General features: G+C 42.5%; 1 long non-coding RNA gene and 1 pseudogene across 1 annotated transcript; both read left to right on the top strand.

Annotated features, from left to right (window-relative positions):
- Positions 1 to 72,100: 72,100 nt before the first annotated feature.
- On the top strand, positions 72,101 to 230,285 carry LOC135044140 (uncharacterized). The gene is made up of 5 exons (XR_010237198.1): positions 72,101 to 72,349; positions 83,089 to 83,121; positions 213,924 to 214,025; positions 223,477 to 223,696; positions 230,186 to 230,285. It is a non-coding gene; the product is annotated as an uncharacterized LOC135044140 (long non-coding RNA).
- Positions 230,286 to 238,930: 8,645 nt separating this feature from the next.
- LOC134940644 (5S ribosomal RNA) lies at positions 238,931 to 239,050 on the top strand (annotated as a pseudogene).
- The last annotated feature ends 23,717 nt before the right edge of the window (positions 239,051 to 262,767 follow it).

The following is a 262,767-nucleotide window of genomic DNA, read 5'->3' as shown; positions in this document are numbered from 1 at the left end:
GCAAAGTTACACTGCCGAGACACCACGGGTAGCTGCCCAGGAAGACCCCACCTTACAAGTAGAGTGGGCCTTAACAGATTTTGGACATGGCAGTCCTGCCATAGAATAAGCGTGCTGGATAGTGTACCTAATCCAGCGAGAAATAGTCTGCTTAGAAGCAGGACACCCAATTTTCTTGGGATCATATAGGACAAACAGAGAGTCCGACTTTCTGTGACGAGAAGTTCTCTTCACATATATCTTCAGAGCTCTCACGACATCCAAGGACTTTGAAGTAAATGAGGAGTCAGTAGCTACTGGCACCACGATAGGTTGGTTGATAGGAAATGCCAACACAACCTTCAAAAGAAACTGCTGATGAGTCCCGAGCTCAGCTCTATCTTCATGGAAGATCAAGTAAGGGCTTTTACAGGATAAAGCCCCCAGTTTGAAGACACATCTAGCAGAAGCTAAGGCCAACAAAGTGACCGCCTTCCATGTAAGAAATTTGAGCTCCACCTCCTGTAGAGGCTCAAACCAATCCGACTGGAGGAACTGCAACACCATGTTAAGGTCCCATGGCGCCGTAGGCGGTACAAAGGGAGGTTGGATATGCAAAACTCCCTTCAAAAAGGTCTCAGCCTCAGGGAGGGCAGCCAATTGCTTCTGAAAGAAAATGGATAGGGCTGAAATCTGGACCTTCACAGATCCCAACCTCAGACCCATATCCACTCCTGCTTGCAGGAAGAGGAGGAAATGTCCCAGTTGAAATTCCACTGCAGGAAACTTCTTGGACTCACACCAAGAAACTTATTTCTTCCAAATACGATGATAATGTTTTGACGTTACCCCTTTCCTAGCCTGTATGAGGGTAGGAATAACTTTTTTTGGAATACCTTTCCGAGCAAGAATCAGGCACTCAACTTCCATGCCGTCAAATATAGCTGCGGTAAGTCTTGATAGGCGAACGGCCCCTGCTGCAGCAGGTCCTCCCGAAGAGGAAGCGGCCTTGGCTCTTCTTGCAGTAGATGCAGAAGGTCCGCATACCAAGCCCTTCTTGGCCAATCTGGGGCAATGATGATCGCTTGAACCCTTGTTCTCCTTATGAGCTTTAGGATTCATGGGATGAGTGGGAGTGGTGGAAACACGTACACCAACTGGAACACCCACAGATACACCAGGGCATCCACTGCCACTGCCTGTGGGTCCCTCGACCTGAAACAATAACGCCAAAGCTTCTTGTTGAGATGAGAGGCATCATGTCTATTTGGGGCAATCCCCAAAGATCTGTTATTTGCTTGAAAACCTCCGGATGGAGTCCCCACTCTCCTGGATGGAGATTGTGTCTGCTGAGGAAGTCTGCTTCCCAGTTGTCTACTCCCGGAATGAAGATGGCTGACAGCTCCAACGCGTGTGTTTTTCTGTCCTGAGGAGTATTTTTGTCACCTCTGACATTGCCGCTCTGCTATTCATTCCACCATGTCGGTTTATGTAAGCCACTGTAGTTATGTTGTCCGACTGCACTTGGATGGCCTGATTTCTCAGAAGAGGGGCCGCCTGAAGAAGACCGTTGTAGACAGCGCTTAGTTCCAGGATGTTGATGGGCAGGCCGGCTTCCAGGCGTGACAACTGTCCTTGGAAGGTTACTCCTTGAGTGACTGCTCCCCTGCACCAGAGGCTCACATCCATTGTCAGCAGGACCCAGTCCTGAATCCCGAACCTGCGGCCTTCTAGGAGGTGAGGCAAATGGAGCCACCAGAGGAGATAAATCCTTGCCCTTGGTAACAGACGAATTCTCTGATGCATGTGGAGGTGAGATCCTGACCACTTGTCCAGGAGATCCAGTTGGAAGGGCCGAGCATGGAACTTCCCATACTGGAAAGCCTCGTAGGAGGCCACCATCTTTCATCAATGCATTCAATAGGTGAATGCATTGATGAACCGACACCCGGGGTGGCTTCAAGACATCCCGGACCATGAATTGGATCACCAACGCCTTGTTCCGTGGAAGAAACACCCGCTGCATTTCCATATCCAGGATCATTCCCAGAAATGACAATCTCTGGGTTGGTTCCAAATGTGACTTTGGAAAATTCAGAATCCATCCGTGACTCTGGAGCAGTCGCATTGTGAGAACAATGGACTTCAGCAGCTTCTCCTTGTACGATGCCTTTATCAGGAGATCGTCTTGATAAGGAATGATGTTCACACCCTGCTTGCAGAGTAGCAACATCATTTTCGCCATCACTTTGGTAAACACCCTCGGTGCTGTGGAGAGGCTGAGTGGCAGGGCTTGGAGCTGAAAATGACAGTCCAGCAATGCGAAGTGGAGATAAGCCTGATGCGGCAGCCAAATCGGAATGTGAAGGTACGCATCCTTGATATCCAGTGATACCAGGAATTCCCCTTCTTCCAGACCTGATATCACCGACCTGAGAGACTCCATCTTGAACTTGAACTCCTTTAGAAAGGGGTTAAATGATTTTAGGTTCAGAATGGGCCTGACTGAACATCCGGTTTCGGTACCACGAAAAGGTTTGAATATTAACCCTTTGTCAGCATGTGAGGTGGTACCGGCACAATGACCTGTGCCTCCACCAGCTTTTGGACAGCGTCTTGAAGCACCATGCTGTCCTCCAACAGAATTGGTAAGCCTGACTTGAAAAAATGATGAGGAGGGAGACTTTGAAATTCCAGCCTGTATCCCTGAGACACAAAATCTACTACCCAGGGATCCAGGCTGGACGATGCCCAGACATGACAGAACTGTCTGATTCTCACTCCCACAGGCCCCACCTTCGGGCCGTCCCGTCCACCGTCATGTGGAGGAATTTGGGGTACCTGAAACAGGCTTTTGTTCCTGGGAACCTGCAGCGGCAGGTTTCTTGGACTTAACCTTACCTCCCCTAAAGAAGGTATTGGATGATCTGGCCTTTCTGGGCTTGTTAGGCCAAAAGGACTGCTGCGCTGCTGAGGAGAAGGATTTCTTCAGAGCAGGTGCTGCTGAGGGAAGAAACGGAGACTTACCAACTGTAGCGGTGAATATCCACGCATCTAGAGCTTCCTCAAAGAGAACCTGACCTGTATAGGGTAGCGACTCCACACTTCTTCTGGATTCCGCGTCGGCCGACCATTGGCGCAGCCACAGTCCCAGACGAGCTGAAACAGACATAGAAGAAATTCCTGCAGCTATGGAACCCAAGTCTTTCATGGATTCTACCATAAAACCAGCAGAATCATGAATGTTGCGTAAATACAATGCAACGTCATCCCTATCCATCGTATCCAAATCCTCAATTAAGGCAGCCGACCACTTCACTATTGCCTTTGCTATCCATGCACTAGCCATAGTGGGACGTATTATGGCCCCCGAAGCAGTGTACATTGATTTAAGTGTATTATCAATTTTCCTATCCGCCAGCTCCTTTAAGGCAGTAGATCCCGGTACAGGTAAAACCACCTTCTTTGAGAGTCTGGACACAGATGCGTCAACAACCGGAAGGTTTTCCCATTTTTTCCTATCCTCCTCAGGGAAAGGAAAAGCCACCAGAATCCTCTTAGGGATCTGAAACTTCTTTTCAGGGTTTACCCATGCTTTTTCAAATATAGCATTCAGCTCTTTTGACGCAGGGAAGGTTAGCGAAAAAACCCTCCTCAACCTGCTCAGGTGTTGTATCATTAACATTTAACACATCCCTGATAGCCTTTATCAACAATTGCACCCCCCTTGCAAGAGATGTGGAGCTCTGCAACACTTCCCCATCACCATCTGTAGTGTCAGAATCGGTATCCGTGTCATCTTGTGTTACCTGTACAAGCACACGTTTGTGGGGGTATATAGCGGGATGTCCCGAGGTACCAGACAAGGGCCACACAGCCATAGAGGTCTGCAATACCTGGGTTGCAGATTCATTACTGGCAACCCTGTCAGAAATCTGAGAAATCCAAGTCTTGATAGAGGAAAACCACTTTGGTTCCCTTGCTGGAATCTGTGCTAAACCATTGCTAACCTGATTACATGGAATGGGATCATCCTGGGAGGATAAATCCTCTGCAGCATATGACACTGTGTCCCTGGACATTGCTACAGGTGACCACCAAACACTCACACACACACAGGTGGGGGTAGACAGAGTTTCCCCCCGAGAATGGCAAGAGAGAGACAGAGATTGGAGCCAACCTACAACAGCGCTTTTAGTAAGGAGAAACCCTTATCAGCGCTGACTTGTGCTCCTTAATAGGACACACAGTCAAATAACAGCTTCCCCTCCCTTCTACAACCCCTTGGTACCGTATACAGTAAGCTGGAGTTGCTGTGGAGTGACCAGTATCTTCCTTTCAGCTTTGCATGCAGGAAAATGGCACTGGAACTAGGGATGTGCACTTGAAATTTTTCGGGTTTTGTGTTTTGGTTTTGGGTTCGGTTCCGCGGCCGTGTTTTGGGTTCGACCGCGTTTTGGCAAAACCTCACCGAATTTTTTTTGTCGGATTCGGGTGTGTTTTGGATTCGGGTGTTTTTTTCAAAAAACCCTAAAAAACAGCTTAAATCATAGAATTTGGGGGTCATTTTGATCCCAAAGTATTATTAACCTCAAAAACCATAATTTCCACTCATTATCAGTCTATTCTGAATACCTCACACCTCACAATATTATTTTTAGTCCTAAAATTTGCACCGAGGTCGCTGGATGACTAAGCTAAGCGGCCCTAGTGGCCGACACAAACACCTGGCCCATCTAGGAGTGTCACTGCAGTGTCACGCAGGATGGCCCTTCCAAAAAACACTCCCCAAACAGCACATGACGCAAAGAAAAAAAGAGGCGCAATGAGGTAGCTGTGTGAGTAAGCTAAGCGACCCTAGTGGCCGACACAAACACCTGGCCCATCTAGGAGTGTCACTGCAGTGTCACGCAGGATGGCCCTTCCAAAAAACACTCCCCAAACAGCACATGACGCAAAGAAGAAAAATAGAGGCGCAATGAGGTAGCTGTGTGAGTAAGCTAAGCGACCCTAGTGGCCGACACAAACACCTGGCCCATCTAGGAGTGGCACTGCAGTGTCACGCAGGATGGCCCTTCCAAAAAACACTCCCCAAACAGCACATGACGCAAAGAAGAAAAAAAGAGGAGCAATGAGGTAGCTGTGTGAGTAAGATAAGCGACCCTAGTGGCCGACACAAACACCTGGCCCATCTAGGAGTGGCACTGCAGTGTCACGCAGGATGGCCCTTCCAAAAAAACACTCCCCAAACAGCACATGACGCAAAGAAGAAAAAAAGAGGCACAATGAGGTAGCTGTGTGAGTAAGATAAGCGACCCTAGTGGCCGACACAAACACCTGGCCCATCTAGGAGTGGCACTGCAGTGTCACGCAGGATGGCCCTTCCAAAAAACACTCCCCAAACAGCACATGACGCAAAGAAGAAAAAAAGAGGCGCAATGAGGTAGCTGTGTGAGTAAGCTAAGCGACCCTAGTGGCCGACACAAACACCTGGCCCATCTAGGAGTGGCACTGCAGTGTCACGCAGGATGGCCCTTCCAAAAAACACTCCCCAAACAGCACATGACGCAAAGAAGAAAAAAAGAGGCGCAATGAGGTAGCTGTGTGAGTAAGCTAAGCGACCCTAGTGGCCGACACAAACACCTGGCCCATCTAGGAGTGGCACTGCAGTGTCACGCAGGATGGCCCTTCCAAAAAACACTCCCCAAACAGCACATGACGCAAAGAAGAAAAAAAGAGGCGCAATGAGGTAGCTGTGTGAGTAAGATAAGCGACCCTAGTGGCCGACACAAACACCTGGCCCATCTAGGAGTGGCACTGCAGTGTCACGCAGGATGGCCCTTCCAAAAAACACTCCCCAAACAGCACATGATGCAAAGAAGAAAAAAAGAGGCGCAATGAGGTAGCTGTGTGAGTAAGATAAGCGACCCTAGTGGCCGACACAAACACCTGGCCCATCTAGGAGTGGCACTGCAGTGTCACGCAGGATGGCCCTTCCAAAAAACACTCCCCAAACAGCACATGACGCAAAGAAGAAAAAAAGAGGCGCAATGAGGTAGCTGTGTGAGTAAGCTAAGCGACCCTAGTGGCCGACACAAACACCTGGCCCATCTAGGAGTGGCACTGCAGTGTCACGCAGGATGGCCCTTCCAAAAAACACTCCCCAAACAGCACATGACGCAAAGAAGAAAAAAAGAGGCGCAATGAGGTAGCTGTGTGAGTAAGCTAAGCGACCCTAGTGGCCGACACAAACACCTGGCCCATCTAGGAGTGGCACTGCAGTGTCACGCAGGATGGCCCTTCCAAAAAACACTCCCCAAACAGCACATGACGCAAAGAAGAAAAAAAGAGGCGCAATGAGGTAGCTGTGTGAGTAAGATAAGTGACGCTAGTGGCCGACACAAACACCTGGCCCATCTAGGAGTGGCACTGCAGTGTCACGCAGGATGGCCCTTCCAAAAAACACTCCCCAAACAGCACATGACGCAAAGAAAAATGAAAGAAAAAAGAGGTGCAAGATGGAATTGTCCTTGGGCCCTCCCACCCACCCTTATGTTGTATAAACAGGACATGCACACTTTAACCAACCCATCATTTCAGTGACAGGGTCTGCCACACGACTGTGACTGAAATGACGGGTTGGTTTGGACCCCCACCGAAAAAGAAGCAATTAATCTCTCCTTGCACAAACTGGCTCTACAGAGGCAAGATGTCCACCTCATCATCATCCTCCAATATATCACCGTGTACATCCCGCTCCTCACAGATTATCAATTCGTCCCCACTGGAATCCACCATCTCAGCTCCCTGTGTACTTTGTGGAGGCAATTGCTGCTGGTCAATGTCTCCACGGAGGAATTGATTATAATTCATTTTAATGAACATCATCTTCTCCACATTTTCTGGAAGTAACCTCGTACGCAGATTGCTGACAAGGTGAGCGGCGGCACTAAACACTCTTTCGGAGTACACACTTGTGGGAGGGCAACTTAGGTAGAATAAAGCCAGTTTGTGCAAGGGCCTCCAAATTGCCTCTTTTTCCTGCCAGTATAAGTACGGACTGTCTGACGTGCCTACTTGGATGCGGTCACTCATATAATCCTCCACCATTCTTTCAATGGTGAGAGAATCATATGCAGTGACAGTAGACGACATGTCCGTAATCGTTGTCAGGTCCTTCAGTCCGGACCAGATGTCAGCATCAGCAGTCGCTCCAGACTGCCCTGCATCACCGCCAGCGGGTGGGCTCGGTATTCTGAGCCTTTTCCTCGCACCCCCAGTTGCGGGAGAATGTGAAGGAGGAGATGTTGACAGGTCGCGTTCCGCTTGACTTGACAATTTTGTCACCAGCAGGTCTTTGAACCCCAGCAGACTTGTGTCTGCCGGAAAGAGAGATCCAAGGTAGGTTTTAAATCTAGGATCGAGCACGGTGGCCAAAATGTAGTGCTCTGATTTCAACAGATTGACCACCCGTGAATCCTTGTTAAGCGAATTAAGGGCTCCATCCACAAGTCCCACATGCCTAGCGGAATCGCTCCCTTTTAGCTCCTCCTTCAATGCCTCCAGCTTCTTCTGCAAAAGCCTGATGAGGGGAATGACCTGACTCAGGCTGGCAGTGTCTGAACTGACTTCACGTGTGGCAAGTTCAAAAGGTTGCAGAACCTTACACAACGTTGAAATCATTCTCCACTGCGCTTGAGACAGGTACATTCCACCTCCTATATCGTGCTCAATTGTATAGGCTTGAATGGCCTTTTGCTGCTCCTCCAACCTCTGAAGCATATAGAGGGTTGAATTCCACCTCATTACCACTTCTTGCTTCAGATGATGGCAGGGCAGGTTCAGGCGTTTTTGGTGGTGCTCCAGTCTTCTGTACGTGGTGCCTGTACGCCGAAAGTGTCCCGCAATTCTTCTGGCCACCGACAGCATCTCTTGCACGCCCCTGTCGTTTTTTAAAAAATTCTGCACCACCAAATTCAAGGTATGTGCAAAACATGGGACGTGCTGGAATTTGCCCATATTTAATGCACACACAATATTGCTGGCGTTGTCCGATGCCACAAATCCACAGGAGAGTCCAATTGGGGTAAGCCATTCCACGATGATCTTCCTCAGTTGCCGTAAGAGGTTTTCAGCTGTGTGCGTATTCTGGAAACCGGTGATACAAAGCGTAGCCTGCCTAGGAAAGAGTTGGTGTTTGCGAGATGCTGCTACTGGTGCCGCCGCTGCTGTTCTTGCGGCGGGAGTCCATACATCTACCCAGTGGGCTGTCACAGTCATATAGTCCTGACCCTGCCCTGCTCCACTTGTCCACATGTCCGTGGTTAAGTGGACATTGGGTACAACTGCATTTTTTAGGACACTGGTGAGTCTTTTTCTGACGTCCGTATACATTCTCGTATCGCCTGCCTAGAGAAGTGGAACCTAGATGGTATTTGGTAACGGGGGCACACTACCTCAAGAAATTGTCTAGTTCCCTGTGAACTAACGGCGGATACCGGACGCACGTCTAACACCAACATAGTTGTCAAGGCCTCAGTTATCCGCTTTGCAACAGGATGACTGCTGTGATATTTCATCTTCCTCGCAAAGGACTGTTGGACAGTCAATTGCTTGGTGGAAGTAGTAAAAGTGGGCTTACGACTTCCCCTCTGGGATGACCATCGACTCCCAGCAGCAACAACAGCAGCTCCAGCAGCAGTAGGCGTTACACGCAAGGATGCATCGGAGGAATCCCAGGCAGGAGAGGACTCGTCAGAATTGCCAGTGACATGGCCTGCAGGACTATTGGCATTCCTGGGGAAGGAGGAAATTGACACTGAGGGAGTTGGTGGGGTGGTTTGCGTGAGCTTGGTTACAAGAGGAAGGGATTTACTGGTCAGTGGACTGCTTCCGCTGTCGCCCAAAGTTTTTGAACTTGTCACTGACTTATTATGAATGCGCTGCAGGTGACGTATAAGGGAGGATGTTCCGAGGTGGTTAACGTCCTTACCCCTACTTATTACAGCTTGACAAAGGCAACACACGGCTTGACAAATGTTGTCCGCATTTCTGGTGAAATACTTCCACACCGAAGAGCTGATTTTTTTGGTATTTTCACCAGGCATGTCAACGGCCCTATTCCTCCCACGGACAACAGGTGTCTCCCCGGGTGCCTGACTTAAACAAACCACCTCACCATCAGAATCCTCCTTGACAATTTCCTCCCCAGCGCCAGCAACACCCATATCCTCCTCATCCTGGTGTACTTCAACACTGACATCTTCAATCTGACTATCAGGAACTGGACTGCGGGTGCTCCTTCCAGCACTTGCAGGGGGCGTGCAAATGGTGGAAGGCGCATGCTCTTCACGTCCAGTGTTGGGAAGGTCAGGCATCGCAACCGACACAATTGGACTCTCCTTGTGGATTTGGGATTTCGAAGAACGCACAGTTCTTTGCGGTGCTTTTGCCAGCTTGAGTCTTTTCAGTTTTCTAGCGAGAGGCTGAGTGCTTCCATCCTCATGTGAAGCTGAACCACTAGCCATGAACATAGGCCAGGGCCTCAGCCGTTCCTTGCCACTCCGTGTGGTAAATGGCATATTGGCAAGTTTACGCTTCTCCTCCGACAATTTTATTTTAGATTTTGGAGTCCTTTTTTTACTGATATTTGGTGTTTTGGATTTTACATGCTCTGTACTATGACATTGGGCATCGGCCTTGGCAGACGACGTTGCTGGCATTTCATCGTCTCGGCCATGACTAGTGGCAGCAGCTTCAGCACGAGGTGGAAGTGGATCTTGATCTTTCCCTAATTTTGGAACCTCAACATTTTTGTTCTCCATATTTTAATAGGCACAACTAAAAGACACAGAGGTAGCTACAGCCGTGGACTACCGTACTGTGTCTGCTGCTAATATAGACTGGATGATAATGAGATGAAATCAATATATATTATATCACACTAGTACTGCAGCCGGACAGGTATATATATTTATTATGTAATGACTGATGACGGACCTGCTGGACACTGTCAGCTCAGCAGCACCGCAGACTGCTACAGTAAGCTACTATAGTAGTATGTATAAAGAAGAAAGAAAAAAAAAACCACGGGTAGGTGGTATACAGTTATGGATGGACGAGCGACTGCCGACACAGAGGTAGCTACAGCCGTGGACTACCGTACTGTGTCTGCTGCTAATATAGACTGGATGATAATGAGATGAAATCAATATATATATATATAATATCACTAGTACTGCAGCCGGACAGGTATATATATTTATTATGTAATGACTGATGACGGACCTGCTGGACACTGTCAGCTCAGCAGCACCGCAGACTGCTACAGTAAGCTACTATAGTAGTATGTATAAAGAAGAAAGAAAAAAAAAACACGGGTAGGTGGTATACAATATTATATATATATTATATACAATTATATATATATATATATATATATATATATATGGAAAAAAGGGATTCAGGAGAATGCGCCCATAGTGTAAATCCGATTTATTTTAAAAACATATCAGTAGAACCAAATTACAGGTATAGATGTAATAATACCTTTTTGGACCCACACTTTGGGCCAGTTTATACGTAAAAGAGAACTCCACAAGGCTAGTGCATCAACCACTGTGTCCAGACGCCGGGACCGTACACCACGCTACGTTCAGAAGCCCGTCCGGCCACCCGCAACGATCACAGGGAGATGCAGAGACCAAGTGAGCGAGACGTCTAGCAAGCTCCGCCCCAACGCGTTTCGTAAGCACTTCGTCAGGAGGTTGGCTTGCAGACGTCATCCAGACCTTGATATACTACTCCACATATTGTCACCAGCTGTTTATAATGATTAGCGGTGGATGAACAATCCTCAGTCCACCAGCAGTATATACAAGTTTTTAAGATCAAACATAGTTTATAACAAATAGGTTAAAAATGTTGCTATTGGATTCATATACACATACATTAGTTTTGATTACACAAAATTTAAAACAATATATATAGAATTTATAAACAGCACATGCTCATATATATCTCTGTCCTTAACTTTAAAAACACATCATAAGCATAATAAAGAGTCACATGAGTGCCTTATTAAAAATCAATACACCCACATTGTGACCAAGTTTAAAACTTAAGCATAATTTATAACCAACAATATTAATAATAGATTCCATACATACATAAGTTAGTTATAATTACACTGGGTCTAAAACAACACCTATTGGAGTTATAATACACACACGTGTATCTCTATCCTTCACTATTCAGAGAATTACTTGGAACACATGATAGAGCACATCATAGGAATAATCATGTATGTGCCTTAGTACAGATCATCATACTTAGAATGAGCAACAGAGGGAGACACAAACTCCTTTCTTAGAGGCAACCTTTTTTATATTAAAGATGATTTTTTCTTTTTTTGATAGGAAATAATAATTCCGACACCCACTCCACATATCAAATAGGGAGATTTTTAGCTATACCGACTATTCATTAGTCACATCAAAAAACTAGACCAAACAGAAGGTATTAAAGAAACATACATATATGTGTATAACCGCAGTCAGTTCTGGATTTATGCAAAGTTATATCAGCGAGATGGATAAACACTTTATCCTCATTTGACAATTGCTGTAGCGCAGGGCAAAGTTAATTCATATAGCATATTTGGTGTACAGTACACTTATTATACTCATCAACTACTTAATACAAAGAAAAATGAAGAAGAAGAAAGAGAAAAGGTACAAGAAGAATAGACATAAAGCTAAACTAGAATGATAATAATAATAATAATAATAACAGAGGTGTCTTATCGATCCCTAATAAAAGGAGTAATTTCATAGTTCTCGTTTAAACTAGAGATGAGCGCCGGAAATTTTTCGGGTTTTGTGTTTTGGTTTTGGGTTCGGTTCCGCGGCCGTGTTTTGGGTTCGACCGCGTTTTGGCAAAACCTCACCGAATTTTTTTTGTCGGATTCGGGTGTGTTTTGGATTCGGGTGTTTTTTTCAAAAAACCCTAAAAAACAGCTTAAATCATAGAATTTGGGGGTAATTTTGATCCCAAAGTATTATTAACCTCAAAAAACATAATTTACACTCATTTTCAGCCTATTCTGAACACATCACACCTCACAATATTATTTTTAGTCCTAAAATTTGCACCGAGGTCGCTGTGTGAGTAAGATAAGCGACCCTAGTGGCCGACACAAACACCGGGCCCATCTAGGAGTGGCACTGCAGTGTCACGCAGGATGGCCCTTCCAAAAAACCCTCCCCAAACAGCACATGACGCAAAGAAAAAAAGAGGCGCAATGAGGTAGCTGACTGTGTGAGTAAGATTAGCGACCCTAGTGGCCGACACAAACACCGGGCACATCTAGGAGTGGCACTGCAGTGTCACGCAGGATGTCCCTTCCAAAAAACCCTCCCCAAACAGCACATGACGCAAAGAAAAAAAGAGGCGCAATGAGGTAGCTGTGTGAGTAAGATTAGCGACCCTAGTGGCCGACACAAACACCGGGCCCATCTAGGAGTGGCACTGCAGTGTCACGCAGGATGTCCCTTCCAAAAAACCCTCCCCAATCAGCACATGATGCAAAGAAAAAGAAAAGAAAAAAGAGGTGCAAGATGGAATTATCCTTGGGCCCTCCCACCCACCCTTATGTTGTATAAACAAAACAGGACATGCACACTTTAACCAACCCATCATTTCAGTGACAGGGTCTGCCACACGACTGTGACTGATATGACGGGTTGGTTTGGACCCCCCCCAAAAAAGAAGCAATTAATCTCTCCTTGCACAAACTGGCTCTACAGAGGCAAGATGTCCACCTCATCTTCACCCTCCGATATATCACCGTGTACATCCCCCTCCTCACAGATTATCAATTCGTCCCCACTGGAATCCACCATCTCAGCTCCCTGTGTACTTTGTGGAGGCAATTGCTGCTGGTCAATGTCTCCGCGGAGGAATTGATTATAATTCATTTTAATGAACATCATCTTCTCCACATTTTCTGGATGTAACCTCGTACGCCGATTGCTGACAAGGTGAGCGGCGGCACTAAACACTCTTTCGGAGTACACACTTGTGGGAGGGCAACTTAGGTAGAATAAAGCCAGTTTGTGCAAGGGCCTCCAAATTGCCTCTTTTTCCTGCCAGTATAAGTACGGACTGTGTGACGTGCCTACTTGGATGCGGTCACTCATATAATCCTCCACCATTCTATCAATGTTGAGAGAATCATATGCAGTGACAGTAGACGACATGTCCGTAATCGTTGTCAGGTCCTTCAGTCCGGACCAGATGTCAGCATCAGCAGTCGCTCCAGACTGCCCTGCATCACCGCCAGCGGGTGGGCTCGGAATTCTGAGCCTTTTCCTCGCACCCCCAGTTGCGGGAGAATGTGAAGGAGGAGATGTTGACAGGTCGCGTTCCGCTTGACTTGACAATTTTGTCACCAGCAGGTCTTTCAACCCCAGCAGACCTGTGTCTGCCGGAAAGAGAGATCCAAGGTAGGCTTTAAATCTAGGATCGAGCACGGTGGCCAAAATGTAGTGCTCTGATTTCAACAGATTGACCACCCGTGAATCCTTGTTAAGCGAATTAAGGGCTGCATCCACAAGTCCCACATGCCTAGCGGAATCGCTCCGTGTTAGCTCCTTCTTCAATGCCTCCAGCTTCTTCTGCAAAAGCCTGATGAGGGGAATGACCTGACTCAGGCTGGCAGTGTCTGAACTGACTTCACGTGTGGCAAGTTCAAAGGGCATCAGAACCTTGCACAACGTTGAAATCATTCTCCACTGCACTTGAGACAGGTGCATTCCATCTCCTATATCGTGCTCAATTGTATAGGCTTGAATGGCCTTTTGCTGCTCCTCCAACCTCTGAAGCATATAGAGGGTTGAATTCCACCTCGTTACCACTTCTTGCTTCAGATGATGGCAGGGCAGGTTCAGTAGTTTTTGGTGGTGCTCCAGTCTTCTGTACGTGGTGCCTGTACGCCGAAAGTGTCCCGCAATTTTTCTGGCCACCGACAGCATCTCTTGCACGCCCCTGTCGTTTTTTAAAAAATTCTGCACCACCAAATTCAAGGTATGTGCAAAACATGGGACGTGCTGGAATTTGCCCATATTTAATGCACACACAATATTGCTGGCGTTGTCCGATGCCACAAATCCACAGGAGAGTCCAATTGGGGTAAGCCATTCCGCGATGATCTTCCTCAGTTGCCGTAAGAGGTTTTCAGCTGTGTGCGTATTCTGGAAAGCGGTGATACAAAGCGTAGCCTGCCTAGGAAAGAGTTGGCGTTTGCGAGATGCTGCTACTGGTGCCGCCGCTGCTGTTCTTGCGGCGGGAGTCCATACATCTACCCAGTGGGCTGTCACAGTCATATAGTCCTGACCCTGCCCTGCTCCACTTGTCCACATGTCCGTGGTTAAGTGGACATTGGGTACAACTGCATTTTTTAGGACACTGGTGAGTCTTTTTCTGACGTCCGTGTACATTCTCGGTATCGCCTGCCTAGAGAAGTGGAACCTAGATGGTATTTGGTAACGGGGGCACACTGCCTCAATAAATTGTCTAGTTCCCTGTGAACTAACGGCGGATACCGGACGCACGTCTAACACCAACATAGTTGTCAAGGACTCAGTTATCCGCTTTGCAGTAGGATGACTGCTGTGATATTTCATCTTCCTCGCAAAGGACTGTTGAACAGTCAATTGCTTACTGGAAGTAGTACAAGTGGGCTTACGACTTCCCCTCTGGGATGACCATCGACTCCCAGCGGCAACAACAGCAGCGCCAGCAGCAGTAGGCGTTACACGCAAGGATGCATCGGAGGAATCCCAGGCAGGAAAGGACTCGTCAGACTTGCCAGTGACATGGCCTGCAGGACTATTGGCATTCCTGGGGAAGGAGGAAATTGACACTGAGGGAGTTGGTGGGGTGGTTTGCGTGAGCTTGGTTACAAGAGGAAGGGATTTACTGGTCAGTGGACTGCTTCCGCTGTCACCCAAAGTTTTTGAACTTGTCACTGACTTATTATGAATGCGCTGCAGGTGACGTATAAGGGAGGATGTTCCGAGGTGGTTAACGTCCTTACCCCTACTTATTACAGCTTGACAAAGGGAACACACGGCTTGACACCTGTTGTCCGCATTTCTGGTGAAATACCTCCACACCGAAGAGCTGATTTTTTTGGTATTTTCACCTGGCATGTCAACGGCCATATTCCTCCCACGGACAACAGGTGTCTCCCCGGGTGCCTGACTTAAACAAACCACCTCACCATCAGAATCCTCCTTGTCAATTTCCTCCCCAGCGCCAGCAACACCCATATCCTCCTCATCCTGGTGTACTTCAACACTGACATCTTCAATCTGACTATCAGGAACTGGACTGCGGGTGCTCCTTCCAGCACTTGCAGGGGGCATGCAAATAGTGGAAGGCGCATGCTCTTCACGTCCAGTGTTGGGAAGGTCAGGCATCGCAAACGACACAATTGGACTCTCCTTGTGGATTTGGGATTTCAAAGAACGCACAGTTCTTTGCGGTGCTTTTGCCAGCTTGAGTCTTTTCAGTTTTCTAGCGAGAGGCTGAGTGCTTCCATCCTCATGTGAAGCTGAACCACTAGCCATGAACATAGGCCAGGGCCTCAGCCGTTCCTTGCCACTCCGTGTGGTAAATGGCATATTGGCAAGTTTACGCTTCTCCTCCGACAATTTTATTTTAGGTTTTGGAGTCCTTTTTTTTCTGATATTTGGTGTTTTGGATTTGACATGCTCTGTACTATGACATTGGGCATCGGCCTTGGCAGACGACGTTGCTGGCATTTCATCGTCTCGGCCATGACTAGTGGCAGCAGCTTCAGCACGAGGTGGAAGTGGATCTTGATCTTTCCCTAATTTTGGAACCTCAACTTTTTTGTTCTCCATATTTTATAGGCAGAACTAAAAGGCACCTCAGGTAAACAATGGAGATGGATGGATTGGATACTAGTATACAATTATGGACGGACTGCCACGGTTAGGTGGTATAAAAAAACCACGGTTAGGTGGTATATATTATAATAATAATACAATTATGGATGGACGGACTGCCTGCCGACTGCCGACACAGAGGTAGCCACAGCCGTGAACTACCGCACTGTACACTGGTTGATAAAGAGATAGTAGTATACTCGTAACAACTAGTATGACACTATGACGACGGTATAAAGAATGAAAAAAAAACCACGGTTAGGTGGTATATATTATAATAATAATACAATTATGGATGGACGGACTGCCTGCCGACTGCCGACACAGAGGTAGCCACAGCCGTGAACTACCGCACTGTACACTGGTTGATAAAGAGATAGTAGTATACTCGTAACAACTAGTATGACACTATGACGACGGTATAAAGAATGAAAAAAAAACCACGGTTAGGTGGTATATATTATAATAATAATACAATTATGGATGGACGGACTGCCTGCCGACTGCCGACACAGAGGTAGCCACAGCCGTGAACTACCGCACTGTACACTGGTTGATAAAGAGATAGTAGTATACTCGTAACAACTAGTATGACACTATGACGACGGTATAAAGAATGAAAAAAAACCCACGGTTAGGTGGTATATATTATAATAATAATACAATTATGGATGGACGGACTGCCTGCCGACTGCCGACACAGAGGTAGCCACAGCCGTGAACTACCGCACTGTACACTGGTTGATAAAGAGATAGTAGTATACTCGTAACAACTAGTATGACACTATGACGACGGTATAAAGAATGAAAAAAAAACCACGGTTAGGTGGTATATATTATAATAATAATACAATTATGGATGGACGGACTGCCTGCCGACTGCCGACACAGAGGTAGCCACAGCCGTGAACTACCGCACTGTACACTGGTTGATAAAGAGATAGTAGTATACTCGTAACAACTAGTATGACACTATGACGACGGTATAAAGAATGCAAAAAAAACCACAGTTAGGTGGTATATATTATAATAATAATACAATTATGGATGGACGGACTGCCTGCCGACTGCCGACACAGAGGTAGCCACAGCCGTGAACTACCGCACTGTACACTGGTTGATAAAGAGATAGTAGTATACTCGTAACAATTAGGATGACACTATGACGGTATAAAGAATGAAAAAAAAACCACGGTTAGGTGGTAGGTATATAATAATAAATAATACAATTCTGGTCGGACGGACTGCCTGCCGTGTGCCGACACAGAGGTAGCCACAGCCGTGAACTACCGCACTGTACACTGGTTGATAAAGAGATAGTAGTATACTCGTAACAATTAGGATGACACTATGACGGTATAAAGAATGAAAAAAAAACCACGGTTAGGTGGTAGGTATATAATAATAAATAATACAATTCTGGTCGGACGGACTGCCTGCCGTGTGCCGACACAGAGGTAGCCACAGCCGTGAACTACCGCACTGTACACTGGTTGATAAAGAGATAGTAGTATACTCGTAACAATTAGGATGACACTATGACGGTATAAAGAATGAAAAAAAAACCACAGTTAGGTGGTATATATTATAATAATAATACAATTATGGATGGACGGACTGCCTGCCGACTGCCGACACAGAGGTAGCCACAGCCGTGAACTACCGCACTGTACACTGGTTGATAAAGAGATAGTAGTATACTCGTAACAATTAGGATGACACTATGACGGTATAAAGAATGAAAAAAAAACCACGGTTAGGTGGTAGGTATATAATAATAAATAATACAATTCTGGTCGGACGGACTGCCTGCCGTGTGCCGACACAGAGGTAGCCACAGCCGTGAACTACCGCACTGTACACTGGTTGATAAAGAGATAGTAGTATACTCGTAACAATTAGGATGACACTATGACGGTATAAAGAATGAAAAAAAAACCACGGTTAGGTGGTAGGTATATAATAATAAATAATACAATTCTGGTCGGACGGACTGCCTGCCGTGTGCCGACACAGAGGTAGCCACAGCCGTGAACTACCGCACTGTACACTGGTTGATAAAGAGATAGTAGTATACTCGTAACAATTAGGATGACACTATGACGGTATAAAGAATGAAAAAAAAACCACGGTTAGGTGGTAGGTATATAATAATAAATAATACAATTCTGGTCGGACGGACTGCCTGCCGTGTGCCGACACAGAGGTAGCCACAGCCGTGAACTACCGCACTGTACACTGGTTGATAAAGAGATAGTAGTATACTCGTAACAATTAGGATGACACTATGACGGTATAAAGAATGAAAAAAAAACCACGGTTAGGTGGTAGGTATATAATAATAAATAATACAATTCTGGTCGGACGGACTGCCTGCCGTGTGCCGACACAGAGGTAGCCACAGCCGTGAACTACCGCACTGTACACTGGTTGATAAAGAGATAGTAGTATACTCGTAACAATTAGGATGACACTATGACGGTATAAAGAATGAAAAAAAAACCACGGTTAGGTGGTAGGTATATAATAATAAATAATACAATTCTGGTCGGACGGACTGCCTGCCGTGTGCCGACACAGAGGTAGCCACAGCCGTGAACTACCGCACTGTACACTGGTTGATAAAGAGATAGTAGTATACTCGTAACAATTAGGATGACACTATGACGGTATAAAGAATGAAAAAAAAACCACGGTTAGGTGGTAGGTATATAATAATAAATAATACAATTCTGGTCGGACGGACTGCCTGCCGTGTGCCGACACAGAGGTAGCCACAGCCGTGAACTACCGCACTGTACACTGGTTGATAAAGAGATAGTAGTATACTCGTAACAATTAGGATGACACTATGACGGTATAAAGAATGAAAAAAAAACCACGGTTAGGTGGTAGGTATATAATAATAAATAATACAATTCTGGTCGGACGGACTGCCTGCCGTGTGCCGACACAGAGGTAGCCACAGCCGTGAACTACCGCACTGTACACTGGTTGATAAAGAGATAGTAGTATACTCGTAACAATTAGGATGACACTATGACGGTATAAAGAATGGAAAAAAAACCACGGTTAGGTGGTAGGTATATAATAATAAATAATACAATTCTGGTCGGACGGACTGCCTGCCATGTGCCGACACAGAGGTAGCCACAGCCGTGAACTACCGCACTGTACACTGGTTGATAAAGAGATAGTAGTATACTCGTAACAATTAGGATGACACTATGACGGTATAAAGAATGAAAAAAAAACCACGGTTAGGTGGTAGGTATATAATAATAAATAATACAATTCTGGTCGGACGGACTGCCTGCCGTGTGCCGACACAGAGGTAGCCACAGCCGTGAACTACCGCACTGTACTGTGTCTGCTGCTAATATAGACTGGTTGATATTTAAAGAGATATTAGTAGTATACAACAATACTATACTGGTGGTCAGGCACTGGTCACCACTCCTGCAGCAAAAGTGTGCACTGTTAATTAATATAATTGTACTCCTGGCTCCTGCTAACAACCTGCAGTGCTCCCCAGTCTCCCCCACAATTAATTATAAGCTTTTAATTTATACATTGATGACTGTGCAGCACACTGGGCTGAGCTGAGTGCACACAGACTGAGTCACACTGTGTGACTGACTGTGCTGTGTATCGTTTTTTTTTTCAGGCAGAGAACGGATATAGCAGAGAGAAGTGAACGGATATATTATATTAAATAAAAGTTAACTAGCAACTGCACTGGTCACTGACTGTGGTAAACTAACTCTGTCTGCGACTCTGCACAATCTCTCTCTATCTAATCTATCTATCTCTATTCTAATGGAGAGGACGCCAGACACGTCCTCTCCCTATCAATCTCAATGCACGAGTGAAAATGGCGGCGACGCGCGGCTCCTTATATAGAATCCGAGTCTCGCGATAGAATCCGAGCCTCGCGAGAATCCGACAGCGTCATGATGACGTTCGGGCGCGCTCGGGTTAACCGAGCAAGGCGGGAAGATCCGAGTCGCTCGGACCCGTGGAAAAAAAAGTGAAGTTCGTGCGGGTTCGGATTCAAAGAAACCGAACCCGCTCATCTCTAGTTTAAACCATGTGGGATTAGTGTATTTAGTGTTAGGATCCAGAAAGTCTCCCTCCTGAGCAGTTGTTCGTCTCTATTGCCACCATCTTTACTTACTGCTATATGTTCAATACCCGCAAATTTTAGGGTATTGAATTTTTTAGGACCAAGAACACTCACCAATCGTTATGGTCAAGAAAGAGAGTGGAACAACAGGGAGCAGGGCACACCTATGGGAAAAAAGCGAAGGCTAGGGGAAAGAGAGGAGGGCGATCTTCCAAGAAGGGAGTCAAAATTGAGGAATCCGCATTAGGTGAGACAGATAAAGGTATTTTTAATCTGTCAAAGTACACCCTTAATCCGGTGGAGAAGAGGGTTCTGTCTAAAGGACTATCATATGCCCCTTCTTCTAGTTTAAATAAAGTGAACACCTATATTGATTTAAACCTGTATATAAGGAATCTTACCCTGAAAAGGCATTATCTGAGGAAAAGTGATGCACCAATAAAAAATTGGGATCAGACTAAAAATGGGTCTGGTTTAAAACTAAAATCCACCTATTATCCGTTAGAGTCTAGGGGTCCTTATGTGGAGATGTTTAATGAAATGATGAAAAAGGACTTGGAAACACTAGAGATTCCAACTAAGAAAAATAAGAATCTGACCAAAAATGAATATCAGGCTCTTAAAACCTTGGCCGCAAATGCTGATGTGGTCATTAAGAACGCTGACAAGGGGGGTGGGATAGTTCTTATGGATCGCGATTATTACGTGGAAGAAGCATATAGACTGCTTAATGATTCAGAATCCTATTTAAAGCTATCAGATGATCCAACTAATAGTTTCCTTACTATACTAGAAGGGATACTAAAAGAGGGCCTACAAACTGGTAGTATCACGTTGACAGAATATAATTATTTGCTTAATAAGTATCCACGGATGGCCACCTTTTATCACATTCCAAAGATCCATAAGAACTTATCCCACCCCCCAGGTAGACCGATTATTAGTGGTATCGGGTCCCTAACATCTAGGGTTTCAGAATTTGTGGACTGTTATATCAAGAAATATGTGCCAAGTCTGGATTCTTATATACAAGACACAACATCAGTGTTACATATATTAAAAGAATTAAAATGGAAGGATTCTTATAGGTGGTGCTCTATAGATGTGCAGTCACTTTACACGTCCATTCCACATAGTAAAGGGGTCTCAGCCGTAGAGACTAGACTTAGGGATGATCCTGAAGTGGGTGATTCAAAATGCAAATTTATATGCAGCTGTCTAGAATTTGTGCTTAAGTACAATTATTTTACATTTTTGGAAGAATGGTACCAACAGGTGTGCGGATCAGCAATGGGGAGTATCTGTGCCCCTAGCCTGGCTAATATATATATGGGACAGTGGGAAATGGAAACCTTAAAGGGTGACATGAGGTCTAAAATAATAATGTATAAAAGATACATAGATGATTTGATTATCGTATGGGATGGCAATGAAACTGAATGGGCTGATTTTTTGGAGAGGCTGAATGTGAACACATACAACTTAAAGTTCACGGGCACCTTCAGTGTGAATAAGTTGGAGTTTTTGGATTTGGTAATCTCTACGGAAAACTTTGAGGTGACAGGGGAGATAGAAACATATACACACTTTAAGAAAGTCGATAGCAATAGCTATCTGGACTTTAAGAGTTGCCATCTCCCACAATGGAAAGAAAACATACCCTACTCTCAATTTACCAGACTACGGCGAAATTGTACACGCCTCTCCAAGTTTGACGAACAAGCAGGGGTGTATAAAGATAGGTTTGTGGAGAGAGGGTATCCTGAAGAGCTTACAAAAAATGCCATGCTTAGGGCAAGAGAGAGAGAACGAGATTCACTGTTGGTGTATAAGAAAAGAGAAAAAGATGAGGGAAAGGGGAAAACCTTTTGCCCATTTGTTACACAGTTTAGTTCTGGGACAAAGGAACTGGAAAGAATAGCCCAAAAAAATTGGCATATTTTGCAGCTAGACCCCATATTAGGACCTGTACTACCGAAAAAACCTGATATCATTTATAGGAGGGCGAGAACTGTTAAGTCACTAATATCTAAAAGTAAACTGCAAAAGATACAGGGTGTAAAAAATGATCATTTCTTGGGTCCTATAAAAGGTTTCTTCCAATGTGGCTGCTGCAAAGTATGTAATTTGGTTGATAAGGGGGCTAAAAATATAATGGGAAAAGTGAGCAAACATCCTAACACCATTCAGTCTTTCATAAACTGCAACACTAGTTTCTGTATTTATGCATTAATGTGTCCCTGTGGACTCGTGTACGTGGGAAAAACTAAACGTGTATTAAAAATCAGAATCCTGGAGCACACGAGAAATATTAAAAATCGTGTGATGAATCACAGCGTTCCACGACACTTCTCAGAACGACATAATGCTGACCCTTCCACCCTAAAATTTGCGGGTATTGAACATATAGCAGTAAGTAAAGATGGTGGCAATAGAGACGAACAACTGCTCAGGAGGGAGACTTTCTGGATCCTAACACTAAATACACTAATCCCACATGGTTTAAACGAGAACTATGAAATTACTCCTTTTATTAGGGATCGATAAGACACCTCTGTTATTATTATTATTATTATTATCATTCTAGTTTAGCTTTATGTCTATTCTTCTTGTACCTTTTCTCTTTCTTCTTCTTCATTTTTCTTTGTATTAAGTAGTTGATGGGTATAATAAGTGTACTGTACACCAAATATGCTATATGAATTAACTTTGCCCTGCGCTACAGCAATTGTCAAATGAGGATAAAGTGTTTATCCATCTCGCTGATATAACTTTGCATAAATCCAGAACTGACTGCGGTTATACACATATATGTATGTTTCTTTAATACCTTCTGTTTGGTCTAGTTTTTTGATGTGACTAATGAATAGTCGGTATAGCTAAAAATCTCCCTATTTGATATGTGGAGTGGGTGTCGGAATTATTATTTCCTATCAAAAAAAGAAAAAATCATCTTTAATATAAAAAAGGTTGCCTCTAAGAAAGGAGTTTGTGTCTCCCTCTGTTGCTCATTCTAAGTATGATGATCTGTACTAAGGCACATACATGATTATTCCTATGATGTGCTCTATCATGTGTTCCAAGTAATTCTCTGAATAGTGAAGGATAGAGATACACGTGTGTGTATTATAACTCCAATAGGTGTTGTTTTAGACCCAGTGTAATTATAACTAACTTATGTATGTATGGAATCTATTATTAATATTGTTGGTTATAAATTATGCTTAAGTTTTAAACTTGGTCACAATGTGGGTGTATTGATTTTTAATAAGGCACTCATGTGACTCTTTATTATGCTTATGATGTGTTTTTAAAGTTAAGGACAGAGATATATATGAGCATGTGCTGTTTATAAATTCTATATATATTGTTTTAAATTTTGTGTAATCAAAACTAATGTATGTGTATATGAATCCAATAGCAACATTTTTAACCTATTTGTTATAAACTATGTTTGATCTTAAAAACTTGTATATACTGCTGGTGGACTGAGGATTGTTCATCCACCGCTAATCATTATAAACAGCTGGTGACAATATGTGGAGTAGTATATCAAGGTCTGGATGACGTCTGCAAGCCAACCTCCTGACGAAGTGCTTACGAAACGCGTTGGGGCGGAGCTTGCTAGACGTCTCGCTCACTTGGTCTCTGCATCTCCCTGTGATCGTTGCGGGTGGCCGGACGGGCTTCTGAACGTAGCGCGGTGTACGGTCCCGGCGTCTGGACACAGTGGTTGATGCACTAGCCTTGTGGAGTTCTCTTTTACGTATAAACTGGCCCAAAGTGTGGGTCCAAAAAGGTATTATTACATCTATACCTGTAATTTGGTTCTACTGATATGTTTTTAAAATAAATCGGATTTACACTATGGGCGCATTCTCCTGAATCCCTTTTTTCCAGAAATTTGCTCAAGGAGTCCTGAGTGTTTTGGAGAAGTGCAGCGGTGGTGGTTCACCAGTGTAAACAGCCCAGGTGTGGAATCACCTGGGGACTGCAAACCACTAATTAAAGACTGACCAGCGCACCTGTACACCGTTCTTTGCCCAATATATATATATATATTAAACTCACTGGTGGTGATTATTAAACTGGTGGTCAGGTCACTGGTCACACTATGAGCAACTTGCAAGTAGTACTCCTAAGCAGACAATCACAATATATATTATACTGGTGGTCAGTGTGGTCACAATGGCAGTGTGGCACTCTGGCAGCAAAAGTGTGCACTGTACGTTATATGTACTCCTGAGTCCTGCTCTCAGACTCTAACTGCTCCCCACTGTCAGTGTCTCCCCCACAAGTCAGATAATACAGTCACACTATCTATCACTTCAGCAAGTAACTACTAGTACTCCTCCTAATGCTCCCCAAAATTACTACTGTGTCTCTCTCTACTGTCTCACTCTCTTCTCTATAAACGGAGAGGACGCCAGCCACGTCCTCTCCCTATGAATCTCAATGCACGTGTGAAAATGGCGGCGACGCGCGGCTCCTTATATAGAATCCGAGTCTCGCGATAGAATCCGAGCCTCGCGAGAATCCGACAGCGGGATGATGACGTTCGGGCGCGCTCGGGTTAACCGAGCAAGGCGGGAAGATCCGAGTCGCTCGGCCCCGTGTAAAAAAAACTGAAGTTCGGGCGGGTTCGGATTCCGAGGAACCGAACCCGCTCATCCCTAACTGGAACGCTGCTGGGTCCGCTCTGAGGAGAAGCTCTGCCCCATTAATGCGCTGTCTTCCCGCTCTTTAGATGTTTAAACTGGCCTGAGGAGTTTTGCTGGCTGAAATCCCTGGACCCCGACAGGCTTGCTGACCAGTGTGGGAGGTAAGCGCTGGCCCAGGGCTCCCCTCACAGCGCCGCACTATGTGCCTCTGGTACCATCCAGGTGCGCAGTTAATACCGTGCTCCTTCCCCATTGCCGCCATCTTTACACCGGCCCCCCGCTTGCTCAGGGGGTCGGTGACTAACTCACCACTCACTTCAGCTCTGTAAGGGGTCGACGGCATGCTGCTGGGGCGAGCGGTTCCCCTGTGGCGGAGACCAATCGGACCCCTCTGGAGCTCAGTGTCCAGTCAGCAGAGTCTGTGGCTCAGACCCCGCAGGGCGGACACTGCTCCCCCCCCCTTAGTCCCACACTGCAGGCAGGCTGTTGCCAACAGCCTCCTGTAAAAAAATAAACTCTAACTTAAAACTTTTCCAGGAAAGCTCAGGAAAGCTCCCCTAGCTGTGACCCGCTCCTCTGGGCACATTTTCTAAACTGAGTCTGGTAGGAGGGGAATAGAGGGAGGAGCCAGCCCACACTCTTAAACTCTTAAAGTGCCAATGGCTCCTGGTGGACCCGTCTATACCCTTGGTACTAATGTGGACCTTAGCATCCTCTAGGACGTAAGAGAAATATCAGTTATTAAAACAATACTAATGAAGTGACTACATTTTGGTGAACCATGCTTTTCAGTTTTATAAATATGTGTATTTTATTAATACTTGCCCAAGCCCAGTATGACAATATAGAAACAAGAGAGAAGGTGCACCGTTAAACCATTGGAATGATAATAAACTTAAACATACATCAAATCCAAGGTTCATATTATGAGCCTGCCCACCAGTCATCAAGGTGACCTCCACGAGCAGGTCCCTAACATTATAGGGGTCCGCCTCTGGGATGCAGGGCACCCCTAAACCACACCAGCCAAACCACCCAAAGACACAGCACAAATAAAGGATAGCAGTGAAAAATCAGATTGTTAGGTAAGTGACTATATTTATTTATTATTTTTTACCAGTTATTTATATAGCGCACACATATTCCGCAGCTCTTTACAGTGAATATTTGCCCATTCACATCAGTCCCTGCCCCGTGGGAGCTTACAATCTAGATTCCCTATCACAGGTACACACAGATACATTCACTAGGTTTTTTTTTGTTGGGAGTCAATTACCAATACCAGTATATTTTTGAATTGTGGGAGGAAACCGGAGAATCTGGAGGGAACCCACACAAGTACGGGGAGAATATACAAACTCTGCACAGTTAGGGTCATGGTAGGAATCAAACACATGACCTCAGTGCTGTGAGTGACTGTAGCTGCTGAGTGTTAGAAAGAGGACAGCAGTAAAGAATCAGAATGTTAAAAAGGTGAGGTTAGCTAATCAATGTTATTAGTGTTCAAAAAGTGAAAGTCCCAGTTAGGTACTAAGGGGCAGATGTATTAAACCTGGAGAAGGGATAAAGCAGTCATAAGTGGAAGGTGATAATGCACCAGCCAATCATTACGGGTTTGAAAATGACAGGAGCTCATTGGATGATGCTTTATCACTTTCCACTTATCACTTTTTATAGAGATGAGCGGGTTCAGCTCTCAGAGAACCGAACCCTACCGAACTTCACCATTCGAGTCCGGTTCCGAGCCAGGCTCGGGTTTTCCCGCCTGACTCAGAAACCCAAATGAGGCAAAACCGTCATCATCCTGCTGTTAGATTCTCGCAGGGATTTGGATTCCATATAAGAAGCCGCGCATCGCGGCCATTTTCACTCCATTCTCGGAGAGTGTAGTGAGAGGACGTGTCTCAGTTCTCAGTGTCTTTGTGGGGGCGGGAAAGTGGAGTGGCGAGTCTTGTGCTGTGTTGTGCGGCTCAGTCCAGTCCAGTGTAGCCAGTGTCTTATGTTGCATCAGTCCAGTTAGTCACAGTGTTGGTGACCTCTGCTGCTATATGGCCACAGTGCTGCTGGCTGCTGCAGACTGTTTGGTTCCTGGTTTGACGTCAGAAACACACCCTGCGTTCGGCCAGCCACTCCCCCGTTTCCCCAGCCACTCCTGCGTTTTCGTCTGGCACGCCTGCGTTTTTTTAGCACACTCCCGGAAAACGCTCAGTTAATACCCAGAAACACAAACTTCCTGACTGAAAAGCGTCGCTCGGCCCTGTGTAAAAATTGCATATTTTTGTGTGAAAGTTCTTAGCTCGTGCGCCCTGCGGCCCATACACATGCGCAGAACTGCCGGTTTTTAGCCTGATCGCAATTCTGCTAAAAATGGCAGTGAGCAATCAACTCGGAATGACCCCCATTGTGTTATATAACTCCAGAAAAATAATGGAGAACAAACATTTGAAGAATAAAATAGGGAAAGATCAATAACCACTTCCACCTAGTGCTGAAGCTGCTGCCACTAGCCATGATATAGACGATGAAATGCCATCAACGTCGTCTGCCAAGGTCGATGCCCATTGTGATAATAGAGGGCATGTAAAATCCAAAAAGCCAAAGTTCAGTAAAAAGACACAAAATAGAAATTTATATGATCTGAGAAGAAACGTAAACTTGCCAATATGCCATTTACGACACGGAGTGGCAAGGAACGGCTGAGGCCCTGGCCTATGTTCATGACTAGTGGTTCAGCTTCACATGACGATGGAAGCCCTCATAACTGAGGCCTTGACATTTATGTTGGTGTTAGACGTGCATCCGGTATCCGCCATTTAGTGCAGTGGGATTTAGACAATTGATGAAGGTATTGTGTCCCTGGTACCAAATCCCATCTAGATTCCACTTCACTAGGCAGGCGATAGTGAGATGGTGACATTTAATTCCAGGGATTTGGACGTATAATTATTAATTACAGTGATCTTGCCAATTAATTACAGTGATTTGGATGTATAATTATTAATTACAGTGATCTTGCCAATTAATTCCAGTGATTTGTATGTATAATTACAGTGATTTTGCCAATTAATTCCAGTGATTTGGACATATAATTATTAATTACAGTGATTTTGCCAATTAATTCCAGTGATTTGGACGTATAATTACAGTGATCTTGCCAATTAATTCCAGTGATTTGGACGTATAATTCCAGTGATTTGGTTGTATAATTCCAGTTGGAATTGTTTGTGTCGCTTGGCTTAGTCATACAGCTACCTCATTGCACCTCTTCGACATCTTTGCATGAGGTGCTGTTTGGGGCCTAGTTTTTGAAAAGTGCCATTCTGTGTGACACTGTCGTATGAGTCCAGGGGTACTGCTATATTATTCCTGAGATACTGCCATATAAGTTCACCAATTGCAGATTTTTTTACAAGTGACTGGAGTGTGCTGGAGATGCTGTCAGTGGACCGAACAATTGCGGCCCATTCTCGACATTCAGCCACTGCGTGACACTACTGGATGGGCCAATTGTTTGTGTCACTTGGCTTAGTTATACACCTACCTCATTGCAATTATTTTTCTACTTTGCATGATGTGCTGTTTGGGGCCTTTTTTTATATCTGCCCTCCTGTCTGACACTGCAGTGCCACGCCTAGATGGATCAATTGTTTGTGTCGCTTGGCTTAGTTATGCAACTACCTCATTGCAATTATTTTTCTTCTTTGCATGATGTGCTGTTTAATGCCTTTTTTATATCTGCCCTCCTGTCTGACACTGCAGTGCCACTTCTAGATGGGCCAGGTGTTTGTGTTGTCCACTTGTGTCGCTTAGCTTAGTCATCCAGCAACCTTGGTGCAACCTTTTGGCCTAAAAACAATATTGTGAGATGTGAGGTGTTCAGAATAGACTGGAAATGAGTGGCAATGATTGTTATTGAGGTTAATAATACCGTAGGATCAAAATTACCCCCAAATTCTGTGATTTTAGCTGTTTTTATGTTTTTTTCAAAAATCATCCAGATCCAAAACCAAAACCAGAACATGAAAGGGTGCTTTTGGCAAAACCAAGCCAAAACCAAAACACAAAAGTGGAATTAGAACCAAAACACAAAACATGAAAAGTGCTAGCCGCACATCTCTACTTTTTTTTATCACTTCTCCAGGCTTAATACATCTGCCCCTAAGTCCCAGCTAGGAAGCATATCCCATTATAAATAGCCAGGATGTGCAGTCCAGGCCCCCTCTCCCCAATATATCCAAGCCTAGTATACTCTATCCAATATTATGGCTTACTGATATTATATAGGATTTCTATATAGATAAAAATTTCCTAGAAACCAAATGGGAAAAGAAGCCACAGCGTTGCCTTTGCATAAACTGTTGATAAAAAGGAAATCATAAGCTATATTTCCAAATCATCAACAAGTGGCAGGATTTATATCTTGATGTACACCTCAAGCTAATTGCAATATACTCTTAATGGAGCAACACTTACATTAATAAGCTGGACACTTTCACGCTATATAATATTTATTTTTATTATTTATTAACAGTTTCTTATATAGCGGAGCAAATTCCATTGCACTTTACAACTGGACACAATGATAAGACAAAACTGGGTAATAACAAAAAGGCATAGAGGTAGGAAGGCCCTGCTCTCAAGCTTACAATCTATAGGAAAATAAGCATTAATAAACAAGGATAGGTGCTATCTATTGCATAGTTGTCCACCAGATTGCAAAGGTTCTTGGTGGTCTGCATGATATCACATCACAGCAATGATGAACCAGGGTCCGAGGAAGGTAAAGTGAAGAAAGAGAAAATATGTGGAGGATATGTGTGGACTGTACACTGGGGATATAATTGGATAGGAAAGCTTATGAAGATAATGTGAGCGGTTCTGGAATTTGATAAGCTTGTCTGAATAGGTGAGTTTTCAGGGAATGCTTGAAGGTTTGGAGACTAGATGAAAGTTGTATTGTATGTGGTAGGGCACAGGTTCTCAAACTCGGTCCTCAGGACCCCACACGGTGCATGTTTTGCAGGTCTCCTCACAGAATCCCAAATGGAAAAATTAACTCCACCTGTGAACCTTTTAAAATGTGTCAGTGAGAAATTAATACATCTGTGCTCTTGCTGGGTTACCTGCAAAACATGCAATGTGTGGGGTCCTGAGGACCGAGTTTGAGAACCTGTGTGGTAGGGCATTCTACAGAGTTGGTGCAGCCCAAAGAAAGTCCTATAATTGTGCATGGGAGCAAGTAATGAGTGTGGAGGAGAGACGTAGATCTTGTGAAGAGTGAAGGGACCGGGTTGGGAGATATAATAAAAAACTAACGCTGCTGCTCACCTCTATGGGAGGAATTCAGATAATTTGTATGTTGGCAGCCACTAGAAGGTGCCTGACAGAGTAAATCAAGTGTTGTTCTGTTCGGACGCGCACAGCCACCATCGCTGACAATACTGTTAAGTTGTTACGTCATTTTGATGGGCTGGTAACTAGTGCATTAATAAAAGCAGTGGCTTTCTAAAGTTCCCAAGTTTATAATATACCTTAGTAGTATTCTGTGACAAGAGTCAAATGATATGATCCAAAAAATAATCCTATGGTTTATTAAAAGTCAATTAACCATCATGGATATACTGTCTCAGGATTCACTGTTGATTGGGTATCAAGTATTCATGAGATACTGACAACCTGCACAGGTTGTCAGTACCAACCCGCCCCTGCTCTCAGACACAACTGCAGCAAACAAAGGCCACAACTGTGTACAATCAGGCTCTGTGAGGAGCGATTCTGCCCCCCTTTAACAGAACACCCCCCTTCATCACACCATTATGGCTGATGCCATAAATGTCCTCAGCTGGTTTTCCATCCCGGCAGGGTATATATACAGTATAAAAATATATATATATTTATAAACAGTATATATATAACAGAGCTCAGCACTTACCATAATAAACTTACTCACCATAATAAACAATAGAGTTTTGGTTCACATATTGATCAATACATTTAAGTTTGCAGCCCTCATCAAGGGACCCTATTTTCATGAAAGTCTTACTCTGTCACTCAGAAGTAAAGACATGGCAACAGTTATCCCATCAGAATTAAACTTAAGGTTTTCTAACTGGTTTAGAGCTTACCTACCAACTGACCTTTATAGCCAGAATTGGGGGAGCGGGGGCACAGGGCACACTGTACCTGGATTGCCTCCTCTATCATGGGGCCTCCTAGTCGGAGCACACACCAACATCACCAGCGTTCCCTTTTGTGCAGCAGCAGAACCACACTGTCAAAATGTGAGCAGTACAACATGCATTGAAGGCAGAGACACAGGAGTATCAGGTTTCATGAGTTACCAACAGAGTTTCCTGACTAGAGGAGAGATATGAGGGGGAGAGAGCTGTAAGTGACCATGGGATCCCAGCTTCTCCTTCTCCTTGCCTGGGTGTCATCAGGGTCCTGTGTAACCTGTTATCTAATGAGTGCATTCGGGGATGGAGAAGGACACAAACAGAGAGTCCTCTTGAGTCCTGTCCCAGTGTATAAGTAGTACAGGGGCTGCTGCTATTGCATTTCTGCAAGACAAATTGTAGATTTAATTTTTCTATGTGTATTTTAAGATTGTTTAAGTTGGATTAGGTGGAGCTATAAACAGTACTCAGGTATTATTTAATCTATTAGTTTTAATCTAATATACACCATTTGTTTATATTTAATATACACAATCCATAAATCCCACCATGACCCAATCCAGGAGTGACAAATTCTCTCTACCTGGACTTCCCACTTAATTTGTGATTGTAATTATCTCTATTTGAAGTACATTTCTTATCAATTAAATAGTTCAACACAGGTGACGCCAATCATATATTAAGAGGGAAGTCCAGCTACAGTAGATAGCATTTTGTCCCACTTGGAATGGGTCATGTTGGAAGGTATGCACAATCTAATATACCCCCCTTCCCCTGGACGCCCCCCCCCCTACCCCGTCTTAAGTGTCCCGGCCCACTTAAGGCTTAATCCAACCCTAAAACAAGTTGTAAATGAAATTAAAAAATATATATATTTTAAACTAATGACGAAAAATTTTATTTAGTGTTAATTGTTTTTGAAAAATAAAATATAATACATGCATTAAGCTAGAACTGACAATTCAAGAAGTGCAGCATGTCATGGTAACAAATCATGGCATTATCTAAATAGTGTAAAATATGTGAATGTAATTCTTTTCTACTAAGCGACAAATCTTTCTAGTGCTGCATTTTTATTCTCTTATTGGATCAAGAATAACATTTATTATGTGGCTCCAGAAAACCACAGATTAATGTATCTGCTAAAATTTTCAATACAAGACATCATTTACATAATGTTGTTACTGAAAAACTACTTTAATTAAACATGCGGTGAAAATGAAAGTTAGTGAAGATCATTAGGAAGGTTCTAATTTCTAAAACACTCATTTGAAATTTACCTTAATTAAGTGTAATGTAAGGCAGAGTAATGTTTGGGCAAAAATAAAATACAGTAAACATGCCTAGACAATGGCACACACTGATTGTAGTATAGATTTAACATTAATTATGTGTAATAGTAATATGTATAATATTTATTATCCTGGAATCAGTTATGAAGAATCTGCAAACCAGGAGAGCTAATGTGACTAGCGACTACTATTGGCAATTGGCACTTATGTCCTATGCCTAGTGGTGATCCAAAGTAATTTCTCTTACAGTCACAACAAGGAGTGCTGCTGCACAATTTAATGAGGATGGAAAGTCAGGGGTGACATGCTTGTATTTCAGCACACAAAGGGCCCAATTCAAGATTGATTGCAAAACAACATTTTCCTTTAATGGGCAAAGCCATGGGCCTAATTCAGAGTTGATCACAGCAGCAAATTTGTTAGTAGTTGGGCAAAACCATGTGCACTGCAGGGGGGGCAGATATAACATGTGCAGAGAGAGTTAGATTTGGGTGGGGTGTGTTCAAACTGAAATCTAAATTGCAGTGTAAAAATAAAGCAGGTAGTATTTACCCTGCACAGAAACAAAATAACCCACCCAAATCGAACAATCTCTGCAAATGTTATATCTGCCCTCCATGCAGTGCACATGGTTTTGCCCAACTGCTAACAAATTTGCTGCTGCGATCAACTCTGAATTACCCCCATGTGAGCTGCAGGTCGGGCAGATATAACATATACAGAGATAATTAGATTTGGGTGGGTTATATTGTATCTGTGCATGGTAAATACTGGCTGCTTTATTTTTACACTGCAAATCAGATTTCAGTTTGAACACACCCCACCCAAATCTAACTCTGTCTGCACATATTACATCTGCCCCACCTGCAGTACACATGGTTTTGCCCATCAAAGGAAAATGTTGTTTGCAATCAACCTTGAATTAGGCCCAAAATCCACTGGTGCAAGTGTACTGCATAACTTATATACATTTTTATACAACCTGTGTCCAAATGTACCATGCTGTCACTTTCTCACCATGAGATAGCAACAGGTATGTGAATATTGGTCATCGCTATATAACATGACAAATGATGACAAGCTGATAAAACACTTGGTCACAGGTCATGTAATACAAGCTGTGTGTTACAGTGTAATTAGTAGATTTGTATAATGAAATAGCATTAACTTAATATTTAAAGGTAGGGGCAATGCTAAAGGGGGTCAGGTGCAAGGAAGGGAGCAAGAACAAAGATTTTTTTTCTTTCTTTATTTTTGCTGTAATACTGTGGAGCAAGAGTAGCGAAGATTGAGGAGGGAAGGTGGTAGGTGGTATATACCAGTGGTTCTCAACCTCGGTCCTCAAGTACCCCAGACAGTTCATGTTTTCCAGGTAACCTAACAGTTCAACAGGTGTATTCATTACTCACTGACACATTATAAAAGACCCACAGGTGGAGCAAATAATTTCACTTGCATTCCTGTGAGGAGACCTGGAAAACATGAACTGTTGGGGGTACTTGAGGACCGAGGTTGAGAACCACTGGTATATACTATCCCCTCCCAGGAGCTGTGCGCTGCAGAAATAATCTGCTCGGCCCTCTCTCCATTCTGATGGCCAGTCCTCCTCCTTACATCAGGACCTATTTTGAGAATGCTGTGGCTGCAACAACAAGAAAATCAGATGAAATCACCAACAGGTAAGTTAGGGCATAGGGAGGAATTTGTATTTGGCATAGGTTATTAATGTTAATTTTAAGAATAAGCGGGTAAGTTGTTAATGCTTTAATGGGGCTTATTCAGATGACGGGTTTTTATTGAGATTGAGGAAATTATTATGGGGTTAATGTAAATGATTTGAGCTATTTGATGATGGCGAGGCAAATAAAAAATGGGGATTATGAAGGTAATTATTGTGAAGGGGCTAATTCAATTTAATGGGGTTGTTACAGTGACATTGCAGTAGTTAATGATTTTTTTAGGAATTATTAATGATTGATTATGGGATGATAGTTTAAAGTCATCAACAATACTTTTTGTATTATATGGTGGTCACAGCTACTCTGTATTATATGGCGTTCACTGTGATGTTCTCTGCATTAAATGGCAATCACTGTGATGTTTTATGCTTTATATGGAAGTCTCTGGAATGAACTTTTTATTATCTAGCAGTCACTGTGATGTTCTCTTTAGTATTGTGATGTTCTCTGTACTATACAGTGTGGGTCTGTCATTGTGATGTTCTCTGTATTATGTAGCAGTCACTGTGTGTATTAAATGCAAGTCACTGCACTGTTCTCTGGAATTCTTTGTGGTGATTTTGTAGTTTAGTACAGGCAGAGATACTTCCCTTTGAGTTTTGAGTTAGAGGAGCCTGAATGCACTATTTAAACATGTAGACACCTTAGAATCATAAAACAAATGCAGCAGGCATTGGCAACTTATTATACCTGGACTAAAAATGAGTGTTTCCCTCAGCCTACAAACTTGTCAGTTTTTTTTTGTGTTGACATCTGTAATCAAACAAGCCAAGGGTGATTACTTTCTACAGTGTGGGGGTGGTGGCACCAAGCGGAGTCTTTGCCCTGGATGATAGAAAGCCCAGCTTCTCCATGATTAAATGCTCTGATGGTTTGTGCTGTTTTGTTGGGTGTAACATAGTGGAATGGATTGGCAGTATTATTCCATCAGATGTGTGGCATTCAGTGTGAGATTCACTGGGCATTGCAAGCTACAATATTTTGGTAATTGCCCTTAAAATGTGTTGGGCATTCCCAAAGGAATGTTTTGGCGAACACTAAATATGATGATGACTGGCATTTTATTGAAGAATCAGAAAATATTGAACTAAGTATCATTTTAGAAACCATCATGCTGCCACCCCTCTATTCTTCCCCATTGTTATTCACATATTTACTTCATACAGCTGCTGTTTTACCCATTTCTTTTCAAATGAAGTATAATGCTGCTGAGATGACCCTGTTTTCTGAATCATTTTCACTGTTCCCTTTTACTATTTAGTCAGTCACATATATTTTATCCTTCTATTTTGATAGTAAGCTTGGGACAAGATTTCACGTACAGTATTAGAGTAATCTTTAAACTACTGCTCAGGGGAGTTTGAGGAATATCAGTAGTTGCTCATTTTAGTTTTTCTCGGTCTCAATTTACTTAGCAAAATAATGTGTTAGGACCCCAGGTTCCCTTTCTGGAGCTCTTTTATTCAATAGCAGTCTTTTCCACTATCTCTTTTCCCCAATAACCAAAGTATCTCTCAAATACTACTGAGCTAAGCAGCACCCATGCAACTAGTCCTTTAATTGGCTGCGCAGCTTGTAGACACATCAGGCTCACAATCACTCTTAATGTGAGGCAGATGATGTATGGGGTTATGTGCAGAAAGGAAACCACAATCTGGAACTCATACTTCAGCACAAGTTAAACCCTGGTGCATGCTGAGTGTACACTCATTGTTGCTCTTTCTTCTGAACATAGGCTCATGGTCATGGAGAACATGGCTTTTTGGAGCTTTGCATGCTCTTTGTACTATAACACTGTTCTTTTAAAAGCAGTGCAACATCTTAGTGGCACTTTCAGGGGGAGGGGGCAACCTGGCATCCCAAACCCCATTGGAGCTTCACCCTATGTAGAATATTCTTGGCTGTAAAAACATACTGATGACAAATGTATGTAGTTATTCTATTTCATACTTAAAGAAGTTAGTGTTGAAAGCTTTGAGAATATTTCTGATTTACTGACCCAGGTTAATCTGTATTATGGAGACCCATCTCCAATTACCTACCAAAGAAATAGACCCTCCCACATAGAAGGCATTCCAGTCCACCCACATAGCCAAGACTGTCACCTCAAATGGGAAGTTATCCACAGCACCAGTGCAGCACCACTCATGTTAAAGGAAAAGTTGGTGGAACATATCAACAATCCAGGGAGGGATCAGGCATCAGCAGTGGAGAAACCTGGAGAGAGGAGGCACTTGTCAGGGAATGTGGAGAGAGGAGACACTTGTCAGGGAATGTGGTGAGGAGTCTGGCATTGGCAGAGGAGAAACCAAGGGAGGGTATGCAGGGGAGAGGAGACACTTGTCTGGGAATGCAGGGTGGGAGCGGGCATCAGCAGGGGAGACACTGGGGGAGGGTATGCAAGGGAGAGAAGACACTTGTCAGGGATAGCAGAAAGGAAGTGGACATCAGCAGAGCCGAGCCGGATTAAGGGGGGACCCAGGGGGTCAATACCCCGGGCCCTGCGCCAAAATGGGCCCCCCAGCCGGAACTTCTCTTCCCCGCTCTGGTGCTGTTGTCCCTCTCCAGCCTCCGCTACCAGCGGCTCTCCTGATTGCTGCCTGTATTAGTCCCTGACCCGCGAAGCCCGTGAGGATGAAGGAGGGAGCCGCACGCACAGCCGCATGCGGGACATCACACACCCGCTGGCAGCATGCAATCCTCTGTCCCCACCAGCCGGGAAGTTTTTCTCCTCCTTGCTGCAGCATGGGGCATTTTTCCCGACAGCTCCTTTTGCTGGTGGTGAGCTTTGTGCAGAGGGGGGGATAGATAAAAAGATTTTTTTTCAATGGCTGCGTTTTGGAGCCCCGCCCCCTCATGGGTGTATGCCACGATTGGTAGGTCAGAGCAGAGGGAGCGGAGTTAATATTAGATAATTCTTATAGAACACGTCATATTAGCCCTGCCTCTTTCCCGCCGACCTGCGAATTGTGGCATTTTGCTGTAGAGGGGGGGGAGGGGGCTAATGACCTGTGTAGCCCAGGCTCCCAGCAATATGTCCTGCGGCATCTTCACCCTTTTCCTCAGGGCAGGCATCAGTGTAAGTGTGCGCACAGTTTGTGTTTTATATGTGTGTGTGTGTCTATGTGTGTGTATGTGTTGTATGTATGTGTGTCTATGTGTTCTATCTGTGTTTGTGTGTTTGTGTGCATATGTTCTATGTGTGTATATGTATGTGTGCATATTTATTTTCTATGTGTGTGGGTTTGAAGTATGTAGTTGTGTGCGTGTATGTGTGTGTGCATGTGTGCATTTGTATATGTCCTATGTAACGTGTGTGTTTGTGTGTGTGTGTGTATGTATATATATATATATATATATATATATATATACGAATAATATCTCTGTGGAGCGCTCTTCTTAAACAAATAAAGAGCGCTCCACAGAGATATTATTTGTGTATCTATTTCTATGTTGATCTCTGTCGACAAGGAATCCTTTCTCTGTGTTGAAGCTTGCCTATAAAATAAATAGTGTTATACTAACTGATATAGAATAAACTAACTAATATAGAATAAGTAGAAGAACAGTAGTTTCACAATAGGAGCGCATTAAGGATCTCTCTCTCTCTCTCTCTCTCTATATATATATATATATATATATATATATATATACAAAGTACAAACACACATGCGCGCATCAAAGGAAACCCCCCTTCCGAATCCTACATTCGCCCCTGCGGGGGATGATTGCTGGTAGAGGGGGCCCCCTGTCTTTGGTGCCCTGGTCCCCCGGAGGGCTTAATCAGGCCCTGCAGCAGAGGAGACACCAGGGGAGGGTATGCATGGGAAAGAAGACACTTGTCAGTGAATGCAGGGAGGGATTGTGCATCGGCAGAAGAGACACCAGGGGAGGGTTTGCAGGGAGAGGAGACACTTGTCAGTGAATGCAAGGATGGATCGGGCATCAGCAGAAGAGAGACCAGGGGAGGGTGTGCAGGGGAGAGGAGACACTTGTCAGGAAATGCAGGTAGGTATCGGGCATCGGCAGGCGAGACACCAGGGGAGGGTATACAGGGGAGAGGAGACACTTGTCAGGAAATGCAGGAAGGGATCAGGCATCAGCAGAAGAGAGACCAGGGGAGGGTATACAGGGGAGAGGAGACACTTGTCAGGAAATGCAGGAAGGGATCAGGCATCAGCAGTAGAGAATCTCGCACTTCGACAAGCTGTCTCTGCAAGTTTAAAACATAATTCTAACTAGTGATAATTAATGTAATAATGAACAGACCTACTGTATCAGTGAGAGATGAGGACATATAGGGATAAACTCAGTTCCAGGTTATGTCCATGTAGTACCATTGAAATGCCGACACTTTGTTGGCACCAACATCACTAATTTTATCTTGTGCTATTTAGACATGTGTAGGAAAATGAACAATGTTGGGCTACTGTAATTCTCTGTGATATGCATTGCTGAACAAAGTGATGGCTAATCACTGAAAATTGAATTCCCCCCCACTTTGTTTTAAATAAGAGAAAGGGAAATAGTACAGTGACTATTCAATTTATATTCAGCATCTAACGCTAGGTACACACTGTCAGCTTATTTTTGGTTGGCCGGACAATCAGCCGATTTTTCAGGAAAAACTAAGCACCAATATCCGAGCTACACACTAAAAGTTTTTTTTTTTTTAAAGTTACCAATTTTCTGCCACATCATATTGCATTTGCATATGTTTGCCCACAAGGAGGATGATATAATGACAGGAAAACATAGGAAATGTTAGCAGATTATTTGGAATGCACACACACTGGTCAATATCAGGAAATTGTGGCCGAGATTTTTGGTTTGGGAAGACAGATAGGAAAATTGATCGTTCTTGTGTGTGGTCAAGATTTTTCAGAATTATTGGCGAAACGCCAAAACGATTGTTTGGACACACTATACAATAACTTTTGTCGTTCTCCCAATTATTGGCAAGTCAGGCCAATAATTGTATAGTGTGTATTTAGCTTAAGAATCTCTGCATACAATAGGATTACAGACATAGCAATACCTTCCCATATACTGTAGCTATTTCTAATATCCCATATGCAAAATAAAATCTAATTATAATCAAGTATATAGCTCTGCATGTGCATTGACCAGAGTATTAAAAAAAGTAATTCTTGTGAAATATCTTGTGTGTCGGTTCAATATCAGATGCCAATGGATATTTGACATCACAAGAAGCTTGTGCAGAACTTTTGCACTGTACCATCAATTTCTCATCTCTTATTAATAATGCTGTATCCACACACAGAATGGGGCAAATATTCTGTGGAACATTTTTGGAAATATCTCCCATCTCTACATTTATCCATTCCAAACATAGTGGGAGATGTCTGAAACAGTGAAAAAAAATGGAGCAGTGTGCCAGTGGAGAAGTTGCCCATGGCAACTAACCAGCTTTAAAGTAACATTCTATAAAATTATATGTAGCAGCTGATTGGTATATCTACGTATATCTACTAGAGATGAGCGCCTGAAATTTTTCGGGTTTTGTGTTTTTGGTTTTGGGTTCGGTTCCGCGGCCGTGTTTTGGGTTCGAACGCGTTTTGGCAAAACCTCACCGAATTTTTTTTGTTTGATTCGGGTGTGTTTTGGATTCGGGTGTTTTTTTCAAAAAACACTAAAAAACAGCTTAAATCATAGAATTTGGGGGTCATTTTGATCCCAAAGTATTATTAACCTCAAAAACCATAATTTACACTCATTTTCAGTCTATTCTGAATACCTCACACCTCACAATATTATTTTTAGTCCTAAAATTTGCACCGAGGTCGCTGTGTGAGTAAGATAAGCGACCCTAGTGGCCGACACAAACACCGGGCCCATCTAGGAGTGGCACTGCAGTGTCACGCAGGATGTCCCTTCCAAAAAACCCTCCCCAAACAGCACATGACGCAAAGAAAAAAAGAGGCGCAATGAGGTAGCTGTGTGAGTAAGATTAGCGACCCTAGTGGCCGACACAAACACCGGGCCCATCTAGGAGTGGCACTGCAGTGTCACGCAGGATGTCCCTTCCAAAAAACCCTCCCCAAACAGCACATGACGCAAAGAAAAAAAGAGGCGCAATGAGGTAGCTGACTGTGTGAGTAAGATTAGCGACCCTAGTGGCCGACACAAACACCGGGCCCATCTAGGAGTGGCACTGCAGTGTCACGCAGGATGTCCCTTCCAAAAAACCCTCCCCAATCAGCACATGATGCAAAGAAAAAGAAAAGAAAAAAGAGGTGCAAGATGGAATTGTCCTTGGGCCCTCCCACCCACCCTTATGTTGTATAAACAAAACAGGACATGCACACTTTAACCAACCCATCATTTCAGTGACAGGGTCTGCCACACGACTGTGACTGATATGACGGGTTGGTTTGGACCCCCCCCAAAAAAGAAGCAATTAATCTCTCCTTGCACAAACTGGCTCTACAGAGGCAAGATGTCCACCTCATCTTCACCCTCCGATATATCACCGTGTACATCCCCCTCCTCACAGATTATCAATTCGTCCCCACTGGAATCCACCATCTCAGCTCCCTGTGTACTTTGTGGAGGCAATTGCTGCTGGTCAATGTCTCCGCGGAGGAATTGATTATAATTCATTTTAATGAACATCATCTTCTCCACATTTTCTGGATGTAACCTCGTACGCCGATTGCTGACAAGGTGAGCGGCGGCACTAAACACTCTTTCGGAGTACACACTTGTGGGAGGGCAACTTAGGTAGAATAAAGCCAGTTTGTGCAAGGGCATCCAAATTGCCTCTTTTTCCTGCCAGTATAAGTACGGACTGTGTGACGTGCCTACTTGGATGCGGTCACTCATATAATCCTCCACCATTCTATCAATGTTGAGAGAATCATATGCAGTGACAGTAGACGACATGTCCGTAATCGTTGTCAGGTCCTTCAGTCCGGACCAGATGTCAGCATCAGCAGTCGCTCCAGACTGCCCTGCATCACCGCCAGCGGGTGGGCTCGGAATTCTGAGCCTTTTCCTCGCACCCCCAGTTGCGGGAGAATGTGAAGGAGGAGATGTTGACAGGTCGCGTTCCGCTTGACTTGACAATTTTGTCACCAGCAGGTCTTTCAACCCCAGCAGACCTGTGTCTGCCGGAAAGAGAGATCCAAGGTAGGCTTTAAATCTAGGATCGAGCACGGTGGCCAAAATGTAGTGCTCTGATTTCAACAGATTGACCACCCGTGAATCCTTGTTAAGCGAATTAAGGGCTGCATCCACAAGTCCCACATGCCTAGCGGAATCGCTCCCTTTTAGCTCCTTCTTCAATGCCTCCAGCTTCTTCTGCAAAAGCCTGATGAGGGGAATGACCTGACTCAGGCTGGCAGTGTCTGAACTGACTTCACGTGTGGCAAGTTCAAAGGGCATCAGAACCTTGCACAACGTTGAAATCATTCTCCACTGCACTTGAGACAGGTGCATTCCACCTACTATATCGTGCTCAATTGTATAGGCTTGAATGGCCTTTTGCTGCTCCTCCAACCTCTGAAGCATATAGAGGGTTGAATTCCACCTCGTTACCACTTCTTGCTTCAGATGATGGCAGGGCAGGTTCAGTAGTTTTTGGTGGTGCTCCAGTCTTCTGTACGTGGTGCCTGTACGCCGAAAGTGTCCCGCAATTTTTCTGGCCACCGACAGCATCTCTTGCACGCCCCTGTCGTTTTTTAAAAAATTCTGCACCACCAAATTCAAGGTATGTGCAAAACATGGGACGTGCTGGAATTTGCCCATATTTAATGCACACACAATATTGCTGGCGTTGTCCGATGCCACAAATCCACAGGAGAGTCCAATTGGGGTAAGCCATTCCGCGATGATCTTCCTCAGTTGCCGTAAGAGGTTTTCAGCTGTGTGCGTATTCTGGAAAGCGGTGATACAAAGCGTAGCCTGCCTAGGAAAGAGTTGGCGTTTGCGAGATGCTGCTACTGGTGCCGCCGCTGCTGTTCTTGCGGCGGGAGTCCATACATCTACCCAGTGGGCTGTCACAGTCATATAGTCCTGACCCTGCCCTGCTCCACTTGTCCACATGTCCGTGGTTAAGTGGACATTGGGTACAACTGCATTTTTTAGGACACTGGTGAGTCTTTTTCTGACGTCCGTGTACATTCTCGGTATCGCCTGCCTAGAGAAGTGGAACCTAGATGGTATTTGGTAACGGGGGCACACTGCCTCAATAAATTGTCTAGTTCCCTGTGAACTAACGGCGGATACCGGACGCACGTCTAACACCAACATAGTTGTCAAGGACTCAGTTATCCGCTTTGCAGTAGGATGACTGCTGTGATATTTCATCTTCCTCGCAAAGGACTGTTGAACAGTCAATTGCTTACTGGAAGTAGTACAAGTGGGCTTACGACTTCCCCTCTGGGATGACCATCGACTCCCAGCGGCAACAACAGCAGCGCCAGCAGCAGTAGGCGTTACACGCAAGGATGCATCGGAGGAATCCCAGGCAGGAGAGGACTCGTCAGAATTGCCAGTGACATGGCCTGCAGGACTATTGGCATTCCTGGGGAAGGAGGAAATTGATACTGAGGGAGTTGGTGGGGTGGTTTGCGTGAGCTTGGTTACAAGAGGAAGGGATTTACTGGTCAGTGGACTGCTTCCGCTGTCACCCAAAGTTTTTGAACTTGTCACTGACATTATGAATGCGCTGCAGGTGACGTATAAGGGAGGATGTTCCGAGGTGGTTAACGTCCTTACCCCTACTTATTACAGCTTGACAAAGGGAACACACGGCTTGACACCTGTTGTCCGCATTTCTGGTGAAATACCTCCACACCGAAGAGCTGATTTTTTTGGTATTTTCACCTGGCATGTCAACGGCCATATTCCTCCCACGGACAACAGGTGTCTCCCCGGGTGCCTGACTTAAACAAACCACCTCACCATCAGAATCCTCCTGGTCAATTTCCTCCCCAGCGCCAGCAACACCCATATCCTCCTCATCCTGGTGTACTTCAACACTGACATCTTCAATCTGACTATCAGGAACTGGACTGCGGGTGCTCCTTCCAGCACTTGCAGGGGGCGTGCAAATGGTGGAAGGCGCATGCTCTTCACGTCCAGTGTTGGGAAGGTCAGGCATCGCAACCGACACAATTGGACTCTCCTTGTGGATTTGGGATTTCGAAGAATGCACAGTTCTTTGCTGTGCTGCTTTTGCCAGCTTGAGTCTTTTCATTTTTCTAGCGAGAGGCTGAGTGCTTCCATCCTCATGTGAAGCTGAACCACTAGCCATGAACATAGGCCAGGGCCTCAGCCGTTCCTTGCCACTCCGTGTGGTAAATGGCATATTGGCAAGTTTACGCTTCTCCTCCGACAATTTTATTTTAGGTTTTGGAGTCCTTTTTTTACTGATATTTGGTGTTTTGGATTTGACATGCTCTGTACTATGACATTGGGCATCGGCCTTGGCAGACGACGTTGCTGGCATTTCATCGTCTCGGCCATGACTAGTGGCAGCAGCTTCAGCACGAGGTGGAAGTGGATCTTGATCTTTCCCTAATTTTGGAACCTCAACATTTTTGTTCTCCATATTTTAATAGGCACAACTAAAAGGCACCTCAGGTAAACAATGGAGATGGATGGATTGGATACTAGTATACAATTATGGACGGGCTGCCGAGTGCCGACACAGAGGTAGCCACAGCCGTGAACTACCGCACTGTACTGTGTCTGCTGCTAATATATAGACTGGTTGATAAAGAGATAGTATACTCGTAACTAGTATGTATGTATAAAGAAAGAAAAAAAAACCACGGTTAGGTGGTATATACAATTATGGACGGGCTGCCGAGTGCCGACACAGAGGTAGCCACAGCCGTGAACTACCGCACTGTACTGTGTCTGCTGCTAATATATAGACTGGTTGATAAAGAGATAGTATACTCGTAACTAGTATGTATGTATAAAGAAAGAAAAAAAAACCACGGTTAGGTGGTATATACAATTATAGACGGGCTGCCGAGTGCCGACACAGAGGTAGCCACAGCCGTGAACTACCGCACTGTACTGTGTCTGCTGCTAATATATAGACTGGTTGATAAAGAGATAGTATACTCGTAACTAGTATGTATGTATAAAGAAAGAAAAAAAAACCACGGTTAGGTGGTATATACAATTATGGACGGGCTGCCGAGTGCCGACACAGAGGTAGCCACAGCCGTGAACTACCGCACTGTACTGTGTCTGCTGCTAATATATAGACTGGTTGATAAAGAGATAGTATACTCGTAACTAGTATGTATGTATAAAGAAAGAAAAAAAAACCACGGTTAGGTGGTATATACAATTATGGACGGGCTGCCGAGTGCCGACACAGAGGTAGCCACAGCCGTGAACTACCGCACTGTACTGTGTCTGCTGCTAATATATAGACTGGTTGATAAAGAGATAGTATACTCGTAACTAGTATGTATGTATAAAGAAAGAAAAAAAAACCACGGTTAGGTGGTATATACAATTATGGACGGGCTGCCGAGTGCCGACACAGAGGTAGCCACAGCCGTGAACTACCGCACTGTACTGTGTCTGCTGCTAATATATAGACTGGTTGATAAAGAGATAGTATACTCGTAACTAGTATGTATGTATAAAGAAAGAAAAAAAAACCACGGTTAGGTGGTATATACAATTATGGACGGGCTGCCGAGTGCCGACACAGAGGTAGCCACAGCCGTGAACTACCGCACTGTACTGTGTCTGCTGCTAATATATAGACTGGTTGATAAAGAGATAGTATACTCGTAACTAGTATGTATGTATAAAGAAAGAAAAAAAAACCACGGTTAGGTGGTATATACAATTATGGACGGGCTGCCGAGTGCCGACACAGAGGTAGCCACAGCCGTGAACTACCGCACTGTACTGTGTCTGCTGCTAATATATAGACTGGTTGATAAAGAGATAGTATACTCGTAACTAGTATGTATGTATAAAGAAAGAAAAAAAAACCACGGTTAGGTGGTATATACAATTATGGACGGGCTGCCGAGTGCCGACACAGAGGTAGCCACAGCCGTGAACTACCGCACTGTACTGTGTCTGCTGCTAATATAGACTGGTTGATAAAGAGATAGTATACTACTAATATTATATATACTGGTGGTCAGGTCACTGGTCACTAGTCACACTGGCAGTGGCACTCCTGCAGCAAAAGTGTGCACTGTTTAATTTTAATATAATATTATGTACTCCTGGCTCCTGCTATAACCTATAACTGGCACTGCAGTAGTGCTCCCCAGTCTCCCCCACAATTATAAGCTGTGTGAGCTGAGCAGTCAGACAGATATATAATATATATAGATGATGCAGCACACTGGCCTGAGCCTGAGCAGTGCACACAGATATGGTATGTGACTGACTGAGTCACTGTGTGTATCGCTTTTTTCAGGCAGAGAACGGATATATTAAATAAACTGCACTGTGTGTCTGGTGGTCACTCACTATATAATATATTATGTACTCCTGGCTCCTGCTATAACCTATAACTGGCACTGCAGTAGTGCTCCCCAGTCTCCCCCACAATTATAAGCTGTGTGAGCTGAGCAGTCAGACAGATATATATAATATTATATATAGATAATAGATGATGCAGCACACTGGCCAGAGCCTGAGCAGTGCACACAGATATGGTATGTGACTGAGTCACTGTGTGCTGTGTATCGCTTTTTTCAGGCAGAGAACGGATTATAAATAAAACTGGTGGTCACTATCAGCAAAACTCTGCACTGTACTGAGTACTCCTAATGCTCCCCAAAATTAGTAAATCAAGTGTCTCTCTAATCTATTCTAAACGGAGAGGACGCCAGCCACGTCCTCTCCCTATCAATCTCAATGCACGTGTGAAAATGGCGGCGACGCGCGGCTCCTTATATAGAATCCGAGTCTCGCGATAGAATCTGAGCCTCGCGAGAATCCGACAGCGTCATGATGACGTTCGGGCGCGCTCGGGTTAACCGAGCAAGGCGGGAAGATCCGAGTCGCTCGGACCCGTGAAAAAAAACATGAAGTTCTGGCGGGTTCGGATTCAGAGAAACCGAACCCGCTCATCTCTAATATCTACCCCTTGGTATAATAAATGTAACTCTTTGTTCAGTGCTGCAGTAACATATTGCATCCATGCGGTCATGTTAAACCCTTATGGAAATGCTCCATGGGAGTATAATATTTAGGATTTCCTTTCCAGCGCTAAAAGGTGAGAAAGGGGTTAACCTACTTTGTTTTCACCTGTATATTTTAAATACCACAGATGAGAAGTAAAAAGGCAATGCTAATGCTAATATATTAGTTATAACAGTTTATTTCTTTAATATGCAAATTTGTCCTGTGGGCTTAAAGACATCAAATATTAACTAAAGAAACACACACTTTACTGTCTTGTTATATATTTAGAAAATGAATTGAAGATGAAAGTAATGTTGCATCAGATTATAATAAGAAACCAGTTTTCACACATAAACATAGTGGTACCAGACATAACAAGTATAATTTCCATTTTTGCATAGACAATTGATTACATTATTAATAACTTACTCATTACAGACGTTATGATAAATCCTACAGATACTGTACAAACAGGGTATCCGGTCTCTAGGTCGACCACTATTGGTCGACAGTAACTAGGTCAACAGGGTTTCTAGGTTGACAGGGCCTCTAGGTTGACATGTTTGAGGTCGACAGGTCAAAAAGTCGACATGAGTTTTTTTTTTTTTAAACCTCTATTTGTGAACTTTTTCATACTTAACGATCCACGCGGACTACGATTGGGAATAGTAATCTGTGCCGAGCAGAGCGGTATGAGGCACCCTGCCTGAAGCATGGCGAGTGAAGCGAGCCATGCGAGAGTACACGGTGCACTAATTGGGGTTCCCGGATTACTGTACAGATAAAATGACACAAAAAAACATAAAAAACTCATGTTGACCTGTCGACCTAGACCATGTCGACCTACAGACCCTGTCGACCTAGCATCCCTGTCGACCTAGTTACTGTCGACCAATAGTGGTCGACCTAGACACTGTCGACCTAGTTACTGTCGGACCTCCATACCACACCCACAAACAGATAGTAGAAAAATAAAAATAAATTGTCTTGGTCTCTTACAGTAGGTAACAGGTCCATTTGCACTGCGCATGACCTGGAACTGAGCATACAAAGGCACATACATATGTTCTCCCTCATCCATCCCGTGAACGGGTCACAAATGCCGCCACAATGCGATTGCAACTAGCCATGCCTGAGTGTGTCCTATTCAAAGGAATGTAGGGACTCATGCATTCCTATGTATCGATGGTGCGTGCGCAGTGTATGTGTACGGTCGCCGGCACGCTAGTCGTGGTAAATGACCTGCAATTGCCGCTGCATCTGTAGAATCATACATATTTTAATGCTTAGGAGACATCATAGGAGACATAAATGAACTGTAGCGAGGTGTTTTCAGGTCAGTGGCAGATCCTGTCAAATCCTGGCTGGTTGTGTCCTCTGCATGGGGGTACACATGGTGTTGCCCATGCTGGGCTGCCGGCAGCATCGGCAGCGCGGGGGTACTGATGGTGTCCTCTGTGCAGGGCTACGGTAGTGCAAACCAAAAAGGTGGGGTATATGATTGTGCGGTATGTAGGATCTACAGCAGACCTAAGGAAAAGTATTGGAGCTCCCCTATAGTAGCCCCAACAAGACGAACACAAAGGTATGGAGGTATGGAGGTGAATCCCTTATTTGACGCTAGATCCTAAGAGATTTCTGGGAGAGAAACCTAATTTAAAGGTTCAAGGATAGTAGATACAAACACCAAAGTTGTTACAGGTGTGAACAGTGGTCACTTTAGATGTGTGACGAACAACATCAAATGGTGCGAGTGAGTATTAAAAGAAAACAAGTGTTTAATACAATTTCACGTGGAACATGAATAAAACACAAGGGCATAGGACACACATATGAGATGGAAAACAATAGAAAACAGAGCAATTTTCAATATGAAGTTAAAATTCAAAGTGAACACACTTCTGACAAGGACCTGCAAAGTGCAGAAAGGCTGTATGGGAAATAGGAATACCTTCCGTAAAGGTGTAAGGAGCCGCAGGTGTATGAGAGCAAGATATCCCAGGAAAATACCCTGCTCAGGCTCCCAGTGTCTAATTTCCCAATGTGCCGCAAATTCTAGTCCAGAACGGGGGGTGCTGGCGGTGTCCTCAGTGGGGAGGAGGTGGCGGCAGCAGGTATCTTTATCACTGTGCCCAGTGATCTATATGGGCAAGTGCTAATTGGCTGAGAGTTGTGACAAATGGCTCTCTTCAGCCTCTTCAGCCAATCAGCGGTCAGCCCATTGAAGTCAATGGACCGGCACCCGAGGCAAAACCGTGAGATCCAACAGCGGGATCTCGAGGTTTTGTCTCGATTTGAAATCTGAGGCAGGCAGGGAGATCTCATAACCTTGGATCCTAGACGATCGTGTGGGCTTGGTTCTCTATTGGATCCACCCGTCTCACATAAGAAAATTTCAGTGCCGAGGCAACTGCTGCCCATGCATAGATGGACAGAACTTTAAGTACGTCTGATAATCATTATGAGTAGCAAACAAAGCATACGGATAGAAGGACAGACCACAGAGCAGGGCTGATACAATACATGCATTATTTGCAAGCATGCAAAGTTGGAGCATCAACAGCTTATTTACATTCAGCTCAGCATCAGCCCTACTATAGTATGTTACCATATTAAATTAAATGAAACATAGGGCAAAATATTATAGGATATTATTAGTGATACACCACCGATTCAAAATTATTTACGAGGTTTATTTTCGTAATTTTGGACTTTATAATCCTCCTAAAAAAGAAACACGCAATTTATAAAAACAAATACATACTATACAGTGCTGTATATACCAAAAGCCCTGTTTGTCATGAAACATGTTATAAATTATGGATACAGTTGTAGGAATATGGGGCATATTAAATAAGTCATTATGCATTTGCTATTTTGAGATAAACTGTAGTTTCTAGATAGTCTCGTTAATTGCTTGCGCCCTTTTCATACTTTTCCTTATAATATCATGGCAGCTTCGCTCATTTATCCCACGGACATAACATACAGCTCTCACAGACTATTTTGTTCTATACAGTATAGAACTAGAGTGCTGAGTATGGGCTAAAGCGAATGCATTGTTTGTTAATGATTCTTATACCACTTTCAGGTCAAAAGCCCAGGTCCAGCCAGAGATACTGAACACAGGTTTCAAGCAGTGTCACACCGGCTTGAAACGTGTTGTTCACACAGCAAGCTGGACCAAAGGCGATGACCTGGGTTACATGTTCACAATGCCCCATCACTGGGCCCAGGTTATTTTTCAGGGTCCCTTTCAGACCAAGCCACAACCTGCAGCAGTGTGAAAGGGGTATTAGTATGTCAGGAGCAGTGACATGCGGTGGGGTGAGGCAGGTGAGGCAGAGCCTGTCCTGTCATACTAACGTTTGTACCAGAGTTTTAACTGTACATAGTATAGAAAGAATATGTTAGAAATATCTTCTATGTATTATTCTAATAATTTTTATAGCCAAAACTCTGGAGTAAAAAGTCTTCCCGCACATCTCTGATCAAAACTCGCCAAATTTCCCGGAGTTTATACTGCTGTATAATACCCAGATGTACCCTTTTGCTCATATATTGCGTGTAACTATGGCTCTGATGCTAGCCATTTACCTCACCACACATCACTGGTCAGGAGGGAAGTAGTTGTATATTACAGAGGCAGTGTCATGATGTAATGAGGGGAACAGAAGTAAGCAGGATGCAGATAACTAAAAAACATAAATGTTTATGTTTCTGCAACTTTGTATACCCATATTTTAGTATGTAAATGATTCATCTTTTCACATAAGCAACATGTTATATGTGTAATGGGATGTCATCAGGCTAAGCTCAACATGAAAAACATGTTTGTGGATAATTTTTTAAAAATCCTTACGTGCTCCACATATAAAGCTTCCCCCTTCCCACCCCAATATTACACATTGTATTGCTGTGTTTGGAATGTCAGGTGATTCCTTTGAGAGTATCTCATGCTTATTCACTGCAGAATAGAATATATTAGAAAGCATGATAAATAATGCTCATTAACAAATATATGGATATGAAAACCTTTGTGTCTCCCAAGAAAATAAGTAACAATATTTGATGAATAGATCCCACAAATGCATAAAGTTGTTCTTAATGTTGGCCCTTTATTTACAAATAAAGTCATGAGATTTGTTAGTGGAATTTAGACATGTTATATCACATCTACACAGCCTGACAGAATAAGTGATGCTAAGCAAATGAAAAATAAAAGAGAGAGTTATATATCAAGTGTAAACCAATATGCATACTTTGGTATATATAATCAATTATTTAAACATATCAATATATTTGCAGATGCATTGTTGTTATTATTAGTATTATTATTATTATTAGTAGTAATAGTAGATGTTAAATTATATAAAGAGATGATATGACTGATTCAGAGTTGTACGTTGGTGAAACTGATGACAGTAAGTATCTCTGTTGTAGTCACATTTGCGTCTTCATGCTAATGCTAGTACCAGCCCTTCCTCTGGTGTACAGGTGGGTGTCTGAATGTGCAAGGACTGAGATGTCCACTTAATGCATCTTTAGACACCAATGTAGCATAAGTTTATTCTGATTACTCACCTTCTGATTGGCCAGATAGTTTGAACAGTATGCTTTTGCATTATCTCACCTGTCATAACCACTTAATATTTTTATCAGCATTAGTGTCATTTTTCCACTTGTTTTTTGAACCACCACTTGATAAATTGGGTGGGCGCTATCTTTTACATTGAAAACTCAGAATACCCCATAGATACATCCTCCAAAATCCTGGGATTTTGCACATGAATGCACATCAACCCAGGATTTTGGTATGTCTGAAAGGTACCAACCCGGGAACGTGTTCCCGGGTCGCCAACCAGTACTGTTTTTGGCCATACAGCCCTATGCAAACCCATTGCCCTATCTTCATCTAGTGATGCTGGCACGCTGTCTGCAATACAGTAAGCCACGGCTTCATCATCTCCAGAGTGCAGCCAGCAGAGCCCAGCATCATCGCAGATCCTATGTGTTGATGATCCAGACGACGATTTAGATGTGTTGATGATCCAGACGATGATTTAGATGTCGCCATCATCGATCCAAACAAGGCCACAGATGTGACAGCACCATCGCAGAGCCTGTGGGATGAGTCCTAACCACAGACCCAGGGAGACAAACCTACCCTATGCACAAACAGTAAGTTTCTTGTATAATCTCATATATATTTGTACAGATCAGTGACTCTATGACTTATTTGCTAACGCTGGCCATGACTAGGAGCTCTGAGTCATAGAGTCACAGATCTGGATAGGAGAGACCAGGCCTACAAGTGTGGCGGTATGCTCAGGTATGGCGTACCATTAAGAATCTAGCTGCCCGTATGCCGTACCCACGGCCCGCCGCTCACACACCATAGCTGCCAATAGCGGCTATTATGGTAAAAGCCTTCGATGTGCTCCTCCTCCCTGCCTGCTGCTGTGTCAGAGAAGGAGAGGAGAGCGGAGCACGGTCCCGTCCCTCAGTACTGCTCAGTCAGACTTTTGTCTCGGCCGCGGCATGTATCTTCTCAACTGAGCTCCGGTTTGTTAGCCAATCAGAGCTCGTGGACCGGCAGCCAATTAGTAGCTGCGGCTGCTGGTCCGCAAACTCTGATTGGCTAATGAACCGGTGCTCAGTTGAGAAGATACATGCCGCAGCCGGAAACCACCAGAGTCAGACTGAGCAGCACTGAGGGATGGGCCCACGCTCTGCTCTACTCTCCATCCCCCGACCCTGGCACAGCAGCAGTGGGGGAGCAGCGGGAGGGAGGTGTGGGGTGGGCTGGGTGTGGCATATGTATAACTGGCATTGTGGGGCATATCTGGCACTGGGGGCACATGTATATATGGCACTGGGGGGCATATCTATATCTGGCATTGTGGGGTATATGTATATGTATATCTGGCATTTCGGGGCATATGTATAACTGGCACTGTGGGGCATATCTGGCACTGTGGGGCATGATGTATATATGGCACTATGGGGCATATCTATATCTGGCATTGTGGGGTATATGTATATGTATATCTGGCATTTTGGGGCATATGTATAACTGGCACTGTGGGGCATATCTGGCACTGGGGGCACATGTATATATGGCACTGTGGGTCATATCTATATCTGGCATTGTGGGGTATATGTATATGTATATCTGCCATTTTGGGGAATATGTATAACTGGCACTGTGGGGCATATCTGGCACTGTGGGGCATGCGTATAACTGGCACTGTGGGGCATATGTATATCTGGCATTTGGGGCATATCTGGCACTGTGGGGCATATGTATATCTGGCATTGTGGGGAATATGTATATCTGGCATTATGGGGCATATCTGGCACTGTGGGGCATATGTATAACTGACACTGTGGGGCATATCTGGCACTGTGGGACATATGTGTATCTGGCACAATAGACTGCAGAGGGTGTGCGTCACCGTGACATCATGGCAGTGTTGTGGGGAGACTACAACTCCTGGCATGCCTTGTACAGCCAGGAAGGAACATGGTGGTTGCTGTTTCTGGTGCAGGTGCAGAGTGAGAGTCTGCAATATAGGTTGTTAGTTCCTCACCAACTATGCACAACATAAAACTATATATACATATATAATTATAATTATGTAACCAATATAAACAGCGTTGTTTTTGAAAAACTTATTGCAACGCTTAATTATTGGTGGTGCTCCCAAAAAAACTTTTTTTGTAGATCAGCTACAAGTATATATGGGGAAAGAAAAGACAAAAATATTCCTTTTTGGGAGCACTCTTCAATATGAATTGAATAATTAAAATCCAAGTATGGATTTGAAATAAGCAGTGTATTGATGAGTCATCTAAAACATAACCTTTATTCTGTTTATTTTTAAGATAAAGACCAAGTGGTCAAAATTGAAACTCTTGAACTTATCAATTATTGTGGGTTCAAGACAAAAAAGGTGAAAATATATAATTAGGTTATGAAGATGCTGAATCAGAATACTCGCTGTTTGACCTGTGTTTTAGATAGAAATAGATCAAGCAATCATACAAAAATAGCCCACAGTAACCAGTATTCCTCGGTGGTCTCCCATCCAAGTACTATCTAGGGCAGGGGTGGGGAACCTTTTTTCTACCAAGGGCCATTTGGATATTTATAAAATCCTTCGAGGGCCATACAAAAATTATCAACTTAAAAATTAGCCTGCCCCCAGTAGTTATGCCCCAGTAGATATGCCCCAAGTCAGTAGTTATGCCCCCAGTAGATATACCCCTAGTCAGTTGTTATGCCCCAGTAGATATGAACCCAGTCAGTTGTTATGCCCCATTAAATATGCCCCCAGTCAGTTGTTATGCCCCATTAGATATGCCCTCTAGTAGCGCCGCTTACACACACACACATTAAAAGATAAAAAAACACAATACTCACTAGCCCCGCTCCTACTTCCGGAACGTTGCCCACCGCCTGGCCGCCCACTCCTCAGAACTATGGGAGAGACGTCATGACATCTCTCCCATAGCACCGCACAGCTGCACACGCACACTGCCAGAGCCGGAAGACGGAGCTCAGGAGTGAGCTCCTGCCTCCGGCTGCTGCTGAGGGGAAGAAGCCGGGTGTCTGCTAGTAACAAAACCTCAGCGGGCGCCTGGCATCTCCATGGTTAGGTGAGCCTGGCCAGGCCGGATCAAGTGGTTTTGCGCGCCTTATACGGCCCGCGGGCCTGAGGTTCCCCACCGCTGATCTAGGGTATCCCTGTCAGCCTCCAAGATTCTTATGGGATCTGGTAGATTCATAAATAGGTATAGGAATTTCCTATTTATAAATCTACCAGATTCCATAAGAATCTTGGAAGCTGACAGGGATACCCTAGAAAGTACTTGGATGGTAGACCTCCGAGGAATACTGGTTACTGTGGGCTATTTTTGGATGATTGCTTGATCTATTTCTATCTAAAACACAGGTCAAACAGCGAGCATTCTGATTCAGCATCTTCATAACCTAATTATATATTTTCAAATTTTTTGTCTTGAACCCACAATAATTGATAAGTTCAAAAGTTTAAATTTTGACCACTTGGTCTTTACCTTAAAAATAAACAGAATAAAAGTTATGTTTTAGATGACTCATCAATACACTGCTTATTTCAAATCCATACTTGGATTTTACTTATTCAATTCATGTTGAAGAGTGCTCCCAAAAAGGAATATTTTTGTATTTTCTTTCCCCATATATACTTGTAGCAGAGTGAGAGTCTGTAGTGTGAAGTGTGCGGGGACAATGAAGCTGGTGAGAGGCTAATACCATATACTGTTATGAGGGATAAGTTCCCAGCCAGCACACTGTGTATGTGATGTTATATATAGGAAGGGGCTGTATAGTGATATATATATATATATATATATATGAGCAATAATCTCCCAACACACACACTGTGTATATGGTATTTAACAAACATTGTCTTTATACCTACATTATGTACACATAACATATTATTAACACACTAGGTCATTCATCGTGTCCTGCATCTGCTCTTCACGTCTACACCCCCTTGACTATCTCTTGCCCTTTGCCCGTAAAATATTTAACCACTAACAACATTATGCTTGAAGGAAATACTCCATATAATACAAATATTGCCTGCCCAAAGGATGTGCAGGGGTTAAGGGGCGTGTGAAGAATGCCCGTAGGGAATGAGAAATCATCTAGTCATTAATAAAAATGCATTGTTGATGTGTAAAATAATGTGATATTGATTTTTGGCAATTATTAGTGTTGCTTTGTTAAAGTTGCAGGGTGTTAATATTTTTGAAGCAATTTGTGCAAATGTGCAGATTACGTATCAAAGATAGATTTGATAGTGATATATACGTCAGAGACAAATATAACATATAGTATATGACAATAGTTTTACGTTGCATATTAACAGCAATGACATGATATTATGTGACCTAAAAGGTTTTAATATTAAACTGTATTTGTTACTGCATTCAACTTGTGCTAGTGTATGGTAACCGCAAGCACAGATGCATTAATAGTGCTTTTTGTTAAATGTATTTGTCCAATTTACACTTCTGTGCCATAATCCATTGTAACCTTTGAGATGCTAAAAAAAAATTCTGCTTTGTTTTTCAGTTTACATGGTCCCAACTCATAAGAAAAGGGAGACCAAAATAGAGGTAGCTACAAAAGCCATGACCAATATCCTGTGTGAGCAAGTGCACAAGCTGGATTCAGACTGGCAGGGTCGAGACGATGCAAGATTGCAAAAATCTATGGAAAATGAACGTGAACTACAGAGGAATTTGCTAAGGCAAATGGTAGCTATGCAGGATAAAATCATTAGTGAAAACTAAACTGTGATTTCCTAGGTCAACTATTTATCAAAATGTGCTCAACACCCCAATTTACAAATAACACCCATTCTGACCAACAATAGCCTTCTCATACCTCATTTGTTCCAAAAACCTGGTATGCGCAGCAAGCCCAGTCTCCCACATCTTTTGGAGATACAGATGTGTCCACTTACATCTTTGCTTTTTTTTAAATTTGGCACAACATGCAAAACATGGCTAAGCTGTTTTTCACGAGTAGCGAGTGGATGAATTTTAAAATTTTTGTTTGCCATAATAGAATATGTATAAAGTAACATATTAAAGAAGCAAATTAAGAAAAATCACAAGGCATGGCTAAATCTCTGAGTCTATGGCATGCAAAACTGTGCCATACATGATGGGATATAGCAAAGATGTATGTGGACACATCTGTATATCCCAGTAAGTCACCCATATGTTTTATTATTACGCAAACTTGAACCATATACCAAGAAATAATGACACAGACAACTGTATAAATTGGAAAAAATGGAGGTCACAGCCAATTTTATTAAATTCGAATCAGAATTGGAAATATTAATCACCGGTGGTGAAAGAAGCAGTGCCAACTCAGCCATGGCTTAAAACTTTTGAATCTTTAAACAATTGGGGCGGAGTTTCCGCCCCTTGCGCAATCCATCCTGGGTAGAACCATCTCCCCTTAATTAGCACAGTGCTGGTCCCTCCTTAAGATGGTGACCTGGTCCTCCCCTGAGGTAGTGACCGACTAGCCTTGTCTCAAAGGGGGAAATGCTAGCCATGCTCTGTTGTGCTAAATTGAGCCGCCGAATAGCACTGCTTTCCGCCCGCTGCGCCTCGCAATTGCTGGAATAATTATAACGAATTATTCCGACGTGAAAAATTAAAAACAAAATTTTAATAAAATTAACTTGCCTATATTCACTCTATCCTATACAGTCTCTCGTTCTTTTTATACGCAGCAAACCCAGTCTCCCACCTCCTTTGTTCCAACATCCAATTATGCACAAAAAGCTCACTTTCCAAGTTTCCCACAGCATTTTCTGAGAATACATTGAAGAATGGACAGAGGGGTACACAGTACCAAAATCTTTCATTTAAACTGTGCAAATAAATATGTTTATTATATGTTTACTGGGAGAGTATTGTACCCATAGGCTTATGTTTAGTTTGTGAAATGCATATGTTTGAACTAAAAAATGTTTTGATTTGCTTATACACTTATAATTATGAGTACATCATACACCCTGGCCTTATGAAAATCTCTTTAGTATTTTACACTGCAATAGCGCAGCACTTTATTTTATGTAGAACAGGGGTCTTCCACCTTGGCCCTGCAGCTGTTATGGAACTACACTTCCCAGCATGTTCTGCCACTGATTTAGCATGGGCTAATTTAAAAAATGTAGCAGGGCATGCTTGGAACTGTAGTTCCATAACAGCTGTAGGGCCAAGATTAAAGACCCCTGTCATACCCCATGCCCTTCTGAAAAACTAGTATTTTACACTGCAATACTGCAGCACTTTTATGTTATGGTTAAAGTGGGTGTAATGCGTCTGTTATTCCTGATAAGGTTCTGTACTATACTGTGTATGCCCTCATAATTGTGAGGATCTCATACACTGTGGTTATTCAACTTGTTGGCAAGATATATGTTAAAGCAAAGAGTTTCACACATGTTTTACTACTTGAGCAAAAAACTTTTATTATTTGAATAAACAATGTCTGAAAAGGAAAACTGGTATGGTATTTATTGGTATTGTTGTATTCCTAACATGGAATGTAAATTATTTACAATTGTGTTTTGAATAACTTCTGAGGCAGTATGAGCACTTAGCCCAAAAGAGGGGGTAGTTATGGAAACAGGATCACTCCCAACAGGCTCCCCCAGGGCGTCCCACTCTGGCAGGTATTGATCCCTCTGCATCTCTGAGTTATGGAGGATGCAGCAAGCCGCAACAATATCAGGCGACAAGATGACAAGATGAATGTCCACATCATTGTGCTTTAATAGACAGCACCAACTAATGTCCCTTCAGTCATCCAAATGCGTTCTCCACCACCATTCAGGCAGAGCTAAGGGTATGGGTGTAACGGATCTTCTCTGATGAAAGCTGAACCTGTTGGCTGTAGTCTTTCATAAGCCACCTCCATAATGGGTATGCAGCAGCCCCAATTAAATGCACAGGTACCTCCACACCGCCCACAAACTTTGACATCTACAAATGAAAACAATGGGTTTTAATAAATATTATATGCATAATGGCTATATACTTTTGGAACGTGTATTTGGAACTGATATCAATACTAGTATCTGGGTCATATTCTTGCATATTATATTTGAAATACATTACAGTTCACATGGACATCTTGTGAATATCCAGCTGTTTTGAAACTGCACATTGCAACATGAACTGCCATTGTTGTAGCCATCCCTAATAGCAAATCTGTTGGTGAGCATGCTGGAACTTTCTCTAAATATAGAAATGCACAGTTTGGACTCATCTGCACGACACCCTAAAACCATTTACAACACTACAGTATTGCAGTGCATACACAACCAAGCGCGAGTAGTACTCCAACTGTTGTGTAACTACACATCCCAGCATGCCTCTAATAGAAAATCAATGCCAAGACATGCTGGGATGTGACGTTCCACTACAGCTGCAGGGCCACTAGTTTGACACCCCTAATTTAGACAAATCAATTTGTTAAAGAAAAAACCCTTGCTTGCACTGGTTCCAATATAAATGTAGCTTGCTCATAGAAGCAATACAAAAAAAGCACTTATGTTTACCTCACGAGGAAACAGCCACTCATTTTGTCTCTCCTCTGCAATCTAAAACAGATCCAAATTGGTTAGCACACGAGCGTCATGGACACGACCAGGCCAGCCAATAAAGACATTGGTATAGCTGTGAAATGCAGATATTATACTGTTACAACTATACATATACAGTCACTTTCCACTGCATGCAAGTATAAATCCAAATAAAAAACATGAAAGTGACTTACCAATATCTATGGTCAACGACCGCTTGTACAATAATCAAATATCACCCCTTCCTGTTGTGGTAGTCAGCTGGGCTGTCTGGGGGAGCTCTTATGGGGATGTGGATGCCATCAATCTCCCTGGCACACTGTGGGTAACCGCGACGCAAGAACCCAGACACAGTCTCATCCAGTCACTGCACCTGGGCTAGGGCTATAAACTGGTGATAAAAGGTGTTTATGGTTGCCTTGGTCACCTCATGTACAAAAACACACACTGTGGAGTTTTCGACACCAAACAAGCAGGAGATGGTGCGGTACTCACCAGGGGTGGCATACCACCACAAAACGATTGTTAAACTCCTGCTTGGGGAAATGGGCTGTCTCCAGCGGGTGGTGTGTCTGGTAAGTGCCAGGGTGAGGAGTCCCACGAGTTAATTAAAGGTGCCATGCGACATCCTAAAATGTGCCTTCCACCGATTCTCTGTTAATGCCTACACTGTAGCCCAAAAGGCCTCACCATGTCTGCGATCTTGAGTCCACATTGTGTGAGATGACCCTCCAGTTATCCGAAATATGGACGAGATGCTAGTCATGATCAAGGCCCTCCTCTGGGATACATAATGTCGGCAGTTGTTCTCCCTCTTTTACAAAAAAATCTCCTTTCTCCTTTTCAGCTCACTCTGGGCAATAAAGAACAGGGTGAGCATCTTCATGAGAGCATAATTTGCTGTGTATAACACCAACTCCACCACAGCAAATAAACTCTCCATGCTACACAAATGCTTGTCAGCCATGAATCCAGCAATCCAGCAATGAATTATGGGCACCACACCCAGTCCATTTATAGCCTGCCGTCCCCTTTGCATCATCTCATCATTGTGAGCCTGCAAACCATCCCCTTAAAATGATGAGACTGCCCTGAAAACTAGAAAGAACAGCTAATGTCTGAAAGGGGCCAACCCGGGAATTTCCCAGGTCTGTCAAGTAGTGTGAAAGGGGCCTCGAACTAAAACCCGGGATTTTGCTAAAGAGAAAATCCCGGGTCTCATCAAGGTAATTCTTGGTTTGTATGTCCAAAAGGGGTATCAGTGGCTTATTAAATCATTGGTAACACCATCAAAAACTGGTGGTTTTACAAAATCACCACCAACTGTAGTAAATTTTGTCTTTTGTCTGCAAATGTAGAAGCGCTGTCTGACAGCATGACTTCTCATCATTCTTGGTGGTAGAGTTCTATGAGGTAAAGCTCTTCATATTAAATCAAATAATCAAAGATAAAAATAACAATTAGTATTCTATAAATTATTACATTCATAATCAAAATACTCCAGGATTTTTGTCATGTACAGTACTGGAAAGAATGAGATAATATAATATTATGTATAAGGGCACAGAAAAGTGCTATTCCTTATTTCACACATTTAAAGCAACCGATAGAATTTGAAATGTTAATATAATAAAAAGACATTAAGTTCAAAGTCAACATTGAATTTACAAGGAGAAAGGCAGCTTAATGTGTGTATTTAATAGCATTCAATCTTTTAGATGAGCTCAGTCATATTAATCATATAACATTAAAAGCAATGTGGATCTCTGCAACATACTGTACAATGATCTTTGGCAAATGTGAAGGTGGATTCTGGTCTCTGATAAAAATATATAGAAGTACATATTTCAATTTTCGAAATTGTAAATGTAAAAATTATATGGGGTTAAATTGACTAAACATTGGATTTTCTTGCATTTTGAAACTGGCGTATGTCCAGCATGGATTGATGAAGGTGTTGAGGTCAAAACCATTTAATTTAATTTATTAAAGCATGGATTGACTTTCTAAACTAAAACCATTGTTGAAAAAAGCTGCAAAACTGCTACAGTATATGGCCAATCCCAATTAACTTCTAAAAACCTGCATGGATCCCTCAGATTTATGCAGAAGTTTTCTCTGAATTAATATATAAAAAAGAGAATGACATAAACAAATTCTTAATAAAGGATCAGGAGACCGATGCCAAAATTCTGACAGCTGGCATCCCAACTGTAAGTATAGTAGGCGGGTTAGGGCCAGGGGGGTAGGTCTAGGTGCCTCCCGGGGGGTTAGGGTTAAACAGCGAGGCGGGGGGAAGGGTTATAGTGTGGGGTGAGGAGGGTTAGGCACCACCGGGGGGAGGTTAGGTTTAGGCACTAACGGGGAGAGTTTTTAGGCTGAAGGGCAGGGGGGATAGGTTTAGGCACCACTGGGGGGGTTAGGGTCAGGCATTAAGGTGGAGTTATGGTTAGGCTGTGGAAAGGGAGGGTTAGGGTGTAGGGGACAGGGGGTACAGTCTTACCTTCTCCCCCTTTTGGGATTTCAACTATGGGGATGCCGGCATTGGTGTGTTCTGACTGCCGGCATCCCATATGCCAGCAATTCATACTGAACCCAAATAATTACCCCCACAAAAAAGAAATGTTTCAAAAATGTTTTGATAAATCAAAACACAATAATTAAATGGTTGATCCCATGTCAATATTCCATCATTCATAATGATAATGCGGGAGAAAAAGGTTGCACAAGTCATTGGATTATAACAGAGAGACCCCCTTAAGTTCCAATTGATATCTTAGTATGGATATTCTATAACGGGGGGTGCTACCTAGGCAAAAAATAGAATCATATACACGAGAGAAGAAAAAAGAATTGCCTTAAAGTGGTGCACATTGGTACATGTAAAACATAACTTTTATTCTTTAATATACTTAAAAAAACTTGCTAAATATAAAAAACACATACAGGTAAAGAGATTAGAAAAAGAGTTTAAAAAATAATTTCCTGCGCACGGGACGTCCGCCAGACAGTAAATTAGTGTGACTATCTACTTATATCCGCATTGATTTGTCATACATGCTATGCAGTATCAATGTTACCTAGTGGAAAGTAGTGTAGCACTGTTGTAGTTTAAAATATTCTCAATGAGATATATGTGTTTGAACACACTGTAGAAGTATTGTGTCTTTACGGCCAAATGTAGGTCTGTGTAGTCGGACCTTTCAGTGTTATAGTAAATATGTATTATGCACTTACTTGGGCATATCTGATTCTCTGTAACTTAAAGAATCCAGCATATATGGCTGTGAATATTTGTCAGATATTCATTTAAGCAAATAATACAGCGTCCCAATTCAGGGGTGTGTTGTTACAAGGTATCAGCAATCCTCACTAGAAGCACTGTTGGATAACTTTGCTGTGACTCATATAAGTATAGGTTGTTACTACCTCAGCAAATCTTGTCTATTATTCACTGCCCAGTGTGTTAGATGCTGTAGGTTGTGGCTATTTAAATACACAATGGTTTGTACCTCAATTTATTTGTGCATGAGGTCACACGCTCTTTAATACCCCTTTAACACTCGCAGAAAAATCCCGGGATATTGCACGTGAACGCGCATCATCCCGGGATTCTTCTCAGTGTAAATGGGTACAGGGACAATTTCCCGGGACGAGCATCCCGGGATTTCATCCCAGGTCAAAAGCAGGGTTGAACCCGGGACCGTCCCGGGAAGCTGGGTAGTGTGAAAGGGCCCGTCCCGGGATTCACTACCCGGGACTGTTAAAAGGCCTCCGATTGGAGCTTTCATGGGCTCAGAAAAGATGATGTCATCATTCAGAGCCCTGGGGAGCGTCCTTGATGCGTGTGAGGAAGGCAGCATGGCGACCTGGACAGACCAGGAGGTGAGAGAGTTGCTGAGCATTAGGGGAGAGGAGGAAATTATGAGGCAGATCACAGGCACAGTCAAAGATGCAGTCATTTATAAAAACATCTCCAAGATGCTGCAAGCCAGGGGAATCATCCGCACACAGCAGCAAGTGTTAAACAAAATGAAAACTCTTAAAAAGCATTTCCTTAAGGTGCATGACAACAACAGGAAAAAGAGCGGTGTTGGCCGTATCGACTGGCAGTACTATGACATGTGCGCCAATATCTTTGGAAACACAGCTATATGCAGTCCGGTGAGTCTGTCTTCCAGTTCACAGTACACTGCTACAGAAGGCACTCCAGAAGAGACACAGACAAGCAGTGACGTCTGTCCATCATCACCGTTGTTAATTGACGACACACCTGAGGACAGCGACACATCATCCCAGCCGTCCATAAACACATCCAGAAACGACGACAGCATAACTGCAACCATTGAAGACGTCGTGGATGCTCAGACCAGTGACAGTGGGACTGTACAAAGTGCCGTCACCCCAACTTTACAGAAAAACAGTAAGTACATGTTTAGAAATTAACACTCATAGCACAAATCCACAATTGTTAATCATCCGGTTATGTGCGTAGTATGAGTGGCCAGTGTGGCGGCAGCGTGGCGAGCGCTAATGAGCCCCTTGCAGGATCACTGCGCTCAACACGCTGCTGGCACGGTGGCACACTTTGCATTTTCTGCCCCCACGCAGGGGGGCTTTGCATTTTTAAAAAAAGTTCAATGTTGCAGAGTAGCTAGTGTATAGGTGGATTAATGCCACAAACACATGTTTGCTAACGCTGCTATTTTTATATACGCTCATTTTGTATTTCTTCTCTTCACAGTTTACACCGTACCGCCTAGAAGGAAGAAATTGAACAGAGCGGAGCAAGTGGCTAAAGCCATGTCAAATGTCCTTGTCGACCAACTCCGAGAGATGGACGCTACAATGTCCGCACAGGAGGATGCAAGGCTCGACAGGTTTCTAGAGGCAGAACGCCAAATGCATGATGCATTCCTTTCCCAAGTCATGACAATGCAGGAACGCATGAGTAGAGAGCAGTATGACCGCCACAGGGAATTGCACCAAATGAACATGGCGTTCTATGAGCGTATGACCAATACCTCAAGAGCACCAAACCAACACCACAACTCACAATACCCCCCTGAGCAGGGTTTTTCATCATTTAATCCTGGTCCATACTATGCCCCAAATACTGCACCATCTAGTGCGCCAAGCCCAGAGTTTACTGTATTGCGCAATTTGCCGTGAAACACAGTGAATTGCTTTTTTTGGTTGTTATTTGTTGTTAAATAACCACAGTGTGGTCATTGTTTATGCACAACTGTTTGTGCCTTCCTTCATTTTTTTCTATGTTCTGTTTTGTATAGTGTCTACATTAAAGCACTTTTTATTTATTTTTTACACAGTGATAATATACTGCAGGGACACTGTGGTTTATGGTGTTGTATCTACAAACCTACCAGTGTTTTTTTTTTTTTTATGCCAATAAAAACTTGTTTGCAAATCTAGGCATAACATTCCCATTTGTGCGTAAAGTAGACCATGTTTACAGTGTTTTCTACATTGTTTATGCATATATACACAGTTGCTGGCAATGTGTTTTTTTTGGAAAAACATAAATAATGAACCCAAAGATCAAAGGTGGAATACAAAATAAAAACATTTTCATTCACCAAACATGTTGTGCTGATTCTTAAACACTATTGTACCAGTGCTGCAAGGTTGGACGTAATAGTGTGGCGTATTTGTTCTGCAGCGGAGTTTGAGGCAGTCCCAAACAAAGCACCTTCCACATGTGGGTTTATAACCTCAGGGTCCTGCACAGTCCACTCAGGAAGGAATAGCTCATTTTGCAGTTCACAGATGTTGTGCAGTATACAGCACGCAGCTACTACATTAGGCATATTCATAAGGTCCACATCATTGCGCTTCATCAAACAACGCCATCTTCCTTTTAACCTGCCAAAGGCGTTCTCAACCACCATCCTTGCTGAACTCAGGGTGTGAGTATAGGTTTGTTGCTCTGGGGTTAACTGGACCTGTTGGGTGTAGCCTTTCATAATCCAGGGGCGTAAAGGGTATGCAGCATCCCCGATGATGTGGACAGGGATCTCCACCCCATTCACAATCTTTGCACACTCTTTGGGGTACAGCCAGCCTCCCTGCTTCTCCTCTACGATGTTGTACAGGTCAGAATTGGCAAGAACTCGGGAGTCATGAGATCGGCCTGGCCAGCCAATAAACACATCTAGGAAACTAAAGAACAGTAAAATTGAAAACAATTAGAATGTAAAACTCACACATGCAACTCATCCCACCACCCCAAAAATAAACACTTACCAATATTTGTGGTCCACAACAGCCTGTAATATGATGGAGTGCCAGCCCTTCCTATTAAAATAGTCAGCATGGTTGTCACGTGGGGCAATAATGGGGATGTGTGTCCCATCAATCGCTCCTCCACACTGCGGATAGCCTCGCTTCACAAATCCAATGATGGTATCCTGTAAGCGCTGTCCTTGTGGTAGAGATATGAAGCGCTTGTATAAGGTAGATACAATTGCTTTAGTCACCTGGTGGACTATGACACAGCAGGTGGAGATTGCAACACCGAACAAGCATGAGACTGAGCGGTACTCTCCTGGGGTAGCATACCACCACAATGCAATAGCTAATCTCCTGCGTGCCTCGATGGGTCTCCTAAGCCTGGTGGTCTGCATGTCAAGTGCTGGGGTAAGTAATTCCAGGATGTAGTTAAAGGTTGCACGAGACACACGGAAGTTAGCCATCCACTCCTCATCCTGGTAAGCTTCCACGGTCCTCATAAAGGCTTCTCCGTGCCGGCGATCTCTGGACCAAAATGAGCGGTTAGGGCCCATACTCACGCTCAGTATGATACTCATCCTGGATGATATGAAGGCTCTCCTCCTGCGCAAATATTGGCGGCGACTAGCAGCCCTATCCAGCATAAATTGCGCCCTCCTCCTCCTCATAAAATATATGTGCAGTATACTGCACAGTGTGATAAGCTGCATCATGCTGTCAGTGGCTGTATGAAACATCTGCAAAGCAGAAAGAATCATGAGCTCAGGCATACACACTGGTACTCCGTCGGCCATGACTGCAGCAATGGTGTGAGCAGGCACCACCCCTCCCTTTGTTGACTAGTGTGACCTCATCAATGTGAGCCAGAAAAGGCCATTTCTAATGACACACATGTGCATTTGCAGGGATATCCCGGGATCAGTGTAAATGGGGCTGTCCCGGGTCGATCCCAGGTCTTAGTGCAGTGTGAAAGGGGTCAGTCCCGGGAAGGCATCCTGGGACGCATCCCGGGAAGCATCCCGGGAGTGACCCGGGAGTGCGAGTGTAAAAGTGGTATAACTCATAGGCGTGTGTCATACTGGTGTGTAACTCATACATAACACTGATCAAATACTGGTTACTGTCTCAGCCTCTGCTTTATAGAGTTGTTAATGCAACATATCAGTGCTACAATGAATGCTATCTGGGCAATAATTAATTGAGTCCTGCCCTCCCGGGATTAAACATTGAAAATATCACTGCATGCACTACACTAATATGTTAAGACAGAATCAGCATATAGAGTTATAGATGTTAATGGTGTGTTGTTACAAAGTATCAGTATTCCTTACTAACAACACTGTTGAATAGCTTTGCTGTAACTCATATGACATTGCTGGTAAATAAGGGTTGTTACTACCTCAGCAGATCTTATCCATTATTTACTGCCCAGTGTGTTAGATGCTGTAATTTCTGGCTATTTAAACACACAATGTTTTATACCTCAATTTGTTTGTGCGTAGGATCACACACTCTTTGACCCATAAGTGTGTGTCACACTCATATGTAGCTTATATGGGCCACTGATCAAATGCTACTGTCTACTGATTACTGTCTCAGCCTGTGCTTTATGGAGTTGTTAGTGCAGCATATCAGTGCTGCAGTGTGTGCTATCTAGATTATAATTCAATTGAGTCCTACCCTTCCGGGATTAAATATTGAGAATATCAATAGTGACAGAATTCAGCATGTATAGCTGTGGGTATTCCTCAAATATTGTTTAATTTCTATAGCTGTGTGTAACTGATACAGTGTCCCAAATCAATGGTGTGTTGTTACAAAGTATCAGTATTCCTTGCTAACAACACTGCTGAATAGCTTTGCTGTGACTCATATGAAGCTGCTGGTAAATGAAGGTTGTTACCACCTCAGCAGATCTTTATCTATTATTCACTGCCCAGTATGTTGAATGCTGTAATTTGTAGCTATTCACATACACAATGTTTTATGCCTCAATTTGTTTGTGCATAGAATCACACACTCTTTAACCCATAAGTGTGTGTCCCACTCATATGTAACTCATATGTCCCATTGATCAGATACTGACTACTATCACAACTTATGCTTTATAAAATAGTTGGTACAGCGTGTCAATACTACAGTGCATACTGTCTAGGTAATGGTTCAATTAAATCCTGCCCTCCCGGGGTCAAACATTGAAAATATCACTGCATGGACATGATTTAAAGTTAACTGGCAGACATCCCGTGCGCAGCCACGCCTGACGCACGTTTCGCAAAAGCTTTATCTAAGGCTAACCAGATTAGGGATGGACATCGATGGTCGATGTTTCCGAACCATCGATGTTTTCCTTTCGATGGTAGTGTTTTTAGCATTGAATGGTGGCCTCCCGATGTTTTTCACCATCGAATGATAGTCATTCGATGGTGTTCCGATGGTGTCTTGTTTTTTCTATTTCCTAATAACTATGCCTCCCCTTGCTGCTCCTAAGTTCATTCAGAGGCTGTCTGACATTCTCTCTGCTTCATATGAGCCTGCTCAGCCAGTCCTCTCACCCCCTCCCCTCTCTAGGCTGCTGCTAGGCAACAGGGAACACTGCTAGCTGTGATTGGCTCTCACTGACTCAGAGAGCCAATCAGAGCACAGACCTCACCCTGCAGCAGCAGCAGCAAAAGCCACAGACACACGGAGCTCAGGAGGATTCAGAGGAGGAGACAGAGTGACATCACTGAACTTTATATCAGCTCAGGCAAGCAATAATTATAATAATAATAATAACAATAATAAGTAGTACACAATACAACTAGCAACATACAGTTGTGAATGTCAGATACAACAACACTAATTAATAAACTGCATAAAGGTGCATACACACTGAGCGCTTTTCCCCCCTGCCCAGCGATGTCAGCGGGGGTGAGCGGATTTCCATAGCAGGACGTTATGGAAAGCCTCTCACCCCACCGTTCAGCTACTGGTAATACCAGTAGATGAACGGCGGCTGCCGGCGATGAAGCGGAAGCGCGCATCAGCACTCACCGCTTGTGCAAACACACTGGGAGGCTTTGAGCTGAAAGTAGCTCAACACACCAAAAGTGACCTGCTCTCAGCTCAACATCATCCAGTGTGTATGGGCCTTTAGTATTACCACCACACCCAGGCAGTGACTACCATATCATCAGCATAGATGATGTAGTGGTTAGCATTACTGCCTCACAGCACTGAGGTCATGCGTGGGTTTCCTCCGGGTACTCCGGTTTCCTCCCACAATCCAAAAATATACTGGTAGGTTAATTGTCTCCCAGCAAAAATAACCCTAGCGTGCATGTGTGTGTACATATAATAGGGAATATAGAGTGTAAACTCCACTGGGGCAGGGACTGATGTGAATGGCCAAGTATTCTATGTAAAGCGCTGCAGAATATGTGCGCGCTATATAAATAACTGGTAATAATAATAATAATCATCATCATCTGTCTGTTTCTGTGAATATACAGTGAGAAAGAATATATACAGTCCCGGGGTACCAGTGGAATGAAACAAGCTAACGGTTTTTATATATAGTGAACTATTTTTTGTTTATAATGGCTCCTCCAAAAAGTAACCTTTGGAAGTATTTTGATAAACATCCTGACAAATCAGGTACTTGTCGTTTTTGTGGGGAAAAAAATAAAAACTAGTGGCAACACTTCCAATTTAAAGTGCCATCTTGAAAGTAAGCATCCCCATGTGCTGCCACAGAGTCGGACGCCTGTTCCTGGCTCATCTCCTGGCAAAATCAGACTTGTTAGTTGCACTAGCACCAGCACCACTGTCACGGCCCCACTCTCAGGGAGTTCGACACCAATCTGCCTCTCAGATGACGAAGCTTCTACAAGTGTAACAAAACAGGCACAGCCAGTAGTAGTACCATCATCATCACACTCCGCACAGCAGCCAGAGACACATCAACAAAATCAGGTGCCACCTCAAAATCCAATAATGCACGCCTTTAAAAAAGTAGCGTCATTTAAGCTAGGTGGCGATGACAACAGAAAACTGATGCAGTCAATTATATGCATTCTAAATATTGCTAAAATACACAGCGCTCTATGATAATACCACCAAGAAATCTGTTAATTACTACCCATAATTAATTAAAAACACCTAATCTCTACTGCTCCCACCGGTGGTACTGTTCCACCAATTACCAAGAAACACAAAATATATTTAAACAAGGGAGCGCTAAGAACAGGGTCAGTTTAAATCATACATTTATTACAATCCACATATAAACAGCAAATAAAATCAAGGATAATATCCGGATATTAAAACAATATAGTGCACTCTATATTTAGTCCCATGCCCTGAGCTCGAATTAGTAATTGTCTATTCACACAGATAGATCCGTACAATCTCCACTGGTACGCATTAATTGTGTCCAATTGTAACCATGCTGTCTTGATAATAAATTGGCTTTAAACAGGACAACCTTCTTATTATTTGTATCCAGCAAAAATGTATCAGTCACTGGAAAGCTCCTTAATAGATAGCAGTAGGGGGAGAGCGCTGTGTAGTGAATGGATGCACAGCGGTATGTTACGACCCCTACGTCCCAGCCGTAGCACGACTTTTGAAGGGATACTCACAGCCGCCTCGGCTTCCCTCGGGGTGCAGACCGTTTTGCACTCGGTCCTGCTATTGCTTTATCCCCGGTCAGGTTTCCACTGCGCTGCATGCGGTAATAGGATCCGTTCGTGAAAGAGCTCCTCTTACGCGTTTCTCCACCCACGGGGCCAGCGGTTTCCTCAGAGAGTTATCCCAGCAGTATAACCAGTCCCTTTTTATGCTGGGATAAGCCAATCATTATACTGATTGATTAAATTACACTCTGCTGTTATAAATACATGGAACTTACTTAATATAATTTTTTAAAAACATTTAAATCATATATAAAAAGTGTCAACAGTTTCTTATGGTGGTAAAAACATCATTCAACAATCATATATGCATATGTTCGATTTAAACAAAACGAATCATTTTGATTTAACATAATTGAACCCAATTATCTAAAACTGACCAGGAGAAAGTCAAATAAATATTGGAAGCTCATTCTCAAGCAAACCGCTATTGTGGCTCAGAGGGAACTTCACCAGCTCACAACTTACTCAGCCTCCAAAACCACAAGATCAATTCCATCATATACCCAATTTTCTATCAGAATCATATTTAGGATATTTATAGCTTAATTAATTTTTATTATTAGGTTTTCACACCTCCATCATCCACTACAAATATCTCTTCAATGATTCAATAGATACCTAATGATATTTATATCTCATCATTCCATTGTTATAATGATTATTCACCCTTTCTTTTAAAAAGTTATAATTAGGGAATTATTGAATCAAGGTAAAACAGAAATATAATTATAATTATCACTATCTGCAAACTAAAGTACATTTTAGTATACAGTCTTCTCCTATTGGCAGAGATTTTAACCATAAAGGAGCCGGAGTCTATTGGAACGGAAGAAGGAAGGAGATGGGAAAAAGGAAGGAGAGGGGAAAAAAGATAACAATACCCCCAAAAAATTATGCATGGAATCTAAAAGCCTCCAATATTATTCAATTCGATATTCTCGTTCATTATATGCATTGTATGCAAAGACAGACAGCCATTTCAAATAGTGGAGCACACTGGTTTCAAAAAATTTTTAAATACGTGGTTTCCCCACTACACCATTCCCAACAGGAATACAATAAAAAGACAAGTAGCTGAAAAATATGACGACATCAGTCAACTTTTGGTAAGTACATCTAAAGTGGGGTACTCACGGAGCAATCGCTGTTTAAAATCTAAGCAATCTGACTAGACTGCTTAGAAATTAAGCACGGATCTCTCAATGTGTATGCCCCCCAGCGATAGCGATGTGCGGCGCTTTCGCTGACTCTAGATTTGGCATGCATGCCAAATCTAGTGATCGCTCATTTCACCGCTGGGTGAAATAGGCGCCCCCCTCGCTCAGCACACATCACGCTGTGTGCTGAGTGGGGGGAGAGGTGTGCTGAGCGGTCTGTGCTAGATCGTTCAGCACACATCTCCCCTGTGTGTACGGGGCTTAAACATGTGTACATCTCTAATACTGTTGTCAATGTGTGTGTCCACATCACCCCAGCTATACACCACCACTGATCGGGGGCATCATTTAGGAGGGATATGGACAAAGTCCTTACTTATGTTTTTGGACTGTGGGAAGAACCAAGAGAAAACACAAAAAAACATGGAAAGAACATACAAACCCCACACCATAATCATCGGAATTGGTCCCATGTGAGACAGCAAAGCAAACCGTGCACTGAGCCAGTTGCCATCCACATTATTGTGAATAGGTACTGAGTCTGAACCTTATGTACCAAACTCCAAAAAGGGTCCCAGGTTACCGCCATCTGGCTCTGATGGTGAGAGTCGCTGCAGCAGCACCCTTTCTATATATTACTTCATCATTGGGCATTGTTTGTGTATATTATATATGTATATTATACACACAATGTCCATTGATAAAGTAATATGTTGCTGCCCCCGATCACAATTCCCACCTTGCCAATGGAAATGCAGGCTTTGCGCATGCACTAGTCATATCAATAGTTTTCACCATCGAATACTTTTGATGCGATGGTTAGTAACCATCGTATCGAAAGATTCAATGGTGGAGCATTGCCATCATATGATGGTTTGCTTTCGCAGATTGCCTTTAGGATCTGATTTATATACTGGTGCACACCACTCTGGCACCAATCCCCACCGTGCTATTGGGTGACGTGTGGTGCTTCATTGTTATGTTGTTCGGCATTTCCTCCGGTCATGTGGTTTGCAAATTCACAGAGGTCCGATCCAGACCTTGTAATCGATTACCGAGTGTCCTCTCTCTAAAACTCGGTTCTCCTATGATATTTCCAATAAGTGTGCTCTAGTTAATGGGTGTCAACTTATTTATAAGTGGGTCTCATACCCTCTATGGGAGTGCTGGAGGTTTTAATAAGGGGATGTATCCTTCATTTTTGATATTTTATCTATATAGAGAATCCAGGCATTCCAATCGAGTACCGATTGTTTGTTTACCTTTTGTATCTATCCTACAAGATGTCCAAAGAACATGCTGTGTTGGGCTCAATATAGTAAAGGTCTCTGTAGATGTTTGATCCTAAGCATATTATAGTTGAATATACTGTTTTCATAAAATAGAAGGTATAATATAAACCCCTCCTAAGTCCGATCCAGACCTTATAATCGATTGCCGAGTATCCTTTCTCTAAAACTCGGTTCTCCTATGATATTTCCAATAAGTGTGCTCTATTTAATGGGTGTCGGCTTATTTATAAGTGGGTCTCATACCCTCTATGCGGGTGCTGAAGGTTTTAATAAGGGGCTGTATCCTACATTTGACAGGCTTGCCTACGGGAGGCTCCCGGTTTTTAAGAGAGCCTCCCGCTGCCCCGCATACCTTGTCCGTCCTCCCGGATTTTAAGGTCCGTCATTAAAAATATGGACTGCGCATGCGCAAGTCCAGTGAGGCGGGGCCTGCACGGGAGACTTCAGGCAGCCACCGCAGGGTTGTGTGCAGCCGCAGCGTCAGCTGTACTGCTGTGCACATTGAGAGGCCGTCTGAAGCAGTGTTTTGCTTCCCTGTGCCTAGCTCCTCCCACCTCACTCAGCAGCGTGTACCAGCACCACAAGCAGCAGCAGCGGCTTTCCTCTCACTGCTCTTCGGCTCTCACTGGGTGTTCCTGCACTGTGCTGCCCTCCCACACTGTACTGAGGTCGGCTCCCAGTCCATACAGGAAGGAGCAAGATAGCCAGGTGGGTGCAGGGGTGCAGACTGCAGAGTGTCATGGGGGTGGGGGGTGTAATGTGGCACTGGCTGTAATATGGGAGCGAGGCTGTGTATAATAGTATGTAATCTGGTACAGGGTGTAATATGGGGGAGGGGGGTATGTATGCTGTTTGCAACATGCTGGGTGTAATATGGGGGAGGGGGGTATGTATGCTGTTTCCAACATGCTGGGTGTAATATGGGGGAGCTGTGTATAATGTAATGCACTGGGTGTAATATGGGAGAGGGGGCCTGTATATAATGTAATGTGCTGGGTGTAATATGGGGAGGCTGTGTATAATGTGCTGGGTGTAATATGGGGGAGGGGGCCTGTATATAATGTAATGTGCTTGGTGTAATATGGGGGGGCTGTGTATAATGTGCTGGGTGTAATATGGGGGGCTGTGTATAATGTCATGTGCTGGGTGTAATATGGGGGGCTGTGTATAATGTGCTGGGTGTAATATGGGGGGCTGTGTATAATGTAATGTGCTGGGTGTAATATGGGGGGCTGTGTATAATGTGCTGGGTGTAATATGGGGGAGGGGACCTGTATATAATGTAATGTGCTGGGTGTAATATGGGGGGGCTGTGTATAATGTCATGTGCTGGGTGTAATATTGGGAGGTTGGGATTGGGTGACCGGCGATCGGGATCCCATTGTTCAGCATACCGACGTCAGGGTCTCAGCTGCCAGATTGTCGGCGGGTGGGGGTGAGCGCAACAAAGCTCCTTGCTTGCTCGCTGCACTCGCCACAGGTTCTATTCAAAGTCTATGGGTTTTGTGGACACCCACAAGTGGGAACAGTCCCTGTTAGTCAGAATGCAGACTGTCAGGATTTCTAGCGTTTAGGATGCCGACCGCTGGTAACATGATTACATCCCATATGGAGGAGCTGTGTGTGCTATGTGTAATGTGGTACTGGGTGTTATATGGGGGGTGGGGGGCTGTGTATAATATGTAGAGAAAAGAGAAAAAGCCAATCAACTTTATATAGCAGCACTCATTCCCTAAGTTCTTTTTTCAAAGCAAATGCACTTTATTGAATATATTAGAGATAATATAAACTTGGAAAAAGATTCTCAATACCCATATGTGATGTAAGTGCCTTTATTATTATCACATATGATGTATTATATGTTCCCTTATAGCAAAGGGGACAACTGAAGTGAAATATTAAAACATTAAAACAATAGAGATAGAATAACGTGTAAGAAAAAACTTAAATTTTATGTGTATAAAGATAATTTTAAAAGAAAATGCTGATGCGCTGTCTTAATTGACAAATCAATAAATACCTGTGATCAATAAGATTGTTAGATAATTTATTTAATTCATTGAAACAACCACTGATTCCTTTTTGGCCAGTGATGTTTATTAAGGGTTACAAGATGTGTCAGTGTTGTAACAATTCTACATATTCATATATTCAGATCAACAAGCAGCACCACTTGAATACAATTGTGCGGAAATATTTATCAGCACAATATGTTATATTATAAATATTCCCTATAAAGGATCATTAATGTACAATCTGGTGCGGGAGTTTCTCTAACTTAAAATTGGGCTGTGTATAATGCAATGTAATCTGATACTGGGTGTAATATGGGCAAGGGGCGCTGTGTATGTTTATGTCATACCTCCCAAATGTCCTGATTTTGGCTGGACAGTCTAGTTTTTCATGGACTGTACCGTTGTCCACCCGCGGGCATCAGTGTCCCACCCACGGGAGCCAGCAGACACACCGGAAGGAGCACAAGATGCCAGCACGGAGAATACGCGTCCAGCTGCAAGGAGACCAGCCACGCACAGACCGCTCAACACAGCACCCGGCATCACAGACGCCTGTCACGGATCCATGATACACAGGTAGATTGCAGGGACAGTTAGCGTGTGAGGGTTGTTGAATGGCAAAAAATGGACTCCAGCAATTATTCATATAAACGGATCAGAAAAAAGCTGCTTAATTACAACAGAGAGCTTGTAAACATTGATTTTATTCATTTTTTTAATTTATTTATTTATTTTTTATTTATTTAATTTTAATATTTTGTTTTTTCTTCTTTTAAGCTCTATTCCTTCTTTACCGTTTATTCTTCTCTTTCCTCTTCTTAAATCTTCTTAAGGCATTGCTATTCACAGCGCTTTGTTTCCCATTTATCAGTGTCCCGCAGTTGGCAGACCCTCTCTCACGCTGCTCTGCTTAGCAGAGCAGCAGTGAATAGACACGGGGGGGTCATTCCGAGTTGTTCGCTTGTTGCCGATTTTCGCAACGGAGCGATTAAGGCAAAAATGCGCATGGTACGCAGTGCGCATGCGCTAAGTATTTTAGCACCAAACTTGTTAGATTTACTCACGTCCGAACGAAGAATTTTCATCGTTGAAGTGATCGGAGTGTGATTGACAGGAAGTGTGTGTTTCTGGGCAGAAACTGACCGTTTTCAGGGAGTGTGCGGAAAAACGCAGGCATGCCAGGATAAAACGCGGGAGTGTCTGGAGAAACGGGGGAGTGGCTGGCCGAACGCAGGGCGTGTTTGTGACGTCAAACCAGGAACGAAACGAGCTGAGCTGATCGCAGTGTAGGAGTAAGTCTCGAGCTACTCAGAAACTGCTAAGAAATTTCTATTCGCAATTCTTCTAATCCTTTTGTTCGCAATTCTGCTAAGCTAAGATACACTCCCAGAGGGCGGCGGCCTAGCGTGTGCAATGCTGGTAAAATCTGCTAGCGAGCGAACAACTCGGAATGACCCCCACTGTCTGCATGTGCACAGCGTCTATTCACCAGCAGAGACGACGCAGGACATGACCAGCAACTCACAGAGCGCTGTTCATGCCCCCATAGTAACAAAAACATTTTTTACATTTGGGCACGCGCATACGGCGCGCACAGATGTCTCTCCGATATTGTAAAGTACTGGGTGTAATATGGGAGAGGGGGTGTGTGTATAATGTTATGTATTATGGTCCTGTGTGTACTAGATGTAATACGTATACAGGTTGAGTATCCCTTATCCAAAATGCTTGGGACCAGAGGTATTTTGGATATCTGATTTTTCCGTATTTTGAAATAATTGCATACCATAATGAGATATCATGGTGATGGGACCTAAATATAAGCACAGAATGCATTTATGTTACATATACACCTTATACACACAACCTGAAAGTAATTTTAGCCAATATTTTTTATAACTTTGTGCATTAAACAAAGTGTGTCTACATTCACACAATTCATTTATGTTTCATATACACCTTATATACACAGCCTGAAGGTCATTTAATACAATATTATTAATAACTTTGTGTATTAAACAAAGTTTGTGTACATTGAGCCATTAAAAAACAAAAGTTTCAGTATCTCAGTCTCACTCAAAAAAGTCCGTATTTCGGAATATTCCATATTTCGGAATATTTGGATATGGGATACTCAACCTGTATACAGTATGTAAATATGGGCGTAGTAGTGTGTGTGTGTGTATATATACATACACACACACACACACACACACACACACACACACACACACACACACACACACACACACACACACATACACAAACCCACACCAGTGTATGTAGATTTCATTTTTGTCCATCTCTTCTCACAAATGTCTCTCAAATGTACATGGTACATTAATATATCGTGCACCTACTGTATATTATTACTCTTTTTTGCTGCTTTTAGTAGTATAGTTTTCACCTGCCATTGCAGGACACACCCCTGATTGCAATAAATACGCCCATAGGGCGTAGAAATGCCCTTGGGGCGGAGCTAGAGACGTACCTCAACGGCGCATTCTGCTGCCGCCTGGAATCTCCCTGAAACTAGTTTTCAAAAGTAGGCAAGTATGCATTTTGATCATACTTGCTTACCTGACCCTCTCCATGAGGGAGAAAATGCTCTGTTCCTGGACTTTCCTGGTAATGTATGATTGCCATCACCTGTTGTGAAACACCTTTCTTATCAATTAACTAGCTCACCACAGGTGATGGCAATCATACATTACCAGGAAAGTCCAGGAACAGAGCATTTTCTCCCTCATGGAGAGGGTCAGGTAGGCAAGTATGATTTTGATATTATATCTATAGAGAGAATCCAGGCATTCCAATCGAGTACCGATTGTTTTGTTTACCTTTTATATCTGTCCCTCGAGATGTCCAAAAAACATGCTGTGTTGGGCACAATATAGTAGAGATCTCTGTAGATGTTTGATCATAAGCATTTTATAGGTGAATATACTCTTTTCATAAAATAGAAGGTATAATATAAATCCCTCCTAGGTCACCAATGCGTAACACTGATGAATTGCATGGTAAGTATTTTCTTATAGGACATATCCCCTATGATTTAATAAAATCAATTTAATTCTAGTGTTGCAGTTCATGATAATTTACATATAATATTGTGTTAGAACTATTCCCCAGTTCCTTATATAAGTGTTCAGTGGATTATTTGACCTGCTTATCATTATCCACATATATTCCTTCTTTATTTATGTTACATGATAACATTTCCGTGCATTAAAATAATTAATTGGAAAGCCCTCAATGTTCACCTGTCCTATTTTTAAATTAAGTGAAACATGAATATGGTGAAATAAAGTGATAGTGCAAATGTGAATATCACAGGATTGTGAGATAATAAGCCTTGTTATAGTGTGCATATTCCAAACCTATCCAGGGACTACATGATATTTGATACTATTAATGTGTGTCGTTGCTAAAGATTCTCCTAATGGGGAATTTTGTGATTTGAATGTGCTCCTGTGTGAGATCAGAAGTGATAATGTGTAATGGGTGATCCCTGAGTTAAAAGTGATAAGTGAAAAATATTCTTAAAAAATGTGATCAAAAACAACCCGTGATAGAAAACAAAAATTATAAAAAATTACCCTGAGACCACCCCAATGTGACTCTTATGATGTGACGTGAATGGTATGAGGTGTATATGTACATTTATACGTATGCACATACATGCGTGAGACCACCCAGTCCAGATCTAAACGTGCATAATTATCTAGAGGGTCATACATTAATTGCCCATTGGGGCATGTGGCATGGGTTTAACCCCTGTATTCATTGTTTCTCTCTTTTTCTTTTTTCCTTTTCTCTAACGTCCTAAGTGGATGCTGGGGACTCCGTAAGGACCATGGGGGATAGCGGCTCCACAGGAGACTGGGCACATCTAAAGAAAGCTTTAGGACTATCTGGTGTGCACTGGCTCCTCCCCCTATGACCCTCCTCCAAGCCTCAGTTAGATCTCTGTGCCCGAACGAGAAGGGTGCACACTAGGGGCTCTCCTGAGCTTCTTAGTGAAAGTTTTAGATTAGGTTTTTTATTTTCAGTGAGACCTGCTGGCAACAGGCTCACTGCATCGAGGGACTAAGGGGAGAAGAAGCGAACTCACCTGCGTGCAGAGTGGATTGGGCTTCTTAGGCTACTGGACATTAGCTCCAGAGGGACGATCACAGGCCCAGCTTGGATGGGTCCCAGAGCCGCGCCGCCGGCCCCCTTACAGAGCCAGAAGGCAGAAGAGGTCCGGAAAATCGGCGGCAGAAGACGTCCTGTCTTCAACAAGGTAGCGCACAGCACTGCAGCTGTGCGCCATTGCTCTCAGCACACTTCACACTTCGGTCACTGAGGGTGCAGGGCGCTGGGGGGGGGCGCCCTGAGACGCAATAAAAACACCTTGGATGGCAAAAAAAATGCATCACATATAGCTCCTGGGCTATATGGATGCATTTAACCCCTGCCAGAATCCATAAAAAAAGCAGGAGAAAAGTCCGCGAAAAAGGGGCGGAGCCTATCTCCTCAGCACACTGGCGCCATTTTCCCTCACAGCTCCGTTGGAGGGAAGCTCCCTGTCTCTCCCCTGCAGTCACTACACTACAGAAAGGGTTAAAAAAAGAGAGGGGGGCACTAATTAGGCGCAGTATTAACTATACAGCAGCTATAAGGGGAAAACACTTATATAAGGTTATCCCTTTATATATATATAGCGCTCTGGTGTGTGCTGGCAAACTCTCCCTCTGTCTCCCCAAAGGGCTAGTGGGGTCCTGTCCTCTATCAGAGCATTCCCTGTGTGTGTGCTGTATGTCGGTACTTTTGTGTCGACATGTATGAGGAGAAAAATGATGTGGAGACGGAGCAGATTGCCTGTAATAGTGATGTCACCCCCTAGGGGGTCGACACCTGAGTGGATGAACTGTTGGAAGGAATTACGTGACAGTGTCAGCTCTGTATAAAAGACAGTGGTTGACATGAGACAGCCGGCTACTCAGCTTGTGCCTGTCCAGACGTCTCATAGGCCGTCAGGGGCTCTAAAGCGCCCGTTACCTCAGATGGCAGATATAGACGCCGACACGGATACTGACTCCAGTGTCGACGGTGAAGAGACGTATGTGACTTCCAGTAGGGCCACACGTTACATGATTGAGGCAATGAAAAATGTTTTACACATTTCTGATAATACGAGTACCACCAAAAAAGGGGTATTATGTTCGGTGAGGAAAAACTACCTGTAGTTTTCCTGAATCTGAGAAATTAAATGAGGTGTGTGATGATGCATGGGTTTCCCCCGATAACAACGGATAATTTCTAAAATGTTATTGGCATTATATCCTTTCCCGCCAGAGGTTAGGGTGCGTTGGGAAACACCCCCTAGGGGGGATAAAGCGCTCACACGCTTGTAAGGGCTCTACCTTCGCCTGAGATGGCCGCCCTTAAGGATCCTGCTGATAGAAAGCAGTAGGGTATCCTAAAAGGTATTTACACACATACTGGTGTTATACTGCGACCAGCAATCGCCTCAGCCTGGATGTGCAGTGCTGGGTTGGCGTGGTCGGATTCCCTGACTGAAAATATTGATACCCTAGATAGGGACAGTATATTTTTGCCTATAGAGCATTTAAAAGATGCATTTTTATATATGCGTGATGCACAGCGGAATATTTGCCGACTGGCATCAAGTCTAAGCGCGTTGTCCATTTCTACCAGTAGAGGGTTATGGACACGTCAGTGGTCAGGTGATGCGTATTCCAAACGGCATTTGGAAGTATTGCTTTATTAAGGGAGGAGTTATTTGGGGTCGGTCTTTCAGACCTGGTGGCCACGGCAACAGCTGGGAATTCCACGTTTGTACCCCAGGTCGCCTCTCAACATGAGAAGACGCCGTATTATCAGGCGCAGTCTTTTCGTGGACAAGCGGGCAAAAGGTTCCTCATTTCTGCCCCGTGACAGAGGGAGAGGAAAAAGGCTGCAGAAATCAGCCAGTTCCCAGGAACAGAAACCCTCTCCCGCCTCTGCCAAGCCCTCAGTATACGCTGGGGCTTTACAAGCAGAATCAGGCACGGTGGGGGGCCCGTCTCAATGAATTTTAGCGCGCAATGGGCTCACTCGCAAGTAGACCCCTGGATCCTTCAGGTGATATCTCAGGGGTACAAATTAGAATTCGAGACGTCTCCCCCTCGCCGTTTCCTAAAGTCGGCTTTACCGATGTCTCCTTCTGACAGGGAGACAGTTTTGGAAGCCATTCACAAGCTGTATTCCCAGCAGGTGATAATCAAGATACCCCTCCTGCAACAGGGAACGGGGTATTATTCCACACTGTTGTGGTACCGAAGCCGGACGGCTCGGTGAGACCGATTCTAAATCTAAAATCTTTGAACACTTACGTACAGAGGTTCAAATTCAAGATTGAGTCACTCAGAGCAGTGATTGCGAACCTGGAAGAAGGGGACTACATGATGTCTCGGGACATCAAGGATGCTTACCTTCATGTCAAAATTTACCCTTCTCACCAAGGGTACCTCAGGTTTATGGTACAGAACTGTCACTATCAGTTCAGACGCTGCCGTATGGATGGTACACGGCACCCCGGGTCTTTACCAAGGTAATGGCCGAAATGATGATATTCCTTCGAAGGAAGTGAATTTTAGTTATCCCTTCCTTGAACAATTCCCTGATAAGGGTAAGATCCAGGGAACAGTTGGAGGTCGGTGTAGCACTATCTCAGGTAGTGTTGCGGCAGCACGATTGGATTCTCAATATTCCAAAATCGCACCTGGTTCCGACGACGTGTCTTCTGTTCCTAGGGATGATCCTGGACACAGTCCAGAAAAAGGTGTTTCTCCCGGAGGAGAAAGCCAGGGAGTTATCCGAGCTAGTCAGGAACCTCCTAAAACCGAGCCAAGTCTCAGTGCATCAATGCACAAGGGTTCTGGGTAAAATGGTGGCTTCCTACGAAGCAATCCCATTCGGCAGATTCCACGCAAGAACTTTCCAGTGGGACCTGCTGGACAAATGGTCCGGATCGCATCTTCAGATGCATCAGCGGATAACCCTGTCACCAAGGACAAGGGTGTCCCTCCTGTGGTGGTTGCAGAGTGCTCATCTTCTAGAGGGCCGCAGATTAGGCATTCAGGACTGGGTCCTGGTGACCACGGATGCCAGCCTGCGAGGCTGGGGAGCAGTCACACAGGGAAGGAATATCCAGGGCTTATGGTCAAGCCTGGAGACATCACTTCACATAAATATCCTGAAGCTAAGGGACATTTACAATGCTCTAAGCTTAGCAAGACCTCTGCTTCAAGGTCAGCCGGTGTTGATCCAGTCGGACAACATCACGGCAGTCATCCACGTAAACAGACAGGGTGGCACAAGAAGCAGGAGGGCAATGGCAGAAGCTGCAAGGATTCTTCGCTGGGCGGAAAATCATGTGATAGCACTGTCAGCAGTATTCATTCCGGGAGTGGACAACTGGGAAGCAGACTTCCTCAGCACGACCTCCACCCGGGAGAGTGGGGACTTCACCCAGAAGTCTTCCACATGATTAAAAACTCGACAGGTATTGCGCCAGGTCCAGGGACCCTCAGGCAATAAGCTGTAGACGCTCTGGTAACACCGTGGGTGTACCAGTCAGGGTATGTGTTCCCTCCTCTGCCTCTCATACCCAAGGTACTGAGATTGATAAGATGGAGAGGAGTAAGCACTATATTCGTGGTTCCGGATTGGCCAAGAAGGACTTGGTAACCGGAACTTCAAGAGATGCTCACGGAGGATCCGTGGCCTCTACCTCTAAGAAGGGACCTGCTCCAGCAATGACCCTGTCTGTTCCAAGACTTACCGCGGCTGCGTTTGACGGCATGGCGGTTGAACGCCGGATCCTGAAGGAAAAAAGGCATTCCGGATGAAGTCATCCCTATCCTGATCAAAGCCAGGAAGGATGTAACCGCAAAAACATTATCACCGCAATTGGCGAAAATATGTTGCGTGGTGCGAGGCCAGTAAGGCCCGACGGAGAAAATTCAACTGGGTCGATTCCTACATTTCCTGCAAACAGGAGTGTCTATGGGCCTGAAATTGGGGTCCATTAAGGTTCAAATTTCGGCCCTGTCAATTTTCTTCCAAAAAGAACTAGCTTCAGTCCCTGAAGTTCAGACGTTTGTAAAAGGGGTACTGCATATACAGCCTCCTTTTGTGCCTCCAGTGGCACTTTGGGATCTCAATGTAGTTTTGGGTTCCAAAAGTCACATTGGTTTAAACCACTTAAATCTGTGGAGTTAAAATATCTCACATGGAAAGTGGTCATGCTGTTGGCCCTGGCCTGGGCCGGGCGCGTGTCAGAATTGGCGGCTTTATCCTGAAAAAGCCCTTATCTGATTTTCCATTCGGACAGGGCGGAATTGAGGACTCGTCCTCAGTTTCTCCCCAAGGTGGTTTCAGCGTCTCACCTGAACCAACCTATTGGTGGTGCCTGCGGCTACTAGGGACTTGGAGGCCTCCAAGTTGCTAGACGTTGTCAGTGCCCTGAAAATATATGTTTCCAGGACGGCTGGAGTCAGGAAATCTGACTCGCTGTTTATCCTGTGTGCACCCAACAAGCTGGGTGCTCCTGCTTCTAAGCAGACTATTGCTCGTTGGATTTGTAGTACAATTCAGCTTGCACATTATGTGGCAGGCCTGCCACAGCCAAAAATCTGTAAATGCCCACTCCACAAGGAAGGTGGGCTCATCTTGGGCGGCTGCCCGAGGGGTCTCGGCTTTACAACTTTGCCGAGCAGCTACTTGGTCAGGAGCAAATACGTTTGTAAAATTCTACAAAATTGATATCCTGGCTGAGGAGGACCTGGAGTTCTCTCATTTGGTGCTGCAGAGTCATCCGCACTCTCCCGCCCGTTTGGGAGCTTTGGTATAATCCCCATGGTCCTTATGGAGTCCCCAGCATCCACTTAGGACGTTAGAAGTATCGGTAAGTAAATTCTTATTTTCTCTATTTCTCATAGTCCGTAGTGGATGCTGGGCGCCCATCCCAAGTGCGGATTGTCTGCAATACTTGTACATAGTTATTGTTACAAAAATCGGGTTATTATTGTTGTGAGCCATCTTTCAGAGGCTCCTCTGTTATCATGCTGTTAACTGGGTTCAGATCACAGGTTATACGGTGTGATTGGTGTGGCTGGTATGAGTCTTACCCGGGATTCAAAATCCTTCCTTATTGTGTACGCTCGTCCGGGCACAGTATCCTAACTGAGGCTTGGAGGAGGGTCATAGGGGGAGGAGCCAGTGCACACCAGATAGTCCTAAAGCTTTCTTTAGATGTGCCCAGTCTCCTGCGGAGCCGCTATCCCCCATGGTCCTTACGGAGTCCCCAGCATCCACTACGGACTATGAGAAATAGAATTATCGGTAAGTAAATTCTTATTTTTTCTCTTTCCTCTTTTTCAGGTCAATGTTTACTACGATATGCGGGATCTTCTGGTAAGTGTTGTTCAATAGAACATATTCTCTTCTATATGGAACTAATTATTTACTTTCCTTTGGATTATGAAGTATGCTAAGTATGAGTTGTTTGCTTATTTAATGGCTATTGACACCAAGGGTGCATGCCTCCCTTGCATGTACCGAGAAATATGGTATGTCTTATAATTCAGCCATCAGTAGGTAAGCATTGGTAAATGGGAATAAAACCTGTTGGATAATGCTGCTCTTAAAAGGTTAAGGATGGATCTTGATTCAAATTGTGATGCTTAGTTGGGAAATTACCAACAGAAAACATTTGGTCTATATTCCCCAATGTTACTCTACTAAGAAGCCTATTGTACTTGCTGTATACTTGGTGAAAGATGTATTTTTCACTCACACACGCCTGAATTCAGTAGTGTATATTTCAAGTATCCCATCCCATCATTGCATTAGTGCAGTCTCATATTGCGGATAGGAGAACACGATATATGTAGGCAGGTTATAAATATATTACAAATATAATATTTGTAAGTGTTTCTGGAGAGGGATTCACTCCAAGAAGGCAGTGTATGTATTCTCTTCATTCAAGCCATTGGGTTTAAGAGTGCCCATCAGGAAGATTAGTCTCATCTCCTGTTTTAATAATTCACGGTCCACATCTCCTCCTCTGATGTTCAGGACTACTCTTTTCATGCCAAAGGCTATGAGGCCCCTGGAATCAGCTTGGTGATATTTCAAGAAGTGCCGTGCTATGGGGGTTAAGTTTTTAAATAATCCCTGGTCACGTTCAGCATTCCTGATGCTGCCAATGTGTTCCAATATCTTTCTCTTGAGCGGTCTCTTAGTTTTGCCTATATAGCTCTTGTTACATGGACACGTCAAATTATAGATGACTGCTGCTGTATCACAATTGATGTATTCCCCTATCTTCCATACTTTGTTAAATTTGTCTGTGTATTGTGTCATAGGTATCATTGTGGCACATGCTTTACATGTGTCACATTTGTATGAACCTTTTCTCCTACACACTGATTTCTGAGTTCCCAAATGACTCTCCACCAGGAGGTCCTTTAGATTCTTGGATCTTCTCCAGCTAATGTCAATGTGTTCTCCTATTGCTATAGCTAGGTCTGGATCCATATTAAGTACATTAGAGTGTGTTTGTAGTACTCTCCGAATATCCTTCCATTCTTGACAAAAGGTACCTATGCGGATCTTCTCCACATCTTTTTTGGGGCTCTTTGGTGTCGGTAAATTATCTCTGACATGTTTTCTGGTCTCATTAAAGGCTCGTTTGATAGAGCTCTTGCTGTACCCACGGGATTCCAATCTCCCATCCAATTCCTGTGCTCTCATGAGGAAAGTTTCATCTTTGGAGCAATTCCTCCTCATCCGCAGGAAATTATTTTTTAAACTATTTTTCTAATCTCTCTTTACCTGTATGTGTTTTTTATATTTCGCAAGTTTTTTTTTTAAGTATAATAAAGAATAAAAGTTATGTTTTACATGTACCAATGTGCACCACTTTAAGGCAATTCTTTTTTTTCTTCTTTTTTTTCTTCTCTCGTGTATATCATTCATAATGATAAAGCATCTCTGTGTATGTGGCCACACATGTCAGTGTGTTGAATTCATAAACTATGTGGAGCTGTAATATGTGCAGTTAAATTTTATATATATATATTGTGTGTATGTGTATATATATATGTGTATATATATATATGTATATATATATTGGGGGTCCCTGCACTCTCACTTAACATAGATAAGAGGTGGGGTGCCAGTCAGAGTCCAATCCCATAGAGGATGGGGCCCATAGTACAACATACAGTATCTCCACTATGTGGAAAGACAGCACTCTCCAAATTGAAAATAAAAAATTGTGAATATTTATTTCAAAGTTTTATCTCACTAGTGAGATAAAACTTTGAAATAAATAGTCACAATTTTTGATTTTCAATTTGGAGAGTGCTGTCTTTCCACATAGTGGAGATACTGTATGTTATATATGTGTGTGTGTGTATATATATATATATATATATATATATATATATATATATATATAATATATTAGAGATGTGCACTGGGCCATTTTTGCTAGTTTTGGTTCTGATTTGTGGTACAGTTTTGGTTCTGCAAAAAATGCAGTGACTGGTTTTGATTTTGGATTTGTATTATTCTCCTTAATACTCCTACAGTATTATTAACATTAATGACAATAATTTGCAGCCATTTACAGTCAATTTTGACCACCTCACAGCTCACAATACTGTTTTCATCCAGGTTAGGCAAAAGGCTGCAGTGAGCTGGGTGCTTACAAAGTGACAGAGCAGTGGCACAAACACATGGCAGTTTATAGCACATCAATGAAACATTGTCACACAGCAATTACAGAAATGAAAAGTTGTACAAGATAGAATTGTCCTTCGGACCTCCCACCCACCTTTTTTTTTTATTTAAAAAGGACATGCACAGTTTAACAAACCAAGCACTTCAGTGACAGGGACTGTCACTTTTGTGGCTGAAGTGCTTGGTTTGTTTGGGCCCCCACAAAACAAATTACCAGTGGTCGTAAGGCAGCTAATAGCATCATTAATCATCAGTTTTACCATCATCATCACCACATAATATTAGCTCACTCATACCCACTTGAATCCACCATTATAGAACTCTCTGTACTTTGCTGAAACTGCTGTAAAGGTCTTCTTCATGGAATTTGTAGTTAGTTTTGATGAACATCATCTTTTCCACATTTTGAGGAATTGGCCTCCTATGCCGATCGCTGACAAGGTTCCCGGCTGTGATAAAAACTCTGTCTGAGTACACACTGGAGGGCGGACTGCTTAAGTAATGCAAAACCAGTTTGTACAAGGGCTCCAAATTGCTTATTTTCCCTTTCAGTTGTCAAAGGGACTCTGTGACATGCCTGTTTGTACTCTGTCCTTAAAATAACCCTCCACAATTCTTTTGATGGTGACCATATTAGATGAAGTTTCCGTAGAGGTGTCACTAATTTTGGGCAATTCTTTTAGCTCCGACCAGATGTCAAAATCTTGTGTTGACTCCTCTGAATCCCCACTTAGTCTTTTGGGAAAGTTTCATTTTTTCCTGGCAACAGCAGTTAATGGACACAGCACAGCCACTTAAACGACACAGCATAGCCACTTGAAGATGGACACACCACAGCCACTTGTAAATAGACACAGCACAGCCACTTAATGGACATAGCACAGCCACTTGTAGATGGACACACCACAGCCACTTAATGGACACAGCACAGCCACTTGTAGATGGACACACCACAGCCACTTGTATATAGACACAGCACAGCCACTTAATGGACATAGCACAGCCACTTGTAGATGGACACAGCACAACCACTTAATGGACACAGCACAATCACTTGTAGATGGACACAAAACATCCACTTAATTGGCACAGTGCAGCCACTTGTAGATGGACACAGCACAGCCATTTGTAGATTGAGGAAGCAGATTACAGCACAGCACATTGCAGTATGATTGAAGTGACATGGTGCTGAGTCACCACTGCGGGGTCCTTATATAGAATCCAAAACCCGTGAGAATCCGAAATTGGGAGGATGACGTTTTGTATATTCTCCCCATGCTTGCGTGGGTTACCTCCAGGTACTCCGGTTTCCTCCCACAATCCCAAAAATATACTGGTAGCTTAACTGGCTCCTGATAAAAAAAGTACTTGTATTTAAGGAAGACTAGATGGGCCAAGAGGTTCTTATCTGCTGTCAAATTCCATGTTCTATGTTTCTGGAGGGCGTTCAGAGTGACCTTTTCCCCTATCTGCAAAAATGAATGGTCAATTACATATATATGTCACTATAGTTTATCAATACTTGTTTAGTTAGTGCTCTCCTTCCTACATTTATACATATGAATAAATACTTTATAGATGACCTTTTTACATTGAATTGATGAAAAGAATATGTCTCACTATATTCATTTGCTGTATTCCAAATCAGTTGAATTAACCCTTAATTCAGACATCAGGTGCATTTTTCTTTTAGATATTACCATTTCTCTGGTAAATCAGAAGTTATCTAGCAGTTTATACATGACAGAAACTAATAGAAACATGCTATTACAATCACAGTCCTCGTGAATCCTGTCTCTCATAATGTAGGACTGTCATATTCACATATGTAACCGGCTGTAAGGATTTGTAGTGATCCCATGGATAGGGTTGCTGAACAGGGAGCCATAGACCATAAGTTTATAACAAGTCTATGACCAGAAAATTATTCAACAAACCATTATGAAAGTCACCATTATAGGCCAGGGACATACTTTTATATTCTTAGGGAATAAAGGAATATAAGAAACCATTTTTTCTAATTGGAACTACCTATTGTACTGTTCTGTTCTGCAGCCGTTAAAACAATTGTACAAAGCACATGAAAAGTAGAAGCAATGGTTTAAAGTTTATTTAGTCTTTTTACAAAACACAACATTGATGAGCTATATTGAAAATGTTGTAATTTAAATGAATTACTTGTCAAAAGATATACGATCATAGATCAATCATCCTTCAAGGCTTCAAATTTAACCTGGTTGTTTTAGATATTTTCCCACATGTAATTACCTCGTAAGAGGTTAATTCATTTTCACACCCACAGACATCAAAATAATTAATGCTGAAAACACAGATTACACCAGCACTTTAACTACTTACATCATTATGTTTTTTGTGATATGTGCGTTTACTATATATGCACTTATCACATGATACAGTATGTTGCACTGCGGAACCCTTGCGGTGTGATATAAATAAAGAAAAATAATAAGGATAATTTATCTGCAAGCTATTAAACAGCTATTTGTTGTTTACAGTTTATTAAATTATTTTAATTGATTCAATATTGAAAAGATCATTAAACTTGTCCTTGTTAGTTTTAAAATACATAGTTTTTTATTACATTTATTTTTCAATTTAATATTATTATTTTTTGTTTGTAGCATATTCTTTTGTACTTGCACTAAGGTCTATGTCAAGCATTGACTGTCAGTTTTATGGCTGTATTTTCAAATGACAGCAGACAGTTATCACAAATGTAGTAATAGATTTGACCATTTTTATTACATTTTTGCATTTGTATTTGTTGTTAATGTTTTTATTTCTCACACAGAGGAATACACACGGTATATTACCCAGACAGTGCCTCATTATATCATGTGCCCAATCATAGTAGTTTGTTGCTAATGGTATACCATTGTTGCTGTAATATAGCCTGTGTCTATGGCGAGAACTCTGCGAGTAATACTATAATATTTTTGTCAAATAACATAGAAATTGACCTTAATATGAGGAGGCTTATAGTATATCTTTATTTACTAATATCAATCTAAAACAGATAAATGTAATTTTTTTACTGTTATTTTGTTATATTTCAGCAACAGTATTTTTATAAATTTTAATATTGCCATTAGAAAATATTGCAACACATTGGCCGGGTTGTAATGAAGTCCGAGTTCGGCGGCCATGCGGGATGCCAGCTAAAATCGATTTTTTTTTTTTTTAAAGAGGCAATCATGTACAAAGCTAAACCATACCTTGTACATGATTGCCCCTTTTGAAAGAAACTTTGCGTTCAGCCAGCATCCCGCATGGCTGACGAACTCAGACTTCATTACATCCCGCCCATGAGTTCAATATAGCACTAATTTTGCTTTATTATACAGGTTGAGAATCCCTTATTCAAAATGCTTGGGACCAGAAGTATTTTTGATATCGGATTTTTCCGCATTTTGGAATAATTGCATACCATAATGAGATATCATGGCGATGGGACCTAAGTCTAAGCACAGAATGCTATTATGTTTCATATACTGTACACCTTATACACACAACAGGAAGGTCATTTTAGCCAATATTTTTAATAACTTTGTGCATTAAACAAAGTGTGTGTACATTCACACAATTCATTTATGTTTCATATACACCTTATACACACGGCCTGAAGGTCATTTAATACAATATTTTTAATAACTTTGTGTATTAAACAAGTTTGTGTACATTGAGCCTTCAGAAAACAAAGGTTTCACTATCTCTGTCTCACTCAAAAAATCCCTTATTTTGGAATATTCCGTATTTCGGAATATTTGGATATGGGATACTCAACCTGTAGTACATAGTTATTAAAGCATGTATAATTATACAGTTCAGAGCTTTTGAAAATCATGCAATCATTTAATGATCAGAGATACTATAGCACAAAGGATGGATACTGTGCAATTGGGCAGATTCAAGGGTCAGACATGAGAATTAAAGGTTATGTCCATGAGAGCTTACAGGGGACGTAAGGGGCAGATGGTATGAAGTGGTTAAAGATTCATCAGGATTAAATGTATGTATACAGATTTGTGCTAAACTATATAAATATCATACATATTTTTGTTTAGTTCTCTGTAATGTGAATTTAAAGTGAATTTTTTTTTGTGATAGCAGCTCATATTTTATTTCTTCCAAGTCATTAAGCATGTACAGAGTACTCCATATCATGAATCTCAACATGACGTAAAATGCCAGTAGCTTGTTTCCACTGGTTGGTTATTTATAATTAAATTAAAAATAGATAGAATTGGTCAACAACCATTGAAGCTTTCTATGTATTTTTTTATTTTCTTTATTTTCTGTCTACTCGGTGCACATATTGATTTCAAACAGTACATTTGAATAGACTGTACTTTGCATGATTTATTTTGTTTCTGCCATGTGCATTGGTGCATGTGTTCTAAGGGAAATTGCTGGGAAATGATAAGCACTGGTGACAGTTACAAAAACAAGATCATCCTTATTTTTCTAGGGACTTCTGCACAATTTGAAAAAGTTCATGAGCAACTGCATTGCCCTTAGGAACTTATAGAATTACAATGCAATTTAAACAGCTCAATTTCTTTACAAATTAAAAAAGTATTGAAATAGCTTTGTACAGTAAACAGATTTGTTGAATGTTGCAAAACCTACCATTATGAAAACACTGAAGGTATGCATTAAATATAAAACATATACAGCATATTGTGGAAAGTTTATGTAAATATGGCATATAGTATACAGTACATGAGAAAGGCCTAAATTGCTTTCCATCCTAAGTAAACTGGGTTTTTTTCACGCTTGTGTCTTTTTTTTCTTTAGCTTTCAGTATTAAATTGTTGAGCTGCGCCATAATTTGCCTACACACTTCTTTACTACTACTATAAATGCTAATCTGATATTTTGGCTCTTAAAAAGCACCAGGAGCAATTCCTAACTGACAATTTTACAGCTGAAGAAGTCCACTGTAATGAAGGAATATCTGTAATAAGCATATGGTGGTACATTAATCAGTATTTCGAGAAATACAATCATTTGCAATTGCAAACAGGATAATCCAAAATTGGACACACTTATAAGACTGGAAGTATCATATTTTTTACATTAGACTGCCATAAAATTCTTATGAATTGCACAGTTAAATAAAAGTGAATAATCATGAACTATTTTTTACTGTGATGCCAACCATATAACTTTGCGCTGCTTTGTTTTATAGTTTTCAGTCTACATGTTTTGTCATTCACATTTTGTTTCTACAAAACTTTCTCTTATTTATATTTTGATTTATTTTATTTAAACATTATATCTTTAGATTAAAAAAAGAACTTTGTCAAAATATTTACATCTTATTGCATAGGTTATTTATGTGCATGAATATATAATAAACATTTATTCAGTTGCTCTCGCAATTATAGGGGTCAATCCAACTGACCTCAAGTTCATTCGTGATTCGAGTAAGTTTGGCAGTTACATGATGCAGTTACAGTACTTATGGACTTGCAGAATTTTTGTTTGCAGCGCCACAAGACTGTGTACCAAAAATCTGCGAGTCCGGGGTGAGATCAGGTCACGAGAGGGGCAAATTGTGGTGCCACTGCAGGTGATTTTACACACTGCAATGGCAACTCGCACCCTTCACAGTTAATTGGATTGACCCCTTAGTGTTAGAGAGACATTTTAATCCAGGTCAAAAATGAGGCTCAACATAAGTCATAAAACAATTGTATTATTTATTCCATATTCATTTATGCAGACAAGCCAGAATATTCCATGATCTTTTGTCTCATAAGTTGCCAAAATATATATAATAACTGTGGAAGATAAAATGTTATAATTTATGAGATTTATTCTAAAGATCAGGAAATATTCCGGTTCGTCTGCATAAGTTAATTGACAAGTACAATTGCTAATAGCAGATATTCGTAGCCTGTGTGTGGGAAATCTGCTCCTAGAAGTTCCAATGCATGGTCACAACTTTGTGATTACATGTAATTTGTCTGCGCATTATCAAAAACGGGGATACCGTGAAAATCAGATGTGAATTAGAGTGACAAAAACTGTATAATTGATCAGGATCATATGCACACTAATAATATATGAATGTCTATATGATTAACATGAAATTGTGCCTGTTTAATGATATGGTTAATAACAATTTGAATGCTGAATATGTGCCTATTCTGTTGTGCACTGATGCCTGATTTTTACCATAAGTTTATCCAAAGTACTGTATACAGTATACTGTACATACATATTTTACTAAAGATCCATATGTTGAGCAACCAGCAAGCTTACATATTTTCTTTGATATATTTGATCAATTACAATGGGTAGTAATAGATATTGTGTTACATTATTAGTATGATAACACATACATTAGGTTCCAGTATAGGAAAAAGTATACCAATGGGACACTTGATTATATCTAATATCTTTCTTTATTTCACCCTTTCTTAAAAATTCAGTTGTGTCTCACTGTGTATTTAACAATATTTTGCTGGTAATTTCTGATTACTATTTTATTATATATTTTAAAAGTTATGTTTTATAACTTTCCTGTGTACCAATATACTGTATGACAACATCCACTTTTTTCTTATATTTGTGCTTTGCCAGTTTTGCACTCACCAGTCTTCATACAGATACAGTACAAATATTTTTTTGCATTATAGAAAACATATAAGTGAACATCTCATTTGGTCATTATACCACACCTTTTTCAAGGTGATATTGTGCATGTACAGATGAGTCCACATTTATCTTGACCTTTAATAGGATTAACTGAGACTGGCCAGTCGGACTTAATCCCCTGCTGTAATGACTTAATCCCCTGCTGTATTGTTCTCTGTATTGTATTGCAGCTTAGAACAATAGATGAAGGGTTTATGCTAATAAGTCATGTTGTGCCTAGGCGCAGAAAACTTGTCAAGATAACCGTGGACCCATCTGTACTGTAGATCATCATCATCACCATGGAAGTGGAGGTATCCGGTCTCTAGGTTGACCACACACTATTGGTCGACATGCATTAGGTTGACACAGTTTCTAGGTTGACATAGTTACTAGGTCGACATGATTTTTTCACAATTTTTTTTTTTACTTTTTGATACTTTACGATTCACATGAACTACAACTGTGAATGTTAACCTTGCCTGAAGCATGGCAAGCAAAGCGAGTCATGCGAGGCGACATGGTGCACTAATTGGGGTTTCTGGTCACTCTACAAAGAAAACACATTTTTAAAAAAACTCATGTCAACCTTTTGTCATGTCGACCTTGCTTGCTCATGTTGTCCTAATGCTAGTGTCGACGTATTTTAGGTGTCGACTTAGTTACTGTTGATCAATAGTGGTCAACCTAGACACCGTCGACCAAAGTGTGGTCAACCCTATGAACCACACCCAGAAGTGAATACCACCCATTATCAGGCTCTGACTATGGCCTATAGCACTGTTTCTGGTAATAGGTGGTATCCATGCCCACGGTGAGGATTATCTACATGTACAATATTGTCTTGAAAAAGGTCTAACGACCGAACAAGACGTCGACTTATATGTATGATATGCTGCATTAAATATCTTTTTATCTGCATGAAGACTGGTGAGTGCCTTCTGTTCCATATATATCTGTCTATCTATCTATCTATCTATCTATCTATCTATCTATCTATCTAGCTATCTATCTAGCTATCTATTTGTTTAGTTAAATGTTAAATGATATAAAAAGAGACAATGCCAATTACAATGCCTTAAATTATATCAAACATTAAAACTTTTCAAGTGAATCTACTGTATATGTGTGTACCAAAAAGTAAATCAAGTGCTAAAATGCTCTGGATTATAATGTTTTATCATGATTTGTTCATTTTATTATGGCCATGTAAATTGTCATGGAGAGTAAACAATCAAAATGTATATAAGCATCTAGCCATTCGTGTTTTTATTGTGTTTAAGTCAATCGTCTAATTTTAGAATATATTCAGGAATTTAAAGGTGTGTAACAGATTAGAAGTCACAGTAAAGCATGAAAAACACAGTTTCAGTTTCATGTACTAGCAGGTGTAATACTGTACTTTTAACATAGCTAATTACTTGAAAATAACAAACCATTGATATAGCTGGTTGTGGCTCTAATCACAACTACAGTATTCGTCAATTATTGCTAACTATATATATATATATATTAATTGTATATAAACCAAGAAATGTGTTTTATATTGTAGTTTCTGTTCACTCAGGTATAGCCATCTTGCAAGTTAGAAGATATTGAGAAGAATAGGGAGACCCGATAAGAGAGCTCTAGGTTAGCCCTAAATGCTTTCCATGTCCTATATGTAGAATTCATTAAAAGCTTTTTTTTTTTTTTTTAAATTAAGTTCTTATTTATGGTATAGTATCAAAACAAAAATACAGAAAAGACAAAAGAGAATAGGGTAACAGTGGGGCAAGAACAAAATCATAGGGGAAGAGACAGGACATCCAAAAGCAGTACATAAAACACACCAATATTCACAAGTCATGGATTTTCTACAGATAGAGGGTTGCTCAAGTCACACGGGGGGCTCTGTATGGAGGGGGACAATGGAAAGATCACCTTATTTTTAGAAATTAAATATAGAAAAAATCCCTACGGGACCTCTTAATTGCGCAAAAATCACAAAGCAGCCTAGTGGGTACTCACAATCTCCAAGGCACCCCTCCAAAAGTACCAAGAAATGTATAACCGAAAGAAACCAAAGTGGTGGAGACGAATTTCCCCTTAGGCGCTCAACATAACAATACAGAAAATATTAAAAAATAATGATATTAAAAATGAAGTGATACATTCCTTAATACAGTAGGTAGAAGAAATCCAGGACATAGTTGCACTCCTCCACTTATCAATACCTCACGAATGCAGGGAAATATGTAAAGAAAAAGATCATAGCATGTGTCGTACAGTCACAATTTAATTTTGAAATCACTGACACACATTAACATAAACACAATCCACATAAAAAACAATCCACATAAAAGAATTATCCACAAAGTTCTGCTGAGAATGGGAGGCCAGAATAATTACCAAAAAGAATTGAGAACTGATTTTTGTCAGATCTCAAAAATGGCAGTTTGTAATATAGTCACCAAGCGTCTCTCCGGAAAAGACCACTGGAACCAGCCTTGGCAATCAGTTCAGTTCTCCAGATTTTTTATCATCAGCAGCTTTGGAGTCCGGTAGGTCCCTTAATTACCAACGCGTTTCCACCCGCGATGCTGCGGGTCTTTCTCAAGGTGAAGTAAGGGACAATGTTCTGATCCATATATTTATTCAAAAGCCCACCAATCAGAATCTTAATCCTCTATTCCACACAGCTGTTGTGTCACAGATAGGTTGCCATGGAGATGCAATCCTCCAATCCCTAAAGATCGATACATCACTTCCGGGGGCGTGGCTTACCATTTGATTTTCATTGATAACATATGTATAGAGAGATATCATTAAAACTCCCTACAGGTTTTGGGCTTAAAACAAGACTCCCATTACCTAAAACCCTTTACTTATTTCCAATGTATTTGCAGCGCTGGCCGGGATCTCTGCCAACCATTAGGTAGCGGGACTTCCGCCAACCATCCATATAGGATCGGTGACGGTTTCCGCCAACCCCTTACACTCGGGCAGCGGGACTTCCGCCAACCGTACTTACAACGTAGATGTCCCCGGCGGCTTCCGCCAACCACTAGACATCCATCTATAGCCGTGCGTCATCCTGTGACGCATGCTCTATCCCGGCCCCGTCACTTCCGGCTATCTGTGGATTTCATAAGCAGCCATTCCTCTGTATAGTTGTAACTTTAGATACTACGGTGGCTTATACTTCCGCCAACCGTTCATTACTTTTTGCCATCCAACAACCCGGAAGTGGTGACCAATCTCCCTAACCTGATTGTATCTCCCTGGCACATAAATATAAAATACATTCTAACACATCCCAGTTAAAAGTCCAGTTCTCAAGAATGGTAGAACCTAAAAGTAAACATATATTAAAAACATTATAAAAAACATTATAAAAATGCAGATCACATAAATACTTATAAAAACCATTTGAGCTCAAAATCATTATTTAACCCAAACGGATGTAGTGTGTTAAACTCATAAATAGACTGCATTTCACTTTTTGCCAACATCGTTGTGGTATCTTTTTGTCTACTTGTCGGTTTGATTAATTTAAATCCCGCAAATCTAACTATTTCTTTTACAGAACTGTTATGGTGAATCTTAAAATGATTAGATAGAGCGTGGGTGACTAGACCTTTTTTAATATTTCTGCAATGTTCACCTATGCGTATTTTTAATAACCTTGTGGTGCGTCCGATATAAAATAAATTGCATGAACACTCCACAAGGTATACCACATTTTTAACATTGCAGGTAATAAAATCCTGTATCTTGGCTGTCTTTCCATTAATGCATACTACATCCAGTTTCTTTGTTCCATCGCTTTTTATTTCCTTACACCCGATACAATCTCCACAGCGATGGAAACCCTTCGTTAAAATTCTACCCTCTCTTTTTTTTGGAGGGAGATAGCTCCTTACTAATGAATTTTTTAAATTAGGAGCTCTCCTATATATAAAAACCGGTTGGTCCGGGATTACTTTTCCAACAACTGGATCCCTTTTAAGAATATCCCAGTTTTTTCTAAAAGACCTTTCAAGAGTTCTATGTTGGGCATTAAAGCTGGTAATAAACGCCCAATCAAAATTCTTTCTTTTTTTAGCATTACTTATCGGTTGTTCTCGTGGCTTATCGCACAGCAGTTCTTTCCTATCTATCAAACCCACTTCCTGAATAACTTTATCTATCTTTTCGCTGTTATAACCGCTTTTTTCAAATCTATCTTTCAATTGGTTCGCCTGTTGCTTAAAAACCTCGTTACTAGTGCAATTTCTTTTGAACCTTTTCAGCTGTCCTTGTGGTATTGATTCTAACCAACTATGGTGATGACAGCTAGTGATATTGATAAAAGCCTGTGAATCGGTTTCCTTAATAAAAGTCTTAGTACAGAATTTGCCATCCTCCTGGGAAAGGGTAATATCTAAAAAGTCTACTTGTTGTTCATCTATGTTAAAAGTCAGTTGGATATTAAGTTCATTATTATTTAAAATTAGAAGTAACACTCTTAAAAGAAAACAGGATTTTGTGGGAGACAGTTACTTTAGAAAAATATGTCTCCCACGAAATTATACCGAGAGGTTTAAGGATTAATAAAAAAGCCTCTTTTGAGACTTCATCCGATACTTTTAGAGATGAATGGGACAGAATTATAACAGAATGTTCTTTCTCATTGATTAATCTTATAATCATTGAACGGAAAAGAGTTATCTCAATTGGATGAGGAAATCAAACGATATAGGGATCTTATTAGTCGGTTTGCAGATATGCCTGACTATAAACGTTTTGAAGAAAGGATCGAATTGAATATAAAGAAAAATGAAAAGGCACTTATAGATCGTAAAATCAGAAAATTTATCAGGGATAAAAAAGAATCCAATAACCAAATGGAAGAAGAACCTGTTGGTGCTATTAGAGATAGGAGTGTTTCATATCCCAAAGAGGATCAGGTCAGACATTCTAAATATAGTAATTATAGAACTAACCGTGGAATAGAAAGAACTCCCACCAGGTTTAGAAGGGTTCTGTCCCCTAGAAGACCATACAAAAGGAATAGAGATGTACACCAACACTCAAGGGATAGATTCAGAGACCATTTTCAAGAACCCCAGGGATTCAGAGAAAGGAGATATAGGAATGATCCCCCTCTGGATGTGAATATGAGAAATGAAAATTATAGAAGAGATTTTAGAATGAGGTCTCCAGTGCAAACATCTTTGCCTGTGAGGAATCGATATGAGGTGCTAGAGGGCAACAACTATAGATCTCATTTTTTAGAGAGGGGGCGACCAACACGGAATTGGAATTAATTAAAAAAACACATAGAGGTAGAAGGGGTGGGAATAATAATAATAGAAAGAGAAATCCCCAAAAACGGAGAATAAGAAAGAAAAAGACTAGAATAAAACATAGAAAAAATCCTGCTCAACCACATGAGTGTATGACTCAGGTACCGAAGTGTTCGGGAACGGGGAATGATACAGAAGTTATGAGGGAAAAGGGGGTTAAAATTTTTAATATCAGTACCCATATCCTTACTGAATATGAAACTAAAGTCTTAGAGAAAGGACTGAAATATGCCCCAGCTGTTCCTATAAATAAATTTCAGACTTTTGTAGACATTCACAAGTTTATAAGGAAAGTTTGTATAAAAAAAAAAAAAAATTCTAACAAAAGAGACAGTTGAAGAATTAGGGAATATGGAAACAATAGAACAAACCCCTTTTAAACCCAAGTCCGTTTTTTATCTGGCCCATGTGAAAGGTAATTTCATTGAAACCTTCTGCCAGTTAGTACAGGAAGATCTGAGAGAAATCAAGCCAACAGGGATTAAACATAACTTAACAGGAAAGGAGAGGACAGCATTGAAAAATTTACAGTCGAATAAGGATCTTGTAATTAAATCTACAGACAAAGGGGGGGGGGGGGTATAGTGGTAATGGATAGAGAGTGGTATACAAGGGAGGTTGAGAATCATTTAGGGGACCGACAAACTTATCAGAAATTGAGATCGGATCCAACCGAAAGGATCAAAACCAGTTTTTTGGAACTCCTTGATAAATATAGGAATTTGGGGGTTTTAGAAGAAAAAGAGGTAAAATTCCTTATAATTGAAAAACCGTTTGTTCCCACTCTGTACTTATTGCCTAAAGTGCATAAAAATCCTACCCATCCCCCAGGCAGACCTATTGTCGCAGGGATAGACTCTGTGACTGCTAATTTGTCGGAGTATATCGATCATTTTTTGCAACCGTTAGTTTTGAAAAATACTTCCCATCTCAAAGATACAAAAGACTTTCTAAATTCAATATCCATGGTTCCGTGGGAAGAGAATTTAATTATGGTCACAGCGGATGTAAAGTCTCTCTATTCCATCATTGAGCACGAGGCTGGGATTAAAGCTGTCACTTCTGCACTTTGTAATAGCACTTTAGAGGTCGAGATGCAAAATTTTATTAAAGAAGGGATTCATTTTATTTTGCATAATAATTATTTTACGATTGAAAGGGACTTTTTTATTCAGAAGGTCGGAACAGCCATGGGCACCAGGTTCGCTCCAAGTTATGCCAATATATTTATGGGGCAATGGGAATTGGATTGTATTTGGGACAACAACCCATTTGGAGCGAACCTGGTGTCCTGGAAAAGATATATTGATGACATTTTATTTATATGGAGAGGAAGTAGAGAAGATCTAGACTGTTTCTGCACATATTTAAATAATAATGAACTTAATATCCAACTGACTTTTAACATAGATGAACAACAAGTAGACTTTTTAGATATTACCCTTTCCCAGGAGGATGGCAAATTCTGTACTAAGACTTTTATTAAGGAAACCGATTCACAGGCTTTTATCAATATCCCTAGCTATCATCACCATAGTTGGTTAGAATCAATACCACAAGGACAGCTGAAAAGGTTCAAAAGAAACTGCACTAGTAACGAGGTTTTTAAGCAACAGGCGAACCAATTGAAAGATAGATTTGAAAAAAGCGGTTATAACAGCGAAAAGATAGATAAAGTTATTCAGGAAGTGGGTTTGATAGATAGGAAAGAACTGCTGTGCGATAAGCCACGAGAACAACCGATAAGTAATGCTAAAAAAAGAGAGAATTTTGATTGGGCGTTTATTACCAGCTTTAATGCCCAACATAGAACTCTTGAAAGGTCTTTTAGAAAAAACTGGGATATTCTTAAAAGGGATCCAGTTGTTGGATAAGTAATCCCGGACCAACCAGTTTTTATATATAGGAGAGCTCCTAATTTAAAAAATTCATTAGTAAGGAGCTATCTCCCTCCAAAAAAAAGAGAGGGTAGAATTTTAACGAAGGGTTTCCATCGCTGTGGAGATTGTATCGGGTGTAAGGAAATAAAAAGCGATGGAACAAAGAAACTGGATGTAGTATGCATTAATGGAAAGACAGCCAAGATACAGGATTTTATTACCTGCAATGTTAAAAATGTGGTATACCTTGTGGAGTGTTCATGCAATTTATTTTATATCGGACGCACCACAAGGTTATTAAAAATACGCATAGGTGAACATTGCAGAAATATTAAAAAAGGTCTAGTCACCCACGCTCTATCTAATCATTTTAAGATTCACCATAACAGTTCTGTAAAAGAAATAGTTAGATTTGCGGGATTTAAATTAATCAAACCGACAAGTAGACAAAAAGATACCACAACGATGTTGGCAAAAAGTGAAATGCAGTCTATTTATGAGTTTAACACACTACATCTGTTTGGGTTAAATAATGATTTTGAGCTCAAATGGTTTTCATAAGTATTTATGTGATCTGCATTTTTATAATGTTTTTTATAATGTTTTTAATATATGTTTACTTTTAGGTTCTACCATTCTTGAGAACTGGACTTTTAACTGGGATGTGTTATAATGTATTTTATATTTATGTGCCAGGGAGATACAATCAGGTTAGGGAGATTGGTCACCACTTCCGGGTTGTTGGATGGCAAAAAGTAATGAACGGTTGGCGGAAGTATAAGCCACCGTAGTATCTAAAGTTACAAGTATACAGAGGAATGGCTGCTTATGAAATCCACAGATAGCCGGAAGTGACGGGGCCGGGATAGAGCATGCGTCACAGGATGACGCACGGCTATAGATGGATGTCTAGTGGTTGGCGGAAGCCGCCGGGGACATCTACGTTGTAAGTACGGTTGGCGGAAGTCCCGCTGCCCGAGTGTAAGGGGTTGGCGGAAGCCGTCACCGATCCTATATGGATGGTTGGCGGAAGTCCCGCTACCTAATGGTTGGCGGAGACCCTGGCCAGCGCTGCAAATACATTGGAAATAAGTAAAGGGTTTTAGGTAATGGGAGTCTCGTTTTAAGCCCAACACCTGTAGGGAGTTTTAATGATATCTCTCTATACATATGTTATCAATGAAAATCAAATGGTAAGCCACGCCCCCGGAAGTGATGTATCGATCTTTAGGGATTGGAGGATTGCATCTCCATGGCAACCTATCTGTGACACAACAGCTGTGTGGAATAGAGGATTAAGATTCTGATTGGTGGACTTTTGAATAAATATATGGATCAGAACATTGTCCCTTACTTCACCTTGAGAAAGACCCGCAGCATCGCGGGTGGAAACGCGTTGGTAATTAAGGGACCTACCGGACTCCAAAGCTGCTGATGATAAAAAATCTGGAGAACTGAACTGATTGCCAAGGCTGGTTCCAGTGGTCTTTTCCGGAGAGACGCTTGGTGACTATATTACAAACTGCCATTTTTGAGATCTGACAAAAATCAGTTCTCAATTCTTTTTGGTAATTATTCTGGCCTCCCATTCTCAGCAGAACTTTGTGGATAATTCTTTTATGTGGATTGTTTTTTATGTGGATTGTGTTTATGTTAATGTGTGTCAGTGATTTCAAAATTAAATTGTGACTGTACGACACATGCTATGATCTTTTTCTTTACATATTTCCCTGCATTCGTGAGGTATTGATAAGTGGAGGAGGAGTGCAACTATGTCCTGGATTTCTTCTACCTATTAAGGAATGTATCACTTCATTTTTAATATCATTATTTTTTAATATTTTCTGTATTGTTATGTTGAGCGCCTAAGGGGAAATTCGTCTCCACCACTTTGGTTTCTTTCGGTTATTTTTAGAAATGTATGTATGCCATGGAAGCCACTTCATAATAGGGGTAGAAAGAGTTGTAGAATATGCAGCTTCCCTGGTTTCCATCTTGAAATGGAAGTGGGTCTTAGAAAAAACGTTTTCAAAGGGAGGAGGGGAGGGAGATTTCCAGTTTTGAGCAATCATAGCTCTGGCTGCAATTAGAATGTGGCCAAGGACATAACGAGATGATTTGGGGACAATGTCTGGGTACCAGTGCAACAAAGCTAATGAAGAGTCCTGGGTCAGGTTAAGGTCAGTAATTGAATGAATAAGGTCATATACTTTATCCCAAAAGGAGCGCAGAACAGGGCATTCCCAGAAAACGTGTAAGAGTGTACCTTTGTGGTGACAAAGGCGCCAGCAGAACTTAGAAGTGGTCGGCCAGATCTTATGTAGTTTAGATGGGGTGAAATATAGTCTATGTAATAGTGTAATGTGCATTTCAGTGTGGTTAGTGCCTTTACAAAGGGAGAAGGAAGAAAGATGAATAGATTCCCACTGCTTGAGAGTGAATGTACGATGGAGATCAGCTTCCCACTTAATTTGAGCGGCAGATTTAGTCGTGGTGGGTGGGGGTGACAGCAAATCATACCAGTCAGAGATGGCTCCACGGGATGAAAGTTTAGTCAGTCTATTCAGGACATTGTTAGTGGGAAGTTGGAAGGCGTTAGGGCTAACTGTCATACCGTCTTTCCAATGTTTAAGTTGGTAATAGTAGAGCCAGACTGAAGGGTCGAGGCAGTATTTAGCTCTTAGGTCTGAAAATGACAAGAGGGAGGCTGGGGAGAAGATATCAGTAAGGGATTCCATACCTAAACGTCTCCAATAGGAGAAATGGAGATGAGGCAACACTTTATCCAATGCAGACAAAGAAATGTTTCTAGTGGGTGCAGTAATATTAAAGGAAGGGGAGAGTCTAGAGTCCCAAATTGTCAAGGCATTGGATATGGAAGAGGGTGATAATGGATAATGTGGGCATTGTTGTCGGGGTAGCCACAAGAGATCAGTGAGGGGGAAGTCTCTAAACAATGCACGTTCCAGATCTACCCTTGGTTTAGAGTGGGGGGGAGAGATAGGTCGGACAGTTGGGAGAGCATAGACGCCTCATGATACCTGAGTAAATCAGGGAGTGTGAGGCCACCCTGTGACATAGAGCGAATCATACATGTGTAGGCCAATCGAGGAGGTTTACATTTCCATACATATGACAACATTAACCTTCGCATCTGTGTTAATAGTTTGCGAGGAACTGCGTAGTGGATGGCTCTAAACAGATACACAAGTTTTGTTAACAACATCATCTTAAATGCCGCCAGGCGGCCCAAACAGGAAACATCGTAGCCCATCCAAGTAGAAGTCAGTGAGGTTAGGTGAGCCAGTAGTGGCACATAATTGAGAGAGTGTACATTCTGGAAATGAGAGGGTATGGAGATACCTAGGTACGTTAAGGAGGAGTCTTTCCACGTATACGGAAAGCGCGCCTTCAAAGACCGGAGGACAGTAGTCGGAATATTAATAGGAAGGGCGTCCGATTTCGTAGTGTTCAACTTATAATAAGAAGCAGTGCTAAAGCGTCCCAATATATCATGTAGAATACATATAGTAGAAATACTAGTGCAGAGTCTGTGCCCCACTTCACCTAGAGTCTCTAGAACCTTAAATACAGGTTTTTATAGATGTGGGTCGTGCATGGGCTGTAAAAAAGTGAAAAACACCTTTGGAATGAAAAAGACAGATATAGAAATCAATGGTAAAAAAATCAAAATATCAGAGTTCATTACGTGTCATACATCCAATATAGTGTACTGTATTGAGTGTACCTGTGGTAAATTTTACATAGGACGTACAAGTAGACCCCTAAAAGTCAGGCTGGGAGACTTTTGTTTCTACGTGATCTGTACTCAAGATCGGCTAGCTTGTCTTTAACAGCCGACAGTTCCGCCAAGGCCGAGTTGTGAGAGGTAAGAAGCTCGTTGTGGGAAGAGACCAACTCCTGTACTTTATCCTCAAGGTTATTAGTGCGAATGCCTATATCGGATACCTCACCCGTGAGTCGAGTAATAGAAGACTGGAGATCGGTGGTGATGTCCGTCCGTAGGGCCTGGAGCATCTGGTGGAGTGTACGGACTGTAAGAGGCGCATCTGAGGCAAGGTCCGGCCCAGAAGCAGGGAGTGGGGAGGGTGCAACGGAGGGTGCAGAGGTCACACTGAACTTCCCCTTTGGTACGGGTTCAGGGGTGCGGTTAGAAATAAATTTAATAGGGGGTGCCAGGGCGGAGATTTTGGACCTTTTAGGAGGCATCTTGCACGTCCGAGGAATGCAATAGTAAACAGCAATAAAAGTCAAAAGGTAGAGACTTGTGGTTCTATATCAAGCAAAAAGGAACGCGAGCAGTTTCATGGGTGTGTGCGAGAGGTGTCACATGGGCAGCATAGAGGCAGAGAGTAGGCTAGACAGTGAGGATGGCATGTGAGCAAAACATGTGAAGGACCAACCTGTAGCACTGAGAGTCCAGGAGAGAAGGCAATCACACAGTAGCCAATGCTCTGTCAAAATGTATAACGCAGCTCCGTCGGTTCCAGTCATCTTATGTTGCAGATGTCCACAACAGCTGGGTGTGCCCGCCTGTGTTATTCTGAGGGGAAGGCTCGTGCACACCAGTATGCCCAGGTGAGGAAGTGGGGCGTAATGGGGGTATACACCACTGCTGGAAGGCCACACAGCCACTGCAATAAACAGTGCCCACTTAGCCTGTCTAATGCTGGCAGTGGAATCCAAGATGGCCACCGCTTTCCCCTGGCTGACTGTCTGCTCTGGTGCTGCTGCTGTTCCCCTCAGCCAGACGTCCTCCTGGCCCTCAGCGGCCGATGTATCTGCTCTGGGAGGGTCTGGTGAGGCTTGCAGGGCGAGCTGGGGATCGGAGGGGGTCCCGCGCTGCTTCCCGGCGGTGCGTCCGCGCTATGGAGCCCGAATCGTGGGTACGAGAGCTACTCGATGCCCCGGCTTCTGGGCGCAAGTAGGCCGCAACCTGTGGCAACATGCCGAGCTGCTCCCCGGCTCTGCGGCACCCAGTGCCCGGCACAGGGGGTCCCCAGGCAGGTAGATGGGGCTGTTTTGGGTCACCACAGGGCAGTTTTAAGTCAGAAAGGGGCACAAATGAAGGGAGCTTGGCAGATATGCTTTTGCACTCTTTCACAGCTAGGCCATGCCCCCAGAATTCATTAAAAGCTTTTATACAATTTTCTCTTGTAGACTATTAGGATTAATAAGCAAAAGTTCTTCCAAATGGACATCCGGGAGCTTATGTAATAGTCTGTGGGCTGCAGGCTGTGTGGGAATTACCAGGGTTTGCCTTTTAAATGATTGCTGCTTTAAAAATACAGGTAGACTTGATGGAATTACCGCAAAGTATGCAGCTCGTAGGCTATTACATAAGCTCCCTACTGAAATCTTCTTCTAAAGACTCAAGAAGTGGATTTGTTCATCTAGCATAGGGGTGGGCAAAATGCGGCCCGCCTGCCGGATGCGGCCCGCAAACCGATCCTGCCCGGCCCACTGCCTCCCACCAGCGAGCAATGACAAGCGGCCCGACCGGCTGAGCTGCTTGTCATTGCTCTGCACTGCAGTACCTCTAAACTGCCAGCGGCGCCTCTCTCCCCTGCTGCTCCTGCTGCTGCGTTGTAGCAGCCTCCTCCAGAGTCCCCAGTGACAACGGCTGTGTTCAGCCGAGAAGGGGGCGGGGCCACGTGCCGATGAGGGGGCGGGGCTACACGGGACCTCAGGGGGCGGAGCTACACAGGACAAGAGCCAGACTGCTACAGATCCATCCTTCCTGTCACTGCCAGCCAGATCAGTAAGTTACTGGGAAAAGTGAGAGAAAGTGTGTGTGTGTGTGTGTGTGTGTGTGTGTGTGTATATATTTGTGTGTGCGGGCAGTGGCGTCAGACTGTTTTTAGGTTTGGGGGAGAGATCTTTAGCTCTCGCTGTACCAACCCCTCCCGTGTTCTGTCACCATGTCACCCCCATGTTCTGTCACTATGTCACCCCCCCCCGTGTTCTGTCACTGTGTCACCTCCCCCTGTTCTGTCACTGTCACGCCCCCCTGTGTTCTGTCACTATGTCACACCCCCCGTGTTCTGTCACTGTGTCACCTCCTCGTGTTCTGTCACTGTGTCACACCCCCCGTGTTCTGTCACTGTGTCACCTCCCCGTGTTCTGTCACTGTGTCACACCCCCCGTGTTCTGTCACTGTGTCACCTCCTCGTGTTCTGTCACTGTGTCACACCCCCCGTGTTCTGTCACTGTGTCACCCCCCTGTGTTCTGTCACTGTCACCCCCCCATGTTCTGTCACTGTGTCACCTCCTCGTGTTCTGTCACTGTGTCACACCTCCCGTGTTCTGTCACTATGTCACCCCCCCATGTTCTGTCACTGTGTCACCTCCCCGTGTTCTGCCACTGTGTCACACCCCCCTGTTCTGTCACTGTCACCCCCCCCGTGTTCTGTCACTATGTCACACCCCCGTGTTCTGTCACTGTGTCACCTCCTCGTGTTCTGTCACCGTGTCACCCCCACCGTGTTCTGTCACCGTGTCACCCCCACCGTGTTCTGTCACCGTGTCACACACCCGTGTTCTGTCACTGTCACCCCCCCTCCCCGTGTTCTGTCACCATGTCACACCCCCCCTGTTCTGTCATCGTGTCACCCCCACCGTGTTCTGTCACCATGTCACACCCCCCCTGTTCTGTCATCGTGTCACCCCCACCGTGTTCTGTCACTGTGTCACACCCCCCGTGTTCTGTCACCCCCACCGTGTTCTGTAACCGTGTCACCCCCACCGTGTTCTGTCACCGTGTCACACCTTTCCCCAGGGGCCATAAGACACTGGATAATTTGCTTGCTGCACAATAATTATCCTAAATAAAATGTTAATGTGTAAAAAGGCTCTCTACCTGCCGTAATGTGTGTAAAAGGGGCTCTACCTGGTGTAATGTGTGTAAGTGGCGCTGTGTGGCGCAATTTGAATAATTGAGACTATTGTGCAGCCTAATATGAATCTGTATTATTTTTTGCCCACAACCCTTCCACATGAAGCCACGTCCCTATATTTTTGGCAAGTGGGGCGAGCTGCTATTTTGTATGTGGCCCTCGGATACTGACAGGAAATGTCAAGTGGCCCCTCAGCTGAAATAATTGCCCACCCCTGATCTAGCAGCAAGATTAAGTCCATCAAACATAACATTAAAACCACTGTCAGGTTAAGTGAATAACAACGATTATCTTGTTACAATCGCACCTGCCAAGTGGTGGGATATACTGTATTATGCAACAAGTGAACAGCCAGTTCTTAAAGTTGATTTTTTAGAAGCTGGAAAAATGATCTAGATGACTGGATCAGAACATCTCTAAAATGACAGGTCTTGTGAGATGTTCCTGGTATGTAGTGATTAGTACCTACTAAAAATCATCCAAGGAAGCGCAACCAGTGAACTGGCAAGAGGGTCATGAGTGCCCCAGGCTCATTGATAGATATAGGGAGCAAAGAGCTACTGTAGCACCAATTGCTCAAACCATTTATGTTGGCTATGTAGTCACAAACTCATCAGAGTGCCCACGCTGTCCTCTGTCCACTGCCGAAAATGTCTACAATGGGCATCATTTCACTGACAAAGCAATGTCTCATGAATACAATATGGGAAGAAGGCAATCTGGCAGCGGCATTGTATTGCATATGCATTGCAATTCATGTGAATGTTACTTTGACAAGTACCACCTACCCAAACATTGTTGAAGACCATGATGCTCCCTGATGGCAGGGGACTCTTTCAGCAGTATGATGATCCCTGTCACACTGCAAAAATTGCTCAGGTATGGTTTTGCAACATGACAAAGAGATCAAGGTGTTGACTTGACCTTCAAATATCTTAGATCCCAATCCGATAAAGCATCTATGGGATTTGATGGAAAAACAAGTCAGAGCCATGGAAGCCCCACCTTGCTCAAGTCTTGACTCAAACGTACTTTTTTACTGAAGCCTACTGCTATCCTCAGTTCCCCATCCACAGGGCCCAGGCTCTCCGTTAGTCAGAGTGATCCTAGATGATCCTCAAATGAAATTTAATTGAATGTCAATAATCGCACTTCACACCACATGACACACAGTCGCACCATCACACACATTCTGAGTGACATCACCACCAGCAGTGTACCAACATCAATAAGTTCCCTTTCCTTGGTTCACAATCATAGTCTTTTCCTCCTGGTTCCTCCAGCAGCTCAGGCTGTCATGTTACTCAGAGGCTCACTTGGCTCACTCACCAGTCCATGGTCCACCGGTCCATCTGTTGCACCCTACCAGCACTCCGCAGATCCCGCAAGCATCTCACTGCCACAGCAGTTTCTCTGTCTTAGCTTAATCCCAATTAAACACATATATTGTATTATTTGACTACAAAGCCATTCCCAGTTATCTTTTTCTAACTGGTTGTGCCATAGTGCTCAGTGACCCCACTCATTGTCTTATCTTCAAGGTCTGTTCGCAATTCTGTTAGAAAGAAAAATTCTGTGTAAAGGCTCCTCAAAGTATGTGTAAAACTCCTTCTCAGGTACTAAACCTGCAACCATGTAGAAATCAATTTAACCCACTGTTAACATACTGGTGACAGATTGGCAACATTAAAAATTATGTGTCACCCTTATGACCTGTTTAGATCCAGGACAAATTTCTATCTGACAACGATCAGTATTGCCATTGATATAGTTTACATAATGGTAACCTGCATATTATTATTAAATCTTCTTTCTGAATTTGTTAAATATGCAGGGTTAGTGAGGTATAATGTAAACAAAATTGGGGTATGGTTGGAAAAATTATATTTTCAGAATGAGATATCCAACCCTAGACAATATGGTTGATGGAATAAACCAATAATTTATTCTAGTGGATGAGAAAAAATGGTATATTGTCTAGCCACAGTATACATACATTTTAAGTATCAAAACAAATCAGTGTAGCAAGATGCATTATAACTTTTCATCCTATAGATAGACTCCTCCACTTCTGAATACTGAACTGATTTGGTGTTATCTACTGCAGTCTATTGGCCTTCTACCCAATCTTGGTGAATGGTATATAAATCTGAAAAAAATGCATATTTGTGACCTATATATTATGTACATTAAGGTGAACATTTCACACTCAATTTGATCATTTACAAATATACAACGACCCTCTTGATCACATTAAACATCATGAATATTATAATGAATATATTTACAAAATGATATAATAGCCCAACTTTATTTAGATGTAAAACAAGCTGTTTCAAACTCACTTACTTATTAAACTCAATTATATCCTTCAGGTTATACTCTATATGCCAATGTGATTCCTGCCACAAATCAACATCTGGACAAAGGTTACAGTAAATTGCTGTAATATTTTTTTTATTTTTATTTTTCTGGGATGTTTAAAACCCCCAACATTCCAAGATACAAATTTAATTTTATATTAATTAATTTAGTCTCACAAATAACAAGGCAATAAATATCTGTGTAATATAATATTAACCAACATTTGTCTTTAGTTGTCTATATGGAAATATTTACTTAAACCCAATTATTCCTAGCTTGTCCCAACAAGTAAGCAGGGTTGGACTGGCCCACAGGGGTGCAGGGGAAACCTCCGGTGGGCCCCACTGCCTGAGAGCCCACCTCATCCTCTAAGGATCAGATTTCAGACTGTGCATTCAAATGATACATTATACATATGTTAAATTATACTGTATATGACTAAGGTGTCTAAGGTGTATTTTCTACAGTGCATTTCTGTTATTAATCTGGTACATTATCATGTGTGGACTAGAAGTAATTACTATATATATTTATCAAGGAGCCCAGACCATGCAATCTCTAATTGTTAGTGATGCCTTTGTGAAGGCTGGCCATGCCCTTAAGCATGGGCCCCTAACACGGAATTCCCCTTGTGGGCCCTTCATGCCCCAGTCCGACACTGCAAGTAAGCATTGGGGACATGAATAGATAAAAAAACAGAAGATTTGAAAAGACAGCTGGGTACACCCTAGGAAAGATTTTAAACGATATTTCACCCTTTTGATCAATAACGTTTGTAATATCTTCCAATGTGTACGCATAATATCATTAATGATGCATACTCCTAAGGGTCGTTATTGAGGACTTCTGTCATCTGTACATGCAAGTCGTTGATGATGCATGTACCGGACGGCGACAGGATGGTGTCTCTGAACGATATCACTAGCGATATCTTTCAGTGTGTATGCACTACCTCCTTTGCTCAGGATGTCAAGGGGAAACACTAACGATTGCTCATGGAGCGTATCATCTAGTGTGCACATAGCTAAAGTTTAATCTGTAACAAGGAATAACAAGCAACCTTACATTGGTCTTAGAACATGGGCAATATATAAAAGAATAACAATCTTATAAAACTCCACAAATAAGATTCCAAACAAGCTTATTCCTAAACAAGGAAATGAAAAAGAAAAATATGAATAGAAGGCAATATGACAATTGTTAAATAACATGCTGGCGGTATTTGATGTGCCATACTATACTAGATCAACATCCAAAGCTGGCAGATGCAAAGTCTGGATATACAGATGTGTCCTTATACACTGTGTGACTTCAGTTGCGCCAAGTAACCCCTTTCAGTGTGCCAGGTACCGCATAAATAAAACAACTGGAAGCGACAAAACTACTTTGCTTGATTGCACTGATCAATTTGGTGTGTCACATTTGTACATCTGTGTGCATATGAGTCTGAATCTGTCTGTATCCAGGTGATAGGAATTGATACTTTAAGGGCTTAATGAAGAATGTTCTTACTTTCAGCTAGGAAAGCTTGGAAGCTTGGAACAGCTAAAATCCAGATGACATCACAATGACATGGAAAAGGATAAACTTGGGAGGTTATCTTAATCAAGGAAGCTGAACTCCTTAGTTAGAGTTATGGGTGACCCATTCATTGTAGAAGAGACCCAATTAGACTTGCTGCCATTAATCCACAGAAGGGAGGGGGATGGGAGTCATTACTCTAACTTTTACTAGTCAACGCCTTTATTTGAATGTCCCAGTGGAAACTTTTAAAAATGGTATTTACTCCCCATGATGGTGGCACCATACCTGCACTGTTTGATAGAGGATATTAGCCCTGAGCAAGGACAAGTAGTGAGGAAGTTGATCTAAGGAGACTGATGGTGCAGCTTTTTGCACCAGGAATACGATATTAATGAAGAACCACGGAAAGTTGTAACTAGCAATATACAATGTTGGTAGAGGACCATTGACTGAGGCAGCCAGTACCATCTTGATTTTTTGGGGGCAAAAACATGTATCATACAACCACGCAATGGTGGAATCCTCGCACCTTGCTGCTGCCAGTATAAACAAGACCTTCATACTGTACACTAAACATTGCACAGGCTCAGAGACTGCCAGGGGGTGGAGTGCACTTTGGATGTGTTGATACTTTGTGTTTCTGTACATAGTGTATAGAAATTCTGTTCATTATTGTGGTTATACATGGTCGAGTAACATTATTATGACCGCCTCCTACATTTGACGTCAGCAGTGCATAGCCCATGCAGTACGTCACATGTCATGCGCTGGCTTGGTGAGTATATACAGTGTGCGATAGTTATCTGACTTGCAAAAAGGGATTATTATCGACTTTAGGGCCAAAGGTGGCAGTATTTCTGAAACAGTGCAGTTTGTGAACTTTTAGCCTGCTGCTGTGGTGATGGTGTATCGTCACTGGCACCATTGCGAATAACCTACAGTACGTGGAAACTAACCTAAGCGGATGTCCACGTGTCCTCTGTGTTGATCTTACCAAAAACAAATCCCCCGCAAGCTCTGTGTATTGTCCCCTTCTTATATATTTGTAAATGTTAATCATGTACCCACTTAATCGCCTCTTTTCCAGTGTAAACATGCCTAGATTATCAAGCCTTTCCTCGTATTCTAGCATCTCCATCCCCTTAATCAATTTGGTCGCCCGTCTCTGAAACTTTACTAGTTCCATGATATTCTTTTTGTTGTATGGTGATCAAAATTGTGCACAATATTCTAAATGTGGCCTTGCAAGTGATTTATATAATGGGAGTATAACACACTCATCCCTTGCATCAATTCCCCAATTTATGCATGCTAATACCTTGTTTGCTTTATTTGCTGCAATCCTACTTTGGGTAATACTGCTAAGTTTGTTATCTATGTGAACACCTAAGTCTTTTTCCAGTACAGAATCCCGTAGTTTTACCCCATTTAGTATGTAGGTGGTATTTTTGTTCTTGTATTAAGCTGTGATTTACAGTAGAAGGTAGCTACAGTATGATACTCTACAATGGGCATCAATTGTCTGCAAGGTAAAACCCACAATCTAATGCCGAGCTTCACTACTTACACTTGTGGTCAGAGTTAAGGGCTTAAATTCAATAGAGGATACTACACTGATCTCACTGTATTCCCTTGCAATGAATGCTGGAAGATGGAGCAACACCATGGAAAAACAGTCCTGCAATGGAAAAGCCACAAGGGCCAATGATAGGGAAATTGGGATCAGTGATGATGTTGCATTCCCATACTTATTGCATGTGATTATTAAATGCCTTTTTTAATCAGATATATTTACACTAGTCAGATCATCCATTAAGCAACATAAGTTCTATTGTAGTGCACTGTATGCACTGAGGGGCCCAGACTTCCCTAATTTTTTTTTTCGTTTTTTTTTTTTTTACAAACATAGCAGAAAAAGTTCCCATATCGCTATGTTGCTTAGGGATCTATTCATGAAGCAATTAAAAGAGTGGAGAATTGAGCCAATGGAGAAGTTGCCCATGGCAAGCACTCAGCTGCTCTGTATAGTTTTATAGTATGCAAATTATAAATGTTACTTCAATGCTGATTGGTTGCCATGGGTTACTTCTCCACTGGCTCACTTCTCCACTGTTTTCACTGCTTCATCAATAGACCCCTTAGTGCCCCATAGAGCACTAGGGCTATTTCAGAGGTGCATGTGCAACTAAGTATTAAGACTTATCAAATCTGCAAAAACATGCTAATAACATTGCTGCACCAGGCACTGCACCTGCCTCACAGCATTTGAATCCCCTCTTAGCTAACCAGACTCACTGCCTCTCCACATATAGTCGGAACAAACTATAAACATTATTACTTCCTTTCCCACCCTCCCCTTTCTTGAATGCACTCCCCTCACCCTGTCACTTGCTTAAATAATAAATCCTCACTGTATCCACTATCACTAATCAATTGTCACATGTGCGCAGTGCGACTGTGAAGTATGCGCAGTTCAAAAAACATTGCTCAGATCGGCAAACATCGTCATTGTATTCAGAGCTGAATCAGGCCCTTAGTCTGCCTCTGGTTGGTAAAAATCTTAATTTACCAGCTTTCATACTAATAATTGTATAGTGAGGCTTAGTCCAGTAGGAATAAGATCAAACAGCTCCCTTTCTAATGTCTTACTACCCAACAGGGGGCTGACATTATTTGTAATACAATAACTAGTATGTACATAATGGTAGTTTTGTGAATGAAGAATTAAAGAGGGTTTAGTGTTTTGTTAATGATTTTACTTTTAGAAATATTTTTACATGATACATGTTTTCTGTCACATACAACACTGTGATTGCATGGATATATCGATGACACAACAACCCACTGTATGTACTGTGATAGTATACTGTATGCACTAATTCATCATTCATCATTCATTTTGAAAGTGTTTGCATTCACCTCCTCCACCCCATACAGAAGTCATTACAGCAGGAGCGGCAATGATAACAGATTTTTCTGCATTTTAACTTTCAATAAAATTTTTGGAAGCTATACTGATAATTGCATACATTGTAATGAAGGAGATACTTTAACCACTTAACTGACAATTTTTTTTTGCCAAAAACCACTCAGAAATTGGCGGGGGTTTTTATGAGTGAATTAGGTAAAGAACATGAATTTAACCCTATCCAAAATTATTTTAGTTAAAAAAATAATAATATTTTTTTTAATACTTTTTCAAACATGGGAACATCGATTGGGAACATTGCAACCATCGCGACTTTAGTTTTTACACCCCGGAAAGCTGCCAGGTACACAGGGGGCTGCTGGGGGTGGCTTGGGGGGATTGGTTTACACTTACCAACAACTGCCATTGTCTACAGCTGCTGGAAGTGGTTACCAGGCAAGTGGTTAAACCAGATTATCCATTGGAAAACTGAACAGGAACAGGATAGACTGCTGAGCATTGCATTGGCCCCTCCAATGTAAAAGCTGTACTAGCTACAAATGACACATGTATTAATACCTGAGGCATCCAAAGCTTGATCCACGATAAGTGTCGGCATCAGGGGGAGGAGTGCGCCGCATCAGGGCAAATTGGATAACCTCCGGCGATACAATTACCCACTGTCAATGACAATTTTTTGCTTTTTATGAATAAACAGTTTATACAGTATATACAGTTTACACAGTATATATATATATATATATATATATATATATAAAGTATATTTTTTGCACAAAATAAAAAATTGTATATATATATATATATATATATATATATATATATTAGTGTGTTTGTATATACACTGCTCAAAAAAATATAGGGAACACTACTAAAATAACACATCCTAGATCTGAATGAATGAAATATTCTTATTAAATACTTTGTTCTTTACATAGTTGAATGTGCTGACAACAAAATCACACAAAAATTATCAATGGAAATCAAATTTATTAACCCATGGAGGTCTGGATTTGGAGTCACACTCAAAATTAAAGTGGAAAAACACACTACAGGCTGATCCAACTTTGATGTAATGTCCTTAAAACAAGTCAAAATGAGGCTCAGTAGTATTGTCTACCACTATGGGGATGACGAAAAGATCGTCCCACAATCATGGCTCTGCATGTAACACAATTAAAACATTTAAAACATCCTTTTTGAAGAGATAGAAATTGACCAGTTTCACTTTGGGAAAATTGTAAACCGGTTATGTCTGTACGCATAACCCAATCCCTGATATTTTTACCCTGCGTATAGCAGGGCATAAGACGTTTATCAGAAAGGTTAAGGTCAGGATCACTGCTTACAATTGGCCAAAGATTTTTTTGTGGTTTTAATAATGTCACCACTAGCTACATTATAATGATTAGCCCATGGTAAATACTTGTTGTTAATTGGCCTCTCCTTTCTAACGAGTAATTGCTCTCTAGATAATTTCATAGCTTTCTCTTTTGCTTTTACTAGGGAATCCAAATTGTATCCCCTTAACACAAAGTTTTGAATCATGTTATCAATATGTACACTGGCAATTTCCTTTGTGCTACAGATACATATAGCACGTATAAATTGCGAGTATGGTAATCCAAATTTCATACTCCCCCGTTCCCCAACTCCGCTGCCTGGGCGTCACTCTTGACTCCTCCCTCTCCTTTGCACCCTACATCCAAGCTCTGGCGCAATCTTGTCGGTTCCAGCTACGCAACATTGCTCGCATCAGGCCATTTCTCTCCCAGAGTGCAACTAAACTTATCATCCACTCACTGGTCATCTCACGACTTGACTAATGCAATGTGCTCCTCACTGGCCTCACTTGCTCCCACATCGCTCCCCTCCAATCTGTCCTCAACTCTGCAGCTAGGCTCACCTTCCTCTCCTGCCGCTCCACTTCTGCCACTCCCCTTCAACAATATCTACACTGGCTCCCATTCCCCTACAGAATCCTCTTCAAACTCCTCACCCTCACATACAAGGCCATCTCTAATTCCACTGCTCCCTACATCTCCAACCTCCTCTCCCTTCATACTCCCTCCCGCCCACTACGGTCGGCTGATGACCGTCGCTTCTCCTCTGCCTTGGTCACTGCTTCCCATGCACAAGTTCAGGATTTTGCCCGTGCTGCACCCCTTCAGTGGAATGCGCTCCCCCGCTCCATTAGACATTCCCCGACCTTGCAAAGCTTCAAATGGGCATTGAAAACCCACCTATTTATCAAAGCGTACCCCTCCAATGCATAACCTAGTCCTTAGGCTGCTCCTCCATCCCCCTGCCCCATGCCTTGGACATCTCTGCTTTGCTCGCATACCACCATCAGGCTTCTACCTGCTTGCTTGCACCTCATGTCATTTGTCTGTTGCCCCTCCCCACTAGATTGTTAGCTCTTCAGAGCAGGGCCCTCTTTCCTCTTGTCTAAACCCTCTTCTTGACACATTTCACTCAGCGACCATCTTTACCTGCTTTCTCTCCTGCTGGTAAAGGCTCATCTCTATCTATGGCCGCCAGCCCCAAGTAGTACAATGATTACTCCTTCGCTGTTACATCTAAGCTGTATTATGTTTTGAGAACTGTGTTGCTCTTTGTTACCTGCACTCCATTTTTGTTATTTATTTACTGTTATGCTAAGTTTTGTCTCCCTGTACTGTCCTTTGTACGGCGCTGCGAAACACTTGTGGCGCCCTATAAATAAAATGTAATAATACTATCTGGGTGAAAGCTTCTAGCATGGAGCATGGTGTTCCTATCGGTGGCTTTTTTGTATAGTTTAGTATGAATGGTATCATTAATTAAAGTGATCTTCACATCTAGATAGTTTACTGTCTGAGCATCCATGTTATAGGTGAATTTCACCGGATGTTCAGAGGCATTGTGCTTCCGGCAGAAGTGACGCTATTTATAACGTTTCCTCAATCGGTTTTGCATTGTTTCTTCTCCTTGATAAAACTGTAGTTAAGAGCAAATTTAGCTTAACTTAAAACTGCTTTTATAGTTTTGTTTACCATTCCATAAACATGTTTCCTAACTCTCCACAGGAAGTGATGTCACACTTTCTGTCTCATGTGACCATGTATGTATGTTATATATATATCCTGCTTTGCCCCCACCACACATACCCTTGATGAAGTCCTTTGCAATAGGACGAAACGCGTTGGAACAGGAACTTGCTACTCAGCCCTGAACTTCCCAGAGTGGACAGATAAGCTGTTTTTATGTTTTTATCCTGTAAATTTGCTACCTGCATTTGCTTCAGGACTGTTTATTAAATTTGTTTACCATTTTTATAACCATGCTCTCATTTGATTCTTGGGACCAGCAGGGTTCCTAATTAGGAGCATTTGGTTTATACAGTATACACTATGTTCCTCTCTTTTCTTTGTGTAATTTACATGCTTCAAAGTGTCATCAGAACTGAAGACGTGTATAGAGATTAGTTGTTCTCTTAAATAATTCACTTTCTTCATGTCTCACATGGTGTATTATCACATATAAATTATTTTACGTCAAACACCAGTAGGCGCTCCTTTGCACTCCATTTTCTACATATTTACCCCACTATTGGGCAGGAGCTGCCACCCACTGATAGATGGGGGGTGTTGAATGATTTTAGGTAGATTCATTCTACGTATTTATTCCCTTGTGTGTTTTTATTAGGATTGTCCTAGGCGCTAGTCTTCATTTTTTACACACACACATATATATATATATATATATATATATATATAAAAGGACCCAAATTGGCTGGCACTCAAAGAGACTTGTAAATGATCACAGACGCAGTTGCTGAAAAGCCAACGTTTCAGGGCTATGCCCTTTTATCAAGACTACCTGATAAAAGGGCATAGCCCTAAAACGTTGGCTTTTCAGCAACTGCGTCTGTGATCATTTACAAGTCTCTTTGAGTGCCAGCCAATTTGGGTCCTTATACTGCTATTGCCAGGCAGGGCACCGGAGCATGCTGCAACTTTTTCATTAGGAGTGCCGAACTGTATTGTTTACACTATATATATATATATATATATATATATATATATATATATATATACAAACAAATATAACCACAAAACCACAGCACTCGCCACTCCTGAAGCGGGGTGCAATGTCTGCACTCACCACTCATAGGGTGGGGTGCATGTAGCCCATGGCCACCTACTTAAATATGACTAGTGTCTAGTGTACCTTTAAAAGCCATAAGATATGTGGCAGGTCCACACTAAACCTAGTGGCCAAATTTGCAGTTAAATTATGTGTGAAACAGTTGCCAGGTTTTAATTTTTAAGACTCTGTGATAGTGTAGGACCTGCAATAAGGTGGGGTACCTTGGCGAGCGGTTTGCAGGCTTCCGTGCATTGGCCAATTCACTATCTAAACCCCCGTCATTTTTTTATTGATGTTGTGAGGATAAGTGAGCTTGCTATGGTGAGTTCTGAATTTTCTGTTTGCATATATATATATATATATATACATATATATATTTAAAACAAAGTAAGAAACACCATCTAGGGAGAGGAATGGTCTTGCTAAATCTGCTTACCTTGTTGTGCTAAACTTTACCAATACCAAAAATAGATTACAATATAATAATAATAATAATAATAATAATAATAATAATTTATATTTAATAATAATTTAATTAAAAAATACATGCACCTGTTTAAAGCACTGGTACATTTTAACACAAAGAGTTTAATATATTCATTTAAAAATTAGCTATTAAAAATATATATTATTTTCAATTTTCCCAGAGCTAAAGTTTGAGAAGTATTTAAAAGCTTGGATTAAGAAAAAATCAACAGACTTTACAGTTATTTTGTACTAATTCTAGAAGGACACAAAAGGGCACACAGTTTTAAATTGGTTCAATTACAATAGTTTCATGATTCTTAGGAATATATAGATTGCCCAGAAGCTGCACTTAACATTAAAACTAATTTAAATAATGGCACTCATAAAACTAAACTGAATTGCCATATTTGCATAATTAAAAATGATGTTAACATGTATATCACTTTGCATAAAAATAAAACTTGCCCATCTTCTGATGTTGAGTAAAATGCCTATGGAGGATATCTGTAATTACAGTTTACAACAATTTGTATTCAGGGTTTTTCTGATTTTACAGGAGGCACTTTTGACTGAGCACATACTGTATATGAAGTTTTATGTCCTATATTGCTAATCCGCTATATAAAAAAGAAATCCAAAGCACATGAAGAGCCACAGGTTGCTCTACTGTAAGTTACAGTAAGATTATTATTATTATTAATAATAATAATATAGATAAAAAAAAAAAATATATATATATATATATATATATATATATATATATATATATATATATATATAGCACATGCAGGTACTCGGCACTCCAAGAATCAAGGAATAGGATCCAATTAGCCTGGTGCCTTCTTAAACATATAGGTACAGTATGTATAGCAGCAAAAGTATGCTGCACTCTTGGGTCTTATTCATATAAATCAACAGGTCATCATCCTGGAAGTTATAGCAACGTTTCGATTTATTTCAATCGTCATCAGGCATATATAATTCCTGCAGTCTTGATCTATCTAAGTCCATTCAGTAATGTTGACAGTCCTGCTCTGGGAAGTAATACATTCTTCTTATCTTCTTTACTTATTGTGTTGATCAATGGTAGCCATTTCTGATAAGAAAAAAAATAAACAAAAAAACTGTCCCCCACCAACAAAAAAAATGCACCCGTGAGCTATCCCCCTCCCCCCGGAGTATTCCCTACCTTTCCTACTAACACAGACTAAAGGTATATGAAAGTCTATTGCCTGGAAGATTGTCTCCTTTTCTGTGTTTTCCTTAGTTGACAGCTTCAACCAATCAGACAGAGTAGAAACATTTATGGTAGACAGGTGTTGCTATATATGCTGTTTGATAACATAAAACCAGAATCCCGTGCCTCCCTAATCCTGGGCAGATTGGGGCAATGCAGTGCCATTCATGACAGTGAGACAGTGGTCTGAAATAGGGACTGTTTTTCCCAAAACTTTCCCCTAGAAAGCACATATTTGAGCAAAATGACTGTATATGCATATATGGAGTATTAAAATTGTTGCATTCCTGAAGGACTAATTATACACAGTGCTAGACACTAATTACTTATGATAATGTGAGAATTGCTGATGGCTGATCAATGAGATGGATTAAATGGATTGTATATAAAATCAAATGTGTTCATTGGAGTGATCTTAATGTACAATATTGGGAATTCATTCCTAATGTGTTTACATGAACAGGAGCAAATTAACCTCAGGTAAGTAACTTATATTTAGAACATGATTCAGTAGCTAGGATAAATGATTGGCTTCCTGCCGTTTGTATTTTCTTTATAACCTTGACTCAAATGCTTTCTTTGGAAGTTAAATGAGAATCTGTGTACTAAGGCTTTTATTCTGTCATGAACTTAGAGCAAATATATGTCAAAAAAGTTGGATTGTTATGTCACATGCTTTTTTAATATTTTTTTTTTAAAGTTTTGGATATGAGCTACCATAGAGGCATACTTTTAGATTAGTTTAATGCTGTGAGAGAACAAACCATTTCAATTTTAAATCTGAGTTTCAATTATGTAATATTTGAAAATGTTCATTTTCCTTTTTTTATTGTATCATCATAATAAGTCAGATACTTTAATCTTCTTCTCTGCAGGTATATTACTAGTGATCTGGTAAACACATATTTTAAGTAAGTACTGATGTTCTATCTTTACAAATGACCTTTATAAAATATTACTCTATTAAAACTGCTTTCTGTCTCATGTTTAATTCAATATATTAAAACTATGCAGCCTTGGCACCGAGTCACAGATGAGACACAATGTAACTAGAAAACAACATAAGAGGCACTCCTTTTCAGAATTACTAATGTGAAGCAGTATAAGATGTCAACAGGGCTTCAGTATCCAATAAGGTTAATGATAACACAGCTCCCTTTGTAAAATATTCATAAGGGTAAAAAAAGATTATTTAGTTTTGATCAACCTCTTCTCAATAAATTATGCCATATCCATATAGCACTCTAGCTCTTGACAATAACGTCTAAAACTGGGTACACACTAGGCCAATGGATTGACCATCCAGCCTGTCCTCCAACATATCTAAAGATTGGTAAGTGCATGTACACTTACCAATTTTCAGCCCGATATGTTGTGCCTGACATCACATCTTAGCGGGCATTTACATGTGCCTGCTCAGTTGTGCTGTCTGTCACTGGCGGACTGTGCAGCAAGTTTGGCGTACACACAGCACGATGTGCAGATATAATTGCAGATATATCGCCCACTGGCTGTACTACAGGGCCAACGTGATATGTCTGTGCACAATGTCACTCAGAGACATATTGAGGGTACACACCCATTGTCGTTCCCACAATATAGCCATCGTGCCCACAATATATTGGTCATTCAATTGAAAAGCTGATAAATAGGGAAGTGTATACGAAGCATAAAGGCCTAAAGCAGAGGTGGCTGCAGTGGCAAGGTTGGATGCGAGTGACTGATGTTTTCAGCTTTCACATGCACCTGAGTCATGCTACACATGCATACTGATGGTTACTGCTGAATGGCACACATCACGCAGATAGATGCAATTTTAGTGGATGTTTCTTGGTGGTAACATTTCAGTAGGGCATCTCAGTAGGAAAACCATCGGTCATGGCATTAGCATACAGACACAGTAGCAGTTGTAGCAAACCTCTTAATTAAACTCTCAATCCATCCATATTTCTATAACAGAGCTTTATGGGAAATGTTACATACATGTCAAGCTCAGTTGAAAAGGAATGGGTATCATTCAATGCACTGTAGTAGCCAAAGGCTGAATCTTACCGTAGCTTTAGGTAATGGCCAAATGGGGGGGTCTTCACGAAGGAGCCCTTCCATATTTAGTGCAATCATTTTAAAACACATTGACCCTTACATTTTTATAGAGATGAGCAAAATATTTCACAAATGCTTTTTTTTTAAAAATGGAACATATATGGAATGTATATACTTTAGATACATTTTGTATAATATATATACTTCTTTATGTTAACAATAACATGTTAATGAATCTGGAGTTCTGTTGGTAGGGTACTGATGTGGTAAAGAGCAGCTGCCCCCCTATAGGGGTACTTTCCCTCTATGGTAGCAATATAATCAAATGAGGATTGGGGTCCACACTAATCGGGGTGTGTGTGAAATAAAAGGAACATGCGTATAAGGTATTTGTAGTGATAAAAATTATGTATTTATTTAATTGGATTTACAATGCTCTGCATACCAATAAAATACAGTATATACCAATGGGTCACTATTGTCTTGCCAGGTTAACTGCAAATACAATTGTTACAATAGTAAATACAGTCCCTAATTCATAAAATACAATATCCATGATAACAAGTATTTCCAGACAATTTGACATTAATAAGTTGTAAAGTATTGGGTAGTCAAAATGCTGTGGCCATATACATATGAAATAATAGGTAGTCAATAAGCCCTCCCCATATACAGGTCTCTTGAGAGGCTTCTAGGTACTTAGAGAATAATTGTGGTGGGTGTACCAGGTTCGGGGTCCGGTTTTCTGAGGGGTCAGCATCCCATATCCACCAGGTGCACAAGAACTTACCCTTTCAGTGATCGTCATAAGTGCTGAGTCCTTCTGTCCTTCCCTTTTCTTCTTTCCTATCCCCACTATGTTCGAGAGCTTACCTGTGTGAATGCCTGCACATTGGCTGGCACAACAGGGATTGCTGATTGGAGGAGGTTTTGCCTGGATACTCACTTGCATATTGACTTTTTGATGTGTTTGAATTGGTGTTCTTCAATGCGTATTGGCCTTCTTGCCTTCTTCATGGCAAATGTCATTCGACACACAGTATGTTTCAATAAAAATAAAAAATGCTAATTTTGATTTTCTTAAAAAGCAAAGTTTTTAGAATGTTGACAGAAATGTCAAACATTTATCATACTCTTGTTAATAAATCCTCAAAGTTTTATTTTGGGATCATGATGGGATCATCTGCTACAAGAGGCTTCACTTTGCATTGTGTTAAAATAATGAAAATGAGGACTATCTAGGCCTATTAAGATAAGGCCCATAGCGGGCCAAAACACGTTGACCAGCAAGGAGTGTGGACAGTCTTTCTCTAAGCCTCCTAGGTATGACTTGTTGATACTTTGATGAACTTTTATTATATTATTTTGACTTTTATCTGCTGGGTTTTTTTATTTTTACTATATTGAACTGTCCATCTATATTGGTCACTTGTGGGATAAACAAGTGTTGCTTTATTTTTGGTATTTTTTTTTGCACTTTTTTATGTACTTTATTTTCTTTTATCTATATCCACACTTTGGGTTTTTTAATAAAACTTTTTTTGAGATATTACTAGTTCTGACTGCAGTTTTTGGACTATATGTTTATGATGATTAAAGAAATGATGGTGATAATGAATCAGGCCTTGAAAGAAACCCATATGTGCTCCAAAACATTTATATCTACCATATGTAGGGTACGCCCCTTGCATTCAAATAATATCTACTAATTAAAAAAACCTTTATGAGCCTGATACCAGCCTATCTTTCAGTGATTGGGGTAAGCTTAGCTTTTATCTTTTGGGAATATGCTTAATTGGTTGTACAACACTGTAGTGAAAAAGATACCTTTACATGTTTCATAAGTCCTTATGAAGTGTGAGTTAGGGTACACCTCTACATGTGATCTGCTTCTCTTCCTCTGAACACAAAGGGTGCATAGTGAACTAGTATGGACTGTAAAAGGAAAAACACTGTACTACACATGTACTGTATATATTTGGTATTATTCTATGAAACCACACAATGGCTGGAGGACATGGAAAGAAAGATTCCGATCGAAATAAAGACCCCGGTTGTCAACATCTGATCATCAATTTCCACTTCATGGGATGTATATATATTTCTTTGATCTTTTTTTATTTTCTGATTTTTTGAGTGTACCAGAGTACCTAGGATATTGAGTCCTAATCTTCTTGCCTTATATGTTACTTTTTTAATTTGTGAAGTTCTTTATTGTGGCTGGCCAGAGTGAGAAGTATACATGATGCTCATCCATAGTAAATGCATCTGTTGTTGGGTCAACAAATCCCTGTTTGAGGAGTTTAAACACAAAAATAACCATTGCCACAATTGTAAAACCACAAATCATACGACAAACCACCCATGTTCGGCTTGAAAACACAAATGCGGCCAGAAATATACTTTAAAGAATACGAATAACAATGACATTGGAAAACTGAAATTAACCAACGCGGTAACTTAGTTAATTACCAATTTTGGTTTCAAAAAGTTGCAAAAGAACATAGATGATGCCAGTCGAGTTCAATTTCGAGACAAATCGACAGAAAGACGAATCTTAGTAAATTTACACTAGTGTATCAATAATCAAGTGTTAAAGTTAAAAAAAGGATGGTATATCGTCAGCATATATATCCCTGAAGCCAAAATAAATATCTGAAGAAATGTATATAAATATTACTTTGAACTGTGAACTACTACAAAATGATATAAGGTTTAACTAAAAGGATCCCGCAATGACTATATGTTTATGATGATTAAAGAAATGATGGTGATAATGAATCAGGCCTTGAAAGAAACCCATATGTGCTCCAAAACATTTATATCTACCATGTGTAGGGTACGCCCCTTGCATTCAAATAATATCTACTAATTAAAAAAACCTTTATGAGCCTGATACCAGCCTATCTTTCAGTGATTGGGGTAAGCTTAGCTTTTATCTTTTGGGAAGTTCTTTATTGTGGCTGGCCAGAGTGAGAAGTATACATGATGCTCATCCATAGTAAATGCATCTGTTGTTGGGTCTATATATTGCAGCATGTTTAAGTAATCAAAGATACTGTAGCTATTTAAACCTAAAGAGTAATTTAATCCCATTGGATGTAGTGTATCTAAATTATAATCTATTTGTTTTTGTGCTGAATCAATATATATATATATATATATATATATTTTTTTTTTGGGGGGGGTATGGGCCTCAGGGTCGACAGTGAGTAGGTCGACACAGGAAAAAGGTCAACATGGCCATTAGGTCGACACGAACAAGTTTGACATGGAAAAAGGTCGACATGAGTTTTTTTGGTATCGTTTTCTTCGTAAAGTGACCTGGAACCCCAATTAGTGCACCGTGTCCCTTCGCATGACTCGCTTCACTCGCCATGCTTCGGCAAGGTGCCTCACTCTGCTACTGTTGCACTCGGCACAGGTTACCGTTACCAATTGTATTCCACATGGATTGTAAAGTATGAATAAGTATTTTTTATTTTTTTTTAAAACTCATGTCGACCTTTTTCCATGTCGACCTAATGGACATGTTGACCTATTTCTGGTGTCAACCTAGTCACTGTCGACCTAAGTGCTGTTGACCCAGAGTCTGGATACCATATATTTCTGTACACGGTCGAGTCCCATTATTATGACCTCCAGCTAATAGCCAGAGTAACAGCCATCTGCAACTGTCATTTTGGACAAGTCTGGTAGCCCCAGATTCATTTTGATGGTGAGCTGCTCCACTCTACCATGTCTGTTGGCTTTTATGTACCTTCTTAGTCAACATTCACCTCTCACATCAATGTCACGTGGTGCTCTGCAGTTTCCATGTCGGTTATTCACAATGGCGCCATAAGTCCAGTCATGATACACCTTCAGCAGCACGTGAACAGTTCACAAACTGCGCTGTGTCAGAAATTCTGCCAACTTGGCCCGAAAGCTGATAATCCTCCCTTTTTGCAACTCAGATGAATTGCCCCTTATACCAGAGGTTCCCAAACTGTGTGCCGTGGCTCCCTGGGGTGCCTCAGGACACTTGCAGGGGTGCCCTGGGTTGGTGGTCCAGGACCAATTCAAAGTATTCATGGTCAATATAATAGGCAAAACCAGTGCTGGTGGCTGCCAGTCATAAAATATGTGGCCAAACTGAAGCAAATCTTGTCCCTCACCACACAACTGACCCTAAGGATGACATATAAACGCAATCTACTTAATGTAATATTTCTTTCTAAATTTCTCAATAAGAAATTTTTGGCCTAGGGGTGCCGTGAAAAAAATTCTGATATTCTAGGGCGCCGTGATTCAAAAAAGTTTGGAAACCACTGCCTTATACCCATGACAGCAACAAGTTATATGTGTGCAGATAAATCGCTCCTTGTATACCCACCAAGCTAGCACACAACACATGACGTACTTCATGGGCTACACGCTACAAACATCAAATGTAGGAGGTGGTCATCAAATGTGACTCGATCATGTATTTTAACATAACATATGCCATAAAGAGGAAATTGACTAGCACTACCAATAAATTGGATATTAATTTGACTATGGCTTCCGACTGATACATTCATCTCAATGATCACATTCTTTTGCGGGAGAGTCCATGTATATATCTTAGTATATTGTAGTTGATTAAACAGTGTGTTTATATACAGTATGTTTCTTTATATCATTAATTGAAATCTTCTATGTTGATTGGAATCATGAAAGGATCTGAGTGGGAAACTTGCATATACTATGTATAGGAGTATACTGGTGCTTGACAGACATTTACACAAATTCACAATGTTTAACATGACAGGAGCTGCAGTAAAAGTAATTAATAATCAGGGCTGTAAACCCTACAAAAACAGCAATTTCAGCAAGATGTCATTATTTCTACTGATAATTCTTTCATTATGTGTTCATTGATTGAAACCCCTTAATTACATAAAATCACAAGACAAAATTGAGCAATTAGGTTTGCTCATCTCGCTAAAATGTGATTTCAAAAGTAACAATTTCCTTTGTTTTGTTAACTGGTATAAAGTTTTATGTGGAATTAACAGGAAAGCCATAAAACAATTAACATGTAACACAGATGACAAATGCTGAGAGCTATTTCACACGGACAGTGGCTTGTTACATTAACAAATGATAATCATTGTCAATTTACTGTGCGCAACATACTCTAATTTCTGTCTTTGTAGTCAGTGTTCATGTTCACGTTTTATAACACTTAAGGCTGAATTCAATTAGCAATGGTCATTTATCGCAATGAGAAATTACAGACCCTTTTCCTCGTGGGGGAACTCACCCATTGAATCCAGGTCAAGTTCTGGCAGCTTTAGGTTTAAAGGCTCACATCACCTGTGTTCAGGGCATTTAATACTTGAACAGAAATCCGCAATGACTTCAGCCAATGGACAGATCGTGGGCTGCAAAATCGAATATCACTAGCCAATCAATTGGCCTACGGTAATTGAGCCCTAAGTGAGTTACAAATCAAGGCAAACTGTCAAGCAGCAACATTGCAGTTATTTTAATTGCCAGGTTCCAAGCTCGGGACTTACCATAGTGCAACTAACTCATGTAGGGAATATTCATAATTTCACACCAACAGTCAGATTTTAGAAATTCCTCCTTTAAAATGTTCTGTGCGGCTATATGCGATAGTGCAATTCCAGGTACAAATGCACATGATGGAATAGTAAAAACATAATTTCTTTTACGTCCTAGAGGATGCTGTGGACTCCAAAAGGACCATGGGGTATAGACGGGATCCGCAGGAGCTTGGGCACACTGAAAAGACTTTGACTGGGTGTGAACTGGCTCCTCCCTCTATGCCCCTCCTCCAGACCTCATTTAGACTTTGTGCCCAGAACTGACTGGACACTCACTAGGGGAGCTCTCCTGAGTTTCTCTAGAAAAGACTTTGTTAGGTTTTTTATTTTCAGGGAGACCTGCTGGCTACAGGCTCCCTGCATCGAGGGACTGAGGGGAGAGAAGTCAGACCTACTTCTACTTAGTTTAAGGGCTCTGCTTCTTAGGCTACTGGACACCATTAGCTCCAGAGGGTCCGATCACTTGGTGCGCCTAGCTGCTTGTTCCTGGAGCCGCGCCGTCACCCCCCTCACAGAAGCCAGAAGAAAGAAGCCGGGTGAGTATGCAGAAGGCAGAAGACTTCAGTGAAGGCAGAAGACTTCAGTAACGAGGTACAGCGCAGCAGTAGCGCTGCGCTCCATGCTCCCACACACTTCACCAACGGGTGCAGGGCGCTGGGGGGGGGCGCCGCCCTGGGCAGCAGTTACTGAGGTCTGGGAAGCCGGCAGAAGGCTTTTCGGTGCATAATTATTGTTCTTTAAGCAGCGCTTTTTACATATATTCTTTGGTGGGATATATGGGCGCTGGGGTGTGAGCTGGCATACTCCCTCCGTGTTTCTCTATCCAGGCTTCCTTGTGGGCCTGTCCCCTAGCTGAGGCATTGTGTGTGTGTGCCGGTGTGTCGATACTCAGTGTCGGCATGTCTGAGGCTGAATGTTATTCCCCGGAGGAGGTTGCTGGGGGGGCAGATGCGGGTCTAGAATTGGCTCTGTCGGCGCAGCCGACACCTGATTTACTCACATTGTTAAGTACACTTAATACAAATGTGGCCTCTTTGTCAAAAAGGTTAGATAAATCAGAGTCGCAGACACAGGTGTGGAGGAAATCCATGGAGGATGCTTTGTATCAGGTGCAGACCCCATCAGGGTCGCAAGAGCTGCCGTTTACCCAAGTGGTAGATACGGATACCGACACGGATTCTGACTCCGAGGTCGATTTCACTGAGGCTGCTTTACATCCACGGGTAGTTAAGAGTATTCAGTACATGATTGTGGCTATAAAAGATGTTTTACACATTTCTGATGAACCTGCGGTGCAGGAAACAAGGATTTGCTTGTTCAAAGGGAAAAAACCTGAGGTGAAGTTTCCCCCCTCTCATGAAATGAATACTCTTTGCGAAAAGGCTTGGGAGTCGCCGGAGAAGAGGTGGCAGATTCCCAAGAGAATTTACATGGCGTATCCTTTCCCCTCTGATGACAGGGAAAAATGGGAGTCGTCTCCAAATGTCGACAAGGCTCTATCCCGGTTGTCTAAGAAGGTGGCGCTTCCGTCCCCTGACACGGCAGCTCTCAAGGATCCGGCGGATCGCAAGCTGGAGACGTCTTTAAAGTCCATTTTCGCTAATACGGGTGCATTGCTCAGACTTGCTGTGGCGTCGGTATGGGTGAGTAGTGCTATTGCTAAATGGGCTGAGAATTTAGCTGCTGATATGGATACGCTTGATAAAGATACTGTTCTTTTAACTCTTGGTTATATCAAGGACGCTGCAGATTACCTGAAGGATGCGGCGAGGGATGTTGATCTCTTGGGATCAAGGGCCAATGCCATGGCGATCTCGGCCAGAAGAGCGCTGTGGATTCATCAATGGAATGCTGATGCCGACTCCAAGAGAGCTATGGAAGCTCTCCCCTTCAAAGGTAATGTCTTGTTTGGTGACGGCTTGGCTGATCTGGTGTCTACCGCAATGGCGGGTAAGTCATCTTTTCTTCCTTATGTTCCCACACAACAGAAAAAGACACCACATCAGCAGATGCTGTCCTTTCATCCCAATAAATACAAGCGTGGAAAAGGTTTGTCCTTCCTCGCTTCAAAGGGTAGAGGAAGGGGAAGAAAGTTGCCTGCAGTATCAAGTGCCCAGGACCAAAAGTCCTCCCCTGCCTCTACCAAGTCCACTGCATGACGCTGGGGCTTCCCTGGGAGAGTCATGACCGGTGGGGGGCCGTCTCCGGATCTTCAGTCAGGTCTGGGTTCAATCAGGCCTGGATCCTTGGGTCCTAGATATAGTATCTCAGGGATACAAGCTGGAGTTTCAGGAGGAGCCCCCTCACCGGTTTTTCATTTCGGCCTTATCAGTGTCTCTTCCGGACAGGGAGGTGGTGAGGGCAGCAATACAAAAGTTGTGTCAACAGAGGGTCATTGTTCCCGTTCCCCCGTCCCAATGGGGGGAGGGGTTCTACTCGAGCCTCTGTGGTACCGAAACCGGACGATTCGGTCAGACCTATTCTGAACCTAAAGTCCCTCAATCCATACTTGAAGGTTTTCAAGTTCAAGATGGAATCTCTTCGAGCTGTGATTTCCAGCCTAGAAGGGGGGGGGGGGACTTTATGGCGTCAGTCGACATAAAGGATGCCTACTTACACGTCCCGATATATCCTCCGCATCAAGCTTTCCTCAGGTTTGCGGTACAGGATTCTCATTACCAATTTCAGACGTTGCCGTTTGGGCTTTCCACGGCCCCGAGGATTTTCACCAAAGTCATGGCAGAAATTATGGTTATCCTTCACAAGCAAGGGGTTACCATTATCCCGTACTTGGACGATCTCCTGATAAAGGCGAGGTCCAGGGAACGGTTGCTGAGAAATGTGAATTTGTCTCTTTCCGTTCTGCGACAACACGGTTGCCTGCTAAATTTTCCAAAGTCTCATTTGCTTCCGACCACTCGGTTGCCCTTTCTGGGCATGATTCTGGACACGGGCTTACGGAAGGTGTTTCTTCTGGAAGACAAAGCTCTGGAACTGCAGACGATGGTCAGGGAGCTTCTGAGGCCGAAAAGTGTGTCGGTTCATCAATGTACTCGGGTTCTGGGGAAGATGGTTGCGGCGTACGAAGCCATTCCGTTTGGCAGGTTTCATGCCCGGGTGTTTCAGTGGGATCTGCTGAGCAAGTGGTCCGGGTCTCACCTGCACATGCACCGGAAGATAAGTCTATCTCCCAGGGCCAGGATTTCTCTCCTGTGGTGGCTACAAAGTTATCACCTCCTAGGAGGGCGCTGATTCGGTATCCTGGATTGGGTCCTGTTGACAACAGATGCAAGTCTCCGAGGCTGGGGCGCAGTCACCCAGGGAAGAAATTTCCAGGGGAAATGGTCGCTCCAGGAATCTTGTCTCCACATAAATGTTCTCGAGTTAAGAGCCATTTACAACGGCCTGCTACAAGCAAGAAGCCTTCTTCAGGGTCGGCCTGTCCTGATACAGTCGGACAACATAACAGCGGTGGCGCATATAAACCGTCAAGGTGGAACAAAGAGCAGGACAGCTATGGCGGAGGCCACAATTATCCTTCGCTGGGCGGAACTGCACGTGAGCGCCCTGTCAGCAGTCTTCCTTCCGGGAGTGGACAACTGGGAAGCAGACTTTCTCAGCAGACACGATCTCCATCCAGGAGAGTAGGCTCTTCATCAAGAGGTATTTGCAGAAGTGACGAAGCGTTGGGGGAACTCCGCTCATCGACATGATGGCGTTTCACCTCAACAAAAAGCTTCCAAGGTATTGTTCCAGGTCAAGGGACCCCCAAGCCAGTTCAGTGGACGCCCTGGTAACCCCGTGGGTGTTTCAGTCGGTGTATGTGTTCCCTCCGCTTCCTCTCATTCCAAAGGTACTGGGAATCATTCGACGAGGAAGAGTGCAAGCGATTCTTGTCGTTCCAGATTGGCCAAGAAGGGCCTGGTATCCAGATCTTCAGGAATTACTTGTGGAAGATCCTTGGCCACTCCCTCTAAGACAGGACCTGTTACTGCAGGGACCATGCGTGTTTCCATACTTACCGTGGCTGCGTTTGACGGCATGGAAGTTGAGCGTCAGATCTTAGCTCGGAAAGGTATTCCTGGGGAGGTCATTCCCACTCTCCTTAAGGCGAGGAAGGAAGTTACGGCGAAACATTATCACTGTATTTGGAGAAAGTATGTTTCGTGGTGTGAGGCTAAAGCTGCTCCTGCAGAAGAATTTCACTTGGGTCGGTTTCTCTATTTTTTGCAGGCAGGCGTCGATGCCGGCCTGAAATTGGGTTCCATCAAGGTGCAGATTTCGGATTTATCTATCTTCTTTCAGAAGGAATTGGCTGTTCTCTCTGAGGTTCAGACTTTTGTGAAGGGAGTGATGCATATCCATCCTCCGTTTGGGCCCCCGGTGGCACCATGGGATCTTGACGTGGTCTTACAGTTTCTTATGTCTTCCTGGTTTGAACCGTTGCGTAAGGTTGCGTTAAAATTTCTCACTTGGAAGGTGGTCATGCTGTTGGCTCTGGCATCTGCCAGGCGGGTGTCTGAGTTGGCGGCCTTATCTCACAAGAGTCCGTACTTGATCTTCCATTCGGATAGAGCGGAATTGAGGCCGCGTCAACAATTTCTGCCGAAGGTGGTTTCTTTGTTTCACATTAAGCAACCTATTGTGGTACCTGTGGCTACAGATGCTGTGGCAGTTCCGAAGTCTCTTTATGTTGTGAGAGTTTTGAAGATCTACGTCGCCAGAACGGCGGTGGCCAGGAAACCAGAGGCGCTGTTTGTTCTGTATGCTTCCAACAAGATTGGTCATCCTGCTTCAAAGCAGACTATTGCACGCTGGAGTTGTAATACGATTCAGCAAGCTCATTCTTCGGCTGGGCTACCAGTGCCGAAATCAGTGAAGGCCCATTCTACCAGGAAGGTGGGCTCCTCTTGGGCTGCTGCCCAAGGGGTCTCGGCACTTCAGCTTTGCCGAGCAGCTACGTGGTCGGGTTCAAACACCTTTGCTAAGTTTTACAAGTTTGATACCCTGCCTGAGGAGGACCTCATGTTTGCTCAATCGGTGCTGCAGAGTCGTCCGCGCTCTCCCGCCCGTGTTGGAGCTTTGGTTAAGACCCCATGGTCCTTTTTGGAGTCCCCAGCATCCTCTAGGACATAAGAGAAAATAGGATTTTAGTACCTACCAGTAAATCCTTTTCTCCTAGTCCGTAGAGGATGCTGGGCACCCATCTCAGTGCGGACGGTTACTTGCAGTGTATTCTTATTAGTTGCATTGGTTTACACACGGGTTGTGTATTTGTTGGTTCAGCTTGTTGCTGTAGTTAAATTCATACTGTTATCTGGTTTACTGTTACTCCGGTTGTACGGTATGTTGTGGTGTCTTCTAGCCCTTAGTTTGAACAAAAATCTTTTCCTTGAAATGTCCGTCTCTCCTGGGCACAGTTCCTATAACTGAGGTCTGGAGGAGGGGCATAGAGGGAGGAGCCAGTTCACACCCAGTCAAAGTCTTTTCAGTGTGCCCAAGCTCCTGCGGATCCCGTCTATACCCCATGGTCCTTTTGGAGTCCACAGCATCCTCTACGGACTAGGAGAAAAGGATTTACCGGTAGGTACTAAAATCCTATTTTCAGAATCCATCCATAGTCCTTCTTATTATATCTATAGGAGCATTCATTCATTAACTCTTCCATGTATAGAGCTTACTACAGTTGATAGCTGTTTTTAAGTTATTATCTCCTATAGAAACTCTCTTCCGACATCACTAGTGCATTGTGCCTTCTTTTTTGGACCTCTACAAAACCAAGTGGCAACTGGAGATGTCTAGCAGAAGCTGGAGACATCTAGTGGTAGTTGGAGACACAGACGCCACTGGGCACCATCTCACTGTGGCCACCATCTTGCTGACTGCACACAGCTGCATGACTTTTGTTTTATGTTCCCTTGCTATAGATCATGTACCTGGTGAGTTAAAAGTCCTGGAGACAGGGCAAACTTATGCAGTAACTGGTGATTTTAATGGTAATATTGTTTCCATATTGGCATACATAAAAATGGATTTAACTCAACACACATGGGAGCCCAGCTCTTTTTGCTAGGATGTGTGTGTGTGTGTGTGTGTGTGTGTGTGTGTGTGTGTGTGTGTGTGTGTGTGTGTGTGTGTGTGTGTGAACACACTGCTTCTATTTAGCTACAAATTAGGGTTTATTTTTAAGTGGGAATTAAACCATGATCATAATGGTTAGTGTGCCACAGCCATCACCCAGGAATCTGTAGAGTGGACCTGTGTGGGCAAACAGCTCCAGCTGAAACCTGGCTGCCACTGTGGATCTCTGCTGCCACTGGCCATCAATACCTCTGTGCTGCAGCTGTTGACCCAGGACTGAGTCGCTGTGGTCTCCTAATTCTGCAGATAGAAGCCTCTGTATACTGTGCCAGGGCCTCTGGCTGCCTCCTCCTGGTCCCTTGATGTTGTAGTTGGCCTTTCCTGGAGCTTTGCTTCTGTGCTGCCTGTCTCCTAATACATTTTCATATGACCTCATGCTGCAGACAGTGGAGTATTACTGGACTCATCGTTATGCTGCCACTTTGTTTTCTGGGCATGATTTGACATTCTTCTTAGGCTAATCTGCCATTTGCAACATGTTAGTCTGGTGATGTAATTTCTTTAGTTGATTTTGTAGTGTTTGTTTGCCCTGTGCTTCCGTCCTATTGTTGCTATGCCTGTATGCTATACCTCCACTATTTGCACACCCTGCCAGCAGCAAAGCACCCCAGATGGCTGTCTATGATGGTTCCTTTGTGGGCAGGACTAGGTACACATGGATCTATTCAGTTCATTTGGGATGTAGTTGCCATCCCAACATATGGGTTCTGGTGGTCAGAGGATGCCAGAATGCCAACACCGGAATCCTGACAGCTGGATTCATGAATGTAAGAATCAGTGGGAGGTTAGGGTTAGGCTGCAGAGGGAGGGTTATGGTTGGGCTCCAGAAAGGGAGGGCTAGGCTGTGGGGAGAGATGGTTAGGGTTAGTCTGTGAGGTGGGAGGTGAAAGTTAAGCTGTGGGAAGGCAGGCTTAGGGTTAGGGGGGAGTTAGTATATTTACCATAAAAGTGTTAGGCTCCTGGCCGTTGGGATGCTTGTGTCAGTCTTTTGACTGCAGGAAGTGCCAGGAACCCCTACACAGCCAGTACAGACATGTCAGTTTTCCCATTTATGTCTTGGGTCCCTTTATGACTTATCTATCACAGTATAACTTTTGTAGTGAACGCACAAGGCTTCCTCACCTGGTGCGTTCGTGGATGGGATGAAAAATTACATGAACTGACGGTTTTGTTGGAACCCTACTTCTAGCATTGGGATGCTGCACCTACCCATTTTGTGTTATCTCATCTAGGCATAACACTTTCTAACCAGGGTAATCCGACGTTGTGTCCCCATGATGGCTACCTCACCTGGTTCCTTTTGAGGATGGAATATAGAACCCATGGAATTATACAAAAAATGACTGCACCAACACTGCATTATGTTATTGTGCTCTGTAGGATTTGTTGTTTTTATTTACCTGTATTTCTGTTTGGTTTTGTACTTGCTGTAATTTTAAATCCTGTGAACTATGGGGGTCATTCCGAGTTGATTGCTAGCTGCCGTTGTTTGCAGCGCAGCGATCAGACTAAAAATCGGCATTTCTGTGCATGCGTATGCACCACAATGCGCATGCGCATTGTATGTGTACAATGAGCATCGTGGGTTTGCACAGAGTGTAACGAACATTAAGGTCGCACGACCGAACGCAGGAAGATTGACATGAAGTGGGCTTTCTGGGTGGCAACTGACCGTTTTCAGGGAGTGCTTAGAAAAACACAGGCATGGCAGAAAAAACAGGCGTTGCTGGGCGTTCGCTGAGAGGGTGTGTGACGTCAAAAGCCGTTTCTCCATCGTTAGAGTCAACGCACACAAAGAGTAACTACAGGGCTGGTCTTGTTTTGCACAAAAAGATTTTGCTGGTGCTCTGCTGCACAAGCGTTCGCACTTCTGCAAAGCAAAAATACGCTCCCCGGTGGGCGGCAACAATGCTTTGCACGGCTGCTAAAAACTGCTAGCGAGCGATCAACTCAGAAGGACCCCATATGTACAATGTTTTTAATGTCTATAAAGCCACTTTGAGTCCTACTGGAGAAAAGCACTACAGTATATATAGCATCAAATTCAGTTAGTGAAAAAAGCTTTCTAGGAATGAAGCAAACTCAGAAGTAAATGAAAATATTTATATTATAAATACATATGTAGCCACCTTTATCTTGACTGGCTGAGGCGTTTGTCCGGATCGGGCATATGCAGCATACCGGGGTGCAGGGTGGCGCGCCTAGTCACAGAGAGGCGTGCCTAATCACACGGAGGCAGACAGAGCGTTTGGCGTTACCTTTACGTGTAATATCTGCGATCATCCACCAGATGTCGCTTTTTACAATCACTACTGTTCATGCATGTGGACTCCCGTAAAATACAATACTGAAATATATAGTAAGGACTACTTTACTAATGCGTCTCATTACGCTGCATACAGTAAATACTCATTACGCTGCATTATTTAATACAGTATATACAGTACAGACGCAAATAGTACAGCATACAGTATATGATCCATTTAAAGTACTTTATGAATATGTGAGCGTCCAAGTCCCACAGACAAAACAACATAAAACCAGTAGTATACACTGTCGCAAATGGACGCTTTAGAAGTTCACTATTGCCTATTAAGATTAGGAATATTGTACAGTATGTTAGCGTCCTAATCCCGTAGCCATTACAGCATAATCAAAACCAATGGATTTATTCATCTGTCTGCGGTGAAGTGGTGAAGTGTACCACTTCCTATACTCAGAGTCCCGGGTTCGATTCCTAAAGTACGAATGCATGTTAGTTTTTTACAGACACTTTATTATTTTTTTATTCACATAAACCATGGCAAAGCTGCAGGAGCGGTTCTACTGTTAAGGTTCTATGCACCGTACAGTACACAATTCTGTAGCAGGTCAGACTCAATAGAAATGGCTACCACCTGTGACTCCTTCCCCCATGGAGGCCCTAGGCTATGGAGCAAGTAACAACCCAGATTTTGAAGGCTACGGGGCAATACTGAATGAGCGTCACAATCCCCTAGCTAAAATACACAGGGGCGATAGGGATAAGCGAGGTCTATGCACATTACGGTACACCGGACTCAATCGCAGAGCACACTGGCAAAATGTCCGCCACCCCTGAACCCCCACCACGTGGCAGGCAGCGCTCGGATATGGAGTGAGAGATGGCATAAGTTTTGCAGGCCACCGGGCAATGCTGAAGGAGCATCGCAATCCCCTAGCCACAGGGCCGATAGGGATAAGCGAGGTCTGTGCACATTACGTTACACCGGGCTCGATCGCATAGCAAACTGACAAAATGGCCGCTGACAGTGAACCCCCACCACGTGACAGGCATCGCTCAGATATGGAGTGAGAGATGGCATAAGTTTTGCAGGCTACGGGGCAATGCTGAAGGAGCGTCACAATCCCCTAGCTAAAATAACAGTACACAGAGGCAATGAGGTCCCGTAGAATGATCAAATAATAAATGCTGTACAATGTACAGTATACAGACCCAAAACAAGGAGTTTAAGCAACAGTGTGGTTTATTAAAGTCAGGGATATGGTACAGTACAGTAAGTCAGCGGCCAAGTCCCCTAGCCATTAGGGCTTAATATAAAACCAATGGCAAGGGATCACTGCTTACTGTACATTTAGACATGAGCTTGTGTACAGTATCTGTCATGAGGTGTTTTTTTCACTGACAGTATTATTTTTTCTATTGTAATATACAGAGCCGGCAAACTAGCCAAACGGGGCACAATCAGCTTCTGCTGAATAAAATGAGATGCTACATGCCTATATTCTGTGTGTGACTCTATGAAATGAAATATGAAAATGTAAATATGAAATGCATTACTAATGTGCGGCATTATGTGTATAAGGTGTACTACAATATTTTCTGGCGTAACATAAAGAAAGGGCACTACTGCATGGTCTAATGTGAATAAAGATCAATGTGGTGTTGTGTAATGTGAATAAGGGGCAATACTGTGAGGAGTAATGTGATACTATCATATGATGTAACGAGAATAAGAGACACTATTGCATGATATAATGCAGTACTGTGTTGTGTCATTTCAACTGGGGGAATTATTGTGTTGTCATGCCCCTTCCCAGCAAGAACATGCACCGTTTTGAGCTGGCACTAAATGTGCACACTGTTCCTATTTAAAATATAGGGGGTAGGAGCACCAAAATGGGTGATGGTGCTGGGAAAGGGGTGCAGGGTTAGAGGCGGAACTAGCATCTGTGCAAGGGGGCATCAGCCAAAATCTAGCCTAGGGCATCATGTTGGTCAGGTATGGCTCTGGTAATACTGTATACTGTACTGTTACTGTACTTTGCATTAAATAGAGATACTGTTTGCACACAGGTTTTACATGAATCATTGGCAATGCTGCAGGAGTGTCTCATTAGGCATGCACACAGCATCTATTCCCTAGAGCTGGAGGGACAGTGGGCATGCCAGCAGCTCAAAGAGCGCTGGGCATGCCCCCATAGTGATGAAAAATGGGGTGCATGGCTCGCGGTCGGGGGACTCACGTGAAGCCACGCGCCCTTTCTGTAGGCCATGCCCCTTTTCGGGCAGACACAGCCAAGCCACACGATAGTATCCCTCTTCTCCCAATGTTGGGAGGTATGAGTATGTCCATGTGACAACAATGTATATGCACATACTGTACAGCAGTAGTCTAACTTCAAAGGGAATTGCATAGGATTTCAGTACAATGCAGTACAGGTTTCACAAAAGTCATTGTGTTTCACTTAGCGTGATCTTGGGTCTTTGCAAACTTACATTAAAATACTAATATTTCTATTTGAACATGACAAATCCACTTTAGACCTGGTTTGTTTGATCTGTATTAGTATATGATAGCATATTTATATACCAAACTTTAAAATCAATAAATTGAAATATCTGTCAGAGAACACAGACATAAAAGCACAAATTGCTTCTTTTTATCAAATTGTGCTGTGAAAAAGGATAAAATAGCTGGAAGTAGATTTACTTGATAACATGGTTCATATAAATAGTGAGAAAAAATAGGGCAATCATCTACCATTGAAAAATAAACTGCAGAAATGCTGATACAGCAAATACATTGTAGGGCAGATTATTTATAGCACACGATAAGCATTATGTGACATTTTAAAGAACATTTGCAGGCTCAAAGAAATAGTTATATCTACAGAGGCTTATACTATAGTTGCCTACTCTCCCGAAACAGAAGAATTTGGGAGAGACCACCTGGACTTCTGAAAAAGCAGGCAATTTTTCTGATAGTGCGCTTACCTGCTATAAGGTGTATTTGTATAATCAAACCCCACCTACTTTATTGACCCTTCAGTGGGAGGTGAATAAATGACATTGAATTAATTAGTGGTAATGTCTGCAAAGTGCTATCAGGATGGTAAGAACACTTACTAACATTGCCAAATTGCCTCTGTACACTATAGACCTGTGTAGAAATTAAGTGATGATGGGGTACCATACTCTATCACAATGTTCGCAACTGCACATCATAGAGAATTAAGTACCGACCTGTAAAATAATCTAAATGATGTCAGTATTAGCTGCAGTTATTATTTTATTATCTCTTTGTTGTTTTAAAAGAGAAATCTGCCCAATAACATACAAATATCATCTAAGCCATACTAAAATTATTTCCAAAATATAATTATAATCTGTTTTTTTTTAAGGTACATGCATTGTAAATTAAGATGGGTACACACTTATCGATGTGTACCCAGCCCGACATGGCTGCTGATGAGACCCGGCATGTGGCAAGTGCATACACACTTGCCAATGCCAGGTCCGATGGGGGGGATGGGGAAAGTTGCTAGTGACCTGTGGGAGCACGCATATCATGGGTACACACTAAACAATGTACCCGATATGTCCCTCCGATCCGCGGGATCAGGTAACATATGTTCTAGTGTGTACTCAGCTTTAGGTGCAACCGTAAGTAATGTATAGATGCTGAATTTACACTATGTAAAAACTTTGCAAAAGTACATGTAACCAAAATCAGGCATTTGTCAAAGGAAATTTGCTTAAATTATGTATGCACACTATAACTGCACTGCACCTTCACGTGAATGACACAAACAATTATCTATGAGTAAAGCTGGGTACACACTAGACGATATCGTGGATGATGTGCCATATTCTGACACATCGTTCATTATATTGTATAGTGTGTATACACTGCGTGCTCTCTCGCGTCATGTGCAGGTCCGATGGGCAACATCACCTGGCAGCAAGGCTCCTGCTCCTCCCCTTCCCCCAGCTCATCGCTGCCGGCATTGGTATGGGTGTGTTCACTTGCAGATGCTGGCCCCGCCGCTTGGTCCCATCGCTGATGACATTGCGCTGGGATACATCGTTTAATATCCACCCAGCTCAAGTTGCTCACAAGTGGCAGATGCCGGCATGTATCTGCATGTATACTGTGACTCATTTTATGTGAGACAAAAAGTTCCAAAACGTACTTAGGGGATATCCAATTAGCCCCAGTAATTTACCGGGCTAATCGTGCAGCTGGGGGCCAGCTAATTAGCCCCGATAAGCCGCTGCACACGCCGGCTTATCAGGGATTTTGTTTCACCTGCCTCCGGCAGGCGAAGCAGAATCCCTGGAAACAGCCCCGTTTTCGTCCGAAAACTGGACTGTTTCACACAAAAACACACAGGTTTCACTGAACCTGTGTGTTTTCGGGAGAAGGTTTTTTGTTTTTTTTACAGGCGATCCATCTGGATAGCCTGGGAAAAAAAATTGGTGAAACATTGGAAAAAAGTCTGAAAAACGTCCGAAAACGGCCGTTTTTCGAACCCGATGTATTACCGGGGATAATTGGATATCCCTCTTACAGTACAGTATGTTCGTCTATGCATCACCCCCTTGGTGTTGATTCATGGTAAAAATTCCAGAAGTAAATAGATTTTATTAATTAACAGAATAATAGCAACTTGTAAGATTTGCATATGAGATGAGAGAAATCATATTGTGCAGTTTTCTAAATCAGTTGAACTCCAAGTACTTTAAAGTACATCTAGAATAGGAAATGAGTACTGTAAAATAAAGAAACTTAGAGATCTTTAAAAACCAGTACTGTCCCTGAAAATTAGGGACTCTTGAGAACAATAAGACACAGCAAGATAGGCATGAAAATATAACAGTGATGATACTTTTATACTGTCATAATAAAAAAAGTCATAGCTCAGAAGCAGCTTGTCGACCAGAATACAAAATTCATAGTCTAAAGCCAGCCTCTAGACCAATAGAAGCAAATACCGGAATATTGTAGAGGGTACCTGAAGGACAAGCCTGACAAAGACTTCTATACAATACTGTGTTTAGTACTATGTGTTATACAGCATTAAGCTACAGCACAAGTATGCAGCATCAACACTAGAAACATTTTGTATACTTTAATCAGTGGCGTATCTATAATTGGTGCAGAGTGTGTGGTGCACTCAGACCCTGGGTCCAGAGGGGGCCCACACTGCACACTCTGAGTCTACAGCGCATGCGCAGGTCTCTGAAAAAAATGTCCACCACACATTTTTTTTTGGAGACCTGCGTATGCGTTGTAGACTCTGGCACTGTGCTAGAGTCTCAGTGCTCAGAGCGCTAACAGCGGCGCTGCTGGCTACCGGAGATGAGGGGGCCCACACACGGAGACTGCATGTGGGTTACCTCCTTTCTAGATAAGCCGCTGAATTTAATGGCGTCTTTACCTGATGTTCGTAGGTACTTGTCCCATCTTCAATACACAGTGCTGTATCCTGTAACCACTACGGTCTATGGCTGACACCCCACTTCTCACTCTTAAATGCAAGCATGCAATGTGATTGGATACAAAGTACATCAGTTAGATTTTCAACTGCAAAACGATATAGGCCAGAGGTTCCCAAATGCGGTTCTCAAGGAAACCTAATGGTCCAGGTTTTAAGCATATCCATGCTTGCCATCTTTTACACGGAAGCGGGCCAATCAGTTCAAGGTGGGAAAACCATAGTTAACTCGCGACTTGAGCCGGTGTCCGGGGGGGGTGGGGTGCTTACTCCCCACTGCTGACTGAGGTACTAATGGATGAAGGTGAATATTAGTACCTCAGTCAATTTGATTTAACCATCTGTGCTGAGATGTGGATACACTTCAATCCTGAGCCGTTAAGGTGCCTTGAGTACGGTCAGTGCTTAAAGTGGTCCTAGAGAGGTGGTGGAACTCACCCCCCCCTACCAACGGCGCCCATGTAATAAAGGTATTGTGCGCATCGTAGGCGCGCACGGCAAAAAGGGGTGTGGTCTCAAAAATAAAGGGGCGTGGTCACACAATAGTAATAATGCCCACAGTAGTAGCACCCAGTAGTCGATGTGGAAATTTTGAAGTAGGGGTATAGACAAGTGAAGGATGTAATAATGTGCACGCCGAAGGCGCGCACGCTCTGGAAAAGGGGGCATGCCACTCAGAAGGGGGCGTGTCCTTCAGTGTAGTTTACCACACCATATACGCCTTATACACATTATGCACCACAATAGTAGGACCCCTTATTGGTGCCCCTTTCATATTATACCACACAGTATGAGCCGAAATTCACATTATAGCACACAGAATGAGCCGAAATTTACATTATAGCACATGGTATGAGCCAAAATTCACATGATAGCACACGGTATGAGCCAAAATTCACATTATAGCACACAGTATGAGCCGAAATTCACATTATAGCACACAGAATGAGCCGAAATTTACATTATAGCACATGGTATGAGCCAAAATTCACATGATAGCACACGGTATGAGCCAAAATTCACATTATAGCACACAGTATGAGCCAAAATTCACATTATAGCACACGGTATGAGTCAAAATTCACATTATAGCACATGGGATGAGCCTAAATTCACATTATAGAGTGACAGGAGGGACATGGAAAGTGACAGCAGGGACATGGAAAGTGACAGCAGGGACAGGGAGAGTGACAGAGAGAGGGAAAGCAAGGGCATACAGTAGGGACTAGGGAGAGAGAAAGGCAGCAGGGTAAGATTACCTGTTTAGCAGCGGCGGTGGTCTGCGGTGCAATGGATGAGGAGGCTGTGGGCCTCGGAGATACTGTGGAGGAGGAGGCTGTGGGCGTGCAGGTGTCTGAGGGTGGCTGAAGCGGTTCTGGGACCAGTCTGGCTTTATTATCCCCCAGTGGTAATGCCCCTGTAGTTATGACCCCAGTAGTTTAACCCCCCCTTTAGTTTAGCAACCCAGTGGTAATGCCCCCAGTAGTTTAGCCCTCATGTTGTTTGCCCCATGTAGTTTAGCCCCAAGTGATAATGCCCCCAGTAGTATAGCCCCCATGTAGTTTGCCCCAGTAGTTAGCCCTGTTAGTAATGCCCCCAGTAGTTTGCCCCCTTGTAGTTTAGCCCCTGTAGTTATGCCCCCTTGTAGTATAGCCCCCAGTAGTTATGCCCCCAGTAGTTTAGCCCCCCTGTAGTTTAGCCCTCTTGTAGTAATGCCCCCAGTAGCTTGCCCCCCCTGTAGTAATGCCCCCATGTAGCTTGACCCCAGTAGTAAAGCCCCCCAGTAGTTATCCCCAGTAGACGCGTCGCTACACATGTGAAAAAAAAACCAAAACACCAGGATGCTCACCGTGCCCCGCTCCCACGTCCGACCGCTGCAGTCCTCTGGGCGTCCGCTCTCGGCAATATGGGAGAGACATCATGACGTTTCTTCCATAGCGCGAACTGACAGAGGCGGAAGCCGGAGCTCAATTGTGAGCTCCTGCCTCCGGCTGACGCTGTGCAGGGAGAGTCGGGCGCCGCTGGTAAAACAATCTCCAGCGCCGGGCTAACATCGGGTGAGGTGAGTCGTAGGAGGCGGAACTGCGTTCCATCTCCAAGTGGAATTGACGGAACACAGTTCCGCAACGTTCCGGCTCACTTTAACCCCTGGGTGGAAGAGCGCAATGTATCATCACTCACTCATATATTATATACTGTAGCATTAATCACCATTAATCACCAACGGAGTCATGTCAATGTTCTGTCCAAATATCTATGTATTTACATAGACAGCTGACAGTGAAATAAATACAGGTACATATTGGATTGCAATTGCATGATGTTTTTTTATTTTTTTTATTACATACATGTGTGATTGAGTGAGTCCCCATCCAAGCCCTCAGCGTCCGCGTGGCTGTGTTCTCAGTCAGGGCGGCTCTTCTCAGTCCTCTCTGCTACCTGCAGACGCATGATGACGTAATTCTCTCCCTCCAGCGGCAAAGGTTATGGAGGAGGCGGTGCAGGTTAAATGAATCATTCCCGCTAGCGTTGTCCACCCACCACCACATCATTGTTACACACGGCATCGGTGGGTGGCGCATAGGGAAGCCCGGGCCGGAACTTGAAGCCAGCAAGAGGGGGAGCCGAGCGGGGGTAGCACGGACGTCGCACGGATACTGTGAGTGACAGCTGCAGCAGTATAGATGTTGTGGGCGGGCGGCGGAGGCGGGACAGCAGCAGCAGCAGTCTGATTGCACTCAGATTTCTGACTAGTAATAGGCTGCCTGTGTGAAGTTAAGGTGGGCGGGCGGAGGCGGAACTGGTTCCGCCTCCAATTAGAACTGCCGGAACGCAGTTCCGCCCAGTTCCGGCCCACTTAAACCCCTGGGTACGGTGTTTGGGTACCTCTGGTATATGCACTTTTAAAACTTAGTTACACTATTGATTTGGTACAATAAACGCAATTCACTTAGAGAGAGTAGCAGGGCATGCTGGGAATTGTTGTCCCACAGCAGATGACTATGACTAGAGTTATGCAAATCATTTTGGCAGATATATCAGAATTTCAATTAAATTAAAAATATGTTTGCTAAATTCTGGAGACACTAACAGCTTTGACAATGTTCGTGCAGGTTCAACCATGTTTGAGTCAGTTCACACCCAGTCAAGCTGGTTTGCATATCGGTAATTTATCTTAAAATATTCAAGCGTAAATCATACATGTTAACCATTTCCTATTTTGGAAACAACAAGCCATGGATGCAAACTTCAGACACAGCATTTTTCATAGTTCAAATTAAAATAAATATTACAATACTTGTGTTTCAAATTTTGTTCTTCAAACACTAATTTTAACCTGCCAAACCAGGAAAATAAATGACAAAGATGAATTGTCTGATTCTCAATATAATTTATTATGCTTAAAACTATCAATAAAACAATTAAAATTGAATTTACACTGTAGTAGATCACCATTTATACAGCACATATGCTTGTTCCAAATTTTCCATGGGACCCTGAATGCTCAGAACCAAATAAATCCTGGGGCTATAGCATAGTCCCTGGGCCGGAGAAGTGTGTTCCAACGCTGGGGGATTAGCAGTTCCAATAATGAATCATAAAATAGAAAAGTCCTCACCAGTTGTGCGTGTTGTGAACAAAGTCCAGTCCTTGGTTGCGGATATGGTTCAGTGTTGGCAGTTTTGTAGGGTCCACGGTGGTCCAAGCTTGATAGTTTTAAGCATAATAAATTATATTGATAATCAGACAATTCATCTCTGTAAGCGCTGCCTTATTGTTGTTGTTTTTTCAGTTTGTACCCATTGTATAGGTGTAACTGACCTATCCAGGCAGCTGCTGTACACTCAGAATTGGAATTACACTTACAGCGCCCTTTCCAACCTAGGTTGGTTTGTCCAATTTTTTGCAAATAAATGACAAACCTGGATTACTACCATGGAAGCAATAGGTCATCAAGAACTGCATATATTGAATTTTTAGTCTCAATATTGAACTGGGGTCAATCAGTAATTGTACTGTAAACATGTTCATGGCCAACAAACTGGTGTCCGGATGATCGTCGTCATTAATAAGGTTGACAGTCAATAGGTCAGCCACTAATGGCTGAAATGCATTTGGTCAACATGTTCATAATGTCGACACAGTCAAAAGGTCGACGTGGCAATGGTTGACACATCATATGGTCGACATGAGGGTTTTTAAAATTAATTTTATTCTACTCTTTCATACTTTACCACGTGGACTATGATTGGGCATAGTAATCTGCCCGAAACTTGCGAGCCATGCGAGGGGACGCAGTGCACTAATTGGGGTTCCTGGTCATTTTATAGAGTAAACAACACCAAAAAACTCATGTTGACTTTTTCCTGCATCAACCTTTTCTGGATCGACCTTTTGATGATGTCGACCTTTTGTTTATGTTGATCTTGTACATGTTGACCTTTTGGGATCAACCTAGACACTGTCAACCTTTTCAGTGTCAACTTCAACAAGCTATTAACATACAATTAAATTTGAACTACTAAGAAATTAGCAATCATTTCTAGTGCTGAGAGCTAAAGCTGACAGGAAATTTAGTATAATATCAGTACAAATGTCAATATTGGTGGATTTATTAAAGGCAAAAACAACAGAAAAACAAGCAAAAGTGCCATTTTCAAACCCAGCATAATACAAACTGCTATCTTGATTTTTTATTTTTTTATGAATCACAGGGAAAAAAAAGTAATAAAAAAACCCAGGAAAATAGGTGGCTGTGACAAACAAGATAGGTCACAAAACAGCTGGTGTGAGCTAGGATGCCTTTCAAAAAAATTTAAAAAAATATGAAAGGAATTTTTAAAAACATAGATACAGGTTGAATATCCCATATCTAAATATTCCGAAATCCAGAATTTTTTGAGTGAGAGTTAGATAGTGAACCTTTGTTTTCTGATGGCTCAATGTACACCAACTTTGTTTAATACACAAAGTTATTAGAAATATTGTATTAAATGACCTTCAGGCTGTGTGTGTAAGGTGTATATGAAACATAAATGAATTGTGTGACTGTACACACACTTTGTTTAATGCACAGAGTTATTAAAAATATTGTCTAAAATTACCTTCAGGCTGTGTGTGTATAAGGTGAATATGAAACATAAATGCATTCTGTGCTTAGACTAAGGTCCCATCGCCATGATATCTCATTATGGTAAGCAATTATTCCAAAATACGGAAAAATCTAATATCCAAAATACTTCTGGTCCCAAGCATTTTGGATAAGGGATACTCAACCTGTATTATAGATAAAAATAGTTCTCAATTATCAAGTACATTCTATACAATCACAGGTAGAAATTGATCAGTTACTATTCTTATTCTTTAGAAGATTCAATATATCTCCCTCTAAGAAAAAAAGAAAAAAATAACAATAGGGAAATAATGTTCAGGGTCCACATTGGATATGTTGCTTCCAAGTTTTGAAAGGAATTTCATTTCATCCATTATTGAAACCTTCATATTTACCTTGATCTGAATAGAAGTACAGTATGACATTCAGAATTTTGTACACTTTTAACTGTGGAAAATGAATTAGCTACGAAGTGTGATACATATGTATGCACCTGAGGAAAAAAGAAAAGGTCTAGTGTATTTCAGAAGAACAATTTAAATGCAAATGTATTTTACATAATTTTTTGTGTTTAATGAGATTTTGGTGAGAGAAATGATAATTACAGTGTAAATTTATTTATTGTTTTCATCTCTTCTGAGACTTAGTTTTATTCAAACGTATGTGTTTAGTTTCACTAAAATGACAAAAGGGAACCAGAAATCCATAATTAAATACACAATATGTAGAAAGCCAAACATTTACATTCATTTCTATCTTAAAGCAACTGTTTAACATTTAGTGTATAATTGTAAATGTTGTCTCATGTAACTTTACTACTGTAAAATGAAACATTATGTTTCTAATCCTAACATCACTAAACACTTGGAAATTTCCAACACCACCTACCGTGAGCATTTAAAGGCACAATTTGCTATGGGCACCCATACATTTTAAATAAAAATCCAACATTTGACTGGACATTACTGTAGCTCAGGGCATAATATTTATCACATAACTTCTTTTTAGTTTCCAAATAAATTAGTTAACATGTAGGAATATACAGTATTGCCATATATCATGTTACTTTTGGGTTACAAACAACAGTCCTAATTTACAACAAAGTGGCAAACACATGACCTTGGCTAAATAGACTCCTTGCTAGGTGTACTGACAGTGCCGTCTCTTCATATCTGGAGCCTATTTTGTCCCACTTTTGTTCTCGTTGGTGTATTAGAACTCAATCATTATTAAAAAAACTAGATAGTCTCTTATTAATAATAATAATAATAATAATAATAATAATACCCTAATGAATTAGATCGCTATGTAAATATTAATTAGGGTGGGGTCCTATCTCTCACATGATCTCACAATCTTGAAACAGATGTGGTGAGTGAAATATGATAATAGTGTCAAAGCACAAGAATTGATGACCCAAGTATCAGGCACAAATATTCATGACTAGCAAAAAAATTGCTTTAGGGCGCTTTACTGAATATAGCTCTTACTGTAATTAATGTATATCAGCAGCTGATTGGGAAGAAGAGGTATGCCAGCCTCTTAAAGCAGAACCAAAAACAAATACTCCCAATTGGAGTTTAATAATACTTGCATGCAACCAATGATAAAATAAAAACACAATTTATTCACAATAATAAAAGATAACCTCCCAGGGGTTTATAATTACAGTTAATACAATAATGAATTCAATATAAGATAATACACAATTTGAAATAACACCAATAAACTGTGATTTCAGTAAATCATGTAATAGGTTAACTGGTGTTAATTCATATACTCACAAAAACCTGCACTATAATGCAACTGCATAAAAAGAATAATAGGTTAAAAATGATGTTATATTACAAATATTCATGAACCATGCCAAAAATTTCAGCAAGCACTGTACAGTATATTCCTTTTTGATTTCCTGGGGAATTGTTAAAAAAGACCAAATATTGTAGGATTCAACACGCTGTGTTGTACTCACCACAATCATAGGACATCATTGTGAGATTGTCTAATGCCTATTACAACATGTAAATCGTGAATTTAATGTAGTTGACACCCCTTAACAAACATAAAATGGTGTACACTATACTCCTTATTTTCTTCCACATACATTATCTTTGGATACATTTATTTGAAGATCTCCATAAGAAATCGCTACTTGAAGATTTAGGAAGCGTTAGAACCACTTTCCTAATATTGTTATATGGGTGTACAAAGTTCCATCAATATCACTAGCCAGCCTACTGTACTGTATATTAAAGTCCACTCTTCTTTTTAATATCCCCCTCTCCTTTTACATACAGTACCCTATTCAGCCACCACAAAGGGTTTCCTGTAAACAGTTTTACACACTTTTTTCACACTAGTGTAGTTAAATATCTGGTCATCCTAAACCTGACAAGTACTTTTTACCATAAATGGGGTTTAAAAATTACTTTTTCCCAACAGCACCTCCGTATTTGATTCTGACTTCCCTTTGCATGCTTCATGTCCTCAATTTAAGACAATTTACGTTTATATTTGTGGTGTTTTTAGGCAATGCCTGATTTGTGTTGATATTGTGACTAATTTGTGTTTACCACTGCTGACAGATTCAATGTTCACGCCACTTGGGTCATAGGCCTTCTTTTTCTATGTGCTCTAGACATTTACTGTAAATCCTCTGCAGGCCCTTTCCTAGGAGTTCAAGAGGTAAGATGTCTGGAGTTTAGAGGCATATGTTGGGATTGAGTACCAATCAGCATGTCTAGATTCAGAATGTTGACATGTTTAAAATGTTAACAGATAATATGTCGGCATTCACAAATGTCAAAATGTCAGCATTGTGAATGTTGACAGTAACAATGTAGACATAAACTATTAGGGTTGGGTTTAGGCAACTATAGGGTTAGGGTTATGCTGCAGTTAGGGATAGTTTTAAGTTAAAATATTGACAATATTGACAGCCTGAAAAAGTTGACATTATGTTAGAATCAACATATTGAATATGTAGACATGTTGAATGTTGACATTCTTATTATGTTGACATTTTGGTGTTGACATATTAAATGTCTACATTCTGCATGTTGACATATAATACCCAACCCATTTGGATTACCTTAATGACCATTGTCTTTAGTGAATAGTTTTGGGATCCCTAGAGTGCTTATAATCCATCTCCATTGACCTAAGGAAACTGTCATCTTTAGATGTGCATATGACTATTGTGAGAGAAGTTTATGTGTTGCGGCAGTTCCCTTTTGTAAGGTGGTGTACTGTACTGTACTTGGTGATTGTATCTATGCATTTTTGATGTACTGTAGGAAGACAGCTATCGAGATTACTGAAGCCAGGTGTAAAGTAAAATCCTTTCTATCCTGGGTCATGTCAGCAAGATGGCAATGAAAGATCATGGCATTATGCAGTTCTATGTTGTTTACATATAATGACCTGCTGGGGGTCACTGTAATGCTGATAGCTTGTCTCTGTTCATTGAGAATCTCTTTAGGGGGTTTCTATAGTTTTGTTTAGGGTTGAGTTGTTTGTTTAGGTTGTACTGTATGGTAGCAGTGCTGTTGTTATTCAGATAAGCTTTGCTGTGACAGTACACAGTGGCAACTTTAGCTGTTAAACTCTTTTGATTAACAAGACAAAGCTCTCCATCACTACTGTAGTTCTGATAATTGACAGCCGTGTTGATTACCAAACCAGATCCACTCTTATCTATTATCTTTTACTGCATGTTTAAGAAATTATATTGCACTGTTATAATTTGTTTTAAACACATATTGAATAATTATCAAGTCAGACATTGTTCCATTTTCATTCTGGATGTTTATGTCTTTGCCCTCTTCCCATTTACCCAATTCAAGAGAGTAGAATTGGTATCATGGCTTCCTATCTATTTGCTTCTCTTTGGTTCATGAAACTATTCTTTCATAGTTCTGTGTAAGCTGGCTGCCCATGAACCATTGATGTCCAGTGACAAGATCTAGAGGCATGAGAAAGATCTACACTTTATCTATCTCACCCTCAAAGATTCCAATGGTGCATGGATATTGCGCACACAGGAAATCCAAGATTTTAATACATCTAGCTTGCATCTCTGTATTATATTCAGTATTACGTTCACATAGCCTTCAGATTCTTTGTTGTCTCCAATAATATGGTTTAATCAATGTGAAGAATATACACTAATAACATTTTGCAACAAATAAATAAATCCTAAAAATTAAATTTTACATATTTGACTAATACAAAAACACTCTCTTGTTTGTGTTTTTAACTTTTATATTTGAGCTAAAAAAAATGTACAGGTATAAGGGATGAAAAGATCATAGTAAAAATAGAAAAAAGGGATTAAAAAGATCAACTGAAGATATATTTATCAATTTCTAGTTACACTGCACAAAGAACAATTTTTGTTCAAACAGACGAGAATGAGCAATGTTCCATAAGAGACTTCTTATTTCTTTCACCATGAGAGGTAAAATGAGGAAAGTAAAAAATTACAAAAACATTATGATACTTTTCGGTCATTTCTTACATTTTAAGTAATGGAAATGGTGGGGTGTTTGTCCTTATGATTTTGAGAATTTGTTTATGTCAATAAGCTATGTATTGCTTAGCTGGAAATGCATTTTTCTTATAATAGATTTTAAATAGCATAACATTTTGATATACTGAAAAAAGCACCAAATATATAAGATTGATTGTATGACAAATAATAATTCCTATATTTCATGTTTATTTGCTAGTTGATTTTACTTGATGCATAATGTGTAAAGATTTACTAAAAAATACATATGTTAGACAAACCTTTAAATAGAAAAATGAATAGCAAGAATAAGTTTAGCGATGCTGATAAAAGAATTCTTATTGACAGTGTGTTACAGGAACCTCCATGATTCTGCCAACCACCAATGTCCAATGCATTCTTTCGAGTTACAGTACATATGTTTTACCGGCGGACGAGATGCCGGCTGTCAATATCCCGACATCGGCATCCCTCTTGCCAGAATACCGGCAGCAGGGCGAGTGCTAAGCGTCCCCTTGCTGGCTTGCTGCACTCGCCGAGCTGCGGGCTCGGTGGCTCGCTGCTCTCGTCGTTGACACCCACGAGTGGGAATAGCCCTGGTGCACCAGCACCAGTACTCTGCAGTAAACTGTCCAGCATATTGTGGGCTCTAGATATTGCAAGGCAAGGTTGGCTATACTCTAGCTAACAGATTGGGATCAAGGCAAAAATATTTGTTGAGAGCCTAGAATCGAATAACTGATTTACAGTATAATTTGTGGCAATTATCTCTGAACTCCTTAGCCTTTAACCAACCTCTGATCACACATACCAAAGTATATCTCCTTTTGCAACTATGTCGCTTTACATGGTGCTTTGCCACCATCCCCTCCATTATCCTATTCTTCTGCCATCGAACTGACTTCTTTTGTTCCCCTTCACCTCCATTCATATGACTACAACTCGAGTTTGCTTTGTTTCCTCCTTTTCCATCCTTTTTATCTTTTCTGTTTTTTTCTTTTCTCTCTTCGTTTCCCATCATCTGCTTTACATTCATTTTCCTCTACTATCTACCCTCATCCCTGTTTTAGCCACTGCTATCTCCCTATTATGTACCACTATTCAGCTCTTCATCCAGCTTCCTGCTCTACTTGCCCTAGCTCTTATTGCTATCTACTCTACTCCCACTCACTATGCCACTTGCTCCTCCCTTGACTTTCCCAAGTACTCTAGTAAACTCGCCAACCTCATTCCATTTTTCCATTTTCATTCTCTTTCTCTCACCTGTGCCTTATGAAATGCCATTCCTGTATGTAGCATCTTTTCATTCAGAAGGAAAAATAGGGTTTGTTGGCGCTGTGTTGGTAGGTGTATGTATTAATATGCAGGTCAGCAGCTACCTGGTGAAGTGGTAGACAACCTCTTCTCAATAATGTGCAAAAAGATAAAATTACCAAGTAGAGCTTAATCATACATAGTCATTTTATAATTTAACATAATTTATAAAAAAAAAACATACAATACACAGACATAAATAATAAAACAATGTATACTCTACAATATAAAATTTGCAAATTGCAATTAATTTACTAAAAGCAGCTGGTGTGCGTTCAAGAGGGTTAGGCCTGCTATCCATGTGGTGGACAGTGGTGTATTGGAATAGTTTAAATAGACATAGCACTGGGTAAGTATTTAAATATAATCAGCGGCTTCTTCTACTAGCAAACGGAGACTCTCAGTTCACAGTCTGTCAGTCTCAACACTTGACCTGGGCGGCTGGCTGATAGGTAGTCCAAATCAGTGGTCCATCCAGCAGAATAGATGGTAACAGTCTGCTGGGTCCAAGGTCACAAATTCTGTACAACAATGAAATTAATTGCAATTTTCAAATTTTAGATTGTGAAGTATACATTGTTTTATTGCTAATGTCTATGTGTTTTGTATGTTTGTTTTTTAATAAATTGTATTAAATTATAAAATGACTATGCATGATTAAGTGCTACTTGGTAATTTTATCTTCTATCACGTGGCTAGATCACTCTGACTTCACTTCTCTTGCTACCCACTTCCATGGCCGGCTCTCCTCCCACATTCCCTTCACTGCACCTCTCTTTCCATCTAGTTGTTTAAAGTCCATTCTTTTCACTTCTTCCACTTTGTCCACCTTAAGGTTGCAGTCACCAATTGTCCCCCTGGTCCCTCCTCCACCTTTCTTGACAACTGCAGTATTTGTCTCACCAAATTTTTATTCTCTTAACTTGCCTGACTTCAACATACCTACTGATAGTCCCATGGATTCTGTTGCTTCTAAAATTGCCTTTCTCTCATGTCCCCTGAATTTTGATCAACGGTTTTCCTGCCCATCTCATTGTCTGTTGTCAAGGGTTTAATGTAGCTCTCCGAATAGATGAAAAAAAAGCCTCTATAGATTATAGATATTATTATTATTATTATTATTATTATTATTCTCCTTCATTAAGAGGGTAACATAAGAGGTCTGCAGTACTGTACAGACAGCATATGAAAGCATAGTGCAAACAAAACAGAATGTAAAGAGCATACAAAAATACAATAGGATAGAAAGTGCATAAAGTATAGCACACACATAATATAACAAAACAATACTATATACTGTATAGATGGTAGTGAAAACAACACTTGAATGCCAAAGGTCACTATAACTAGTCAGCTAGCACTGGCTGAACATTTAAATCAGTTGATGAACACAGCATCCATCAGTTGATTTATTGGAGTTAATCAGGGTTTTCACGCATCAGTTTATTTACTTAAAATAAAAATGAATTCACATACAGTATATTTAATTGCAGTAAAAATAATGGCTGTTGTCTCGTACTGATCCTCTGTTCTAGATGATACTGGTTATGTCAGCATTTCATACATATCATTATAAGAGTTTGATTATAAAATTGGCAGTAAATATATGTACAATGATTGGACATCAGGAGCACAACCCTGTATCACCAGGTCCCACAACAATACCCTCCTGCAATGTAGTCCCAGCCTTGCATCCTCTCATTGAGACTTCATTGTTCATGTTCGGAAGAGCAATCAGGTATTGCTTCGTCCACATCTGGACTAGGTTCTGTAGTGGCTGTACCTCTTTGCAGTGACACAAGTTGCGCTACTGTTGGACTTCCTACCCTAGATGCTTAGTCTATGAGATGGAAAATCTGAACATACAGTAGATTCCATGGATACTCAATACTCCATGCAGCGTGAGATGTGTGGTACGAGTGAGCTGCCAGGTTCCGTGCAACTCTGCTAATGTTCAGCAGGTTCACTTCGCAAAAATAAACATTTTAAAATACAGATGTGCTCATACATTTAGCCGCAATAAGTTAAGTAGAGCAAGATGCCTGAAGCCAGTGAAACACCAGGTCCAATGCAACTCTGCTAGTGTCAGGCGTCTTTTTGGTGCAAATGCGTCATAGTCGCAATGCACCAGGAGACTGTGCTGATTTATTTGATGTGCGACTGAATCTGTATGTGAAGCACAACGGAAAATGGCATGGATAAAAGCCACAGCCACTGCATCATAGCTATACCCCCAAACTATTGTGAAGCTGTCTGTAAGACAAATGCGCACACTGGAGGTGGGTGCATGCCCCAAGTTAGGGGAGAGGCATAGCGGCATGGGGGCATGGCCTTACAAGTATAATGCCGACCCTACAAGTTATGCCCCCATTTTCTTTAAGCTGGGAGCTTGCCCAGAGCTCTTGGAGCTGCTGGACAGCACTCAGCCTCTCCCAGAGCCAGCACCATGTGTGTGGGTGCTCTGCAGCGGTATCAAAGTGTCCCTCCAACCTCCCCCTACCCACGTATTAGTACTGATTGTAGCATGTCATATTAGAGATGTGAGCTGGACCATCTTCGCTGGATCTGAATTTGGCTCTGATTCATCATCCTGCTTTGGATTTGTATTTGACAAACCGCCGTGACTGATTTTACTAATAAAAACTAAAATCACATCATTTGAGTCTTTTTTTGTTCCTAGGGTATTATTAACCTCAGTAACATAAATTTCCAGTCATTTCCACTCAATTTTGAGCACCTCACAGCTCACTATATTGTTTTCACCAATATTAGCCAAAGGCTGCATCGAGCTGGCTGGTTACTAAGCGACAGAGCAGCGGCACAAACACACAGCAGTTTAGCATCTATGAAACATTGCCGCAGCATACTGGGGTACAGTGCACAGAACAGTGCAAACTATATATATATATATATATATATATATATACAAAAATTTTTTTAGTAAAACCAGCAAAGACAACTATAGCATAGCACACAGCAGCATGCAGCATGCCACTTATACACAGTCACTATACGGCACAGTCACTTGTGAGTCTGGACACAGCACAGGCAGTATAGCAAAGTATAGTGCAGCACACAGCAGTGTGCCACCTATACATAGTCACTATGGAGCACAAGCACTTGTGAGTTTGGACATAGCACCCACTATAGCAGAGTATAGCGCAGCATGCATCAGCATGCATTTAAGCAAAAAAGATGCCCATCACTAAAAATGGTGAAAATTTCTGTATGCTCGCACTATGCTAAAATATAAATGCTATATGCTAAACGTCCCATTTAATATTTTTGTGTTTTCTTCTAAAATATTTAGTGGTTTAGCTTTGATTATATCTTAAATTGCATGTATAATGCAACATCAACACTGTCGAGGGATGTGTGGCTGGTATGTGTGACGAGGGATGTGTGGCTGGTACTGCCACCAATGTCTTACAATGCCGAACGGGTGGCACGATTGCTGCCCCAGCATCTCCCTTTTCCAGCAATATAGAAAGGTGACCATCTTCCTGATCCTGGTGCGTGCTCTGTCATGCCTCCTTAAAAGTTGTATTATGTTAGTTTGGACGAGATTTATCAAACCAAGTTTTGGTTGAGTTAGAAAAATACAAAATTGCATATGAGAGGCTGAATCATTTGTGCTCCTTTTTTTTGCAATTTTGCACCAAAGTAAATTCAACATTATATTTAAACACCTATAACAGGTAAGGGCTTCTAAACTCCAATCTTCAGGTACCACCAAGCAGGTCATGTTTTCAAGATTTCTAATTTGCTGGGTCAATAATTATACCAAATAATTCACAGACTGAAATCCTGAAAACATGACCTGCCAGTGGTACTTAAGGTTTGGAGATGAGAGTCCCTATTATAGATAATTTTTATAAAAACAATCCAGTAACTGTATGTGTTTAACCCGTAGCAATCTATTTGACACTTTATTTAATTCTATAAAAACAATCAGAGAAAATACAGTTGAGTTGCTATGGGTTACAGCATGTGTACAGTACAATTTTTTTCACAAAACATCCATTTACCTTGTATAATAGTTCAGTCAATAGTCATAATAGGATTCTTTTTAAACAGCCTGTATCATCATTCTATTATGTGGTGCACAGTTTTGTTCTCTCTGTATCTATTTTGTCATCAAAATGTAGCAGACTTCATAATTATTTTGGGACCCTACGGAGTATTTGGATTTTCTTATCTAGTATAAAGTGGGAAATATTTTGTGATTGATGTATCAGGCTGCTTAGCAGCTCACATTATAATTTGATTCCCACTTTGCCTATTGTGTCTGAAAATACATTTAAAACAGGCTCATATTTTCTAGATGCTCACTTCTTCCTGAAAAACTGGGAGCTACAAAGTAACTGAAATGAAAAAAATAAAACAAAATGTGTTGCTCCTTTCCCTTATAAAATTTGTGACACAATGCAATTTTGCTGGAATAAGTTTTCCCTAAACAGTGTAGCATGTGTCACTGCAGTGCACATCGATTTTTTAAATAGAAGATTCACAAAATATTCACGTGGGAGGCAATTAAAGCCACCACAATTCTGTATTGTTTTTGAGCAACTTTTTTCCAGTTTTATTTCATATGGGTATTTGTACAAAAGTTATATATACTAATTATACTAATTAATGCATGAAAGGATTTTTTTTTTGGCACATTTTTGAACTTACTGTGCTTGTTAAGGTACGTTATTGTGTGTTATTTATCAGTAGGCAGACCAAGAAAAAGACAGAAAATCAGGATGTGAACTATGCATATTACACATATACACATAGTATATTACACATACTTGTGAGCTTTTACACAACCTTCTCCATGAGAGGCCCAGAGGGGCAGACACTTGTAAGACATTGACATATAAGGGGATTTGTTATCAATGCTTTGAGAGAGAGAAAGTGGAGAGAAAAAGTACCTACCAACCAGCTCCTATATGTAATTTTACAGGGGGTCAGCAGCGTTGTGCATTTCACAGCCGCCGATGCACTCAAGGTACAACATTCAGCTTCTCGCTTCTCTTTCTAAGCCCACCCCCAGACTCCCATTGGCTAGTTTCACAGGTGTTTGGGGACAGGCATAGAAAGAGAAGTGAAGCCGAATGCCGCACCCTGGATGCAGAGACGGCTGTGAAACACACAGCGCAGCAGATCCCCATTGACAGGCAGCCAGCACATATATTACATACAACATTGCATGTATGTTTACATGTGCTAACAACCCCCTCATCCATGTATTGTGTGGTGTGCGCTGCAGCCACCACTGATTATGAGCTGATTGGTTGGTACTTTATCTCTCTCCACTTTTTTTATCTACAAGATTTGATACCTCCTCCCTCCCCCCCACATCAATTTCTATTTAATGACACATTCACTCTCCTGAGAGCAGTCTTATCCAGGACAATAACTTCATCTAAAAAACATGTGTGGTCATACAATGGATGATATTGGTTTTATCCATTTACCATGGCATTCTCAGCCACTGGACTGGGCATTTCTGAGAAACTCTGGAGCAATTTGTGATTATGAATTTTCCAACTCTATCAACTACAGTAAACGTCATTTGTGTGACTTTCTTGGTAAACCCACTGAAATATCCCTGAAAGATATACAACATATTTATTTAATTAAATAAAAATACATGACAACAGGAGTTGGCTGAAAAATTGGTCACATTTTATTTGGCAAATGGATTACATTTCTTTGAGTGATTAATATTAGTATGGTGGCAGACAGCTAAAATGGACAACCGAAAACAAGACAGTCATACATTCTGAACTCAAACATTAGGCGAAATTCAATTGTTATATCACATCCGATCTCCCATCTAAAGTGACAAGAGATTGCAGGGCAATATTCAATTGATCTATTTTTATCACACCTATCACGCCCATAGAAGTCAGGTTTAGCAGCGTGAAGCGGCTAAACCCAACTAATCTAATTGGCATGACACGAAAAGTCCTGTTTGGGCACCCAAACAGGAATATTTTTGCTCATTTCACCTCACCACCCCTGGGGTTAGCGAGCTGAAAAGATGTTAGCATGCCCGTCAGCAGAAACAATTGAATAGCTGGCGAACATGGGTGTATTTGTGTGTGTGTGTGTGTGTGTGTGTTGGGGGGGGGGGGGAGTTTGGGACAGACAATTGAATAACACCTATTGTTGTTCAACTCTGCAAGTTTAGACACACCCAAATTGGCTGGTGTCAAATGCCCTGATGGGACAATCATCATATACAGCAGTGGTTCTCAACCTCGGTCCTCAAGTACCCCCAACAGTTCATGTTTTGCAGGTCACCTAGCAGTTGAACAGGTGTATTCATTACTCACTGACACATTATAAAAGACCCACAGGTGGAGCAAATTATTTCACTTGCAATCCTGTGAGGAGACCTGGAAAACATGAACTGTTGGGGGTACTTGAGGACCGAGGATGAGAACCACTGATATACAGTACAGATGTAGCCACACTCATCAAGACTGCGGCACGACCACACAGGCACACACACCGCAAGTCAAGGTGTGTGGCTTGGGAGAGTGCACCCAACTAAGAAATAACTGACAATGTAGCTAAACAGTCATTCCTAGGCAAGAGGAAAGTGACAACCTTGTCACCCAATTAACATAAAAAAGGAAAATCCCTACCATCATAAAGTGGCTTTGCTCTAACAACCTTGTGGTTTAATTTTGCTCCACTTTATTAAGTCCTATGTGCAAGGGCGTTTTAAGAGAGGAGAGGACCGGTGTGCAGTCCCCGTTGCGAGCCCCCTCCTCTCCGGAGTCTAACAGAGTCTACTGCACATGCACAGGTCTCCGGGAACATGGTGCCCACACCTTGTTCCCAGGGACATCTCCAGTGCACATTCTCAAATCACCCGGAAATAACTGCGGTGACCCTGCAGTGCTGCTACAAATCACTTGGAAAATGGTCGCCGCGGCCATTTCCGAGTGATTTGCGCATGAGTACTGGAGGCATCCCTGGGAACAAGGCATGGGTGGAGGGGTAAGTATACTATATGGGTGCAGTTTGTGCGGTGTGGGCCCCCCGGACCTAGGGCCCTGTGTGCCATGATACTGAGGGGATCCTACAGCTCAATGTAAACTTGAATTAAGTGGGAATAATCTACAGTATTATTTATATCTAGAATATATGACTACTTTTACTGTAATATTCTCTTAATAAAAGCATTAACAAGTACCAGAAGCTTAATAGCATTTCAGAATGAGACCTGACATATGGAAATTTGTCTTAAATTATATATTTTTTAAATAAAATGACACCAGTTATAGCTAAAGCAATACATTTTTGATAGATAGGCAGACTTGTGACAGTGTAAAATTACATGTATAATAAATAGTGCAAATTTAAAAGACATTGTTCTTATGATTATACAATGACGCTGAAAGTGCAATGTACTGTGGCAAAGTCTGCATTATAAGCAGACTGTAGCTGCTGCCATATATCTGCAAAGTGACAAAAAATGACAGTTTACAAATGTGCTAGCAGTTGAAGGGTTTAATTTCAATTCCAAGTGTGCTATAGCAAGCTTCCATCACAGTAGAACAAATTCCAGATGTCACGATAAGATTTATTCAATTTCCTAATATTTTTTCCAATAGTTTAGTAATTAAAGAGATATTACAGTGCAATGAAGTACTGGTTATGAAAACAATATAGTACAGTCTCTTTGATATCTCTTCATAATACATCACACATGACAACTAAGATTTAATAAAAAGTTAAAGAATAGTATTGTCTTTCAATGACATATCATAGTAGTCTGATTCCTCAGTGGAACTGTGAATAACGCCATAATTTATCAGACAATAGTATATTCATTCATTCATTCATTCATTCATTCATTCATTCATTCATTCACTAGTACATATATAAATAAATATATATATATATATATATATATATATATATATATATATTAATACCAACCTGGCACTCCAACAGGGCAGTTCAACCCTTCTCACAGTTCTTGCTTGTGTGCCCTCTTTGGATATGGCAACTCCCTGCACAGTAGAAAGGACAAGACAGACTCCAAGACTAATAAATGAAAAACTTTTAGTGCACAGAACACAGTGCAATACTTAAACGTTTCATGGAATAATACCTCATCATCATACTTTCTCACTGCCAAATAACTTATGTTTTAATTGTTTACTAAAATGTAGAGAAGTTTACAATTAGTTGTTAAAATGGGGGATATTCAATTGTTTGAAAAGTCAGTTGGGTGACTGTTTTTTCCTATCTAATTTGTATGGAGAGTGAAATTTCTATTATGGTATTATATAAATATATAATTAGATTCTATTTGTTTCTTTTCTCCTCTCCAATATAGGGTGGTCATTCTGAGATGATCGCAAGTAGCAACTTTTTGCTGCTCATGCGATCAACTTGATGCCGCCTATGGGGGAGTGTATTTTAGCATTGCAGGGCTGCGAACACTTGTGCAGCCCTGCTATGCTAAAAAAGTTTCAAGCAAAACAAGAGTAGCCCTGCTGTTACTCACCCAGTGCGACGGATCCAGCGATGAAGGTCCCGGTCCTGACGTCAGACATCTGCCCTCCAGACGCCTGGATCTGCCTGCGTTGGACTCACCACACCTGGAAAATGATGAATATCTGCCCCGGAATGCCTCCCGCCTGTCCGTCATCTTGCGATCGCTGCTGCGATCACATTTCTCGTTGGTGGCGTCATTGCCCGGCGTCAAATGTCGCCACGCAACGACGCACAATGCGGCCGCCGCGCATGTGCATATCTGACCTGTTCGCACCGCAGCGAAGACCAGCTGCGTGAGAATGGGTCAGAATGACCCCCATAGTTAGATAATCTTTAATGTCAAGAGATCTTTTAGTATACAATATTCAGTTAGCCTGCGAGCAATGAGGTGAATTTAGAGACAAGTTTTCAAGTATACACTAGATAATGGATATAAAATAGAATGTATTTGGATTCCATATAGTATTGTTGTGACTCTGATCACAATAGATGTAATTGAGAATTGACTGACTATCCTAATAATACACTATTTACATAGCTATAATAGGCAAAACAAGTGCTTCTACAAAACTCCTTCAACTTGAAGCAAGATGGATAGCTAAATTGGATGTAATGCATTCTAATGGTCTTAATGAGCATTTCTCTTATTTCTGCATTTTTAAATAAATGTACCACTTGTTTTGCCTTTTATAGCTATGGTGTTTAATACATGGTTATTACTGTAGTAACCCAAAAGTTGTCACATTGTATCTAGCTCCTAGTAGTTTGTAGTTTATCTGCTTGAACTGACTGTATTTGCAATGATTTTAAAATCTGCTCAGTCTTGTTGCTATGGTGATGAGATACTTTCACGTAGTGCTGTCTCAGTACTTTTACGTCATGTCCTCATTAGCCCGTCGGGTGAGTGGCCCCGGGCATGTAGGCGGGATTTCATGTGGTGGTGTTGTATAAATGTATGTGTAATGTTTTATGTTTCATTAAAGCCTGACGACAGTGGTGCAGATCACTGAAACATTGCAAACTACATTGATGGTGTGATGTGAGTTGATTCTGCCGCGAGTGCCACACCCTTGCCTGCTATGTATATATTAATATTTATATCCATATGTCTTATGTGCCTAATATGCTAATAATATCTAAATTGGAAGCACTATTTAGGATCCACAACAGGCGTGCAAAATTTACCATATAAAAAGGTCTCTTTGGAGCAAGGAGAGTATTGCCTATCGATAAAGTCACAGGAAGTGATGAAATGCATCTAGGACTCCCTACATTAGTTGGCGAGCTGAGGATCCTATTACAAGCCGCCGCTATCCAAAACTTCACAGTTGATGGTCCTGCATTTGGCCGCTGACAACCGGAACCAGCTGCCGTCTCACACTTGGTTACTGTCAAGCGGAGTCAACCGCTGCACTTATATGGCTGCCGCTACTATACAGCTGCCTCACCCGAGGACACTCGAGTAAGACTGTCTCCTCTCACCTACAAACGGGGTCCTGGATCGCAGGGATAGAGTGAGTAGCGGCTCCCAGCAACAGCTATTAATAATATAAGTACTTATAACTACACTTAAGGACTGCCTGTGAACTTACTAATAAAAGCTTTAGTTTGGATATATATACTTTTAATTATTATAGTGGTTTATTTGGACCTCAGCCTCTAATTAACCCTGATAAATATCAGACAATTATCTACAATCTCTAAGCTGTTTTTTTTTTCTGGACTGTAACCTAATGAGGAAAAAGGATACATGCACATACTGAGTTATAACATATGTAGCAGAACCAGCTACTACACATTTGATTGCTACTTTTTATATTTTATATTGTTACATGCATCTAAATTTGTTTGTTTTGCTGTCTCCAACAATGAGTATTTTTAATGTCTTATTGTGTGTATAATAAATATGTATTAATCTGGAACCACTGGCATTTCTGACATTAATTATTGGCTATCTAGCGCGACTCCTTATATTTGTTTTTAGGGGGTCATTCCGAGTTGATCGCATGTAGCAACTTTTTGCTGCTCGTGTAATCAACCTGACGCCACCTATGGGAGAGTGTATTTTAGCATAGCAGGGCTGCGATCACTTGTGCAGCCCTGCTATGCTAAAAAAGTTTCAAGTAAAACAAGACCAGCCCTGCAGCTACTTACCCTGTGCGACGGATCCAGCGATGAAGGTCCCGGTTGTGACATCAGACATCCGCCCTCCAAACGCCTGGACACGCCTGCGTTAGACTCACCACGTCTGGAAAATGGTGAGTATCTGCCCGGAATGCCTCCCGCCTGTCTGTCTTCTTGCGATCGCCACTGCGATCACTTTTCTCGCTGGCGGCGTCGCAGCCCGGTGACGATCGTCACCGTGCAACAACGCGCGTGCACAATGCATCCGCCTTGCATGTGCATTTCCGACCAGTTCGTACCGCACCGAAGAACCGCTGCATGCGAACGGGTCGGAATGACCCCTCTTAGTCTTCCCTATCAATTGAAACTTGTGCAGATAAGTTTCTGGGGTTTGCCGCAACTGAACCAATATATCGATCAAATTCATCTCCACCTAATCCATTTATTTAAATTATCCTTTGGTGCTATTAGGTGTCTGTATTGTGTTTGAGGAAAAAACAGACACCCAACTGACTTTTAAAACATTTGAATTCCCTCCAATGTATCTTATCATTTTCCACTGATTTGGAGAGAGAGTGAGAGAGAGTGAGATTTCATCCAGAGCCACAGGGAGAACAGTTTCAAATTCAAAATGTTTTATAGATGTAAACTTCCAAGGAGCCTACAGTTATCAAACTTTGCTGCTTGTTATTAGGCTTTACACATTACTAGTAATATGAAGCAGACACTCTTTAACCAGTCTAAGCATTGAGTTACCACAGAAGATTGATTACTATTCCTTGGCCAATAGAAATTCTTACACAATCCCAGGCCTGGCGCTACCCGCTAAGCAAAGGGATGCAAAGCAGGGAGGCGCCAGGCTGGAGAGGTGCTCTACCTGCTCTTCATCCCTGTCCTGAGCTGATTCCCTGCTGCCGGCTGCTGCAACTGTCACACTCTATGACAGGCAGCGGTGGCGGCAGCATGAGGCCTCCTCTCCCCCTCCCCTGTGACAGTGCAGTGTGCGAACTTAAAAGGGGGTGGAGCATCACAGGAATAAGGGGTGGAGCTACACAGGACCAGGCAGCAGCCTGCAACACAGGGGGTGTTACGTGTGTAATTGTCACTGGTACAGGGGGTGTTACAAGTGTAAGCGCCACTGGTACAGGGGGCGTTACAAGTGTAAGCATCACCGGTACAGGTGGTGTTACGTGTGTAAGTGTCACTGGTACAGGGGGCATTACATGTGTAAGCGTCACTAGTACAGGGGGCATTATGTGCGCTGTCTCTTTGTAAAGTATGGGAGGATGCAAATTTATAGTTTGCAGGGAGGTGCCGAACACCCTAGCACTGGTCCTGCATAGCCCTCTACTTTATCACAAGCAACTAGGGCTGTAGAGAGTAGTGCCAGGCCTGGGTACTGTATGGGGATGTGGCCTAATCAGGAGGCACGGCCATGTTCCCTAAAAAAAAAATTATAACATAAAAAAGTGATCACTCTACAGGGCAGCGACATACAGATACAGAATGGGGGGTGGCGCATCAGCATCTTACCTTGCTTGCTCCGGGAAGTGGAGCCTTCCTCCTCGGGCGGTGACATCTTTCCAGTGATATTCAGGAAGATGGTGCATGTGCACTAGAGAGGAAAGACTCTAGCACTGTGCCAGTGTCTTTGCTTTCACTGTGTAGTGCCATCTTTTTATTGAAGATGTTTCTGAGAACATGGCATCATGCAGGAGAAGGGACGCGCTTCTCAGAGCAAGGTACGTACACTGGAGGGGAGAGTCAGACCCGGGCACTCACTGAGCCCATCCAGCAAGACCGAGCCTGGGTAATTAGTACTCACCTTTCCCCCTCTTGGTGGCAGTAACACATGCCATGATTGCCCAGATGTAAAAAAGTTCCCAATTCCACTTTTCCCCTTTTACTTTGAATACCTAAAACTCTGATTTTTTCACCAGGCTTGGCATCTACAGCTCGAAACCCTGGTGTTTAGTGCACTCTCCCTTTGTGTGCCAGCTGTTAGGAAGTAGGCAATTCTACCCATTCCATACTATACAAGAGGTGTTGTCCCTCCCTGAATGGAAAATTTGGTTCCACACACCATCTCAATAAACTGTATTAATGTTCTGGGAAGAGAATTGACTCCAGAAAGATACAAAACATTCAGTCTCCTTCATCTGTAAACTTACTGAGGACTTATGGCCCTACCCTTTAATTTTTTAGATGCTTGGCTGACTTAAACAAAATGATTCTTGGACTGTCTGACAAGTATTAATGTTGTGATTTCTCCATTAGGGATACTTGTTATATTCAGTAGAGGTTCCCAAAATGTAAGTCATGTTAGCTTAAACCTTTCACGAAATTCTGGCAGAAATTGTGCAAGCTGGCCCAGCATTCTGTATTCTCAACAATACTAAGAATGTGATATCTACACATAAAAATTTACTTTAAGGCACTTTAATATAAACAGTAATTTAACACAACTGGTTATCCCTGTTAAATGGAAAAACACTACTCCTTCAATTTGATGGTTTAACAGACTCGGACAGGACATATGGCGTAAAGATTACCATTACTGCCTCACAGCCCTGAGGTCATGAGTTTAATTCATTGTGCATCTGTGTGGAGTTCTTATGCTTTCTGATGTTGGCGTGGGTTTCCTCACATGCTCTGATTTCCTTCCATACTCCAAACACATCCTTGTAGATGGCTTCTGATAAAAAATTATATGTATTTAGCATTAATACTAATAACCACTTATTCATCTTTTTTGTAGAAAAATGGGTTATTACAGCTTCTCTAAAATATAGTAAGACGTTCACTGTGGCGAAATCAGAAATTTATCTTGCAACTCCTTTGGCTTTTTCAAATAACACTACTGCCATAGTTGTCTATGGTCAGCAGTTACAAAGTAGCAAAATGCAGGACGTTTTGTTGCTTGCCAAGTAGCACTAATGCTACAGTACAGTATGTGCTAGAAGTGGAATGCGCTACTGCACAGTCTCCAACAATATGGTTACAAGAGATCACTGGCATATTTATGATGAGTGTAGTGTGCGTGGTGCACATGGGCCCCTGAGTCCAGAAGGGGCCCCCCACCGCACACGCTGCACCCATTTTTTTTAATACCCACCCACTGAAGTCCTGCACCGACAGCAGTAGTGGTGTTAAATCCCAGTGAAAATGGTGCAGTGCCCATTTTTACAGCATTCTGCACATGCACAGTAGAGAAATCACTGGGAAAAGGGCCACCGCACCATTTTCCTGTAGATCTGCGCATGCCCTCTAGTGCTCAGACTCTTTAGCACTGCCAGCAGGGAGGAGAGGGCCTGTACAGAGGAGGATGCACACAGGCCTCCTCCTCTCTGAAAGTGCCCCTGCAAGGGATGCTTCATTCCCTCACTAAGATGGCTTCCAATACTGTATCTGAGCATGTGCAGCACAAACTTGTATATGAGTGACATGGTGGAAGATGGCTGTCCTCCTCTTACCTCCAGAGACCCACCACTTCAATCCTGCAATACCACTGTTTAAGAACCATTCACCACTATCTGAGACTAGAAGACAGTCACCGGCTGGCAATTTGTCTGTATCCCACTCTGCTACAGGCTCTGCTTCATCCAATCAAACAGTGTAACAGTGAGTACCATCACTTGTGCTAAAACACCACATTACCTGGTTAAGCCACTGGACTAGTTCTTGCCTAAATTATAAATCCGCTTGTGTATACAGTACTCATTCCCAAGTTATGGGCCCAGGCACAGCAGGCATCCAGGCACACTGCATGAAAGCACAAAGGGCACATAATTGTAACAGGCATTTTGAACACTTAGGTACTGATGAGGTACTTCAATATACAAGTGAAAGATGCATCAAAGTGTACAGAGTGTTTTCAGGAGTACCCCATGCCATCTTGATGCTATTTTGGCCACAAGTATAAATACAGAAAGGTGCTGCAGCACGGTAACAAGGAAGTACAGTGTGTTTTTAACTAAAGAGTGTCACAGCAAGCTCATCTACAATACCAGAGCTGCAGATTAATGATGTAAGGAACACACATACAGAAATGACACATATAATAGGGTTTATCAAGTGCAGAGAACTACACTACAGTTCATGGAAATTTGCTATGGAAATGCAACTTAAGCATGAGAGAGTGTGAAAAGTAACAGTATATAATGATGGAAGTCCAAGAACATAAAAGTAGAGGAACACATGGGTACCATAGGTTTGAGTGTGGAGCAACATATATACTCCATGATTCATGGGAAAATGTCAACCAGAGACATGTGGATAGCATTGGAAGAGCCATATAAGGATGGATGTCTCATAAGATGTGCATTGTACAACACAAATTTACTTGAATGCAGAAGTACAGATGTGACACTGTTCATCTTACCAGTGAATGGATCATGGGTGTGAAGGTGCCACGATTACAACTATTCATGCCCGGCTGCGACCAGTTTCGTTGGAGCACCCGCACCCATGCAATTATACTGTAAGATGTGCAGGGACACATCTGTATGAATGATAATATACACAGGATGATGTCTGTCTCTCAGCAGTTAACATTATTGGTGTGCAAATAGATGATGAAGAAATAGCAACTGACATGCTTAAAATTTTACACCACAGTTAAGAGCAAAACTACTGTATTACAGTTTCAGGAATGCATACCATGTGAATCAAAGATTAAACAACTGTACATTGCAAGCAAAGAGTGTGATATTCAGAAAATGTAAGTTCAAGTGTTATAATTGTCACAAGATAGGTCACAAAGCAATCATCTGTAAGTAGAGAAAAGTGAATCCTGTGCAGAGCCAGAAATTTCATGATAGGGATCAGTCATCGCTGACTGTTACAGATAACCACAGAAAGGACTCTTGGTATATCGATTCAGAAGCAATAAGACATTCAGTTGCACGGAGGAGTGGTTCACCAAGAAAATTGAGTGTGTCCCAATCACAATCAAAGGGATTGGTAATCAAACAATGACAGCCCCAAAAGTTGGGTCAATTAAATTTAGCTTGAGAATTGGAACAAGTGCAATTATTCTATGAAGCAGAAATGGGTACACATTTTATTACCATCAGTTTCCTAGAGTAAAGAGAACACAGAGTTCAATTTACGAAGGGAAAGTGCATTGTGAGAAACATAGGGGGTCATTCCGAGTTGTTCGCTCGGTAAAAATCTTCGCATCGCAGCAATTTTCCGCTTAATGCGCATGCGCAATGTCCGCACTGCGACTGCGCCAAGTAAATTTGCTATGCACTTAGGAATTTTACACACGGCATTTTCATCGTTCTGGCGATCGTAATGTGATTGACAGGAAATGGGTGTTACTGGGCGGAAACAGGCCGTTTTATGGGCGTGTGGGAAAAAACGCTACCATTTCCGGAAAAAACGCAGGAGTGGCTGGAGAAACGGGGGAGTGTCTGGGCGAATGCTGGGTGTGTTTGTGACGTCAAACCAGGAACGACAAGCAGTGAAATGATCGCAGATGCCGAGTAAGTCTGAAGCTACTCAGAAACTGCTACGAGGTGTGTAATCGCAATATTGCGAATACATCGTTCGCAATTTTAAGATGCTAAGATTCACTCCCAGTAGGCGGCGGCTTAGCATGAGCAAATCTGCTAAAATTCACTTGCGAGCGAACAACTCGGAATGACCCCCCTAAGTGGAACAGTCATTGCTACAGGAAACAATTGTATGTCCTTAATAGAAGTGAGTCACAGTCATTGGAAATCAGACACAGAAGATTTTGTCACCTTGGATATAACAGTGTTCAGAAGCTGCAGAATGGAATGGTGACAGTAAACTCAGTGACTAATACAGAGAAAACTATGTGTGAAAGTTGCATATTTGGGAACAGAGTCATCAAGCAGTTTTAACGTTGAGCTACAGCATCACTTGTTTGGACCAATTGAAGTTAAGTCTGTTAGTGGATACAGATATTTCATGACATTTATAGATGACTTCGTGAAAATTACACACATATAATAGAGAAATCTGAAGTGACAAAGAAAATTTCAGTACAAGACATTTGTGAAAAACCAAACAGGCCGCTTAGTCAAATTTCTGAGATCTGATAATGGTGGAAGGTATCTCAATAGAGAGGTGAACATAATTCTTGGCAAAATATGGAATAAAGCATTAGTTGATCATTGCTAAGAGTCCTGAACAAAACGGTGTTAGTGAATGAGCAAACCACACATCAGTGGAGAAGGCAAGGTGTATGCTGAAGGACACAAACCTAGAGAAGCCATATCCACAGTTTACATAAAAAAGTTGCCCTAAAGTACATACATTGACTTAGGCCTGATCAGAGAAAATCAAGTATAAGACACCTGAGAACATTTGGGAGTACTGCTTATGTCCATATGCCAAAATAAAGAAGATGCAAGCTGGATTCTAAATCAGTAAAGAACATAATGTTCAGTTATTGTTATGAAAGTAATGTTCAGATTGTGGAATCCAATTACAACAAAACTTGTCAAGTCAGGAGACATTGTATTCAAAGAGACAATACAGGTGATACAACGTAGGTTTTTGTATTAATTACTTTGTTTTAATATCTTCCTCCCATGATGTGCCTGTCTCAATCAAACACACTAAGAGGACTTGTTACGAAGGACACTGCTATAAATGCACCTCCGTTACTATGGGAGATACGCAGGACCGCGTTGCCATGGATATGGACTCGTGCGCTAACATCCGGCCGGCCACATAGAGTTACGGTCGCGGAAGAGAAGGGGAGTTAAGGGATACCGGAAGTCAGAGGCAGGAAGTGACGGTGAGGCGCGGAAAAGGCTCATGGGACTTGTAGGCAATCATGTGTATAGGAGCCACCTGCGCCTGCCTCACGATCATTGGTAGCGGTTCATTTAAATAACGGAGGACAGGAAAAGAAGGTTTTATTCTGCTGGATGCCTTGATAAAGACCCGCAAAGGGTAGAAACGCGTTGGATTTTATATCCAAGTGGACACCGTGTGCGTTTGAAAACGGACCAGAAGACAGAGGAAGCTACAGCCGCAGTTGCCGTGGAAAATAAATCCTCATGCTCTTAGAACTGCCGTGAGACAGTTCTCATTTACTGCTGGTAATTACGCACTTTGGATTCTCTGTACCTTGGATACCATGCACTGATTGTTTTATTGTTCTGTTGTTATATGTGATTGTATATTACATTTTTAAACGGTACATCACTACATACATTTTTTCTTTGTTATATAACATTGAAAATCATCCGGAGGAATCCTGTACTACAGTTGGTCCCTCCATATTGGCGCTTGTATGTATTATCACATTTTGTTGCAGTTTGCTTGAGATCTTTTCTCTTGGTGGAGGTATATATGAGAGTTACCTCTGTGTGATTTGTACATTAATTAGCTGCCTATTCCTAGAGCGCACTGATAATTATTCATTCTTTGGTTTCTATATTTTCCACACAGTAGTAGTGCCCTTTACACATTAAGCTCACACAGTAGTACTCCTTATACATGTTATGCCACACAGTAGTAGTGCCTCTGTCTTATCTCAAAAGTACTTCTTCACTGCTGCCTGCTGCTATCCTCAGTCCCCAGGTTTGGGGACTTAGGAGTGATCATAGATGGTCTCCATATGAAGTTTAATTGAATGTCAATCATCACACTCCACACCACATGACATACAGTTGCACCACCACGCACCTCCTGGGAGACCTCGTCACCACCACAAGCACTGCACCACTGTCCATAAGATCCCCATCCTCAGTTCATAATCACAGTCTATTCCTCTTGGTCACTCCAGCAGCTCAGGCTTTCATTTTATTAGGTGATATGCACGATTTGTCATTCTGATATGACAAATCATGCCAATATTGGACTAATGTGTAATCCACCCTTAGACACAAGCACAGTAGCAAAAAATTCCTCCATTGCATCTGACATCGGCAGTGCATCCACTTCTGAATTAGCCCAAGAGAGTTGAGAGAAAAGCCACATAAAGGAGCAAAATTACAACTTGGCAAAATCATGTTGCTCTGCACAATGTGTGGACAGATTTAGGCTTAAACGGAGGTATGTCCAAGCTTAACTCTAAATTGCAAGTAAAAATAAAATTGTCTAGTATTTATGTTCTACAGAACATGCAATAAGCAACCAATATTTTCCCTTTACTCCAAACAAAATAAATATATCTAGGTCACTGGCAACGTGGTTTGTCCAGAATCAAACTACATACAGTACTGTATATATAGAATTTTGAATCTTTTTTACAAATGTAAATGTACATGCTTTCACTCTGTATGTCAGAATCCTAGAGAAAAAAATCCTAACAATACAAGTATGTTTAAAAATAATTTAATCTGTTAGTTGGAAATCTGACTTAAAAAGGAAATTGGGACATTGATAGGTTTGTACTGTAAATCAACATTTTAGAATAGCATATATCTCAATTTTCCTTTATGTTGAACTTAGTGAAAGATAGCTAAAGGTTTTATGAAGCTACAAGGGTCTGCAGATACTTTCTTTTAAATCAGAACATTTTACAGTTCCACTACTGCTGTGAACAACTACTACATAATTGTTTTTTTAAAAAAACCTTTAATCTCAGTGACTGACAGTATTATGGTTCAAAAATGACACATGAAAATGTACATGGGAAACATTTATGATACTGGTGCTTCAATGGTTGCAACTTCATGCACTCAAAGTGGACATCCCAGCCGTTCCTTAATCAGATGCATGGCTGTACCCCAAAAGATGCTAATGTTACGGCAACCAGCGTTCATCTCAGAATCAGCCCTTATATGTGTTCCACTAAGGTCTCCATTTTATAACATACATCATCTATCTAAAGGTAATATAATTGACATTAAGGAGCAGATGTACTAACGAGTAATATTCTTGTTATCACTCGTTACTAATCTTAAATGGTGCTCCAAACAATCAGCTCCTAACTATCATGTGTTTGGCTGGAGCACCATTTGAGAATCTGTAGTAACGAGTGATAACAAGAATATCACTTGCTGTTAAGTTTGCCCCTTAGCAACAGATTGAAGCTGACAAATTTTTACAGCTTAGTTTTTTCAACTATTATATTTACCAATTTGTAGAAGAATTTTTACATTATCATAGGCAGATTAATTTAGCAGTGACCAATATTGATATGCACATTGCCCCTTACTTGCTTTATTGTCCAAGCGTGATCCAGAAACACTGACTTTCTAGCATGGATACTCAGAAATGAATCCAAATTTTCAGATAGAAAGTTTTTACTTTGTTAGACCCAATCAGTGCAAGATATGGATCGATATCTTCTAAACTATAGAGCTTGGAGAATATCCAAACAATATTGGGGGTCATTCTGACCCGATCGCACGCTGCAGTTTATCGCAGCGGTGCAATCGGGTCAGAACAGAGCATGTGCCGGCGCCGCAGTGCGCCGGCGCATGCCAGACGGTTGAAGGCCTGTCCATCGCTGCGATCGCCTCTGCCTGATTGACAGGCAGAGGCGGTCGCTGGGCAGGGGGGCGACCTCATGTCCACCTCATGTTTATTTCAGATTTAATATATCAGTAATGCAGGTTTCATACACATTTATTTCTTATTGTGATAAGTATTTCCTCAGTTTCTAACGTGTGCTCCTTTTCTGTCCTGTACTTTGTGATGTCAGGCACAGCTACTGTATGACTTCCTTCACTTCGCCCAAGCAATCCATGCATGTATTCATAGGTGTTATCATTAGTGGAGCTTTGTAGGAGCTCCTACTGTACAGATTTATAGAAATCTGTTGGATTAAAATGATTAATTATCAGATAGCCATACAAAATAATGTTGATCAGAAAAGTGCATACAAATGATTTAACATCTTAGACATCTGTATTCAAGCAGTTCAAAATGGTCACTCTTAATATAATTTATGCATATTATTAAATATGCATTTTAAAATAAACCTTTTCCTTAGTGCAATATATATTTACAGTATATCATAATTCTGATTGGCTTTATTCAACTTTGTTTTTTCAAATCAAATAATAACCTACAGTAGGTCAGGGATTCCTAACTACAGTCCTCAAGGCACAGCAACAGGGTTTAAGCATAGCCATACTTAAGCACAGGTGACTTACTGTAATTAATACCTCCGTTACTGTATTTTGATTTAACAATCTCTGCTCAAGCATGGATGTCAGAAAAACCTGAACTGGTGATGCTTTGAGGACCAAGGTTGGATACACTGGTCTAGGTACTCATCCGAGTGAAGCCGCCTTATATGCGCTAGATGGTTGCTGTTAGTTTGATCAACACGTGTACTAAGAACCTCATGCTTTTTTAGATATCATCCAATATTGCAATATTAGGCAATCTAATATAGAAATGCTTATTGTGATTATTATGCTTTAGTCACTGAAGGTTGATAGTGCATTCTTGTCCTGTGCTTATGTTATGAGCCACGGCTGTGGCTCATTCCTGTTTTGCATGTCAGTTAGGTATTTTATGTTATTCTTCTGTTCATGTTCCCCGTGGGTGTCATGGGGTGCTCGGAACTCACCCTTAAGGAGGGGATACTGTTATGAACCACAGGTAGTGGTTCATTCCTATTTTATGTTTATTAGTAGTCTTGCAGGCCAGGATTTCCCGTTGCTCTGTTTAAGAATACTCTTGGTTGCTGCCGCTGGTGAGTCTGTGTAATTGCAGCTTGTTCCCATGTGTTCAGCCTCACCTGGCTGCTAATTGCATCTTGTCAGTTTGGAGTCATGCAACAGGGCAGCTGCATGATATTATTAATTAGGCCTCTCTGTTATATGCTGGCTCAGTGCAATTCACAGACGCTGGTGATATTTCTTGGTTTCCAGTCTGCTTGAGTTCTGAGCTTGTTCCTGCCAATTCCTGAGCTACTGTGTAGCAGTGTCTGTCGAACTGCTTCCTGTGTCGATTCCTGTGTCAGTCCCTGTGTCGATTCCTGTGTCTGATCCCGTGTCCTGCCGTGAAGTGTTCCTGTACAGAAGTCCAGTGGCTTTGCCTATGCCTGGTCGAGTTTCTGGCTTCTTGGTGTCCACCGGTCTGTTGTTTGGGATTCTGCCTGTCCTCCAGTTCTGAGAGTCTGTGTCGGCAGCATTGGGGGTTCCTGTCCGTTTGCCAGTATTCGTACCGGTTCCGTGAGTAGCGGCTCTGCCGCGTCCGTCGGCCTAGGCCGCTGTATTCTGTTATTACTTCTGTCACTGGTGTTTTGCAGAGGGTTCTGCTTATGCTGTCACCGCCGATACACAAGAGTATTGTGTCGGCGTGTGCTCAGCATTTCCTTTGTTGTTCTTTTCCTTTGGTGGCAAGCCGCACATACATTTAGTTTTAGGCTAGTTAGTAGCCCCTGGCTTTGGTTGTTTCAGTTAGAGGGCCCCTTGTTATCACCCTGTCTTGGTACACTCTTTGTCTCTCATTAAGACCTGAGGGGGCATCGAAGTTGGGCAGACGTAATCCACCCTTCAAACGCGGCTGCCATGGGCTCAAGCAACCATAGTCTCACAAGAGTGTACTGACAGCACGGGCGAGACAACGGAGATAGGGCGCCAGGGGCTATTCCCTTTCCATTCCCCCTTTCCCAGCATTACGTCCTGGTGCTCTGGACTCACTTCATAACATCTCCCTTGTTCTGAGCACCAGGAACCTAACAGCTTATTTGTGCATTCTTGTCTTGTGCTTATTACTGTATAGTAAACAGAAAAGCCTAGGAAACTATCATTATAGATTTCATATTGGACAATCAAAAATAGGGCTTGTGAATATATACAGTACGTCCATTTTACATGGATTCTTCTGTTTTTAAATTTGGGTGAAGAACACCTTAATGTATACTGTAACTTCTACGTTTAATTTCTAATCATTTCTGTTTGTTTATCTTAATTTTTTTTGCAAGTTAGGTCTTTGCAAAAGTCGTCTACTAATAGATTTTTTTCTGTAATTAAATGTAATTAATACTGATATTGTTAATGTACAGTATTGTAGTGATAGTTTCACTGACCAAGATAGAGCCATCCTTTTATCATTGAATTAAACCTATCACATCAAAAATGGTTTACTATTGTCTACAATTATTCCCAATTATTGAAGTAGAGAAGTAATTTGCAAAGTTGCTTTTTCAGCGTCTTTTACTTAATTAGAAGAATGGCACAGTACACTTTTTAACTTTAGACAATGAATCATTAATCATTGTTCTAGAGAAGAAGAATGATTGTCATATTTTCCTAAGGACAATATACTGGATTGATCTGACGGATCAATAGATATTGAGAGCCAACAGTTTGCTAATTTGATGATTTAGGTCTGAATGAGTGAACGAGTTGGTGAACCTCACTTACATTTCTCTTAAGCATCTGGATGTTTTGTGTACACTATATGAAGGTTAAAATGTGCAAATATATTTAGCATTTTAACACAGACATAATTCAAATATCCAATCAGCCAATCATATGGCAGGAACTCATGCAGACATTGTAAAGAGTATCAGTTGTTGTACACTCCAAACACCAGGGGCTAAATGTAATAGCCTTCAAGAATCACAATGTGAAGGATTTTGTGAGAGTCTGACTGGATTTTTAAAGAGGCAATTATTTACATGGTATAACCAGATTCGTTTTGCCGTGTAAATGATTGCCACTTTAGAAATCTGGCCAGACATCTCAATAAATCCAGCACTTCCTGCTTCTTTTAGGCTATTACATTTAGCCCCAGAATGGAGAATAATTTGACCATGGAATTCTTTTTGGTGCCAGATTGGTTTGTGTAAGTACCTCAGAAACTGCTAATATCCGGGAATGTTTGTGTACCACTGTTACTGCAGAACATCCACCTTAATGTTATTCAACTACTCTGGTGCTGCTTTGGCCTTGTGCTCGAGATCAGTGAACCACTCCAGTACCGCTTTGGCCTTGTGCTTGAGATCAGTGAACCACTCCAGTACCGCTTTGGCCTTGTGCTTGAGATCAGTGAGCTGCTGAAAGGTGAACTTTATCTAGTGATGAGCGGGTTCGGTTCCTCGGAAACCGAACCCCCCCGAACTTCACCAATTTTACACGGGTCCGAGGCTTACTCGGATTCTCCCGTATGGCTCGGTTAATCCAAGCGCGCCCGAACGTCATCATCCCGCTGTCGGATTCTCGCGAGATTCGGATTCTATATAAGCAGCCGCGCGTCGCCGCCATTTTCACTCGTGCATTGGAAATGTTAGGGAGAGGACGTGGCTGGCGTCCTCTCCGTTTATTAATAATATTTGTGCTGCTTATTGCTTAATTGTGGGGACTGGGGAGCAGCTGTATTATATAGGAGGAGTACAGTGCAGAGTTTTGCTGACCAGTGACCACCAGTATACGTTGTCTGCCTGAAAAACACTCCATATCTGTGCTCAGTGTGCTGCATATATCTGTGCTCACACTGCTTAATTGTGGGGACTGGGGAGCAGCTGTATTATATAGGAGGAGTACAGTGCAGAGTTTTGCTGACCAGTGACCACCAGTATACGTTGTCTGCCTGAAAAACACTCCATATCTGTGCTCAGTGTGCTGCATATATCTGTGCTCACACTGCTTAATTGTGGGGACTGGGGAGCAGCTGTATTATATAGGAGGAGTACAGTGCAGAGTTTTGCTGACCAGTGACCACCAGTATACGTTGTCTGCCTGAAAAACACTCCATATCTGTGCTCAGTGTGCTGCATATATCTGTGCTCACACTGCTTAATTGTGGGGACTGGGGAGCAGCTGTATTATATAGGAGGAGTACAGTGCAGAGTTTTGCTGACTAGTGACCACCAGTATACGTTGTCTGGTTGAAAAACACTCCATATCTGTGCTCAGTTTGCTGCATATATCTGTGCTCACACTGCTTAATTGTGGGGACTGGGGAGCAGCTGTATTATATAGGAGGAGTACAGTGCAGAGTTTTGCTGACCAGTGACCACCAGTATACGTTGTCTGCCTGAAAAACACTCCATATCTGTGCTCAGTGTGCTGCATATATCTGTGCTCACGCTGCTTAGTTGTGGGGACTGGGGAGCAGCTGTATTATATAGGAGGAGTACAGTGCAGAGTTTTGCTGACAGTGACCACCAGTATACGTTGTCTGCCTGAAAAACACTCCATATCTGTGCTCAGTGTGCTGCATACAGTATATCTGTGCTCACACTGCTTAATTGTGGTGACTGGGAAGCAGCTGTATTATATAGGAGGAGAACAGTGCAGAGTTTTGCTGACAGTGACCACCAGTATACGTTGTCTGCCTGAAAAACACTCCATATCTGTGCTCAGTGTGCTGCATATATCTGTGCTCACACTGCTTTATTGTGGGGACTGGGGACCACCAGTATATTATATAGGAGGAGTACAGTGCAGAGTTTTGCTGACCAGTGACCACCAGTATACAGGCTCGGACTAGCCTGCCGGGGAACCGGTGGTTCCATCGGTGGGTCACAATCATATTTAGCCATGCCCACTTCTGTCGGGGGGCGGAGCTTGCCAGTCAGGAGTTTGCAGAAGAGCCGAGCATCTGCTTTGCCGCACCACACCACGCCGCGGTCCGGAGGGGAAGGCACGCATCCCCTGGAGGCTGGAGCCTGCAGTCGTCAGTGGGCAGCGGTAGTTCACGGCTCCCACCTCCCAGACGGCAGCAGACATCACATTTCCCTCCCGGGCGGCCAATGCAGTCTACTGAGTCTGAGTGGCTGACTGCAGCAGGTACACGCACCGCCCGTACAGCATGTGAGGGGGTGACGCGCACCACCCCCTCCCCCGCCAGCACACAGTATAACCGCGCACCCCTCTCCCCCGCCGGCGTACATGTCCACCGCACCTCCCCCCACACATGGCCACCGCGCACCCTCTCCACCCCTGCCTGGATCTCAGCAGCAATGGAGGCAGAGCATGATCAGCCCTGCTACTAATTCCGGTAGGCAAGTCCTTCTCCCCAGTGCCCAACAGTGCTGCAGTATTATATTAGATGTGCCCCCCTAAGACTGTATATAAAGGACCCCTGTATAGTGTCTGTGTGTATGGACCCCTGAATAGTGTCAGTGTGCTTGTATTGACCCCTGTATAATGTCAGTGTGTGTGTGTATGGACCCCTGCATAGTGTCAATGTTTGTGTGTATGTAAGGACCCATGTATAGTGGCAGTGTGTGTGTATGGACCCCTGCATAGTGTCGGTGTGCGTGTATTGACCCCTGTATAATGTCAGTGTGTGTGTGTGTGTGTGTGTGTGTGTGTGTGTGTGTGTGTGTGTTAATATGGTTGTCTGGTATGCCCTCACTCCAGTCTCAGCCTGTTGCACCAGATCCCAAACCCAGAAGTACAATGATCGCATTAACTATCATATCGCTTCTTACACAATGCAGTGACTTAGCTCCTATCGGATGCCCTGTTAATGAGTATAACTTTTTTTAAATGCCAGTGATACTTTAATTCTTATTGCCTTGTTAAAAAGCAATAATAAATGATAATTATTGGGACCATGTTGAAATCAATAATATATTTACCCATAAGAATTGATCATTGTGGGGCCCAACAGCAGGATGTGGTAGAGGTTGATACTCAGATAAGTCAGAAACCTTTCTGAATAAAGTGCAGTAAACTAATGAAACAAAGGCCCTCATTCCGAGTTGTTCGCTCGCAAGCTGCTTTTAGCAGATTTACTCACGCTAAGCCGCCGCCTACTGGGAGTGAATCTTAGCTTCTTAAAATTGCGAACGACGTATTCGCAATATTGCGATTACACCTCTCTTAGCAGTTTCTGAGTAGCTCCAGACTTACTCGGCATCTGCGATCAGTTCAGTGCTTGTCGTTCCTGGTTTGACGTCATAAACACACCCAGCGTTCGCCCAGACACTCCTCCGTTTCTCCAGCCACTCCCGTGTTTTTCCCAGAAACGGTAGCGTTTTTCCGCACACACCCATAAAACGGCCAGTTTCCGCCTAGTAACACCCACTTCCTGTCAATCACACTACGATCACCAGAACGATGAAAAAGCCGTGAGTAAAATTCCTAACTGCATAGCAAATTTACTTGGCGCAGTCGCACTGCGGACATTGCGCATGCGCACTAAGCGGAAAATCGCTGCGATGCGAAAAAAATTACCGAGCGAACAACTCGGAATGACCCCCAAAATCCACAACCACAAAAGACACATGTGAAGAAACAAAAAAAAGGAACAGAGGTACCCATATAGAATAAAGAATGTACAGTATTAAACTAGAATAAACTAATGACCCAGTTTCTGTGAAGAAATTGAACCTGAAGCTGCAAGAAAACTATAAAAAAAATGCTTTCACAGTTGTCAGACTTGAATAGTATTGAAAATCATTGCATGTAAGAACATCTAAGAACTTTTATGAGCAAGAAAAGTTGTGCAAGGAAGAGTGGTGGGAATTTCTGAAGTCAAAATAGAAATATATTAAGCTGGCTAGAAGAAATATTAGCAATGATGTATTACTAAGCACTGCCTTCAGTCAAACAGTTTTTCATCTCTGTGTGTGTCTCTCTTCCATCATCTTATAAACTTTTTACTGTGTTACTTGCAGGGGCGTATTTAGTGTTCAGTCCGCCCCTAGGCATGTTATTGGCAACCTCTACCCCCCCCCCCCCCCAATAACATCACTGCCCCCTTCATTTCGGGGGCCAATCCAGATGCGTCAAGACCACCAAAGCAGCCCCAACCTCACCCCACTACCAGCTCCCAGACCACAATTTGCTGTCCATTCTCCCACTCCTGTCAGTTGCAAAATAGAATATAAAAAAAAAATTGTAATTACAAAAAAAAAAAAAAAAAGAATCATCTGGCCTCATCAGCCTGGTGCTCCGCCCCTCAGCAAGTGCCTCCCCTAGGTGCATAGTGCCTCAGGTGCCTAGTGGGAAATCCACCACTGGTTATTTGAACTGTACAAACGGTATTGCAATAGCTAAGAATCCTAAGATAGATGATATTAACCTTATTCACCACCTGTCCTAACAAACGTATTGTATAGAAACACTCTGTCAGAGTAACTATGATTCTAGTAGAATGACTACAGGATGATTATTAAAGACCACCTCTTCCTTCCCCCTCTCACTTGGTGTAGAAAAGGTTATGCAAATTAAGTATTCTTGGTCTTTTGACCTCTCCTACTTGTTTCAACCAGAGGCATAACTAGGGTTTTTGGAGCCCAGGGCAAGATCAAAAATGCCCCCCACCCCCCGGAAAAAAAACCACACACACAAAAACAAAACAAAGGAAAGTATGTGTGCACGCCACTGGCGCACTCTTGAAAAAGATGGCCATGGCCACATGCCAGAAGGGGGGGGGGGGGGCATGGACACTGAAAATAGGATGTGCCAACATGACACGCCAGCTGTTTCATGTCATGCTGGGAACATTCTTTTTAATTCCACATGCACCTTACCATCATCATCTCCTACACAAATAGGTGTCACTGTGTATAAAGATGTCAGGGTGTGTATGTATAGATGTAGGTGCAGTGGTCGAAGTGGAAGCTTTGAAGTGAGGGCATGGAAAAGTGAAGGGTGTAATTATGCACGCGCCAAAGGCACGCGCACTCCGGAAAAGGGGGCATGGCCACTCAAAAGGGGGGGTGTCCTTCAGTGTAGTAGGACCCCTTATACTATCTAGTACTGGTTATACTAGTACTAGACCTTATACTATCCTTATACTACCCCGTATACTATTTAGTACTAGACCTTTCACATTTTAGCACACGGTATGAGCCAAATTCACATTATAGCACATGGTATGAGCCGAAATTCACAATATAGCACACAGAATGAGCCGAAATTCACATTATAGCAAACAGAATGAGCCGAAATTCACATTATAGCACACAGGATGAGCCGAAATTCACATTATAGCACACAGAATGAGCCGAAATTCACATTATAGCACACAGAATGAGCCACAATTCACATTATAGCACGCTGAATGAGCAGAAATTCACATTATAGCACGCTGAATGAGCCAAAATTCACATAAGAGCACAAAGAATGTGCCGAAATTCACATTATAGCACAGAGAATGATCCAAAATTCACATTACAGCACACAGAATGAGCCGAAATTCACATTATAGCACGCTGAATGAACCGAAATTCACATTATAGCATGCTGAATGAGCCGAAATTCACATTATAGCACGCTGAATGAGCCGAAATTCACATTAAAGCAAACAGAATGAGCCGAAATTCACATTATAGCACACAGATTGAGCCAAAATTCACATTATACCACACAGAATGAGCCAAAAATCACACACATATATATATATATATGCACGACTTGCCTCTGCTTTGTATATACCCCCCCATTCTATGCCTCTCTTTGTGTATAGTATACCTCCCCCTCCCCCTATTCTATGCCTCTTTGTGTATAGTATACCTCCCCCCCTCCCCCTATTCTATGCCTCTGTGTATAGTATACCTCTCCCCCTATTCTATGCCTCTGTCACAGAGGCATAGAATAGGGGGAGAGGGGGGAGGTATACTATACTATACACAGAGGCATAGAATAGGGTGGGAAGGGGAGGTATACTATACACAGAGGCATAGAATAGGGTGAGAGGGGGGATGTATACTATACACAGGGGCTCTGTGTATAGTATACCTCCCCCCTCTCACCCTATTCTATGCCTCTGTGTATAGTATACCTCCCCCTCCCACCCTATTCTATGCCTCTGTGTATAGTATACCTCCCCCCTCTACCCCTATTCTATGACCCTGTATATAGTATACCCCCCTCCCCCTTATTCCATGCCTCTCTTAAGCATAGGAGAGGGGGGGGGGGGTATACTATGCTATACACAAAGAGAGGCATAGAATAGGGGGAACGGGGGGGTATACTATACACAGAGGCATAGAATAGGGGGAGGGGGTATTCTATACACAGAGGCATAGAATAGGGGGAGCGGGGGTAGTCTCTTTGTGTGTCACTGCAGTGTCTACCCCCTTCCCCCTCCTCACCTCTCAGCGATGGTGAGGGCTGGCGGCAGGCAGAAGCTCAGGGATCTGGCATCGCGGTCACGCTCCCGGCAGGAGGGAGGCTAGGAGCTGTTGCAGTAACGCCGCTGAGCACCACAGCGTGACTTGCTTGGTGGCGGCGGTGAAACAGGTTGTGGCGGCTGCGGGTGGGGGCTGCGGGCGGTCAGGCGGTGGCGGTTGTGAGTGCGTGGGCGGGAGTGATGTCCTGGACACCGGCACGGGTGCCCCCCTCAGCTGTGCCCGCCATGGCACCCAGGGCACGTGCCCCACTCACTCTACCCTAGTTCCGCCTCTGCTTTCAACCCATGCCGGGGTAATGATCACACATAAACTACCAGGGCCTTCAGCTAAGTTACTGCAGATGTGTCCTAATACTGTACACCTAGCATGTGACTGAGCCACTCTAAGAGATGTAGTGTGGTAAAACAGCCAAACACCACTCAAAATGTACTAGAAACACTAGGCTGTGACTTTAGCCATACATGTGCAAATGCACAGATGAAGCTCAGTGAAACTTGGGGTGTGAAAATCAGTGTCCGCTGCATCGTAGCACTACTGTATGTATAAAGATTCAGACTCAGTCGTACACAGATGTGCAAATGACGCACATCAAATTGATCAGTGTAATCTAGCAAAGTCATTTTGTCGCTTCCAGTTTTTTTTATTTATGTGAATAAACTGCACATTTTGAGGGAGGAAGATGTGCGGTTGAGTTACTCGGAACCAGGTGCACTGAGTGGGGCTGTTTGGTGCGACTGAAGCCACAGTGTATGAGGACACATCTGTAAATCATACCTCCCAACATTTGGGTAGGGGCAGTCAGCTTTTGTGAGCCTGTCTTCGTCCATGTGCAAAATGGGAGCATCACTGCATGTCAAGCCCGATTACATGTCACACTGGGTGAAGGTCTGCGCATTACACTCCCACTGCATGTCACGCTGGGGTCATACACAGTGCGTCACTTATTGCTGGGCTGTCCTTAGCATCTCTCTTCACTGCTTAGATGCCACATGCATGCACATGGCATCCACTGGCCACTTCTCTGTTATGCTGAACAGCAGGTGAGAGAGCGTGCCTTCCAACATCTCCCCCTGACGGGACCTTGCACTACAGTATGTGGGTGAGATTGCTGGACAGTCCTGAAAAGCAAGACTTCCCACCAAAATCTGAATATTTGCAGTTGTATCCTCTATGTTTATAGTATATGTTCTATGTGTTCATTTATGTTATTGAAGATAAGTGATGTGACATTGTTGTGTCCAGTGCCATAATAGGGCAATTTACCTTCCTGTACCAGAGCCACAGATGGAGTCACGCTATTCATTGCTCTGTCTGTGACTAGGGGCACGCCTATTGCTGTGAGCGTCCCCGTCTGCCTGGGCATGCGCGCCAGTGACGGAGACGCTCCCCATTCATTTGAATGGAGAGCATCTTCGTCCGCGTGTCTGGACAGAGACGCTCTGAATGGGAGCGTCTCTATGCATTCCCGGCGTGACTAGGCAGACAAATCGCCTAGTCACTCCAGGAGTGCCCGTTTGCAATGGAGACGCCTCAGATGAGCCCGGCTCCATCTGTACAACCAAACAGGAAACATCACATTGTCGCAAGCATAAGCCCAGCTCCACAAGAAAGAAGAGCACTGTCTGGAGTGTCCTAAGGATTCTCTGGGCAGTGCTGTAGGGTGCATGAGCTAAATGCAAGTGTTGTGTGGGTAGTATTAGTGCCTCCCTGAGGAACAGCTCATATGTGATGCCCCACTTCTTGTGAGAATATTTACTGTTCATGTGTAAATACTACCATTATATACATTTAATGGAGCCAGAACATCATTGGTGACTGTGGGGCTAGAACTACAGAGATAGTGCGTGGTGAATGGGAACTCATCCGAGTGCATGCCAAACAGATGTCACATATGGCAGCAGGGAGAGACTGACTCATGCTGGCTGTTGTGACAGTTGGTGGTCATTGAGCAGGAGACATGGTGGCTGACAGTGTGCAGAAGTGCTGCTCATCTAACCTGTGCAGAGTGTCTGTTCCCAGTGACCGGAGGCAGTGCAAGCAGTGTCAGTGTCCCTCAGCAGCTCGGTACCTCCCAGCGGCTCTAGACCTGAAGATGGCATTTCTGCTGACAGAGCTGAATAGAGAAACAAGCAAGAATAACAGCTGCTGCTGAATAACAGATGGACAGCCATTGAAACACTGGAGAGATCTGTAGAAAATCACCATGTGTGTGATACAGTATATATATATATATATATATATATATATATATATATATATGGGAAGCGGTATTGTCTATTTCTTTGTCCACGAGTGCCAGCTATTTGGAATTCTATGCTATTTGAGTCCTCTGGCCAACATGGGATTGTAGATTTAGTAATCTCAAGAAATCTTCTGTATCTCTTAGGTATCTCTTAGGTACCTGTTGGTTTTCTTGACACGGACTTGCAAAAAGCTATCAACATATTGTGCCACTTTAGAGAAGAGCGAATTACGTGCAGATATGATTGGACGGCCAGGAGGCCTGTCCAAAGTTTTATGTATTTTAGGTATCAGATATATAATCGGAGTAATCGGAAAATCAGTCTTCATAAAACCAACAGTATCCTCATCTATCCATCCCTGGGAAAATGCCTTATCTAAGACATTATATAGACGTTTTTAAAGGACAAACCTGGGTCCCCAGATAGCAATCTGTATGTCTTAGTATCCGCTAGTTGTCTCAATACTTCAATGTTGTAGTCTGCAGTGTTTAATACAACAACTGCTCCCCCCTTGTCCGCGGGTCTCACAGTAATGTTTGGATTATTTTTTATTTCATATAGTGCCCTCCTTTCTACCGCAGAAAGATTATATCTAATCTTTTTTTGCTTAGCTAAGGATTTCTTAATATCAGAATCAAGCATTCTGGTAAAGGTCTTTATACTTGGATTGTGTGATATAGGATCATAAGTACTTTTATTCTTGAATGGTTTAACAGTTTCAGTACTGGGTTTCACATTCTCAAATTTCTCAGCAAGTCTCAATTTCCTGCCCATTTTGAACCTATCTATAGACCACTCAAAGTCATTAAATTTAGGGGTAGGTATGAAACTCAAACCCTTGGACAATACACTAATTTCTGCTGATGAAAGTTTATATGCAGATAGATTTATCACTGATTCTTCTGAGTTTTGGATGTTTCTTTATTTTCTCTTGTTTTTGCCCCGCCGGAGGTGGGGCCTTCTGCGTTTAAATTCTGCTCACCAAACTGTGGTAGCTCTTGGTAACGTTTTTTTTTTATGTGTCTGAGAATCTGAAGAATCCCTCTCAGAAGAAGAGTAGCTGTCTAATTGTGGGTGATCTTGTCTAAATCTATTACCTCTATGTCTAAAGGTAGAGTTATCATTACCTACCAACCATCTATACACATGAATTGGGGCTGCTAGCAGTTTGCACTTTAATCACTAACAATGCACTTTATAAGGGTCCGAATATTGATATTTTTATGTCGCTGCTTGCTTTTCCCTGACACATAAGTTCTTTATACATGATGGCAGGTTTTTTATACAAACATTAGGCTGCGCAATGGGTTTCTGTGAAGCCCGGTATATGCCAATACCTATATGTATGCAGTTGAACAGGATTTATTTTTTAAAACATCAAGTATTAGCAGGCACCTGTTCTATTACTGTCGCTATATTGACGACATCCTAATTATGTGGACAGGAAGCCAGTGTGAATTAATACATGCCATCCAAATCCACAATGAATCCACTTGTCTGGCCAAGGTGACTGTTACTATGAACAAGAATGGCATACATTTCCTTGATGTAAAAGAAGGGGTTTTAAATACCAAACTTTACACTAAACCCACTGATCGAAATACCCTATTGAAGTATAACAGTTTTCACCCCGTATCCACTATTTCAGGCCTACCCTACTCTCAATACATCAGAGAAAGCCACATAACTAGTGTTCCCATAGAAAGAGAATTCCAACAAGACCTGTAAAGTTCTACCATGGGCAAATCAATATACAGATATCAGCCATCACACTAGCAAATCAGCAAAAAAGCTATAGCCTTAATAAAATCTGGTCCTGAACTGAAAACACTCAATAAAACAAATATCATGCCCAGCTATTCGAGGGGCCCTAACATCATGGATTTAGTTGTAAAAACAGACATCACAGGTACTGTATGGGCAAAAAAAAAATCAAATTATTTAAGAAAAAGAGGGGGCTGCTATAAATGCATGGGATGTGTAACATGCAGCTACCTAGTACCAGGAGATACATTATATCATCCTCATACAGGTAACACCTTTAGACACCCTCTTACATGTACTTCTCAATACATGATTTATCTGCTGTCTTGTCCATGTAGGTTAAACTACGGGGGCAAGACAGGCAGTTTAAGGAGAGGATGGCACAACACAGGACAGCCATCCTAGCTGTCCTGATTACTGGAAACAGTGACCAGGCAGCAGCAATGCATTCTGCAGTGAGCCCTAAAGGGTTGAACGAATCTATCATGTTAAGTTGTTTCCTTTAGTGACATTTGTTTGGATATATATACACATAGTTTTTTGGCAGAGTAGAATTTGCCAGGTGTGTGTGTGTGTGTGTGTGTGTGTGTGTGTGTGTGTGTGTGTATATATATATATATATATATATATATGTATTTTGTTTCAACCATCCTACATTTAATTATGACAACTTTATGATTGTTTTCTATAGTATATGCAGCAATGATACAAAGACATTAGTGTGGTTAATGCATAATCATTAAACAACTTGTGTAAGAGCAATCTAAATAGCAGAAAGGAACATTTGCAAAGAGTACGTTAAACAGCAAAAATACCTACTGTAGGAACAGTATATGGAGATAATGCATGTAAAACAAAATATTTAATATGTCCTACAGCATATCCCTTTTATAGGTGCCTACATTTGTGCATACTGTGCTGCTGGTGCCCAAAATGACTGCCTCACCTTTTGCATGTTCCTGATCATCTCCATAAAACAGCTTAAATTCACCACAACTGACCTAATCATCATCATAAATATCCAAGGACTTACCTTCAACTACTACTCTACATGGGCATCTCATCAAAACCAACGGATTGCATTCCTGTGCTGGGATACACACTGGATTGAATCCTCTGCATACCTCCACTGAGAAGTCCTTCAGTTTGGCAGCTACTGTACTCTGCATTGGACATCCCAGACAAGGTACTGTGGACTACAACCTATCTTTGGCTCATCCAGCCCTTCACTTAGAAATCATCCACTTCTGTTCTCTGAGCAACAAATAACTGACTTCATGCATTAATCAACTAATATCAGTATATTCAGGCTATAAATTGCTGAAGGCTCACTGGTTATTTCAAATTTCAGGATCCATTCCCCAGGACACGTTATCACTGCCCCCACAAGAAATCTACTTCAAAGGCCTCTCACACTGACACTTTTCACACATACACAATAGGAATTGGATTCCTATTCCTGCTTTGTCCTCAAATAATTGACTAAATCAGCAACAGAAAAAGCAAAGTTATTTTATCACTTACAGTACTTCTAATATACCCATTGGATCAAAGAGCAGCAATAGGTTATAGCAATAACTCTGTTCATAAACCCATTATAATTTTGGGATCACATAGAGGGGGAAAAAACACACACAACCCCCACCCCCCACACTGCTTTCTTATATTAATCTACCATTGATGACCCAATGTATTCCTCCAGCTCCATTCTTTCACTCCGCCCACCACATTCCACAGTTCCTATTACACCATCACAGGCTTCTATTCTACAATCCCTTAGCATTTTAAAAAGAAACACAGGGAAGCAAACAGGCTGAAAATTTATTTTCCCCAGTAACCACCTAAGTCCTTTGCCCACCTCCTCACCCCCAAATTCAAAGAACAATCAAATAGAAGTGATACCCAAAAGACGGCCCTGTGCTTGGAAGAACAGAACTATCAAGTCTCGCTTTGTGACCCCCATACCCAGAGCTCCTGTACTTAACATAAAGAAAACTGAAGGCCCTCTGGTATGCCCAATCTGGTCAGTCCTTTGTAATGCCAGATCTATCTAAGGACTGCAACAATTGCTGACCTTTTTGAATCTGCAGATCTAGCCTGTATTACAGAGACCTGGCTAGATGAAAATGCAGCACCTATATTGGAGGTTGCGGTCCCAACAAACTACTCTGTCATCCACAACCCAAGACTGGACCGCAGGGGTGGTGGGGTGGCTATCTGCTTCAAAAAAGAACTTAAACTTGGGGTCCACCCTATTGAAATTACTCGCTCATTCGAGTGCATTGCTGCCCGGAGTTCGACAGGATTAGGTTTCAGAGTACTTCTCATTTACCGGCCCCCTGGAGATGGAAAAATATTTCTACAAGAAATTGCAGACACTGTTGCTGGCCTGGTTCTGGAACATCAAAGATGGCTCATTATCGGGGATTTAAATGCATGGGTGGATGATGAGCTCTCACGCCTTGGCCAAGACCTCCTGTGCACAATGAATGGTCTGGGCTGCATACATGGCATTCCTTCTGCCACACATAAAAGTGTTCACACTCTTGATCTTTTCTTTCAGATTGGATTAGAAGTCACTGACCTAAAAATAAACCCAGTCACCTGGTCAGACCACCACTCACTTTGGTTCTCAGTTGCAACCCCTCAAATAAGATCTCTGCCCGTGGAGTTGACCAGGTATTGTCCAAGGAGGGGTATGACTCCCCAGGCTCTTGCAGCAAATCTGGATCTTTCTTCTATACTGGGTTCTTGTGAAGATCCCTGTTCCCTAGTCTGTTATTATAATAGGGATGTTATGGCTGCAATTGATATCGCCCCTGCGCGTATAAAACCTCGTAAACCACAACGTCAAGCTCCCTGGTTCAACAACAGTGTTAGTGAGCTCAAGAAAAGGGGGCGTAGACTGGAAAGACGATGGAGGAAGACTAGCCTAGTGGATGAAAAAATAAAACTAATAAAGCATAATGAAGAATATCAATCGACAATCACCCATAAGAAATCACAGTTCCTGTCAAATGAGATCACTGCAGCAAACAATAGGCCAGCTCAACTTTTTCACACAGTGGAGATGCTTTGCAAGCCAGCATGCCTGCAGACTGATGAAACTCTCTCCCAGGCAAGATGCAACGAGTTTGCAAACTTCTTTGCAGATAATATATCCACCATCCAGGCTGGAACCTCCACAGTGCCATCAAAGGAGTGCCAAACTACAAAGCCTCCCAATATAAGCCACCTGCCTTCATGGACCAGCTTTGACCCAGAGGATACTGCTGAAATTGCTCGGATTTTGCGTCCCACCACCTGTGATCTGGACCCGGTCTCAACCAAGCTTCTAATAGGTTGTATGGAAATAATTGGTCCTGTCTTTGCAAAAATGATTCAATGCTCTTTACAGACAGGCATTTTTCCTGGACCCCTAAAGGAAGCAATTGTTAGACCTCTTCTTAAAAAACCTAATTTAGTTTCCGACTGTATGACAAACTACAGACCGGTATCAAACCTTCCTTTCCTAGGACAGGTTATTGAGAAAGTGGTTGCAAATCAACTGGAAACCCACCTGACAACCCATGATTTTTATGATCCATTCCAATCAGGATTCAGGAGAAGACCTAACACTGAAACAGCCCTGGTGTGAGTGTTAAATGATCTTCTAATGGCAAGAGACAGAGATGATTGTTCAATATTAATCCTTCTGGATCTCTCTGCAGCATTTGATGCCATGGACCATGGGCTTCTGATTGAGCGACTGATACATTTTTGTGCACTGGATGGCACAGTCCTAAGCTGGTTCAAATCATTTCACACAGGTAGGTCACAGAGAGTATCGTCTGGAGAATACTCATCACCATCAGTGCCATTGCCATGTGGTGTCCCACAAAGTTCTATACTATCCCCCATCCTTTTTGCAGCATACATGCTCCCGCTAGGTGAAATAATCAGGTGCCATGGCCTGGTCTACCACTGCTATGCAGATGATACACAACTGTACTTGTCCTTTGCTCCAGGCACTGATAACCCAATAGCAACCCTAAATGGCTGTCTAGCTGAGCTCCAGGAGTAGATGAGCGCCAGTTGACTGCGACTGAACCCGGATAAAATGGAGGTCCTTATGATAGGACCACAACATTAAAGGACAAGACTGCAGCATAGCCAACCAACTGGACTTACACTCAGGGATTCAGAGTTACAAACCACTGATCGTGTGCGTAATCTTGACATTGTCCTGGATGGTGGATCAGCCACATTCAAAAAAGAATTGCACCCCTTACAGTTGATGTAAAACACAGCTGCCAGGCTGTTAACCAACCAGCCCCGTTCTAGCAACATAACACCCATCCTCTACTCCCTTTACTGGCTGCCTTTAAGATGGCAAATCACCTTCAAGATTGGCTTACTGAGTTTCAAAGCATTACATGACCAGGGCCCAAGGTACCTGAAGCAGCTTCTGATCCCATACTGCTCCACTCGATTACTGCAATCTGTAGATTAAGGACTTTTAGCAGAACCTAGAATCTCCCGTAATTCATCTGGAGGTCGAGCTTTTAGTCATGCGGCTCCGACTCTATGGAACTCACTTTCCCACACAGTGCGAGAGGCCCCAACTATATAATCCTTCAAAAGTAGACTCAAGACTTTCCTGTTTACTCAAGCATTTCCATAATGTCCCTTTAGTATCTTCATTCTTCTGAATTTTATGAAAAAATGCTGTTCTGTACTTCATTATTTTCTGCACTATATTATGCTATGTATATGTTAAGCACCCCGAGTCCTATTTGAGAAAGAGCGCTATATAAATAAAATTATTATTATTATTATTATCTGTATATCCAGGTCTTTGCAACTCTTAAGGTAAAAAAAAAGAAGAAAAGACTTCTAAGTTGGTCGGAGGGAATGACTAGCCTGCCCAATCTTCCAATCGTTTCTACACATCTTGTCCCCCAAAAATCTGAAAAGAATAGCACAAGCTTCCTATTATAAAGATAATCCCTCTAGATCTTTTACATCCCTCTAAGACATGAATGGGGAAAACACTCCGCTAGTGGCATTTTCTCCCGCTAGCTCACAATTATACAATACTGTATGCATTGCATGTACTTCAGTAACTGTAAAATATGGTATACTACTGAAGCAACGTTCTTTCTCTAGTAATAAATATTTTGTTCAGCATCTGTTGCAGTTTTTGATTGTTCTCAAAAACAAACCACTATAATTTTGCACCACCTGGGATCACAAGGATAGAGTTCCTGTAACATAATAATTTTTCTTTTCCTTTTGCAGCTGTTCAAATTTTCCTTTTAATAGGACAACATTTGGTTCACGGTTTTTTTACCAGTCACTGGAGACTATACATAAAAATAAAATTATATAAAACAAATTGTAATGGTTTTAGATATAAGCTTGGTTATTTTTAAAATATGAGTTATTGTGCTTTGTACAGTATGTGCTTACTTGCAAAATACCTTCTGAAATACAGCACGATCCACTGTATTACACTATATATTTGTCTGGTTGTCAGTAACAAACACACGCAGTCTATTAAAATTAGCATTGGACTTAAAAAAAATGTTCTAATCAACTCTATCTTAATACTCAATAATCAGAACGAAGAGTCGATTCCTGACCATCCAGCCCGAGAATTGTTGAGTGTGTACACAGCACCCGGTAGCAATGATCATTCCACAAAACCAGTTGGATCTAAATCTCGATGTCAATCTGCCCTAATAGAATTTTTTTGTGCTGAAATTGTAGTGTTTGCTGATTGCTGACCATCTGTCTGAGATTGCTGCCAATATTTCTTAATAAAACTTCACCTTTGTGGGTGTGCAAATTTAAATCAGCAATGATGGTACTTCTTATTTCTTATCTGAAAACACACAAATGTTATAGTATCAATAAATGAAAGACTATGCGGGAGATATATCAAAGCTTGGAGCGAAATAAAGTGAATCGAGATAAAGTATAAACTAATCACCTTCCATCATTTTACAGAGTGTTTGATTGGAGCTTTACTGTATCTATCTCTCTATCTCTCCCCAAGCTAATATAAATCTTCACCTGTGTCATGTGACCTAGTCTTCAGTGATCTTATGTCTTCTATTTATAAACACCTGATGTCTTACTGTGTTTTGTGCAAGCAACATACAATGTACAGTGCCATTGCTTCACCTGAGTGTTGTGTGATACTCTTTACCAGGACATGTAGCATCCCACATGACATCAGCGTTACCCTAGATCAGTGATAGGGAACCTTTGGCCCCCCAGCTGTTCTTGAATTTCACATCCCAGCATGCCCTGTTACAGTTTTAGCATGGCCAAATAGCAAAACTGTAGCAGGACATGCTCTTATGTGTAGTTCAACATCAGCTGGAGGGCCAAAGCTTCCCCATCCCCTCCCTAGATGAATGCAGGAGTCTTGGCAATGTTTATACCACCATCTCATATCCACATAATTCAAATTCTTCTTGGATGGCAAAGGTATTTCAAAACAGGTGACTGTAATCAAAAATGAAATGGCAAGTGATGGAAGATAAAGTTTTGTTCCTGGTGGAAGGGGTCAAGTTGCAGGGTTTTCCATATCTTGTCTTGTGATAGGAAAATGCAAATATCCAGGCCACATTGTAGAGACCAAAACAATCGGCTTTCTATACGGTGACAGAATGTAGCCACCAAGGCAACAGTTATGATGACATTGTTGAAATGTTGATATTGAACATGTTGGCATCTGCTAAATGTTGCTATGTTCACAATGTTAAAATGTAAAGTGCTACATTCTGCATGGAATAGCAGGGTTAGGCTATGAGAGAGGAGGGCTATGGTTAAGCACTAGAGAGAAGGTTATTGTTAGGGGTTGTCATACTTACCACTGGAAGTTATACAGGATCCATCAAAAGTCATCCTGATGTCACTGCTGGACCCAGAATACACAGCTGGAGCTACCATACCCATCAGACCAGGTAAATATACACACACAAATAAACAGCGCTTCTTTGAAAAAGGGTGTGTTTTTATTTTTACATAGTTAAAAATAAATTCATTAGTTTGCAATAAAATTCACATTACAAATACCGGTCTATATTGCCATAGATCCATATAAATTTTAAAAGGACATGTAATTCAAAACATCAGAATTGATAAAGTTAATAAGCAGGGTTTCTAGAATTTGTTAATTGGTTAGTATCAAGCTTATTGGCATTAGGCAGTCCTTTGCAAGATGATAATACTGGTAGTGGTATTACAACACACTAGTATCAACTGCTTGGTTAGTTATATTAAGCTTTACATCGATGTTAATTGATTAGTACAGCTTGCTGATTATTATGTTGCAATAGCTTGTAAATACTTATCAGTTAGTAGTAGTGCAACAGCATGGCTTTATTATCACCTATTTGCTTTAATCAGAGCTCAATCTGTCATCAAGCTGCAGTAGTTCCTCCCGGCTCCTGGTGCTTTTATCCCATTAATGGTGCCATATCTGGAGTGTCCAAAGCAATAGGTGCAAATACCTGCAGGTAATGAATTTGCCGTAGTGAGCAGACCGGTACCAGATGGACAAATGCAGGGGCCACTTACGCGTTTCTCCACCTCTCTATGTCTCAGCGGCAAATAGGTGATAATAAAGCCATGCTGTTTATTTTTGTGTGTATAATGGGCCTAATTCAGAGTTGATCACAGCATCAAATTTGTTAGCAGTTGGGCAAAACCATGTGCACTGCAGGAGGGGCAGATATAACATGTGCAGAGAGAGTTAGATTTGGGTGTGGCGTGTTCAAACTGAAATCTAAATTGCAGTGTAAAAATAAAGCAGCCAGTATTTACCCTGCACAGAAACAAAATAAACCACCCAAATCTAACTCTCTCTGCAAATGTTATATCTGCCCCCCCTGCAGTGCACATGGGGGTAATTCCAAGTTGATCGCAGCAGAATTGTTTTTAGCAGTTGGGCAAACCATGTGCACTGCAGGATGGGGCAGATATAACATTTGCAGAGAGAGTTAGATTTGGGTGGGTTATTTTGTTTCTGTGCAGGGTAAATACTGGCTGCTTTATTTTTACACTGCAATTTAGATTGCAGATTGAACTCACCCCACCCAAATCTATCTCTCTCTGCACATGTTATATCTGCATCCCCTGCAGTGTATATGGTTTTGCCCAACTGCTAACAAAGTTCCTGCTGCGATCAACTCAGAATTACCCCCATGGTTTTGCCCAATTGCTAACAAACTTGCTGCTGCGATCAACTCAGAATTACCCCCAATGTGTGTATTTTCAAGGGTTGAGTACCCCCTTTTTTTAAACAGTTGTTGGAAGATGTGTGTATGTGGTTTTTTTTTAATATAACTTTTTGGTTTTAAATTATGTGTGAAAAACTCTATTGAGCCATAAGCACCAAGTCCTATTTGTTTAGACCAGGTAAATCACCACTAGACCACCAGTGACAGTTTGTTCAAATTCTAATCATGTCGACATGGTCAATGTCAACATGCTGCATTTTGACATCATTGCCATGTTGACATTATAAATGTTGTCCTCATGAATGTCGACAAGATATTTCACACCCATGGTGATATTGCTTCATCTGAGTTTTGTTTGGGACAACAGGTCCGATATATATGTTAGACATGCACAATGTCAACATGGCTGTAATGTCAACATTGACCATGCCGACATTCAGCATATAGTATGTTGATATACTGTTTTTCTTGCTGTTCTGTTCCTGACCCTAAACCTAACACTAACCCTAACCGCTGCCCTAACCTTAATGCTGGGTATAAATAGCTTCTATAGATACAGTAGGGCAATGGAACTTTCACATTTGTTGTCTAATAAGTCCATACTATCTCCATGCTTTCTTCATGCTTTTTGTACACTGTCATGGTGCATGAGTATATACTGTTAATGCAATGTAACCAACTGAAAATATAGAACAAAGGTGATTGAAAAATTCAGATTTTGGTGGCACAATCCTGCCTTTCAGGCAGTGTTCTGCTATCCCACCCATGAGCCACAGTGTAACACAGTGGAGATAGGATGGGAGTTCTTCCTCTCATCAGCTACAAGGTCACTACCACTCTTTGTGTGCACACCTCCAACACATGCACACTGTCCCAGCCCTCCAATTCAGGGTTGTGGGACTTGTATGTAATAACTAACTTATAAGTCACTGAACCGCCAAACATGATGATTTTGTTGAGGAGTGGGACTTAGGACGTGTGTTGCAAGCATAGCCAAAAAGCACACTAATGGGCAAAACCATGATGCAATGCAGGTGGGGCAGATGTAACATGTGCACAGAGAGTTAGATTTGGGTGGGGTGTGTTCAAACTGAAATCTAAAAAATAAAGCTGTCCAGTATTTGCGGAATATATGCAAAAGCAGCCCATGTTTACCCTGCACAGATAAAATATAACCCACCCAAATCTAAATGTCTTTGCACATGTTATGTCACCCCCACCTGCAGTGCAGCATGGTTTTGCCCAGTTGTGTGCTTTTTGCTTTGCTTGCAACTCGGAATCAGGCCCTTAGTTTAGTCCACTATAAAAAATAGTGCTTAGCTAGGAAATGGGGTGAGGGGACACACTGTTATTATCTATATGATGTATCCAATTATTTCTGTTATATTTGATCCCAATTTTCCCAGCCATACAGTACCATTCATTTATTTATCTTTGCAATCATTCCAACATTTATTACCTTCATTTTTCACTAAGCAGTCCAAAGCCTCCATTTACTTTCATGCACATTTGTGAATGTCTTAGAAACATTTGATTTCACCTTTTCTTGTCTATTATATATTTTTGTTGGCATATCCCTCCATGTATGTGTAGGCAGATCAAAGGAAAACTTAAGGGATCCCTATCAGTGTCCTAACACAAGAAATTTGAAATACTGTCGTACACCACAAGCGCTAAGGTAAGTAGAATATCACCACAACATCCCTTTTGAGTTGCATGGAAGGTTCTTAGGTCGAAATTGTGTCTCCAGTTCTAATCAATTGTATGTAAAGTCTCCAAACATAGTTGACATGAAAGACAGGATAACAAAAAACAACCAATGTGTGGTAAATGTTATCAACACTTAAGCAATAGAAAAATAAATCAGACTCCTCTATAAAACTAAGGTGGATCCAAAGCGTACCCCACTCACACTCTAAAGAGGAGGCATTAATCGCATCACGGTTTCTTTATGTGGTTAACCTTTCAATTTCTTATAACACCCAGTGTGATGAATAGGGAATTCAGCCCAACACCTCAATCGTTTGTTGTGGATTCCCAATGGAGGCAGATGATGCGTACCCCAACACTCACACTCAAACGGTTGATGTAAAACACATAAAGGTATCTTTCTCTCCTAGGGGATAATAGTAGTCTGTAATGGTGTACCACAACTCACAGTTTGGACTGCTGTACACCTCCTATCAAGGTATCTTTAGGTCCTGGACAGGGATTTCAGTTTGTGGTTTTAGCTTTGTTCATGGAAACTCCCAATGTGCATCATATGAAAATAGAAAACAAGCAAACCAATGTGTAGTAGGTTTTGCTAATCTTAAATGCAATGTGTAAATAAATCTCTGAGGCAGATAGGTTCAATGCGTACCCCACTCACATATAAAATGGGGGTTCTAAATATATAGCGGTATCTTTGGGGAGGTTCTATTTGATGGTGCAGTATATACTGGACTCAATAAACCACAGATGTATTTCCACTAGAAGGTAATTGTGTGCGTACCCCAACACTCGGGGAGCAGATAAAAAGCCCATAAAGGTATCTTTAACTTCTCAAAGTGGGGGTGATCAATCAATATGGCGTACCCCAACTCACAATTCGATGTGCTGTGTATCTCCCATCAAGGTATCTTTAGGTTCCAGGTGGGAAATATGGCTTGTAGTTCGGACCATGTATTTATCCGCAAACCCCAAAATTGAAAAAAAATATTGGCACTTACAATGGAGTAAGAAGGAAGGTTTACAAATATTTATTATATATATATATATATATGTGTGTGTGTGTATGTATATAAATATATGTATATATTTTTCTCTAACGTCCTAGTGGATGCTGGGGACTCCGTAAGGACCATGGGGAATAGACGGGCTCCGCAGGAGACATGGGCACTTTAAGAAAGAATTTAGATTCTGGTGTGCTCTGGCTCCTCCCTCTATGTCCCTCCTCCAGACCTCAGTTTGAATCTGTGCCCGGACGAGCTGGGTGCTGTTCAGTGAGCTCTCCTGAGCTTGCTGTAAGAAAGTATTTTGTTAGGTTTTTTTATTTTCAGGTAGCTCTGCTGGCAACAGACTCCCTGCATCGTTGGACTGAGGGGAGAGAAGCAGACCTACTCTCTGCGGATAGGTCCTGCTTCTTAGGCTACTGGACACAATTAGCTCCAGAGGGATCGTACACAGGATCTCACCCTCGTCGTCCGATCCTGGAGCCGCGCTGCCGTCTCCCTCGCAGAGCCGGAAGACAGAAGCCGGGTGAAAGAAGCAAGAAGACTTCAAAATCGGCGGCAGAAGACTCCAGTCTTCACTGAGGTAGCGCACAGCACTGCAGCTGTGCGCGATTGCTCCTACACTACACCCACATACTCCGGTCACTGTAAGGGTGCAGGGCGCAGGGGGGGGGGGGGGGGCGCCCTGGGCAGCAATTAGAGACCTCTTTGGCAAAAGTTTGCATATATACAGTTGGGCACTGTATATATGTATGAGCTGCGGGACAGAAGCACGCTGTCGAGGGGGCGGGGCTTCTTCCTCAGCACTCACCAGCACCATGTTTTTTCTCCACAGCACCGCTGAGAGGAAGCTCCCCAGCCTCTCCCCTGCAGTTACATGGTAGAAGAGGGTAAAAAGAGAGGGGGGGGGGCACATAATTAGGCGCAAAAATCAATATAAACAGCAGCTACTGGGTTAACATTAAGTTACTGTGTTATTCCTGGGTTAATAGCGCTGGGGTGTGTGCTGGCATACTCTCTCTCTGTCTCTCCAAAGGGGCCTTGTGGGGGAATTGTCTTCAGATGAGCATTCCCTGAGTGTGTGGTGTGTCGGTACGTGTGTGTCGACATGTCTGAGGTAAAAGGCTCCCCTAAGGAGGAGATGGAGCAAATGTGTGTGAAGGTGTTTCTGTCGACAACGCCGACACCTGTTTGGATATGTGTAATTAAGTGCTAAGGTGAATTTATTGCACAAAAGATTAGAGAACAGACAGGGAATCTACCCATGTCTGTCCCTATGTCGCAGAGACCTTCAGAGTTTCTCAATGATCACTATCCAAAATAATAGACACTGATATCGACACGGAGTCTGACTCCAGTGTCGACTACGATAATGCAAAGTTACAGCCAAAATGGCAGAAAAGTATTCAATATATGATTATTGTAATAAAAGATGATTTGCATATCACTGATGACTCATCTGTCCCTGACACAAGGGTACACATGTTTAAGGGGAAGAAAGCTGAGGTAAATTTCCCTCCTCTCATGAAGAAAAAGAGCGGGAATCTCCAGACAAGAGACTGCAGCTTCCCACAAAGAATTCTCAAGGAGTATCCTTTCCCTACTAGGGCCAGGATACGATGGGAATCTTCCCCTAGGGTGTCACGTTTGCCCAAAAGGTAGCCCTGACTTAACAGCTATCCTCAGGGATCCTGCAGTCTGGTACACTACTCAGACCGGCGATTGTGTCGGCATGGGTTTATAGCGCTGTAGCAGCGTGGACAGGTACCTTATCAGCAGAGATTGAGACCCTAGTATGTATATATATATATATATGTATATATAGAGATATATATATTAAAGATGCTGTCTTAAGAGATATATATATAAAACATGCCCAAAGAGACATTAGCCTACTGGGTTCTAGAGTCAACGCTATGTCGATTTCTGCTTGACGTGCCCTGTAGAATATGCAATGGACAGATGATGCCGACTTAAGAGGCATATGGAAGGCTGAGGATTGTGGGGAGAAGGGATCTCGGACCTGGTCTCCACAGTTATAGCTGGTAATTCTGATATTTTGCCATATATTCCTGCACAGCCTAGGAAAGCACGACATTATCAAATGCAGCCTTTCGAACCCAAAGAAACAAGAAAGTCCAAGGTGCGTCCTTTTTTTGCCAGAGGCAGGGGCAGAGGAAAGAAGCTGCACAACACAGCTAGTTCCCAGGAACAGAAGTCCTCCCCGGCCTCTACAAAATCCACCGCATGTCGCTGGGGCTCCACAGGCGGAGCTGGGCCCGGTGGGGGCACGTCTTCGTAAGTTCAGCCACAAGTGGGTTCACTCCCTGTTGGATCCCTGGGCAATAGATATTGTGTCTCAGGGATACAAGCTGGACTTTGAGGAGATGCCCCCTCACCGACGGCCCTGCCGGCTTCCCCCCACGAGAGGGAAATAGTGTTAACTGCAATTCACATATTGTATCTTCAACAGGTGGTGGTCAAGGTTCTCCTCCTTCAACAAGGAGGGGGTTATTATTCGACCATGTTGTAGTCCCGAAACCGGACGGTTTGGTCAGACCCATATTGAATTTAAAAATCCCTGAACATATACCTGAAAAGGTTCAAGTTCATGATGGAATAGCTAAGAGCGGTCATCGCAAGCCTGAAAGGGGGAGATTTTATGGGGTCACTGGACATAAAGGATGCATACCTTCATGTCCCCATTTATCCACCTCATCAGGCGTAACTCAGAATTGCGGTACAGGATTGTCATTACCAATTTCAGACGTTGCCGTTTGGTCTCTCCACGGCCCCGAGAATATTCACCAAGGTAATGGCGGAAATGATGGTGCTCCTGCGGAAGCAAGGTGTCACAATTATCCCGTACTTGGACGATCTCCTCATAGAAGCGGGATCAAGAGAGCAGTTGCTGAACAGCGTATCACTTTCTCTGGAAGTGTAACGGCAACACGGATGGATTCTATATATTCCAAAGTCGCAGTTGGTTCCTGCAGCTCATCTGCCTCTCCTAGGCATGATCCTAGACACAGACCAGAAAAGGGTTTATCTCCCGATAGAGAGAGCTCAGGAGCTCATGACACTGGTCAGGAATCTATTAAAACCAAAACAGGTGTCAGTGCATCACTGCACTCGAGTCCTGGGAAGGATGGTGGCATTATACAAGGCCATTCCCTTCGGCAGGTTCCATGCGAGGACCTTCCAATGGGACTTACTGGACAAGTGGTCCGGATCACATCTTCAGATGCATCGGTTAATCACCCTATCCCCCAGGGCCAGGGTGTCTCTCCTGTGGTGGCTGCAGAGTGCTCACCTTCTCGAGGGCCGCAGATTCGGCCTTCAGGACTGGGTCCTGGTGACCACGGACGCTAGCCTCCGAGGGTGGGGAGCAGTCACACAGGGAAGAAATTTCCAAGGTCTGTGGTCAAGTCAAGAGACTTGCCTTCACATCAACATCCTAGAACTAAGGGCCGTATACAGCGCCCTACGTCAAGCGGAGCACTTGCTTCGTGACCAACCGGTTCTGATTCAGTCAGACAACATCACCGCAGTGGCTCATGTGAACCGCCAAGGCGGCACACGGAGCAGAGTGGCGATGGCAGAAGCCGCCAGAATTCTTCGCTGGGCGGAGAATTACATAAGCGCTCTGTCAGCAGTGTTCATCCCGGGAGTTCAACTGGGAAGCAGACTTCCTCAGCAGACACGACCTCGACCCGGGAGAGTGGGGACTTCATCAGGAAGTCTTCACACAGATCACATATTGGTGGGAACTGCCACAGGTGGACATGATGGCATCCCGCCTCAACAAAAAACTACAGAGGTATTGCGCCAGGTCAAGAGACCCTCAAGCAATAGCGGTAGATGCCCTGGTGACACCGTGGGTGTTCCAGTCGGTCTATGTATGTCCTCCTCTTCCTCTCATACCAAGGTGCTGAGGCTAATAAGAAAAACAGGAGTGAGAACAATCCTCATTGTTCCAGATTGGCCACGAAGGACCTGGTATCCAGATCTGCAAGAAATGCTCACAGAGGACCCGTAGCCTCTTCCTCTAAGACAGGACCTGTTGCAACAGGGGCCCTGTCTGTTCCAAGTATTACCGCGGCTGCGTTTGACGGCATGGCGGTTGAACGCCGGATCCTAGCAGAAAAGGGCATTCCGGACGAGGTCATTCCTACGCTGATAAAGGCTAGGAAGGACGTGACAGCTAAACATTATCACCGTATATGGCGAAAATATGTTTCTTGGTGTGAGGCCAGGAATGCTCCTACAGAGGAATTCCAGCTGGGCCGTTTCCTCCACTTCCTACAGTTGGGAGTAAATTGGGGCCTGAAATTGGGCTCCATTAAGGTCCAGATTTCGGCCCTATCCATTGTCTTTCAAAAAGAGTTGGCTTCTCTACCAGAAGTTCAGACGTTTGTAAAGGGAGTGCTGCATATTCTGTCTCCGTTTGTGCCTCCAGTGGCACCTTGGGATCTTAACGTGGTGTTAAGTTTCCTGAAATCACACTGGTTTGAACCACTTAAAACGGTGGAGTTAAAATATCTCACGTGGAAGGTGGTCATGCTATTAGCCTTGGCTTCGGCTAGGCGTGTGTCATAATTAGCGGCTTTGTCACATAAAAGCCCCTATCTGGTTTTCCATATGGATAGAGCAGAATTGCGGACCCGTCCACAATTTCTGCCAAAAGTGGTGTCATCTTTTCATATGAACCAACCTGTTGTGGTGCCTGTGGCTACTCGTGACTTGGAGGATTCCGAGTTACTGGATGTGGTCATGGCTTTGAAGGTTTATGTAGCCAGAACGGCTAGAGTCAGGAAAGCGGAGTCGCTGTTTATCCTGTATGCATCCAACAAGCTGGGTGCTTCTGCTTCAAAGCAAACTGTTGCTCGCTGGATCTGTAACACGAATCAGCAGGCTCATTCTGCGGCTGGATTGCCGCTGCCAAAATCAGTTAAAGCCCATTCCACTAGGAACGTGGGCTCTTTTTGGGCGGCTGCCCGAGGGGTCTCGGCATTACAACTATGCCGAGCTGATACTTGGTCAGGTTCAAACACTTTTGCAGAGTTCTACAAGTTTGATACCCTGGCTGAGGAGGACCTATTGTTGCTCAATCGGTGCTGCAGAGTCATGCGCACTCTCCCGCCCGTTTTGGGAGCTTTGGTATAATCTTCATGGTCCTTACGGAGTCCCCAGCATCCACTAGGACGTTAGAGAAAATAAGATTTTACTTACCGGTAAATCTATTTCTCGTAGTCCGTAGTGGATGCTGGGCGCCCGTCTTAAGTGCGGACTTCTTCTGCAATACTTGTATATAGTTATTGCTGCAATAAGGGCTATGTTATTGTTGCATCAGGGTTGAACTGATGCTCTGTTGTTGTTCATACTGTTGACTGGGTAAGTTTATCACAAGTTATACGGTGTGATTGGTGTGGCTGGTATGTATCTTGCCCTGGATTACCAAAATCCTTTCCTTGTACTGTCAGCTCTTCCGGGCACAGTTTCTCTAACTGAGGTCTGGAGGAGGGACATAGAGGGAGGAGCCAGAGCACACCAGAATCTAAATTCTTTCTTAAAGTGCCCATGTCTCCTGCGGAGCCCGTCTATTCCCCATGGTCATTACGGAGTCCCCAGCATCCACTACGGACTACGAGAAATAGATTTACCGGTAAGTAAAATCTTATTATATACACTGTGTATATATATATATATATATATATATATATATATATATATATATATATTAGCTGAATACCCATGCTTCGCTACGGAATTTAAAGAATAATGCCAATCAGGCCGCACCTCTGGACTTCCCTGGATTGATGGTGTCAAAATGCTGGTGCTGAGGAGAGTAATCCACCTCCATCTCTGCCCCGTCCCATGTTTGATGCTGCTCTGCTCAGTACTATAAATGCTGGGACGACAGGCCAAGCTACACCCGATGTATGTTAAATATGTTAGGTTTGCAGGATGACTCTATGTCAAAGGGCCCTAGGTATCCGTGCTTAGCTTTGAAACTAAAGTATGCCTCTGCCCCTACCTGTGTGTGCATCTGCCCTTACCCATAGATGCCTCTGCTCCTACCCGTATGCCCATGCCCCTACCCATGTTTGCCTCTGCCCCTACCTGTGTGTACCTCTATCATTATCCGTGGGAGCCTCTGCTGCTACTCGTGGGTGCCTCTGCCCCTACACGTGGGTGCCTCTGCCCCTACCTGTGTGTTGCTCTGCCCGTACCTGTGGGTGCCTCTGCCCCTACCCGTGTGTGCCTCTATCCTTACCTGCGGGTGCCTCTGCCCCTACCTGTGTGTGCCTCTGCCCCTACCTGTGTGTGCCTCTGCCCCTACCTGTGTGTGCCTCTGCTGAAAACTATGTATTTTTACATGTTATCCCCTTCCCACTCCTAGGGGTGCTAGGGGTGTCTTACCCCCACAGTATTTATTCCCAGATTAAAAGTCATATGTGTACCAAGTTTGGTGTAAATTGCTCCAGCATTCTAGAGCTATGCTGGAACATACACACATACATGAATCCGATTATTTATATATATATATATATATATATATATATATATATATATATATATATATATAATGTGGCTGTGGATGGCCCGGCACTCCTGAACGCCTGTGTAGTGAATGCTGCGGTGCCCTCCGGGTGACTCCAAGTCACTGATATATGGTGTAGATGAACGGCGGCACTCAGACAGACTCCTCAATATGCAAAAATCAGGTCATTTATTGAGACCGTGAAACCGACATGTTTCGGGGCAAAACCCCGTCCTCAGGGTCAAACAGCAAGTGAAACATACATGGCTAACAACATACATATATACCCAACCTAAATGAACATGAACATACTCACCTGTTCATCGGCGCTCCCACCCGCCGTTCCGCTCGGCTGTGCACTGCGTCGCTGGAGATCGGCGTGTCAGGTGCGCCGGAAGAACAGGGTAGTATCCATGGTAACTGCTTTGGCGTCTCAGATGGCGCCGTAGCTGTTGCACCAGTGACATCCTGTATAATAAAAACACAGTTATTTAATCCAAAACATAAAGTGAACATAAACAATAATGTAAACAGCATTAAAAAACGGACAATAGAAAGCATTGTGTTCCTATGATAATAGAACAGTGGTTGTTAGTTAACCGTACTATTGCAAAAGATAATAATAGTATCCCCAATTGAATCTACTATATTTAATGTTGGATATTGCCCTCCATGGGCACTATATAAGATCGATAGTGCTATAAACAACTTGTGACCATTATTGTAGGGATATATATATGGATTGACGTGCTGCCTTCTGCTACTAGAATCTGGTTCTTCGAGGGAACTATAGGTAGCTTTGCAAACTCATTTGTTCATTTAGCCCCCTAGGGGCCAAAGTACCAAGGGAAAAAATCCATCGGGTTTCTTTCTGTAAGAGTCGCTTGGCTCTATCGCCACCCCTAAGCATAATTGGTACATGGTCAATTAGAGTAGCTCGTATGCTAGATACCCCATGTTTGGCTTGTAAGCAGTGTCGCGCAAAGGGCTGATCACTGGTGCCCTTCTCGTAAGCTTTCTTGATGGCACTGCGATGCAGTGCCATCCTTTCTCTGAATTGACGTATAGTCTTGCCTACATAGGCAAGACCACATGGACAGTATAAGATATACACCACATGTGTCGTGGTGCATGTTAATCTGTGCCTGATGCTTAATTTTTGACCAGAATGTGGGTGATTAAACGTGGAGCCAGATACTAGGGTGTTACATGTAGCACACCCCAGACATCTGTAACATCCATTCTTAGGTCTCAGAAAATGTGCTGCTTGACTTTTAGTGTGAGTAGAGATATCAAGCTTCATTACCATGTCCCCTATGTTATTGCTACGTTTAAAGCTAGGGAGTAGCCGTATGTCTGCCAAATCAGACAAGGCCTTGTCTGATTGTATAATAGGCCACAATTGTTTGGCTTTTTTGACAACTGTCATAGAGGCTGTGGTGAACTTATTGACCCATGGCAAAAAATTCACATTTCTCTCTTTGATTCTCGGTTTCAAGGTTTGCATCCTGGATAATTTCAAAACTTTGCGTTTAGCTATCTCAAGTTCCCCCAAAGGGTACCCACGCTGTACAAATTTCTCAATCATTTGGTCGAGGGCTACCACAGTCTCACCAGGATCAGATGTGATTCGTCTTACACGTAAAAATTGTGAGAAAGGGAGCCCTCGACGTAATGATGATGGGTGAAAGCTTTGGTAATTCAACAAACTATTACGGTCTGTAGGTTTAACATATATTGATGTTGTTAAATTACCAGCCTTGTGGGTAATGTTGACATCTAGAAAGTGTATATTAACGGTACTGATGTCGTAGGTAAATTTCACTGGGTGTGTCTGTGAGTTAAATCGTTCCCATAGCTCTATTAAGCCTGTCTCTGTACCCCGCCATAAGACCAACAGATCGTCTATATACCGCCTATAGTACCACGTCTGTGACGCTATAACTGGATCCAAATAAAACATCTGTGTCTCCACCAAATGCATAAAGGCGTTTGCGTACGATGGGGCCACCGCCGACCCCATCGCACAGCCCGCTGTTTGCAAATAAAAACGCCCATTATAGAAAAAGTAGTTACGATACAGTACCCTGCTCAATAACTTCAGAAAAAAACCTATTTCTGGGCCGTGATAATTAGGGTTGTCCTCAATCAAGGACTTCACAGCCTCCACTCCTGCCTCCCACATGAGGCAGGAGTGGAGGCTGTGAAGTCCTTGATTGAGGACAACCCTAATTATCACGGCCCAGAAATAGGTTTTTTTCTGAAGTTATTGAGCAGGGTACTGTATCGTAACTACTTTTTCTATAATGGGCGTTTTTATTTGCAAACAGCGGGCTGTGCGATGGGGTCGGCGGTGGCCCCATCGTACGCAAACGCCTTTATGCATTTGGTGGAGACACAGATGCTTTATTTGGATCCAGTTATAGCGTCACAGACGTGGTACTATAGGCGGTATATAGACGATCTGTTGGTCTTATGGCGGGGTACAGAGACAGGCTTAATAGAGCTATGGGAACGATTTAACTCACAGACACACCCAGTGAAATTTACCTACGACATCAGTACCGTTAATATACACTTTCTAGATGTCAACATTACCCACAAGGCTGGTAATTTAACAACATCAATATATGTTAAACCTACAGACCGTAATAGTTTGTTGAATTACCAAAGCTTTCACCCATCATCATTACGTCGAGGGCTCCCTTTCTCACAATTTTTACGTGTAAGACGAATCACATCTGATCCTGGTGAGACTGTGGTAGCCCTCGACCAAATTATTGAGAAATTTGTACAGCGTGGGTACCCTTTGGGGGAACTTGAGATAGCTAAACGCAAAGTTTTGAAATTATCCAGGATGCAAACCTTGAAACCGAGAATCAAAGAGAGAAATGTGAATTTTTTGCCATGGGTCAATAAGTTCACCACAGCCTCTATGACAGTTGTCAAAAAAGCCAAACAATTGTGGCCTATTATACAATCAGACAAGGCCTTGTCTGATTTGGCAGACATACGGCTACTCCCTAGCTTTAAACGTAGTAATAACATAGGGGACATGGTAATGAAGCTTGATATCTCTACTCACACTAAAAGTCAAGCAGCACATTTTCTGAGACCTAAGAATGGATGTTACAGATGTCTGGGGTGTGCTACATGTAACACCCTAGTATCTGGCTCCACGTTTAATCACCCACATTCTGGTCAAAAATTAAGCATCAGGCACAGATTAACATGCACCACGACACATGTGGTGTATATCTTATACTGTCCATGTGGTCTTGCCTATGTAGGCAAGACTATACGTCAATTCAGAGAAAGGATGGCACTGCATCGCAGTGCCATCAAGAAAGCTTACGAGAAGGGCACCAGTGATCAGCCCTTTGCGCGACACTGCTTACAAGCCAAACATGGGGTATCTAGCATACGAGCTACTCTAATTGACCATGTACCAATTATGCTTAGGGGTGGCGATAGAGCCAAGCGACTCTTACAGAAAGAAACCCGATGGATTTTTTCCCTTGGTACTTTGGCCCCTAGGGGGCTAAATGAACAAATGAGTTTGCAAAGCTACCTATAGTTCCCTCGAAGAACCAGATTCTAGTAGCAGAAGGCAGCACGTCAATCCATATATATATCCCTACAATAATGGTCACAAGTTGTTTATAGCACTATCGATCTTATATAGTGCCCATGGAGGGCAATATCCAACATTAAATATAGTAGATTCAATTGGGGATACTATTATTATCTTTTGCAATAGTACGGTTAACTAACAACCACTGTTCTATTATCATAGGAACACAATGCTTTCTATTGTCCGTTTTTTAATGCTGTTTACATTATTGTTTATGTTCACTTTATGTTTTGGATTAAATAACTGTGTTTTTATTATACAGGATGTCACTGGTGCAACAGCTACGGCGCCATCTGAGACGCCAAAGCAGTTACCATGGATACTACCCTGTTCTTCCGGCGCACCTGACACGCCGATCTCCAGCGACGCAGTGCACAGCCGAGCGGAACGGCGGGTGGGAGCGCCGATGAACAGGTGAGTATGTTCATGTTCATTTAGGTTGGGTATATATGTATGTTGTTAGCCATGTATGTTTCACTTGCTGTTTGACCCTGAGGACGGGGTTTTGCCCCGAAACATGTCGGTTTCACGGTCTCAATAAATGACCTGATTTTTGCATATTGAGGAGTCTGTCTGAGTGCCGCCGTTCATCTACACCATATATATATATATATATATATATATATATATAAATAATATTATTGTGGCAGTCCAGTCCGGATGCCACCCTGGGTGTTTGCAGGACAGGGCACAACAGTTCGGGTGCCCCGGGCTTAGGCAACCTGGGTTTTGGACTGGACCAATAGGAAGCCCAGGGAGGTATTGGGACACATCAGGTTGTCGCTTTAATGTTGTGTCAAAGATTATCTGGTAGTTGGAAATTATAGTATTGTGTTGATACACAGAAATACCCTGCAATTTCATACATGAGATCCCATCCATGCAGGTCCGGTCTAGATATTGGCGCAAGCGCTCCCAGCAATCAGGCACACCTGTGCCAGACTTTTATAAAGCTCATTAGGGCAAGGGCTCAGGGCTCCTGATGCCAACAAGTGGGTAGGCGATAGAGGGCGGGCCAGTGGGTTAGAGACAGGGAGCCTGAGATTGTGTACATGCTGTTTATGAACTGGTGCCTAATTAAGGTACCCATTGAAACTTGCTGTGAAAAATAAAGGGAACACTTAAACAACACATCCTAGATCTGAATGAATGAAATATTCTTATTAAATACTTTGTTCTTTACATAGTTGAATGTGCTGACAACAAAATCACACAAAAATGATCAATGGAAATCAAATTTATTAACCCATGGAGGTCTGGATTTGGAGTCACACTCAAAATTAAAGTGGAAAAACACACTACAGGCTGATCCAACTTTGATGTAATGTCCTTAAAAACAAGTCAAAATGAGGCTCAGTAGTGTCTATGGCCTCTACGTGCCTGTATGACCTCCCTACAATGCCTGGGCATGCTCCTGATGAGGTGGCGGAAGGTCTCCTGAGGGATCTCCTCCCAGACCTGGACAAAAGCATCTGCCAACTCCTGGACAGTCTGTGGTGCAACGTGCCGTTGGTGGATGGAGCGAGACATGATGTCCCAGATGTGCTCAATTGGATTCAGGTCTGGGGAACAGGCGGGCCAGTCCATAGCATCAATGCCTTCGTCTTGCAGGAACTGCTGACACACTCCAGCCACATGAGGTCTAGCATTGTCTTGCATTAGGAGGAACCCAGGGCCAACCGCACCAGCATATGGTCTCACAAGGGGTCTGAGGATCTCATCTCGGTACCTAATGGCAGTCAGGCTACCTCTGGCGAGCACATCGAGGGCTGTGCGGCCCCCCAAAGAAATGCCACTCCACACCATTACTGACCCACTGCCAAACCAGTCATGCTGGAGGATGTTGCAGGCAGCAGAACATTCTCCTTGGCGTCTCCAGACTCTGTCACGTCTGTCACATGTGCTCAGTGAGAACCTGCTTTCATCTGTGAAGAGCACAGGGCGCCAGTGGCAAATTTGCCAATCTTGGTGTTCTCTGGCAAATGCCAAACGTCCTGCACGGTTATGGGCTGTAAGCACAACCTCCACCTGTGGATGTCGGGCCCTCATACCACCCTCATGGAGTCTGTTTCTGATCTTTTGAGTAGACACATGCACATTTGTGGCTCGCTGGAAGTTATTTTGCAGGGCTCTGGCAGTGTTCCTCCTGTTCCTCCTTGCACAAAGGCGGAGGTAGCGTTCCTGCTGCTGGGTTGTTGCCCTCCTATGGCCTCCTTAACGTCTCATGATGTACTGGCCTGTCTCCTGGTAGCGCCTCCATGCTCTGGACACTACGCTGACAGACACAGCAAACCTTCTTGTCACAGTTCGCATTGATGTGCCATCCTGGATGAGCTGCACTACCTGAGCCACTTGTGTGGGTTGTAGACTCCGTCTCATGCTACCACTAGAGTGAAAGCACCGCCAGCTTTCAAAAGTGACCAAAACATCAGCCAGAAAGCATAGGAGCTGAGAAGTGGTCTGTGGTCACCACCTGCAGAACAACTCCTTTATTGGGGTTGTCTTGCTAATTGCCTATCATTTCCAGTTTTCCACCTGTTGTCTATTCCATTTGCACAACAGCATCTAAAATTGATTGTCAATCAGTGTTGCTTCCTAAGTGGACAGTTTGATTTCACAGAAGTGTGATTGACTTGGAGTTACATTGTGTTGTTTAAGTGTTCCCTTTATTTTTTTGAGCAGTGTATGTATATATATATATATATATATATATATATATATATATATATATATATATAAAATAATTTTTTATTATTAAGATTATTAAGATTATTTAAATTTACTAGCGACCGACCCTGGCTTCAAACTGGAGCAATTTTTAATTTACAGTGATACATATCCTTTTTTTAACCAAGGTCTTATAAGATTTCCATGTAGACAACATTAGTCGTTTTTCCTCCTGACCTCAACACAAAAAGATTCTGTTTTATTTCGCTCAGCAGACAACTGTCATATGTCAATCGAGATTCTCTTTCTTGGTCACTTTCATTTTTTGAGGATATACAAATTCTTTTAGTGACTGACCATGGCATCCCAATGCTTAGAATCCTGACATGGGGAAGGTAAGTATAGTTACCTTACCCCAATGCCCCCTAAACCTAACTGTCCCTCCCTGCAGCCCAAACATAATCTCCCCCCCTCCCCTCCCAGGTGATGCCTAAACCTAAGCCTCCCTTCTCACAGCCTAAACCTAACCCTCTCTTTCTCGCAGCCTAACCCCACCCTTCCCCGAGAGTGTCTAAACCTAACCCCCATCCCCGCAGCCTACCCCTCACCCTCCCTTCCCCGCAACCTAATCCCCACTGTTTACCTGCCTGGCACCCCTGTCCACACTTATTCAGGATCACAGTGGTGGGGATTCCAGCACCAGGATGGTGCTCCTTGTCAGTACGCTGGCGCCTGCATTTCAATTAGTGTCAGGATTCCGGCATCAGTATTTTGACTGCTGGGATCCTGCCGGGATCCTGACCAGGTTAGCTGCCTCTAGTGCTGGGAACGAAGACAGACCACAGAGTGATCCACTGTCTAGCAAATTCTACCAATCTTTGTAAGACCGCTATTTATACTATAAGTAGAGACACCTATAAAGTAAGTCACCTACAGGAATGTTAGGTTCTGTTGAAATTATGGAGACCCACAGTAACCCAAGCATTATGTCCCATAGTGATAAGACATAACTATCATATGATCTCTATAGCGAATGGAAAGCTGTATGCATTCCAAGCCTCAGTTTCAGATGATCACTTGATTGTAAGGAAATCCAATATGGAAGAAACTGATCACAGCTTCTGCAGTACCTCTCTTAACCACTGTGTGCACTGTAGAGAACTACCATTCTTCTTTTACAGAAATTGTCACTCTTATTAAAATTATCACTGATGCACTCACTTTTGTCATAGAATGATGTTTCATACACCTACTGTAAACCTTCCTCAACAAATGCTCTATAACACAGGTTCTCAAACTCGGTCCTCAGGACCCCACACAGTGCATGTTTTGCAGGTCTCCTCACAGAATCGCAAGTGAAATAATTAGCTCCACCTGTGGGCCTTTTAAAATGTGTCAGTGAGTAATTAATACACCTGTGCACCTGCTGGGTTACCTGCAAAACATGCACTGTGTGGGGTCCTGAGGACCGAGTTTGAGAACCTGTGCTCTATAAAATTGTGAAAGCTGCATCAAAATCCAGTCAGCATTTCTCGAGACGAGCCCAAACATACAGACAGACACCTAGACACCTACCATCTGGCCCAGGACAAAAAGTCTAGTTACAGCTCTGGATACAGCATTCCTATATTGTGGATATTGGAACTGTTCCTTTAAAAATATTTCACTGTCCAACTTGCTGCTACTTATAGCCAACAATTTACTTTCACCCTATTTTCATGACCCCAACTTGTAATGATCAATGAATGCTTGAATCTGACCTCCCCTCCGTACAGAAGAAGCAAACTTAGCAACCTCATACTGTGTATGATGACATCCTGATGAGTAATCCAGGTGTTCCCCTGTAAAAACAGATGCAAAAGCTGAAAAGCGCCACAAATAGAAGCTAGCAATTAATCATATGATTTCAACAAACTGGATAAATAAATAAATACAGTATGAGTCAGTTTAAGGAAAGTCCAGAACTTTGTAGAAAAACTAGTTTTGCTGACCAGGAGCTTAAAACAGGGCCGTAACTACGTGTGTGCCAAGTGGGCTTGGCACACAGCGCAGTTGCCCTGAGGGCGCACGGCCAGCGGCATGTAATGAGTCAAATTGACTCATTACATGCCGCCTCTAAGTCTGCGCCGTGCGCCGCGCTGTGGAGGGATAAGTCTGCAGCCGCGCCGGGCAGCGGAGAAGGAGGAGAAGGGAGGGGGAGCAGGGAGCCGCAGCAGCGCTATTTCATTGGTAGTAAGCGCCGCTGCAACATCCCCCTCTCCTTCTGTATTGGCTGCCCGGCGCTGCTGTGGATGCTGGGATGCGGCTCCTCCTTCCCAGCATCCACAGCAGCGCCGGGCAGCCAATACGGAAGGAGAGGGGGATGCTGCAGCGGCACTTACTACCAATGACATAGCGCTGCTGCGGCTCCCTGCTCCCCCTCCCTCCTCCTCCTTCTCACCTGCCTGCACCGAGGGACCTGAACGAGGAGCCTGACTGCCAGCGGGGAGATGGTAAGTATATCTCTCTTTCTCTCTCTCTCTCTCTCTCTCTCTCTCTCTCAGGGGGACACCGTCTGCCGCAATGTGTAAAAAGGGGGCCTGGTTGCCGCAATGTGTAAAAAGGGGGCCTAGCTGCCGCAATGTGTAGAAAGGGGGCCTAGCTGCCGCAATGTGTAAAAAGGGGGACTGGCTGCCGTAATGTGTAAAAAGGGGGACTGGTTGCCGCAATGTGTATAAAGGGGGACACCGTCTGCCGTAATGTGTAAAAACGGGGACGCTGTCTGCTGTAATGTGTAAAAAAGGGGACGCTGTCTGCCGCAATGTGTAAAAAGGGGGACTGGCTGCCGCAATGTGTTAAAAGGGAGACTGTCTGCTGTAATGTGTAAAAAGGGGGACGCTGTCTGCTGTAATGTATAAAAGGGGCTCTACCTGGTGTAGTGGCGCTACTGTGCAGCGTAATTTGAATAATGTAGACTACTGTGCACCGTAGTATGAATTGCTACTATTTTGTGGCCACGCCCCTTCCCCGTGAAGCCACGCCCCTATATATTTTTAGCGCGCCTACGGCGCGCACTGCCCCTATCTTACATGGGGGGGCGCCACTGTCGTTTCTTGCACACAGTGCTAAAATGCCTAGTTACGGCACTGGCTTAAAATATCATAATCATTCCCATCTTCAATGTCTCCAGCATTCCATTACTTCATAATGAAACCAGCATAATTGAGCAAAAATTATTTTATTTTCTGTTTTGATAACTGGTATGAAATAAACCCTGAAAAAAATAAGACTGCAGTAATATTTCTTTATTCTATATACAGATAAAGTATATTCTTACATTCTGGATACTCAAACCTCCAGTTTGCTGCTTTAAATAATACCAAAGGTGTTAAGCAAAACAACTCTGCACAATGCCAATTAAAATAGCAATCAGTGCAGTGGGTGACGAAGTAATAAACATTGCACTGACTTAATTTATGACTAATACACAGAGTTTTTTTTAATGCTACTGTTGGTTCACTGTTAAAAAAAAAATGTTTTAAAGTACAGATGTGTCCTCATATATTTAGCTTTAATACGCCAAGTGGCGCAAGGTCCCTGACTTGATTGAGCTCCCAGGTGCCATGCAACTCTGCTAGTGTCGGATGCCTTTTTGCCACAAATGCATCTTAGTTGCAACTCACCAGGAGACTGTGCTGATGAATTTGATATGGGACACTTGTATACCTGCCTACTGTCTATACTACTGAGTCTGTCTATACGAAGCACATCAAAACTTGCCATGGAAATAAGCCACAACTACTCCATCGTAACACTTTGTATACAGGTTGTGAAATGAGTCGCACACAGATATACAAGTGTAACATACAGAGGCATTTTAACAGAGGAGGGGGCCCGTGTGCAGACTCTAGATGGGCCCATTCCTCTCCACAGTGCAGTAGACTCCAGAATTGTGCCGGAGTCTACTGCACATGTGCAGGTCTCCGGATACATGGCATCTGCACATGCGCAATCGCCATTTTGGCTGGGATTTTTGCTGCAACTGCCACACCCTACGTGGGACTCTGGAAAGACAAGTATTAAAACATGGGTACAGTGTGTGTGGAAGGGCCGGACTGCCCGTCTGGCACTTCTGGCATATGCCAGAAGGGCAGATGATCTGATGGGCTGGTCCAGTCCCACAGAGAGCCAGGAAGGCCACGCGTAACACAGCTTCCGGCTCTCTGGTTTGGCCTCCCCCTCACACAGAGCATGTGTCTCCAAGAAAATGGGGGCATGCCATGAGTCCACACCCCCCAACTCGCAGCACACCTTCACAAATACCATGGCTCCAGTCCTTTCCTGGTGTGCGATGTGGACCTCTTTGGACTGCACCCATAACAGAAACGCCAATGGTAACATATCAAATTAATCAACGTCGACTCCAGGTGCTTCTCAGTCGCATCAGATTACGACTAAGATGCATTTTGATAAAAAAATAGACACCCAGTGCTAGCAAAGTCTCACAAGACCTGGAGTACTAGATGGGCTGTTGGGTCCGACTGCAGCAACGATCTATTAGGAGTAGGACACAGCTGTAATTGACAGAAAGTCTGTTTTTAAATAATGTTATGCCACATTAGCAAAATTACATTCTCAATCAGAATGATCAGATTTTCTAATTAATGAAATTGTAAACATTGCACTTCATTCTCTTTTGACCAGGTGGTGGTTAGTGATCATGCTGCCATAATGATGGGCCTATTTTTATGTGGAGGCCTGGAGCTGAAGCTCCATACACCCCATTGTTAATCTGGTCCAGGTGATGAGGAACACGTTTATGAATTACAGCAAGATAGCTATTCTTTAGTAGCAATGTCTTCATTGTAAGTCATTAATAACGATAAAAAAATAACTACATATATACATATATTAACTGCTACTGTATTCCTGCACCAGCCAATCCCAAACATTTTTCCATGCTTGATCCTTGTGATTGGCTGGTGGTGTTCGGAGTTCAAAATAAATCCAACTTTGATCTTTTTAGCAGCTGTGATTATAACTGTGAATAGGTAGTTCCTCTATGTACATTTTTCTGTTTTTGTTTTTATTTTGACTATGACATATCAAAAAAGAAATAATAAAGCAGACTTTCTTGGACTTCACAGGAGAAAATGTAAAGTGCCACATACAGTGATCAGTTCATCTCTTTATATCTACCTGCTGATTGAGAGAGCCAGGTAATATCACCTACACAAAGAAAGTCGCAAGTAAGTCTCCTTTTAATACTATACTCTTACATTGCTACCTTCTACAGGTTGCAGGACTGTAGCGATAGTGTGGGATGTTTGTCATTATTTTGTCACTTTATTGGAGTGGGACCTTTCATAGTTCTGTAATTACTTATTTTTTTCCTCATATCAATAGAACATTAAAAATGACATCATTCTATTATGCAGGCCATTGCATTTACAGTATCTACAGCTGTGTGTTATTCTGTTGATTACATATGGTCACATTTTATATGTTTTATATTATATAGTTTGTAATTTATTGCAGTAACATATAAAAATTATATTTAAATACAGTGCCTCATATTTAAATACAGTACCTCATCACTATTCAAAAAGACTAGCAATAGTTGGCTACCTATGAAGTTGGATGGCACCAGCTTTGCTCGACAGGGTACATTATATGCACACCATTGTGACTTTTGGTCAACTGGAATTTTGACCAGGGAGATATTCACTCTCTGTGGATCTCCAGATATTGCAAATCCAATGGAAGAGTTATTTAAATTGTTATGAGAAGGTCATCACATTGACAAGCTATCAAATTATATTCATGAGCTGTGAATGTTGAAGCGAGAGTGCTGGCATGCAGTAAACTCCCAGAGTCCATCCTTTTCAACTAGTGGAACAGCTGGACAAAATTCTTAGGGGTCTATTCATGAAACAGTGAAAAGAGTGGAGAAGTGAGCCAGTGTAGAATTTGCCCATGGCAACCAATCCATGTTAAGGTAACATTTATAAAGTGCATTCTATAAAGTTATACGTAACAGCCGATTGGTTGCCATGGGCAACCTCTCCATTGGCTCACCTCTCAACACTTTTCACTGCTTCATGAATAGACCCCTTACTGCTGTGTCAGAGGAGTACAGTACTTGGACTAATCCATGTTTTCTGAACAGTATTCTTCCTCGTGTGAAGACAGTGATCGCACGTATTCCTCATCTGATGACTCTGTTTACCAGTGATACTGTACCAACACTATCTTGTGTCTTCAACTACGACAATGTTCATTCTTGCATGGGAGCCTGAGCAAATAGGTAGAATTTGTGCTTGGAATGCGGGATTGTGTACAACGTAAAGTGCTGAGTATACCCTCTATAACAGGGCCATATCTTATTCAAGATGTGAGCCATGTCTAGTCTTCTAGGCAGTGGTGAAACACTGTTGCTTTTCTGTTATGCGTGGGACAACACACAAAGTTTATATCACTACTGATTCTCTTGCTCACCGGCCTAACTCTGTAGCTGTGAGAGTTGTACTGGTATTTGCTAGTCTTTTGTAGTGTTCCATTTCTGTACTATATTGTCTTACTGTGTACTGTCTTATTGTAAGGCTGTCGCATTGTGTACCCTATGCACAGCGCTATAGAAAATATATAGCGCCTTATAAAAAAAAGTATATTAATAGCAGCAAGTCAGCAACAATAATAATAATAATAGTACTCCACACTCTTTCCTGTTTCTTGCATGTGAAATAGCATGTGTCAGGAACTCTTCTGTTGATCTAATACAAACAGAGAGAAAAGAACGAAATAGAACATGTTAAAGAAGTAATTTATTGAGGGTAGCAATAGCAGTTAGACGGGATGAAATGTTTTAGACACACGTCTGGTAGCCCCAGGTTAATTTAAATGGTGAGTTGCTCCACTGTAGCGTGTTGGTCAGCCCTTACGCACCTTCGTAGCCGACATTCACCTCTCCCATCAATGGCACGCGGTTCTCCACAGTTTCCACGTCAGTTATTCGCAATACACCTTCACGACAGCAGCATGCGAACAATACACAAACTGAATTGTCTCAGAAATACTGCCACCCTTGGTCCAAAAGCAGATAATCGCCTCTTTTACCCATGACAGCAACAAGTGATGTGTGCAGATGGCCTATCACACGTTATATACCATCAAGCCAGCGCACGACACGTGATGTACTTCATGGGCTATGTGCAGGTCCGTAACTAGGTGTGTGCCACTGGTGTCAGGCACACGGCACATGTGCACTGTGGGCACAGGACCACTGGCAACACCTACAGGTCCCCTGTGCCATCCTGTCTGTCCACACAAGTGACAGTAGCTGTAGCACACTTCATAGAACAGTAGCCGGGTTGCATTGCAGGTTGTGTGTACATGCCCTGGCCATAGTGGTTTAGTCATAAGGTAAAGTTGTGTGCTGTGGGGGGAGGGAGGTCAATCAACTAACACACACCTGGATAATGTGTATCAGGGGCTCAACTTGGCATAATATATATCAGGGGCTCAATTTGGCATAATGTATAGCAGGGGCTCTACCTTGCATATTGTGGGCTCTTCCTGGCATAATGTGTATCAGGGGCTCTACATGGCATAATGTGGGCTCCACTTGGCATAATGTGTATCAGGGGCTCTACCTGGTATAATGTGGGCTCTACATGGCATAAGGTGTATCAGCATCTCTACCTGTCATAATATATATCAGGGGCTTTACCTGTCATAATGTGTATCAGGAGCTTTACCTGTCATAATATGTATCAGGGGCTCTACCTGGCATAATGTGTATCAGGGGCTCTACTTGGCATAATGTGTATCAGGGCCTCTACTGTGGTGTAATGGGTGCAAGGGGCACCACTGTGTGGTGTAGTGTGAATAAAAGACAACACTGTGCTGTATAACGTGAATCGGTACTCTTCTGTGGCTACACCTTCCCCATACAGCCACAACCTTCCCCATAAATCCAAGCCTTCGGTACTCACTGTCCCTGTTTTAAATATGGTGGGAGAGGGGGCACCCAATCTTTTTCTGGCACAGGGCACCAAATTGTCTAGTTATGGCACTGGCTTGTGCTGCCTGTCAAATTCCCGAAGGTAGGGAGTAATTCAGATCTGATCGCTGCTGTGCATTTTCGCACAGCATGCAATCAGATCCAAACTGCGCATGCATCTGAGCTGCAATGCACAGGTGCATTGCAAAACGGCAACAGTCATCGGCGCCTAGTGATGGAGTGAAAAATCTGAACGCATGAGTGATCGCAAGGTGATTGACAGGAAGTGGCCATTTGTGGGTGTCAACTGACAGGAGTGGCTGGAAAAACGCAGTTGGGCTCAGGCATTTTCAGGGAGGGTGTCTGACGTCAGCTCCGGCCCCGATCAGCAGGATTCCATTGCAGCGGCTGCGCAGAGACTGCACAAACTGATTTTTGTGCAGTTCTGATACAGAAGTGAACACACACTTGCACAGCGCTTTTCCCCTCCCCATGTGGGCGGCAACTATCTGTTTGCAGGGCAGCAAAAAATGCAGCCCAGCGATCAGATCTGCATTAGGCCCGTAGTCATAATAATATGACTTGACCGTGTATATACGTATAGTTACTATCAGGGCCGGCGCCACCACTAGGCAGCTTTAGGCAACTGCCTATGGGCGCCGGCACTTGGAGTGCGGCGCTGAGTGAAGCAACAAAATCAATGATGTCACAGACTCACAGGATCTGCACTGCGCTCACCGCTAGGGATGTATGGCGCCTGCTCACCCGGTGTCATGTTTTTTTGTGTGGAGGTCTGGAGGAGCTGAAGCTGCTACAGTGAAAGCTGTGTAACGCTGCAGCTTTCAACCACGGAGGATGGGAGGGGAGGACATATCCTGGCCCCGCCTGCTCTGCCCAGGCTGGATCCCAATTTGCCGGTATTTAGGGGGCAGGGCCTAATGCCACGAAGTCCCGCCCCCATCATAGACCTGTTCCCCTCTGGTCGGTATCCTCCTTTACAGCTGTGACTGTGAGTCTCTATTTATATATGTGCTGCAACCTGGCCTGCAGTGTGATTACACCATGTGTCCCACTGACTTATACTATATACAGGATGTATATATCACCCAGTGCACTATATGTGTGCATTATATCTTATATACTGTACTGTGTATATTATATACACAGCAGTGTGATTAAGCTGTGTGTCCGCTGTGTTATATACTGTGTGTATTATATGTATAAGTAATATGAAGGGGTGCACTCTCCAGGCTCTCATTAGAATCCAAATCTTTTATTAAGACATAGATACAATCAGTATTGCTGACGTTTCGGTGCTCACTGTGATTTGGATTCTAATGAGAGCCTGGAGAGTGCACCCCTTAATATTACTTATACACCTGGAATGAGGAGTTTATCTTCTGAACATGGTAAGAAGCACCCCAGCACATTGTTGGATTTACTGTGTGTGTGTGTGTGTGTGTGTGTGGACATTTCTCGGATAGATATTTTATATATATATATATATATATATATATAGTGTAAACAATACAGTTCGGCACTCCTAATGAAAACGTTGCAGCATGCTCCGGTGCCCTGCCTGGCTATAGCAGTATATGGACCCAAATTGGCTGGCACTCAGTGCACTGAGTGCCGGCCAATTTGGGTCCTTTTATATATATATATATATATATATATATAAAGGAGATGCGTGGACCGGCACTCCCACTGCTAGGAAAAAAACGTGCCCCGGTGCCCTCTGGTACGGATGAGTTAAACGAAAGACGATGAAGCAATCAGCGGCACTCAGGGTCTTGTTACAGCAAACAAATGTATTGAAGAATCACTGCATGAAACCAACGTTTCGGGACAGACATGTCCCTTTGTCGAGGTGAGTAACAATTGAACAAAAAAGAAGAACATACCTTTATACCACAAAGTAGAAATCCCTCAGGTGCTCGTGCGTCCGGCGCCGCCCGCTGCTCCCCGGCGCCGGATGCACGAGCACCTGAGGGATTTCTGATTGCTTCATCGCCTTTCGTTTATATATATATATATATATATATAGATAGCGGATAAGGATCGGCACTCAGCGTGGGGGCTGCTGGAATACTTGCTGCGTTGCCTGCTGTGATCTATGGCGAGATCCAATGCAATGCAGGGAAAAAATCAGCGGCACTCAGCAGACGAGATTAAGCAAAGTGAAGAACTTTTATTGTAGTCCTAACTAAAGGACTACAATAAAAGTTCTTCACTTTGCTTAATCTCGTCTGCTGAGTGCCGCTGATTTTTTCCCTGCATTATATATATATATATATATATATCCCAGAAAGTATCCCGCACTCGGGGACGTTGCTATCAGTTGCAGGAGTGCCGGGCACCCATAGGGGCATATATATATATATATATATATATATATATAATCTTACCCAGCAAACTGTAAGTGTACATTATACTATATGTACTGTGCATATTATGTGTGTATTATGTGCTGTATACATATCACACACTGTACTATATATGGTATATGTGTGCCATATACTGTGTATACTGTACTGTGCAATACCATTGGCGGAAGCCCATCTGGTTCTCTGCCATAGATGGCAAAAATATTCAACATCAAGGATAAATAATCGATGATTCAGAATCATCGATGGTCGATGGTCGATGGCCATCCCTACTGTGTTGTGCTGTACTCAGGTAGTGTACTGTATCTCCTGCTGGCTCTCCCTCTCCCTCTCTCTCTGTCTTTCCCTGACACTCTCTCTCTTGCTCCTCTCTGCCTGTTTTATCTAGCTCCCTAACATTGTCTCACTGCCCCCCCCCCCCCCCCCCCCCCAATGTCTCTCTCTTGCTCTCTTCCTAACACTGGGGGTCATTCCGTGTTGATCGCTCGCTAGCAGTTTTTAGCAGCCGTGCAAACGCTATGCCGCCGCCCTCTGGGAGTGTATTTTAGCTTAGCTGAAGTGCGAGCGAATGCATCTCAGAGCAGCTACAAAACAATATTGTGCATTTTCTGAGTAGCTGCAGACCTACTCAGCGCTTGCGCTCACTTCAGACTGTTCAGTTCCGGATTTGACGTCACAAACACTCCCTGCTTTCTCCCAGCCACGCCTGTGTTTTTCCTGGCACGCCTGAGTTTTTCCGAACACTCCCTGAAAACGGTCAGTTGCCACCCAGAAACGCCCACTTCATGTCAGAAGTGCCGGTTTTTCACTTAATCGCTGCGCTGCAACATTTTTATCTAGTGATCAACTCGGAATGACCCCCTTTGTCTCCATGACACTCTATCTCACTCTGTGACACTGTCTCTCCCTCCCTGCCTGAAGCTGTCACTCTCTCCCTGACACTGGCTCTCTCTTCCTCTCCCTCTCTCCCTGACACTGTCGCTCTCTCCCTGACTCTCTATGTCTGGGGCCCGTCTCTGCCTCCCCCTCATGGGGGGAGGGGCGCTGAAGATTTGCCTAGGGTGCTGAGAAACCTTGCACCGGCCCTGAGTTACTATATATATATATATATATATATATATATATATATGCGAAAGCCCTCACTCACTGACTGACTGACTAACTCATCACTAATTCTCTTACTTCCCGATATGTTAAGAAGCTGAAATTTAACATAGGTATTCTTCAGGTGGGAAATAGTAAAACTACTTAATTAGATCTTTAATAAACATCCCCTAAGGGGATGAAAAGGGGGTTGACATAATGATGTAATTACCGATACGTGGCTTGCCTTGCATGAACGTTAACGCCCAAATGGACAATCGGATCAACATTTGGATTGCACCTCCAGTGTGTAGCATTTAATAAACTACAAAAATGGTCCTGTCACTTTTTACCATATCTCTCACTCACTTACTGACTGACTCATCACTAAAACCGCTAATGCCAGGTCGCACCCGGGAATTGGAAATGGGTCCTTCCTGGGTGTGACCCGGCATTGGACCCTGAGAACTGGCTTCCCGACCCAGCATATTGCCGGGTCGAGTTGCCATTGGGGCAGGGGACCCCAGTGTCATTGGGGGCAGGTGCGGAGGTGGCACTAGGAGATGAGATCAGCTCCACACTGCCTCTCCCTATGCTGTGAACGGGTACCGGATACCCGGGAAACCCATTCACATTGAACCGGTAATAGCCTGGGAATAACCCTTCTTTATTCCGGGATTGAATTCAGGACTGACCCTTTCCCACTGCATAGCCACCCGTGTTGACCCGGAAATATACCGGGTTGATACCTGGTTATTTGTGCAGTGTGAAAGGGGTATAATTCTCTTACTTCCCCATATGTTATGAAGCTGAAATTTAACATAGGTATTCTTCAGGTGGGAAATAGGAAAACTGCGTAATAAGATCTTTAATAAACCTTCCCTAAGGGGATGAAAAGGGGGTTGACAAAATGATGTCATTACCGATGCGTGGCTTGCCTTGCATGAACGATAACGCCCAAATGGACAATCTGATCAAAATTCGGATTGCACCTCTAGTGTGCAGAATTTTATAAACTACAAAAATGGTCACTTTTTACCATATTCACTACGGGTGCTCCTTGGGTAATGCCAAGAACTATGCATTCCTCTGTGGAGATTGGAGAACCTTCCAGAAGGACAATCATCTCTGCAGCAATCCACCACTCAGACCTGTATGGTAGAGTGGCCAGACGGAAGCCACTCCTTAGTAAAAAGCACATGGCAGCCCACCTGGAGTTTGCCAAAATGCACCTGAAGGACTCTCAAGACCATGAGTAACAAAATTCTCTGGTCTGATGAGACAAAGATTGAACTCTTCGGTGTGAATGCCAGGGCGTATATTTACTAAGGTTCGTATTTGTAGGGATTTGGCGGGAGATTAAACTCGAATTACATCATTCGTGTTTGTTTGCAACTTTTCATTTTTTTACATGTCGTTTACTAAGCTGTTGTATTTAGCATTTTAGTTTTTTCCGATGTCGATGTCATTCGTAATGTCGGGCAGTGTTTTACGGGAGTGATTAGTAAAACACTGCCGGACTTAACACAATGAATCCCGGCCGGATCAGTGTGATCCATGCAGGGCTTCATTGTGTACACTAAATGAAGTGTGGAAAGTGTTAAAAATAAAAAATAAATTGCGTGGGGTCCCCCCTCGTAAGCATAACCAGCCTCGGGCTCTTTGAGCCGGTCCTGCTTGAAAAAATACAGGGGGAAAAATGATTGGGGTCCCCCCACATTTAATCAACCAGCACCGGGCTCTGCGTCCGGTCCTGGTTCAAAAAATACGGGGGACAAAAGACGTAGGGGTCCCCCATATTTTTTAAAGCAGCACCGGGCTCCACTAGCCAGAGAGATAATGCCACAGCCGGGGGACACTTTTCTACAGGTCCCTGCGGCCGTGGCATTACTCCCCCAACTAGTTACCCCTGGCCGGGGTACCCTGGAGGAGTGGGGACCCCTTAAATCAAGGGGTCACCCCCTCCAGCCACCCAAGGGCCAGGGGTGAAGCCCGAGGCTGTCCCCCCCCAATCTGTGGGCGGTGGATGGGAGGCTGATAGCCATTGTGTAAAATAAAAGAATATTGTTTTTTGTAGAAGAACTACAAGTCCCAGCAAGCCTCCCCCGCAAGCTGGTACTTGGAGAACCACAAGTACCAGCATGCGGGAAAATAACAGGCCCGCTGGAACTTCTAGTTCTACAAAAAAAAATACCCCAAAAAATACACAAGACACACACCATGATAGTATTTACTGACCAGGCAGAAGAAAACCAGGGATATTCTCCCCTGGCCTAGTGACTTCTCCGTAGCTAGTCCAATCATCCGCAGGGCATCACAAGCCCTCTTGCCGATAGTGGCTTCTGATCCAGATTTGGTATCTTTTAAAAAACGAAACCTATTACAGCATTTAGGAGAGGTGCTAATCTCCGTGACCTTGTTGTAATAACAGACATTTCAGGCATGAAGGGCTTGGATGATGTAAATATTCAGAAAAAGTCCCCACGGTGTTACCGCTGCCCTAAATGTGCTACATGTAAACACATGGTTGCGTGTAAAGAGTTTAAACACCCATATCATGATGTGAAGTTCACCATTAGACAGGTGATTACATATAGCATGTCACATGTCGTGTACGCGATAGTCTGTCCGTGTGGGCTTTACTACATCGGGCAGACTACGCGTAAATTTAGTGAACAAATGGCGGCTCACCATTCAGCTATAAAATTGATCTTGGAGGGCAAACCGGTAGATCAGCCGGTGGCCCGACATTTCTACTCAGCCAAGCACACTATTAATTCTTTAAAATATTTTGGCATAGAACATGTGCCGGCTACACTAAGGGGAGGAGACAGGGCCAAGATGCTATTAGAAAAAGAGACCCGGTGGATCATGAGGTTGGATAACTTCTGGCCCCGGGGTCTCAATGACAAGGTTAATTGGAATGTGTTCGTATAAGAATTCCAATAATTAGGCTTCATGTGACACATCTACTGTAATATATTTGTAGTTACTGTTCCACACATTAGATAATGATTTAGTGGTCGGTTTATTTCTAGGTTAGTCTTGATTGTAGTCGATAACCTATTTGGGGTGGCTGTTAGTGTAGGGAACATATATGCTTCCTCTATTAGTGATAATACTTGAATGGTATTGTGCTTTCACCTAATATCCCAATGTTTTAATGTTTTGTACATATGTTTATATTTGCTGTATGTCCAGTGCCTTATATGTTTTTTTATTTTATAGGGGGCGCTTGAACAATCTGTCTCCATTCAGCGCCTGACAGCGGGGAGAGTGACCTTTGGAACCCCGTTGGTATGCAGCTGAGCCTGGCTGACACGCAAGCGCTGAGTCTACTTGGCAACAGTGACGCGTTGGGCGGAAGTGACCTGGCGGCTCGGCACCCGGAAGCAGGAACGCATGGAGGAGATACTGCGGCTGGTGCGCTCTAGGGGTATATAGTGGGGTAAGTGTTCTGTGTGTGTTTGTCTGTATCACTTTGTATTGGGCCTGAGGAAGGGGCTGATGCCCTGAAACGGCTGTTGCCTTTGAACACAAGTTTGTTGCATACTGCTGTCTCCAGTGCCGTTCTTCCTTTGGATTCATGTGAATAATTTGTGAGCTGGCACGGAGCAAGTTGCAGAAAGAGCTGAGGAGTGCCAACTGCTTTGCAAGTATAAATATATATATATATATATATATATATATATTAAAAGCAAGCAGTATGCGCGCAAAAACCAAGGTAAAATTTAGAGTCCCGTGGAACTACAAGTCCAAGGCTAGACAAGAAACAATGTTCCTCACAATCACTGACAGCCAGCGTTAATGGCAGAAGAAACTTGTCAATGTGCACCTCTGGGACTTCCAGCTGTCGCTTCCCCAATGTTACCCGATCCCGAACGGGTGATAGTCCTGCCAAAAGATTGAAGAAGCAGGGAGCGCCAATAGTGCATTAAAAGTGTATAACAATTTTATTTAAAAATTCAAGTCGGTAACAAGTGTGAACCCGTACCATAAAAGGCGGTTAAACCGCCGCTTGTATAACCAGCATAAGATTTACCCCACAGTGCAAACCAGCGTTCTCAGTTCAAAGTCCATACGTCAGACCATGCCCATACGCGTTTCGTCATTCGACTTCGTCAGTGGGCTTGGTCTGAAGTCACAATGGCGTTGTTTAAATACACTCCTTAGTGTTCCAATTGGCCCGTGCAAATTACACTCAAATAAGTTTCAGCATAACAGAAAAAACAACAACGACATCCCTCTAATGCACAAATGATTAGAAGTATTAAGTGCTAGGCTTCTGCACAAAAAACATTGTAACAAGAGTTCATCAAAGCATCTAAAATAAATAAATATATCCAAATAAATAACAATAATATGAGACGATGAAATACATTCGATTAGGCAAGTAAGCGCATCACCGTAAATGATCTTATCACACAAAATAACCCGGCTAGTTCATAACCTATATAAATTCTAATAGACGATCCCATATTGCTCATATATCATGTATATAACATTACACACATACACCAATGTCTCGTCTGTCCAAAGGAATCTTCATTTTGGCTAAAGTACCCTTAACTGTGTTACTCACAACGATCATACCAGCACTTAAAATAAACGTATATTAAAATTACATGTTTATCATCCTGGCGTAGCCTGCGACCTTATTCCCGTCGCATAACCAAAGCTGGATGATCAGACAGCGCACATTGATGACACAGACGGGCTCGATAAACAGGTGTAATTAAAAAGACCTGACGTCTGTTTAAAGGACCGGCACTTGTTTAGGCAATCTATTATTCAAAAAGGGGAAACAACTATAGCAAGTTTTATAACAACAATAGACACAGACTAAGGAAAAATTAGGGAGAGAAAGAAAGAAATATTATATATAAGGGGGAAAATTGATAAGACACTAGGCAAAAATCCTCCGAACTGGGAAACACTATTGTAATGTATTATACTCTAACACAATACAATACACCAAGCGGATATTTAAAGACCAAATGCCTATTTGAGGAACGGGGTCTGTTCATATCCCTCATTCAAACCGTTTGGATATAAAGTATTTAGTATGAATATCCAGAATGTTTCTCTTTTATTCAGGATATTTTCTCTATCTCCCCCACGCTTATCATGTACTATATGCTCCAAACCTAAAAATCTTAGTGAGGCAGGATTACTGCAATGATGTTGTTTAAAATGACAGGGAACACTATGGTTTTCAACATTATTCCTAATATTTCTTAAATGTTCTAAAATTCGTAATTTTAGCACTCTCTTCGTCTTCCCGACGTATCTCATCCCACATCCACATTCTAACAGGTAGACAATAAATGTGGAATTACAATTAATAAAGCTGTTTATTCCAAACTTCTTGTCCGAATTTTTACTACTAAAAGTTTTTGTGCCTTTCAACCCGTATTGGCACACTTTACACTTTCCACATATGTAAAATCCCTCTACTTTACTCAATGGTAGACAGTTGGAAACACCATTCTCTTTTCTCTCCAAGACAGGCAATAGACTTGGAGCTAGGTGGGTTTTTAGGGTTTTAGCTCGTCTGAGTACCATGTCAGGTCTTGCTGGTAGATGTTGGGATAATACAGAGTCCATTTGCAGGATATGCCAATTCCGTTTGAGACTAGTCTGAATTTCATGATTGGATGAATTAAATTGCGTCACAAAGGGACAAAACATTTTTTCAGTTTCAACTTGGTTCTTAACATCACATTTCTTATACTTAATTAATTCTTTTCTATCTAGTGTACTCGCTTTTTTAATTGCTCCTTCAATCAGAGATAAAGGATATCCTTTCTCTAAAAATCGCCTTTTATATTCCAATGCTTGTTCTTCAAACTTGGTTACTGAAGTGCAATTTCTCCTCAAACGTATCAGTTGAGAAAAAGGCAAATTGCTTTTCAATTTTTTCAAATGGCAACTATTATACTCTAAATAATTATTAGTATCTACCTCTTTAAAGAACGTATAAGTCTCTATAGATTTATTGGATGCATAGTCACTAGTATTAAGGACTAGATCCAAGAACTCTATTTGTTCTTTCTGGAAATTTGATGTAAACCGTAGATTGAATTAATTTATATTAAGATGTTGTACAAATCCGTTAAACTCATCTTCTGTTCCACGCCAAATGACTAGCACGTCATCAATATAGCGTTTAAACAACATGATCTTATCAGATAAAGGATTATTGGCTAATATGTAACCGTTTTCCCACTCGCCCATGTATAAATTAGCGACACTAGGGGCACAGATCGTTCCCATAGCTACCCCGCACACCTGTACAAAGAATTCATCCAAAAAGGTGAAATAATTGTGTTTAAAAATACAACTGACACAATCCAGAAGAAACTGAACCCTATGCATGTTCATCTCATTATCTCTCCTCAATATTGTCTCCAAGCAAAGTAGACCTTTTTCATGTGGGATCGAGGTGTATAATGAAGTAACATCGATGGTTCCCCACCTGTACTCATCACACCATACAATATTTTCTAACAACTGTAATATATATGTAGAATCTTTCACGTAGGTTTCTAATGCAGGGACATATCTCTTAAGAAAAATATCTACATATTCAGACACACGAGAGGTGAGGGAGTCAATCCCCGAAGTTATGGGGCGACCTGGGGGTTTAGATTGGTTTTTGTGGATCTTTGGTAAATAATATATTGTAGCGATCCTAGGATGTTCATTCCACAAATAGCCAAATTCCTCATCACTGAGGACCCCCATTTTACGACCCTCATTAAGTAAAATCGAAAGTTCTGCCAGGTAATCTTTAGTATGGTCCTTATTTAGCTTAGAATAGGAGGAAGGGTCCGAAAGCAATCTATACATTTCGGCCTCATAATCAGTCCGATTTAATAAAACCAACCCTCCCCCCTTATCAGCTTGTTTAATAACTAATGCCGTATTCCCTTTTAATTTATCTAGAGATAATTGTTCTACTCTAGTTAAATTTGGGACCGAATTCCCCTTTTCCTTAATTTTATCAAAGTCTTTTTTTTACCAGCTGAGCAAATAAATCAAGGTGTGTACCTCGTGACTCAACGGGATAAAAAGTGGACCTTTTTCTTAAACCTGAAGCATTAGGGATTTCCTGGCTTTCATAATTCTTTATAGGAACTGTCGACTTATTACCTTGTCTAATGTAGTGTCTCTTTAATGTAATTTTACGTATATAAAGATTAAGATCCATGTATAAATTAAATTTATTGACTCCTGCCGAAGGCGCAAAAGATAGCCCTCTCTGCAATACATTTATATCTGTATCATCAAGCTTCACCTCTGAAAGGTTAAAAATGCCCACTTTCTTTTTCACTAATAGGGCTGCATTAATGCTTTTTTGTGAGGTACCCTGTCCTCCTCTCTTCCCTCTTCGTCTCTGATTCTTTTTCCCCATATATATATATATTACACATACAGCATCATTGAGGCAGCACTCGGATTAGTTCACCAATGTAGGCAGAAGTATAACAATGTTTCGAAGTATACTGTACATACACATACCTTATAAATGTTCCCCCACCACCTGTACAAGCTCCAGAGTGCAGGTCCGGTGTGCAGACGCTCACTGATGTCAGTGCTGTATTGTGGACCTACTGATGTACCTAGGAGGTCACCAGGAAATTTATGTTTATTGGGAGTGCCACTCCAAAGCCTCTATGTATATCTATATCTCTTTATCTAGCTGTCTATCTTTTTATATATATATATATATATATATATATATATAGTGTGATAGCAATGGCCAGATTTTAAAAGTCAAGGTGATAGAGTTGGACTTGCAATGAGATTGGGTCCCGTGAAGTCAGGCTGCAAGCCTAAATGCATTGTACAATCCATAAACTAAAACCCCATTATTTATTTATGTTCTGATTTGTAGAGGTGAATGAACTTACTAAGGTGAGTGCTGGGCTCTCGGTGTAATATTATTTAAGCAATGTAATCACAGGCCATTGCACCCTGGCCTGGCGGTGGTGAGTGCAGGTGTGCAAACCATTTCTGGGTATGGCGAGTGCAGTGGTTCCCTTTATACAGATGGAGCCTCCGTTATTGTTGCTCCCTGTGTGACTAGGCATGCCCCCCTGGGCACACCTAGTCACTGTGAGTGTCTCCATCTGGATGGGTGCGCACGACCAGACAGAGACGCTCCCTATTCACTTGAATGGAGAGCGTCTACATCCGGTCAGGCGCGCGCGCCCAGACAGAGATGCTTACAATGGGAAGCGGCTCTGTGCACTCCCAGAGTGACAAGGCGGATGGATCGCCTAGTCGTGCCGGGAGTGTAAATTCAATAAGATGAGTGCCTGGTACATATATAAATTGTTATAGTCCAGTAAAAGAGAACCAGCACCTTCAATATATGCAAGAATTCTTTATAAAAAAGAGATAGACATCAAAATGACATGATACAAAAAATGGATACATGCAAATGACCAGAGGCATGAACAACGATTGCAAATAGCCATAAACAGTGATTTGGATGCCAAGATGGGTGGCCTATTCATACCAGTAACCGCTGCCTCCAGCATGTAGTTGAAAGGTCAACAGCCGCTTCAGTGCCCTGGTGGCAACTTCAAAATGGACAAACAACTAGCACCAGACATGCACATTATATACCTAACAAATTACTACAAGCATGCTCACCTGTACGGACTCACAGCACAGATGCGCTCAACCGCGGACCGGAAGTCCATGCCGCAAATGGAGCAATAAGCGCTATACACCCAGCCAGCCCCAGATTCCACCGACAGATGGAACGCAAGCGTGACCATGGCAACCAGCAGCAGGGGGATCACTGGAACCACTCCCACCTGCAAAGGTGCATAGCACAAGTGTACGCACCCACAAATCTGAAGTCCGCGTCTCACCCAGAGATGACACAACACAAGTCGCGCCGCACATCCGAGCGGTCACGGATTCCACCATTGGTGGAGCACAAACGTAACCATGGTGACAAAATACAGGTAGAGCATAGTGATGCCGCCAATAGTTACAGTCCCATGCCTTACATACTGTATGAGCTCACAGGCAGGGCCCAAAAAGCAAGCAATGTCAGGGAGCACAGCGGCATTAATAAAGCAAAACAATAATCGGAAAAAGCTACACTAATATTTACAAAAATAGTATAGAAATATACATGATATAGAACATGTTTTGGATTTACAAACACATAAAAGAGCACAGAAAGTAACATATATCATTCAAAAACAGTATATTGCTGCATTTGAAGAGAACATATTTAATATTCACAGGAAGCAACTGAAACCCTGGCTTTCATTAAGCCCACCAGGGACTACCAGGCCCAAATGGGCAATCCAACGTGACTCTCGTTGTAGTAACAATCTATTATGATCACAGCCCTGTCTCAGCGGTGGGATACAGTCAATAGACATAAAATGAAAGTCCCTGATTGTGTGCCCTAGTGAAACAAAATGGCTGGCAACATGTTCAGTGTTAGTGTCCAGAAGGGATTGTGCTTTTTTGATAGAGCGGTGCATAGAAATTCTCTTTGAGAGCTTGTAGAGTTTTTCCAACATATAGCAACTGGCAGGGGCAAAAAATTATAAACACTATATATCAGCTATTGCAATCTAGATGATACCGTATCTTATATGAAAAGTCACTTCTGGGGTCATAAATTATATCCCCAAGAGTCAAAAAATTGCAATTGGCACACACATGTCATCTCAAGACTTCCAATTTAGGTTGCAACTAAATTGGAAGCTGCTACTATGTCTTTGAAGTTCTTGTTCCTTTTGTAGCAAAATAGGGGCTTTACTCTGCAGTATTCCACAATTATTTAATCATAATAATGTGAGATTGCTTTAATATGGTGTTACGTATATGTCATGAGGCAATGGAATAAGTGGAGAAGATCATGCATTCCAATTCACTACCTTAATCCTTTTTCTTCAAGGCATCCTCACATCTAATGCACATGCATTTGGATATCACATTCTCTATTTCACAATGTGCATAGCCCCTGTCCAGAAAACAGGCTTCCGTTTCTTTCAGAGCTTCAGGTAAGGCTGTCTGATCTGATGTAATATGCACCACACGCATAAGTTGGAAAAAGGTAGCCCTTGTTTCAGCGGGGTGGGGTGAAAACTATCTGCCATCAGAAGGGTATTTTTATTGGTTGCATTTCTGTATATTTGAATAGTCAACTTGTTGTCCTTATTCAGGACACAGACATCAAGATAATTAATCGTAGATGTACTGAACGCCACTGTTAATCTGTTCTTAGTTTTTTGGACTCTCTCAATAGCCTTGAAACTGAGTAAGGAGCTGTTCACCACCAGTCCACACCATTAAGAGATTGGCAATGTAGCAAACGTAAAAATACACATATTTAGAAAACAAAGTATTTGCCATAATGTGTTGATTTTCATATAGATGCATAAACAAATTTGCATAAGATGGAGCCCTGTAAGACCCCATCGCGGTACCCTGCAACTGTAAATAAAATTAATTCTCTATAGTGTGGACTGGTGGCTAACAGACTCCTGCATCAATACCATCTGTGTGGTCAATATTGGTATAAAGGCAAGTGTAACTAGCAGACTGCATGGGGGTAAAATGCCCAACATTTCTAATTTGTTAATAAAGGCAGGATTTCCCACTAGGCATGTGAGGCACGTGCCTAGGTGCAACACCCCCTGGGGGTGGCACATTAGGTCTCCCCCCAATGATGCAGGGAGAAGTGCATCACACCCACAGACACTGCTGAATGCCCCCCCAGGCCTTGCAACAAGAGGGTACTAAGGGTAGGGCAAAAAAATAAATGATCAAGTGCAGCTGGATACCCCACTCCTGTCACCTCCCCCCTCAGTTACCCTTGTCACCTGGTGTGGTCTGTGCGCATATGAATGAACAATGTCATTACGCTGATGCTGCACCCTTCGCCCACGGTCTACCTAAGAGGAACGGGAAGTCAGAACAAGCATCTGGGTGACAAACATGATTTGCATGTAGAACCACCGGGCAGTTTGCAGGGATCACCGCACAACAAGCTGCAAGCACTGTCCACTCCCTGCAGACACCCATGAGACAGACAGCTGCCGCTGCAATCAGAGTGATACTGATTTCAGCAGCCTGCACTAGAGTCTGGTAAGTGGTAGTGCATTTTTACTTCATTTTATTTCCACTCTCATTAAATCCTCCTATATACAGTACACTGTATACCCCTCTGTTTAACATATCCGTTGTACTGTCGATCACTCTCTTCTCTTCCCCTCTCACTTTCTCTGTCACACTCTCTCTCTCTCTCTCTCTCACACTTTCTTCATGCCATGTTGTGTTGGGGGGGGGGGCAATAATGTTGTGCCTAGGGGTGGCCAGCCCTCTAAATATACTTTTGGATAGGACCATTGTATAAACACAAGATGCATTTATGTTTCATATACACCTTATACCATATATACCCTACCATACATAGCCTGAAGGTCTTTTTAAGCAATAGTTTGAATAATTTTGTGCATGAACCAAAGTTTGTGCACATTGAGCCATCAGGAAGCAAATGTCGCTTTCTTAGTCACTCTCAGGTAATTTAATTTTTTGAAATATTTTGGGTTTCAAGATATCGAATAAGAGATGCAACCTTTATTATTATTTGGACTATATGAGAGCTTGTGTGGCTTTTCTGCAGCATGTGAGTCTAAATGGCATGGTGTGGAATTTTGGGGCAAGGGAGGGGCATTTAGTTCAGAGTGATGTGGGCATATCAAGGTCGTTTTGGCCTGTTTCTACATGTTTATTCTGACCATTAAGGGTGCAGTCCTTTCGAAGATTGGATGGATAAATCTGTTATAAACTATATGATCTGTGTTATGTACTGTGTGTGAGGATATTGATTCTCTGATCACTTAGGTAAACAGTTTAGTAAAATGGCAAATGTCCTTTATTGTAAATATACACACACAGTACACCATAACATTAATAATTACAAACCAGGATTATATCTTACTTACTAAGTCTACACAGTAGTATATAATTACAGATGCCTGCAGCCTCCAGGTGCTAACATGTTGGCAATAGTTCTGTGTCCCCTGGCCTGGGATACCAACTCACACAGTGCCCTTCACCATGGATTCTTGCCACTGATGGCACTGCCATGCCTAGTCAGCACCTGCACTTCAATCCAGCAACTGCTTTCTAGACCAGTGCAGATCTCCCTGCCAGTTGAGCTCACTGACCTTTTTATACCCTACCTTGTCTATTCATGCAGTTCGGTCAGGGTGTCAGAGAATTTGATGAGGAGTGGAGATGAGCTGTCTGGGTTCCTGTACACAGTGGGGTGCATATATTGGTGTTTCTGTCATGGATTCAGTGTGTATGGTACACATGAGCTCCTGAGTCCAGGGGGGAGGCACACCACACACACTGCACCCATGTTGTTGTAATACTTACCTTACCGGAGTCCTGTGACGAACACTGCAGTCGTGGCAAAAATTCTACCAAAAATGGCTGCTGCGTATGCGCAGTACGAAAATTGTCTCCGGACTATGACGGGCGCCATGTTTCCGGAGACCTGCGCATGTGCAGTAAACTCCGGCACAGTGCCAGAGCCTACAGTGCCATGGAGAGGAGGGGGCACACTCGGAGTCTGCACACAGGCCCCCTCCTCTCTTAAAACGCCCCAGGATGCATAGAATCAGATTACCTGCAGCCCCATACATAAACAGTTTACTACTTAACCTACTCATCCTAATCACATCTGATTGTACAGTCAGGGGACTTAGATTACAATGAACTGTTTTAACTATTTTAAATAACACTTTGGCCTAGACTTATTTATATTAACAATTACACACATTGAACACAGTATTTCCAAATAAAGTACACATTACAAATATAACAGATAAAACATACAGTAACTATAGAATATAATAAAAACAATACAATACAATACAATATTGCCCAGCATATAACTAATAACACATCGGCAATAACTGGAGTCCATGAGTAAGATGAGGGCTAGGATAATGACTATGTGTCTTTTACCACTGTGCGACACGAGGTGCAGGCTGTGTCATCACTCTGTGCTCACTTATCACTCAGCGTTCCATATTTCCTGTACCTAAACATTTTCCGATAGACCCCAACATTCCAGGATCAAGAACTGTAACCAGTTGCAGGTTGAGAACTGTGCACTTACATATAGGAGAGAACAGTGGTCCACCATCCGCCTCCTACCAGCATCTCAGATCTGACTGTTGCGTCTGAAGACATGTCAATCATGCTGCTGCTTTGGGCCCCTGCGTATGATCTCACAGGACTTGCTCTGCACACGCACAGAAGGGGGCATGCACATGTACATCCCTATATCATTACCAGCTATTCTTCTTAATTTTAATATGCAAAATAGGGAAAATAATTATTTAGAGTCAAGTAATCTTTTGTAATATGATTTGACATTTTAGATGTATTCTAAAAATGAATTTACTGCAGCAGATTTTTTTTTAGCAGAACAACATAGCATTTTTCCAAATAAAATGTGCTCCATCTGTATATAGCTGATACAAATAATCATCAGTGTGGAACTTTAAAAAATAATAGCATAGAACATCTATTAAACATCATGTGCCCAAAAGACAAAAAAAATTACATTTACGTGTACCTGCTCGTACATCAAACGCATAGATGATATCATTAGTTACAGTATATAGAATGGCATTTTTATCATAAGCCCAACACTATGGTCAGTGCTACTCTTTTTATTTATTTTCGCATGAGCTGACATTCTCTGGGTTTTTAATTCACAACATACAGAACATACAGGAGATAATACAAAAGACAAATCCATTTCCGTGCTACATATTAGATATGACTTAGCATGGAACGATGCTGTGGCAGTGTTCGCATGCTATAGCCCTGTGAAGTGTGACGGCATCTCACATCTGCTTATGCCTCTGCCTGATTGACGGGTACAGGTATTTGCGGGGTGGGCTGAGGCATCGATTCGGCATTTAAGGGGTGTCACGGTGGCACTGGGGGGACATTGCCTCAACAATGCAGGCGTGTCTGGACAATTTGCATGGCAGGCCGCAGCAGCTGCTTGTCATCACACGCAGTTGCTGCAACCCAAAACATGGCGGTTAGCCACCTACCTTTGCAGCTAAACTGCATACGCAGAGGGCTACCCTAAACATGCAAAAGCATTACCACCATGCAAAGCTTTTGCATATTTGCAGGGGGGGGTGGCGTCCCCCCACGTGTCAGTGTAATACTATCCATGCTGAATTATGCCCTTGGTTTCCCGTGTGTCAATGCACAAATAATTTACATTATTTACCTGAAGTATCTCTAAAATATAATAATCTGATCATGCAGCTACTATTCACTGAAAATTAATAAAATTTTGCCATAATGTTAAACTTCTTTTGTCACCTCCTCTTACACAGTATTTCCTGGAATTTGTGTTAGTGTAGTGTACAATATGGTGAACCAACACTTAATAAGCAGTGAGCCTTGATATTGTATTTTTGTAATCGGTTATTTTGTCAGTTTGGTATCATGCTCATATTATCAGGGAAGAGGGGTTTCCAGGCAACTGGAACCCCCCAACCCCCACTCCCTTGTGTTTGCCTAGGTGCAATCAGTGATAAGTCTGCTCTGACTTATTTGCTTTATCTTAAAGCACAGAGTAGGATGGAATAGAGACAGCTGTACGCCTGAGTCCAGCACCTTCAATGTCCTCCCACAGCACTCCCTCTCCGCCCCCCTTAAATGTTTTCCCATTCTTCAAGGGCTGTTCTGAGTTTGTTCTTCTTGCTTGATGGCAACTTGCTTCCCTACAGTGGCACGCAGCCTGATGTGACAAAAAGCCTGACAGCTTCGATTGTGTTTTAGCTATGGTTGAGTGGGTTTGGTTCACTGAGAACCAAACACTATCGAACATCACATCCCGAGCCCGGATCCGAGCACAGCTCGGGACTTCCCGCCAGACTCGGAAACCAGAATAAGGCAAAACGTCATCATCCCGCTGTCGGATTCTCACGGGTTTTAGATTCCATATAAGGAGACGCGCATTGCCGCCATCTTCAATCCAGTCCTGGAGAGTGTAGCGAGAGGATGTGTCTCCTCAGTGTCTGTGCGGGGAAAGTGGCATGGCGCGTGGGGTGGTGACCTGCTCTTATGTGTCATTCCAGTGCTGTCTTGTTCTACATCAGATTTGGGAAAGAGCTCTTTTTGGGACTGCACTAGTCTACAATAAACTATCAATGCCCTCGGAAAAACTGATTTATGATGCTTATAGATACAGCAACCTTGTGCATGTGGATTAGTAATCCTTTTGCAAATATGTGTTGCTATCAGTGGTGCTCCCTAGAGTCAAGAAAGTATCAAGCAAGAAAAACCAACAATAGAAAGTTAGAAAGTAGACTCTTGTGTGGGAGCACTCTAATTCAGAGGATTAGGTATATATTAATCAATTCTGATAAAACATAACTTTATTGGTTCATTGTTAAAAAAGTGATTGTAGGAGTAAATTGTACGTGAATAATATAGCTACGCGAAAATATAGCACTATGTTGAGTATAATTCATGTGGTTTTAAATACCACAGTAAAAACCGGAAATCCAAATCTATGGGCTAGTAGGTTTACTATGATCACAGTAACTCCTTTGTGTAGTATATGACCATCATTTGTTCTACAGATATCCTATTCAGGATTATTTTGACGTAGAAAGTTAAATCATAAGTCATACAGAACCGAATGCCAAGTGGTATTATTGAGGATCACTCTAGATTGGGCAGAAGAATTTTTAGCAGTACCAGGGTTCCAAGGTGGTCTCCCATCCGAGTACTGACCCGGCCCTCCACTGCTTGGCTTCCAAGATCAGATGAGATTGGGCATCTCCAGCTGGGTATGTCTTCAATTATTTGATCTGCCCGTTCAGTCAATCCCAATACCCGTGTCGCCAAAAATGTGTATCCAAATTGATATAGATCAAATGTGTATTAAGTATCTATATTATCTTATGCCCATAGATAAAGAATGCAATTATAGCAAAATTACGGTAATGATAATAGGACAATTATCATGTGCAATTATCCTATGCAGGGGCGTCCGACCTGCATAGCCAGGATAAAGTAGTGATATATGGTGAGGCAGCAATTATAGCAATACTGTTGCTGTTTTAAATGTTGTATACTGGTTTGTATGTTCAACATCAATAGTGAGTACATGTTATGTAGCCTCTAACACTTTATATCACACACACAGATCAAAATTCTCACTATATATGAGCCTCTAAAGCCTGAACGTACATTTGCAAGAGAAAATCTTTACAAAGTGTCAGAGAGGCTATAATGAGAGAGAGGGCAAATAAACAGCTGGTAATGGTTTCAATAACCAGAGCAGATCGTGATGTACATGAGGATAATTAATAGCAACCTTCTGCGAAATTAAAGCTAAAGCACAGCTTAAAACTTATCTGTACAATAATCTGCCATTGGGCCTTTGATGCCACTATAAATATACCAAATTACTCCCAATACCCAACAACATCTACTCCCACCTTCCCACCCTCCCCCCCCCCTTATAATTGGCTCACTTAATTCACACTGTCCCTTTTTTTATACAATTCTTACCAATTTCTTACTCCTTTTTATCTTCTCCTCCTTTTTCCTCCCCCCCCCCTTTTTTTCTTCCTCCTCTCTTTCTCCCAACCTTTTTCCTTTTCCCCTCTCTTTTCTCTCTTTTTCTTTTTCCTTAATTCCCTCCTCACATTTTTTCCCTCCCCCCCCCCTCTTTCGTTCCCCCTCTCCTTTTCATGTATCACACATTAAATATATCACTAATCTTTATAGTTATCCTCCCATCACTGCTTCTTCCCTCTCACTGTTCTATCACAAATGCATACATCTCACAATTCAATATCACATTTAAACTATAATTAATAAAATTATTATATAAGCTATTTCATTAATAATTAAGCACGTTGGGGATAAACCACGTTACCAACCTATTATATTGTACAGATATGCATATCAATACGCACAAAGTTATCTTTGTATCACCTTCTGTATTAATGAATTCTATTTAAATCTTATTTTCTATTATAGGTTACTGTAATTTATGTATTAGGCCTAATTATTATAATTATTATAATTATTTTAAAACCCCAATCAATTATCAAACAGGCAAACACAAGAACAATATCACTGGATTAATATGAGCCATCAAATGGCTACTTATTAGCCTGCAGATCATCATGCTTTCCCTCAACTCTAACTGATGTTTTAATAGACCTAAGGATAGGTGTAGTAAAGTGTCCATCATAACTCAACATCCAATGAGCATCTAGCACCGTCCTTAAATAAGAAACTCCTACTGATTACATTACGTTCTGTGATCAAGCTACACTGCGAAACGTACGTCAAAGGACTCTGCGATCACGTGGTGCGCACACGTGATCGCAAAAACCGGAACTCAGGGACAGTTACCCAGGCAACGGCGGCAAGCCATTGAGAGCCGGGAGATACACCACGACTGCACGCTGCCGTATCTTGGAAAGCAGCGGCCGCATGCGGGTCAGAGTCAGCGGCATCAAGGAAACAGCTGACAACCTCTCCACACCCTCCACACTGAAGTCAGATCACGGCTTCATTTCCACTGCACCTCCGGAGCCACTGCACAACTGAAAGTAGGACTTACCAGTGGCAATTGGCCACAGACAGCTCCCACAGCAGGAATTCTCTCCCCTCTTTCCAAATTGGATTGGTATCGGTATCGTATGAACACATACCCTATACCTATTTCATTAAATGTTAGCATGTTTACTGCAGCCACATTAGGGTACTAATCTGCTTTAAATTAATGCATTGAGATATTGCCTGTGTGTGTGTATATACATAGACATCTAACATTTTTGGCTGGAGAAATTGATACTATGTGAGTCATTTCTCCACACAATGTCCCTATGTGCTCATCTTGAACATCATGGGTAGGTTAAGTCCTACAGCTATCTGAATTTTCTATAGTGCATGTGCATACTTTGATTCTCCAAGAGGTGCTGGAGCTGTGTGGTACCCAACAGGTATTGGGAGTAATTTGGTATATTTATAGTGGCATCAAAGGCCCAATGGCAGATTATTGTACAGAGAAGTTTTAAACTGTGCTTTAGCTTTAATTTCGCAGAAGGTTGCTATTAATTATCCTCATGTACATCACTATCTGCTCTGGTTATTGAAACCATTACCAGCTGTTTATTTGCCCTCTCTCTCATTATAGCCTCTCTGACACTTTGTAAAGATTTTCTCTTGTAAATGTATGTTCAGGCTTTAGAGGCTCATATATAGTGAGAATTTGGATCTGTGTGTGGGATATAAAGTGTTAGAGGCTACATAACATGTACTTCACTATTGATGTTGAACATACAAACCAGTATACAACATTTAAAACAGCAACAGTATTGCTATAATTGCTGCCTCACCATATATCACTACTTTATCCCGGCTATGCAGGCGGACGCCCCTGCATAGGATAATTGCACATGATAATTGTCCTATTATCATTACCGTAATTTTGCTATAATTGCATTCTTTATCTATGGGCATAAGATAATATAGATACTTAATACACATTTGATCTATATCAATTTGGATACACATTTTTGGCGACACGGGTATTGGGATTGACTGAACGGGCAGATCAAATAATTGCGGACATACCCCGCTGGAGATGCCCAATCTCATCTGATCTTGGAAGCCAAGCAGTGGAGGGCCGGGTCAGTACTCGGATGGGAGACCACCTTGGAACACCCTGGTACTGCAAAAAATTCTTCTGCCCGATCTAGAGTGATCCTCAATAATAACACTTGGCATTCGGTTCTGTATGACTTATGATTTAATTTTCTACGTCAAAATAATCCTGAATAGGATATCTGTAGAACAAATGATGGTCATATACTACACAAAGGAGTTACTGTGATCATAGTAAACCTACTAGCCCATAGATTTGGATTTCCGGTTTTTACTGTGGTATTTAAAACCACATGAATTATACTCAACATTGTGCTATATTTTCGCGTACCTATATTATTCACGTACAATTTACTCCTACAATCACTTTTTTAACAATGAACCAATAAAGTTATGTTTTATCAGAATTGATTAATATATACCTAATCCTCTGAATTAGAGTGCTCCCACACAAGAGTCTACTTTCCAACTTTTTATTGTTGGTTTTTCTTGCTTGTTCTGCATCAGTCCAGTGCTGCTGTCTTGTGCTGCATCAGTCCAGTGGTGGTGTCCTGTGCTACCATAAGTCCAGTGGTGCTGCTGTATAAGTCTGGTGCTGAGTTGTGCTGCATCAGTCAAGTGGTGGTGTCCTGTGCTGCCATAAGTCCAGTGGTGCTGCTGTATAAGTCCAGTGCAGTGCTGCAGCCATATAAGTCTAGGGGTACTACCATTTAAGTTCAAGGGTACTGCCGTATAAGTACTGTGGTACTGCCGTATAAGTCCAGGGGTACTGCCGTATAAGTCCAGTCCAGTGGTGCAGCCATATAAGTCTAGGGGTACTGCCGTATAAGTCCTGGGGTACTGCCGTATAAGTCCTGGGGTACTGCCGTATAAGTCCAAGGGTACTGCCGTACAAGTCCAAGGGTACTGCCATATAAGTCCAGTGTTGCAGCCGTATAAGTTCAGGGGTACTGGCGTATAAGTCCAGTCCAGTGGTGCAGCTATAAAAGTTAAGGCGTACTTCCATATAAGTTCAGGGGTACTGGCGTATAAGTCCAGTCCAGTGGTGCAGCTATAAAAGTTATGGGGTACTGCCGTATAAGTCCAGGGGTACTTCCGAAAAAGTCCAGTGGTACTGCCATATAAGTCATGGGCTCAGTGGCGTAAGTTCGTCACTGTTGCCCGGAGGCAAGATAAATATTGGTGCCCCCCTATTTCCTATATTAAGTTAAATATATGTGTGTGTGTGTGTGTGTGTGTGTGTGTGTGTGTGTGTGTGTGTGTGTTTGTTTATGGAGTGTTCTGAAAAAATGTATATACTGTATTTATACATTTAATTGTCGTTTATTTTAAATCACACATTTCTTAGCAGTCATACCCAGGCTTAGAACCCATGACCTGTTACACTTCCAGCAGACACTTTGCTGATGGAGTTATTTGCTCCTGGAGAGGAAGCATGAGAATTCTAACTATATGAAGTTACGTCAGATAAGTATCTTCATATAGTTAAAATTCTCATATTTCCTATACAGGAGTAAATAGCTTCATCATTAAGGTGTCAGTTTCCAGTGTAATAGGATGTGGTTTCTAATCCTGGGTGTGATACTTGTAAAATTAGTATATTCAGTATAAAAAAGAGGGTGTGAATTGTAAGGTGCAGGGACCAGTGAGGAAGTCGGCCACTGAAAAGACAGCGACAGCTATCAATTAACTTAATTCAATGGTGTCACAGAATGGGAGGAGAGGTGCCCCCCTTCAGAGTAGGAGCCTGGCGGCAGATGACTCCGTTGCCTCCCAGAGTTCTGCCTCTACATGGGCTACTGCTGTATGAGTCCAGTCCAGTGGTGCAGCCGTATAATTTCAGGGGTACTGTCATATTATTTCAGGGGTACTGCCGTATAAGTCCAGGGGTACTGCCGTATAAGTCCAGGGCTACTGCCGTTTAAGTCCAGTGGTACTGCCGTATAAGCCCAGTCCAATGGTGCAGCCGTATAAGTTCTGGGGTACTGCCGTATAAGTCCACCAATATTGTGCGTGTATTACATATGAGCAAATTCCAGCATGTCCAATGTTTTACACATACAATTAATTTGGTGGTGCATAATTTTTTTGGGTACTGCCGTATAAGTCCAGTGGTGCAGCCGTATAAGTCCAGGGGTACTGCCATATAAGTCCAGTCCAGTGGTGCAGCCGTATAATTTCAGGGGTACTGCCGTATAATTTCAGGGGTACTGCCGTATTAGTCCAGGGGTACTGCCGAATAAGTCCACGGGTACTGCCGTATAAGTCCAGTCCAGTGGTGCAGCCATATGATTTCAGGGGTACTGCCGTATAAGTTCAGGGGTACTGCCGTATAAGTCCAGTCCAATGGTGCAGCCGTATAAATTCAGGGGTACTGCCGTATAAGTCCACCAATATTGTACGTGTATTACATCTGAGCAAATTCCAGCACGTCCCATGTTTTGCACATACAATTCATTTGGTGGTGCAGAATTTTTTGAAAAATGTTAGGGGCGTGCAGGAGATGCTGTCGATGGCCCGAAAAATTGCAGGCCACTTTCGACATTCAGCCACTGTGTGACACTCCTAGTTGGGCCAGGTATTTGTGCCGCACACTTGTGTCGCTTAGCTTAGCCATCCAGCTACCTATTTGCACCTCTTTTTCTTCTTTGCATGATGTGCTGTTTGGGGCCTATTTTTTTAATTATTTTTTTATTTTTTATTTATTACCAGTTATTTATATAGCACACACATATTCTGCAGCGCTTAATCTGCCATCCTGTCTGCCACTGCAGTGCCACTCCTAGATGGGCCAGGTGTTTGTGCCACCCACTTGTGTCACTTAGCTTTGTCATCCAGCTACCTTGGTGCAATCTTTTGGCCGAAAAACAATATTGTGAGGTGTGAGGTGTTCAGAATAGACTGGAAATGAGTGGAAATTAATGTTATTGAGGTTAATAATACCATAGGATCAAAATTATCCCCAAATTCTGTGATTTTAGCTGTTTTTGTGTTGTTGTTTTTTCAGAAATCATCCAGATCCAAAACCAAAACACAAAAAGTGCCCGCCACACATCTCTAGTTATAGCACAAAGCACCCGGGGAGCATCTGCTGCCTCCCACAGCCAGCCATGTATATGCAGAGAGCATATGGCCCTGGAGCACTAAAAGTGTACCCTGTGCCCCAGTTCAGCCTGCCACTGTGGCATAATCCATAATAGGAATTAACATCCATGAGGAATATTGCAGGTTTTAGTTTTATGGGCTGAGACAATGGTTATAAGACTCAAGATGAGAAATTAACTGGGAACAAATGTAATAATTATTTTACTTGTTCAGGTACCTTGTTGTCTCTTTAAGACACTTACATATGAATCATAGTGTCGTTTATCCCAGTACTAGGCATTGCCTCTTATCGCCTGTCTTAGTGCTTAAATGTATCATAACAACAGTCTCTGGAGAGCTGTTGCACTTACCTCATTTGTTAACCCCCAGAATCCCATCATCATAGTGCAGCCAGACTGTCCGCTGCAAAATTTTGGTTTCCCACACTGCGCATGCACATTGTCTACAGACAGCATACCTGGAGCTGCTGGTATGCAGTCGGTGGGACCTTAGGTAAACATGATGCCATCATCAAATGGTGCTGACAACTGGGAAAGGAAAAAAAAGGATTTTGGTACTTACCGGTAAGTCCATTTCTTCGATTCCATATGGGACACTCGAGTCTAATGACAATGGATTATAGACAGGTGGATAAGTGGAGCCGGCACTTTAAATTTATAAGTGTGACTGGCTCCTCCTCCTCCAGACCAGTTCAAGAAACTGAGCCCGAGGAGAGGCAGAGACAACAGAATGTTAGAGAAGGAGGTTAAACAAACGAAACAGAGTAAGAGAATTCAGAAAACAACCTGCATAAACAGATGCAGTCACAATAGAAAAACAAACACACAATGGCAGGAAAAACAATGCAGGGCAGGCAACCAGTGTCCCCTATGGAATTGGAGATATGTATTTACTGGTAAGTACCATGATCCTGTTTTCTCCTTCATCCACTAGGGGACACTGGAGGCTAATGACAGTGGGGACATCCCAGAGCACTCTACACGGATGGGAGAGCACTGCAACACAGAGCGGACAAATTGAGATTCAGGGTCCACAAAAGTATGAAACCCGCAGAATCTGAAAAAAGTATTTTGAGCCACGTTCAGACCTGAACGCTCATCTGTGAATTTACAGAGGATTGCGATCAGACAGTCTCCGCCCAGAGTGAATACCCGCCCCATGCAAGTCTGCATATGCCTTGCAAAAATCTCTGCAAACGCTGGTCAGCTGCAAATCTGTTTGCAACTCACTCACCATTTAATATTTTTCCAGTCTGTGCATAGCCCAGGACCTACTCCTACAGTGAGGTAGAAACTGGCTGATCTAGGCTGGAGCAACATCACACCCCCTCCCTTAAAACGCTTAGGCATGCCTGCGTTTTTACTGACACACCAAGAAACTGGCCAGTTACTACCTCAAAACACCCACTTCATGTCAGTCAACTTGCATATACCTAGCTATCAAAAAAGTTGTTGAATTTTTTCCAGTTTGGGTTCACGCATGCACACTATGATCAAAACGTATGTGCGGTCGATCGATAATCGGACGCCTTGTGAATTGGCATGACGGTGATCAAGTCTAAATTAGGCCCTTTGTCCAGACCAGATAGCATAACACATGAGGGTCCCACCAAGCATGTGGATTGTGCAGAAATGGATGGTGGTGGAGTTAGAGAGGAACCCAAATAGGCATGCTTACCCATCGAGCCAACGTAAACCTCGACGCAGGTCAACCCAGCTTAACTACCACATAGAGTATGAAGAGAGTATCCAAGTTTCTCAACTGAGTCATCCTGTCCACCAAGATGCACAAGGCTCATTCCACCTCCAAGGATTGAAAGGATGGAGAATCCTCTGAAAGAACAGGTAACCCTATAGGCTGGTTGACTGGAAAGAAGAAACCACCTTAGACAGAAAATCCTGTCTTGTGCGGAGTTCCACTCTAACCTCATGGAAGACTAGATAAGGAGAGCAACACGACAGAAGTCCCAGTTTCGAGACCTGTCTGTCTGAAGCCAAAGCGAGAAGGATCACAGTCTTCCAGGAGAGAATTTGGAAGTCAGCCATTTTGAAAAGATTGAAGAGGATGACTGGAGGAAAAATAGTACCAGATTTAGATCCTAAGATGCAATGAGAGGAACAAAGGGCAGCTGAAGGCAAATAACTCCCTGGAGACAAGTGTGCACTTCCTGTTTTAAGACCAGGCTCCTGTGGAACAAAACTAAAAATCTAGAGAGCAGTTATCTGCACTTTCAAAAACCCCAACCAAAAACCTACTGAAAACCCTCTATAAGTCTGGATAGACAAATGGACCCTGTTGGAGATTTTCCTCCCTGATAAGCAGTGGCCAAGGGCCTTCTATGAGAAGAAAACGAAGATGAGAGTACCCTACCATGTGAAGCCAGAGCTATTATGACAGGTGTCCGCCTGGACACCATGAGGGCTATCTGAGGTTCGCCTCAACGATGCTTGAGATGTGTGTAGCCTGTGGATGGAGCCTGACGACCTAGGTAGTCTGTTTCCCAAAAGTCTAACCCAGGGATGAATAGCACTGAGATTGCTGTGGTATTCTTTATGGCCCAGACGAGCATGTGACTTACCTCCTACATAACTCCTCTGCTTAGAGTCCTGCCATGCCTGTTCATGTATGCCACCATTGTGGCGTTGACCGACTGGACTCGAATTGCCTGACCTCTGAGTAGAGGAAAGGACAGATGAAGGGCATTGTACACCACCCTGAGCTCCAGGTTGGTGACTGATAGGGAAGACTCTTGGGGGGACCAACACCTTGAAAAGTGACTGTCCATTGACATGGAAACCCCAGCTTTGAAGACTGGCATACGTTGTGAGGAGAACCCAGTTCCATATTTCGAATCGATGGCCCTCTAGAAGGTTGGAGGTCTAGAAGCGAATTTGCACCCCGAGTGTTAGGTGAACTAGTCGATACATCTGCAAGTGTGACCCATTCCACTGGAAGAGAAGGTCCTATATGAAGGTTCTTGAATGAAAGCGACCGTACTGGATGTCTACGAACGGAGCCATCATCTTGCACAGTAGACAGATGCAGATGTGAACTGAAAACCATAGAGGTTGGAGGACCAACCGGACCAAAGCCTGTATAGCCTGAACCCTCCATTGGAAGGCAAACCCTCTGGAGCACCTTGTCAAAGATCAGCACTAGTAACTGGAGTCTCTGAGCTGGTTCCAGGTGCAACTTCGAGAAGCTGATGATCCATCCGTGCTGTATCAGAACTGGATGAGTTAATCAACCCTGCAATAACTTACCCTTTGATGGTGCCTTTATGAGTAGATCGTCCAGGAAAGGAATGATGGATTAAACTCCTATGCTTGGAGATGACACATCATTACCGCCATTACCTTCATGAAAAACACCAGGTGCGGAAGAAAGGTAAGTCTTGAAAAAAATGTAAATGTAAATCCCTTATGGCAAATCTGAGGAACACTTGGTGAGGTTTCCAGGTTGGAATATGTTGATAAGCATCCTTGATATCCAGTGATACCTGGAGCTCCTCTGCCTTCAGTCCTACAATAACTGAGTGAAGGAATTCTATTTTGAACTTGAAAACCCCTAGAAATGGCTTACGGGGAAAAAAAAATCAGAATGGGTCTGACTAAGACATCTGGCTTTGGGACCACAAATAGGTTTGAGTAAACCCCCTACCATTATTGGTGAACTGGACCCAGGAGCAACAACTCTGAAGGTGAAGAAAATGGTGATGGATTTGGAAAGGAAATCTACTCTGGGAAATCAGGATTGGCACCCAGGGGACTAGACACCCCAAATGTCTGTAAACTGCAGTAGATGAGCTTCCACCATGGGATGTGAGAGGATAGCCCGGCATGCAGCTGGATTGCTGTCAGTCTTTAGATCCTGGTATCCCGAGACTGCTGCAGCTTGACCTCTACCTCTGGTACACGAAAGGACCTAAATGACGGGCCAGAATATGTTCTGCATGGAGCAGGAGAGGCGGATGTTAGACAAGTGGATTTACCATGTGGTTTCAGAAACCCACTTGTCTAGCTCCAGCCAAAATAAAGAGACACCTGAAAAAGGGGAGAGCTTCTACTGCCCTTTAGATTCTGTGTCTGCCTGCCATTGGCAAAGCCATAGGGCTCTGCATGCTGAGATTGCCGACTCAGAATACGAGAGCTGAGCATGCTCACATCTCTAAATGTTAATGTCAAGCTTACCTCTTGGGAGGCAGCTTGCAACCCTGTTGACAGCTCCTCGGCCTAGGCTTCAATAGCCTTTTAAACCCAGGAACTGAGAAGAGCAGGGCAAAGAACTACCCCTGCCACAGTGTAGTTAGACTTAAGCATAGTCTCCAACTTACAATTTGATGGTTCCTTTAGGCAAGTAATGCCAGGAACTGGTAGTACAGGCTTCTTTGACAGACTAGAGATGGAAAGGTCCCCTATTGGAGGAGTATCCCACATTACTCTGCTAAGTGTGGGAAAAAATGGAAGAGGTAAGCAGACATTTGGAAACTTTTTATGTTTCCAAGCTAAAGCAATCTGGTCATCTAATTCCTGTTGGAAAAGTGACCAAAGACCTTTGTTTCTTCCCAAAAAGGAAAGGTTATGCAGGTTCCTGGTCAAAGACCATTAGTACCTGATGCACCACCAGGATCAGTGCCTCTATGCCCTGAGAAATGACCTCCAAGTCCTCCTGTTCAAAACAGACAGTAAAAGAGCCTGATGCCTGTCTTATAGGACCTAATATCTTGGTAAGACCCTCCACCGACCATGCTAGAGCCTGCGCCCAAGCCAGTTCTGGTGTAGACATCTGCGCTGCAATCTGTGATCTGGATGCCTCTTCATCTATTCAAGAGGCTGCCAGTTCAGAGGCTAAAGCCAACATAATTCCTGTTCTTGAGGACACCGCTGGAGCAGGGTTTTGCCCAGGGTGAGGTACTTGTGGAACTGAATTTCCAGCCTCACTTGAGCCACAGAACAGAGATACATCTGCCTGGTTTTGTTCAAGCTTCGTGTTACACTTTCTCCCTTGCCTGCCTTTATCACAACACTGTAATACAGTAAAATTACAGGTATTTAGAAAGAGACAGGCAGTAGGTATACTTATGTAGGAGAGACAGCAATAGGGAAGGAAGCAGTAGTCACACCCGCCCTATTTTTGCAACACATATGAATATATATAGTCTAGACATGGACTTTCTCTGATTCTGTGTAAAGGTTGCAATACCCTTTTTGCATGTAAATAACGTCAATGAAGCTTTTGATGCAACCCACCTTGTCTGCCATTATGCCATACTTTCACACAGAGAAGCATACAGTTAACTCATTATAAGCATAAGAGAGACAGCAATAGGGTAGGCAGGAGCAGCCACACACGCCCTATGTGTGATATGTCTCTCTCTATGTGTGTGTGTGTGTGTGTGTGTGTGTGTGTGTGTGTGTGTATATGTATGTATGTATATATATATATATATATCAGCCATAGAGAAATATATATGTGCACATACTCCCCCACCAATACTAGCCCCCACAATAATTACTAAGCAGTGATAAGAGCGGAGAAGTGAGCCAATGGAGAAATTGCCCCATCAATCAGCAGCTCTGTATCATTTTATAGTATGCAAATTATAGATGTTACTTCAGTGCTGATTGGTTGCCATGGGCAACGTCTCCTCTGGCTCACTTCTCCGCTCTTATCACTGCTTAGTAAATGTCCCCCTAAGACTCATGAACTCTGGGATGGCTGGATGTAGGGAGCTTCTTCACAGTTGCTGTAGAGAACAGCACAGTCAGCAGCAGCCTGTGCAGGGGCTGTCCTGAGTCAGACAGGAAGTGCTGTGGAGGCAGGGAGTTGATGTCCCCATGGAGCACAGCTCCGCCTACTCAGCTGTTCAGTGTTTGTGCTGCAGTAAGCCTGTTGTGAGCAGTCTCTGTTATCCCCTTAGGCTATGCACACTGTGGGCTGCAAAGCTGACCCTATTCACTGCCCTATTCTTCTGCTGGACTCCCTGCTAGTCAGGGAGCTGGGCAATACTCGCAGGCTGCAGTGCTGGATGGCGGTGGTGGGCTGGTGGGGACCAAAAATGCAAGCCACAAGCAGCTGTGTTTGGAAAACCCCAGAGACCTGTGTCTGCAGCCAGTGACACAGGCCTCAGCCTCAAGAGGCAGCAACTGGGCCCCCCAGCAGCTCCAACATTGCAGAAAGACAGGGGCAGTGCTGTCTACCTATCCTCAAAGCTTGTCTTGCATCTAAAATGTCTTTAAATTAAAAACCTGCTGAAGAAAGCCCGGAGAGTGACCAGCTCCCTCAGACACATTTCTATAACTGGAAGAGGGGAGGGCATAGAGGGGAAGGAGCCAGTCACACTTATAAATTTAAAGTGCCGGCTCCACCTATCCACCCATTTTTACCCCACTGTCATTAATCTACAGTGTCCCTTAGTGCAGTGGTTCTCAACCTCGGTCCTCAAGTACCTCCAACAGTTCATGTTTTCCAGGTCACCTAGCAGTTGAACAGGTGTATTCATTACTCACTGACACATTATAAAAGACCCACAGGTGGAGCAAATTATTTCACTTGCAATCCTGTGAGGAGACCTGGAAAACATAAACTGTTGGGGGTACTTGAGGACCGAGGTTGAAAACCACAGCCTTAGTGGATGAAGGAGAAAAAACGTGATACACTATATATGCAACTGCCACCATAACCAGCTATTCTATGGTAGCGGCAAAATGACACAAAATGTTTGCTGTCTCTAGAGAAATATCTGATTTCTCCATGGAATACTTTGTGTTACAGTTTGAGTATCATTAGAATCACTTTTTTCATTCAAAGATGCCTAAAACAGGGACATCTCCTATTGATACATCTTCCCCTTGAAGTATGTTAAATTATCAAGAAATTATTTGTCTTCAATTGCTGTATTCTGTTATTCCCACTTTAATATAGAAACCCAGGGGGAAATTTACCAAACGCCAGTTTTGTATGCTGTTCTAAAACTGCCACAAATCACATGTGGTTTTCAGCCCCAAAGAATTACTGTCTTGAAAACCTCAAGTACTGTGGCATTTGCACTCCTCGATTACATGTGGTTTAGGCATTACCACATGGTAGTGTTAAACTGAATGGAAAAAACATCCTGCAATCTCGCTTATATAATAACACAGTGGTTCTCAAACTCAGCCCTCAGGACCCCACACAGCTCACATTTTCCAGACCACATGGCAGGTACACAGGTGTATTCATTACTCACTGATATATTTTAAAATATCCACAGGTGGAGCCGATCATTTCACTTGCAATTCTGCGAGGAGGTCTGGAAAATGTGAACTGTTTGGGGTCCTGAGGATCGAGTTTAAGAACCTGTGTAATACAGCATAATGCTAAATTGATGCTATTAGATAATATAAAGTAGGATTGTTTTTGTTGGGTGGTATTCATGTGACCGCCGGTCAGCTGACCGACAGTCACATGACCTCCTCCACCAGCCCGACGGCTCACTATCCCGATGGTCGGCATGCCGACCAACAGGGACTATTTCCACTCGTGGGTGTCCACGACACCCATAGAGTGGGAATAGAACCCATGGCGACCGCAGGTCGCCACCGAGCCCGCAAGGGGCTTGCTGCACTCGCCTCTCCCCGCCGGGATCCCGGCGTCGGTAAGCTGACCGGCGGTCTCCTGACCGCCGGTCAGCAGTACTACACCCGTTTTTGTTATTTAAATGTTTTAAAAATATATTATGTTAGGTGTGGTTTAAAAAAATCACACAAAATAACTTTACTAAAACATGCAATATGATATATTTTCCCCATAGTGGGGGTTTTCCATCACACCTTTCAACTTTGTAGCTATAATTGATAGCTGACACTAAATTTTAAATTTGCTAATTACTAAATATATAAAAAACAATTGCAGTAGAAAATTGCATTAACTTGCAGTTGCAGAAAAACCAGTTAATGAATTTAAAGTGCAATCAAAACATATCAAAAGCAATTATATGACAGGTGCCATTACATTTGACTGGCATACATTTGTTTCTTTCGTCTAACATGCTGTATATATTTCCACATTTCAGTTTCCAATTAAAGATTTATATTATGCTTCAGATTTAATTTCAAAGCAAAAGACACAACTAAATACTGTATTTTCAGGGCAAAACAATTGTTATTTACAAAAGAGACAAAAAATTGTGAAAATTCCTAGTTTTCTATAAATAAACCCAAATGTATAATTCTATTATTGCATCATTTGGAATCTCACTTGCAGTAACCAGCGTATTACTTAGGAACACCTAGTTTAATATGTAATACTGTAGTCTGCGAGGTGCAGGCTGTGTGGGAATTTCTGTGAGTCTACCCGTATTTTTAAAGCGGCAATCATTTATATGGCAAAACAAGGTCAATTTTGCCTTGTAATTGATTGCAGCTTTAAAAATACAGGCAGACACACAGAAATGTTGAACAGCCTGCACCTCGCAGATTACTACATATTGGAGGTCATTCCGAGTTGTTCGCTCGCAAGGCGATTTTAGCAGAGTTGCTCACGCTAAGCCGCCACCTACTGGGAGTGAATCTTAGCATCCTAAAATTGCGAACGACGTATTCGCAATTTTGCGATTACAAACTTCTTAGCAGTTTCAGAGTAGCTTCAGACTTACTCGGCATCTGCGATCAGTTCAGTGCTTGTCGTTCCTGGTTTGACGTCACAAACACACCCAGCGTTCGCCCAGACACTCCCCCGTTTCTCCAGCCACTCCTGCGTTTTTTCCGGAAACGGTAGCGTTTTTTCCCACACGCCCATAAAACGGCCTGTTTCCGCCCAGAAACACCCATTTCCTGTCAATCACACTACGATCGCCTGAGCGAAGAAAAAGCCGTGAGTAAAAATCCTAACTTCATAGCAAATTTACTTGGCGCAGTCGCAGTGCGGACATTGCGCATGCGCACTAAGCGGAAAATCGCTGCGATGCGATGAAATTTACCGAGCGAACAACTTGGAATGAAGGCCATTGGGCCTAATTCAGAGTTGATCGCAGCAGGAATTTTGTTAGCAGTTGGCCAAAACCATGTGCACTGCAGGGGAGGCAGATTTAACATGTGCAGAGAGAGTTAGATTTGGGTGTGGTGTGTTCAATCTGCAATTTAATTTGCAGTGTAAAAATAAAGCAGCCAGTATTTACCCTGCACCGAAACAAAATAACCCACCCAAATCTAACTCTTTCTGCACATATGATATCTGCCTCACCTGCAGTGCACATGGTTTTGCCCAACTGCTAACAAAATTCCTGCTGCGATCAACTTGGAATTACCCCCATTGGGCCTAATTCAGAGTTGATCACAGCAGCAAATTTGTTAGCAGTTGGGCAAAACCATGGGGGTAATTCCAAGTTGATCGCAGCAGGAATTTTGTTAGCAGTTGGGCAAAACCATGTGCACTGCAGGGGAGGCAGATATAACATGTGCAGAGAGAGTTAGATTTGGGTGGGTTATTTTGTTTCTGTGCAGAGTAAATACTGGCTGCTTTATTTTTACACTGCAAATTAGATTGCAAATTGAACACACCACACCCAAATCTAATGCTGCTTTCACATCGCAAAACCTGCTTTTGAAATGGTATTTGAAACGGTTCTTAAAACGGGTCTGAGCAGTTAAACCCCTTTCACATCTCATGTTGTAACCAGTAAATTACCATTTCATTACCGTTTTGGTACCTTTCACACTGAACCCGTTTCACCCATAGAAAACAGTGGTTGTCATTATAAATGGACTTTTCTGGCCCACACATTATTAATAATTATTAATTAATTCATTATTAATAATTTGGATAGTCGTACGATGGAACCCAGCAGCTTGAAGCATTTTTGCTATGTTTTTAGATATGAGGGTATCCTTGACTGTCCCAGTAATTTGGCAGCAGATTTCCTCATCCCCTCTGATCCTAAAGCAGCTCCCTCACCTCTTCATCACTCCAATTAGACATTTTATAATGGCTTTGCAGTCTAAACGTTTATAAAGCCACTCTCACATGTGTCTCCTGTGTTTTTCAAGCTGTTTCCTGGTTGTGGCTGCTGACATCACACATGGAGACAGCCTATGACCTGCTGGGGCTTGCAAATACCGTTTCAGACCCTTTCACACTGCACAGTGAAATGGGACTGAAACGGGTAGGACCCTTCTTTTTTACCGTTTCAAAATACCGGTATTTTGAAAACGGTAAATTGAAGGGGACCCTTTCACATCGCAGCTTGACCCGTTTAGGAAGCCAGTTAAAACGGCAAAATACCGGGTATAAGCTGCAGTGTGAAAGGGGTATTACTCTCTGCACATTTTAAATCTGCCTCCCCTGCAGTGCACATGGTTTTGCCCAAATGCTAACAAAATTCCTGCTGCGATCAACTTGGAATTACCCCCCATGTGCACTGCAGGGAGGCAGATATAACATGTGCAGAGAGAGTTAGATTTGGGTGGGGTGTGTTCAAACTGAAATCTAAATTGCAGTGTAAAAATAAAGCAGCTAATATTTACCCTGCACAGAAACAATATAACCTACCCTAATCTAACTCTCTCTGCACATGTTAGATCTGCCCACCCCCTGCAGTGCACATGGTTTTGCTCAACTGCTAACAAATTTGCTGCTGCAATCAACTCTGAATTTCCCCCATTGCCTCTAGTCCCAATTTGCATATATAAGAAATACCATAGAATAATATATTGCACGATAAGGAAATAGTAGAATAAAAATAAACCTTGAAATGATTAAAGTCAATGTTTTGTGAGTGCAAACCACATGGGAAAATCATTCATACCCCTTTAAGACTTAGGGGTGTATTCAAATGGGTGCATCATTTTTTCCTGATGTTTCTGCGATATTTTTGGGGGGGGCTATCCAATTTGGTTGCCCCCCCCCCCCCCCAAAAAAAAATCACATTTTCTCCCGAAAACACACAGGTTTAGTGAAATCTGCATGTTTCACTAGATATAGACCCATTTTCGGATTTTTGGGCATTTGGTTTCACTTGCCTGAGGCAGTTGAAACAAAGTCACAATAGGCCGTCGCTCTCGCCGGCTTATCGGGACTAATTGAATAGCCTTCGGCTACACAATTACCTGACATCAATGATCGCAGGTAATTGAATACCCCCTTAAACCCGTGCTATAACCCGGCTTGGCCCCAGGACAAGGGTTGAAGCCAGGGGTTTTCTGTACTAATCCCCATTTACACATGGGTGACGACCTGGGTTATGATCAGGTCATCACCCTTTACACCAGACCCAGGTTTTCTAGCTTACAGTGGGTGTTTGGAGATGAAGGTGTTCTATGTAATAAGCCATGGAGAGAGAGAGAGGGCGGGATGTACTAAAAAGGAAATGTGGTCATAAAAATAAAAATTCCCATGTTTGGGCTTTGTCCGCATGTCCCATATTCCCTGAGCCCAGAATACCAGGGCTTCGATGTGGTGGGTAACTTTTTCTGGCATTACCCTATAGAAGTTTATGGGTTTCTCTCTGCTTTTGATTCTGATATGGATCCAATCAAGCACAAAGGGGATTACCGAGGCCAAAATCCAAAAGTCCGGTCATTGCAAAGGACAGCTCTTATAAGGAGAGATGTCCTTAGCAATACTAATTGCATATGTTAGTACAAATGTGATTAGTATTGATTAGGTAAGTGGTGTGATATACCGCAATGCGGAAGCAATGCTTAGTGAGTGGAGATAAAGTTCCAGCCCATGTAGTGAGTGGAGATTAAGTTCCAGCCAAGAAGCTTCTATCTGTTGTGTTACAGGCTGTGTTTGAAAAATGACAGCTAGGAACCGGTTGATTGGTACTTTATCTCTGTATACTATATCCAAGGCTTACTATCTAGACCCCTATGTCCTCTCTAAGTGCTACTGTCCCCCATGAATTAATTTCTGTTAGACATGACTCGGTTTATCAAGACCTGGGTCATACCTTTCACACATAAACTGGGGCACTGACCTGAATTACAAAGCCTTTTGATTGAAAGGGCACGGACCCAGGACTGTCAACCCTGGTCTGACCCTTTCAGACATATGCCAGACCTGGGTCAATATGTGTGCAGCGGGAAAAACAAACAAACAAACAAACAAACAGGGCTTCGGCTTATGTCTGAAAGGGATATCAGACTGAAACCTGGTTCGCCACTGCTTATTGGTCAGCTGTGACAGGTGAGAAATATCCATGAATAGCATGTCTTCTACAGTACTGTATATCTGCTTTATTGAAATAGAAATATCTAGCAAATTAATATATTGTTAAAAACACCTAAATGAAAGCTTTCAACAAACTAATAGAATTTAACTAAAAGCTAAAACATGATATCGTTGAGATAAAACTTTAGGACTACATAGATATGTAGGGTTCCTCATAAATTGAGGATTTTTAAAAAATTATCGTTCACAGGTGATAGTTTCTTACAGAATAATGCACAGGTTCTCAAACTCGGTCCTCAGGACCCCACACAGTGCATGTTTCGCAGATAACCTAGCAGGTGCACAGGTGTATTAATTACTCACCGACACATTTTAAAAGATCCACAGCTGGAGTTAATTATTTCACTTGCGATTCTGTGAGGAGACCTGCAAAACATGCACTGATTGGGGTCCTGAGGACTGCGTTTGAGAACCTGTGGAATAATGGAATACAACTTGTGATAGTTGCAAATATTCTCTGATGAGACTCCTTATCAGTTATAGAGAATTTACTGTAGAGAGACTGTATTCCTGTTACTGGCATATACTGTAAGAAATGTAAACATATACATTTTGCCTTCTTTATAATAGTAAAACCTTTAATAAAGTCCAGTGAATAAAATCCAAGCAGATTTTTCCACATAGTAGACAAAAGCATAATTATGGCAACAACTTTGTGTTATTATTTTATATATTTGTGAAATATATAATTTTACATGTTTGACATATGACAAGAGCTGATTGGTTAGTAATTGCTCTACTTTATGTCTCTCCAAGCTTTTATAAATACCCCCTATTGTGTGACATATAAGAAACTGACTCAAACACTTTCTAATATGCAGAACATAACAGAAGGTAGTGTATTCAGAAAAACCTTTACCTCACAGTGTAGAAGCTACACAGATAAATTACTTTTTATAGGAAAGGGATTTAAATTTGTACCATCTTCAAACCCCAATTCCTTGGAATTATTTATTGAATCAACAGTCAACATTTTTTTGCATTATCTGTATGTATCTGAAAGTGGTGATTTGCAGCAATATCATGACATGCATTATCAGTGGCGGTTGTTGCCCCTGGGCTACAGCTCTGACCACACTTGCAGAGGGGAGCCAGTCAGCACATATAAACATACAAGTGATGTTGTATGTAATATATGTGCTGGTTTGGCTTACCCAGGGATCGGCAGCCGCCGCTGTGTCTATTATTGACCTGCCGCCGCTGCACGGGAGACATCACTTGTCTATAATTTTCTATAAGCCCGTCCCCCAACTCCTGTGACCCAGTGGGAGTTGGGGGGCGGGTTTATAGAAAGTAAGCTGCTGATCTGTGGATAAGGCAAGCCAGCACATATATGACATACAACATCACATGTATATTGTATATGCTGACCGGTTCCCCCATGCAATATGTGGTCGGAGATGTAGCCCACAACAGGGCATGCATTATATGCAATTATGATTAGAAATAAATTTACAAACTCATTCCTGAGCAGTGGTTCAATTGATCAATTCCCTATATTGGCTGATTAATTGCTCTGATGACACTGGGTTGGTGAAATGCATTAGGAGATTTTAATACCTTATTAAATTGCTGAAAATTGCTACTTCAGTACAATAGAAAGGGTTGGGTATGAAACTCTGGCAGTGGGGACCCCCGACAGAAAGAAACAACAGTGGAATTCCAACGTCCAGAATACCAATGGATCCTGGTATTTCCACCCTAACCCACCCCTCCTGCAGCCGGGTGTGGTTCATTGGGTCGACTCTAACTAGGTTGACAGTCATTATGTCGACTACTATTGGTCGACAGTGAGTATGTCGACACCTGAAATAGGTCAACATGGTCATGAGGTCAACACAGAAAAGATTGACATGGTAAAAGGTTGACATGAGGTTTTTTTAAAAAATGTGGAGTTGTTTTCTACGTAAAGTGACCGGGAACCCCAATTAGTGCCCCTTGTCCCCTTGCATGGGTCGCTTCGCTCACCATGCTTCGGGCAAGGTACCTCGCTCCATTACCGCTGCGCTTGGCACAGGTTACTATTCCTAATCGAATCGTAGTCCACGTGGATCCTAAAGTAAGAAAAAGTTTAAAAAATGGGAAAAAATGAAAAAACTAATGTCAACCTTTCAAGTGCCGACCTTTGCCATGTCATCCTGCTGATCATGTTGACCTAAAGACCATGTCAACCTAATGCATGTCAACCAATAGTGGTCGACTTAATTACTGTTGACGTAAGTGTGGTCGACCTAAAGATTTGATACCCCTTCAGCCTAACGCTAAACATCCCCTGCTGAAGCATAACCAAACCGTCTCCTCCTGCAGCCTAACTCTAACCTCCACCACCTTGCTGCATAACCCTAACCTCCACCACCCCTGCAGCCTAACGCTAACCTCCTGTACTTATCTCTGGGATCCATTGGGAGTCTGACTGTTGGGATCCCGACTGCTGGGATTTTGAACTCATCCCCAATGGAAATACTTTAAAAACTATTCAAATACAGTGGACATATATCACCATGCACATTTAAACAAGTATCCGGAAAAATATATAAACTGTAAAAGAGATGACGAGTCAGGATCCAAGCTTTCAGTCTGGATGAATTTTCACATGATGCAATTACTGTATGTAAACTGTGATATTATTGGTTTAAGTAATGGCAAAAATAAGGCATGCTCCCTCTGTATGTTAGATCTATGGGTGTTATGAATTATTTATTATACTAGGTTACTATGAGTGGTTCTTAGCAAAGTAGACATATATCGTTGTAATAATTTTAACTATTGTTATTAACGTTAATGTCATTTAATGTTCTTCCGTATGTTATTATTTCAATGGCTGAGTTTTTACTAGAGATGTGCGGCGAGCACTTTTCGTGTTTTGATTTTGGATTTGGATCCTCGCTCGTGTTTTGGATCTGGATTGGTTTTGCCAAAACCACCCTTTCGGGTTTTTGTTTTGTTTTGTATCTGGATGCTATTTGAAAAAACACAAAAACAGCTAAAATCACATACTGTAATTTGGGGGTAATATTGATCCTACGGTATTATTAACCTCAATAACATTAATTTCCACTCATTTTCAGTCTATTCTGAACACCTCACACCTCACAATATTGTTTTTAGCCCAAAAGGTAGAACCAACGTAGCTGGATGACTTTGCTAAGCATCACAAGTGTGCGGTACAAACACCTGGCCCATCTAGGAGTGACACTGCAGTGGCAGACAGGATGGCACTTTTAAAAACTAGGCCCCAAACAGCTAATCATGCAAATAAGAAAAAGAGGTGCAATAAGGTAGCTGGATGACTTTACTAAGCGACCCAAGTGTGCGGCACAAACACCTGGCCCATCTAGGAGTGGCACTGCAGTGGAAGACAGGATGGCAGATTTAAAAAATAAGGCCCCAAACAGCTCATCATGCAAAGAAGAAAAAGATGTGCAATGAGGTAGCTGAATGGCTAAGCTAAGCGACACAGGTGTGCGGCACAAACACCTGGCTCATCTAGGAGTGGCACGCAGTGGCTGAATGTCGAAAGTGGGCCGCAATTTTTCGGACCACTAACAGCATCTCCTGCATACCCCTGTCATTTCTCAAAAAAATCTGCACCACCAAATTAATTGTATGTGCAAAACATGAGATGTGCTGAAATTTGCCCAGATGTAATACACGCACAATATTGGTGGCATAGGAGAGGGTACCCCTACACCACACACGGCAAAGCCTGTAAAAATCATTTGGATAATAATAAACCTTTTATTTGGAGCTATTATAATAATATGCAGCACAGGCGAGCGTACCCCTAAACCGCACACACAGGGCAAACTCTTTAAAAATATTTTGGATAATAATAACCCTTTTATTCGGAGTTATTATAATAATATGCAGCACAGGCGAGCGTACCCCTACACCACACAGGGCAAATCCTGTAAAAATTATTTGGATAATAATAACCCTTTTATTTGGAGCTATTATAATAATATGCAGCACAGGCAAGTGTACCCCTAAACCACACACAGGGCAAACCCTTTAAAAATTATTTGGATAATAATAACCCTTTTATTTGGAGTTATTATAATAAAATGCAGCACAGGCGAGCTTACCCCTACACCACACAGGGCAAACTCTGTAAAAATTATTTGGATAATAATATAAGTATATAACCCTTTTATTTAGAGTAAATAATATACAGCACAGGACACCACCACTGGACTTATTGCAGTACAAGAAACCACCACTGGACTGATGCAGCACAAGACAGCACCACTGGACTGAACTTATACGGCAGTACCACTGGACTTATACGGCAGTACCCCTGAACTTATATGGCTGCACCACTGGAACGGACTTATACGGCAGTATCACTGGGCAGTACCACTGGACTTTTACGGCAGTACCACTGAAATTTTACGGCAGTACCACTGGACTTATACGGCAGTACCCCTGGACTTATACGGCAGTACCCCTGTACTTTTACGGCAGTACCCCTGTACTTTTAAGGCAGTACCACTGGACTTTTACGGCAGTACCACTGGACTTATACGGCAGAAGCAATGGACTTATACGGCAGCACAGGACACCACCACTGGACTGATGCAGCACAACACAGCACCACTGGACTGGACTTATACAGCAGCAGCACTGGACTTATGGCAGCACAGGACACCACCACTGGACTGATGCAGCACAACATAGCACCACTGCACTGGACTTATACAGCAGCACTGGACTTATGGCAGCACAGGACAAACCACTGTGGCTGAACTGATGCAGCACTAGACACCACCATTGGACTGATGCAGCACACGACAGCACTAGAATGACACATAAGAGCAGGTCACCACACCACTTTCCCACACAGACAGACACTGAGGAGACACGTCCTCTTGCTACACTCTCCAGTACTGGAGTGAAAATGGCGGCGACGCGTGGCTCCTTATATGGAATCCAAAACCTGTGAGAATCCGACAGCGGGATGATGACGTTTTGCCTCGTTCTGGTTTCTGAGTCTGGTGGGAAGGACCGAGCCGGACCCGGATCCGGGCTCGGGACGTGATGTTCGGTAGGGATTTGTTCTCAGAGAACCGATCCCGCTCATTTCTAGTTTTTACTAGCACCAATTTCACTTTTTTTTCTTTTTGTTCAATTTTATGCCTTCAGCCTACTGCACCCAACCACCAACAATACCCACTTCCCAGCCCCTCTGGTAAATTTGCGGAGGCAGACTCAGTGGTGCCCCACAGATCACAGTTCCCTAGACAGCTGCATAAAGCTGGCTAATGGCAGAACAGAAATAGAGAAAGTTCATGTCATAGTTAATTCAAACTGGAAATAATAATAATAATAATAATAATAATAATATTAATAATAACAACAACAACAACAACAATAATAATAAAAAAACAAGCAGTATTCTAGGAGGAAAAAGTTAAAATAACTGAAAGGAGTGGGATTGTTCTGAAGGTGCAGTAAAATTAATTAGTTACCATTTTCTCTTTGCAGTGTACCAATGCATCTCAACTATGGATGTAACCGGTCTCTAGGTCGACAAGACTTAGGTCGACCAGTATTGGTTGACAGGGTTTCTACGTCTACAGGGTCTCTAGGTCAACATGTTCTAGGTCGACAGGTCAAAAGGTCGACATACGTTTTTCACATTTTTTCCTTTTTCATACTTTATGATCCACGTGGACTACGATTGATCAAGTTAAACGAGCAGATAAATATAGTACCATACATTTTCTGTTTCAGTGATAATGTAATCACAGTGGTGCTAAGGGGTTTGGAACCAGGTATGCTGAAACTTTCATCGGGGCTGATGCTGAGGGACTCGTGGCCACATTAGGGGCCTGACTACACACACTCTGGTGCTCGATCAGGGGGCACGATCATTCATCGCTGGTTCGTGGATACACCTCTCTTATACTCCAGCGCCCTAGGTAATCCATACTTCCCTCTCGGCAAGCATGTACCTGGGCTTGTTCAGGGACTCATGCCTGCCAAGAAGTACCGGCATTCCCCCCTCCAGTGCCACACTACTGCTTTACACTAGCAAAGCATTGCTCAGGGCCAATATGCAAATGAAGTGGGTGAGACTATGTCCCACACTTTGGTCATGCCCACTAAAAAGTATTGGGGTTTTAAAGTAGTCATGATAGCCCAGGTAACACGGTAGGCTTAGCTACTTGACTGGCAGGCATAGTCATTAATTATCCTAACATTATAATATTAAATATTATTAAATATTGTTTAGCATTTATTTATAAGGCTCCACAAAAATGTGCAGAGCCAATGTAATAACTGTAAGAAACCGTAGAGATGATGCTGTTTAGTGTGCCATAAGATAAGAACATAATATACTTTAAATATTTTCATTATGCTAATATGTCAAATTGAGGTATACCAACCTTTATAAATGCAAATGATGGCATTAGCTGTTTTATTGGCTTGGTCCTTTTCTTGATATATTTGTGGTTTAAAAAAAATGAGAGACCTTTAAGCGTGTTCAATCTTTTGTTTACAAAAGCATTAGTACAAGGACAACAGTACAAGACAGGCACAAATCATTTTCAAATCTTACCCCATCTGTACTAAATGCTTCACAGGCTGATGGAATGTTCTGTGTTTCACGGAGATGCTGCAATAGGTACTGAACAACCTAATAGTATCTCATTTTCAAGTTAGAATTAATGACTAAGTCTGTCATTGAAACTGTAGTCCCATGCTGTTTACTAGGCAAAGCTCAGAGTTGTCATGTTACATTACACATCACTGCGATTGCTGCCCCATATTAATTATGATGCCTCCTGCTGAACTATTGCTTTGTTCCAAAGCTGTTTCCTATTTGAAATCACAGCTTCTTCTAAAAAAATAGATCATGCTGAAAGGAGAACATTAAACTTCGCACTTTCATTTATACCAACGACAGACAAACGAGCTGTCACAAAGTTTTGGCTCTGTTGCACATAGTTGTACATAAAAACAGGATTTTTTTTTAAAATAAGGAGTCTATGATATACACAAATGTATATATTGGAATATGAAATGTTTATCAGAAAGGGGTAAGTCGTATGTTAAATGAATAGAAAAAAAAAGATGTAGGAAAATGCCAGTGTACAGTGTTTTGATGAACAAAACAGAATGTTCAAATGTTTAGCTGAAGTTTTCCAGGAAAGAACATACGGACCACAATAAGTTCCTCTGTGTCACTGGCAGTCTGGCCATGTTTGTAATGAAGTGTGTAGCTTAAAGAAATATTGTGAATTGTACCAGTGTTTGTTGCTTTCAGTTACATCTTGCACATTCCAGACATTATGGGAAGGCAGCACGCCAGGAATCTAGGGAATATAAACACTGGATCAGCGATGCTAACGTTCATAGCACTCAGGGTTGGAGAATATACAGTATAATGCTGACATTTAGGTTCTTATTCTGAGTTGCAAACAAGTGGAATCGCAAAATATGTGCGCAAAAACAATCTTGTGTTTGGAACCTATGCAGCAGTGACATGTGGTCAGGGTAGACAGGGGAGGCAGTGCCCCACATATCCTACTCCAGTACACTCCAGAGATTTGACTATACAAATGATTTCAATAATACAAAGAAGATCTCTCTCTCTCTCTCTCTCTCTCTCTCTCTCTCTCTCTCTCTCTCTCTCTCTATATATATATATATATATCATCTTTGTACCATTCTAATCATTTTTATAGCCCAAAATCACCACCAAATCGTGTGTGTGTGTGTAAATCTGTCTCTGATACTAGCCAGTGCCTCCCCAGCCATTGACCTCACTGCTATGCAGAGTCAGTCACATACTGTACTCAAGTCTGAAGCTAGGTCTCCCTCCCCTTGGCTGTGACTCACTCCCCTTGTCGTACCTGGGTCTGATGTGACTGGAGTACGATAGAAGAAATGTTCTGAAATTGCTAAAAATCACAGCATACAATGAGAACCAATTACAGTTATTATTAGCCGGATAGTGCAGATAAGAAGTACTCAAGTGGATTGGTTCCTGTAGCTTGTGAAGTGAAGCAGACTCAAATAGTAAATTAATTTTTTAACGACAATTCTTAGGAATCTATGTGCAGGCTTCCCCTTCCCCTGTTGAGTTTGACACACTCTGTATTTGTGTATAATGACTGTGCTCTGAAGTGTACAGTGACTTTCTAATCACTGACTGTTGCAGCAGTAGTAAGAGTTTGGCATAAATTAGTGTTTTTTCACTGTGTGCAACTAATTACACAGTCATCACTATCAATGTTACACTTACACATGGGTCTGAGCACATGTCACTCAGAACACTGTAGATGCCGAGTCTGGGATGTTTCTCCAGACAATTTAGTCATAATTTGTAAATACACAACTACATCACACCCTTACTTTGGCCGAGTCTGCGCACCCACTGCCCACAACTGCATGACCATTGCTCATGTGTGCATGTGCATTCCAGCCCAGCTCCCAGCCATCTAAAGTGTATGCAGTCCCACAGTACTCGTA

The sequence above is a fragment of the Pseudophryne corroboree genome, chromosome 1, assembly GCF_028390025.1.
Source record: "Pseudophryne corroboree isolate aPseCor3 chromosome 1, aPseCor3.hap2, whole genome shotgun sequence".
Taxonomy (NCBI): domain Eukaryota; kingdom Metazoa; phylum Chordata; class Amphibia; order Anura; family Myobatrachidae; genus Pseudophryne; species Pseudophryne corroboree.
Note: the sequence above shows the minus strand (reverse complement) of the source record. Positions and strands in the feature narration are given on the sequence as shown.